At 40.9% G+C, this 220,620-nt stretch overlaps 8 protein-coding genes, 2 long non-coding RNA genes and 5 pseudogenes across 12 annotated transcripts; 9 read left to right on the forward strand and 6 right to left on the reverse strand.

The window, feature by feature from the left end:
- The first annotated feature begins 2,162 nt into the window (after nucleotides 1–2,162).
- actn3b (actinin alpha 3b) lies at nucleotides 2,163–13,075 on the forward strand. The gene is made up of 21 exons (XM_088348290.1): nucleotides 2,163–2,420; nucleotides 5,763–5,877; nucleotides 5,957–6,076; nucleotides 6,152–6,238; nucleotides 6,619–6,706; nucleotides 6,811–6,889; nucleotides 7,019–7,100; nucleotides 7,166–7,251; nucleotides 7,327–7,419; nucleotides 7,495–7,725; nucleotides 7,954–8,101; nucleotides 8,165–8,315; nucleotides 8,400–8,508; nucleotides 8,576–8,716; nucleotides 8,796–8,978; nucleotides 9,053–9,187; nucleotides 9,552–9,731; nucleotides 9,799–9,945; nucleotides 10,026–10,091; nucleotides 10,163–10,321; nucleotides 12,421–13,075. The coding sequence occupies exons 1-21, from the start codon at nucleotides 2,298–2,300 to the stop codon at nucleotides 12,577–12,579; spliced, it is 2,682 nt and encodes an 893-aa protein (XP_088204416.1). The 5' UTR covers nucleotides 2,163–2,297; the 3' UTR covers nucleotides 12,580–13,075.
- Nucleotides 10,583–16,264, reverse strand: LOC148357172 (uncharacterized; annotated as a pseudogene).
- On the reverse strand, nucleotides 15,898–41,343 carry klc2 (kinesin light chain 2). 2 transcript variants are annotated; one of them, XM_088348292.1, is made up of 15 exons: nucleotides 40,715–40,960; nucleotides 38,067–38,312; nucleotides 37,890–38,004; nucleotides 36,619–36,949; nucleotides 29,301–29,517; nucleotides 27,197–27,386; nucleotides 25,753–25,926; nucleotides 25,584–25,683; nucleotides 23,092–23,141; nucleotides 22,954–23,021; nucleotides 19,318–19,426; nucleotides 19,150–19,251; nucleotides 18,929–19,053; nucleotides 18,796–18,853; nucleotides 15,898–17,152 (listed from the first exon to the last, which is right to left on the reverse strand). In XM_088348292.1, exons 3-15 carry the CDS (start codon nucleotides 37,932–37,934, stop codon nucleotides 17,069–17,071), a joined length of 1,653 nt encoding a protein of 550 aa, XP_088204418.1. In that variant the 5' UTR covers nucleotides 37,935–38,004; nucleotides 38,067–38,312; nucleotides 40,715–40,960; the 3' UTR covers nucleotides 15,898–17,068. The 2 variants fall into 2 exon arrangements, with proteins under 2 accessions (XP_088204418.1, XP_088204417.1); XM_088348291.1 differs by lacking the exons at nucleotides 37,890–38,004; nucleotides 40,715–40,960 and adding an exon at nucleotides 41,233–41,343.
- An 8,079-nt stretch (nucleotides 41,344–49,422) lies between these two features.
- LOC148357174 (U2 spliceosomal RNA) lies at nucleotides 49,423–49,513 on the forward strand (annotated as a pseudogene).
- Nucleotides 49,514–50,626: 1,113 nt separating this feature from the next.
- wdr55 (WD repeat domain 55) lies at nucleotides 50,627–58,736 on the forward strand. The gene is made up of 4 exons (XM_088348423.1): nucleotides 50,627–51,197; nucleotides 52,946–53,052; nucleotides 54,223–54,492; nucleotides 58,173–58,736. The coding sequence occupies exons 1-4, from the start codon at nucleotides 50,694–50,696 to the stop codon at nucleotides 58,507–58,509; spliced, it is 1,218 nt and encodes a 405-aa protein (XP_088204549.1). The 5' UTR covers nucleotides 50,627–50,693; the 3' UTR covers nucleotides 58,510–58,736.
- Nucleotides 58,737–63,430: 4,694 nt separating this feature from the next.
- LOC148357176 (uncharacterized) lies at nucleotides 63,431–77,698 on the forward strand. Its single transcript, XM_088347769.1, has 12 exons — nucleotides 63,431–63,563; nucleotides 63,908–64,005; nucleotides 66,773–66,837; nucleotides 66,937–67,075; nucleotides 69,716–70,282; nucleotides 70,356–70,604; nucleotides 70,810–72,882; nucleotides 72,953–73,062; nucleotides 73,138–73,783; nucleotides 75,502–75,603; nucleotides 77,055–77,292; nucleotides 77,366–77,698. Exons 2-12 carry the CDS (start codon nucleotides 63,928–63,930, stop codon nucleotides 77,401–77,403), a joined length of 4,305 nt encoding a protein of 1,434 aa, XP_088203895.1. The 5' UTR covers nucleotides 63,431–63,563; nucleotides 63,908–63,927; the 3' UTR covers nucleotides 77,404–77,698.
- Nucleotides 77,699–81,667: 3,969 nt separating this feature from the next.
- On the forward strand, nucleotides 81,668–92,076 carry dnajc2 (DnaJ (Hsp40) homolog, subfamily C, member 2). Its single transcript, XM_088348199.1, has 16 exons — nucleotides 81,668–81,871; nucleotides 82,694–82,884; nucleotides 83,023–83,098; nucleotides 83,211–83,309; nucleotides 83,379–83,601; nucleotides 83,702–83,767; nucleotides 83,845–83,936; nucleotides 84,027–84,148; nucleotides 84,205–84,354; nucleotides 84,427–84,515; nucleotides 85,420–85,489; nucleotides 85,579–85,766; nucleotides 87,261–87,361; nucleotides 90,823–90,933; nucleotides 91,675–91,832; nucleotides 91,913–92,076. Exons 1-16 carry the CDS (start codon nucleotides 81,817–81,819, stop codon nucleotides 91,979–91,981), a joined length of 1,860 nt encoding a protein of 619 aa, XP_088204325.1. The 5' UTR covers nucleotides 81,668–81,816; the 3' UTR covers nucleotides 91,982–92,076.
- A 2,526-nt stretch (nucleotides 92,077–94,602) lies between these two features.
- pmpcb (peptidase, mitochondrial processing subunit beta) lies at nucleotides 94,603–113,037 on the reverse strand. Its single transcript, XM_088347354.1, has 13 exons — nucleotides 112,901–113,037; nucleotides 112,574–112,696; nucleotides 107,568–107,654; nucleotides 107,334–107,463; nucleotides 105,005–105,203; nucleotides 104,863–104,942; nucleotides 102,503–102,615; nucleotides 101,665–101,808; nucleotides 101,418–101,578; nucleotides 98,950–99,035; nucleotides 98,782–98,870; nucleotides 94,791–94,866; nucleotides 94,603–94,697 (listed from the first exon to the last, which is right to left on the reverse strand). Exons 1-13 carry the CDS (start codon nucleotides 112,982–112,984, stop codon nucleotides 94,627–94,629), a joined length of 1,443 nt encoding a protein of 480 aa, XP_088203480.1. The 5' UTR covers nucleotides 112,985–113,037; the 3' UTR covers nucleotides 94,603–94,626.
- Nucleotides 95,856–97,079, reverse strand: LOC148357179 (general transcription factor II-I repeat domain-containing protein 2A-like; annotated as a pseudogene).
- Nucleotides 95,856–97,937, reverse strand: LOC148357180 (uncharacterized). The gene is made up of 2 exons (XR_015852004.1): nucleotides 97,075–97,937; nucleotides 95,856–96,278 (listed from the first exon to the last, which is right to left on the reverse strand). It is a non-coding gene; the product is annotated as an uncharacterized LOC148357180 (long non-coding RNA).
- A 1,789-nt stretch (nucleotides 113,038–114,826) lies between the features above and the next one.
- Nucleotides 114,827–117,702, forward strand: phax (phosphorylated adaptor for RNA export). 2 transcript variants are annotated; one of them, XM_088347302.1, is made up of 2 exons: nucleotides 114,827–114,991; nucleotides 116,181–117,702. In XM_088347302.1, exon 2 carries the CDS (start codon nucleotides 116,203–116,205, stop codon nucleotides 117,412–117,414), a length of 1,212 nt encoding a protein of 403 aa, XP_088203428.1. In that variant the 5' UTR covers nucleotides 114,827–114,991; nucleotides 116,181–116,202; the 3' UTR covers nucleotides 117,415–117,702. The 2 variants fall into 2 exon arrangements, with proteins under 2 accessions (XP_088203428.1, XP_088203427.1); XM_088347301.1 differs by having other exon boundaries at nucleotides 116,201–117,702.
- A 573-nt stretch (nucleotides 117,703–118,275) lies between these two features.
- LOC148357182 (U2 spliceosomal RNA) lies at nucleotides 118,276–118,429 on the forward strand (annotated as a pseudogene).
- Nucleotides 118,430–120,559: 2,130 nt separating this feature from the next.
- pus7l (pseudouridine synthase 7 like) lies at nucleotides 120,560–134,961 on the forward strand. The gene is made up of 9 exons (XM_088347998.1): nucleotides 120,560–121,676; nucleotides 122,263–122,422; nucleotides 125,647–125,863; nucleotides 125,929–126,027; nucleotides 131,318–131,399; nucleotides 132,054–132,219; nucleotides 132,291–132,411; nucleotides 134,274–134,327; nucleotides 134,399–134,961. The coding sequence occupies exons 1-9, from the start codon at nucleotides 120,887–120,889 to the stop codon at nucleotides 134,759–134,761; spliced, it is 2,052 nt and encodes a 683-aa protein (XP_088204124.1). The 5' UTR covers nucleotides 120,560–120,886; the 3' UTR covers nucleotides 134,762–134,961.
- Nucleotides 134,962–139,020: 4,059 nt separating this feature from the next.
- Nucleotides 139,021–139,140, forward strand: LOC148357184 (U2 spliceosomal RNA; annotated as a pseudogene).
- A 28,492-nt stretch (nucleotides 139,141–167,632) lies between these two features.
- Nucleotides 167,633–216,894, reverse strand: LOC148357185 (uncharacterized). The gene is made up of 3 exons (XR_015851943.1): nucleotides 216,868–216,894; nucleotides 176,740–176,859; nucleotides 167,633–168,088 (listed from the first exon to the last, which is right to left on the reverse strand). It is a non-coding gene; the product is annotated as an uncharacterized LOC148357185 (long non-coding RNA).
- Between the last annotated feature and the right edge of the window lie 3,726 nt (nucleotides 216,895–220,620).

Consider the following 220,620-nt stretch of genomic DNA (forward strand, 5'->3'; position numbering starts at 1 on the left):
ATAAGTCAATCTATGCATGTATATTTATTTGTAAATGAAAAAATAATGGATCTGTCTCCAATATCGACCTCTTGGCTAATTTTCAAACCCAATGTCGTTCCCAACTCCAAATATTTGCCCCTCTCTGGAGTACAGTATGAAATGAGTTCTAGTAGGTTTGCAAATTATCAAGTAATAGGCGTCCCTCAAATCTGGTTTTGCTAAAGGCCCCGTGAAGGCTTGGGCTGGCCCTGCATAGTATAGGTGGGGGCAAAACATTGATCGTTTGATATCGATAGTTCCTATCACGTAATCCCCATTTGGGCAACCCGAGTAAGGCGGCCATACTGAATGGGTGTAAGCTTACCTTGACATTCGAAATATGGCTATCAAAGCCCTAGTTTGGCTTCCGTTAATGGACTGGGATAAGTTACGGCAACTAATGTTCACTGATGCACAAACAAGACCGATTTGTGCTAGAGAAGAGCACGCGTGTTGTAAGGGTTAGGTGTCAAATAAGGTGATCTCTTAGACTCATTTCAGCGGGCGAACCACGCACTATCCGCTGCAAGGCGTTTTAGTGTACCCGGGCCATCCACGGGGGTTGCATTGCGTTAGTTAGGAGCCTATCTCTGCCCTCCACTCATTGCTGGCCAAAGCCTTCATGGGGTCCTAAGAAAAATGTGATTTTGGGGGCCACTTATTACTTGATCATTTGCATACCTACTATAAGTGATTCCATGTTCAACTCCAGGGTGGGCAACTATTTGGAATCCGGGGCATCATTGGGTTAAAACATTTGGCCGAGGGGCCAATCTTGGAAACAGAGCCAATTATTTCAAATGAAAGAATATACAGTACATGCAGACATTTACATGTTACATTTCTTATTAATTAGATCATTCTCATCAAACCCGTTTTGAAACTATTACAATAAGAGCAAAGTAATATACATACTGTAAGTCCCTGTATCAAGCATTCATTTGATATTTACTTTTGAAGTATTACTGTAGTTGTACTTTATCTGTATGTATCGGTTAGGATTTTTGTTGAAAATCTGTTGTTTTTTGGTTGTATTATTATAGTTTTGTCTTTGTCGCGTTATTGTTGTTTTTCTATATTAGTATTTTTTGAGGGAGTCACACCATATATTCTAAAAGCAAATTCAACAAAACTGCTAAACTCGCTCTCCAGACAAAAGCTAATTCCTTAGCACATTTTGTTTCACTGTGTGACGTTTGATGATTTGATTAAATCTATGAAATACAACCCCTAGCAAAAAGTATGGAATCACTAGTCTTGGGCAAGCGCTCACTCAGACATTTTATTCTGTAGAAAAATCTCAGATCACAAACATGAAACAATCGTAAAGTCATTCCAAACAGTATTCCTCATCAATCTGGTGCCAACTCTCTTTGATTGCAGGTGCCAGATCAATTTGCAGGTCGGAGCCTTGCTGTGGACAATTTTTTTAAAATTTCCAGCACAGGTTTTTGGTTGGGTTGAGATCTGGGCTATTTGCAGGCCATGACATTGACTGGATGAGTCTTTCTCCAAGGAATGCCTACACAGTTCTTTGTACTAGAAAATGAGTTCATCATCCCCAAACATTTTTGAAATTGCAGGAACAAGAAAGCTGTCCAAAATGTCATTGTAAACCTGTGCATTTATTGGAGATTTGACCACAGCCATCTCCCCAGTGCCTTTACCTGACATGCAGCCCCATATGAATAAGGACTGTGGGAATTTGGAGGTTTCCTTTTGGCAGTCCTCTGTGTATATCTCACCAGTATGGCACCAAACAAAAGTTCCGTAGCCAATGCAGATTTATGACTCATAAATGGTAAAGTCAGGAAAAAAAAACAACACCTTATACATTCCTCTTTCATTTGAACATCCAACAAAATTTGTTTAGAATTGTGCGGGAGCAAAAGACCCATAATATTCGAGATTGATGAATGACGGCCCTCAATATAACTGGGCTGCTACTTCCTGCTTTGGCCCATGTAATATTTGCGCATCTACACGCACGATTCTCTTCAGGATTCTGAGCACTTACCCGCCCGACCTCATTCTTACTTCATTAGCAGCAACAGGTGCACTACGGATCAGGGAGGGCGAGGGTTGTGCCCTTATGCAGGGGGGAAACGCCCCTGCCTGCGCCCCCCCTCCCCCTGGACCTTTTTTGGACCACAAGCCTGGCACTCACCCCCACTCCCCGGCCCAACGGCAGTCAGTCGGTCCGAGCGGAGCACGGCGTGAGCGTCCCAGGACGAGAGCTGGTGTCCCCCCGTGTCGATCTCTTTTCAGCGGCCACCATGACGACGCTCGAGAGCCACATGACTTATACCATCCACCAAGAGCAGACCTACATGACCCAGGAGGATGACTGGGACCGCGACCTGCTCCTTGACCCTGCCTGGGAGAAGCAGCAGAGAAAGGTAGTACCCCCTCAAAACAAGAGCACACACCTGTGTGTGTACGCGTGTGCGCAAGGCAAAGCTCCTAAGGCTCTTTTTCCTCATTTTAAACACGGTAATCAAGTTAAGTGTTTCTATTGGTGCTCTCGGCACCAAGCTTGGACTGTGAGGATATTTTGGGCCTTGGAACTTTCTCAGTGTTGTCTTTCACTTGGCCTTACTCCTCCTTACATACCCCACCCTCAACTGGCCCTCCCTGACTGCTTTGCCAGGAGCTTCTAAATATAATCACGACTTCGGGCTTCTGCCAACCTCAAACTCGACGCAACTTTGATTTGTTTTGGGCTTACTTGGATTGATGTCACAAAGAATTGTTTGGCTCCTCCTTCTAATTGTGATTAATGAGCCTACCTGTGACCGGCTCCTCATTATCATTGGACCATTTGACCTCATAATTTCTACATTTAGCCACAGATATTAAAGGAGCTGTACGGAATTTGAAACTTTGTAACTCTCTGATGCCATCTCCTGGCTTAAAGTCATGATTGTCCCCTAGTCAGCCTTTCATGATTCACACGCAAGTACGTGCAAATATTAGACAACCTAGAATAAACTTTTTTTTTTTAAATTTCCCTTGGTGTTTCGGTTTAGTGTTTGGACTAAAAGCAGGCCTTTTCTTACTTTCACAATTTTCATGCTACGCTAAAGAATAAAATAATTTAAACTAAAACACCATGGATGAGCATGAGCTCTCTCTGCAGAACTCCCCTCGGCCCCCTTTCCTCAAACCCTAATGTGTTTTGCCTCAAACAGCCCAGTTAAAACTAAGATAAACGCAGATAGGCGCAATGAAAAACAAAGCACATGGACTATTACAACTGAGATGGGCATTGTTTAACATATAGTGGAAAAAATATTTACCTTTCAATTTTTTAATGACACCTAAAACGATGCACCCCTTCTTTAATGAAAGCACACATACTGTTCCTCACTAGTGGCTACTGAGGATAAGTGAGCTCCACTGAGGCCTTGGAGTCATGACAGGCCAAGCTCCAGGCAGTCCGAGAGCAGCCAGGGGTCCATGGGGCACTGATCGGGTTGCAGACAAGATTAGCCAAAACGGATCGGATGGTTTCTCTTCCACTTCGCTCTGCCAAATGTCCAAAATCACATCTTGGGCACCGTTGCAGCCTTCAACAGTCCATCATTTGTAGGAAGTGTAGCATTTTGTTAGGTTTGAAGGGTGGTCACGTACAGCTCCTGGTTTTTGCTCTCTCTCAAAGTGATGTGAGCGATACGTCATCAAAAACTTTGTCAGCTGGCAAGTGAGGGAACGGGTGCTCGAGTGACCTCAAAACAAGTCTTGAGAAAGCAACAGGTGGGGCTCTCTTAGGGCGGGGGTGGGCATCTGATTCAGACTGGACGCAGTGGTCAGCGAGGAGCAGGCTTGCCGGAGTTCTTGCACGCGCTCGTCATCCTCCCCAATACGCTCCTTCCTCTCTGAGTCGGCCTCGGGAATGTCGCCTTCTCAGCTGTCTGCTGGTGTCCCGTAGCAACCCAATTTAGCCTTTGTGCACCTTGTTCCCCCGCACGCGCACAACACACAAACTAAAGGGGGCTGGGTGAGGAGCCGGTCTAAATTTGGTCATGTGTGGCAAAAGGAGCCTCGCACCTGCCAGGACCCCTGGCCACTGGCAGCCCTCCAAGGGCCAAGCGGGGCTCTGCGGCTAACTTCAATTGATATGTAGAAATTGAAACTGAGTAATAACTTTTACTTCACTTACCACATTGCGGCTGAAAAAAGTGCACTCAACTGCTCGTCTTCTCAAGTGGCGCTTGCAGACGTTGCGTTATTAGTTGCGGCAGATTTAGATGACAGCATCCATGGAAGCACGTCACCAGATACTAGAAGCAGAGGGCGGGGCTGGGTGGGATGTAACCCGTAAACACCAGGGGTAAGATCGGGCTTAAAAAAAGTCCGACCCAGGCCCATGAGTATTAAAGGCCGACCCAGCCTGAGCCCAACCAACCAACTTGATTTTCAGGACCGAGCCAAAATTTTCACATTTTATTTATGGGGACTTGGGAGGAGGAGAGGGGACTTATGATAACAAATTAAAGCCGGTCTTTTGTAACAAAATATAAGCTAAATGAGACCGCATAAACATTAAACATGTTTTAGATTTCTGTGTCTGTAGAGGTTACATTTACTGACAATTTTCCATCATTGGCGGATTTTTTTAAGATTTCAAGGCCATCTATCATTTTGAAGTTTTGAAAATTCAACAAAAACTAAAAACTACATTACATCCATAAGAACCTAGCACGGCACTTTAAGAGGGAGGCAGGGAGGCAAAGAAGAACAATGTGGATTATTAAAACGTAAAGAGAGAGAAGCCAGCCCGACCCAAACTGAATGATTGACATTTTGAAATGGTTCGGGCTCGGACTTAAGATCTTACCTCTGGTACACACTATATAAGAGACAATGACTCATGTTAATGGTACCGGCGTCAATCAGATCAATAGCGGACTGCAGGCCCCTAAACGGAGTCTCCAGGCGCACACAAAAACAAAACGGCGCCACCCACTGGCGCAGTGCAGTTGATAAGACTGTTACACTTGAGTTACTTTGCACGAAAACATACTCCCTGATACAGCGAAATTTTGTCAGCGTGATTTGTACCAGCATCAGCATCTAATTAAGGGATGATGCATGTTGGTCGTTGGTTCAGATTCAGGTGGGTGAAGGGTTTGCTGAGTGCAGAATCAAGGTCTTCCTCTGAACACCCCAGTCCTTGAATAAATGGTCCACTTCGACTTTGAAGCAAAATGGCTCGCTAATTTTTTGAAGGAGTCATTGTAATAGTGCCTTTGATGTGCATCAAGACTACGTTAGGTTTGTAATTTCAGCTTCTTCCATAATTGCAAGAACAGATTTTCATATTCTTTCTCTATATGTGTTCATTTATCATTCTCTCATAAATGTACTTTCTGCAGCTCATAAGTGATGTACTCGAGGAAGGAAACTAATAATTTATTTACCCAATAAAAGGGTGTAAAATGGTTACTTGACCATTGAATGAAGCCTTATGGTAAAATCAAACTTCTAAATGTTTCAAATAAGTTGTTGGGCCATGACCCTTCCTGAACAATTTTAAACAGAGCAAAAGTACAGAGGACCCTACACAAACTGGACCAGCTGTCCACCTTCTCCTTTGCCATTTACTTTGCTCTTCTACTAGTTCCAAATGAAAGAATACATTTTGAGCAGGGGGTGTGCATTTCCCTTCTTGTGGCAAGTTGACAGAATGGTTTTGTTGTGTATTATTGCTTCATCTTTCTTGTGTGTGTGTGTGTTAGACTTTCACAGCTTGGTGCAACTCCCACCTGAGGAAAGCAGGGACACAGATTGAGAATATTGAGGAGGATTTTCGAAATGGCCTGAAGTTGATGTTGCTCCTGGAGGTCATATCAGGTAGGGGGGCCCGCTGGCCCAGTCGCTCGGGAAATTTAAGCAGGCTTCCGCTGACCAGGCTGTGTGTGCGCACTGGTAGGCGAGAGGCTCCCCAAGCCAGACAAGGGAAAGATGCGCTTCCATAAGATCGCCAACGTCAACAAAGCATTGGACTTCATCTGCAGCAAAGGCGTCAAGCTGGTGTCAATTGGCGCTGAAGGTGAACATGCCCCCGCACTGCTGGCGCTGTCCCCCAACTTAGCGGGATGTAATGTGTGTGTGTGTGTGCCTGCAGAAATTGTCGACGGAAATGTAAAGATGACTCTCGGAATGATCTGGACCATCATCTTGCGCTTTGCAATCCAAGACATCTCTGTGGAAGGTGGGCACACATGCGGAAGTGCCACACAGATGTATGAGCCATTGCGGTCCAGGCTAACACTCGTAGCTAATTTGTGCTCTGAAGGAGTTTAGGAGCCTACCGTGAGCTCTTGATTATTTTTGGCCCACAGTCCATTAGGATCTTTTATGTTTTATTATTGCAATTGACGGGACCAGAAGGAGAAAAAAGGCCACTCTGTATTGGGCACTTTTGAACTCCAGATGATATATATATATATATATAGCACAGCACGTGGATGGGCACGTTTCCTCGAGCTTTAGTGCTTCAGAGGAAAATCAATCATTTGACTCTGCTTGCTCTATCAAAAGGGAGCACATGTCCCAAGATTTGTGTGTATGATGCGCTGTGTGTGACTATAGAGACATCTGCCAAGGAAGGGTTGCTTTTGTGGTGTCAGCGGAAGACCGCCCCCTACAGGAACGTCAACGTGCAGAACTTCCACATCAGGTAAGTCCAAATAGGCCCCGAGAAAAAAAGGCGCTTGGTGCCTTTTCTGCTTTACGTTGTTATGCCTACCTTCCTCTTTTGTCCTCTTCTGTCTACTGCCTTAGTTGGAAGGATGGCCTGGCCCTCTGTGCCCTCATTCACAGACACAGACCCGACCTTATTGACTACTCTAAACTGAGAAAGGTGCGCCTTCCTTCGCTCCCCTCTTTTGTTCTCTCTTTCTTTCTCTTTTATTTTACTTACCTTCTCTCCTCCTTCCTTTCAAATTATGTGTATCGATTGCCTGTCACAGTTCATATTTGTTGCCTTCAGGACGATCCCATTGGAAATCTGAACACAGCCTTTGACGTGGCCGAGAAGTTCCTGGACATCCCAAAGATGTTGGACGCCGAAGGTGAGCGCTGACAACGCACAAACCTCCCGATGAGGTCCATGGCCTAAGTGTCAAGTGTTTTTCAGATATCGTCAACACACCCAAGCCTGATGAGAAGGCCATCATGACTTACGTGTCATGTTTTTACCACGCTTTTGCCGGCGCTGAGCAGGTACCTTCCGTGAGCGGTAAGTGGCCTTGCAATTGCAGCAGCGATGTCTGACGGGTCATGATTTTCCATGGGCAGGCTGAGACTGCCGCCAACCGGATCTGCAAGGTCCTTGCGGTCAACCAGGAGAATGAAAAATTGATGGAAGAATATGAGAAATTAGCCAGCGAGGTGAAATCTGATTATTCTCATGCTTATGGTTTCGGGCCAACCCTGTTAACAAAATGTCCTGTGGGCCAAGCGTAGCTTCTTGAGTGGATCCGCCGCACCATCCCCTGGCTTGAGAATCGCGTGGCTGAGCAGACCATGCGTGCCATGCAGCAGAAACTGGAAGACTTCCGTGACTATCGCCGCGTGCACAAACCGCCACGAGTGCAAGAGAAGTGCCAGCTTGAGATCAACTTCAACACCCTGCAAACAAAACTGAGGCTCAGCAACAGACCTGCCTTCATGCCGTCCGAGGGCAAGATGGTGTCGGTGAGGACACCTTCATCCAGCCCCAGCTCCTGCATGCACAAGCATCAAAATCTCTTCATCTTTGAAATCAATCCTATATTTGTGTGTGTGCGTGTTGTATTTATATATCTTATATGTATAAATATTTATTTAAAAAAGGATTGATTTCAAAGACTATCTCCGAAGGGTGAGAGACAGCGGTCACAGAGGACTCACAAGCCTCTTTTTGGGGGTGTTTCCATCCCGCAGGACATTGCCAACGCATGGAAGGGTCTAGAACAAGTGGAGAAGGGATATGAGGAGTGGTTGCTCACAGAGATCCGCCGCCTGGAGAGGCTGGACCACCTCGCTGAGAAGTTCAAGCAGAAGTGCACCATGCACGAGTCCTGGACAGCAGGTTGGTGTCCAGTGGCCAGTGTTTACATGTCCTTAGGCTAACAATTGTCTATTGCGGCTTCAGGTAAGGAGGACCTGCTCTCCAGGAAAGACTATGAGTCTGCTTCGCTGATGGAGATCAGAGCTCTGATGAGGAAGCATGAGGCCTTCGAAAGCGATCTTGCCGCTCACCAGGACCGTGTGGAGCAGATCGCTGCAATTGCCCAGGAACTCAAGTAAGGCCAAAACGTTGCAACGTTTTGTGCCACCAGGAGTTGACTTTATGAGTTAGCGCTCTTCTTTTCGGTGTCACACTCCAGCGAGCTAGACTACCATGACGCTGCCACCGTCAACTCTCGCTGCCAGGGTATCTGTGACCAGTGGGACAACTTGGGCACCCTGACTCAGAAGAGACGGGATGCTTTGGAGGTACTAAAGTTGACTCAGGCGTAACTATGAATGCTACGTGCCTAACGCGTACGGCACATCTCGGCAGCGCGTGGAGAAGCTTTGGGAGACCATCGACCAGCTGTACCTTGAATTTGCCAAGAGGGCTGCGCCTTTCAACAACTGGATGGACGGAGCCATGGAGGACCTGCAGGACATGTTCATCGTCCACAGTATCGAGGAGATTCAGGTGGCAAGCTTAAGCCCTCTTTGCGTTTTCACAGTCTTTCGGCAGGTACTCATCCCTCCTTTCTCCAACTTGACCCCAGAGTCTGATCACCGCCCACGATCAGTTCAAGGCCACGTTGCCTGAGGCTGACAAAGAGCGCATGGCCACGCTTGGTATCCACACAGAAATCCTGAAAATCGCTCAAACGTACGGGATCAAGCTGTCGGGCATCAACCCGTACACCAACCTGACACCGCAGGATATCGGCACCAAGTGGGACACGGTGAGTTGGCTAACCTATGTCCTCAAGTCACGCTGCACTCCCTTGGTGATGCATCGTGGCGTGTGGCTGTGCAGGTTAAGCACCTGGTGCCACTCAGAGACCAAATGCTGCAAGAGGAAGTGGCCCGCCAGCAGGCCAACGAGCGGCTCAGGCGCCAGTTTGCTGCCCAGGCCAACATCATCGGACCTTGGATCCAGACCAAGATGGAGGTAACTGTTTCATTCAAAGTAAACCCAATCGTTTGAATCCTTAATGTATGGTAAGCATGCCCTGGGTTCCTATGTGGGAGCGCAAAGTCTACAATGAAGCTTTAAATTCTGTAAAACCAAAGCCCTTTTCATACTGCACTCAGTCTAAAGCAACGGTGAGCATGGGTTGCTCTGATGAGTGTGTTTAGTGGATTTGGCTGTCGTTGTGAAACTAAAGCTGATGTCAGGTGAGGTTTTGTATGAGAAGCCCTTTTAATTCTGGACTGGCAGCCCAATGGAGTTCTCCATCGATCGTTCTGCTATCATTTTTTGTCGGAACATGCTGCCATGGCTTTGAATTCACTCTGCTGCCGTACTGGTGCAGGAGATCAGCCACGTGTCTGTGGACATTGCCGGCTCTCTGGAGGACCAGATGAACAGTCTGAAGCAGTACGAGCAGAACATCATCAACTACAAGTCTAACATTGATAAGCTGGAAGGCGACCACCAGCTGAGCCAGGAGTCACTCATCTTTGACAACAAGCACACCAACTACACTATGGAGGTAACACTGTCTCCGCTGGAGCTTTTCTGCGTGCAGTCCTTCTAACATCTCACACAACACACGCCAGCACATCCGCGTAGGTTGGGAGCAGCTTCTCACCACCATCGCAAGGACCATCAATGAGGTGGAGAACCAAATCTTGACCCGTGACGCCAAGGGTATCAGCCAGGAACAGCTCAACGAGTTCAGGGCCTCCTTCAACCACTTTGACAGGGTGAGTAATGCTGGCCCTCAACATTTACTTGGGTAGGCTAGCAAGAGGGCTAGCTCAATTTTGCGCCTTTTTCTTTGTAGAAGAGAAACGGCAGGATGGATCCAGATGACTTCCGTGCTTGCCTCATTTCCATGGGCTATGACCTGGTGAGCCTCACCTAATACACTGGACTTACGCCCTAGCAGTGAACGCACACTAAACACCTTTTCTGTGACAGGGGGAGGTCGAGTTTGCCCGCATCATGACCCTGGTGGACCCCAACAACACAGGTGTCGTCACCTTCCAGGCTTTCATCGACTTCATGACCCGAGAAACTGCAGAGACTGACACTGCTGAGCAAGTTATGGCATCCTTCAAGATTCTGGCCTCGGACAAGGTACACATTCATCCAATTGTCACTGTTGTTTGTTCGACTTATTGGGGGGCGTGACACCTTCTTGTGACATACTGATTTGTACTTAGGAACTCCTACCCCCAGCCATAGGGTTTTAATGAAGTGTCAATCAGTTTTGAAGCCACAACTTTTAGTCTTATTCAACAACACACACAAAAAATACAGTATAAGCTACATTTCAGATTCAGATCTACTTTATTGTCATTCTAGTACACGTGTATACAGAACGAAATGTCGATGCATCTGACCCCCACAGTTTCCTTGAATTTTGGGGATATTCTGAAATTTAGTGCAGGAATCGGCAACAATTTTGAGTTATAGAGCAATGAAAGCAAAATATTACTATTTTCTTTCTCATGTTTGTGTATATATATTATATACCAACCTTTTTCAAGCTGAGAGCTACTTTTTGGTACTTATTAGTGCTAATGGCACCCAGTTTGACATGAAATTATAAAATAAAAAATTATTTTGTACTACTTACTATGTTATTACTTGGTTGATTTTTAGATATAGAAAGAAAAAGAGGGAAAAAGAACGAAAGAAAAAGAGACAGAGTAAGAGAGAGAGAAAGAGGGAAAGAGAAAAAGATACATAGAGAAAGAGCAGATGAGAGAAAGAGAGAGTAAGAGAGAGAGAGAAAGAAGCATATAAAAAGAAAGAAAAAGGACTCAGTTAACTACCAAGAAAAATCATTGTACTAGAAAACCACTATTGCTCTGGGTGCATTTTTGGGTATTTACAGTTTGTTCTGTAGGTTTTCATCATAAATTGTCTCACCAGTGAACATAAATGGTTTTATGAACTTCCGTACAAAGGATTGCTTAGAGATATACAGCAAAAGTGGGGTCTAACACCATGTAACACCATGAGTTTAAACTGTAGTTGAAACTGGAGAAAAACTGAAAGAAACTGAAGAAAGGATTGACTATGTTGCTTTTGGTTCGCATACACCAAAATTAAATGTCACACTAAGACCCACAGTATATCTCCCAGCCAGATAGACTCTTATATCTGGCTCGCGAGCCATACTGTGCTTTAGCTTTTGAGATATGTCAATCTCGGACTAAGACCATGTTTGGGAGGGTCACTTTAAAAATGTAATCCGATACGGATACTAATTACCTGTTGAAAAATGTAATCAGTATCATAATTCCAATATTATAATATTGCATTAAAGTAACTTGATTACTTCTGGTTTACTCCAATACCAAATATGCTTATAAAAGACAAAGTAAACTGAACGTAAATAAAACTACAAAATTTGGTTTAAGATCAATGTAACCTTAAGAACCAAATACTGTTTAAATTACACAAAGGGTTCACTTTATGAATTTCCAATACACTCTCGTAGTTCTTATGATCTCTCCCTCTGACTCTCTAGTATGAGTACCAAAATTAAAATTATGAGAGACACAATTCATCTATGAGTGTATTAGGTTTTAGTCAATGTAAGACATATGTGAATGAAGGGATGCTTGGAATGATGCTGCGGAAGAGGCCACATGCTTCCAGGCATTAAATTGCTTTCATCATTCCATTTAATATTATATTATTTGTTCACACTTGTTTGTTGGTGTTGTCTCATTAGTTAAAGTATAATTATATGGCTATTTTTGTTAGTTTTGCATCGTTTTGGTCATATAGTCAGGTTTTGTAGTCGAGCACCTTCGGCAGCTCTGCGGATGGAGGGAGGGAAGGGTCCTGAATATGCTACGTGTGTGATAGAGAGAACAGCGCGACCCGACATGGCGAATGTAAACAAAGCTAATGCAAATAATAAGTTCAAACTAAAACACCTCGGACATCAATATTGTCTCCTGTAGCGTGCAACCAAATAATTATTTTAAATACAATTTAAATCCTGCATAGTAATCATTACTTTTAAGAAAAAAATACCAGTAATTTAATGACGCCTATTTTTCTGTAACTATAATGGAACACGATACATTTTTTGGGATATCCTGATAACGTAACGCTGTTTCATGTATTCCGTTACTCCCCAAGTCTGACTTATACTAACAGTATTTAGGAATGTTTGTAATGACTTAGCGAATTCCCTTCCTTCCCTTGCACTTCAGAACTACATCACGGTGGAAGAGCTGCGCCGAGAGCTTCCACCCGAGCAGGCAGAGTACTGCATCACCCGCATGACGCGCTACGTCGGCGCCGACTGTCCTGCCGGTGCCCTCGACTACATCTCCTTCTCCAGTGCCCTCTATGGCGAGAGCGATCTGTGAGGCCGAGCTGGAGCCGCAGCCTTTTCCAGCAATTTTACCGCCTTTGTTGTACTTGTGCAGCTGCCTGTTTACTCAAACACACACACACATGCACGCTCATACACAAACACACAGAAACACTTAACGGGTCTGGAGGAGGGATTATAGCAGCGACGTGATCAGAAGTGAAGCTTTGTGGGTAGCTCCAGGTGTAAATAAGGCGGCACATGTTATGATGAGAAGTGGAACCTCTTTTTTTTCGGGAGTCTTAACGAGATACGGCAGGAAGGTTTTTGTCTGTGACGGGATGATGTGTGACCTTCGACTGCACCCCCTCCTCCGCCGCAACACCAAAGGTTTCGGAAACAGCAAAACACGCATTAAAACTTATCACAATTGAACCATCGCTGTAAACCACTGTGTCATCTTCTTCCTTAGCTACTGCTTTAATCCGGGTCACTATTATTACGGACTTGAGGTGAGATCTTGGTCCAGGGCCCAAACCCTGCCGAAAATTCTTTGAGGAGGAGCTGCACAGTAATTATTTTGATGTCTGCTTTTTACCTCTGCTTGAGTAGTATTTTTCTGAAGTAAGAGTACTTTTACTTTGGCGCTGCAGTCCGGCCAAAGTTATATTATTCAGATAACTCTATCGTGAAGAACATGCTTACCAAACTATCAGTTTAACTCCAAATCACGAAATCCAAAGAAATGTTCATCCTCTGTCACGGTTCCTCCACCTATCTCTACGTCCCTTCCGTTAGACATCATTTCTGCTTCTTTCCAATAGCTTACAAGCTTTACGAGCTTCCTTTCTGCTTTTGGTCAAATATTTTACTATTTGCAGCTTGTAATCTGTCGAATGATTTTGAAGTGTCCACTTGATTTGAGGGACTTGGCCCGGAATAAACCCAAAACTGCGTACTTCAGCCGACGCACGAACTTCGGCGCCGAAGTACGCATGACGCTAAAGTAAAGCTTCGGGTTGACCTCGGTCCCTCAAATCAAGTTAATCAGTCGGGTTCGGGCGGGTTTCAGGTTATATCGCCGCGGGCCAAGTCCGGTCGAGCAGTTTTTAGACCTGATCTTACCTTTAACACAGACACAAACTAGGCGAAATCTTGCGTCACACTGAAAGCAGAATGCTTGAATAGGTTTTGCTTTACCAGCGAGAGACAAAGAACAGAGGAGGGGTTCCCACACCTGCCATCTAAACAAATAGATATCCTTTTAATATACGTATACATAAACATTTTGTGTCTACTGTGCAGATTTTCCTGCTCTTAAACATGCTGCGCTTTTAAGAAACAACTTGATGTCACTGCTGACTTAGACCTGCGCAGTGACTCGACGTGTCTTGTGGAAGCCGTGACACGAGTACCATAGAATGTCTCACTCTCTGCATGAACTTTTTTGGTGTAAGATACAATTTTAGGATATTCTGAAATGAGCATTTAGATATTCTGAAATGGCCTGGAGAGGGATGGGCGCCATCAGGCTGTACTTGCCCAAAATACACCACAGGAAATGGTGCCCCTAATGGTCAACCAACCAATTGAGTATAAACAATGTAAATAATTATTTAGTCAATTACTAATTGTGCAAGTTTTCCCAGTCAAAAATTTTAGAAAGGCTTGTAATTGTCAACATGGGTAAACCGGAACCATGAGAGACAGAATGAGCGAACAAAAACAGGATATTACATTGTTGAATGTTTAATTTTTTTTTCAAAATCACAGTGGAAAATAAGCATTCAGTCAGTACCAAAAATTTATCTCAATCTCAGCCTCTTCCCCGCGCCGTCCAACCCGGTTCTGTCCTTGAGCAGCTCCACCACCTTATGTACACTTTGCTGGCAATAACGGGGAGGAAATGTTTTCTGTAATTCATCACAGACTTTTCATAAACTGTTGCTGTTATTTTGGCCAGATCCGCCATGCAGATATCCTCTAGAGTAATGATGTTTTGGGGCTGGGGTTAGGCAACACCGACTTTCAACTCCCTCCACATATTTTCTACGGGTTAGAAATCCGGGACTGGCTAGGCCTCTATAGGACAATGACATGCTTTCTAAGCCACTCCTTCGTTGCCCTGGCTGTGGGTTTGGGATCATTGTCATACTGAACGACTTTTTGACTGGTGGAAGGAAATTTTCACTCGAAATCTCTCGATATATGGCCTCTTTTCTTTAAACGGATCAGTCATCCAGATCCCTTTGTAGAAAAACAGCTAGCATGTTTCCACACCCGTGCTTGACGGTGGGTATGGTGTTCTTTGGATGCAATTCAGTATTCTTCTCTTCTAAACACAATAACCAGTATTTCTAGCAAAAACTTCTGTTTTGGTTTCATCTGACCATAACACATTATCACAGTCCTCTTCTGGATCATCCAAATACTATCTAGTGAACTCCAGACAGGCCTGGACATGTACTGGCTTCAGCAGGGGTTCGCGTCTGGTAGTGCAGGATTTAAGTCCCTGGCGGGACATTGTGTTACTGATAGTAGCCTTTGTCACTGCGGTCCCAGCTTTCTGGAGGTCAATCACTAGGTCCCCCCATGTTGTTGTGGATTTTTTGCTTAATGCTCTTGTTATCATTTTGACGCCACGGGGTGAGATCCCGCATGTAGCCCCAGATCAAGGGAGCTTATCACTGGTCTTGTATGTCTTCCATTTTCTTAAAATTGCTCCCGCAGTTGATTTCTTTACACCAAGCATTGCAGATTCAGTCTTTCCAGCCTGGTGCAGGTCTACAATTTTGTCTCTGGTGTCTTTCGACAGCTCTTTGGTCTTGGCCATAGTGGAGTTTGGAGTGTGACTGACTGAGGATTGTGGACAGATGTCTTTAATACCGATAGTGAGTTAAAACTGGTACCCTTAATACAGATACCGAGTGGAGCCTCATTAGACCTTGTCAGAAAAACTTAGACCTCTTTGACATCCAGAAATCTTGCTTGTTTGTAGGTGACAAAATACTTATTTTCTACTTTAATTTGAAAAAAATGTAATTTAAAAATCAAACTAGTTGATTTGCCATTTTATTCCACATTTTTTCTCTCGTGGTTGAGGTTTAACCATGTTGACAATTACAGGCCTTTCTAATCTTTCCAAGTCGGAAAACTTGCAAGATTGTTGGTTGACTAAGTACGTATTTGTCCCTTTGTTAGTCCATGAGTTCTTGATTGTTGACAGGAATGGGGTCACTCACTTATTTTCCCGTTTAGCGGACAGCCAATAGCAAAATTGCCGCTCCACCCCCGAGATGGCAAAGGTGCTGTGTGGAGTCAATTTTGTTTGCATACTGGTAAAGACAGCCACGTGCGCAACTTGAGCCGAAAGGACCTCTTATAGATATGTTTATTCAAGCGTCTCATAGCAAACAGCGTGCTGATATGTAGACAAGAGCGTTCCTATCAATTGGCTGTTAGCTAATGTGGTATTGCTAACCATTATGTGGACATCTACAAAGGAATGCAGCCAGTTAATTTTCAATTCAGGGTGCAAACAAGCACATTGTGGAACAGTTTGTTAGACAGAGAGTCACTGCCCATGTTGTTACAAACATAGTAGTTGGACCTCATTTGAGCTAAACCTAGTTGGCTTGGACTTGCTTTAGGTGCAACATATCACCTGGATGGCGAGGACCACAAAAACTGTCCTGTAGAGTCACTGAGGAAGACGGGTAATTCTTACTATTCGGTGCCATTTCAGCATGGTAACCTTCACTCAAAAAATGTACAATATTCAATGTTTTCATTATTTCAATTGAAAGGGGGGACTTTCAAACTATAAAAGAAATGTACAGCTCAGGATACAATTCTGTAACTTTTTTTTTTTACCAATTACTTCACACATTACATAGGCCAAACGTGTCCCCTAGTAGAGTGCATAGCAGTAACAATGGGGACAGTAATAGGAGGAGCATTTTTGAAAATTTGATGAAACAGCAGTGAAATAACATTTTAGAGAGTTCAAACATGAAAGTCGCACTGATTACTAAAATTGACATTAGTTGAGGAATATTATTTTTAAGGCAATACAAAAATAATGAAAACTATAAACTTATTAGATATTTCTTACTTATATTTGAAATAGAAGTCAATCAAACATGACTAGGTACATAGTATTTTAGTGTACTTGTAGGCAAATGAGAGTAATTCAATCAAAAATGATGTATCCTGCAAACATAACACTGCGTCCTATGGTAGAAGGCAGTTAAGCATACAAGTAAATCTTTTAAAAGTAAATATACGCTCATTTTATGTCACTGGGACTCAAATGGCACAGAATAACAGGAACGACCCAGGTAGCATTTTGAATGGCCAATAACTGTGAAGGATGCAACCTCACATGACAGGAGATGATAGAAAGACTTTTTGGAGGGATTGGCACAGTTTGTGCTGATGTGGAAATGTACAACAGTAATGTGGGGTTCGAGGTGCTGACAAAGAAAAAGAAAACAAAAAGCAAGCTTGTTTTGATCTTCCATCGGCCGCCCTTCTAGTTGCTTCTATCCAACAAGGGAATTGCGTCTGGTGAGCTCCACATTGCTGGTGCTCAGTCCCCGACTATCGCATAGAGCAGAGCTGGCATCCTGCAAAAGCAGCAAAATTTTAGTTTTACGCGTTTGAGGATTTCAGGAACGAATGACAAGAATAATGCCAATGTGTCCCGTTTCAACAAATATACCACTTTAAACTAGTCTCCCTCCCGCAGTTACTTAGATCATTTTGACCTTTATGTTTTCCATTAATAATGGTTATAGAACAGGGTTCAAGCAATTCTTTTGTAAAAAATCTCACAAAGTACTACAAACGAAAACTTGGATGTACAGTATTTTTCTTCAGTGCAGTGAGTGTGTGCGAGACAGAGGAAGGAAGTGTGCTGTGCACGACTGGAGATCCACCCATCCCTACCGCTCACCCAATACAATCCGTCCACTCCTACTGCTCACCTAATCAAATTGCTCTGTGTACTCAGTTGGAGTTTACAGTTTGTTCTTTGGGTTTCCATCATTAAGTGTGTCAACAGTGAACATACATTGTTTAAGGAGCTTCCATATAAAAGGATTCCCTAGCAACGTATAGCCAAAACGGGGTCTGTTGGTGTGACATATTGAATGTAAACTGTAGTGGAGCCTGTGCCCTTTATATACTAGACCGAACCAATCTCAATTGCATTGATATATTGGCTTTGCAGGTGCCCAACTCGGCTTAGGTCAAGCCAGAAATGGATCAACACAAATATGATTCGCATGAGCAATTTTTTATCTACGGGTTATATCTACTCATGAAAAGAAACATATGGCTTACAACGATTGGTTTCTGACCCCTGCTTTACAACATTTTTTGGGCTAAATAAAAAACTTTGGTCATTTTTGGACAGGCTTACAAAGTTATTTTTGCTACAAAAAAGCTGAACTATAAACAGTTATCTTTTAGGGACAAAAAAAGGCTTACTTTACACAGGTGGTTCTGAAATAGTGAGGCGGGCCCCCCTGGGGGGAGCGCGAAGCTCAGTCAAAGGGGGCACGGGTGCGTTTGACTTCAGGGAAATGTTTTTTTTTTACTTTCCTAGAACAAAGTAGAATTGCACCTCCACTACAATAGGGGGCAGTGGCGTTCTCAGCGGCAGCGTGTTTTACTCACATTTAGCCTCGATGCACTGCATTAAGCACAGAGCATTAAGCATTGAGTATGAAGTGTAGACACAAAGTGTAGCGGGCCCTCAAATAACTTCATGTATAAAGATTTTCAACATGGGGAAAAGAGAAGAAAGAGAAGTCTCCTCACGTTGCACTTCACTGCCATTTTAGAGGGAAACGAGCAAATAAGTGTGTTTGCCATGTTAAAAATATTGGGAGCGGACAGCACGAAACCAAGTAAATCAAGCTGTCACTTAAATCACGAAACCAAGTAAATCAAGCTGTCACTTAAAGACTTGACAACTCATTCACGCTGATAAGTCACTGGAGTTTTTTTCTGTGAAAATGTGCCAAAAGAAATTGATTTGGCAAGGACATTATTACCACCAATACTGAGCTATCGTTGTTTTGTCCCCACCAATATTATGCAATCACTTAAAAAAAAAGGATCTTTGGGAGCTTGAGAGGATTTCTTTTTCTGACGTGGGGCTTGTTAGAAAATAACCGAGAAGCACTGGTTTGTGGCAACGCTTTAGCTGCTGCTTAGTGGATTTTGAATGGGAATTGTAGACGTAAGTGGCTGGCAAGCTTACCGGCGCCGTCTCCTGGCTGCTCTTATTAAGGAAGTTAAGAGAGCTGGCTCTCGTCATTCTGCAAAAAGAAACAAAAATCGCGGTCAGCATCAACAGAGACGTGAACGGCGGAAGTGGTGTCCCAGTGGCCCACCCTGGGTTGCGAGGTCCTTGTGCTCCACCGCCTTGGAGCTTCTTCACCAGCATCTCACTGCTCCTCCTCAAAGCCTCGCGGATCTTTCCAAAGGAGCCACTGCGGCGGAGAGAACCGCTGCCGTCCTGCAGGAAGGCTATACTTAATTTTTTGCCCAAAAAGAAGCAACTGATTTGTGTGATAAGGCAAAGGCAATCTTCCAGTAGCTAAACGCTCCTGACCCCGTTCCATTCAGCGTCCTCGGCCTCTTCTCCGCGCTGTCCGTCCCCGGTTCCATCCTTGAGCAGCTCCACGACCTTGCTTCGCTCGACAGCGTCAAAGCCCTGAGAAAAAGTACGCGACCAAGCTAAGCTGGTTGCTAGCCGGTCCCTGAGCAGCGGCGGCGCTACCTGCTTGCGAGATTTGCTGGCACACTCCTCAAGCGTTTGGGCCGCCTCCAATTTGCCCTGGCGTCGGTACAGGGCACCAAGACTCTTCAGGGTGCTATTGACCGTAGGGCTGTAACAAGAAGAGATTTCTTGCGGTTGTGCATTGCGCAATAAAACTGTGAGGACACCCAAAACTACAGTGCTGTTAAAAAATATTTACCCTCTTCCTGATTTCTGTTTTTTGCATATTTATCTCTAACAAAGCTTTCACAACCAATTTTAATATTACAAAAAACAACCCAAGCAAATACAAAATGCAGTTTCGAAATGTTGTTTTCATTTATTCAGGAACCAAACAAAACAAAACCTATACCTCTGGCCCTTTGTGAAAAAGTAACTGCCCCCTGAATAGTGGGTTAAGCCACCTTCGGTTGCGACAACAGAAATCAAATGTTTACAATAATTGGTAATGACTTTTATAACGCTGTGGAGGAATTTTGGCCCACTCTTTGCAAAATGATTTCTAATCTGCCACATTATAGGGTTTTCAAGCATGAAATGCTGATTTAAGGGCACACCACAGCACCTCAAATAGATTAAAAACCGGTCTTTGACTTGGCCACGCCACAACCTTAATTGTGTTCTTCTTGAGCCATTCAGAGGTGGACTTGCTGGTGTGTTTTGGGTTGATGTAGGATTCGAGGAACGCTTGAGTTTGAGGGCACAAACTGATGGCCAGACGTTCTCTTTCAGGATCTTCTAGAGTTCATTATTCCGTGAACTCCAGCAGTTTTTCTGATCCTGAAGCAGCAAAGCAGTCCCAGACCATCACACTAGCAGCATGATGCTTTACTGTTGGGATCGTGTGCCATTTTTACGCTAGATGTTGTGGGCTGCACACCTTTCAAAAAGTTATATTTTTGACTCACCAGTCCACAGAATGTTTCTCTAAAAGTCTTGAGGAAAATCAAGATGCTTTTGATGAATGTGAGACGAGTCTGTGTTCTTTTGTGACAGGAGAGGTTTAGTCAGTGTCTTTCTTATAGTGGAGTAATGAACACTGACCTTAACAAGGTAGGTGATGGAATAATGAATTCTGTTTTTTACCAGAAGATCCTGAAGGAAAAAGTCCGGCCATCGGTTCGTGCCCTCAAACTCAAGCGCTTTTAGATCATGCAGCAGGACAACTACCTCAAACACACCAGCAAGTCCACCTCTGAATGGCAAAAAACCCAATACGAAGGTTATGGAGTGGCCAAATCAAAGTCCGGATTTAAATCGAATTGAGATGCTGTGGTGTGACCCTAAAAGAGCAGTTCATGCTAGAAAACGGTCAAATATGGCAGATTTGAAAACATTTTGCAAAGAAAAGTAGAACAAAATTCCTCCACAGCTAATTAAAAACTCATTACCAGTTATCGTGAATGTATGATTTCAGTCAATTGAAAAAGGTGGCCCAACTCGCGATTAGGTTTAGGGGGCAATTACTTTTTAACACAAAGCCAGATAGGTTTGGACTTTTTTGTTCCTTAATAAATGGAATCAACATTTTAAAACTGCATTGTGTATTTCCTTGGGTTGTCACACAGGAAATATCGAAATTGGTTCGATAATCTGAAACTTTTGTTGGGTATAAATATGCAAAAAACATAGAAATCAGGAAGGGGGCAAATACTTTTTCATGACACTGCAGATGCGTCCTAGATTGTATGCCAAATTAGTAGCCAGCTTTGACACTTCTACTGAGCATTGACCTTTGACTCTGAGCAAGCTATTCTCATACATGAGTAGAGTCTCACAAATGTTTATTATTAAAGATATAATAATATTTTTACATTTAAATAATTGCAACGTTTATAAAAAAATAACATGAATTGCTCATCATATAAATGATTGCAAAAAAACATGGTGTTCATTTGTGCTACGTATCTGTCAGTCAGAAGGAACTTTGGTTAATCATCCCTTCCTCCCGTGCTAAAGCAGACACTCTCACTGACACATTCTACACTCTCACTTGAACTCCTGCATTTGATGATCAAGAAGCACAGCACTGTTAGTTAGAGGACGCATCTTTAGAGGTAAATTCCATACAGTATCCATGTACTGTAGTTGTCTACTTGTCAATATATCAATATTAGTCTGTTTATTGTGATTATGTTATAACTTATAGTAAGTTGTATTTTGTATTGTTTTGTGAAATGTATTAATGCATTTGGTATGGATCATGATGTACAAAAATAAAATCAATGTATCACAGGGTTAGACTAACAGAAATCATTATAGGCTAGTACTTGCTACTAAGTTAGCCAGCCAATAAGTTACCCATAGCTAACATTAGGTGTGATTAGCAGGTGCAAAGTTGTAAACCATCTATAAAGAACCGGCATCCTGTCATCGCAGCAATCACCAAAACCAGCGGTATTGATTGTTAAAACAGTAATTGATCAAATTCCTGATAGGAGTCACAGTTTTTTTCATAGCTTGGCCAGGGGGTGCGACTTATACTCCAGTGAGAATTATGTGTGAAATTATTAAAACATGATTATGTCATTGATTTTTAAATTGTTATGATTGCTACTGTATATTACTTAACATGTTATTTTTCGGGCGGCAGTAGCTCAGGAGGTAGAGCGATCGTTTTAGGATTAAGGGATCCCAGTTCGAATCCCGGCTTGTCCGTGTTACATGCCGAAGTGTCCTTGGGTAAGACACTGAACCCCCAATACCCCCAATAAGCAGGTTAGCGCCTTACATGGCTGCACAGATCACGGCCGCTATTGGGAAATGTGAAGCACAATGTAAAGCGCTTTGGGAAGTCATTGACTTGAAAAGCGCTATAGAAATGCAGATCATTTCATCATTTCATTTCATTTCATTTCATATTTTTACACTAAACCACTGTCTAAGATATGCACGTGCGTTTAATGTAAATATACTGTATTCTCTATTTCATTTTTATTCTAAATTACCTTTCAAGATGACAAGAATGTTCTTGGTGTTAGATTTTATCGAATACATTTCCCCCCAAAAATATGACTTATACTCTCAGTGCAATTTATACATGTTTATTCCTTATTAATTAGGCATTTTTGGCGCGTGCAACCAAAACTCCGAAGAGACAGTCCAAAATATATGGTACATCTATTTAAATTCAAATCTCATGTTGGTGATATGGTCTGTTTACTTGCCAATGCAATACCTTCAAATGGTACAGCATCGGAACAACGCAAGTGATTTTAAGTCTATTTAGCTAACGTGCAGATTGTTTTGCATTAAACTCCTATCTCGTGTGCCATGCTTTGTGGGTGTGACTTGTTTGCTTTGTTGTTGCCTTTCATAACTAGTGTATTTATGAATCAATGGTTTACAAAAGGACACAATCATCACAGATCTAGCTTCTTGATTTTCCCCCCAAAATACAGCAAATCGATGCATTTGAATTTAAAATGTACACCATTTTTTCCGTGGGAGCATGTCCCCGGGCGTTCCAAGAATGTCCACGCACCACGGTTTCACAAAATTCTACGGGAAACACTATATTGTCATTGATTGGGCGTGCTCAGCTTCTGAATCGGGCAGTTTACCGAGTTGTTCTTGTATAAAGAATGTATGTTGATCTGCGTGGCAAAATTATCACTCACGACTGGAGTTGCTTACCTGTCTACCTTACATGCCTTGTACCAGCTCCCATACTCCACGTAGGGCCCAGCCTCTTTTCGCTGGTTCTACCAACAAAAAGGAATTAGGACTCGTCTATTTTGGAACTCACGGATTCATGGTGCCCAATGAGCCCACCTTGCTCTCTTCTCGTTCCTCAGCATGCATCCAAATTGGTTTGTTGTCATCTGCAGAAAACACTTACTTTTTCAAAAGGAAAGAGCACGTACCACAAAAGTCTCGGCCAGATGGATTTAGCTGAAACAGCTACCAAGGAGCAAGCTTAAAGCCAACTTGAGTGGCTAACGGCAAGGTCCAGAAAATACTACGAAACTCTTAGAAGAGCAAACCACAGCTGCTGTGGTGCTACTATATTGAGAGTAACTAGTTACAAACAAACGCGTTCCTGGAGTGAATTAATTTTCTCGATAACGAGTACTGTGACACAATATTAAGGACATTTTCAAATTCAACTGTTGTTAAAACATGGTGTGATACTCCACTACCTATTAAAAGCAGACAGTGTTTCCCATACCACTGAAAGCGGGCTGCCTGGGTTTAATTGGTCCCCAGTAGGGTCTAAGCACAGGAACAGTTCAAGAGAGATTTCAATACAGAGGACAAAAATAAACGGAACATTTTAAAAAATCTGTCAAAGCAGAGAAATGATCCTTATTTGGGCTCATTTTAATTATATTCATGTCTCCAAAACATTGTGCATTGTCTCTCACTGGCAGAAGAATCTCAATCTCTCATCTAAATGCCAATATTCAGTAGAGACAAATAATATTTTTGTTTTTGTTATACAAATTTTAATTTATATTTTTGCGTGTTTTCAGAGGTTCTGTGTTTTTTCAGTCAGCATTTGTTCGAAGTTTGCTGTCCCGCCACAGTTGTACTGCCTTCTCAGGGTCCAATCCATTATCATCCTCCTCATAGCGTCACCAGGAATATAATTTAGTCCATTTTGGCAGAAAAGTCCTTTTCTTGCTAGGAGTATTCTTTTGTTTATTATCTTTCGTCAAATCGTTCGCTTCAACACACGTGTTTTCCTTGCCTCCGCGATCTTCTGAAGAATTTCTCCGCCTTTTTTTCGTGCCGGAATTATTGCCGTTGTTTTCACTTTCTGCATTATGTTTCGACTTATTACTGATACTGAAGAAATTACCAATTTTGTGTCGATTTTCACCCAATACTACCTGTCTTGCTCAACATGAATGAGGTTTATTATAAAAAAAAAAAAGTTCAAAAAATTTAGTAGCTTGGACGTTCACTGTAGAAGGAAAAAATACATGCAAATATAATTAAGTAGAATAATACATTTTCTTATTCAAATTATTTTTGGTAATATACTGATTAAAGGGATAACCACAAACCTGGGATTTTTAATTTTCTCCTTTTATATCTTTTCTTAACTTCTCTATACAACATAATAATTCGTAAAATAATGCATCAAAGCAAGTGAGCTGTTTGAGAGTCTGCTTTCTTTAATGAGTTGAGCCAAAAAAGCCGGTTCTCTAAAAAGAGACGGACTTTCACTACACAACTCGTTTGATTGATTTGACGTTTCGTGATAGTCGATGTATTCCGGATAGTACTCACAATTGACAAATTTGCTTTTTTCCGTACAGATTTTCCTGTACGTGGTACAAGTCTTGAAATGCATAATAAACATACTTTGTACGGCAAAAACGTACAGGTTGACAGATATGCATATTTAACCTTCACTCAACGATAAGCACCACAACAATGACGTAATCTCGAATCAACGAGATCTTGTTTGCCGAGATTGACGTGCAGACAAAAACTCGAACCGCGAGACCAAAACAACAATGGCGGATCTGCCTGACGAAAAGTTTGGAGAGCGGTAAATCTTTGTTTAAAAAAAAGGTTATCGGGTAATAATGACAATTTTGTGTCAAAAAAGTAGCGTCCCGGGGACGCACGTTGATTTGAGACGATGCGTCCCCAGCAAAAATAATGCGTTTAAATCCAAGCTTAAAACATACTTCTACTCTATAGCATATGAATACCCTATACTTTTTGTTGACAATATCGCTGTATTATTTGTAATTGCAACATCCATTGCAGCCTGGTCATCCTGAAAGGAGGATTACCACATGTGCGGTCATTTTCCTCATGTTGAGGTTTTTTAGTTTTTCCTTGCCCTCATGTTGGTTTCAGATCAGGGGATAGTGTAATAATAGTCTGAAATAATAGTCTGTGCAATAACCAGTGCAGCCCTTTGAGACTCTTTGTGATTAAGGGCTGTACAAATAAAAATGACTTGACTTGAATGACTTAAAGTTTTCTTGGAAACAAGTAATTTCAATAAACTTAGCAATGTTCAACTGTTGTTTACAACACAATGGCAAACTTTAGAACCATACTTTCTTTTCTAATTAAAGATGATTCAAGCTTTCTTTTGATGTGTCCTATGCCTATGTAGGTACAAAGCTACATTTTCTGTAGGACTTCAAAAATGAGTCAAAATAGCAAAAATTGTCTGGCACTGGCTTATACCATTTGTAAGAAACATCTGGCACTAAAAGAGTTAAGTAACCCGCCTAACACTGGAGTCACTAGTCGCAAGCCAAAGTTTGACTTATTGAATGTTTCCTGCAACTTACTGTTGACGGAGCCAAAGTCGCGCTCGTGTGCTCGTGTCAGGATGTCTTTGTAGAGCGTCTCAGCGTCCTTAAACTTTCCCTGCTTCAAGTAGCATGTTGCCTGTGGACACGAGCACAAGTCACCTTCCCCGCAAATGTGGGATCATTAGGATAAGAATGGCGTCCCCACCAGGTTGTTTTTGGTCTTGGCCACGTTGGGGTCGTCGACACCCAGCTTGGACTGGTAGATCTCCAAAGCACGGCGGTAGTAGTACTCGACCTCGCAATACTTGGCCTGGTTCTGGCACAGCAGCGCCAGGTTGTTGAGCTGCTTTGCCACGTCCGGATGATACTTGCCTAGCACCTGCACCAAAAAAAACACTCAACAGCAGGAAATGGAGAATATTTTGCTGACTGTTGACTTAAATTTCTAGGCAATCTTTCAGTGTGTGGCACCAGCGTTAAGCATTTTACTCTAAAAAGTAATAAATAATAGTTACTACCTAATTCTTTCAAAAAGTAACTGAGTTAGTAGCCAATTATGCTACATTAAAAGTAACCAGTTACCATGGAAAGTAACTATTTCCATTACTTAAACGAATAGAACAGAAAGGCAGTTGTGTTATAGAGCCGTGTAATATTTAGTGCACCTCATGATTAACAGATTCGTTTATTTAAGTGCAACATAATAATCAATAAATGATGTAGTAAAATAATTATCAGCATGTACATAAACATGCAAAAAACATGAATACAAAAAAAACGTATGTAAACGCAAGCACAAAAACTTACTTAAATACACACAAAACCTTGTCAAAAATCCATAAAAACGTACCTAAACGCACGCACAAAAACATACGTACGGAAACACAAAAACGTACCTAAGCACACACAAAAATGTACCTAAACATACACAAAACTTACGTGAAAGCACGCATAAAATCATACATACAGACACACAAACAAGTATGTTAACACAGCCAAAATGTACGTAACAACACACACAAAAACTTACAAAAACACACACAAAATGGACACAACCATGCACGAAAGCATGTGAACACGCAAAAATTTGTACGTGAAAACACACATAAACATACGTAAACACACACAAGAACATACATAAACATGCACAGTAACATATGCAAACACACAGCGATCTTCGGGCAATGGGCAGGGGAGGTTCTGAACTGGTTGCAAGCCTGTTGCAGGGCACAGAGACACTCACTTGCTCATTTACACCTAGAGACAATTTGGACCAGTCAATTAATCTGACATGTTTTTGGAATGTGGGAGTGCCAGAGGAAACCCAAAAAGGTACAGAGAGAACATGCAAACTCCAGACAGGGATGCAGTGGTTCCTTGAATTGCACCTTTGTATTGTGGGGCTATGCACTACCACCCAGCTGTCGTGCTGCTGATATAGACTATTTTGCGTTGAAATTCGTAAAATTTATAACGACATTTGGGTTACTAATTTTAATTAATATACCTTACAGTACTCGCTACATAAAAGAGTGATTGCATTCCAGTAACGAGTAACGCGTAACTCCAACACTGGTGACAACACACAGAAATTGGAATTATACAGAAACAGAAAACGTAAACACAGCCAAATGGAGGGGTGGTCCTACCTTCTCCCGAATCTCCAGGGCGCGCTTGCACAGTGGCTCTGCCTCCTTATACTTGCCCCTCTTGCCATAAAGGACAGCCAGGTTGTTGAGGGTGGCCGCAACCGCAGGGTGGTCTTTGCCCAGGGTCTTCTCTCTGATAGCCAGCGCGTCATTGAGGAGGTGCGCTGCTTCTTTATACTTGTTTTGGTCCCTGAACACACAGAAGCACCTCCTTAAAGGTAATCCCAAATTCTTAAATGTACAAAATGTGAGGAAAAATTTCATGGTTTTTACATTAAATCGATTATATTGCACTTTATATTCCACTTATTTTATAAGAATGCATTTTGAAAACAGGATGTGTTTGTCCTCCTGAGCTGTAACATCATCGGACGAACAACATCACCCTAGCAAGCCAGTCACCATATTGTTTTACGTGTTATTTAGTCGAAGAAGTTAAGAGTTAAGAGCGTTTTGTAGCAGTTTGATGTAGTGATGGTACAATAAAGGGCAGGCGACCAAAAAGGGACCACAAAAAAAAAAAAAAAAAACACACGCCAAGAGCCACCAACGGGGACAGATTGGCGAAAGCCGGCTGCAGCCTCGGCGGAAAGACACCGGACTGGCGGACCAAAAACATACAATAAGCAGCCAGTCTAACCGAAAACCAACTATAAAAACTGCAACGGCTACGGCGACAAAAATTAAACTGGCCGGTTATAAACAAACAGAGGAACAGTATGGTGACAGCATACAAAGTAACCCGACACAGCCCACAGGCAAAATGCGCTTGACAATTCAAGGGTGTTCTGTTCACGGAGAGAGAAAGACTGTTGCTCGGGAGGCGAGGAGGCCGTATGCACTGCCCAACTTGTGATACCAGTTGTTGGTTTAGTGAGCTCCTAAGGGCAGACCGTGTTGCTGCATCCATTCAGTCCCCAAAGCAGAGGTGCCATGGTCTTGACTGAATCGGGATATCAACCCACTTCTTCACCTATGCGTCCTCCATTCTGTAGTGCGGTTGGTAGTGAGGTTTGAAAACACATGCAACCTTTGAGCTGGGGAGTAAGGCTTGGGTAGAGCTTGCCCTTAAGACACTGGCGTGAGTCCTGATAAACACCAACACCAACAACCAAGCAACACGGCAAAACCGGACTTAACGTCAGGCTAACTGGCAACCAACAACAAAGCAGCAACAGCAACAAACGCAAAGCCAGCCGGGGATAAACAGATCAAGGAAAACGGCAAAACCAACTTTAACGCCATGAGCTGGGCAGCCAATGAGCACCAACTAGGGGCAAACAAAACAGGAAAGAACTCTGCAGAACAAAATTATACCAACGGCGACATATGGCAAGAAACACAATAAAAAGCCACAATCGCCTACCTGGGGCGGATGTAGAGCCCTGTTTAGGTGTAGCACAAACCTGTCCTCTTGGGCGCGACCCGTACGGGGTGATGACGCTCCATAGAACAATGCCTTACAAACTAATGCCAGCTGCCGTTAATCACTAGGGAAGAAGAAATGCAATTGCAAAGGGAAGCCACCAGAGAGCAGCGTCGGTGTAATTTTTAAGCAGACTTGTTGAGAAACAGGGCAACGGGCCAGCCGTAGTTAAATGTCAAAGTGTCCTTGGGCAAGACACTAAACGCCTGATGCCCTCGATCTGCAGATAGACACTTTGCATGGCAGACTCCACTGTTTGGGTGTGAGTGTGAATGGGTAAAAGAGTGAAGTATATTGTAAAGCTCTGTGGGGGTCCTCCGTGACTGGTAAAGCGCTGTATAATAATTTAACCATTTACCTCCAAACAGAAATGAGTGGTTCACTACTATTGCCCTCTATTTTGGAGCATGCCTCACGTGTAGTGTAAACGGGGTTGACCATTTTGAAAGTGTTGAGTTTCTTCAATGACATCAAAGCTCCACAGCAAACAAGGCGGATGGGCCAACTTTGAGATTACATTTCTTGAGTTCCCTGGCATTTGGAATATTTTGCAACATATTTGCATAATTGTGGAGAGAAACACTACACGTTTTATACCTAATTGGAAAAAAATCAATTCTGTTGGGGGATACCTTTAATCGCAACAGCCTTATGGTGATTGTGTTATTCACGGCTCACCTGTAGACAAGGGCCAGGATGTTGAGCATGGTAGCCACGTCGGGGTGGTCGTGTCCCGAAGTCTTCTCCAGGTCCTCCAAGGCCTGCTTGCACAGCGGCACAGCCACCTCGTACCGGCCCTGAGAGGCATACTGGATCACCAGGTTGTGGAGCGTGCGGAGACGGGCCGGAATCTCGTAACCGCCTTGCTGCGCTGCCGCCTCGCCGCTGGGTTGAGCTGTATGAGATAAGGTGTGTCAGGACACGGGTTTCTCTTTACGGCTATTGAAAACTGAGCCTGCTTATATCACGGCTGTAGCGCCCTCCCATTTCTGGAGGTGGACGCAACTTCTTTGACAGCAGACAGGACCTTAATTCAGATTCAGTTTCAGATTCAGATCTACTTTATTGTCATTCTAGTACACGTGTATACAGAACGAAATGTCGATGCATCTGACCCCCACAGTTTCCTTGAATGTACAGATATAAATAAAGTTGTATTGTATTTTGGCTACGTATAGTATTTTACCATAGTGCCGATAGTGCAAGAAGAGTAGCTAACCAGATGTGCAAAATGGGCAGTCAGGTTAACAAGTCAGGTACACAGTAACATTAACACTGTAACAATAACGCTGTAATTACAATAGTGCAGAGAGCAATGTGCAAGGAGTGGCAAGCTATAAAAAAACTGCCAGTAGTGCAAAAAGTCAGATTAGCAGCCGTTTAGATTTAAGTTAACTATATGTTAGATTGACCATTTAACAGTCTAATGGCCAGGGGGACTAGACTATTGCGGAGCCTGGTGGTCCTGCACCGCACACTGCAGTACCTCTTCCCAGAGGCTAGCAGAGTGAACAGTCCATGATGGGGGTGAGAGGGGTCCCCGGTAATGTTCTTAGCATGGGATAGGCAGCGCTTCTGGCCAATGTCCTGAATGGAGGGAAGTGTAGTCCCGATTATTTTCTCTGCTGTCCTCGTTACCCTCCTCACACTACCCCAGTCGGTAGCGCTGCAGCCTCCACACCACACAGAGATACAGCTGGTCAGGATACTCTCTATGGTGCCCCTGTAGAATGTGATGAGGGAGGGTGGGGGCAGGTGGGCTCTCCTCATCCTCCGCAGGAAGTACAGGCGCTGCTGTGCCCTCTTAACCAGTGATGCAGTGTTCACGGACCAGGTGAGTTTGTTTGTAATGTGCACCCCTAGGAACTTGATACTGCTGACAACCTCCACAGCCTTGTTGTTGATGCAAAGTGGGGCATGGTTGGGCTGGTTTTTCCTAAAGTCGACAATGATCTCTTTAGTTTTGTCAACATTCAGGACCAGGCTGTTGTCCCTGCACCAGCCCACCAACTGCTCCACCTCCTCTCTGTAGGCCAGGTCGTTGTCATCCCCGATGAGGCCCAGCATACTTCACGATGTGGTTTGTGGCGGACCTAGGGACGCAGTCGTGTGTCATCAAGGTGAACAGCAAGGGGCTTAGGACGCAGCCTTGGGGGGAGCCCGTGCTGAGGTAGATGACATCTGAACTGTTCTGACCTATCCGCACTGATTGGGGTCTGTCACAGAGGAAGTCCAGCAGCCAGTTCCGCAGGGGGGTGTTGAAACCCAGGAGTCTCATTTTGTCTACCAGATGTTGTGGGATGATGGTGTTGAATGCTGAACTGAAGTCCAGGAACAGCATCCGCACATGGGTGTTCTTCTCCTCTAGATGTGTCAGGCTCAGGTGAAGCGCAGAGGAGATGGCATCCCTGGTGGAGCGGTTTGTCCTGTAGGCAAACTGAAAGGGGTCGAATGAGGAGGGGAGACTGGAGGTGATGTGCTCTTTAACCAGTCTCTCAAAGCACTTCATTATGATAGGAGTCAGTGCAACGGGCCGGTAATCGTTGAATGATAAGATCTGTGGTTTCTTTGGCACTGGGATGATGTTGGCAAATTTGAAGCATGATGGTACTTTGGCTTGGTCTAGCGAGGTGTTGAAAATGTCTGTTAGTACACAAGCCAGCTGATCGGCGCACTCCCTAAGTACCCGCCCCGGAATGTTGTCCGGGCCTGGAGCCTTCCTTGTGTTGACCCTTCTCAGGGTCTTCCTCACGTCAGATGAGTCCAGGTGGAGTGCTCTTTCGTCCTGATTTGGAACCGCTTTCGCTGCAGGGGTGCCGTTTTGTGCCTCGAACCTTCCAAAGAATTTGTTGAGGTCATTCAGAAAGTCCATGCTAGTGTTCTGCACTGGGGCGGTGGTTGGCTTGTAACTGGTGATGGCCTGAATGCCTTTCCACATATCCCTGGTGTTGGTTGTGCTGAGGAAACGTTCCTGGATTTTTTGACTGTGCGTTCGCTTTGCTAGTCTGATAGCCCGGTTCAGGTTAGCCCTCGCTGATAACAGCGCCTCCTTGTCACCAGATCTAAAGGCAAGGTTCCGTACTTTTAGTTGTTTGTTAATGGCATCGGCTTATGCTATTTTGGGGTGACAGCAGCAAAAGTGGAGCAGGCTGAGGCAGGGGTCGGCAACCAAAATGTTAAAGGGCCATATTGGAAAAAAAATATTAAAAAGTTTTATACAAGCCTTCTAATAAGTGTAACATGTGCTATGTGCATCTATATTAGCGATATTAGCCTAATACCAAAATGACTCATTTTAATGCAGCGAATCCTGTGGAGAATGATGCTCACCGTGACTGCTCTGTTCTAGGATACCTCCTGAAGTTTAACGTCATTACAATTTTAATGAATTACAGTATGTTTTATTTATATGATAAAATTAAAGATATGCAATAAAGAAATCAGATTTTTCATTTTGAGGATTCGAAAAAAACTACAAAATGGAACTTGCATAACGTGCCGCTCATCTGGGCAACAAAAAGAGTGCAATAAAACGTAGCATCTATTATAAAATTAAAACAGCAGCCTAAGTAAAGTAATTAAAATCACATTATTGCAGTTTAAGTTTGATATCAGTGCAAATGTCATTCAAGTCAGTGCATGGGTAGAACATAGCAGCATCCCCTTCTTTCTCTCTTTTAAAACTAAAAGCAGCCATCCTCGGGCCTTAACAACAAAACAAGAATTATATCCCCATATATAATTCAATATATATACTGACAAAAATCAAAAATCACTTAATACAAACAGTTCCTTTGTTATTAAAAAGTGGTTATGGCGTGGTTTAATGTGACTTCTGTGTTCCTTCCCTTCGTACACTGGGTCTGTTGACTCACTTGCAAACAACTTTAATACTGCTCTGGTTAATGTTCGCGATTCTGTGGCGCCCCTAAGGCATACATTTCGACCTAAGAAGCATACACCTTGGTTTATTGAAGAAACTAGGTTACTCAAACAATGTTGCAGAAAACTTGAACAAAAATGGCACACTACAAAGCTGGAGGTCTTCCGACTGGCCTGGTGTGACAGCTTGCTGAAATATAAAGTAGATCTTGCCTCAGCTAAAGCATTGTTTTTCTCTAAGATTATTGTTAAACATAAGAATAATCCTAAATTTTTGTTTGACACAATGGCAAAACTTACCAGACAACAACTTAACCCAAATAGTTCTACTTATTCTGCTAATGACTTTATGGAATTTTTTAATAAAAAGACTCAACTGATCAGGAATGAAATTTTAAATGAACGCTCTGTAACCTCCTCCTACCTCAAAGATGTGAAGGTGTTAGGTAAGGACCGTGTCGGCGGTTGTTCAGAAACATTCTCCAGTTTCAATGATTTGTCCCTTGATAGTCTAACACAGATGGTCAGTAGGGCCAAACAAACTACTTGCCTGCTTGATCCGTTTCCAGCTTCAATGGTTAAGGATCTGTTTGGGATCTTAGGACTTCAAGTCTGCCGTCATTAAACCCACGCTTAAGCAACCAAACCTTGACCCAGAAAGCCTAAGTAATTATAGGCCAGTATCAAATCTGCCATTTTTTGCAAAATTACTTGAAAAGGTCGTTTTATGGTCAGTAGGGCCAAACAAACTACTTGCCTGCTTGATCCGTTACCAGCTTCAATGGTTAAGGATCTGTTTGGGATCTTAGGACTTCAAGTCTGCCGTCATTAAACCCACGCTTAAGCAACCAAACCTTGACCCAGAAAGCCTAGGTAATTATAGGCCAGTATCAAATCTGCCATTTTTTGCAAAATTACTTGAAAAGGTCGTTGTACAGCAGGTAAATGACTTCATGTCAGAAAATAACCTCTTTGAAATTGTCCAGTCAGCATTTAGGGCAAATCACTCTACTGAGACAGCCCTGGCTAAAGTAACCAATGATCTCCTTTTAGCAATAGATTCCGGTGATTCATCAATGTTACTGCTGCTGGATCTCAGTGCTGCTTTTGATACTGTCGACCACAACATATTACTTGTTCGTCTGGAATGCATTGGTTTCTCAGGAACTGTACTCTCGTGGTTTAGGTCCTACATGTCAGACAGGATGCAATGTGTTAACTATGGTAATCTGACCTCTAAACAATCTAATGTCCCCTGTGGTGTTCCACAAGGCTCTGTACTTGGCCCCCTTCTTTTTAGTATTTATATGATTCCGCTTGGTGACATTATCCGCAAGTATAATATTAGTTTCCATTGCTATGCAGATGACACTAAACTCTATGTGCCACTGGAGACAACTGGACAATTACGTAGTAGAAATCTGGAGGCTTGCCTTATTGAGATTTAAAGATCGATGTCACTTAATTTTTTGCGCCTTAACCCAGAAAAAACTGAAATGTTGATTATTGGTCCAACTCACTGTTGTGAGTTGTTTTCAAACACTGCCCTGAACCTAGACAAATGTAATATCACCTACAGTGACTCGGTCAAAAATCTAGGTGTTATATTTGATCCTAATCTGTCGTTTCAGTCACACACGAAAAATATTACTAGAATAGCTTTCTACCACCTCCGTAATATTGCGAAGATTTGTTCGATGCTGTCCCAATCAGATGCAGAGGTTTTAATTCATGCGTTTATTACTTCTTGGCTTGATTACTGTAATGTATTGTTTTCTGGTCTCCCGAAGTCTAGCATCAAAAGTTTGCAGCTGGTTCAGAATGCGGAAGCTAGACTTTTGACTAAGACCAAAAAGTTTGAGCATATTACTCCTGTATTGGCCAACTTGCACTGGCTCCCAGTCCACTTAAGATGTGACTTTAAGGTTCTCCTATTAACATACAAATGTTTGCATGGACTTGCACCCTCTTATCTCTCTGATTTGATTTCCTCCTATGTTCCTGCACGGAGTCTGTGCTCGGAAAATGGCGGTCTACTTGTGACTCCAAGAGCCAAGAAGTCTGCAGGCTTGAGAGCGTTCTCCATCCGAGCCCCGGTGCTATGGAATGCCCTGCCTCCGGAGATAAGATCTGCAACCTCAATGGAAGTTTTTAAATCAAGGCTTAAGACACACTTCTATTCCAAAGCTTATGATTGATGCCCACCTCATATTCTGTATTGTCCTGTCTTTTTCCGACTGCCTGCCTGGTGGTGATACGAAGGAGAAGGACGATTTGGAGATGAGTCCAGCGTTTGACCTGAAGCATGTCAACGCCTGCATTGACCAGCTGGCAGAGATGGGAAGCTGCGTCGTGGCCGTCATAAACTTTCTGGACTAGTTTACAGGCTGGGGGCGTTGTTGCTGTCATGCACTTTCCGGACAAATTTTCAACATGTTACCTAGTGTTTACTATGTTTGTGTACTGTAATGCTAAATGTAATTCACCCTGGTCATCCTGAAAGGGGGATTACCACTTGTGAGGTCCCTTCTCAAGGCTTCTGTTTTTTCTCACGCTGAGGTTTTGAGTTGTTCCTTGCCCGCATGTTGGTTTAAGATCAGGTAATTGTGTCATTGTAATCCTTTGCAGTCCTTTGATACATTTTTGTGATTAAGGGCTATATAAATAAATGTGACTTGACTTGACTTTCAACACACTAAACTGCAGTTGTGAAACAGTTTTAAAGTGCAATTTGCCCCTATTCTAAGTGAAATAGGTTTTTAGGAATATTCCAGTTATGTAGAGTTTTTATTTTAGATGCTCTTGACTTGATTCTAAAACAGTTGTCCCGAAAATGTATTTTATTAGCAGAATAATTTTACTGCAGAACTAATATTGGACTTTATTTTATTTTTTTTACTGTTAAAGGGTTATACATTTTACCATCTTCTTTATTTACTCTTGACTTAATTTCCATAATTTTGTGCAAATGGAACATTTCTCTGTTGTCACTATTCATGATATGAACTTTAAAAGTGATTACTCAGCAAATTATTAATCATTTTGGCTTGCATCAATTTAAAATGTTTGGTGGCATCAGACCTATCAATACATATATAGTTTTTAATTTATTTAATGATTCCCCCCGCTCCTTAGGAGCGTACAAGTCTTAAGAGTGCCTATAAAGAAAACAACTGAACTGTATATACATAACATCTCTTGGTGATTATTTCATAAGGCCTAATTAGAGCTTCGAATTAGTCAAAAGTGGTGATATGAGTTGTGCCCATCCAATCAAAATTTGGCAATTATCTATTCTAGCGTGGTACTAGATACAGAAAAGGGACGACTGAGAATTGTTCTCACCTACTATTTTAGGGCAGGTTGAACGATTACTGTTGGCCGCAAGCACGCATTTGGAGAAATCACTAAAACAAGCAGGGTTTCCAACCTCTTGTTTTCCGCCATGCGTATCCTCTCGCTTCTCCACACACACTTTGACAAGCTCGCCCCACCTGCCTACTATTCCAACCGTACCAAAGGCCTTCAGTGATGGTAGGAATGGGATCGAAAGACAACAACAATAAAATGTTCGATCACATAAAAACAATTACCAAAATATCTGTACCAATACCATATGAACTGGTGGGCAGATTTTTCTCACCCAAAGGAACATAGAAAATTGTTTTGGTTGTGAGACGCACGCAGGTCAAAACACTGCTCGCAAATTGAGGGGATGTGTTTGAAATGATACAGGAGTAAAACTGAAGTTATAGACATAGACACAAACAGACAGGCATATATTATAGACATAATGTCAGAGAGACAGACATAGATGAACAAGATAGATATGATGACAGATAGGCAAACAAACAGATAGATGTGATGATAGATAGACAGACATGATAGGTAGAAAGGTATCCGTAGGTAGATGAAAAAAAAAAAAAAAAAGATTAATTAATGCGACTAGTGCCAGTCCCAAGGCCCGAGAAATGCAGAGGGTTAAAAAAAAAAAAGCATTGGGGCGCCCTGTTTACATTTCTTAGTGCCCACCTTAGATTCGCGTCGGGTTCATTTTTAAAAATGACTATATTCTTGGATCGCTGAGGAGCATAAAAGCCAAAAGGTAGTGTACCTGGCCTGTGGTCATCCTCGTTGGGGAACAAGTCCTCCAGGTTGTCCTTGGCGTTCTCCCCGCTCTGGCTTTTGTCATTTTCAGAGGGTGAAGCAGCAACGGAGCGGTGATCGCCTTCGTCCAGCTTCTGCATCTGATTCATGAACATCAGATGCTTGTTGTCCTCCTCCAGCTGCGCCACGCTCTGCTCGCTGCGCTGCAGCCTGTGCTGCGTGGCCGCTAGCTCGTCGCGCAGCCACTGGTTTTCTTGGCACAGGCGTCGCACTTGAGCGCGAAGCTTCTGTTTCTCCGACTCAACGGCGCTGAGGTGGCCCGACAGAGCCACGATCACCTGAAGCAGGGGTTGGCAATCCAAAGATTTTGATGAAAGAACAATATTGAACCCAACAAAACATGTTTGCAGCTTCAAAAATGAAAAGCTTTATACAGGGGCAATTTTATGGTCAGAGCTTTGGAGGTGTTGAACACCACAAGTGTCTGGCTGGTTACATTTCTTTTTCATTACAGTTAAAGGGACAATAATTAATATTTAATAGCTACTGTTGGTACAAAAAAAAACTTTATTCAGTTAAAAAAAGATGGATTTCAATAATAGGCATAAATACAAGAACTATCATACTAATGTTAATTTTTATAAATATTCCTAAGTCAAGAAATTTGTATTTTGTTTACATAGTGGAATCCATTCCTAGTAATTGCCGTCATGTTTGTTTGGCATCTTACTGCAACACTCATTTGGCACTGGTTTTCGTTCGCATTAGACAATACAGTGCCAACTAGTGGTCAAATATTACACAGTGTACCTTTTAAGTGATTTAGGATCATTTAAGACTGTTCAGGTGTGTCACTTCCCATCTGTGAACATTACATCACACTTTGTGATTAGCAGAAACACTATTACTATCCCATGCCCAAATTTTATTCATTCGTTTCTAATAGAGAACACACACACGTACACATACAGAAGAAGAAGCCTGGAACTTATTAGAGAATGATTTATTCTTGTCAAAACGTTATAATTCCAGAAGAGGAGCGGTGATAGGAATCAAATGGACTGAAATTTCAAAGCAGTGGAGTATTTTCAATGCCGAGTCGTTCATATTTTGTTTTGACTTCTTCTTTTTATCTATCATATGTAAGCCTATCCTGTTCTTAAATAAGGAAAAGAAAGTTTTAAAAATGTTATAATTTCTGGTTTTGCTTGGGTTGAATTTGGGGGTGCCTGAGCACCCCACAAAACAGGCTGCTTACGCCCATGGCTTTATACAAACCTTTTCGGAAGGCAACACACACCGTATAGCAGGCATATCAAACATACAGCCCAATGGATTACAGGGCCATAAGAGCTACATGCGGCTCCAAAGCCGCCTATTGCTGACCTCCAACCTGGATGGAGGATGGGCCGTTTTAGCAAGTGACTGTGGCAGGAATGCTGCGGTAACACCCACCTGTGCTTCTCCCAAGCCGAGCTCGATGGCTTCCATGCTTTTGCGAAGAACGCCTGACTTTTCTTGCACTGCGAGTGGCTGAGCGCAGTCCAGGAGCGAGTTGAGGAGCTGAGCGTGCTCTCCTCGCAGAGTCTCCAAGCCCTGCATAACAACCTTGGTGCTGACCACGATCTCATCATGGCTTAGGCGCTCAATCACTTCTTCTCCCGGGTACACCATGGTGGACATGGCCGCCTTACGTCAACACTTAAAAGAAAAAGAAACATTTGAAATCACCGGTGAATATTCTATGTACAGCAACTTTGGGGCTCTTTGAAATAAAATGTATTATTCTCATAAAAAGCCCAAACAGAAAAGGTTGATTGTTGTTTTCTCCATCCATCCATTATCTTCTGTTTATCCCAGTAATCAAATAAACAAAAAGAATGAAGTATTCTATAATATTTCATATGAACTCAGTGTGAAACCTGGGCCTGTTTGGATGAACACATAGCTGATATCCTGGCTGGAATCGATAAAAGACACACACAAAGCTCTTCCTCCACACATCTCATTCTTTCTCTCACTTATGGGTTGTCTCCAAGCACAAGGCAGCTAGCTACCTGCTGCTGCAGCCACTGTTGTGGTAAATACACTTGCATTTGTAGAATAGACTGGAAGGCTGTACGTATATACCTTTAAATACATCCGAAGCAGGAAGCTTCACAAAAGCACTGTCAAAGATTCGTGAGTTGAGCAATGAAGTGACAGTAAATACTGAAAAGAACAGAATCTCTTTTGATTGGTTCTCGTCTACATTTGGGTACTGGGGTGGTATGTTAGCGAAGGGGGAAATTTTTGTACTAACTGTCGTAATAATTATGTGTTTGTTGTGTTTCTGTGCCATACCTATTCTTAAAAGAGGAATGCTTAAGACTTTTGGAGAACAAATGACAGTAGTGGCTAATACTAGGGTGGCAGAAGCTCAATGAGCACAGTTAGTGATTAAATATCCAAGCCTATTCCTTAGTGAGGAAGAACAGATGACTCAACTAAATTCAACGCCTTGAATTTTATCTGGCAACGTTAATAGTCAGTCTACATTATAATAAAAAATGGAGCATCTGCGGAAAGAGACACATATGATGATCTGGACTGAATACAATATCAATTAGCACTATTGTTAAACACGCAACACACTATATAGCACTAGGAATAACAGCAACAAACATATTGGTTTCTGATTGTGATTCTTTTGTTGGTATGTCACACTGCCGGGGAACAGGCTGCTGTCTGGGATGGTCAGGATGCATCGTCGCTTCCGGGTTTTTGGCTGCATGGAAACTGAGCGTGATGCCTGCTGGATGAACACTCACTCCAACATCTGACTTCATGAGACCCGTTGACGAATACGACAGTGCATGGTCTTCAAATTGTTCACGGGGGTCAGGCCAAAGGCCAATGTGTACACTGTATAACTATCCAGTCATGCACTCATCTTGAAATGTATCGACGACTGTTACCAAAATTTGTTATCACTTATCAGTTCAATTATTCATTTACCTTTATCACGTACCGATCAACCGTCGACGGTCCACGTGTATAATCCAGTATGTACGGATAAAGATAAATGAAGGGGGGGTTAGTGCATGGGTCAGATGTTTGGAGTGTTGGGGTTTTTTGTAAATGAGACATGAACAATGAAAGTTAGAATGATCACAGCAGGCTGACCGCCAGAATTTTATTTTATTTTAGATTCGCGTAAACTCTGTCCGTGTATTGATATCTATGATTTGTAATACTTTACCACTACCCTGTATTTATTTTCGATTTTAATTTCCATTCAAAGTGGGAGTATAAACTCCCAAACCACTTATAGTATGGAAGAGCACTACATGATTACTCTGCCAGGCGCTAGACAGAACAGGCACAAATATTGGAACATTTCCCATACCTCACAACATGGTGGCTGAAAAACACTGCTATAAATGAGAGCCCAGAGACCCTGCAGAAAAAACTGATTTCAGACGCTAATATCTGGGCTCTTGTACTTTAAGTCATGCCCCAAAGTTAGTGACCGTAAGTAAGGGTAGGGCCGTAGATCGACTGGTAAATCAAAAGCTTTGCCTTTCGGCTCAGCTCTTTCTTCACCACGACAGAGGTACAGGGTCCGCATGATGGCAGACTCTGAACTGATCCGTCTGTTTACCATTCAATCCTACCCTCGTTGGTGAACAAGACCCTGGGATACTTAAACTCCTAAACTTGGGGCAGGATCTTGTCCCGAACCTAGAGAGAGCATGCCAGAATTTTCCGTCTGAGAAGCATAGCCTCGGGCTTGGTGGCGCAGATTTTTATCTTGGTTGCTCCACACTTGGCTGTGAACCGTTCCAGTGAGAGCTGAAGATCACGCCTTGGGGAAGCCAACAGCAACACATTATCTGCAAAAAGCAGAAATGCAATTCTGAAGCCCCCAAACCGGACCCCTTTAGCATCCCGTCTGTGCCAGAAATTCTGTCTGTATAAGTCATAAACAGAATCGTGACAAAGGGCAGCCTAGATAAAGTCCAACTCCCACTTTGAAACAAATCGGACTAACTTACACCCCTCCGTTAGCCGCTACCTTTTTGTGGTGTTGGGGTTTGTGTGTCCTAATGTTGTTTTCTTACCAGTCAAAATTAGAGCTGAATTCTTCAAGTAATTCAAATCAGCATTTTGACATCATCATTCCACGAGAGGAATATCAAAAACAAATAACTGCGGTCATAAATCCCAATTGCGCTTGTTGATTTTCAGTTTATCCAGGCTTTTTTTATCCCAAGGTCAGGTGCCAGGGATGTGTTCACCTGCAAATGCGGACACGTCGTGCAGCGCTACCAAATTGGGCTATCGAGGACTCCTTGGAAAAGTCATACAGGGCTGGGTGCGTGACTGCAAGTTATCCCCCTCCTGATTACGAATATCCCCCCTGCAATGCACCATTCGACAACACCAGAACCAGCTGATGATGACATGACGTACGTCATGAACTGTATCGGCCGCCATTTCATTCGGAGGCAGACTCCATCCTCTCAACAGAACGCCTGCTAACAAGTGCACAATCCCAAAACGTGTTTCTACAGTATTCCTCCATTCTTGCACTTGAACTATTCCCCTCAATTAATTTCGAAAAAGAGGACGTACGAACCTGCATGGAACGATCCTGGTGTTTGCAAACAAAGCAGTGATGTTTGAACGAGCCGCACTGAGCCGAGTGGACCTTTGTCAAGCTAGAAATGCGTCATGCAATCTACTTCCGGCTTTGTTTAACATTTCAAAACAGAGGGAATGGGGGGGGGACTAAGTTACACCTTCAAGAGCTTTTTACAAGGGCGTATCGGTTAGGTGATCCAGTTATATTGGTGGGGACAAAACACATTTTTTTTTATATTGTCCGGTAAATATCTCCTACGTTCATGCCAAAACACCTTGGGGTTTATAATTAAGATAGGAACCATACCGTAACGTACGGGGGAAAGTGGGGTGGGGGTTGATTGAATGTCAGGAGTGGGCAGCTCCCACCCATTGACACGTTCTGCCTACCCTCAGAAAAAAACGACTGGTATACTGACAGCAGTTTGGCCAGAGCATATGCTTTCCCATTCATATCATGTTGTGTATGACAATGGACACAGTTTTTCGATAGTGCAGTGGTTAGCACATTCACCGAACACGCAAAGGGTTCCCGGTTTGAGACATACGTTATCCTGGAGAGGGATGGGGCCACCGGGTTGTACTTGCCCAAGACACACCACAGGAAATGGTGCCCTAACAACCCTAGTAGTTCAGGGGGCCAAACACCCACCCAACAGACACTAACGTAGACTCTTGTGTGTGTGTCAGCCCCCACAGAAGGAGCAGCAGCCCCATTATCCCTCGGTCTCCAGGTTGCAAATAAATCTCACGTGCAGCACACTGCCACTGTCAGTAGTTTAGGCAGGACTTGACGTTTGACCTGACTCTGTTTATTCAACTTTCATGTATATACAGTATATACCGTGTGCCAGTATACATCATTGGGACGTGAACTTGAATTAATAATATTTTTTTATTTCCAACCCCTCAAAACTTTCAGTGGCCTCAAACATATCCATACGCATGTCGTTTTTTCATTTATTTATTGCTCCCCCTGCCCCCATAGGACAGTACATATCCTAAACGTGACTGTAATATAAACTAACTGAACTGTATATACATCAAATTTTTAGGTGGATATTTTATGTGGCACAATTAGAGCTTTGTATTAGTCATGAAGTGGTGACATTTTTGTTTTCGATACATGCAATTTTTTTACAATAGCAGTTTCCCCAAAAAACACAATGTACAGTATGTCAACACACATTATTGGGACGTGAACTTGAAGTGTGATAACTCAGCTTTTTATGAATATTTTTTACTTCCAACCCTCAACTGTTGAGTGCCATCAGACCTATCTACACACTTATATGTTTTAAGTTCTTTGTTTTCATTAAACCACCTTAGAACAATAAAGATTCATAAAAATGGTCGTGATAAGAGAATTTACTGTATTACTTATATACACATACAAACATATTTGGCCAAAAACTCACAATTATGAACAATTAACAGAATTTATGCAAATAAATCAATTAATTGCAATAAGGGTAGCACGGCGAAGCAGTGGTTAGCGCGTGTGCGGCACAGTTCTGAGATCATGAGATAATCTTCTTTTTTCTTTTGTGGGGTGGATTTTGTAAGGTTTATTGTTCTATATTCTTTATCAATTATCCATTATCCGTTATCGGCCAAATCATAATACGCTACAAAGCCAAGGAGCCGAGACACTTGCTCTCAGCCAAGTGGCTGAGTCAAGGTCCTAGCCACCAACACATGCCGACACATCTCGAATACTATTTGGGGGGCTCCAAAATGCAATAACATATAAATCACAGCACAATGCAATTTATCTACATGTTCTCACAACCTGTGGGAAATCTTACATTTCAACACTTTCTCTTTGATTGAAAATACGAAAGCATGAAAATGTACATAATTGGTACCTGCACGCCACAAGGGTTAATACGTACTTGTTTGACTCATCATTTAGAATCATTCATGTCAGCGATCTAGTTTCCCTCTCACTACTGTTATGATTCATTTGACTCATCTTGCACTTTTTGCCTGTCATCTGTCATCCGAGCTGTTAAATGAAGCCATGCCGCAATTGTGAAATTCAAACTTCTCTGCCAGAGGTTTGGGGTGTATTTTCAATTTGTTTGTCTTGTTCATTTTCTTCGTGCATTTCTTGTTCATCTTCATTGGGTATTTCCATAATTTTATTCATTTCCTGTTCATCTTCATTGGGTATTTCCATAACTTTATTCATTTCTTGTTCATTTTCATTTTGTATTTCCATAACTGTATTCATTTCATTGTTTTTGTTGTCTTTTTTCATTTCATTGTCTTTGTTACATATATTAATTTCATTATCTATGTTGTCTGACATCATTTCATTGCCTTTGTTGTCTTTGTTAACTGCCTTCCTAGCTTTCAACTTGTTAGCAAACGATTTCGGGCAGTTTCTATAGAGATGGTTCGTTTCTCCACAGAGATTGCATTTTCTGCTATTGGTGCATTCCTCAAAGGAATGTCCAATTGTCCTGCACTTTCCACAAAAAATTCGATCACATACCTCAGCCAGATGCCCATGCTCACCACATTTACGACAGAGTTTCGGTTGTCCTTGATAGTGGATAAAGCCACGGTTTTCCCCCAGGAATATAGTCGACGGGAGTTGTTTCAGTCCCTGAAAGCCCTGAGGATCTTGCCATTGCTGGATGGGTATCCTCCAGGCACAATTCCAAACGTTTTTCTCATCCCTCACCTTCATAGCCTGGCCTTTTATCGAGCAATATCTACTCAACAAATAACAGATGTCTTCAGCATTCACCATTTCATTAAACATCCTGACAATAACTATCTTGTTAGCATTATCAGACAGCTTCTCCACTGTAAATCCAGAAAACTGGGGCCTCACCCCCTCAAAACGATTCCAAAACTCTTGATAAAGAGCCGCTGTTACAAAACTTACATCAAAGCCTTTGCCAGAAGGCAAGTTTATGAAGCAATGTAAGTCCTCCATTTTAAACTTCAGAATTTTATCAAGAAACTTGTTTATAAAATCAAGTCTTGACATTCCTACATCTTTGAATAAGAATCGTACGCAATTATGTCTCCGCCCGCCGGCATAATGCCCGGCCATGGCAGGACTCTGCCGAAGGGAATTCCCTTCGCACGCGCACGGCCAATTATAAATATCCCAACAATTTCCTAAAAAAAATCTAGCTACACAATCTTTGCAAGGGATCAAGACATCTGCAATTGATCCATTTAAAAAGTAATTCAGTGAGTTGAGATTCTACCTTTGCACTTTAATGGTGAGTGAGCACTCACCACATTCTGCCTACCTCCATTCAGCCTACTGTATTCCTCAAGAGGGGTGACCGACAGCAAGACAAACACATACCAAACCTCTGGAGGAGAGAACAAAGAATCAAATTTGAGTCAGGAAGGAACTGAAAATTCTAATTTGATTTTTCATCAAATACCTGAAATAGAAAAGGCAACTGTCACTCCAAAAACACATATTAATCAGGAAGGGCCTGGAAGAGAGTCCAAAATAACAAAATTGTTTGCTATGCCACTACCGGGATTTGAAAAAGACAAACAAATCGAAAAGGCGAACGACTCCCCAAAAAACCCTACGGGCACTGGAAAGAGGGGTAAAAGTAAGACAAAATTGGGGGTGGTGAAAACACCGGAAACAAAGAGAAGAGATTTAGAAGAAAGCCGATTGCCGATGAAAAAACCCACAAGGGAACTGTATGAAGTTGAGACGGAGGAAGTCGGGGAGGGAAAAAATCCGACCCTTTGTGGGCAGGGAAGTAAGAGACCCCTTGATAGGTCCTCTGGCTCACCCCCTAACCCAGAAAAAAGGGGAAGACCTGGAACCACAGACAGAGAGTCAGAGGATTTCAAAGTTTTCCCCGGTGAGTCTCCAAATGAGGTACTGCTCTTAAGTGATGTGTCTGACACAGGTGACACCCTCGATGATCACCAAAGAATGGACTCGGATCCCCCAGTTTTGTCCAAGTAGTTTGAATACTTTAACAACAATTATGAACATTACATTCTCTACTATCAATGTGAGAAGTGTGAGATCAAAGGTTAAGGCTCACAGCGTTTTATCGTTCTTAAAAACTATCAGAACGGATGTGTTTTTACTACAAGAATGTTGCATCCCCTTTCTAAAAAATTACAAACAGTGGGAAGAGATTTGGCCATATCCGTCATTATGGAGTGGCTCGAATGAAAACCGTAACGATGGGGTAGCCATTTTGATAAACAACCCTCAACTCATCATAAAGGGGAGTACTGTGATGAGACGGACGCGCAATCTTAGCAAGACTTTCTTATATAGGGAATGATTTTAACCTCATTAACATATACGGCCATACCGACAGACAACTCAGGTACGAACTCTTAGAGGACATCCAGTCGGATATGCTTGGCCATCAACCACTAATCGTGGGAGGAGATTTTAATTGCATCCTAAGTAGGAAGGATAGAAAGAGGACCGATGAGGAGTTTAAAGTAGATAAAACATCAACTTTATTACAAGACATGTGTCGGACATTTAAACTGGTAGACTGTTTCAAATCCATACATCCAGGAGAGGAGGGCTTCACCTGGTTCAGTAGTGACAATGCCAGAGCCTCTCGAATAGACTACATATTTACGAGGGGTTTGGCATTGAGTGATGCAAGATTAATTCCTGTTTTTTTTTTCGGATCACTTGCTGCTGTCCTGCTCTCTCTCATTTCCTTCAGGTATGACTGTTGGGAAGGGTCTGTGGAAGTTAAACTGCTCCCTGCTAGAGGATGAGGCTCTAGCCGCACAATACAGGGAGCTGTACAAAGACTGGCAGACCCTTCAAGACTCGTTTGATTCACGAGCACAATGGTGGGAAATGACAAAGAAACGAACACAGACCTTTTTTAAAAATGCAGGAAAAAACAAGAAACTTAAAGAGATGAAACGCATGTCGGGACTACAAAGAAGACTTCAACGCTATTTCATCCTTACAGAAAAGGGGATGGACTTTAATGATGAAATCAAAGAGACCAAACAAGAACTAAACGCTTTGGCGGAAATAAAGAGCAAAGGCATCATAATAAGAAGCAGAGAAAGAGAAATAGAAGAAGGGGAAAAATGTACACGCTACTTTTTTAAAAAAATTATGAGCAAAAGTGAGGGGTTTTTTAAACTTCAAAACGAAAACGGGCAAATAACAAAGGAAAGTAGTGAAATAAACAAATTAATCGAAGACTACTACAAAAAATTATATGAAAAGAAAGAAACACATGAGAATGAAATGGGGCATGTATTAGATCATATTTCAAGATCAGTGCGTCAAGACCCCTTTTTAACATCGGACTTTACCCAAGACCAACTGAATGATTGCATAAAGACTATGAAAAAAGGCAAATCACCCGGGGAGGACGGGCTCAACCTCGAATTTTACCGGACTTTTTGGGATATTTTAGCACCAGATCTGATTACTGTTTTTAACGAATTTTCCAGTCGAGACAACATGCCAGACAGTTTCAGAATAGGGATAGTTACTCTATTGCACAAAAAAGGAGACAAAATTGATTTAAAAAACTGGCGACCAATAACGCTTTTAAACGTGGACTGTAAAATTTTCAGCAAGCTTCTAGCAACACGAATGTCTGTAGTCTTGGGAGACTTGGTTGATCCGGACCAAACCTGTGCCATCGTGGGAAGGAAGATCAGCGACAGTCTCATGCTGATCCGTGACACCATTTGTTATGCGAGAGACAGAAACATGCGACTAGCGGTCCTAAACCTAGACTTTGAAAAAGCCTTTGATTGAGTCTCACACCAATACCTCTTCAGGGTATTAGAAAAATGTGGTTTTCCCCAAAAATACATCAAGTGGGTGGGGCTGCTATACCGAGACATTTACAGCAAATTCATGATTAACGGGAATTTATCAGAAGCAATCGAGATCAACTGCGGTGTGCGTCAAGGTTGCCCTATGTCTCCACTTCTCTATGTTCTTTGCATAGAACCTTTGGCACAAATGTTAAGAAAAGATAGATTTGTCGAAGGGATCAATATCCCAGGAAGTGGGGGACAAATTACCAAGTGTGTTTTGTACATGGATGATTTCAATATTTTATGTACTGACCGCGCATCTGTTGGAAGAGCCCTTCACTTGACTGACCTGTTTGGGAAGGCGTCTGGGTCAAGGCTAAATAGAGAAAAGTCACAAGTGAAGTTTTATGGAACGTGGAAAGAGACAGAAAAGGCAGGACTGCCACTGACAGTGTTAAAGACAGAACAGAAAATCCTAGGGATAAAATTCAATGCAGATGGAGGAGGCGAGACCAACTGGGATGACGTGACAAGGAAAGTTAAGCAAAGACTTTTTTTTTGGTCACTAAGAAAACTGACAATAGAGGGGAAGGTCCTAATCATCAAAGCGATCATCCTCCCACTGCTTTTATCAATCAGTTTAGTTTTTGTGCCCAAAAGAAACGTGCTGTTACAACTGGACCGAGCCATCTTTCGCTTTGTCTGGGGCTCAAAGTGGGAAAGGATAAAAAGAGATACAATGAAAAAGAAAAAGGAAAAAGGGGGGAAAGGAGTGCCTGATCTACAGCTTTTCCTGGGAAGCAAATATGTCTCTCTCCACTTCCAGAACGCTGTGGGCCCACCCAACAACCCGAAAAGTCAAGCGATGACCCGGTTCTGGATGGGCTCATATTTGCGGAAGCTAAAGCTTGTACCAAACAATCGTTTGATTCCAGTTTCATTTAACTTGCCACCAACACATCTCTTTATTCGGGATTTTTTAAGGAAGTTTGATTTGGAAACACAGGAAAGTTACACTTTGCAAAACCACAGGGCCCTTATTGCTATTGTGCAAGAGCGAGCAACAGTAAGTCCTGTGCGGGGGCTTGCGTTTGGCGAACCTACAACGGTTTGGCACAACGTGAATCATCCTGCCCTCCCAAACAGACTACGAGACTTGTCATGGATGGTGGCTCATGAGGTTCTCCCAGTCAGAGCCGTAATGCACCACCGAGGAATGTCAGCGACTTCGACATGCCCTCGACCTGGCTGTGGCGCCCAGGAGTCGGTGAGGCACCTTTTTTGTGAGTGCAGCGCTGCCGAGGACTTGTGGACAATGGCCGACCAACTAGGAAAATTCCCGGAATTGCCAGCAGGGGAGGTCCCTGATGCACAGTACGTGCTTTACGGGGTGAGTCGCTCGAGCAGGTCTCGGAACGACTTTGCCAGGGATTGGCTCACTCTCGCCGCCATCAAGGACGCCATCTGGACCTCTAGAAACCTGCTGGTATGGAGGTGCAGACAGATCCCCCCAGTGGCTGTGCTCCAAATGGCTGTAGATACCATACAATCTGTGAGCGGCGGGCCTAGGACGCAGCCATAAAGAAGAATCGTCTGCACCCACCCGGAGTGGGGAACCGGGGCTACACTGTGGGGGTCCCTGCAGCAACGGCCTGGGTTGTGGAAAGTAGAAGTAAGAAGGGAGAGGACCGCAAAGAGGACTGGAGGATGCTGCTTGGGAGGGTGGGATGACAGAGCTATGCCCTTGCACAATAGTTTTGCCCTTTACACTTTGGTTAACTACTATTAAAAGATAATAACTCTGAAGTTGTTTGATTGATGTTGAAAATGTCAGAAAAAAGTGTTAAAATGTCATATCGTCATGCCATATTGTCAGAAGGAGCAGGGTTGTGGGTGTGCTTGGTGGCTGTTGAGATTGTCGTATTTGTTTTGCTGCTGTTGGTGTCGGTGGATTTGTTCAGAACAAAAACAATCGACTTTGGCCTGGACGAATATATTGACACTAAAAAAGATGTTATACAACGAAATTGTGAATACGCTTGATTGCTATTAAGATTTTAGAGAAGGGTTGTTCAAACCTTATTTTGTGTTTGCTGTTAAACGTCATATTGAAATATAATCTTGTGAAAGTGCTTGATTGCTGTTGAGATTGACAAGATTGTTTTCTGTTATTAGTGTCAATGAATTTGTTCAAACCATTAATTGCTGTTAAAAATGTTGAAAAAATTGTTAGAATGTCATATTGTCAGATATAACGAAATTGTGAATATGCTTAATTGCTGCTAAAATTATCGAGAAAAATTGTTCAAACCTCACATTGTTTATTTGCTGTTAATAGTGTCAATAAAGTTGTTCAAACCAAAAAACCAAAAAGAATGAGGGTTACAGACTGTGTCGGCATGTGTCGCAATTGACTATTGTATTTTTGCAATCCGGAGATGGAATAAGAGCTTGCTCTGTCCACTCCACGCATCGGCCCGGTATTGCAGTACCTCCGGGAACGGTGCATTCGCACTGATCGCTGCATGGCTCTGTGACTAGGACCTTGACTCGGCCTCTTGGCTGAGAGCAAGTGTCCCGGCACCTTGGCTTTTTAGTATATTATGATTTAACCAATAACGGATAATGGATAATTGATAAAGAACATCGAAAAATAAACCTTACAAAATCCACCCCACAAAAGAAAAAAGAAGATTATGAACAAAATGGAAAAATGTTTCAAAAAATAAGTAAAAATCCAGAGGGGACAAAAGAGGAAAAAATGAAAAAAAATTAAAGAAAAATAAACAAGTAAAAGAAGGAGTCGTTTCAGTATTATTCTCTTTAGATTAGTATATTATGAATGATGTAAAAATATATATATTATTCAACTTAATTATAATAGCCTTGCTTTTTTCACTCTCCAGTGAACATTTAACTCATTTAAACATCGAACCTTTTTAATACTAAACAACTTTAAAGTCAAACAACGTAAATCCTTGCATGACACAACAATATGTCAATTTAAAATACTGACTTTATAGTGCAACAACAAATAAATAACAACAAAATATTAATTAACAATATACATGATATAACAAAACACATGTACAATATAACATGTTAAACTATATAAATAAACACGTTTGTAAAAAAATATGGTATAAGATTATTTTGTAATTTGTAAGGGAAAATACGATAGTTTGTAAGGGCATGGAGCCGTGGAGGTTAACAGGTATGTTGTTAGGACGGCAAGGGTCGTTGGTGAATGCAGGATGGCTGAGGCAGTGTTGTCACATTTGAGGATTGGACACACTGCCTTGAACAAAACTTTGAAATTGATGGTGAAACATGGCACGGGGTTGTGTGAGGAGTGTCAAAGAGAAGAATCTGTGGACTATGTAATAATGGTTGCCAGGTTTACAGTGCTCAAAGAGAAGAATTGGAAGTTTGCACAGTGGGTCTCAACTGGGGGTACTTTTCCACGGGGCTTTTTCATAGGCTTTGAGGGATGGAAGAGGTGACGGGTATTTGGTGATAGGGGACGGTAATGTACTAAAGCGATGGATGCCAACCGCCATTAAACCTTGAGAAGAAGAAAAAGAAAAAGACGACGAAGTAGAACATTCATACTCCACAACAGCAGGTGGCAGTCACGCCACAAACCAAACCCAAAAAGAAGAAAGGGGGCGCACATTGGAAGACAACATGGCAGCCGCCGCGCAACACGTCGAGGCGCCTGAAATGTCGCTCTTAAATGGGAAAGACGATGGTACAAGTTCACTCTGCGGGACAGAAGCGTCGACCTCGGACGACGATGATGACCCCGCCGAGCCGAGGGTCCTCGACACCCCAGAGGACCTCCAGCTCGAAGCGGTCGCCAACACGGTAGCGGTCCACCCTAATCGAGACGTGCTGGTTTGCGGGGACTTGGATGGCGACTTGTATGCTTTCTCCTACTCGTGCACGGCTGGAGAGAACCATGAGCTTTGGTCCTCAGGGCACCATCTTAAGTCCTGCCGCCAGGTGCGCTTCTCCGAGGACGGTGAGAAACTTTACAGCGTCTCCAGGGACAAAGCTGTCCATGTGCTGGATGTGGAGCAAGGAAGGTTGGTGACGAGGATCCGTGGAGCGCACGATGCACCCATCAACAGTTTGCTACTGGTCGACGCTAATATAATTGCCACAGGGGACGATGCAGGCACACTGAAGGTTAGTTCTGCTTCCAGAGACCTTTTCATAGGCAACGTCCAACGTGACGTCACAACCGAAGCTGGGGGCAAAGGAGTGCCTGCACTTGCGCAGCGCTGGTTAGAATATCCATCCATCCATTATCTGTACCGCTTATCCTCAGTAGGGTCGCGGGGGTGCTGGAGCCCATCCCAGCTATCTTCGGACCGTGGGCAGGGGAAACCCTGAACTGGTTGCTAGCCAGTCGCAAGGCACATGGGGACAGACAATTCGCTCACTCATTCACACCTAGGGACAATTTGGACTGGCCAATTAACCAGACATGCATGTTTTTGGAATGTGGGAGGAAACCGGAGTGCCCTGAGGAAACCCACGCAAGCGCGGGGAGAACATGCAAACTCCACACAGGAGGTTTGATCTCATGACCTCATAACTGCCGCACACGCGCTAACCACTGCCCCGCCGTGCTGCCCTCTGGTTGGAATAGAGTGACCATATTTTGATTACCAAAGAAGAGGACACTTGGCCCGGCCTCAGAATACTTACAGTATACTTTAACTTCTCTCAAAGATGCCTTATCACATTCAAATATTTAGTCTGCGTCTTCCATATGTATTGAAAATCCAGTTTTATAACAAAATAATAGCTACATAACCAAAGACACAAATTCAAATTCTCAGAAGTTTTTCAACAGACTATTATTCCTAAAATAATAAAACAATAACGTTTAAAAACTGGAATGAAATGCCGATAAACAATATTGCCTCCTCTGTATTAGCAAATCAACCTTGGACAAAATAGCTGTCTTTTGAATTTTTACTGTAAAAATAATGTGAAATAATGTTTTAGATAAAACTGTAGAATATCCAGCTTTAACAAACAAAAATCGGAGTCAGTCTTTATTTTTCTTCCTCATCCCTGTTTTATTCGTCTTGCTATTCTTCATCTTCCTTGTCTGCCCATCATATTTTGCTGTAGAGCTGATCTGTTATGTTGTTTAACAGTGTGAAACTCAAACACACCCTCTGCTGCGTTAACCGCATTCCGTTTTTCCGGGTCTTACAAGGTAATACGGATATGATGGATATCGGATTTGCTATATTATGAAGCTGATATAGCAGATTTTTCTTCCCCGCGTCCTTTGATTGGATAAAAAAATGGGAGGAGCCTCTAAAGCCAGAAGTCCCCACTTTGCACTGTCTGCAGACACAAACTGGGATGAAAGTTAGAGCTCTCGCAAATAAGGGCACAATTAGACCGAGGTTTTATTGGATTTCCCCGTGTAAACCAACACAATTACTAGTGAAAGAAAAATATTAATAATGTTGTGTTGAAGTTCTAATTTGTTACAAATTAATCTGTAATCAGCCTCCTCTTAATACTAATTATTAGTATCGGCACTGAAAACCCCATATCGGTCGATCTTTAGTGTGAACTTAGCCTTATATACACGCCCACACCTTTAGCACTGACGCTCCACTTCCTATACAGCCTCATGGTATTCTCAGCTACGTCCGTTGCTTTACATGACACTCAAAGAAGCCTCACAATCTGAAGAAAATCTGAACATTTTATGTGCGCCTTATGGTCGTGAAAATACGGTACTCTTTTGCCTCCATGTTAAGCCCTGCCCGCTGGATACGTCACAATGTTTACAAATGACAGGGTCTATTCACACGTGACGATCAACTTACTGGTTGCTATCTTTTCTAAAGTCTGCCAGACCCTTGTTTCTGACACATCGTTGACGGACGACTTTTTATCCAAAGGTGTGGGACATGAGGAAAGGTTCAGCCTTCATGGACTTGAAGCACCACGATGACTATATCAGCGATATAGCTGTGGACCAAGCCAAAAGGATCCTTCTTACTGCCAGGTGAGGTCCTAAATGATTGCGGGCAAAAAGCCCCACGCACACCTGGCGCCTACCAAATGGGGAATTTGGTGTCAATGCGTCTGGCTGCAGAATTCCATTGGCGGCATGCCCTCGCACATCTGGCACGGCTTTGAGCAGCGCGGTTTTTCTTTCTCCTCCAAGTTGTTCACGTCGGGTATTTTCGGATCAAAACACCATTTAAAATAGCGACTACCATATTTTTATAGCAATTACCAACACAGTAATTCGTTGTTCATAGCGGTTAGTGGACACCAGAACCACCCGTGAAAAGTGAAAACCCGCGAAGTAGCGTCGCACCTCCATTAAAAAACCCCAAGGGTTAAAATGTTATAAATATATACAAAATTGTTTTTTGAGTCTTGCTCTCTGTGTCCACATATTTGACTGGATCTTTGGCGCCAATTCTGAACCTGAATCCTCCAGTACAGGGGAGGATGGTGTCAGCAGTGTCCATCCTAAATGATAGGTATATATTAGTCTTGAAAGGAGGTAACTAATGGAAAGGTAAGTACATTGAGATAATTATAATAATGTGCAAAAAAAATGGAAAAATATCAAGAAGATGAAAACTAAAAATGTTGAGATCCATCTGCTCCAGACAAACAGTGTTCCTTCATCTAACCCTCCACTAACAATACCTGAGAGTTAATCCATTGGGGGAAGTTGCTACCACCTTGTGGCTGTTTTAGAGAACTATATTTGACATAATTTCACTGAAATCGAGGGTTTTATCAAAAATCCGTCTTCTTTTCTCACAAGAACCATTTAAATTTTCTCTTTGAGCCCAGGTCGCGGGGATCCGCTAATTTAATTAGGACTTGTCATAAGGGTGCGCTGGCACCCTCATGGTAATTAAAGGGGTTATACTTGATTTTAAACAATTTTATTTATTAGTTGTTGCAGCCCTATATTGGTGTTTGTATTTAGAGCGCATGCGTCAAGTCAGTTTTCCTCGCAACCCCGCACACTTGGAAAAATATGGTGAGCGAGCTTCAAAATGATCAAACATGTTTTTTTTTGCCATTGGTACCGTGCCGTTTTCCTCCAAAAAGTAAAGCAGAACGCAGTTCACCTGTGGCGTCGTACACTGTTGGCATCAGGTCTTCGCAAGTCTATAGGCTCACGCTGAACCATGTGTCATGCGTTCAGTGGCGACGGCACCATGGGCGTCTTCGACCTCAAGAGGCGGCGCTTCGACTTACTGTCAGAGTACCAAAGCAGCGATCTGACTTCGCTGGCGCTGATGAAACGGGGCAAGAAAGTGGTGTGCGGCTCCAGCCACGGCACGCTCTACATCTTCAACTGGAACGGCTTCGGCGCCACCAGCGATCGCTTCGCCCTCCAAACCGAGTCCGTGGACTGCATGACCCCAGTCAACGACAATGTGCTATGTGCAGCTTCTAGCGACGGCTATATCCGGTCAGTTGAAGACGGTTATCAAATTACTGTTACTGCAGTCATGTCAAACATACGGCTTGTGGGGTAAAGCCAGTCCGTTGGATGATTTTATTTGGTCGCCAGATATTTCTGAGCATGTAAAAGAAGTGGACTCACTTCTAGGTCAGGGGTGTCAAACTCGTTTTATTTCTGTGGCAATGAGAGAGAGAGAGAGAGAGAGAGAGAGAGAGCTTAATAAAGAGAAAGGGTCTGAGGAAAGCACAAAGAGTGAAAAAGAAAGAAAAACTGTGAGAACAAAAGTAAGATGAAAAAAAGCCAAACAAAGTTTTACATTGAGTTTTAATAATAAAAAAAAAAATAGGGGTGCGTGTTATACACGAATGAAACCGGTATATGATGGACCCTAATCATTGTTTACCATAGAATTTTGTGGCAACCCGGTGGGTAGATAGTCTAGGGGTGCGCCTTGGGGCATTTAACCCAGGGGTCGGGAACTTTTTTGACCAACAGAGCCATAAAATCAAAAATAGTTTGATTTCTTATTTGAGAGAGACACTATATTTTAAGACAAAACTCAACCAAACCGCCAAATTCACTCTCGTGACAAATCTAATTCATCAGCACATTTCATTTCACTGTCATCTGATGATTTGGTAAAATATATGAAGAGAGAAAAATGCCAGAGTCCCATACAAATATACTCCTTAAAATTTGTCTCCCGCTTTCAGTTACTTAAGACTGTTGAGGCTCATTTTGACCGCCATTTTTGTCCAATGTCGTGGCTTCAAAACAAGATGCAAGGAAAGTTCGTTTTTAAAAATGTCACAAAATACTGAGAACGATAATGATATCGTCTTATTTACTTTTGATGCAGACTACCGAACGAGAGAGAGAAGAGAGTGCCTTGCGCTGTGTGCAGAGATCCAACCACTAATCAAATTGCTCTGATTGGTTTGCTGGCATTTTTATTTACCGTATTTTCCGCACTATATGGCGCACCGGGTTATAGGCCGCACCCCCAAAAAAATAGATTTTGGTCCTATATCTTCCATAGATAAGGCGCACCGGATTATAAGGCGCTACAATGGGAACGTCGACAAAACAGTCAGATGATTCAGTCAAACTGATTACCCCCTTAACATTCCCAAAGCTTGCAAAGAAGCAAATACGTGTCGTAGACACGTGCGGATGCGGTGTCCGTACGATGTCACTTAAATGTGTCATTTCAAATATCGTTCGGAAGGTTAAAGTCTTGGAATTCAAGAAATGCCAAACATTTCTATGTTTCTATTTTCTTTTTCGCTCACAACTTTACTGTGCATATGACAATAAACACTTGGAATTGAGTTTAATTCACTCAACTCATCACAGCAACATCAAGATCGTTCTAAAACAAGATACCGGGAAAATATAAAGCCGCATAACTCACCTAAGTTCTCACGTTCAATAATGATACGCAATCATGGTCTTACAACCGTGAGTGAAGTAAATCCAGGAGAGTAGAATATTTACAAATACAGACTAATAAAACATGTTTCTTTATGGTGTACTTTAGCAAACTCGGCCAATTGCAGGGTTTGTTTTGGCCATCTAGCCTATCCGAGGCTCCGAATAACTTCAGCCAATAGTGATCGATTCAAATGATGATTGACACATTGGTTAGCCAATGAAACTTCGGTATATAAATCCCAGCATACACCGCGGACTACTCCACGTTCAGGGTAAAATAGAGTCGGCGGCTGTTGAGTAAGTTGCGAGACCTTGCGAATTTAATATTGAGCCATATATAAGGCGCACTTTGTTATAAGGCGCATGGTCAGCTTTTGAAAAAAATTAAAACTTTTAGATGCGCCTTATAGTGCGGAAAATACGGTATATATTTTAATCAGTGGGTTTTCATCATTAAGTATATTTACAGTACAACACATAGACTTTAATGAACTTCTATTTAAAGGAGTTTTTAGCGACCTACTGCCAAAATAGGGTTAGTTGGTAAGACAGACTAACTGTAATTTAAAATGTGCTCTATATATATATTGGACCATTGCTACCTCAGTGCTGCCTCGGCTTTGCACGTATCAAAATCGAAATAAAATCGCTTGACTTTGAAATGCCTGTTTATCCCTGAGCCATATTTGGTTTGCGAGCCATAGGTTCTGGAACTTGCTTTAACTGACATTCTACCAATAAGAATAATGTAACATTATGCATGAAATGAATAAATAAACATTTATTATACAACTAAAATATACTAGACTTTTTCACTCTACAGTGAACTCTTAACTAATTTCAAACTTTTTTATACTGAGCAACTTTAAAGTCAAGCAACAGATTTCTTACACAACAAAATACAAATTAAAATATTAACTATTCAATGTTAAGTTATGTTTATGTGTACTGTATAGCCCCTTATTGCTAACTACAGACTATTATGACACCATCCCCTGAACTAAAACCTATTTCACCATAAATAATCAAGGAACATTCTATTGACAAAAAATGATCATTGCTAGATTTTTTTTTTATTATTTTTTTTTTTAATTTTTTATTTTTCATGGAAAATGCGTAATCTGTAGTTTACTGGTGTAGAAAACCATGGAAAATTCTCTTTTTGGTAGCAATCCATATTTAATACAAAAGGTACTAAACTTAGTATTTAAAATGTATATACTGTATTGTATGAAATAAAAGATTACATATAAATGCACCTTAAAAATAAAATGTGTAAACTAAGATGAGATTCAAATTAAAAATAACATACAAAAAAATAAACATGAATGATCAATATAAACTACTATAAATCCTGATTTGTGTGTTCGTGTATGTGGTGGTGTGCGTGTGTTTGTATGTGACTAATCCGAAACAGCTGAACCGATCTTCGTGAAAATGTACAGAGTTGTACTAGGCCCGACCACTCCAAGCATACGAACCCAATCTTTACTGCTCGACAATGCCGGTGCATCGTGCTGCTATTAAAAGAAAAACTTTTAAATATTTACTATTTAACTTCTAACCAAAGTAGACTTAAATGACACAGAACCTCTGAAAACAGGCAAAAATATGAATAAAAATGTGTGTTTCAAAAACCAAAATATAATAGTCTTTTCTGAATATTGGTGCTTAGGAACACAGTGCTAAGATTTGAAGATCTGATCTAGATTCTTCGGTCAGTGATAGACAATGCACAATGTTTTGGAGCCATTAATTCAATTAAAACGAGTCCACATAAGGATCATTTTCCTGCATTTGGCTCTTTTTTTTTTTAAATTTCCTTTTCTACTTCTTTCCTCTGTATTGCAATTTCTCACTTGCACCGTTCCTCTGATCAATGTGCTGCTGTGGAAAACAGGCGCGCGCACACACACACACACACACACACTCTCACCCACACACAATTCCTCTGCTCTGCAAACAAAAGTATGCTTATCAACCAATTAAGCCAAAAGCTAGTAAGAGGACAAAAACGTTTACATGTCCTTTGCAATCTTATATATAATGAGATTTCTGAAGGTTATTTAATTTAACTTCGAGTTTATATATATTTAAAAATATTTTATTCTTTAATAATACAAGTTTGAGACACTGGAGGTGACCTACTAAACCCTGGTGATATACCAGAGACTCGATGGTATGGAAAACACTGCTGATGTCGACGAGCATGGTGTTTCTTAAACGTTTTTGTGTCTTTTTCCCTCCGTCAGTGCCATCAACATCTTCCCCAACCGAGTCATCGGCTGTGTGGGGCAGCACATCGGCGAACATGTTGAGGACCTGGCCAAAAGTGCTGACTCTCGCTTCCTGGTGAGCTGTGGCCATGACCAGCTCATCAAATTCTGGGACATTTCTTCTTTAGCTGCCACCACCGTCAACGATTATCGCAAGAGGAAGAAGAAAAATGGACGCATTAAGTCGCTTTCCAAAAAAGCTCACAGAGACAACAACTTCTTTTCAGGACTTGTCGACGAGCCTCAGGAAAAAGGAGAAGACGGAAAGGAAGAACAAGTTCACGACAGTGATGATGACAGCGACAGCGATTAATTGATGCTTTTGTCCTTTCCTCCACAAACTGGTGGCATTCACACGTTCACACATTTTTAAGTATTTTGCGGTTTTGGGCTTGAAGAATGAATGATGGTGTAAACTGTTTGGAGAATATGGACAATTTTAACTGAAGCTTTGTCACCAACTAAAGTAATCACTGCAAGTGCTACTAATATTGAGTAATCTAAGTTGGAACACATAAATAAATGGGTTTTTAATCTCTACTGAATTTGCTTTTGCAATCAGACGCCTGCAGATGGGTATACTGTGGGTATCTTAGTTAGAAAACAGCTGCGACAATAGCATGAAGCCTTACCATATGCCAGGTCAAAGTTGATCACAAACTTAAAAACTTAACTTTAGTATTTTACACATCTTTCCAAGGATATTTCTAGGCCTTTTCCAAAAGTGGCTATTAGGAGACTCCTAAAAGACCAGTGACTGGGGACATCTTGTAGACAGGTCTTTGCTTTTCCAAAGTTCGATGGCCCACCGTCGGAACCTCGTCACTATTATTACCATTTGGATGCATAAGTGGGATCAAAATTGACCTTGCCTTGTTACTCCTAAACATCTTTAAAAATGTTATATTGTCATATTCCAAGTGTTACTCATAAAACATGTTTATGACATGAAGAGTCTTTTATAATATTTTTTGCTACGGTATCGCAAGCCGGCAATGTCCTCCAGACTGGGCAGAGAGCAGCTGATGTCCTGTTGGGAATCTGTTGTTTACCTACTATATATGTTTTTTCCTGCCTGCTGCCATGCTCCCAGCATGCCACCCGGTGATACATCTCCTTCCTCTTGCTGATGTTTAGTCAATGAAAACAGCAAAATGAGCAGGTAGCTCAAATAGAACCTCTCATGGCGCAGGCTCTCCACCAGGGGCAATTTTAGGTTCAGAGCTTTGGGGGTGCTGAGCACCGGGAGTGGCTGGTTATTTGTATTTCCCATTTCACTTAGTGATTTAGGTTCATTCAACAATGTTCAGGAGGTCACTTCCCATTTATGAACATCACATTAAACTTCAAAATTATCCACTGGGTAGTGCTGACAACCATGTACAAATAAATTAGAAGTAGGTTCTGTGTATTCCTTTACAGTTACTATCGGTAATAGACTCTAATCTGAACATGGTGCTTCAACAAAATAAATGTCACTGACCATGCTGTTGGTGGGAGGATGACCACACACATAGTTTACACCTGGGGCCTCCATCTTTTTGAGGCCAAGAGTAACTTCAAGAGCACGGAGCAAGTCAAAGGGCACCTTGATCACGCACTTCTGAAACGAGAATTTTAATTTTAGTAATCATTAATTTAATTTTAGATCTTATTGATATTTTATCTGAGAAACGATTTGTAATAATAATTATTCAGAATGATTCAACAAGGTAGGAAACAGATAAACTTCAACTTGCAATATTCTTCACCTTTCTAATTGTTTCAATTAGAAATGCTCTAAAAGACAACATTTTGCAGGCAATAACGTTCAATTTTTCAAGACTATCTTCAGTTTCAAGAAATCTGCACCATGGTTGTACAAATTATAAATTATATAGGAACAAAAACAAACTTAAGTTAAATAAAAATGAAATATCTTATTTTTACTAATCACTAAATGTGCAACTGTTAAAATATACATTTAAACGTAGTAACCCATTTTTAACAGTTTTCAATATCTTAACCTTGTCTTTGCCATGGCACTGAGCTGTTGCCACCAACGACATTGCCATTTCTTTGTTTGCTTCTTTAAGTACCTCCTCGTCTGAAAATGTCTTCTTCCTTTTAATTAAAAATCCTGTGGCTCTAAAAGAGGCTTCGGTTGCCCTAAGTTGCAGTTAACTCGCGGGCCTTTTCTTTTCGTGGTGCGCTGCTAGGCGGGTCATTACGGTAGTACGGAAGCTTTTGTGACAAGTGCTGAAGTGGCGCTCCACGTTGAGCTGATTGGCCGTAGCCACAATCGCGCCGCAGATGAGACAAACACAGTTTTCGTTCGCATTAATAAAAATAAGGGTTCCTCACCATGAAGTGTACGTTTCCCTCCCTTTCTGCCATTTATAGTTAAATATGTAGAAATCGATTTGGACTCCTTTGCGACTGTTTAGGGCACTCACCTCTGCCCTGTGTCACGTCGGAGTTATCAGTTTATCGAACTCTGCTACCTTTTTTGTAGGTTATTATATATTTTTCAAACCTTTTGTTTTTAATTTACATTACCGTAAATCTACCTACCTACCTACCTACCTTCCTTCCTTCCTTCCCTGGTCATATCTCTCAAGAGGGGAGACCGACAACAAGACACAGACATACAATAACGAAAAAAAATAGAAGGGAAATAAATAGCACAAAAAAAAACACACAAAATTTTTTGGACCGTGGCCAACCCAATTGCCAAAACACCCAAACAAGTTAGGCACCTCGGCACCCAAGTTGGTCATGCTTTCGTCCCTCCAGATGAAATGGGACATCAGAAAGCGGCCATGTCACTCGGGTCAGGGTGACACAGCACACTCTTTTGTTCAACAGCAGGGCCCGACAGCTTTCACTGGTTTACCCCTGCCGCATCATACGGGTGCCCAGCCCATCCTTAAGAACGCGTCCACAATCCCACTATCCTTTCACAACACCTCTCCACTCCTTTCTATCACCAACAAAGAGCTCTAGCTTCCATTAAATTTAGACCTGTCATTACCGTAAATACAATTTCTAAAGCAAAAAAAATCGCAATGCAACTGGGAGGTCGCTGGTTCGCACCTCGGCCGAGCCATACCTAAGACTTATAACATTGGTAAAATGGCGGCGCCCTCTGTTGGCTGCGGCTGCATCGGCTCGCTACAACGGGTCAGGTGTATCGACATTTCGTTCTGTGTACATTGTTACAAAGAATGACAATACAAAGGAAATTATTATTATTATTATTATTAATCACATTTTAGACATTGATTTTTCGCGATGAGGTCTATTTTTAGCCCGCAGGCACGTGATCATGTCGCCGCGTGCTTCAGTGTGCCCGCGGGCATGGGGTTGGAGACCCGTGGTTTACACGTACGCAACATTAAGCTAGGCTGGAAATTGTTCAATTCGGTTTCATTAACCTAAAAGTAGGACCAATATCACTTGATGATAACAAGTCGTGGTATTAGGTGGCGTAATGGCTGTCCTCAAAGGGCCTGATTTTTTTTGGTTTGAACAAATTTATTGACACTAGTAGCAAAAAAAAAACAATAGCAATCAAGCACATTCACAATATTATATTCCAATATGACGTTATTAACAGCAAACACAATGTGAGGTTTGAACAACCCTTCTCGAAAAACCTATTAGCAATCAAGCATATTCACAATTTCATTATATAACACCTTTGTTAGTGTCAATAGATCCGTCCAGAATATAAAGTCGATTGTCTTTTTTTGTCTGAACAAACTTATTGACATCAAGCATATTCACGATTTCATTATATAACATCTTTGTCAGTGTCGATAGATCCGTCCAGGCCAAAGTCGATTGTCCTCGGTCCAAGCAAATCCACAGACACCAACAGCAGCAAAAAAACAAACATGATAATCCTAACAGCCATCAAGCATATTCACATTTTTTTTATCTGACAATATGACGTGATGATATGACGTTTTAACATTCTTTCCTGACATTTTATCAGCAGTTAACCGGCGTGTAAAAGGCAGTACTATTGTGCAAGAGCATAGCTCTGGAAAATAAAATGTGACTAAATGTATTTGAATGGCATGTAAAATAACTTATTACACACATTATATGTGCATCGAAAGTGTCACTTTCACGTATGTAATATATGAAAAAACATATTCAATATATCCACATAACAAATCTTGGAGATTTTTGAGTTCATTTATTCCTCAATTCCACCTATTTGCATTGATTTGAAAAAAAAAACATTACAGCGTAGTGGCGCTAAATTGTCATTTTGCAGGTATCATAATCGACATGCATTGTGGGAAATGCAGTTTTCGGTCAAAGCACTCGACGCATTAATTTTGAACACTCAGACATTTTAAGTACGTAAGATAAAAGTAAAAGTAAGATAAAAGCAGACAGGCACCGTGGGAAAAAATATAAAGGCGCTTAAAACTCAATTGGGCATTAATACATACTTAATAGAGAACATTTTTAATTTTAAACTTTTTAAGGACAACTCAAGCTATGCACCCTACCTTTAAGCTCTCGCGAACTCTATATAAAATGCAGTCAATTCGTTTGACGCATGTGCTTTAAAGCCCCAATGTGTAAAATTTGACCATTAGATGGCAATGTGCTGTCTGGTACGAGCGAGGGCCAAAGATACAGGGCACAGGCATTCTAAATGGGGATTCCACGGTGTAAAAAAGGACAAATTTCTCGACCTAACATTGGTATGATAGTTCATGTATTTTTGCCTAGTATTCAAATCAAAATTGTTGTTGCATGTTGGTTCTCGTCGGCTGAAAAATAGTCTGTGTAATATAGTGTAATAATCTGTGAAGCCCTTTGAGACTCTTCGTGATTTAGGGCTATACAAATAAAGATGACTTGACTTGACTTGACTTGACTTTAAGATCAGGTAATTGTGTAATTGTAATCCTGTGCAGTCCTTTGATACGTTTTTGTGATTAAGGGCTATATAAATAAATGTGACTTGACTTGTTTCTTTACTGGATAAAAGTTTTTTTGTGCCACTAGGAGGCACTGAATATTATACACTGTCCCTTTAAGGCATATCCAGAATCTATTTCCAAGTTTCACATCCTTATAAGTTGTCTTGGGATGCTTCTAAAACTAAATCACAAATTTTTGTAGTACAATTTTGAGTTTATTGTGGGAACTGAAATAAATAAAACATTTACACAAATAAAAACATTGATCTAGATTCAACTTTGACCCTCATACGCGGGAAGGTGACGCAGGAAAGAGGTTGTCGCTGAGCGTGTCACGTGATACGTAGCGTAGTAACCAGTAAGCTTCCGGTGGCGCGGAAGTGTTCCGTTTCAATTGTGTTATTAAAGTAAAGAATACCAAGTTTACGCTTTATTGTGGGTAAGTGAGTCAACCATTATACTTATTGTGTGTACGACGACCTAAAGCGGCTTTGCTGGGTTGATTGTCAAGTCCGAGAGAGAGAGTTGACGCAATCCATTTTTAGCTTCCTTGCTAGCATACTTGTAAACATTGTCCTAGCCTGCTGCTAATTATGCGTTTTGTTGCTAACCCCGCTTTTCATTCTGAAGCACTTTTAGCTGAATCTGTTCTAAACCAAAACGTCTTCACGTGCGTGTGACGCGACAATAGTTCCGATTTTTTTAATGTGTTAATGCACACGAAGATGAATATGGCCGCTACTTTGGACGTTTTCTCCAATATGTCTAATTTTGCATCTGCAGGGCAGCAAGGTCGCAGCAAGATGTCAGGCAAGCAACCTTTCAAAGCAGGGGACCTCGTGTTCGCCAAAATGAAGGGCTTCCCGCACTGGCCTGCTCGGGTATTGTACTCAAATACTCTTAAGAGTCCAAAGCTGGCTCCTCCAAGATCCAAATTGGAACTGACATGGCGTCCTATTAGCTTTCCAATCTAGCGTCAAAAGATAGCTTTGCTTTCCCTGATTGAGCTTGATGTCTATATTATCATAGGGTCATACCTGTCAACCTCAGCCAACTGCTCCCTTTATTAATGATTGCAATTTCCCTATTACAGTATTAACCATACAAAAACAACACGGCGCCAATTAACATTAAGCCAGACTATGAAGATAATTACAATATTAAATATGCAAAAGTTTATTTTATTGACAAAATAAACAAAACCAATAATATTTCCCATTCTTTATTAATTCTTTCTCAACTTTCAGTAAATTCAGTGTTTCTTGTTATATGCAGGAGTGAAGGATTTCAAAGACTATGCATACCTGTCAACCTCCACGGCTCCATGCCCTTACAAACTGTCGTATTTTCCCTTACAAAAGACAAAATAATCTTACACATTTTTTTTTTCAAATGTGTTTATTTATGTAGTTTAACATGTTATATTGTACATGTGTTTCGTTATATCATGTATATATTGTTAATTAATATTTTGTTGTGAGATACTGAGTTGCTCGACATGAATGAGGTTTACTATAAAAAAGTTCAAAAGTTAAGTAGATTGGACGTTTACTGTAAAAGGAAAAAATACATGCAAATATAATTAAGTAGAATAATACATTTTCTTATTCAAATTATGAATTAATTTTCTGCATTAAATTATTGTTGGTAATATACTGATTAAAGGGATAACCACAAACATGTCTTTTTCATCTTCTCCTTTTATACTTCCTTTTTTTTCTTTTTACAACATAATAATTTGTAATGTAATGCATCAAAGCAAGTGAACCGTTTGAGAGCCGGCTCTTTTTAATGAGTTGAGCCGAAAAAGCCAGTTCTCCAAAAAGAGACTAACTTCTTTTCACTACACAACTACCACATGAAATCCCATGTTGAATGATGCATGATGGAAATCCCCAGTCGGCAGACGCATGCGCACAGTAGCATCAAACCGCTCGCTTCATTTGCAGCGGGAAATAAAAATGATATAGATAGAGGCTACCGCGGCGAACTGGTATGACTTGATTTGCCGTTTCCTGATAGTCGGTGTATACCGGATGGTACCCATAATTGACAAATTTGCGTTTTTCCGTACAGATTTTCTCGTACGTCGTACACGTCTTAAAATGCATAATAAACGTACTTTGTATGGCAAAAACGTACAGGTTGACAGGTATGTTTTATGTATTCTACTGGGGGTTTTGCTCAATAAAATAGGGGTCGGGAACCTATGGCTCGCGAGACATGAATGGCTCTTTTCATTAGTACGAATGGCTCTAAGACAAAATTGATTCCATGTAAATTTTCTCCATGTCAATCCTAGTTTGAGTGTAGCCTACTGTAATGCATGCATGCCTAAACAACGCTGAAATAGGAGGTGGTACTGTCCAGTGTACGTAGGGCACTTTTAAATACCCTTTATAGCAAGGGTGACACACTCAAAAAATAGTTTTGGCTGTACATCACTTAGGAATCTTTTCATATAGAAGCTCATTGAATAATCCGTGTTCACTGTTGAGACACCTTATGATGAAAATCCACACAACAAACGGTAAATACGCTAAAACACCTAAAGAGCACCCAGAGCAATTTAACTGTGAGTGGTAGGGATGGTTGGAGCTATGGCAAGAGCGCAAGCACTCCCTCCGTTCTCTCGTCTTGCGCCATCTGCGCGTAAAGTAAATACGCCAGGATCCTCGTTTGCAGGATTTTGTGAAGAGTTGACAAAACAACTGTTTGCACCTTGTCTTGAAACCATTATTTATGAAAAAAAAAGTTTACAATGAGCCTCAACAATCTTAAGTAATTGCGGGAGGGAGACAAGTTATAAGTGGTATATTGTTACACTAGTCAGTGCTGTTGCAGCAGAGCGTAGCCAAAAAAAACCTATTTACAGCACCTCGTATTCCCAGGCGGTCTCCCATCAGAGTACTAACTATGCCCAACCCTGCTTAGCTTCCCGAAAACAGGCGTTTTCAGGGTGATATGACTAAACGGGTCATTCTCAAGTCTTGTCATATTTCTTGGGGCGCAAATAAGGGTTTTAAACTTATTTTATGGTTCCAAAATAGGATTGGGGCTAGGATTAGAAACTAAGGTTTGGAGGCTCCCTATTATATGATATTAAACTGAATTTAGGTTCTGAAATGGGGTTGGGGCTAGGTTTACAGCTAAAGTTAGGCGTTGGGTTGGGAATTGGGGTTTGTGCTCCATGTTAGGGTTCTAAACTGAATGTAGGGTTCCAGAATAGCTGTAGAGCTAGAAATACTGTTTGAAACCGGGTTAGGGCTAGGAACTAGGGTTCTAGCTCCGTGTTAGTGTTTTAAATCAAAATAGGTTTAGAACTGAGGTTACAGTTTGAGACAAGGTTAGAGCTATGGTTTGGGCTGCAAGTTAAGGTTTTAAACTGATTTTAGGGTTCCAAAATACAGCTGGGGCTAGAGTTGGGGTTTGAAAGTAAGGTTTAGGCTCTTGCTCTTTTGATTGGCGGTGGATTTCTTCTTTTAATGTCACTTGGGGATAAATGAAAAATTGGCTTTGAAAGTCCTTAAAAGGTGCTTGAATTTGGCCATGAAGAGTGTGTACAATCCCTGAAACAAATGTTTTTTACACATTAAGCAAACAAGCATGCCTTTAAATACTTAAATTGAATTCCCTTGTCCTTTATAGATTAGTAAACCCGACCAGGCTCACAAGAAGCGATTCACAGTCTTCTTCTTCGGGACCCATCAGGTGTAAGTACACATTGTGTGCTTCCCGTTTGCTGCACCAACCGCCACTTGCTTTGTGTCCAACTTGACTGATGTATTGTCCCCCCTTTTTTTAATTTTAAGAGGTCAGATTGCCCCAGAACACATCGTTCCGTTCTCCGGCAACAAGCTGAGGTATGGCAGTGGCGGCGCACGCTTCAAAGGCTTTTCTGAGGGCATGTGGGAGATCCAGAACACACCTGGAGTCGGGAAGAAGACCACGGTCAGTCATGCTTACTATTTTTGGACCATACCGCTAACATGATCAATCAATTTGGGTTGTTGTGTCTTTCTCGTTGGCTCAACTACTATATACGACCTAAACCAGTGTTTTTTTTAACCAGTGATGGTGTCAGTCCGTGCTACAAGATGTTGTCAGTGTGCTGCAAGAAATTATACAATTTGTGTGCCTGTACAGTTAAGCGCCTGGCAGACTAATCCTGCAGTACTTTTGTGTAACCATCTGCCTTGGACTTGAAGACAAGAGAATTAGTACGAGATAGACTGAGAGCTGTGGAAAAAGAGCTTTGTGTGCATCCTTCATCAATTTCTGCCAGGATGTCCTCTGTTTTCATCCAAACAGGCCCAGGTGTTACAAAGTATAAATATAAAAGATCATAACATATTTATTCTTTTGTGTTTTTTTTTATTCCAATTCAAAACATCATAATATAACTTAATTTTTCAATGTAAAAACACTTATATTGTTAATATAAGTTTTTTTCACTTTTTCCGCTGTTGGTGTTCTTATGATTTTTTTTTTCAATGAAAGAAATGTGCCGTGGCTCAAAAAATGTTGAAAAACACTGCCCTAAACAGATATGGATCATAAATCTGATCTTGTGTATGGTAATATGGATAGAGCGATAGCTTGTGTTAGTTTGAAATACACATGTGTCCATGTTACTTTTCATTACCTTTGAAATCGGGTACCTTTATTATTACTAACCCCAAAATTTGATCAGGATTTTGAAAAAGTAATTGATAATTATCAACAAATAAATGGCTAAACAGATAATTAGGAACTATAATAGTTGGTGTTACTGCAACCTCTGAGGTGGATTAATATGTTGTATTTGTTGTATAATCAAACCCAGTGATAGTAGCGACTATATATACACTGGTATCTCTACTTTTAATCTTACTGGGAGTAGCTTCGTAACCTGAAAACTTTGCAAGTAGAAGCGCCTTTCGTATGTAAATGCGCCAATCTGTTCCAAGCACCGCAAATGTACAGTATGATATTTCTGTAATAAATCATGAGCGTGATTTGAACATGAAAAAAATGCTTGTTAAAATTAGATACAGCACAACAAACATGAAACAAGAGGCGCATAATGTAAAAAAATAACCCCAAGGAATAAAGGAAATGATAAAAATATTAATTTACAATTTTGCCTGCGTTTATTGAAAAACGGATCCAATGACGTCTGCTTTTGCCATCTCTTGATAATCCGTCGGAAACTTGTGAGGCAGACGTAGCGATACCCCGACTTGTCTTCATTTTTCTGGGCAATTCCTTTCCACAAATTCCGGTACTTCATGGAATTTTGCTAAAATTGTTTTAATTTAGGCTGAGTGAATGATTACTAAGTCCTCCTCCCCGCGATCTTGCCGGAACACCTCCTCGTCGTACTGGGTTGCCAGGCAGATTTGAAGCGATAGTCAGTTTATGTTCGGGGAAACTCTGAGAGCGGGGAATAGCAGTGCATACTGTACTGTATTTTTGACTTTATAACTCAAAGCAATCTTCGTGATTAGAGGCAATATTTTCCCGTTCAGGTACTTCATAACCTGAAAATTTCTTATGTAGAGACATTTGTAACTATCTATCAGATATAACTACAATGTTGGGAATAATTTTTGTAGTCTTTTTATTTGTAAACTGAAATAACGGGGCAAATCGAACGGATTACAAGAAGCAACGTCCAACGAAGCAGAAATGTTTCAGGTGGATTTCTATTTATCTGTTCGCAGTATTGTATGTTTTGGAGTTATATATTCTAGATCAGGGGTGGCGAACAATTTTGACATAAAGAGCCGAAATTTTTGACTCTCACGCACTAACCTGCCATGACAGACAGACACACACAATTAAAAACACATTATTTCCCATTACACACTCCTCTCCTTACAATACAACAAGTATATTTCTTGTGTTGATTTCAAGGAAAGTGTTCACCCTCAATACACACAAAAAAAAAACTAAACATGAAACAAGGCAAAGAGCCACAGTATATAGAAAATATGATGAGGCAAAGAGCCGAATTCTTATTGGCCAAGAGCCGCATGCGGCTCTAGAGCCACGTGTTCGCCACCCCTGTTCTAGACCGTTGGATTCTGTGGATTGTGCTTAACGTAATGAAGCCATTTTTGCGGACATTCAAAGAAGTTAAGTTACCTCAGCTTTATAGTTTTCGGGTATCTTGTTTCAGACTGATCATGATGTTTTTCTGATGAGTATATTTTAAATCCCAAGAGTTTAAGCTTTTCATTGATACGTGTAACATGATGTATTCCAGTGACTGGTGACATTGTACAGACGTATTTGTTTAAGGGGTTAAGGTACCGTATATGATTACAGTAAAACTCTTTCTGTGTACTGTCTATTTTTGTAAATATCTTATCTTTCAATATGAGCACATGCGTTTTATAGTCAGTTGCTGCTTATGTATGTACAAAATGTTTTTTCCTCTGGGTCCAGCTTATAATCAGGTGCACTCTGTAGTCCGAATTTTGAGAGAGAGAGAGAGAGAACTCTCTCTCTCTCTCTCTCTCTCGCTCTATTGCACATTTTAAATTTTTGTTGGCAATATAATCCCGCCACACCATAACAGCCAATAATTTGTCCTTATCCCCACAGTTAGCAGCCAAAAGTACACCGGTAAAACCCGTTGCTGCTTCCAAAAGAACTCCGGCTGCCAAAGGTGCACCAAGAAGACCAGTTTCTGCCTTTAAAAAACAACGTGCAGCAGCCAAAACCTCAGCCACCACACACATTTTGCCTGAAAAATCGGGAGGCGGCAAACCAAACGAAGATGCGAACGGCAGTTTTCCCACTAACACATCCTTTGAGGATAATGAGCATTCAATTGCAGAACAGTGTGCTAGCAATATACTGCACCTTCAACAGTGTGTTGTCAAATGTGTCCCCCCCAAAACCCCGCACGGTACCTTTAGCTGTGCTAATGAGGTGGTGGTCAATGGCATTCCATTTAGCACGTCGGACAGTGAATCGGAACAATTGCAGTCCACAAAAACATCCACAAGATCTTCAGCTGGGGCTTCTGTTCAAATACAAAAGGAGGAGAACCCAAAGCAAGCCCCTACAGCCAAAAGTGGCATTTCGCTGCAGGTACCGAGATCAGAGCTGCGGAAACGAGGCAGGCCAAGGATAGCTCGACAAAAAAAGAAGAGCCGGATCCCGCAGGTGACCTCGCTTTGCTTTTCTGTTGACTGTGTCCTTCCTCCTGTGATTTTCACTGCTACGTCTTTTCTGCTAGACTGAGGAAAGCCAGATGGCAACCAGCACCGCGCATGCCACACGAAACGCGCTGAGGCTGAACCCATGTGTGCTCCAATGTGTCGAATCAAGGACCCCAGACAATCACACCAGTGACCTAGAAAGTGGCAAACCAGGCCTTCTTCCTGAGTCGTCAGAGCCAACACTGACACCGGACCTCATGAAGTCACCAAAAGCCTCCTTCTCTGGAGACGGCACCTCTATGCAGATGTTGACCTGTGCTCCCATGGTTTGTATACAATAATGATTAAAAGATCTACTTCCGACAATCAAATTGAAACTCTGCCTTAGTTATAGATTTGAAGAAAAAAAACCTGCAAAAAACATACCCCGATTACACTTCTTTTACCAAATGTTTTTACCTCAGCTGATGAGTTGAGACTTGTTTGAGGGAGCAAGTTTTAATTTGTAAATTTTTTTTGTCATCTTGCCAGGTTGCACTTAAAAAGCAGATGGAGACGCATGGAGTCCTCTCTCCCTCTTCTACAACTGGACCAGTTGAATCTCACATCACACTTGGTGTTCCCAAAGCAGAGGATGACAAACCTGCTTTCCTACAAACTTCCAGCATTAAAAAGGGCAGACGAGACAAGGATGGGGCAATGATGGAGAGGTCGACTCCTAATCAAGGACGAATAGGGAAACGGAGGGGAAACGAAAAGGAGTGCAAGCAAACTGAGCAGGACAGATATGACAGAGGAAAGACAGACTTGACTGTGGAGGAGTCTACATCCAGTAGAGGTGGAAAGAGAAGAAAAATTGAATCAGAAAGCTTGGAGAACACTGAGGCAGTAAATGAAAAAAGAAGGACTGATCTCACAATGGACGCATCAACATCTGGCAGAGGTAGAAAAAGAAGAACGATGGAAGCAGACGAAATGGAGGCAAAAGGTGAGAAAGAGAATCCGGCTTTGACAATGCCGGATTCGCTGCACAGCCGAAGAGACAAGACGAGGAGAAAAGAAAGAGCGGGTGGTAAAGAAACAAAATTGACAACTGAGCAATTGTCCCTTAGCCAAGTACAGAAATTGAAAATAAAGAAAAAGGAGACCAGACAAACAGGAGGCAAGGACAGAACGACCAAGATGACAAGGCATGAGTCTAACCGCAGCTACGGGGATAAGACGGAGACTAACGAAGGACATATGGACAAGACCAACCAGCCAGGAGCCGAGGAAGCAAAGACCAAGTCTAGGGCCGAGGAAACCCAGCTGAGCCAAGAAAAGTCGAGTAACGCGAAAAAACTCGAGGAGACCAAACCTGTTGAAAGCGATGAAACAAAGACCTTGCTGACTGCGGTTGAGCTGGCGGCAAGTCGTGGAAGGATAATAAAGGCAAAAGGTCAAAATGAGAACAGCATGGAGGGATCGGCTGAACTTACAAAAGAGAAGTCAACCAATAGCCCAATGACAATGAAGAAAACAGAAGGAGAGGAGACCAGAGAGGGACTAAAAGAGGAGGTAAAGAGCAAGGCCACCATGAACAAGTGTATACCAAACCAGGCAGGGAAATCCAAGCCTAACCAAAAAGATCAGGACAATGAGTTCACGCGGTCAGGGTGCAATGAGAAAACGGTAGAGGTACTAATTGATGTGGTTACAACTAGCCCTGACGAAAAGTCTCAAACAAATGAAGGCCAGATCAATGCAAGCGGAACTTTTGAAGGGAAAGTGGCAGTTAAAATGGAGGAACCAACCCATCGCCCAGAAGCGATCAACAAAAGGGAGGAGACCGAGCAGGAAGGGCACATAGGACGGGACCAAAAGGTTACTGAAGAGGCATCAACCCACAGCAGAAGAGAGAACAGGAAGAAGAGAGAAGACAATAAAGGGGACACCAAGCGGGCTGTGGGTGAGGAAGGACAGGTTAGGCCTAAGACACGAGAATCAAGACTCTGCAATGAAAGAAATACTAGAACAGAAGATACAAAAATGGCAGTGGCAGGGAGTATAAAGGGACAAGCTGCACATGCACCACCAGAAAAGACCAAGTTGAACGAAGGAGGAAGAAAGGAGCAGCCTAGGCAAGCAAATGGCAAGGAAGGCAAAACCAAGGTAATGATAGAAAAGTCAAAAGTTCAACCAGGAGAGAAGAAAAAAACAAAAAAAAGAGAAAAAGAGGACACTGAGCAAGGGGAAGGTAGGGAAAGAGCAACTACAGTGACAACACAGGGCTCACCTCTCCCAGAAAAGAAGACCAAGATATGGGATGGGGCAAAAAACAAGATCCAACTGGTAGCAGGTGAGAAAGGAAAGTTGCTGAAGACTAAGCCAGACGCAAAAATATTGACAACCAAAGAGCCAAGAATGTTGACGATAGAGGCTGACTGCGATGGCCGCAAAACGGCGAGAAATGAGCGAGACAAGATAGAGTCCAGGATGATGGATGACCTGACGAGGGACAAAAAGAGGAGGCCTGCAAAAGAAGCCAGGAGGGAGGGAGGAAGGAAGTCCAAGCAGGCCAGAGATGGTGGCCGGGCCAAGGAAGGAAGTGACTTGGATGATGAGGTGAGACTTCCTTTTCTCCTTATGTCGTGTTTGCCTGTTTTGTGCACCCTTAAAGGTATTTTCTCCACAGCGGCGTCGCCGGCTTGCAGCAAAACGGGAGAGCCTGCTCAAGTCACTGCGAGGTCTGCTCAAAGCCACAAGGGGTGGCAAGCGGAGGGAAGCATCAACCAGGAGCCTTACGTGAGACCCCTTTGGCAGGTACACAGGCAGTCTCTTCGCCGCCAAGTCTAACTCGTCCTCTTATTGACTTGACAGGAAGGCTGCCGTCAGAGCAAAGGCCAAGCAAACCAGGGGCCTAAGAAATATCAAAGAATCCAACGTTAGAAAGACAAGTATCCATGTGACGACCACATCCACTCCAGCTGGCGACCTCGACAAAAAGAAAACTCCGACAGACCACCAAGACACTCAAATTTCACAGGAGCTGCGTCCTGATGAGCTGAAGAAAGACGCCAGGAAGTTGATTGGAAAAATTGTCAAAGCCACTAACAAGGTTCAGGTCAAGACCATGATAGGCAACAGTACACTGCCATCGAAAGAGGAGGACAAGAAGTCAGCTACAATGACTAGCGGTGTGGGGACGGGGGACCGTAGTTCCGGGGAAGAGGGCAAGCCAGCACAAGAGTCGGCCCATGATAAGAGGGCACCAACCGATCGCCACATTGAAAAAGAGGCCGGGAAGGCCTCTGGGATCGTTGGTGCTGAGAAAAAGGTGGCAAAGCAACATAGAGTGGGTAGGAGTCATAAAGCCAGCACGTCTGATGATAAGAGTTGCTTCAGAGGCTTGCCAGGAGGCGAGGAGAGTTTACAACAGCAGCACAACCTCAACCTAACGTTGACCGACTCAACTCTACACAGAATTCACGGCGACATTCGCATCTCACTCAAAAGCGACAGCCCGGTAAGAGCCATTAAAATTTCGATGCGATTTTTGATTTTATAAGAAAAGTACATTTTCTGCCCTATTTTTGTTTTTCTTTGTTACAATTTATCATAGTGACATGCAAACTTGCCAAGAGATTATTTAATTATGGACTGAGAGTATATGGCTGTAACAAAATAACTATTGATCTACAAATTAAAAAACAGTATTGGAGTTGAATAAATGGTATTTGTCATTATACGAAAATACATCAAAGATAGAGGGCTTTTACTTTCAGATAAGAGATTTAGAGGGGCTGGCTAGCATCAGCTTACTGCGACTTCAGCATGGTCTCTTCAATCAGCATAGTCTCCGCAATGATTAAAATACATGAGTCCCGAATGTAGCAGTTTCCCATTAGTTATAGCTCCAGGTTGTCTGTTTCATGGGTAATGGATCTGGCGTAGATGAATTAAAGGATCCATGGGGTAGGTTTTGAGTGTTGCTATTTAGCTTAGCCATAGCTGAAGGCTGGACTTGCAGCCTTCTATCCCAACGCTACTTCAGTCAATTCAGGGACGCAATAACAATCCACAGAGCACCCGCTGTTGATCAGTATTTCCATGCACTCATCTGACTTTCCTCAGAGTCCGATTTAAATGATGAATTTCATCTCAATGTAACAAACTGCTAAAAGTTAGCTGTTTTACTGACAGCATACACCAGCCTATCAACAACCCACACGCAGTCACGTCTACCCAACACAGACTTACCTCTGATTGGCCGGCACCATAAAGACCCGAACGGTGATAATTCAGCTTAGCTTTAGACTTCATTACTCAAATAACAAACTCTAAATGCTTGAAAAAAATGCTGTGTCTTGCGATTACACAATTACGCAATATCATTTAGATTTTAGTAAATCTTGAAGCCTTAGTTGGCGTCAAAAAAGATAAGTTTAAAAGGAGCCGCATGAAATTTGGAACATTTTTACTCTGTGCCACCGTCTCCTGGCTTGGATTCATAATGCACGTGCGAGTATGTGCATTAATTAAATGTGCTTGAATAAACTCTTCTTTTTTTTAATCTTTCTTGGAGTTTGGGTTGGCTTTTGGATTTGAGAAAGGCCTCTTATTACCTCCACCATTTTATGGTTCATTTACAAATAAAAACAAAAAAACACTGGAATGAGCATGACTTTGAAATGTATAAGAATCAACTTGTTTCGAAGACAAAGAAGAGGCTGTTAGGCTTTAGTACCAAAATTTGATAAGATTTAACGTTGCAATATGCAAGGCAGCAAATGATCATCTAACTCATCATTGAAGGCAGGGGTCTGGAACCCTTTTGATCCAAAGAGCCATAATGGCAAAAATATATTTTTTTAATCTTTTTTTTTCTTTTTTCAAAAAAGCCAAACCATATATTTTAAGATAAAATTCAGCGAATCAGTTTTTCAATCATGTGGCTGAATATTAATTATACATTATTTATTGAGTTTCATTATAAAGGCTTTCTTAGCATTGTACAGCCAAAACGAGGTTTGTTTGAACCACAACTGCTGGAGAAATTTGCCTTTCTTTTTTTTTAATCTCCAAGCCAATTGCACTCATAAAAAAGCCATATCTGGCTCGCGGGCCATAGGTTTCAGACTACTGATTTTAGAAGTTGTACAGTTGATTAGAAATTATGTTTGTATCTTGCACCGGCAAATGGATTGGGCAAGTCCAAGCTAATGTTTGTATGCCTTGCCTCAGGATGTGAACAAGTGCTTGGCAGCACTCGATCAGCTCAGCGGCATTTACGTGACGTCGCAGCATGTCCAGAGGCACAGCGAGCTCATCTCGACGCTCAGGAAGGTACATGGCCTTGAGGGTTGCATGATGGAGGGGTGGGTGTTCATTGGTTCCAGCTGTGACAAAGGAGGAAAAGAAAAACCTGCACAATTCATGTCTGCATGGATATTATTGATAATTGGCTTGTTGCGGCACAGGAATAGGCAAACTTAAATGTTAAAAGGGCCATATTTGACCAAAAAACTAATTTGGCTGGAGTCTCAAGCTTAATTTTTTTATAAGCCTTATCATAAATGCAATGCATATTAGCAATTATAGCCAATAAGTTGGATGCAGCACATCCTCTGGATAATGACGCACCATGTGATTATTATGTTGTAAAATATAGCCTCAATTTCACCTTTATTGCAATAATAATTAATTACAGTATGTTTAATTGCTTTGACAAAATTAAAGAAATACAATAAAGAAATCCATCACTTCAGACGACTCATCTCAGGCAATCGAGTATTCTGGCGCTGAATTACCTTGATTTGCTGTTTGGTGATGTTGCTTTCCATTTAACGTCACTGTCTTGGTGGCATGCCTTTAATTTTCTGCATTATTTAACTTGTTCTTGAAGGTCTCAAATAGATGTTCTGATATCTTGATGAATGACACCTTTATATAGTTGCCACCTGTGAACAGGTTTCCCCGCTTTTCTATCTCCTGGGATGATGCATCAAAACTTGCGGCAGTGGTGTAGTTTGGAGATGCTTACTACTTTTTAAATCTTTTTGTGCTCATCTAATTTCCAGCCGTGATGCAGTTATACCTTTTCTCTCACTTCAAACTGGGTACTCTGCTGTAAATGTAGCATGCCCTCCCTGAAAAGTTCTTTCCACATTATTCTTGTTGTTATTTGATAACTTTTCTCCACAAAGCAAACATTCGGGCAATCCATCCATTGCCAATGAACACAAAAAATTCCATCGAAGAAACGTAGAATCCTCTGCTTTCAGTTATATTTCTCTATACTTTTGGGGTCCATGGCAGATTTGTTGTAAACAGCCACCTGTCTTGTAGGTGATGTTTCCTCTTTAAACGGGGCATAGCTTGGGCCACACAGGAACAAAGGGAGAGAGTAAAGCTGAGGAGCAATCAACCGGAGTTTAGCTTGTAGCATGTGAACTTCTACTAGCTTCTCATTGAAATGTAATATATATATACTACACATTTTTACAACACTGGAAAACTTTAAGAGTGTATGTGTTATGTTTATCCTCTTACAAAAACCATATTAAAATAAAAACCTTTTTTTCTATCCAATCTTTTTCAATATGTAAACTTTTTTTTAAAAGGCTAGGGAGCAGCTGAGCAGCGCTACAGAAGCCGCATTTGGCTCCTGAGCCGCGTGTTGCTAACCACCGTTCCCGCCATAACTCTGTTTTTAATTTCCGTTTTTGTCAGCATCGAGAGGCAGGGCAGATCATTTATCCAAACACTGAGGCCATTTTTTATGTTTCTTACCGCAGATGCGCTTCTACCGCGCCAACCAGGACATCATGGACAAGGCGGCCATGCTATACAACCGCTTCAAGAACGCCTTCCTCCTCGGCGAGGGCCAAGAGGTCGTCAGCGCCGCCTTCCTGCGCTCGCTGCTCGAAGAGAAAGAGCGTGAGGAAGCTGAGCATTGGCGTAAGAGTACGAAGGCAGCGGCAAAAGACAAAAACAGCGATGACGAAAGCGACCACAGACACCAAGCGCCTTCAGGTTTGCTATTCCGAATGCACTTGTAAGTTAAAACCCCGCCACCAATAACAGCGGTGTGGTCTTTTCTTTGCAGTGGACGAGCTTCCAATGCGGGAGGAGTCAACTGCCTGAATTGGATGTGATTCATCCACATCCTCACAATTCCCATGGAAACTTAAAACCAAGAAAGACTTTAGTCTTGTCCAAATGTTTGTATTTATTCACATCAAAGCGACCCTGCCCTGTCTTCGTTATGCGCCATTTGAACCTTCAAGGTCTTCAACAACTGGGAGACGTTTTGCTTTCTACACAGACTTTTGATGTTTTCAATTTTAGTTTTTCCTCCGGTTACCGGTTGAGCTTTTTGGGAACTTTGAATGTGAATGCAACCACTAGCGGCAACTTCCAATAAAGTAGTTGCAATCAAGGTATTTCTTATGTTTCAACTCACAATTAGGGATCGACCGATATTGGGTTTTCAGGGCCGATACAGATTATTAACATTAAGAGGAGGCTGAAAACAAGTATTTAAGCCGATATTTATTCGCTGTAATATCTTAAAAATTGATATGAGATTGTTTTAATAATGCAAAAAGAAAGAATAATTGTTATCAATTCAATTAAAACTTTAAAAGTTCTCTGAAACCTTTTACAATAAGTCAATTCAAATTCAACTCAAATAACATGACTAATCTTTCACTTGGACCAAAAACTAATAGTGCAGGGATTATGATTATCCTTAGCAGCAAATCATACCAGCTCAGTAGCCTAGATGGTAAGGCGCCCGCTTTGAGACTGGGAGGTCGGTGGTTCGCGCCCCGGCCGAGTCATTCCTAAGACTTAAAAAGTGGTCGGCGGCGCCCTCTGTTGGCTGCGGCTGCATCGGCTCGCTACAACGGGTCAGGTGCAATCGACATTTCGTTCTGTGTACATTGTTACACAGAATGACAATACAAGGAAATTATTATTATTATTATTATTATTATATAAAGGTACATAAAAACTTAAGAGCTCCTTGTTTTTTTCCAAATAAATAAAAAAGTCAATACAAGCCACATGACTTAAATTCAATCAAAAACTGCATTGAAAATTCAACGAAGCTTGCAAATTCATAAGTCTTGGGACTCCTGATTTAGACGCTGATTGACAGACTAATGTTATGGTAACAGCTAATCACTCAGCATTTTACTGTAGCGTGCTTTTTATGCTTTCAATCACAAACACACAAGTTTGACCAACTATTGTTATGATAAGAGATAATACATCAGATTCCACCTGAACGTGTTTCCCTAAAACAAGTTAACTGCACTTTTTATGCTATTCCTTAATTGCTGACATGTTTTTCTATCACAGACACAGGCATGTTGGGACAAGTTAGCAGAGATGCTGCTCTAGCATTCCTCTAACGTTGTTCCTTCTTTAGTAGTTCTGTCCCCGGTCGCTTATCCAATCAGAAAGCGCAAGGTGGGTAGCGAGGAGGGGAGACATAGGAGCAAGAGAGAGAGAGAGAGGGACTGCTGCATCTGAGCCTAAATAATTGTACCGTTGAATAAAAAAAATTGCAGGTACCGACATCTGTCAAATTCACAAATATGGGTTCGGATAATCGGCCTGCCCAATAATCGGTCGACCTGTAATCACAAAATGAATTTTTTGGGGATTGTTTTTATTTGACTGCTTTTAGGTTTCTTTCCAAGTGATGTGCTTTGAATGTCACAGAAGCCCAGATCGTCACTTTTATTCACTTTCCGGCCCCTTGTCCTCGCTATGGCCGCAGAGGTGCTGGAATGTTAGATTAAGCGTCTCAGATATTTGATAGAAGGCTGGAGCTAAGCCGCTGGGTTCCTGTGAGTTGTCTTTCCTTACTATCAAAAAGCTCTCTTGCTTACATCCAATTTGACCCATATAACACCATTGTGTCTCACTAGTGATGTGTTCCTTGGATCATGACTTGATTCAGAAAATGATCTGCTAGGTTTGAGTGTAGTTTCAAATAAAGGCGTGAAAAGAAACCAAGGATTTCCTTTTGCTAGGAAGCATACTGGAATTTAATACCTCAATTCACCAAGCAGATACCACAAATGTCACAGCAAATGCAACAGTTGAGGTACAAAAGTATCAAACACGCCTTCAAAGCCAATTTCAGTGTTCGAGATGATAGTTTGAGTGTTCCGACTTAATATGAAAAGTTTAATGGAAGCATAACCCACGTGGATTATTGATGGAGTTGTATTTATCCTACAGTTGACATTTAATATGTTATATGTGTTCTCAGCCATTTTGAAGAGTTCTCAGCCCGTAAAATACTCTTCAAGGCCATGAGTTGTGTTTTTATGTACAGACTGTGTTTTTGTTCTCACATACCAACGAAATACATCCTGACCTGGCATCCCATAACTCAAGATTGTTCTTCACCAAAGTCCCTGGGAAAAAGGAGTTTCCCAGGACCAAGGTCACCTGTCATCATTGGATGGAAAGCAGGCCTTCGAAAGAAGACTAATCAACTCTACGTAGCAAAGGCAAAAACTGAATATTAGAAGGGAGGTTTTTCGAGGAGATCCTCAGAGCCGAGCCGAGCCAGAGCGCAGCAAGCAGGGCAGAGCGAGCGAAAAGATGTCTAACAGCAGAATCTCGGCGGCTCTCAATATGATGATTAATAAAGTAACTAATTATAAAGAACCGATTCTCTTTGTCCTATATTGCAGAGCGTTTTATTATAAATGTTGGAAACTTGAACCTAACAATTATGAATTCATCTACTACTGATTGATCAATTTTCGTATTCTTAACGTTTTAGCTTTTGTGTAGACTCATGTACATTTTAAATATATTTGAGAAAATATGAGTTTTTAATCCGAGTTTCTTTTGTGGAAAACCCCATTTGGCCCAACATCACCAAGACCCGAGTTCCAGCAGCCCCCAAATAGAGTATGAGAACCCTTGGTTAAGGGCCAGTGTTAGGTTCAATGTTGTGTCTAAGCGTGTTAGAAAAAAAGGGATTATCTACAGACATTCAACACACGATGTACTTATATTTGTTTTCCATCCCTGTACACAGCTCTTTTGGAAAATCCCATTTGGCCCAACATATCCTGAACCCTAGTTCTAGCAGCCCTCCAATACATTCAGTATAAGAACCTTGACTTAAGGGCCAGCAGTGTTGTGTTAATTAATATGGTGAGGGTTAGGGTCTAGGATTGGGGCTAATGTTGGGCTTAGGGGTGTTGGCAAAGGATCAAATACAGATGTTCAACAAGTGATGTACTGTATTTTTGTTTTCCAACCCTATATGCAGGACATGTGGTTCTCAAAAATGTCAGGAGGGACCCCCTTTGGGGGTGCAGGGCTCTGTCAAGGGGACATGGGTGTGTTAGTCTTCTGGCAGGTTTCTTTCCCCCCCAAAAAAGTGCAATTACACCTCCACTAAACTTGGGGACATGGGCATCCTCAGTGGTAGAGTGTTTTGTTCACATTGAGCCTCCATGCAGTGTATTAAGCACAGGGAAGAAACATGACTATGAAGAATAGACACAAAATGAAGCAGGCACTCAAGTAAACCCATGGAAAAACATTTTTAACATGGAGACGGTTCATAGAGAGACATGTTAAATAGCCAAAATAAACAAATAATTGAGAAGCTCCGAATCAAACCTTTCTGTGGCTGAAAGGGATCTGGTAACTTGTGCCAAACACGTGCATCAAATAATTATATTGCAATGTATAGAATTTATTGCAATTTTATATTTTTGCTCCAGAGAATTGTAACAGTATGACGGTCAATTTTGGTGAAAGTCTGTTCAGTTTACTGCAACTTTTTTTTTAGCAGACTTTGGTTCAACTCATAAGAAATAAATCACACCAGTGATCCCAAGAGCCAAGAAGAGAACCGCAGGTTCGAGAGCGTTCTCCATTTGGGCCCCGGTGTAATGGAATGCTCTACCCCCTGAGACTCGATCTGCAACTTCAGTGGAACTGTTTAAATCTAGGCTTAAAACAACACTTCTATTCTATAGCATATGATTAACCTATATTTTATGTTGAAAATATCTGTATTATCTGTTATTGCAACATCCATTGCAGCCTGGTCATCCTGGAAGAGAGATTACCTCAGTGCGATCTTTTTATCAAGGTTTCATTTTGCTTATGTTGAGGTTTTTGAGTTTTTCCTTACCCTCATGTAAGTTACGGATCAGGGGAGGGTGTAATAGTCTGTGGTTTGCAATAATCTGGTCTGTGCAGCCCTTTGATACTCTTTGTGATTAAGGTCTATACAAATAAACATGATTTGAATAAATTAAATATTTAAAATGATTTAAAACCGCAAATGATGACGAAAAAGGAACAATAAATGAAGCAAAATATGAAGGCTCGTGTCAAAGATGTAAGTGACGTAAGAGTTCAAGCTGCATTCCGCCATTAGCGGAAGTGACGTACGTCTTCTCAACACATGCTCCCACTACAAAATGCGTTAGCTTTTCCTCAATGATATTATTTATTTTAACATTATTTTCCGTTGTCGAATGTTCGTACTGACATTTATCTAAAATGATTTTAAAAGCAGTGGAAGGGGATGAAACAACAGTGTTTCAAGAAGTTGCCGGTAAGTACTGAATGACTGAAGCTAGCTATGCTAGTCACAGGAGTTTGTTAGCATGCTTGATAGCAGTACGTCTAAAAACAAAGTAAACAATTTGCTAAAATCCTCGAAAAAGAGTTGTCTTTGTACCTCTGTATTTGTGTTCCTTTTAAGGCGCGTGGTGCCAATTTAGCCAAGTTAAGTGATAGTTGCATAACAGCAGCCCTTTGGAGTCTGAAGTGTGTGTTTTTATATTATATTTATATTTTTTACACTGTGGATTTCTAGGGTTCTCCCGGGTGCTTGGAATCCTTGAAAAATTCGTGTTCCCATGCAATATTAAATATGCATATGAAAATCGTAGGTATGTTTGTGGATCTTCAAAATACACACCGTAAATGATTTTTTTTGTAATGGGTGCTCGTGGTAGATTTGGAAAATAGGCTTTAAAATCCTTACAGTTCTTGACTTTGGTCATGAAAAAGGTACACTATAATGTACAAAATGTATAACAGCTTTTATTATAAATTTACACTTTTAATGCAAACTACAAGTTCAAACTTTCAACCTTTAAACTCAAAAGGTGTAAGGATCTCGCATCAAAATGTGAGAGTCAGACTATTGCTAAGATTGTCTGATTGATGACTTTTATTGCAAAAGTCTCCAGAATATATTCATCCAATAAAAACCTCTTGAGAAGCAGTTAATCTCTACCCTCTGATTTTACCAACATTTTTCACACCTGTATTTCATCAACGACACAAAGAACCAATCAGAAACCTAGGACCTTCTTCAGCATCCTTGACTGGTCAGTCAGAAATGGTCCTGTTTTTGCTTCTCTATTAGCCTCAGTGCAGGTTCAGGTGGAGCCAGTGGGTCGCTGGTTCGAAGCCTACGTGAAGAGGAGGAATAGGAACTTGTCAACATCCTTTCAGGAGCTTGAAGAGGAGTCTTCCTCGGAGGAGGAGTCTGATGATGAGGAATTCCAGTTGGAAGAGCACCCAATGCTTCGAACGCTTGATCCAAAGGACTGGAAGGTGTGGTTAAAAAAGTTAAGCATCATTTGCTGACTACAGTTGACCTGCATAGAGCGATTGACGTCCCATTTTATTCCAGATTACATTCCACCATTTTTCATATGTTGTAGTTCACCCATGTGATTTGTTCCATGTTAGAATCAAGATCATTATGCAGTCCTCGGTCTTCCTCACTTGAGGTACAAAGCTACTCAAAAACAGATCAAGGCTGCCCGTAAGTATGCTTTGTGTTCTCAGGTGTTCCTTTCAGTGTTCGTGTTGAACAATCTGTTTTATTCTTTCTATCTTCACTTTTTGTGGGTCACAAAACTCTTTACTCTTTTCAGATAAAGCCATTGTATTGAAGCACCATCCTGATAAAAGGAAAGCTTCAGGAGAACAGATCTTAGAGGGCGACAATGACTATTTCACATGTATAACAAGAGGTGACTAACATTAACAAAAATGTTTTGAAGCTCTACTCATGTCTTTCTATTATTGTTTGTGTCCAAAAGCCATAGAATCCCTGTCTGACCCAGTGAAAAGGCGAGCCTTTGACAGCGTCGATCCCACATTTGACAATAGTATACCTTCCAAAGGTGAAGGCAAAGACAACTTCTTCCAGGTTTTTCCTGTCGTTTTTGATAGGAATTCCCGATGGTCCATTAAAAAGCATGTTCCCAAACTTGGAACCATGGATTCGTCTTTTGAAGAAGTCGATAACTTCTACTCATTTTGGTAATCTATTTTATTTTGTTGTATGTCAGGAGTACAGTGCACTCTGTTTGATATTTGGTAGTCGTGGTACCCATGTTTGAATGAAGTTCTGTCATTGAAGGTACAATTTTGATTCATGGCGAGAATTCTCATACTTGGATGAAGAGGAGAAGGATAAGGCTGAATGGTAGGACTTCAGCACTTGAAATCACCTGTGTTTAATCATCAGTGCCTGACTAGTCTTTAATTTCCCACTCACTACAGTCGAGATGAAAGGAGATGGATCGAAAAGCAGAATCGTGCCTCCAGAGCTCAGAGGAAGAAGGAGGAGATGATCAGAATACGAACACTAGTTGGTACAGAAACTACAGCTGTAACAAAAATGCACTCTGCAGCAAAAGTGGTTGAGGAGTCACTGAAAAACATCCTTCATTTGTCAAATGCAGATGCGGCGTACAGTTGCGATCCTAGGATAAAAAAATTTAAAGAAGAAGAAAAGGCCAGGAAAGAGTCTGAGAAGAAGGCAAAAGTTGAAGCTAAGAAGAGGGAGCAGGAAGAAAAGGAGCGAGTAAGTCCATCTTATTTTTGCTTTGGAATCAACCGGCATTAACTTTTCGCCTTTAGGCCAGACAAGCGGAGATGGACGCTGCGCGTTTGGCCAAAGAGAAAGAAGACCAAGAAGCCAAGCAGGCAGCCCAGGTGGCCAAAAAAGAAAAGGAAATCCAGAAAAAAGCTATTAGGAAAGAGAAGCAGAAGCTCAGGACAACCTGCAAGGTTGAGTCATCCAGCCTAAATTTGTTATCTGAATTCTGTCAGATTTCCTAACAGGTCTTTCCCTTTGCACAGAACTGGAACTACTTTTCCGACAATGAGGCTGAAAACGTCAAGATGATGGCTGAAGTGGAAAAATTGTGTGATAGGCTAGAACTCACCAGGTAAAAAAACAAGATCATTTTCATTTTTGGGGTACAAGGATCCCTCAGTTTTCACGGTCAATAGGAACCAGAACCACCTGCAAAAACTGAAAATCTGCAAAGTAGCGTCGCACATTTATAAAAGCTCTTAAAGGTTTGAACCTACCTTGAGCTGATTACAGACTGAGAGTATATACGACTGTAACAAAATAACAAAAAAAGGACATAATGACACACGATACATAATTGTAGTTGAATGAATGTTTTTATTGTCATTATACAAAAATACTTTCCGTGTAAGAAAGCAATTTAGAAAGCGGCTGGCTAGCTTCGCGCTAGAATCGGGTGTCCTCGAATTGAGCTCAATCTTCAGATGATTAAAATGGTCCAAAATGTAGCGGTTTTCCCCGAATTGTTGTTCCAGGTCATCCGTTTCATGGTTTATTGACCTGGCGTTGGCAAGATACAAGTTCCTCAGAGGTGGTCCAGAAAAGGTTTAGCCTAGCCGTTAGCAGTAGGCCAGACCAGCAGCACCGCTCTTCACTTCTCACTGAGCCCGCCCCAGCCGCTGGTGATCACCATTTTGTTGCGGTCTTCTGACTTTCCTCAAAATCTGATTTAATTGATAAATTTAATTTCATTGTAACGAGCCGCTTAAAGTGAGCAATTGCTATGCTTCCCAGTTTGTTTACGAAGGCAGCCCCCGCCCAGCCTGTTAGTCGCGCACACAGTCACACCCACCCAACACAGAGCACCCTCCCCAATCTATCCCTGCTGTCTTACAGAACACAATGCACAATGCAATGATATCAATGACAATGAAGACAAAATCAGTTCAATATCGGCAAAAGGGTGAACCAGCGGTAACTGAAGCACAAAGTAGCGAGGGGTCTCTGTATTCCTAAGTATTTTTGTTTACTTACAGCTTGCAGTCCCTCAATGAAATCCTGGCCACTGCTTCAAAGGAAGACAGCAAAGTCGTCCTAGAAAAACAGGTAAAAAGCAAAAAAAAAAAAAAGAGCGAGAGAACTCAGACAATTAAAAAAAATGCACTGCTACTACAATGTGTTTTTTTTTGTTTCAGGTGCAGGAGGTGAACCTGCAGCTACAGAAGGAGCGCGAGGCTGAACTTCAGGCAATGCAAGCCTCTCGGAGTGCTGAGCTGGCCAGCGTAGGTGGAGGAGGAGGCAGTGGGGGGAAAGGCTGGGCTGAAGAAGAGCTCCAGTTGCTCATCAAGGCAGTTAACCTCTTTCCTGCTGGAACAAATGCCAGGTAGTTTGCCTTCAGGTTGTTTTGCACTCTGCCCCTAAAGGCAGGGCTACTCAGTTTGCACTTTGCACACATGTGACTTAATCACATGACAACGCCATGATGGATGGCAGTAAGCCTTAGTAAACAGGATGATATAACAAAAAAAGAGTTGTATTATTCAGCACCAAATGAACATTATGCAGCTGTCTGATGAGGTGGGTCACCTGGTAGGAAAGCACTGAGGCTAGCATTAGCAGGCCTAGCTACTGACCCATACATTCTTCTCCCTGACACTTTCCCAGATCCAACCAAATCGTCTAATCTGCCTGATTACAGTCCAAACTATTTTTACCACTATATTGTAAATGAAGTATCCCCATACATGGGTGCTGATCTAAAAGCTTATAAATGTCTGGACGCTTACCAGTTCTTCGTAGACCAGGGGTCGGGAACCTATGGCTCGCGAGCCATATATGGCTCTTTCTATGAGTATCTGTGGCTCAGAGACAAATTTGATTGCATGCAAAATTTCTCCATCTTGTTCAAAACTTGGGTTGAATATCCTATTCAGGTACACGCAAAGCCAAACCAAAGCTAATTAATAAAGAATTACTTCGCAGTATATATAGGGCACGTTTTTCAATACAATTTACAGTCAAGGTGTCACACAAGAAAAAGGGGGAAAAAAAACTCGTTTTGGCTGTACAACGTTAAAGAATCCTTTGTATAAATATTCACTATATAATCTGTGTTCAGTGTTCAGATACCTTATGATGAATCCACAGAACTGTAAATACGCCAAAACACCGGAAGAGAACTTAGTCATTTGATTGGGTAAGTGGGAGGGATAGGTGGAGCTATGCAAAAAGTGCAAGCACTCCCTCCCATCTCTCGCTCTGCGCCAAAAGTGAGCTCATCAGGCTCCCTATTTGCAGAATGTTGTGACGTTTTTACACAATAACTGCTTGCATCTGGTTTTGAAACCAATATGTATGAAAAAAAGGGTCAAAAGGAGTTTAACCGATCTTGAGTAATTGCAAGAAAGAGACAAGTTTAAAGTGGTATGTTTGTTGATTTTGGGACAGGGGCTCTGGCATTATTCTCTTTTCATAATTTTTATCAAATCATCAAAAATAAATGTGCTAAAGACTAAGCTTTTGTCTGGGGCGCGGGTTTAGCAATTCAGTAAATTGTCTCATAATATATGGTGTGGCTCTTTCCCAAAATAAAATTAATATTTTTTGCTTTTATGGCTCTTTGAGTCAAAAAGGTTCCCGACCCCTGTCGTAGACGGTGCACGTTGCTGCGTGTGGTTATGCCAAAAAATGCCCCTTGCCCAAACAATATTCAAACAATCTTGTATCGACTTTTTGGGGAATATAATAGAATAGTGAATCAAAAAGAATATTTTCTTGGCGAAAATGACACCACTTTTTTTTTTTTCGGTGGACATATGCAAAGGGTCAATAAGTATATATGAATTTATCTGTCTGTCATGTATTGCGTTCCACCCAGGTGGGAAGTTATTGCCAACTATATAAATTTGCACTCAACGAGCGGAATGAAGAGGACAGCCAAAGACGTCATCAACAAAGCAAAAAATTTACAACGGCTTGGTGAGCATTTACTTTCCTTCATAATGATAAAATATATATATTTTTGATGACTGAGATTAGATTGTAAGTTTGATTTTCAATTTCCTACATTTTAAGTGCATTAACAATAATAATAATAATAATAATAATAATTTCCTTGTATTGTCATTCTGTGTAACAATGTACACAGAACGAAATGTCGATTGCACCTGACCCGTTGTAGCGAGCCGATGCAGCCGCAGCCAACAAAGGGCGCCGCCGACCACTTTTTAAGTCTTAGGAATGACTCGGCCGGGGCGCGAACCACCGACCTCCCAGTCTCAACGTGAATGAAGTGTCAATTTCATTCAAAAGAAATTAAAACATGGCTTTAAATAAATGACATTAAATACAGTGCGTCCGGAAAGTATTCACAGCGCTTCACTTTGTCCACATTTTTTATGTTACAGCCTCATTCCAAATTGTATTAATTTAATCTCTTAACTCAAAATTCTACACAAAATACTCCATTATGACAATGTGAAAACGTTTGTGTTTTTTTACTTTTTTTGAATTTATTAAAAATAGAAAACTAAGAAATTACATTTACATAAGTATTCACAGCCTTTGCTTAATACTTTGTTGATCCACCTTTGGCAGCAAATACAGCCTCAAGTCTTTTTGAATATGACCCCACAAGTTTAGCACACCTATCTTTAGGCAGTTTTGCCCATTCTTTGCAATAAGTCTCAAGCTCAATCAGGTTGGATGGGAGACGTTTGTGCACAGCCATTTTCAGATCTCTCCAGAGATGTTCGATCAGATTCAAGTCTGGACTCTGGCTGGGCCACTCCAGGACATTCACGGAGTGGTTCTGAAGCCAATCTTTTGAGATCTTGGCTGTGTGCTTTGGGTCGTTGTCCTGTTGAAAAATGAACCTTCGCCCCAGCCTGAGGTCAAGAGCGCTCTGGAGCAGGTTTTCATCCAGGATATATCTATATATTGCTGCATTCATTTTTCCTTCTATCCTGACTAGTCTGCCAGTTCCTGCTGCTGAAAAACATCCCCACAGCTTGATGCTGCCACCACCATGCTTCACTGTAGGGATGGTATTGGCCTGGTGATGAGCGGTGCCTGGTTTCCTCCAAACATGGCGCCTGGCATTCACACCAAAGAGTTCAGTCTTTGTCTCATCAGACCAGAAAATTTTGTTTCTCATGGTCTGAGAGTCATTCGGGTGCTTTTTGGCAAATTCCAGACGGGCTTCCATGTTCCTTTTACTAAGGAGTGACTTACGTCTGGCCACTCTACAATACAAGCCTGATTGGTGGATTGCTGCAGAGATGGTTGTCCTTCTGGAAGGCTCTCCTCTCTCCGAAGAGGAACGCTGGAGCTCTGACAGAGTGACCATCGGGTTCTTGGTCACCTCCCTGACTAAGGCCCTTCTTCCCCGATCGCTCAGTTTAGAAGGCCGGCCAGCTCTAGGAAGATTTCTGGTGGTTCCAAATGTCTTCCATTTACGAATAATGGAGGCCACTGTGCTCATTGGGACCTTCAAAGTAGCAGACATTTTTCTGTATCCTTCCCCAGATTTGTGCCTCAAGACAATCCTGTCTCGTAGGTCTAGAGACAGTTCTTTTGACTTCATGCTTGGTGTTTGTGCTCCGACATGCACACTCAACTGTGGGACCTTATATAGACAGGTGTGTGCCTTTCCAAATCATGTCCAATCAACTGAATTTACTGCAGGTGGTCTCAAATTAAGCTGTAGAAAGATCTCAAGGATGATCAGTGGAAAAAAGATGCACCTGAGCTCAATTTTGAGCTTCATGGCAAAGGCTGTGAATACTTATGTAAATGTGATTTCTTAGTTTTCTATTTTTAATGAATTTAAAAAAAGTTAAAAAAAACAAAAACTTTTTCACATTGTCATAATAAATTAATACAATTTGGAATGAGGCTGTAATATAACAAAATGTGGACAAAGTGAAGCCCTGTAAATACTTTCCGGATGCACTGTAAATGGGACAGTCAAGTTTTCTGTCAACCTTTTTTTCCTCAGTACATTTTAATCTTTGCAAAAATGCATGCCATTGTTTAGTATGTTTGCTTTCTTCGAGTGATCAGCCTTTTATCTGTAACATTCATCCGTGTCAATGGGTGGCAGCAGATTACAATTTATTGTAGGTTATCTGCTTAAGGATATTAGAGCAGTGATCGTCAACCACTGAACAGTAATTAACATACTGTGCTACTTTACAGTAATTAATTGGCGTGCTGTGGCACAGTAATCAAGATTCTGTGCCGTGGGAAATTATGCAATTGGTGTGCCTGTGCGGCCACAAAAATGTCAAATTCTTTGAATTACAACTTTTTAAAGTAACTGAAATGGTTATTTTCACTATAGAGTAAATGAGTTACTCTTTGGAAGAAATAATGAGTAACTATAACTACTTTTTAAACTTTCGTGCCCAACACTGAATATCACAAAATGGAGCTTTAAAGTAACATGAAAATGCATTTGAATTTAAGATTTTCAGTGTTCTTTGTCCAAAAAGGTGGAGAAACACTGGTGTTATCTACACCTGTTGCCTTGATTCATAACCAGCAGCTAGGTGGTGCAATTGATCATTTTAAAGTAAAGCAAAATCATTGGCTCCCTAGGTATCTGTTTTTGTCAGTTCCTTTAAACCAGTGGTTTTTTATAACCTCTTTTGAGCCAAGTTACTCTTACATTTATCAAAAACAAATTTCATCTCACACAGTCTTCCGAAAACGTTTACAAATGAATCCCAGGCATGAGTTTCATGTTGCTTTTTTTTTGGCTTAAATTCTCATATTGCTTAAATTGACAGCATGTTTTTTAATTAATTCATCTTATTTCGGCTCTGGAGGTAATACGTGTTTTTATTCATTTTGGTGTATAATTTTGGAAGTTTTTGTGGTTTAGAAACATCAAAAACGACAACAAACCTTACAAAAAAATAAGTATCAGCTAGAGGATTTTTTTTAATACTACGTATCTTTTTCTTTCTTATAGGAAAATAATAAATCAGCAAAATCACGCGCAAGGTTTTTACAATACTTGATGTATTATTGTTTGTTTTCTGTGCAAACTTCAACATTTAATAAAAAGAAAGGGCTCAGTGGAAGTCCTTTAGAGCAGGTTGAACTTCCTTATTTAAAGGCCTCTCGCCCTATTCTCCTTGCAAGTTCAAAATCCATTCAAGTCTTCTCTCCTTGTTTTGTCTTACCACTTTATTTCAAATAAGTTATTAAATGTATACCATTTACTGCCTCATAAGCATATCAGTTACATTTTAAAATAACAATCTGCTGCCACCTACTGATATGGTTGAATCCTAGTTACTTCAAAGATCCTGAACAATGTCTTGCTTTTTTTTTTTTTACCAAGATTTGTCGATTTCTCGCGGCACACTAGACAAGGTCTCACGACACACTGGTTGGAAAACACTGCTTTAAAGTGTCTGCTGTCACTTCAGATCCAGGCCAGAAGGACGACATCAACAGGAAAGCCTTTGAGAAATTCAAGAAAGAACACAATTCTTCGCCACCCACCGTTGACAACGCAGCGCCATCAGAACGGTTCGAAGGTGAGTGGCCCCCAAATCAAACAATGAGTAGGGCTGCAACTAACAGTTATTCTTAAAATTGACGAACCGGTCGATTATCCTTTCGATTAATCGGATTTTTAAAAAAACACATTTTAAATTTCCTCCTATATTCAAATGGTTTTTGGACAGATAGAAAAATAAATGCACAACAGAATATTATGTAGTATAAAACAATTTAAAAAAAACAAGCATTTGTGAAATAGTAATAAACAAAACTACATACAAATGTATGCTAAACATCTTGCAAGTGTGTAAGATACTCTTTACCTATCACTGTATCCAAAAATCATATTACATTTTTGACTTAACATACAAAACAAAAAAATCGGCAATAAATGAAGTTGTATGTGTAGCAAAATTTCTATCTGCCAAATTTGTAAACCCACTTTTCAAAATGTTGTCAACAAATTTGGATTTTGTATTTAATATGCTAGAAGGTGGTGTGCATAGTAGGAGTCAGTTTTAAATGAAATGTTTTCTCCAATTTGTTAAATGATTCAATGTTCAACCACAAAAATGAATGGGGAAAAAGTATACTCTCAATGCGCCTTCTGCTGGACAAAATGGTACTACAACTTCACAATGAGATCCAATTTATTAATCGGTTGCTATTAATACTCTAGTTTAATTGACTTCATGCAACTCTAAGTTTTATGAGTCTAATATAATTCTTCTTTCAGAAAGTGTTTGCTCTAAGCATGCTGTCTTTTTGTCATTAAGGCCCAGGTGGGGATGGAAGTGCCCCCTGGACCACAGAGGAACAGAAGCTTTTAGAGCAGGCCCTGAAGACATATCCCGTCAGCACACCTGAACGGTGGGACAAGATTGCCGCTTCCGTCCCTGGACGAAACAAGAAAGACTGTATGAAGAGGTACAAGGTGAGACAAAGTGGAATTGAACACTCTCACTTTACTCTTGGAATTCTTCACTCTAATAAGGGGTCTATTTTCTATGATAGGAACTGGTGGAGATGGTAAAAGCCAAAAAAGCTGCACAAGAACAAGTCACGGGCAAAAGCAAAAAATGAAAACACAAAGACGAAAATATCATGAAAATATTGTGTTGGATTTTTTTTTATATGAAAAAAATAAAAGGACATTGGGGGAACAATGTTTAACTATTTGAATGGGTATATGAAGTTCATCTCCAACTATTGGTGTCTGTTTGCATGTTCTCCCAACTTCTGAGCGTTTTGAAAACCTTCATAGCGGGTTGATTGCAGTGTCAAAATTGTTCTTTTGTATGGGTGTGTGTGAATGGTTATCACTTTTTGTGTGCCCTGCGATTGGTTGTCAACCAGTTTAAGATGTCCCCTGCCCACAGTCAGCTGGTATTTGCTCCAGCACTCATGGGAAGATAAATTAGTTGGAGAATCCATGAACAAATAGGCTTTGTATGGGTGCTTGAAATTCTGGAAATTGCTTGAAATTTTGAGGATTTTTCGTCAGAAAAATCTTTACATTTTCGGTAAAGTGTTTGAAATTCTTGCCGTGTTTCTCGCCAGTCTTAACTCAAAAAACGCATTAAACGAATAAAGAAAAGTCAGCGTTGTCATGTAAAGAGTCATCGCCCCCTACAGGTTCATTGGGACAGGCGCATCAAAGTCATGAATCTCCAAGAGGAGAGGCAACGTGTTCCTGTCATTTGAAAGATGTTCTGAGGTCATGAGATCAAACCTCCTGTGTGGAGTTTGCATGTTCTCCCTGTGCCGGCGTGGGTTTCCTCCCACATTCCAAAAACATGCATGTTAGGTGAATTGGCCGGTCCAAATTGTCCTTAGGTGTGACTGAGCGAGCGAATTGTCTGTCTCTGTGTGCTCTGCGACTGGCTGGCAACCAGTTCTGTGTGTCCCCTGCCACCTGCCCGAAGATAGCTGGGATTGGCTCCAGCATCCCCGCGACCCTACTGAGGATAAGCGGTGCAGATAATAAATGGATGGACAGTGGGTTAAATCCAACCAGGTTTTAGGTTCAGTTTTTTGGGGTGCTGAGCACCTATAGTGTCTGGCTCGTTAACATTTAGTGATAACATTTAAAAATATATTTTGCCCACGGATTTTTATATTATAAGGTCATTTTTTAATCAATTGGCTGTTCTTTTTAAGGCCGTTTTAATTAATTGAACGCCATTTAAAAAATAATGGCACTCTTGGGCTTCAATTTTTACAAACTCTCACGGAAATTACAGGAACCTCCAGACTGTCGCTATGCTGCAAATGAAACTAGCCAAGCAGAAGAGGAGCAGGGAGGAGGCAAAAGCGATGCTAGGAAATCAAATAGACTGAACCATTTCAAGGCAGTAGATTATTTTCGACGCTGCATTGTATATATTTTTTTTTTTTTCCTTTTTGAAAATAAGCTAGCATTTTTTATTATATTTAAGACTATCCTATCCTTTTACTCTAGAGTTTTAAAATGCTATAATTTTGGGATTGCTTGGGTTGAATTTGGGGGTGCTTGAGTATCCCCCAAAACGGGCTGGTTACAGCGGCTCCAACGCAATACTGCATTTTCATTAACTCATAAATCTGGATTTTTCCACCGACACATTGCATTTAGCGGTCAGATATCGATAAAGTTGGGAAAAATGAGAAATAATTTTACGATACAATGTTCTATACAGCAGCACGGCGCAGTGGTTAGCACGTGTGCGACAATATTCTGAGGTCATGAGATCGAACCTCCTGTGTGGAGTTTGCATGTTCTCCCTCTGTGTGAGTTTCCTCCAGGCACTCCAATTTCCTCATACATTCCTAAAACATGCACGTTAGGTTAATTGGCCGGTCCAAATTGTCCCTGGGTTTGAATGAGCGAGTGAGGTGTCTGTCTCTGTGTGCCCCGCGACTGGCTGGCAACCGGTCCAGGGTGTCCCCTGCCCGAAGATAGCTGGGATGGGCTCCAGCACTCCCCACGAACCTACTGAGGACAAGCATTGCAGATAATGGATGGATGGATGTTTTTTACAGAAGCACTGCGGCGCAGCGGTCAGAGCGTGTGCGGCACAGTTCTGAGGTCATGAGATCGAACCTCCGGTGTGGAGTTTGCATGTTCTCCCCGTGCTTGCGTGGGTTTCCTCCAGGCACTCCGGTTTCCTCCCACATTCCAAAAACATGCATTTCAGGTTAATTGACCGGTCCAAATTGTCCCTAGGTGTGAATGAACGAGTGAATTGTCTGTACCTGTGTGCCCTGCGACTGGCTGGCATCAAGTTCAGGGTGTCCCCTGTCCATTGCCCGAAGATAGCTGGGATGGGCTCTAGCGCCTCCGCGACCCTACTGAGGATAAGCGGTGCAGATAATGGATGGAAGTCCTATATATTTGTGAATTTATTTATTATTCAGCTATGAGTTCTGTCCCGCAGATAAGAGAGGGAACATTTAAGAGTTGCGGCCAAAATGTAAGACCTTGGTTTGCTGTTATCAAATTTAAAACGTTTTTAAGACCCTGCATGAACCCTGAAAATACATGATTCACACCAGATTTCCTCTTAATCGTAGTGGCAAAATTGGAAAACTTGAAAGGGCTTAAAAAGTGCTTGATTAGTTGTCAACCAGTCTAGGGTGTCCCCTGCCCATAGTCAGCCATGATTGGCTCCAGCACCCTCGGGAAGATAATTCAGTTGGGAAATCCATGAACAAACATTAGCACAACTTTTTTGTACATTAAATTTTATTCATGTAATATTTCTCATCCAGAACATTCCGCTGCAGATCTGGTTGTAGTCAGGAAGCTGTTCGATTGGACCTGAAAAAAATTGAATTGTATTTAAAAGCCCGAAATACAGTTTTCCCAAAATCCTATACCCTTAAAAACAAATCTGTTTTCAAAGCAACGTACCGACGGCTGCTATAGCTGGTGCTTTGTTGAAGATATATTTGGTGCATACGTCTTTGATGGTGGCAGCATCGATGGCCTATTGCAAGAGACGTCGTAACCATGAAAATGTTCACTATTTGTTAGTCACTGTGGCACAATTTGTCAACAAATAGCAACAACGTCAGTGTTTCCCATAGAATTTTGTGAAACTGCGGTGGGTGGAAAGTCTAGGGGTCTCCAGGGAAATTTGCACACTAGTTATGAAAGGCAATGATACAGCAAACAAGTCACACCCAACAAGCATGGAGTTTAATGCAATAAGACATAATCTACTTGTTATCTATTCGCACTAAAAATAACTAGTATTCCGATGCCGAACTATTTTAAGATATGGTATCAGAGATTAAACAAACCAAATCACCGATTATGAATTTGTAAACTTAATTGAATCTAATACTCTGGGATTTACTAAATGACAGTATTAAATATCAGTACCACTGCTTTTGTGATCTCTTATGACAGGATGCCGCTTCCTCTTTGATGGTTTGCAGGAGGTTATTTCATCCCTGTCATCCTTAGCCAACAGCTTCCCATATTAATGATTGTAATATTAAATGATAATAATTCTTACAAACACAAGGTTGCACTTGTTTACTCACAGCAAGACAGACTAAGTAGAACATTTTTTTTTACATACAAAATTTCTTATACGGTGTACACAATTTGAAATATTAAATATGGGAAAAACATATGTTTACTGGTATGGTATTGTAAAGTATAACCTATTAGTGTTGGGAATTCTGATTATTTTTAGAGAACCAGCTCGGCTTTTCAGACTTTTTGTTGCCTTAACTGATATACAACCAATAATAATGTAACACAGGGGTGGGCAATTAATTTTTATCAGGGGCCGCATGAGAAACCTGAATTGTGTCAGAGGGCCACCAACTTTCTTTCATTGTAAAATGCTCAAATTAAATATTTTGAATAGCTGATGCTGATAATCAGAAGAATATAGCACTCTGTAAATATTTATATTAGGCTATGTGAAATTGTGGTGTATTGGTTAAATAAGAAAAACAATCATTGAACCAGTGCAATTTATTTTTAACTTGTTAATTTCCACAAACAATAACTTGTAACGTTCTCCACCTCATGTTACCTCTTCAGTGAGAATAATCCAGTCTGTTCTGGGCTTGAACAAGGGCATTGGAATCTGGCGGAATGTCTGAAGTGGCTATGCGAAGGACAGCTGAGAGGTGGTCAACAGTCATAGAGGATCTATGTTTGGATTTATTAAACTTCATAACTGAGAATGTCTGTTCACAATGATAGGTAGATCCAAAGAGGACTAGGATCCTCTGAGCATGCTTCCTCAGGTGTGGAAAGTTCTCCTCTTTGAGGGAGTAAAAATCCAGCAGTGAGACTGACTTGAAGTGATCTGCCAAAAGTGTGTCAGACTGCAGATCTATGAGTTCCATCTGAACTTCACTTGGGGCATCATCCACACTGCAGTTGAAGGGAGAAGAGACCATGTGCATTTCACTCTCAAGAGTTTTGAAATCGCCTTGAAAACTCTGCATGCAATGTTTCTAACATGGTTGAGTACTTTTGGAGGTGATCGCCTGATCTTTTGGCTTCCTTAAGTGTTGGCAAGTGGGTCAGAATGTTGTCCTTCACTTGGCTTGAGAGAAGCTACAGTTTTCTCATAAAAGCCTTCACTGCACTGTACATCTCATGCACAAAAAGGCCCTTGCTCTGCAGTTTGACATTAAGTTCGTTCATTAGTGCGGTCACATCCACAGTGAATCCGAGGTCTGCCAACCAGTCTTCATCTGAAAGTTCTGAGACGTCATGACCTTTCTGAACACAGAACTCCTGAATCTGGTTTCTCAGGTCCCAGACACTTTTCAGAATTTTGCCAAGGCTGAGCCACCTAACAGTGCAGTGATAGCTTATGTCACCATATTCAGCCTCATTTTCCTCCAACAAAGCAACAAACTGTCTGTGATTTAAAGCTCTCGCTCTGATGAAGTTAACTATTTTAGTGACAGAATCAACAACATGTTTCATTTTTAACACTGTCTTACACAACACTTCCTGATGTATGATACAATGCAAAAATGTCAATTTCTGATCAGGGTTCATTTCTGTCACTTTATCCTGCATTCTCTTTAAAAGTCCAACATTTTTCCCGGCCAGATTTGGACAACCATCTGTTGTCACACCTGCAAGCTTGTTCCATTTCAGTTCTAACATGTCCATACATCCATACATGCATTTACCTCTCTGAACAAGTCATTACCTGTGGTTGTCCCTTTTATTGACTGCAAGGATGCCAACTCCTCCGTGATTTGAAAGTCTGCGGTTATCCCACGTAAGAAGATGAGCAGCTGGGCGGTGTCACGTACATCGCAGCTCTCATTCAAAGCCAGAGAAAAAAAGTCAAAGTCCGCCGCTCTTTTCCTCAGCTGAAGCTCTAAATTTCCCGTGATTTCCTCAATCCGCCTCGTTACAGTGCGTCGGGAGAGTGAAACGTTCTCAAACGCGCCCTTTTTTTCTGGGCACATCAGCTCAGCAGAGTCCAATAAACACTCCTTAATAAACTCTTCGTCGGAAAATGCCCTACTTTTTCTGGCGATTTTATGAGAAATTACATAACTTGTCCTGACGGCTGCATCTCTGGAAGTGTGAAGTTTAGTGAAAAATCCTTGTTGGGTTTGTAGTTTTGCTAGCAATGCATCAGACTCCCTTGCACGCTCTTCACCAGACAGGTTTCTGTATTCATCTTCATGCTTGGTCGTGTAGTGGCGATTCAAATTATATTCTTTAAACACAGCAACCTGTGTACCACAGACTAAGCACACTGCTTTACCTTTAATTTCTGTAAAGAAATATTTGGCAGCCCATGTCTTGTTGAAAATACGGCATTCGTTATCAACTTTTCTTTTCTTGGGGTGTGCCGACATCTTGAGGGTACCCTGGCGAACAGTATCACCTTCACTCACTCAAGTGAATACGCGCGTGAAGGCGCTACGTCTATGACGTGTATATGTAGTCAAAATAAAATTTCAAAATAAAAGTTTAATTTTTTTTTTTTATTTATGGTGTTTATGATTGGTCTTACGCGGGCCGGACAGGGACGTACAAAGGGCCGGATGTGGCCCGCGGGCCGTAATTTGCCCAGGTCTGATGTAACATTATGCATGACATGAACAAATAAAAATGCATTATGTACTATATTATCCTTTATTTTTTCACTCCACAGTGAACTTAACTAATTCAAACTTTTTTTACACTAAGCTATTTTAAAGTCAAGTAACACCAAATACTAAAAAAAAAAAACCCTAAACAACAAAATAAAAAAATATATTAACTCTTCAGTGCAAATTTTTTTTTTAATACATTTATACCATTCAACTTCTAACCAATAAGACAAACAACACAGAACCTCCAAAAAACATGCAAAAATATCAGTTAAAATGTGTATAGCCAAAACAAAAACATAATTAGTCTCTATTGAATATTGGCATTTAAGATCACACAATGCGAGGCTTTGAGGGACTGATTCAGGTTCTTCTGTCAGTGATAGGCAGTGCACACTGTCTTGGAGCCATTAATATCATTCAAATGAGTCCAAAATGGGATAATTTTCCTGCTTTGCCTCATTTTTAAAAATGTATTTTCCTTCTTTGTGTCCTCCGTATTGCAATCTCTAGCCCTGTTCAATGTGCTGCTGCGGCGCGCAACCCCCCCCCCCCCCCTTCCTCTGCTTATTAACAAAAAGTGGGTGGGAGGACGACAAAAAGGGTACACCATGGCTTGGTGATCATTCAAATGAGACCCTTTGTAATTATTTTAATTAGCTTTGAGTTGATTTTTTTTAAATTTTTGTATTATTCTACCTTTTAATAATGCAAGTTAATGAGACACCGTGACAGGACCAATTAGACCCTAGCGGACTGCCATTAACTTTGAATGGTATGTGAAACACTGGACATTATTCACTCACGTCAATTCGTGTTTCCAGCTCATGCAAGGGGATCCTGCGGCTGTAGCACAACATTTGTCTGCCGATGTCTTCACAGATTGGGGTGGAACCTCAGGAGAAAGAAAAAAAAACACAATAGGACTCTAGATGTTAACCAGTGAATCCCATCCATGCCAAAACAAAAGTTACCGTCAAGATGCAGTAACATGTTTGTTTTAAGGAGATTCTTAGCCCGAGCCACTTCAGCTTCAGTCACGCTGGTACAAAGCGACATCCTGACGTGATAAAGAAAAAGAAAAGTCTCAGACAAAATTTCATGTTGGAGGTAAGATCTTGGCATAAAGGGCATAGGGCATAAAATGTCAAACATCCGCTGGCTGAGTAGATATTCGGAACTAAAGAAAGCGATCTTGGTTTTTTTTTCAATAAAGGTCAATATACGTCAATGCGGACTGAGGACAGTAAAAAAAAGAAGCTTGCTATTGGCTGAGAGTGGTGTCAATAAAAAGGTCAGAGGGCAACGGCCATATTGGAAATAACTGTACGAGGCGGTTTATTTGTAAACGGAAATTATGTGGCGAAATAGATAACAAGGAACATCCGACGATGCAGAAATGCATTTAGGTTGATTTTTTTTTTTTAAATCTGTTGGCATCATCGTGTGTTTTGGAGTGAATGTTTTACACGGTTGGATTCACTAGACGTGAAGAGTCCATGTTTGCAGAGAATCATCTCATTAGCTGACTACCAGGGGAATTATTGGTGAGCTGTCTTTATAGCTTTATAGCTTTCGAGTGCCTTGTTTCAGACCGATTGTGATGTTTCTCTGATGAGTATATTTTGAAATGGTCATCATATCCTGACTTCCAAGAGTTTAAGATTTCAAATTATACGTCTCATGATGTACTTTAGTGACTGGTGGGCTGCAAGATTTTGTCATCCCTGTATTTTCCAGAATAGCGCCCCTAGGAGCCTAAATATGTGTCAATCAATTGCAGCCCGCGGGGTGATTGATGCCCTCACCTTAATATGAAAGTTTAAAGGTACAGTTGTATTATCTAGCACCTCCTAGTGGTAGAAAAAAAATCATAAATTAAAAGAACAACATTCATTTGAAAAAGAATCCGATATACAGACGCTGCCCAACTTACGAAAGAGATCCGGACGACCGTTCGTAAGTTGAACTTTTTCATAAGTTGCTTCAGTGCTATATTTTGTATGTTTAAGGTTTATATAAGTATGTTTAAGGATTGTATAAGTAACCTGTATTGTTTTGTACTAAAAAAATAAACATTTCAAGTTTTGTTATTCTACTTTCATTTTAAAAGAAACGTCTCACATCTTCATTACACTTTACACCAACCATATCGAATGGATGCACGAGATATCAAACAATAAAAATGTCTAAGTTCTTCGCGCGCTCAAGCTATAGTGCAGTGTGTTTACACACGAACTAGGAAGTAGAAGCCGGATTTCTTCTTCCAGGTGGATGCTGGGTGACCTCTCACAGTGCCACATGCCGGTAGCGGCGCAAAGAAGCACTACAGTAATGTCCTGTACTCGGAAAAAGGTGCACATAATACAAAATCGAACTTACAGCAATGTTCGGATATTTTTCGACATCCCGAAAAAAATGTTTGTAGCTTCAGTTTCGTGTAAGACGAACGGTCGTAAGCAGGGAAGCGTCTGTACCAAACTATGATATAAACGTGCATTAGAAAAAATACTCTTTGCTCGAGAATTTTTTATATAACATGAGATAATTGTCAGCCATCTAGCTGCCAAGCGCAAGTAAAAAACTCACAAAAGTCTGTGCAAGGAAATGAGAGGTAAAATTGTGCATTTTGGTCACTTCTAGTCTCTGTAGTTTGTATTCTTCCTTGCACTCATTTTTGGGTTGCATTACACAATTCATTACAGCAACATCTAATGGTCAAATACACGTTGTCCCTTAAATGTAAATAAAAAGCCCATGCAAATTACGGATTCATTTATACTTTTTCACATTTATTTAGTTTTACCCGGACTCCAGAGCTGTGCTAGGATTTAAATGGATGGAACTATTTTAAGACAGTAAAACATTGTAAGGGGAAAAAAAAAAAGAATTTAAAAAAATCCCATAATTCTGGGGGTGCTTGGGCATCCCCCAAAACTGGCCCCCCACCCCTCCTGGCGACGTAGGAGCGCAGCGGCGAGACAAGACCATGTTTTTCATCCAATCAACAATACATAAACATGTTAATTAACCAATAAACGCAAAATAGCGAGCGAGGGGACAAAAAAGGCAGCAAGCGAAAACACCAGCGCGTTTGTTCTATTATATAGCGCCGTTCAAGTTGGCCACACAATCGAAAAACAAACTATAAATCCTTGGAAAAAAAACGCTGTGTCTTACGATTACACAATAGCACTACATCACATCGCGATATCAATTAGATTTCGGTTAATCGTGCAGCCCTTGTTACTGGTGAAATCGAGAAGGCACGACTTTGCTTCTTAGCAGTTTGCCTGCCCGCCGTTGGAACGTTAAAGGGTTAATCGATCGAGATTGGGCTGATTCAGACTTTTATACCCGCGGGCTGGGTAGGGCTGGATATTTAAGGCTTGGTCTTACTTTTACTGCAAGTGGCTTATCTCAAACCTACATGCAATCTTACCATTCCTTCTGAGTGAAGTGCATCATGTCATTGATGGTGTTGGGCTCGCACACCATGTAGAGCCCCCACAGGCCGGTGTCGGTATAGCAAGTGTTAAAGGACTGAAAGCTGTGGCACAGATTCCCCTGACAAGCCATCTGGGCCAGCTTACTTGATAGATTCTAAGGAACAATAAATATAGAGTAATCGTGATGGTTTTGAGACCACAAGGCACGGAAAGTATAATTGGCACACAAAATGGACTCACAACTCCACCGCCAAATGATCGGTCCCAGTTGCCAATGAGCGTGTTGGCCACCATGAGGGGGATGGTATCTGGGTGAGCCCATCCCACAGCCTCTACAGCGATGGCAATATGAGCCAGGGGCATTTTGTCGTCACGCACGCGGATCTGTAAAAGGAGAATTTAAGTAACCTAACCAGTATCTGGCACGTTACTTAAAAAAAAACGGAGAGTAACTATTTATGTACCTTAAACAAATTGTCAAAGAATTCAAACTTTTCTGAGCAGTATTTGAGTCAGTTAATTAGAGAAGAGCAGACAGAAAGTTGTTACAGAACCTTGTAATATTCATTGAACCTCACCAACAACAAATTTATCTAACACTTGAAATGCAAAGAAAATAAACAATATAATAAAATAACAATTAGCACTAGTTTGTCTACTCTCTATCACTTTGTCATGTGTGCAAGGGATGGGAGGGCTTGAGATCAGTCACATGGCTCAGCATGTGTACAGGCTGTTGTGATTGTATTTACTTCTGAATTTTAGCGAGTACAGTACATTGAGTTTGGTTTTGGGAATGTTTTTGTCGCAATGGTACTTGTAGTATAATGCCAAATTAATAAATATTGTCTGCCGCACTTGTGTATTTGGATCGACAGCCGCCCTGTGAAAAATAAAAGAGCCGCATCATATTGCAAGCCGTATTGTTTAAAATGTCGAAAAAAGTAAGAGCTTGTAGTCCAGAATTTACGGTCATTTGCATTCACTTGTCAAAGAAGCCATTTTCAAAATCAATTAAAAACTGCCTTCTACACTGTAAGGCCAGCGAGGTCATAAAATAAAAATAAAAGCACTGTACCTCACTTCCAGTGAAGGGGCACATAGGCGGTGGTGGAGTGTTGCCATCAGACCGACCAAGAAGCTTTCCAAAATGGTACTTTGCCAGATCAATCAGCTCATTGTGGGAAACTCCTATTTAGGGGAAAACGCCAGGTTAAAAGAACAAGCTAATATATTACAGATAGTTTACTTGCTGTTTTTAATCAGGGTTCGTACATCTTTTCCATGGCCAATTCAAGCACTTTCAAGGGCAATTTTCCGGTGTGATTCATGGATTTTACAGATCCACAAATATATGAGAATAGAATAGAATTTGCTTTTATTGTCATTCTTTGTAACAATGCACACAGAACGAAATGTCGATACACCTGTCCCGTACAGTTAAACTGTAGCAAGCCGATATCTGCAATTTACTATTCCATTTTAAATCTTGCGTGTGCATATATAAGGACATATGATTTAGATCTTGAGTAAATCACAACTTTATTTGTGGATCTTATTAATAATATCTGCAAATTTTAAAGGCAAATCTCCCCCCATGTAGGCCAAAATTGACGTAAAAATATAGCTTACATTTACAGTTACATAAAGTTCTTCCCTTTGTAATTTACCATTAAGAAACGCCAACTTGTTTAACATAGCCCATAATGAATGTTCATAATAAATGCATACACTCCTTGCACTGATACTCATTTAATCATTTCATAGTGCCCTATTTAGGTGTAGCATGTAGCAAACCGTTAGCAAAAACAATCATAGTCAAGCTAGTTATCCGTGACTTACCTTTTCATATGACTGGAGAGAGCTGACTCTCCCATTGTGAATAGATGTATCTCTTTTTTCGCACACTATGGAGAAAGCTGTGCGTGGATTTTTTTTTTATGAGTAGCAAAATTTTTATCTGGCAAAAAATAGGTAAAATGTAAACCCCCTTTTAAAACTGTTGGACGATTTTGTTTTTTGGGGGGTTGAATCTTTGAATATGTTCAACATTCACAATGTGCAGATAATGTACAAAATGCTGGTCTACTGGTGATCCCAAGAGCCAAGAAGAGATCCGCAGGTTCGAGAGGATTCTCAATTCGGGCCCAGTGTTGTGAAATGCTCTCCCCCCTGAGATTCGATCTGCAACCTCTGTGGAACTGTTTAAATCTAAGCTTAAAACACACTACTAATCTACAGCTTATAAATGACCTTTATTTCATGTTGACTATATCTGTGTATTATTTGTTATTGCAACATCCATTGCAGCCTGGTCATCCTGGAAGGGGGATTACCTCATGTGCGGTCCTTCTCAAGGTTTCTTCATTTTCCTCATGTTGAGGTATTTGAGTTTTTCCTTGCCCTCGTGTAGGTTTTAGATCAGGGGATGGTGTAATAATAGTCATTAGTTTACAATAATCTGTGGTCTGTGCAGCCCTTTGAGACTCCTTGTGATTAAGAGCTATACAAATAAACATGACTTGACTTAAAAGTCTGCCCCTTGTGTTGAGATAAGCTTGTCATCATTAAAGTTTTTCTTTTTACTTGATACATTTTATTAATTTATCTTCACATTTGTTTTTTCAGTTTTTCTGCAGCACTTATTGTTCCCTTGTTACTTTGTACCTTTTGTCTGTTTAATGCCAATTTTGTTTGTAATGATGCAATGTTTTAAAAAGTAAGATACATTTATAAAACGTTCTCAAGAACCCCTCTGCCGGACCAAAGCGGTACCACAACTTTACAACTTCACAATGAGATCCAATTCACATATTTGCATTGATTAACGTGCTTAGTGGCTCATAAATTGTGCAACACGACAAATCGATGAGGTAATTAGTTGCCGACGCTTCTAATAATCGATTTCAATCGATTTTCTCGATTCGTTGTTGCAGCCCTAACATTTATCATTTAAGTATATAGCTTAAGTTTGGTGATATATATTAATTGTCAATACAAAAACGAACATTGCTTTATTTTTTACCTCCAATTTTTGTTTTCCTAGAAAAGGCATATTTTGTCATTTGGTAACCAGTTAAGTAGTCTACAGAGGTGGGTAGAGTAGACATAAATTTTACTCAAATAAAAGTGTTGTTACTTCAGAATAATGACTCAGGTAGAAGTAAAAAAAGTAGTCATCCAAATCATTACTTGCAAAAAGTAAAACAACAAAAATAAATACTAGTACTTTAAAAATAATAGTTAATAAATACAAAAATAATAGCATAAATCAAAGAAATAAATTAAGCACATTTAAAGTACAGGCAGAATAAACAAGCTAGCCAGAAACCCAAAATGTTGAAAGAGCCATATTAGACCCCAAAAAACCCACACACAAAAAACAACAAATTTGCCCTGAGCCGAAATATGCATGAAAACAACAACTAAAATTCTTACCTCCAGCAGCAGCCAGTACTATTCTAGGACCTTTGTAGTGGGTGGTAATGTACTCGACCAGATCGCTTCGATTTATCGTCCTGCAATGAAACAAGCATGAAAAATGTGATGACAGTGACGAAAGATTTAAAAAGTTCCCTACCTGATGTTCTCGGTGGGGCCCAGGATAGTCCTGCCGAGCGCTGTGGACTGGTACGCAGTGGCGTGGAGGTAATCAAAGACCACTTCTTGCAAATTGGTCTCCACTTCCTGCATCTCACGGAGGATCACGCCACGTTCCCTCTCAATCTCGGCTTCGCCCAACGTGCTGTTCTGAATGATGTCAGCAAGGATTTCCACGGCTTTAAAAAAAATAAAAAATAATATATATATATATATATATATACACACACACACATACATATATATATATACAGAAGGTTGATTCTCTGTAGAAACATTTCAGGTCTTCATCTTTCTCTTAGCCTGATTTTTCTCTAAAAATATATAAAAAGTACTCTAATTGCTAACTTTAAGTGTTTGCAATAATTTAACCCTAAATACAATACATTTCAAATATTATTCTGTTTTAGATTAACTTTTGGTGACACACTCTCCAATCTTATTATGTCTGCAGTGCAATGTAAACAACTTCCTTTAGAGACGTAGGCCATACAATTATTTTATTTTTTCCCTTCAAAAATTTGAAAAAACTACACTAAACTTAATTTCATTATGCATTTCAATTTAATTAATTATATTTTTACGTGCTATTTTGTTCAAATTTTACATGCCTCAGTAGTAATTTTCCACCCTGTTAGAATGTGCTTAAAATACTGTATTACTGTAAGTAGAAGTGTCGGGGAATTATGTTTGCTACCAATGCCTAATATAGACTGCCGCTACGACCGGTGCTAGCTTGTAAATCTTTTTTAATAAATATTATCATGATAACAATAATTTTTAGGTGTTTTATTCATGATCTACGATCTTTTCGTGTCACCGGGCTGCAATAAACTGACATAAATTCTGCCATTAGCTTCAAAAATGCATGCAGAGCTTCAATCACACATGTTTACGAACACAGAAAGGGCTCTGTAGGTTTTGGGTAATAATTGAGTTCAAAATAGAAGACAAAAAAAAGTACTGTATGTATAAAAAGCAAAAAATGAAACAAATTTTGAACTGATTTAGATGATTCCTCCGAAACAAAGTGCATTAAATCTTTTTTAGAGACTGCTGATCTCTTGCTTGTTGTTTTCATTATTTTACATTATATCGTGTGTGTGTTTCAGAAGGTCTGTCTTAATAAGTTATGTGAGGAGTAGGGAATATAAGCATTTGCTTCTAACTACCCCTTTTCGAACATATCATGTAACATTATTTTGCTGTTGAGTTATTGTTTTTGTTCTATTTTTATTGTAATATTCGAATCAAGTTTTCATTCATTCATTCATAAATAGTTAACCTTTTAGCATTTTATCATTTATTTGTAGCACTGAAGAGCTGATATTTTCAATTCATATTTCAATGCTGGGCAGCACGGCGGCGCAGTGGTTAGCGCATGTGCGGCACAGTTCTAAGGTCTTTGGAACCTCCTGTGCGGGTTCAAATCCAGCGGGTTCAAATCCAGCCACCGGACTTCCTGTGTGGAGTTTATATGTTCTCCCCGCGCTTGCGTGGGTTTCCTCCAGGCACTCCGGTTTCCTCCCACATTCTAAAGACATGCATTTCAGGTGGATTGGCCGGTCCAAATTGTCCGTAGGTGTGAATGAGCGAGCGAGTTGTCTGTCCCTGTGTGCCCTGCGATTGGCTGGCAACCAGTTCAGGGTGTCCCCTGCCCACTGCCCGATGATTGCTAGGACGGGCTCCAGCACCCCCGCGACCCTACTGAGGATAAGCGGTGCAGCTAATGAGATGAGATGAGATTTTAATGCTTTGCATTTCCAGGGATTTTGTGTTTTGTTTGAATTTCAATGTGTCCAGTGTGTAAAAAGCTAAAATTATTTAGTTTTTTACAAATTTTAATTGTAGATCTGTGAATATAATAATTTTTATTTCATGTGTTTTCCAGGGATGCCCTGCAAAACGTATGAAATTACTTATTTTCTAAATAATTTTGGTGCAAGATTGAAACTACTCTTCTCAGTAGGCGAAACGAAAAAGCCGGGTTTTCTAAAAAGAGCTGTCCTCTTAAGTGCGATCAGTAGAGGGCGATGGCACTCCACATGACAACGCCGTATTTACAACCTACCAGAGCAGGTGTGTCGGTTTAATTTTCATGCACTTAAAAAAAAAAGTTTTTAATTTATTTGGTGGTCTATAGTTAGACTGGGAAGAAATGTGGCAGTGGCAATGGCAAACATTTCAAGCATTTTCAAGTACTTCCTGACCTTGAAAACACAACATTAAAATGAAAGCATTTTCAAGGAGTTCAAGCATCCATACGGACCCTTTAAAACCCGCGCGCTCCGGCAAAGAACCTGCCATACCTCGTGGAAGATCTTTGGAGAAGGCCTTGGCATAGTACACAGTCTGTTCCCGAGATGTGTATGCATTTAAGTGCGCGCCCATGTTCTCAATTTCCAACTCCAGATCTAGCTGAGACCGCTTCCTGGTGCCCTGTCACAGAAAAAGAGGGAATCTGTCACGTTTAAAAAAAAAACAACACCTTTCATATTTTCAAATTCAATAAAGATTCAACTCTTTTGGGGGGACTTTTTTACCTTAAATGCCATATGCTCCAAAAAATGAGCCGTGCCGTTATTTCTTTGGTTCTCATACCGACTTCCAGCATCGATCCACAGGCCAACCTGAGAGAAGTCATGTGGTATTTAACTGATAATTTTGATCATCGGATAAGAATGCGGCGTTTCCCATAGAATTTTGTGAGACTCCGGTGGGAAGTCTCCCCTGGCCCATGCACTCAGCTCTTCAGATTCAGGACATTATGCATGAAATGAATAAATATATTATACCAATACATTATACGAGCCTTTATGTTTCACTCCACAGTAAACTTTTAACTTAAACATTTTTTTTAAAGTCAAGCAACTCAGAGTCCCTGAAAAACAAACTACACAACAAACTAAAAATGTAAATGGTCTGCATTTATATAGCGCTTTTCAAGTGATTGAAGACCTCCCAAAGCGCTTTACAATGTGTTTTACTCTTACCCATTCACACCGATAGCAGCGTCAGCCATGCAAGGCAACCACCAACTTATCAGGGGCATTAGGGATTCAGTGTCTTGCCCAAGGACACTTCTACATATAACACGGAGGGGCCGGGAATCGAACATGCAACCTCTTGATATAAAGGTAAGAGTGAGACAGGTGGAATGTCTCTGTGTCGAGGAAGACGCAAGTGTTATGTAACTTAACGCTTTGTGCATGAATAAAACTAGCATGAACAGACCCTCCTCATGGAATACAGTCGAAAGGGGAGGGCTTAATACCATATTGGGAATCATTTTAAGAGTCTCTTTTTTTGTAAACGTAAATAATGAGGCAAAATGAACGGATTACTTTTTAGTGCCATCAAAAAACTTTTAAATACAATAACTTAACTATTTAAAATTCAACTTCCAACCAATGTTGACTAAAACAACACAGTACCTCTGAAAAACAGGAAAAGTGTAATTTAACAAAAAACAAAATATCATCAGCCTCTACTGAATATTGGCATTTAGGAAACACAAAGTGCTTAGCCTTGAGGGACGGATTCAGTGATAATCAAGGCATAATGCTTGGAGCCATTAATATAATTAAATGAGTCCAAATAAGGACCATTTTCCTGCTTTGACAAGTTTTTTTAATATTGCCAAAAACTACCACATTACTCTGGGAGGCAGTGATTAAGAGATACATACCTCTTCAATATATGTGGAACATGGACTGATTCTAACTAAAGTGGTTCCCAGGGCTCATTGGAATAAAGAATGCCAAAATGTTTTGAGGATGTTCTCTCAAAATGTGCACGGTGCAATCAATCCCCAGCCAATCACACCCACATCTCTTATCTGGTCTTGTCCATCGACACATAATTTCTGAGAGATTTTTTTCAAACTATTTCAAAAATGTATGGCTCACCTGTTAAACCAGACTGTATGATAGCATTATTTGGAACTTCTTTAATTACTTTAAAACCATACAAGACACCATCTACTTTGTACCCTTATTAGCACGTCGTCTGATCCTACGAAGATAGAAATCAGCCGCACCTTCCCAGACTATGTGGATTAAATGTACCCTACAATGCCTGAGGCTAGAGAAAGTAGATACTCTCTAGAGGACTCTGAATATACAGTGGCTTGCGAAACTATTTGGCCCCCTTGAACTTTGTGACCTTTTGCCACATTTCAGAATTCAAACATCAAGATATAAAACTGTAATTTGTTGTGAAGCATTAACAAGAAGTGGGACACAATCATGAAGTGGAACGCACTTTATTGGATATTTTGAACTTTTTTAAGAAATAAAAAACGAAAAACTGGGTGTGCAAAATTATCCAGCCCGTTTACTTTCAGTGCAGCAAACTCTGTCCAGAAGTTCGATGAGGATCTCTGAATGATTCGGTGTTGATCAAAATGACTTATGATGATACATGGAATCCACCTGTTTGTAATCAAGTCTCTGTATAAATGCACCTGCACTGTGATAGTCACAGAAGTCTGTTTGAAGCGCAGAGAGCATCATGAAGAACGAGGAACACACCAGGCAGGCCCAAGATATTGTTGTGGAGAAGTTTAAAGCTGGATTTAGATACAAAAAGGTTTCCCAAGCTCTAAAAATCCCAAGGAGCACTGTGCAAGCAATAATATTGAAATGGAAGTAGTATCAGACCACTGCAAATCTACCAAGATCAGGCCGTCCCCCTAAACTTTCAGCTCATACAAGGAGAAAACCGATCATAGATGCAGCCAAGAGTCCCATGATCACTCTGGATGAACTGCAGAGGCCTACAGCTGATGTGGGAACAATCAGTCGTATATTGCACAAATTTGGCTTTTATGGAAGAGTGGCAAAAAAGAAGCCATTTCTTAAAGATATCCATAAAGTGTTGTTTAAGGTTTGCCACAAGCCACCTGGGAGACACACCAAACATGTGGAAGAAGGTGCTCAGGTCAGATGAGACCAAAATCGAACTTTTTATGCAACATTGCAAGACGTTATGTTTTGCATAAAAGCATCACAGCTCATCACGCTGAACACATCATCCCCACAGTCAAACATGGTGGTGCCAGCATCATGGTTTGGGCCTGCTTTTCTGCAGCAGGGACAGGGAAGATGGTTAAAATTGATGGGAAGATGGATGGAGCCAAATACAGGACTATTGGGGAAGAAAACCTGATGGAGTCTGCAAAAGACGTGAGACTGGGACGGAGATTTGTCTTCCAACAAGACAATGATTCAAAACATACAGCAAAAGCTACAATGGAACGGTTCACCAAAAAAACATATCAAGGTGTTAGAACGGCCATGTCAAAGTCCAGACCTCAATCCAATTGAGAATCTGTGGAAAGAACTGAAAACTGCTGTTCACAAACACTTTCTATTCAACATCACTAAGCTCAAGCTGTTTTGCAAGGAGGAATGGGCGTTTGTTAAAAAAGTTTATAATATACAATAAAATGTGTTCCACTTCATGATTGTGTGCCACTTATTGTTGATTCTTCACAAGAAATTACAGTTTTATATCTTGATGTTTGAAGTCTGAAATGTGGCAAAAGGTCACAAAGTTCAAGGGGGGCAAATAGTTTCGCAAGCCACTGTATATACAGTGCCACAATAAAGACACTTGTTTGCGGCCTGTGTCCACTGCTGGAAATCTTAATCAAATAAAGCAGGAGACAATATTAATAACATTTGCCTCAACACACACGCAGAAATGCAACAAAAAACATTCTCAAAACAAAATTCAATGTACTGTACAGACAAAACTTCTGAAGCCATTACAATCACAACAGCCTGTACACATGCTGAGCCATGTGACTGATCTTAAGCCCTCCCATCCCTTGCACAGATGACAAAGTGATAGAGAGTAGGCCAAGTAGTGCTACGACTACATAAAAAAAATTACATGCCGACACTAATTACTAACTAAAGAGGGGAACATGATATCTATCGGTTTGACAGTTATTGGACTGATAACAGCCTAATATGGCGCCACAGTTTTCATCCCGATAGGGAAAATACACCCAATGATTAGTCAGCTTTGCCACACTAAGATATTCAAACAGTTGACGGTACTTGTTAGGAAGATTCCGAGCATTTAGATACAATGATTTTCTTATGTTGTAGAGGCAATACTTGGTCTTCTCTCAATCACTTTGTCATGTGCGCAGGGGTTGGGAGAGCTTAAGTTGCATGGCTCAGCATGTGTACAGGCTTTGGTAATTGTAAGGCCTTTTGAATTTTAGTAAGTACAGTACATTGAGCTTTGATTTGAGAATGTTTTTGACGTACTCCTGGATATATGTTAATGCCAATTTAATAAAAGTTAAATGCTGCGCTAGTTGATTAAGATTGACAACTGCAGGACACAGACCGCAAAAATGAGTGCCTTAATCGGGGCACAGTGTGTTTTTTGTACTACACGTATTCCTGCTGACTTTTTTAAATGGACGTGAATGAGTCCTCTTTTTTATGGTTGTTTAACTCTGCGGCTTCAAATCCGCTGCGGCTTGTACAGAAAAAACGAGTTAAGTTTCTCCCTCAAATTTGCGCATACGGCTTTTGATAAGGTGCGCTCCGTAGTTCGGAATTTACGGTAATTAGGAAATAAGGTTTTGGGTGCTCTGAGGAGAGTGATGAGCAACAAGAGTATGAGTATGGATGTTAAGAGGGGACTGTATGAGAGTGCGATTGTGCCGACGGTGTTGTATGGTGCAGAGACTTGGAGCCTAAACGCAGATTTGAGAAGGAAATTAAATGCTTTTGAGATGAAGTGTTTGAGGAGTATGTTAAAAGTGACAAGATTGGATAGATTGAGAAATGAAATTGTGAGAGACAGAACTGGAGTAGTAGTGGAACTGAGGAAGCGTGTGGATAAGAGAGTACTCGGTTGGTTTGGACACATGGAGAGGATGGATGAGGAGCGAATGTTGAAGAGGATCTACAGAGCTGAAGTAAATGGAAGGAGACCAAGAAGAAGGCCGCGATTGAAGTGGATGGATAGTGTTATCAGTGCACTGCAGGAAAGAGGTCTAAATATAATGGAAGCTAAAGTTCTTGTTTGTGATAGGAAGGAGTGGAGAGGTGTTGTGAAAGGATAGTGGAATTGTGGACGCGTTCTAAAGGATGGGCTGGGCACCCATATGATGCGGCAGGGGTAAACCAGTGAAAGCTGTCGGGTCCTGCTGTTGAACAGAAGAGCACGTTGTGTCACTCTGACGCGAGTGACACGGCCGCTTTCTTGTGTCCTGTTTCATCCGGAGGGACGAAAGCATGACCAACTTAGGTGCCGAGGTGCCTAGCTTGTTTGGGTGTTCGGGCATTTGGGTTGGCCATGGTCCAAAAATGTTTGTGTGTGTTTTTTGCTATTTTTTCCCCTTTTATTTTCTTTGTTTTTGTATGTTTGTCTTGCTGTCGGTCACCCCTCTTGAGGGATATGACCAAGGTAGATAGATAGATAGATAGAAATAGGAAATAGTTATATAGAAATATGCTTTTGGGATGAGTATAGATACTAAAATAGAATTTTTAAAAATATGTTGGAATAATTCACTTACTGTACAGGTGGACAGGCCAGAGTCTTCGGAAGCCACACGGAGCCCATTTTCCAGAGTGGTCACTTTGGTTTCAGGAACATTCAAGGCTATTTGTTGTGCGCTCTGAGTAGACAACAGTCGACACTACAAAAACAGAAATATTTGTAATGACCATTTGAGCGCCAACATTGAATTTGACTTTCTGCAATAACTTAAGCCAAATAGTTCTCATATTTAGGAAACGGCGTACGAAGCTTTAGGTTATTCACTGAAGTCAGTAAAAGAGAACCCGACAACGATCTAAGACATTTCATAATAAATACATGTCTACCGATGTGTTGTCCTTACTCTATTGTGATTATTTTTCTCCAGTAAAGATCTGCGCAGTAAACCTTTCCCTGCAGACGTCAGAAGACGTAAGGGTAGCGCCATGTTGTTTTGTAAGACCCTCTCAGCGGATATTAAATGTCATATCCGGTGAACAGTATTTTATTTCATTTGTTTTCATGAACGTTCTACTGAACACAACGTAACACATTTCCTACACAAAATAGCTTTACAACATTGCGTAACATTATGACCAATTTCACAACAAAACAACCACAGCCTGGGGAAAATATTACTGCAAGGGAGAAAACACAAGTAACATAAAAATGAAATATTTACAAATATTATTAGATCACATATCAAAAGCTGATAGCAAAGCCATAACATTTGTCTTAGCTTTGATTTAAATTTCACAATATGTTTCCAAAATAATCTGGACCCGTTGCCATTCTTATCAGCCCTATAATTGCAAATTTTAAAACAGATTTTTTTTTCACCAAGAGGCAGTGTCAATTTTATTATCAATTTGCTAGCTAAATTTTATATTAATAAGTGCAAATTTACGGGCAGAATTGTTTTATTTTATTTTATCTCTTGTCAATAATGTAAAGCAATACAGTTTTTCCATTAAGCTCTCCCCCAACCAAAAGGCTATTAAAGCTAATCATACTTGTAAATATTTGTTTTTTTAAGTAACTTGTGTTTTCTCCCTTGTCATGTTTATTTATTTTCTCTGCATTTGTTTTTTTTTTGTAAAATTGGTTATAATGTTACTCAACGTTGCGTTGCGATTGTTGTGTTTAGGCGTTTTGTTCAATAAAGCGTTAAAAAATGTCACATCCGGTAAATGTAGAATAAGATATTTTGAAGTGTATTGAGGAGCCATGTGTCCAGGGTCCGGCCCGGGGGCCAGTTTCGGCCACTGATTTAATGTTTACTGGGCTGTGCCCTATATCATAAGATTAATGATATGCGACCTGCCGGTAATGTTGACCCTAGTTTAAAATACATTGTACAACAACAAAAATCACATTGGCTGCCTTGCCCTTGGCATTCTGTAAGAATTCTAGCCTACCCCATTTCTGACATGACTACTGTAAATAAAAAAAAGGAAAGTCTATTGTGAGGGTGGCTGCTTCTGGGACTGGTGGAAATTGGAGTATATTTTCACCGAAATACGAAACAACTGGGTCAAAGAATGTTATATCAAGAGTCGCCGCCAGACATAACATGCTGATCACAAAAAGCCAACTGGAAAAGAACGCTCTAAAAAGGTGAAGCCACTGGAAGCAGTTTTACAGCACATCGGCGCTTTTTCACGAGACCCTGCGAGTCAAATGAAGAGGCTACAAAGGTGAGCTATGAGGTTGCGAAGCTGATCACGACGCTGATCGTTAAGTACTGAATTTATTGAAGTACGTCCAAGAATGCCTGGTTTCCCTCACACATTTTCATCTTACCAATTCTAGCCGGGTTTTAAACATTCTAAAAAATATTGAATGCAAATGAGGTAATATCCATGACCTATTTTTTTCTGCCATCATCGTAAAATTCTTGGGGATTTGAGACTCCGGAAGGCAGACCTTATTAATGATAGCTCAGGAGGTAGGGCGCTCGTCTTGGGATCAAGAGGTCGCGGGTTCGATTCCTGGCTCCTTTCTGTTATATGTCGACGTGTCTTTGGGCAAGACACTGAATCCCTAGTGCCCCCCATCAGCAGCCTTGCATGGCTGCTTTCCTATTGGTGTCTGAGTGTGTATGTGAATGGGTATGTGTGGAGCACATTGTAAAGCGCTTTGGGGGGGTCTTCACTTGAAAAGCACTATGTAAATGCAGACCATCTACAATCGAATTACATTTATTTTTAAGGAGACTGACAAAACAAAAGGCAATGTGACGTTTGACCGCGGCGCGAAGAGAACACGCATTTTATTTTGAAACTGTTGGACAGGAAATCGGAAGTGAGGCTTTAGCAAAGCGCCAATTTACCCCGGCTAATATCGCAAGTTAAGAGTCTGGATAGTTTATGTTCATTTCACGGCTAACTCTGATAAACTACTTTTGAACGCAGATCCGCGTGGCTGCGTATCAATAGCGTGCATCTATTTGCAGGTATTTTAGTGATTCGTATATTTCTGTGATGAAAGCAAGGGTGTATGTTTGATCTTGGCATTGGTGGGGACATAACGCATTTTTGGAGTGATTACACATGCAACACAATGGGGACAAAACATTGATTGTTCGATATTCTGGCGGTTTGTTACATGCCCACGTAATATCAGTGGGGTCAAAACAATGATTGCTTGATATTGGTGGGCACATAGCTCATGCTTTTTACGTGTTCACATAATATTGGTGGGGCAAACAATGATAGATTGATAGTGGTGGGGAAATATCCCTTCCGGCCATGCCAAAACTACGCCCTTGGGAAGTTCTGTCAAAGATAGAGGGTTCGGACGGGTGCTTGAAATCAAGGAAAATGCTTGAATTTTAATGATGTAGTTTCAAAGTCCGGAAAATGCTTGAATTTTGGGTCAAGTGCTTGAAATTATTGCCATGTTTTTTAACAGTCTGGCTCGCAAGTCGACATACTAAGCATTAAACGAAGAAAAATAAAAACATAAACACTGCAGCTGTGATTGGATGGCGTTGCCATTTGAAGCGTCATCTCCACCTACAGGTGCATTAGTACTAGTGCATCAAATAATTCAAAAAAGAGATGCAATACTTCACAACGGGAGAGGCAGCGCTTTCCAGTGATATGAAAGATAACTCATGGAGGTGACTAGCTTAACTATGACTATTTTCTTTGCTTACAATTTGCTACACCATAAAATGTGTATTAGTGCAGTGATTATGTATCAGTTGTGGACATTCATTTAGAGCTATGTAGAAAATTGAGGTAGCGTTTCCTGGTGGTAAATTGTAATGGGAAAAACTTGAAACTCAAAAAGGAAGCTACATACATTCATAATACTTTCATTTTTACCCGACACCTATACAGGGAAAGATTTGTCTCAAAAATATACACATGTGTTGTTCAGATCCCAAAATATATTCGTGATTTACTCAAGATATAAAAATCTTATATTTTGATACACACACAAGATTAAAAATCCCGTATGTAAATTGCAGATATATTTGTGGCTCTGCAAAACACTCGATTCACACCAGATTTCCTCTTAAATGGTACTGGAAATATTGTAAAATTGGCCTTGAACGTGCTTGAATTTGGCCATGAAAAAGCCGTACGAACCCTGATGGAAGCAAACATGGAGTGTTCTTTTCTGTTAATTCACAGAATTTTGTTCTTCCTTTGAGATATGGACGTCGATCTAGAAGACGGAGAAATTTCCAGCTCTGGTTCAGAGTCTGAGATGAAACCCTCCACAGCGGCAGCACCAACTCGACCCAGCCAACATCCAGCCTTCGGCGTCCAATCTTTACAAAACAGAACCAGTAGCACTTTTCCACTGGCGACCTCTTATAGAACCTCCACTCGGGGGGCCGTGTCTAGTGACAGCGACCAAGACTCGTCTGATGATGATTGTGCCTCATGGCGTCGCAAGCGCCAAAAAGTATCCAACATTCGCCAACCTCCCGCAAGTATTGCCCGACCGACACAGAACGGCAGTGCCTGCCCAATGCGAGGCCGTAAGGTGAACAACATTTGGGGTTCAGTGGTGCAAGAGCAATGCCAAGACGCAATAGCCGCAGAACTGTGCGTTTTTGGCATGGAGGGCGAGATTTGCATGTCTGACAGAAACGTGGAGACCTACAACTACGTCATGGCTCAGAAAATCATGGAGAAAGAAAGGCAGATGGAGAAGCAGTCACAAGATGAAGCAGAAGTGAAAATGCTGGACGACCAGTTAGAGGATTACATGAGGGGCAATAGATCAGAGGAGAAAGCAGGAGGTGACATGAAAAGAAAAAGACCAGTCAAAGAGAGACTAGGCCCTTTAGCTGAGATGGACATTAAAGGCCGCTACGAGATCACTGAAGATGACCCAGAGGAAAAAGTGGTGGATGAGATTGTGTACAGGCTGCAAGAGCCCAAAAAAGACCTGATCCAACGTGTGGTGAGAGTTGTGGGGGCCAAAAAAGCCATCGAACTGTTGTGTGAGACGGCCACATTGGAGGAAAATGGAGGCGTTTACACCATGGATGGAAGCAGACGACGCACGCCCGGTGGGGTTTACCTCAATCTTCTAAAGAACACACCCAGCATCTCTCGGGCTCAGACGCGTGAGATCTTTTTCGACGAGAGTCAGCAAGAGCAGAAAAGCAAGAAAGCCGCCCAGAAAAGGAGGCGGCACCTAGTGGCCAAGAAGATGAAGCAGGCCATTGGCACACTCAACCTGCAGGAGCACGATGACGTGTCCAGGGAGACATTTGCCAGCGACACCAATGAGGCCTTGGAGGCGCTAGAAGAGGCCGCAAAGGAAGAAGAGGAGAGACGAGAAGAAGAGCAGGCAGCAGGGACGGAGGAGACGCCGGTTGTGTACAACTCTGGAGACTTGGAAGTCTTTTGAAAATTGCCTGACAAAAAAAAAAGTTTACCAAAGCAGTAATCCATCTTGTCAGACTTTTAAATTCCACATTTCTGGGTTAGACTAATTTACTGTACATTAAATGTTGACTAACAAGTTAAGATCACATTTTCTTTTTTAAATATGGCATCTAAACAAGTTTTTGATTTAACCTCAATCACTTATAGCATGTTGACAATGTTGGACCTCCTAAGGTTTTGGTAATGTTTTTCAAACCGTATTTGTTTAATATGTGATTTACTGCTGGAATAAAGACAAGTCATCAAAAGATGTTTAAAGTAAATCATTGTGAGGCAGAGGTCATCAAAATTAAGGTAAAACAAAGTATAGTTTGCTCTCCAGATGAGTGTTTTTCAACCGCTGTGCCGCAGCCATGGGAAATTATCCAATATGTGTACCTGTGTGGTCTAGCGCTGGCAGAGAATTCATGTACTTTTCTGTACCATTAACGGCAGCAGCAGGTAGCTAGTTGCCTTGTGCTTGGAGACATTTCAATCAATGTGGGAAAGACAGAGCTGTGGAGGAAAAGCTTGTGTGTGTCTTTCATCAATTTGTGCTAGGATATCAATTCTCTGTTAATTCAAACAGGCCCACGTTTCACACTGAGTGATTATAAATATAAAATGTTATAAAACATATAATTCAAAAAGTGTTTGATTCATATTACCATTACCAATACACCCTACCAGCACGCATATCTGTTGAAAAACAAACTTGAAAGGAATTACACTATGTATTTTAATTTGTGACATATTAAAGGCCCTTTTGTTATTGGACTGTGTACTTCATATTCAGCAAGGCTTTGATGCTAGGTTCTTAGCTTTGCCTTTTGAAGCCGGGACCTTAACTTGGCCTGGCTTTGATGCTATGTCAGTCCTTAGCTTGGCCTTTGCCATGATCTTTGATTTTTGCAATCCGGAGATGGAATAAGAGCTTGCTCTGTCCACTCCACGCATCGGCCCGGTATTGCAGTACCTCCGGGAACGGTGCATTCGCTATGATCGCAGCAAGGCTTTAGGGCTAGGACCTTAGCTTGGCCTTTTGGCTGAGAGTAAGTGTCCCGGCTCCTAGGCTTTGTAGCGTATTATGAACTGACCGATAACGGATAATGAATAACGAAGATAGAACAATAACCCTTAACCCCCCCCCTCCCCCCCTTTGTCCAGTAAAATGACTGTTTTGTATATTTTTGTATCTATGTTAAAATAATTAATGTAGCCTATTTACAATAATAAAAAAAATATCTACTTCAAGGTCATTGCGAAGAGTTCACAATTATTGTGAATAAAACGAGTAGGACAAAAAAAAATCACAAAATTAAATGAATGACCCCCCTAAAAATTATAGAACATGGAGTTAATTAAACAAACACAAAAAAAAGATCATAAATTATGCTTTAAGTGGTGATATTGAATTATGCATCTAACCTCCAGTAACTTTTTCCCTTCCTTCATTGCATATAAAAAATGTGCCACTATCCCACAGCATTGTCATAACTTGTATTCTACCCTAAAGGAATACATTATAAATTGTTGCAGGTATAAAGGATTTCATACCCATTATAAATTGATTAGATTCTTTAGAATCTAAAGTTTAGATCCATAGAATAACGATTGAAAACAATTCATAATTACTTTTAAATAAAGAAAAAATGTTATTTTGGCATTTATTTATTGACTGTAAAGGGACATTTAGAATTATTTCGCATATCCTAGTGGCAAAATCTTTTCATCTCATCTCATTAGCTGCACCGCTTATCCTCAGTAGGGTTGCGGGGTGCTGAAGCCCATCCCAGCAATCATCGGGCAGTGGGCAGGGGACACCCTGAACTGGTTGCCAGCCAATCGCAGGGCACACAGGGACAGACAACTCGCTTGCCCATTCACACCTAGGGACAATTCACCTGAAATGCATGTCTTTAGAATGTGGGAGGAAACCGGAGTGCCCGGAGGAAACCCACGCAAGCACAGGGAGAACATACAAACTCCGCACAGGAAGTCCGGTAGCTGGATTTGAAACCACACAGGAGGTTCCCAAGACCATAGAACTGTGCCTGCACACGCGCTAGCCACTGTCTCACCATGCTGCCCCATTTACTATCATATAAACTTTAACTTGTGAAAAAAATCCTCGCAGGTTGAAAAGTTAGAATTAATTTCACATAGCATTGGCCCCCACGCCCTAAAAGGAGCTGACATAATTGCCTGACATCTTGCTGCTATGGGCATAATTTGTACCAGCATAAATAACTATTTAAAGGGGCAGTGTGTAATATTTACTGCCTCCTCGTGGTCGATTCAAGTCAACTCATAGCCCTTAATCACAAGGAGTCTCAAAGGGCTGCATAGACCACATATTATGCAAACTAATGACTATCATTACACTATCCCCTGATATAAAACCTACATGAGGCCAAGGAAAAACTCAGAAACTTCATCATGAGAAAAATGAAAAAAACTCAAAAAAGGAACCGCACATGAGGGAAACCCCCTTCTAGGATGACCAGGCTGCAACGGATGTTGCAATAACAAATAATACACCGATATTGTCAACATGAAACAAAGGTCATTCATAAGCTATAGAATATAAGTGTGTTTTAAGCCTATATTTAAACAGTTCCACTGAGGTTGCAGATCGAATCACAGGGGGCAGAGCATTCGACAGCACAGGGGCCTGAATGGAAAAGGCTCTCGAACCTTCGGATCTCTTCTTGGTTCTTGGGATCACCAGTAGACCAGCATTTTCCGAGCGAATGCCCCGAACTGGAACATAGGGGTAAAATAAAATGTCATAACTTTTATTCAGTAAAACAAAACGTGTATTTGAATACTAGGCAATTATACATGAACCATGATACCAATTTTGTTTTTGTTAACCAAAAATTATGGGTCAAGAAATATTGTATTTTTTTACATAAGTGGAATCCCTATACTTAAACCACCGCCATGTTGTTGCGTACTGTAGCACTAGTTTTCGCTCGCATTAGACAAAAGTGCTATTGGGCTTCAATAATGCTTTTATAAATATTCTTAATTTGTTAGCACATTGTTTACGTTTGCAACATTGACCCGGATTAGCTTCCTGGTAACTGCCCCTTTAAGACAATGGAGTCACACGGCAAGCCACATGACCCGGAAGTAGAATCTTTCGCGAGCGGTGTTGTTGTTTACACCCATCCGCAAGCGGGCTACTCAAAAACACGTTGCTCCCTCAGTTGACGTTTTTCTCATGTTTTGGCTCATTAACCGTGTTATTTTGGAATGTACGCCGCTTTTCTCTCTGGGGAGTAACTGGAGGCAATTTTTATGTGTTGACTCCTTTATGTTACGGGGTTCTTACGCATGAAATATGAAGCTTCTGCTGTTAATAGCTTTGTAACCTCTCCTGGGACCAAAACGCTCGCGTTTATGCACGTTAAGTTCTGCTGCGCAGATATTTCCGAGATTCCATTGCTATGAAGCAATTCGGCGATGTTACCAGTGTGCCTGCGTGCTTTTTATCAAACCACGAAGGGTTTCTCGGTAACATTAAAAAGTTCATTAGAGACTTTGTAGTGACGGAAATAGACATCGACGGACGGCAGGTGACCTCAGGTGCAGCGACGCAGGTCCCACACTGCTCGGACAAGATCGGTGGGACCTATAAACCAGATCAGAACCCCCATGGGTCAGAAGAGGCTGACTTCTCAGGTGACTGCAGGTTCGATTTAACTCTATCAAGCCCTGAAGGTTTGGACCTGAGTATGGTCTTAGGTCGAGTGGTAAGCGAACAGCTAGAGCAGTTTGTAGTGAGTCTCCGAGACGAGGCGGACGATGGCGAAAAGTCCGGCCACAAGGAACTCTCCCTGGGCTCATTTACCGATAAGTACCAACGTGCAAACGTTCACCGGGCCGTCAGACACCGCTTCCCCTTCCTTATGACCGTCACCATCCAGCCTGAGATCAGAGTGAGGGAAGACCCAGACTACAGGGAGCTGTCCCAGCTGGTCACGGAGGAGGAGGCGGAAGACTTCTTTAGGTTCATTGACGCCAAAGTGCAGGACTCCACCTACACGTTCCATCCCGACGACGACAAGGAGCGCCGCACAGCCGTCCACCATTTCCTCAACCGCCGGTTCGGGAAACTGGTGGAGACCAAGAGCTTCAACGAACGCGAGAGGACGGTCATCTCGGTGCGTCTAAGGGAGAGAGGCAGACCCAAGAAAAGGAGTGCAGAGGAGCGCAGGGAGGATGATGTATACACAGGTGAACTAACAAAGAACAATCTATTGTTTCCCACAGAATTTTGTGAGACCCTGGTGGTTGCCTAAGTTTTGAAGGACTGAATCAGGACCTTCTGTCTGTAATAGACAATGCACTCTGCTTTGGAGTCGTTAATATAATTAAGATGAGTACAAATTGGGATCATTTTCCTGCTTTGACACATTTTTTAGTTTTCTTTTTCTTTTTTTTCTCCTTTCTTGACTCATTCCTGTGCTCAATGTGCTCCGCACCCCACCTTTTTTAAATCAGCAACAAATTCAACAAATTAGCTCAGCAAAAGACGAAACCACACATATTAACAAATAAACAAATTAAATAGAAGCGAATGAGAGGACAAAAAAAGGGTGCAAGCAAGCACATATTTTATATACTGAGATATCTTAAAGTTATTTTGAATAACTTCACATTTAGTATTCAAAATATTACTACATCTTTTAATAATTCGAGTTCATGAGACTCTGGCGGGATCAATTAAATCCATGCGGCCCGGCAGGGACTTTCAATGGAATGGGAATCACTCAGTAGCGTGTGCTTGTGTCTTAGTTCCTCACTTTCTTTCATTCTTCAGCGTTCACTCTGTGTAAGGAAAACCTTGAGACTCTGGAAGCCATCAGCTACATGGCGGCCACACTTGGCGTTCTGCCTTCAGACTTCACCTACGCCGGTATCAAGGACAAGAGGGCAGTCACGTATCAATCCATGGTGGTCAAGAAGGTGTCGCCTCAACGGTAACAGCAAAGAAGCAAAACAATTAGTCTTGTGTTGGATATGGCTGCAACTAACAACTATTTTAATAGTCAACTAGTCACTGACTAATGAAACGATTTGTTGAATATTCGTTTAATTTACAAAAAAGTTGCATTCACTATGAGGAAAAACCAATAAGGCACAGTGCTCGGTCTGTAGAGACATGACTCAATGAATGGACATCCATCGTTCAGTAGAGACATAGCTGAATGAATGAACATTGTAATTATTTAAAATCAAGTAAATATTTTTTTATTCCTGTAAACCAACAACAAACCTTTACCAGGAGTTGAACAGTAAACAGAACAAAGCAGGAACACAAAAAAGAAAAGCCCAGGAGCAGATGGCATACAAGCAGAAATTTTCAAACATAGAGGTTATCTCCTCGCACGCCGTGTACACCTTCTGATCACCCGAATACGGAAATCTGAGATTGCATCCTTCCAGTCCTGGGGAACTAACATTGTCCTCTAAAAGCAGAAAGCCGACAGAGCAGACAGTGGAAACAGTTGCTATATATCCCTCCTTCACCACAGCACTAATTGCAATTAATTACTTCAGTAATTGAAATGATCTGCATTTATATAGCGCTTTTCAAGTCAATGACTTCCCAAAGCGCTTTGCAGTGTGCTTCACATTTCCCAATAGCGGCCTTGTATTGCAGCCATGTAAGATGCTAACCTGCTTATGGGTGGTATTAGGGGTTCAGTGTCTTACCCAAGAACACTTCGACATGTAACACGGACAAGCCGGGATTCTAACTGGGATCCCTTGATCCCAAGACGACCGCTCTACCTCCTGAGCTACTGCCGCCCAATTGATTGATCAAATAATGATGACTAAACCTAAAGTTTAGTTAACATTAGTTTGACACACAAATAAATACTGAGCCATGAAATTAGATTTAGCAAATATTTGCTAGCTAAATGCTAACACTAACATGCATTACAGCATACTGGGCGGATTATTTGCACCGATACATGGGAAACTGACGGGTATTGCCAATACGCACAATGATTTCAACATTTTTTATTTATTCGATGGGCTGATTATTTACGCTCAGATACAGCCAAGCCTCTCCCACTCCACTCACCCCTGAGTCCCGACAAGCCTGTGAATCAAGACCGCTTATAAAATTGAGATTTTTAAAAATTCCTTGGTAGAAAAGCATGTGTGTGATTAGGAAATAGCGTAAAAAGTGAAGTTTACTTGATTTACGGAAGCATGCTCAAATTGAGACTGATATATTAGTTATTAACATAACATTATTTAGTCAATCAAGCGTGTATGTTATTATTGTAATTGAGAGAGAGAAAGCATAAAAGCCACGCTAAAGTGATTAGCTGTTACCATAACATTAGTTTGTTAATCTGGGTATAAAACCGCAGTGCCCACACTTTTCAATTTGCCAGCTCAGTTGAAATTTCAATACACATTTTGTTTCAAGTTGATTTAAGTCATGTTATCAACAACTCAAAATACTCTGCCCATCTCATCCTGACTCCACTTCCGCTAAACAGCAATCTACCATCCTTATCTTTCACTTTCTCTTCCTTTCCAGACTCGCTCTTTTTTACTCTTTTCACTTCTTTCCAGAACACTTTTCTCCTTTCCTCAATGTTCACTCCTATCTTTCGACACCATTCGTCTTTTGCTTTCCTTTTTGCTGCTTCCACTACCGCTTTTACCAACCTTTTCTTCACTTTATACCTTTCATCCGCATCACCACTCTTATCTTGCAGCCACTCCTCAAAGGCACGTCTCTTCTCTGTCACAGCCTCTGAGACCTCATCATTGCACCATTCACTTCCTTTCCTAATACCCCACCAACTTTTCTCATTCCACACACTTCTTTCACACTCCTCAACACTGCCTCTTTAAACCACTTGCATTCCATTTCCATACTCTCCACTACTCTTCTACTAATCCGTTCATACTCTTCCTCTAGTCTCTCTTTAAACTCTCATTCCTTTTCTGCCTTATTAGACTCTGACAAATCGCCTCTTCCCTCGCACTATTCTTATAACTAGCACACCGCGATCCATTTAGTCTCAGTTTTCCTTCCATAAAAAATTGATCAAACATACCACTCATTTCACCTCTGTAAACATGCACATCGAACAATCTACTTAACATCCCTTTCCTAACCACTACATAATACCATCAGTGCTCTGTCCACCATCTCACCACCATTCACTCTGACAAAGTTATACTTATTCATGTCCCTTTTTTTAAACAATGAATTTGCAATCACCAACTCATTTTCCAATCATAACTCAATCAATTTCTTCCCACTCTCCTTTCTTCCTTGTACTCCATATCTACCAACCACATTTTCAACCTTTCCATCACCCACTCCAGAATTCAGGTCACTTAGTATTACCACTTTCCAGCCCTCTTTCGCACTTGCCACACATTCGGACAAGTCCTTCCAGAACTCCTCTCCTCAGCGCTTCTTTCTGAACCAGGTCCATATGCACTTATAAATATCCATACTTCTACACCATACGTTAACCTCACTCACATCAATCTCAAAGATGTCTCTTTCCACTCCACCAGTTTTCCCTTTGCTTTCTCACTCACAAGCACAGCCACTCCTTTTCTAGCATGTCCACCCGTAACTCCAGACTTTCTACCATACATACCTCCAAGCTGTAATTCACCCTTTCCTGTCATCTTTCTTTCACTCAAGGCTAACACATCAACCTTCCTTTTAGTCATCATCCTTCCGATCTCCTCTTTCTTCCACTCAGTCTCTTTACTTCCACATCCTCTCACGTTTGGTGACCCTATAACTAGGGTTTGCGAGACCTTTCGGTTCCCTGCCCCCCTTTCTTTGCTTTGCTGTCTCTTAGCGAGTAGATATGGAGAGGAGAGGATCCCCAGGCCCCTCGCTTGCTCCACTTTAGTCGCCTCTTACGATACGCAGCGGACCGCAATGGGAGAATTCTCACACCTCCCTTCTCACGACAATTATAAGGTTTTACAGCAAATGAATATCAGCTCCTTATATGTTAATGGCCTCCTCTTGATACGAATAATTGGTATAGAACCTTAAATACCCATATTGGTCGATCCCTAGTTGATATGTTGCAGAAATCAAGGTAATTAATACGAGTTAATGTAACAGGAGAACCTGTCTTTGGATATGTCTTTCAATCCTGCCTTTATTGTCTCAAAAAAGGTTGTTTTTTTTCCCCCCTAGGTTGATGGAAAAGAAATCACAGTTAGAGAAGCGAGGCATGCTCCTTTCCCACATCCGCTCTGCGACTGAGCCGCATAAACTGGGACGGTTGCAGGGCAACCACTTCGACCTGGTGGTCCGCAACATAAGATCGCATGATGCTAGTGACGCCTATTCAGGCGCCGAAAGAAGACTTCGAATTGCGAGTTTGGTGGAGGAAGCCCTGGAGAATGTTAAGGTGAGAACGTTTTGATGGAAAACCACCTCGACCTGTTGACATCTTGTTTTTTTGCCTGAGCGCAGGTGAGCGGTTTTGTCAACTATTACGGGCCACAGAGGTTCGGAACTGGTCAAAGCGTTCAGTCCGACCAGGTCGGGCTTGCATTACTCAAAGAAGATATGGTGAGTTTGTAACACTTCACTCAGTCATGTCTGATTAGATTTTTTGGTAGGGTTGGGCGATAAATCAAAATAATTGAATTCTTAATTAATTTTAAAAATTGCCAATTACAAATTTGCTAAATGACTCGTATGTGGTCCTCTTTTTTTGACTAATTCTATGCCAGACGTTTGTCCCAAACGGGAAGTGTCGGTGCAAGCCAATTTTTTCCTATTTGCCTTTTTTTCTTAAGGCCTACAGAAAATTTATCTTTGTAGCTATAGAGGCGTAGGGCATATAAAAATAAAGCTTCAACCCTCATCTTCCATTAGAAAAAAGTAGCTTGCTTTTATCATTGTGTAGTATACAACAGTTGAAGATTGCGAAGTTTCTTGTAAATACTCGTGTCCTCGAAAACTTCTGAGATAATGTCTTTTTGTGAAAGGATGCATTTCAAGCATTTTTTAAATGTATATTTGTGATACGTCCAATATCTAAACAACGCTTTCCATAAGTACAAGGGCACTTTGCTTGCAAGATAACTTTATAATGCAAGAACACTGAACTTATGCATGAACTCTGCAAGAACTTTTCAGTGCCCGATGTTTCCGGTGACGTGATCATATTATTTGGGTCGTCATCACGGCCGCGGAGTTACACAAAACATCTTACCTCTCTGCCACATTGATGACAAAGAGAGTTTCATTTTTTTAGAAAGAATGAAGCTTTGATTCGTTAATCGGTTAATACTTATATCTTTGTTTTTTTCTCACCACACTGCCTGTACACGACCTATAGGCTTTCGATACACTGTCATGCTGCGGACACAGGAAACAAAACAACGCACAACGTGTGTAGACTCCTGTCACCTAGTGGTGATTTATCATACTGGAATAGTTTACAGAGGCTTGATACTTACTGATCAAAGGCACTAAAGCCTTTGGAATAATAAAAAAAAAAAACGTATTTCTACGTTGTGGCACGATCGTGTTCTTTTGGTCATAACCCACAACTTATGACCTTAGGTGAGGGTAGGAATGTAGATCGACCGGTAGATTGAGAGCTTTGCCTTTCGGCTCAGTTCCCTCTTCACTGTGACTGACTGCTACAGGGTCTGCATGACGACAGACGCTGACTTGACCCGTCTGTCGATCTCTCGTTCCATCCTGTCCTCACTTGTGAACAAGACCCCAAAATACTTGTAATTCTCCACTTGGGGCCAGATCTCATTCCCAACCCGGAAGGAGCGTGCCACCCTTTTCCGGCTGAGTGTCAATGTCTTGGACTTAGAGGTGCTGATCCTCATCCCGGCCGCTTTACACTCATCTTCGAATCGTTCCAGTGAGAGCTGAAGATCACAACCTGAGGAAAGCAACAGCACCTCATCATCTGCAAAAAGTAGTGATGCAATGCTGAGGTTCCCAAACCGGACTCTTTCCCCACCAAGGCTGCGCCTACAAATTCTGTCCATAAAAGTTATGAACAGAATCGGTGACAAAGGGCAGCCCTGGCGGAGTCCAACTCTCACCGAAAACGAATCTGACTTACTGCCGGCAATGTCACAGACTGTGACAGACCAGGCATACAAGGACCACACAGCCCGGATATGCCTTTCGGTACCCCATACTCCCGAAGCACCCCCCACAAGGCCTCCTGAGGAACACGGTCGAATGCCTTCTCCAAGTCCACAAAACAGATGTAGACCGGATAGGCAAACTCCCATGCACCCTCAAGGACCCTGCATAGGGTGTAGAGCTGGTCCAGTGTTCCACGGCCAGGACGAAAATCACACTGCTCCTCTTGAATCTTGGCAGACCCTTCTCTCCAGTAACCCTGAATAGACCTTACCAGGGAGGCTGAGAAGTGTGATTCCCCTGTAGTTGTAACACACTCTTCTTGAAAAGGGGAACCACCACCCCAGTCTGCCAATCCAGAGGCACTGTCCCCGATGTCCACGCGATGTTGCAGAGGCGTGTCAACCATGCCAAGGCCACAACAGGACCCCGCCAGTGGACCCCACCTCCAGGCCTGGCTCCAGAGGGAGGGCACGGTAATCCACGTCCGGGCGAGGGAGATTGTGGACCAAAGTTTTGAGTCGTCATAAGGGGTCTTCTGATCTGTGTTTTATCTGCCCCCTCACCTGGAACCTGTTTGCCATGAGTGATCCTACCAGGGGCTTAAAGCCCCCGACAACATAGCTCCTAGGATCATTGGGACACACAAACTCCTCCACCACAATAAGCTGTCGAATCATGGAGGAGCGGTCAAATTATACTTTTCTAATTAAACTTTCTGATATATATTGTGGTAGTATTGAGGGGTTAAAATGATTTCAGGACACCACTTTTTTTACTTCAGATGATAATTTGTCGCCATTATGTGAACATTATTAGAAAACAAAGATCTGGCGTAAAAATGTTTTTACCATCCTTTAGCACAAGGGTGGGCAACAGACAGCTCTAGAGCTGCATGCAGCTCTTTGGCACTCCCTGGCGCTTTAAATAAATGTTTGATAATGAAAAATGATATGGTTTCTATCGTAGGACAAACATGCAACAAACATTCTTAACATTTTACAATGAATATTCATGTATACATTATCTTTTATATACCTTGCCTTCTCCATTAGGTTAATATTAGGCTTTTGATTTTTTTTGTGGTACAAAATATTATTTTAGTCCATTTGGGATCCCAACCCCTGCAATAGCATGTGGAGAAGTTCAATTTTGTTAGTGATAGACCTTTTAGAATCTTTTGTAGTTTACCACAGCAATTAAGAGCTAATTACCATATTTTCTGGACTACAAGTCTCTCCAGATGATAAGTCCCAGCCAAAAAGGGCATGATTAAGACGAAAAAACATGTATACGTCGCATTTCGGGGGAAAATTTGTTTGATAAAATCAAATCAAACACCAAAACATGTCATCATAAAAAAATTTAAATTAAAAAAATAGAGAACATGTTAAACGTGCGTACATATGTTAGACGCGCTCGTTAGTAACAAAGTAACTAAGAGTTCTTCAGATAACTCTAGCATAAAGAACATTCTTACCAAATTATCATTATTACTACAACTGACTCAATCCAATCATATCTTCATCATCAGTGTCACTTTTACCTGTAAACAACTCCTACTCTACAGGCAGACGATGGAAACTCAATCATACAGGGAGTGCAGAATTATTAGGCAAGTTGTATTTTTGAGGATTAATTTTATTATTGAACAACAACCATGTTGTTCTTAATAAACCCAAAAGTCTCATTAATATCAAAGCTGAATATTTTGGAAGTTGGAGTGGGGCTTTTTTAGTTTTAGCTATTTTAGGAGGATATCTGTGTGTGCAGGTGACTATTACTGTGCATAATTATTAGGCAACTTAACAAAAAACAAATGTATACCCATTTCAATTATTTATTTTCATCAGGGAAACCAATATAACAGCTCAACATCCACAAATATACATTTCTGACATTCAAAAACAAAACAAAAACAAATCAGTGACCAATATAGCCACCTTTCTTTGCAAGGACACTCAAAAGCCTGCCATCCATGGATTCTGTCAGTGCTTTGATCTGTTCACGATCAACATTGCGTGCAGCAGCAACCACAGCCTCCCAGACACTGTTCAGAGAGGTGTACTGTTTTCCCTCCTTGTAAATCTCACATTTGATGAGGGACCACAGGTTCTCTATGGGGTTCAGATCAGGTGAACAAGGAGGCCATGTCATTAGTTTTTCTTCTTTTAGACCCTTTCTTGCCAGCCACGCTGTGGAGTACTTGGATGCGTGTGATGGAGCGTTGTCCTGCATGAAAATCATGTTTTTCTTGAAGGATGCGGACTTCTTCCTGTACCACTGCTTGAAGAAGGTGTCTTCCAGAAACTGGCAGTAGGACTGGGAGTTGAGCTTGAGTCCATCCTCAACCCGAAAAGGCCCCACAAGCTCATCTTTGATGATACCAGCCCATACCAGTACCCCACCTCCACCTTGCTGGCGTCTGAGGCGGACTGGAGCTCTCTGCCCTTTACCGATCCAGCCACGGGCCCATCCATCTGGCCCATCAAGACTCACTCTCATTTCATCAGTCCATAAAACCTTAGAAAAATCCGTCTTGAGATTTTTCTTGGCCCAGTCTTGACGTTTCAGCTTGTGTGTCTTGTTCAGTGGTGGTCGTTTTTCAGCCTTTCTTACCTTGGCCATGTCTCTGAGTATTGCACACCTTGTGCTTTTGGGCACTCCGGTGATGTTGCAGCTCTGAAATATGGCAAAACTGGTGGCAAGTGGCATCTTGGCAGTTGTACGCTTGACTTTTCTCAGTTCACGGGCAGTTATTTTGCGCCTTGGTTTTTCTACACGCTTCTTGCGACCCTGTTGACTATTTTGAATGTAACGCTTGATTGTTCGATGATCACGCTTCAGAAGCTTGGCAATTTTAAGAGTGCTGCATCCCTCTGCAAGATATCTCACTATTTTTGACTTTTCAGAGCCTGTCAAGTCCCTCTTCTGACCCATTTTGCCAAAGGAAAGGAAGTTGCCTAATAATTTTGCACACCTGATATAGGGTGTTGATGTCATTAGACCACACCCCTTCTCATTACAGAGATGCACATCACCTGATATGCTTAATTGGTAGTAGGCTTTCGAGCCTATACGGCTTGGAGTAAGACAACATGCATAAAGAGGATGATGTGGTCAAAATACTCATTTGCCTAATAATTCTGCACTCCCTGTATAATAATGTGTTCATAATTTCACATATAAGTCTCACTGGGGTATAAGTCTTTCCCCCGGCCCAACTATGAAAAAAACTGCAACTTATAGTCCCGAAATATCAAGGAATGCTCATTTTTCAATTGACAATTTTGATTGTTCCTTGGTTATTTTGGTGTATTAGTGTTATCTGGTGGACACTTGCAGTAATAGCAGATTTTATATGCATGTTCTTTTTGTCTAAGAAGTCAAGTCACATTTATTTGTATAGCCCTTTATCACAAAATATCTCTGGTTACATTACTTTGGTCTTTGTAAATTTATTTATCCATTCTGAAATATGATTTTCAATGTTTGGCAGTTTGCTTTTTGCGTTTTTTTCCTGTTGAAACTGAAAAAAAATTGATATTTTGTCCAATCATTTTGAACTTAATTTTTTTTAACCTAATTTCAATGGATAATTTTTTGATTAAATGTGCACTTGCCCAGACTGACTGAAGAAATCGAGATTCAAGTTGTTAACCACATCGCCCTTGAATGTGAGTTTAAAAAAAAAATCCCAAAAACAGTTAAAAGAACAACAACTTTGTGTTGTGTTCAGGTAAATGCAGTCCGTTTGTTCTTTAGTCCCGAAGATGGCAACGATGCTTCGAGTCAAGCCAAAAGACACTTCCTGCGGACTGGTGAGTCAAACAATTCTCTGCCATTGACATCTACGTCCACCAATGGCTGTGACAAGAGTAAATGATAGCGACCTTTATTCCCACCAATGGCAGCAAATGAGACAAAGCAGGGGTAGGCAACCCAAAATGTTGAAAAAGCCATAATGGACAACTGTCCGGAGCCGTGAACAATTTTAAGTCTTTTATAAGCCTTATAATGAATGTGAAGCATGCTGAATGTTTTTATATTAACTCTGTTAGCCTACCATCAAAATGACTACGTTTAATGTAGCGCATCCTCTGGAAAATCATGCACCACGTGACTTCTCTATTGTAGAGAGTGGGGGCTCCTCGATGTGTGGATAGAAATCTGAGCAGTGAGCAGGGTTTTTTTCTAAAATAAAACAAACAGTAAAATTATTTTTACCTTTTGGCACTCAGGGAAAACATATTTAAACGTTATGGCACTGAATAAGTTATAATGCCTGACGGGCCTCCTGGCTGTAGTTTGCCCACCCTTGTGCTACACAATACAGTGAAATCTAGTGGGGAAATATAACACATGGTCCCTTTAAGTAACTCCAAATTTTGTCTCCTGGGAAATACCCGATCATTGTACCTCCGTTTTCTTTGGATGCATGATTTACAAAACACTAATGATTATTCCCCCCGCAGACAATGCGAAGGAGTCCTTAGCGTTAATGCCCGCGTCCAAAGCCAGGGAGCGGCTAATGCTCCGTGCCCTGAACCGCTACGGCACCGGTCTGGAGGGTTGCACCAAAGCTTGGCTCAGCTTGCCGCATGGCATGAGAGTCTTCTACCCGCATGCCTACTGCAGCAGGTCAGTAGCAAAAAAAGACAATCTCAACCTGCCAGAGGGCTTTGTTAACACGTTTGATTTGAAAATTACAGAGTTTGGAATGAGGCAGTCGCGCACAGGTTGACCACCCTGGGTCACCGCGTTCGGAAGGGAGACCTGGTATCTCCCCTGGAAGTGGACAAAACAAACTGCGGAGAAAGCAGAGCTGCTCAGGTAGAGTTTGGAAGTGTGATTGTACTCCTGAAATTGATCAGTCGCCCGTTAGCTACTGCAATGAAAGCGATTGTTAGCCTAGCCGCCAGTGCTTCTTAATTATTTCCTGTCACCTCCCCAACGATCAATTTATTTTTGAAGTCATCACATAATATAGGTGGAGACAAAACAACGATTGCTCGATCATGGTGACATGTTACCAGAGGTGTGTAGAGTAGCCAAAAAATTGACTCAAGTAAAAAACTACTAAAGTATTGAGTAATTGTAGCACTGTCTTATTTGTTGATTTTTCTTTAAAACAACCATTCAATCAAATCATTAAAGTACATCCAATCAACAATAAATTACAAGCCGAATTGTAATCGTCCATACAGTTTAAAATTTCACTGAATATATAAATCAATAAAATGTCTCCATTAAGAATACACAAATAGTAAATGTCTAGATAAATAGATGTAAACTGAAAATGGACTGAGTGAGCCACTGTCCGGCAGTATAATATAATGCTGCTCACAAATGCCACCTGGTGGTTGTTTTCAGTTTCAGTTTTAATTGTACCACATTCTTACAATGAGTTTCTCATGGGTCAATTTGAATCCAACTGATGTGTCGGGAGTCATTAGGTAACCAAATACCCCAATTCCAACCCCTAAATGCCGAGCAGGGAGGCAATGGTTGTAAGTCGTAGGTCTTAGAACCAGCAACCTCCGAGTCTCGGGGCTGGCGCCCTACATGCAAGACCACCGAGCTGGTCGCTGTTTGGGTCTCTGGTCAAAACTAAATTAAAGAAACGTGACTCATTCGTAAAGTTCTCGTGAGAATCTTGCATAAGGAGATTTAATGGGTTCAATGTAGCCTTATGTAGCAGAGTAAGAGTACAGTTTCTTCTTCACAAATCTACTCAGTTAAAAGTAAAAATTACAGTGATATAGAAATACTCCGAGAAGTAAAAAAGGTCCCAAAACTTGCTCAAGTAAATGTAACAGAGTAAAGGTAACTTGTTACTACCCACTTCTACACATTACCTCCGTCCACTCCAAATATACGCCTGTCGGCACACTGTGATTAAGTTTGAATGTCTTCAAGGGAAAGCTTCATTTATTTGTGCCGTCCGCTGCCAATGTTTTTAACATAGCAAGCAGTCCTTGCTCGTCTCCTTTCTTGGTCGCAGTGAAGTACTATATACGGTTCGACAAACTTCCTCGTCCTAGCTTTCGGGAGAAAACTTTTGTCTTTTTTTTCCCCGTCTGTCTTGGCCTATCTCCGCATCTGTGTCAAATATTATTTTCGTGGGGTCGCTTAAGGGTCTACACCACTTTTTGTCTACACAACTGGTTGAAATGATATATTTATTCTACACATTTTTCCAGCATTGAAAAACGTTCAATGTTTTTGTGTCATGTTTGTCCTCCTACAGAAGCCATTCTAAAGAAAACATTTTGTTTATTTTTTTCAGTTAAGAGAATGCAGTTTTACACCTGAACCAAATCTCCATGTATACAAACTCAACACTGCCCTCGATCGTCCAGAGAGAGCATTTGGTTTGCATTTATTTAAAAGAAAAATCATAACTTTTTCTAGAAACGACTTAGTGGTTCACTTTTCTATTTGACACACACCAAAATTGATGGCGGGCCGAAATTAAGTCAGACAATGTTTGACATGTCTGCACTAGATCGATACGAAATGTAGAAATCTGTTCACTCCAGTAAAGACATCTCAGGTCTTTGCAGAGAAAAGCTCCACCCATTTTATGACTGAGTACTTTTAATATTTCAGGGGGGTTATAAATATAATTTTGTATTTAAAAGTCAGGGAAATGGAAACAATGCTTCGTTCTGTGTTTTTATTTTTTTTACAAGATCCATGTGGTGACAGAACAGGAAGAAACACAGGGAGTCTACGCTCTCGCTCAGGTGGAGTGTCGAACCTGCACTTTCTATCATTTTTGTTATCCGGTCATCCTGTATTTACATGACTTCCACAGGTGCTACTTCCGATGCCGGGAAATACGGTCAAGTACCCCGAGAACGCCATGGGCACATGGTACCAGGAAAGACTAGCCAGAGATGGGCTGGACAACTGCCGCTTCCGAGTGGGCGGCCTAAAGCTGAACCTGCCAGGCTGCTACCGCCCCCTACTGGCCAACCTGTGTAACCTTCACTACCAGCTCCACACCAACGAGGCGGGAAGAGGACAAGAAGTAGCAGGGAACAGCAGTGAAGGACATTTGGAGACGTCGACTGAAGACGGAAAGCGCCAAACGCTCACTCTGACTTTGAACTTTGACTTGGAATCTTCATGCTATGCTACCATCTGCCTGCGGGAGATCATGAAGTGCGATCTCTAGATGTTTGCCAGGGTTCCCCCATGGTCTTGAAAACCTAAAAAAGTCTTGAATTTGATAACCGCAAATTAAGGCATTGAAAAGGTCATACATTTTGTCTACAAGTCTTCAATTTTACATTCAAATGTCTTAATTTTCCCTTGTCTTATCTGCGCGATAGAGGTAATGAACTGTACTGTACAATAAGTAAAACAGCAAAAGTATGTAACGTTGTATCGAAAAATTATTTTTAATTTTCTCCGATTTAATCGTTCTCTGCCTGAAAAATGCATTCTGTTGGTCGGATATTCAGGTTGCCGCGTTTTCGAAATGCAGCATTACGTTGGAGCTTTACGTACAGTCAGTGTCTGACCCGCTGTTGTTGTACAAGTAGCTTTGGGATAGGAAAGTGTAGGTTTAACCTGTTTTGGTTGAGGGATTTCAAGTACCAGGGAATGTGGCAGAGGATGCCCAGCTAACTTGTTGCGTCGGTGGACGCAGCAGAAATAACGGCAGCAGTTGGGCGCCGACCTCTGTTATGGGGTTGCCTGGCTGATGTCCTGAACCCGTTGTGGCTGCAGTCGGGTGCAAACATCCGTCACGGGATCGCCCAGCTGGTCATGTGCTTCCAAGCGCCAGGAGCCAGAGGACCGGGATTTAGGAGTCGGGCGAGCGGTTGCCCCGACACACCGGTGCGGCCGAGTCGTCACCGGCAAGGCTCAATTTGGTTCCACTGCATGATCACTGCATCCCCCCTGGGTGCATCGCATTCTGCGGCGTTTCCCGGGGGAGGCCAGAGCCACGTCGGGCCCCGTCCTTGACGGCGGCAGATTGCAAGTCGCCTCAGCGCCTAGATCAGTCGTACTCATGCTCGACCACCGGCGGGTCTTGCTCACTGCTGCCTCGATACCATCCAGGCCTGGCCACGGCCAGGTCGGAGGCCTGTGTCTCTTCTGTGCCATCGCACAAACCAAATCTTAGCCGCCGGGTACGCAATACCTTCCCTGTCCCTGCAGTCACGGCCGTTGTAGCGTCGGGCGCCGGGGTTGTCACGACTCTGCACCTTCCTCCCGCGTCTGAATTTAAGAAAAGGTGCGAAATTGGTCTCGAATTTCATCAGGCGCAGTGTTAAAAAGGTCCTATAAAGTATTAATTTTGAGTGGAAAAAAACTCTGGGAACCCGGGTTTGCACACAGAACCGCGAACAAGCATTGATTGGTTGGCAACCACTGGGCCGTGGAACGGTACTGGGCCCATTTTTTGTTTTTATCGAGAGTCAGCAAACTTGTTCAGTGTATTGGCTGTATTGGTTTGAAAAAAAAATGGTTAGGGGAGAAACAAAAATAGCTGACATATTTAATTTTTTGTATATGCCAAAAGAAAGGCAAAACCTAAATAAGGTAAATAACATAAACAAATTAAATTATTTTCTCGTTTGCATTTACCCACACAAGTTGTGTTTTATTGTCCATTTGTTCATAAAGTGACTATTTCATCCAATTGGTTTTGAAACACAAATAATTCAAACTAAATTTGATAATTTCTATTGAAAACCTCAATGCACTAGGGCTACTTCAGAAGTGTTTTTTTTTTACATGCTTCGGTGACATCTAGCGGACATATTAAAAACTGCAAATTATTGTTTGGACTAGAAGTGGCCAATTTTTTTTTCTTCTTTTTTTTCTTAGCCTTCTCTTACAATTGTCTCGCGGGACAGATTAGATCTGTCGGCCTATGGGCTGTAGTCTGCTGACCTCTGGTTTAGACCGTATTTATTTGTGTATGCACGCATTAGTTTCCACCCAGGAAAACCTCAAAGTTCGGGTGTTTGTTGCATCTAGGTTTTACTATAGTACAATCACTGTGGGTGAGCAATGATTGATCAGTTGACAAATACTGCTGCCCTCATTTGTTGAGCATTAGATGCAACGGGAATCGAACTTACTAGAGCGCCGGAATCTAATGACTATATTACTTGTAGCTTTGATGATAAAGGAAAAGGCATTAGATTCTATCGAATCACACCATTTTTACTCACGGTGCTACGTTATTAAACATTTTAATGGAGCATTATGGGAAGGAGTTCAGCCAAAGTAATGTACAACATGGTACAGGGAGTAAAAATAGTGTGTGAATGACATGAAATTTAATGCCTTTTCCTATGTCAACTAAATCAGTGGTTAGCAATCACTGGGCCGCGGACCTGTACCGGGCCGCGGGTCTTTTGGTATTGGGCCACACAGAAAGTTGCCCTGCTTTTTACTTATACCGTATTTGTTTGTGTGTACACAATGTTTTTTTTACTTAAAGAAATCTCAAAGTTTGTGAGGTTGTGACTTTTGTGAGGTGGTTAATTACCACATTTAAGACAAATTCCGCCGACTAGTTTTGCTCAAGATTGAAATAAACGTGATACAAACCAGGTTCGCAGCGATGAGAACATTGTTGATGACATAGCGAAAGGCTTAAGGTATTATAATCAAAAGATTTTCATACACGGTGCCACGCCGTTTTGCCTTTTTTATATTGACGGTTGCATTATTCAAATGTTGTTTTGGCTGAACTCATTCCCATAATTCTCTTTTAGAACTTTGTACAACGTGGCACAGTAATGGAGCCAAAACAACGTTGTCTAATGATTGACCAATTACACGCACCTTCATGATAAAACAAAGGCAAGACAACGTGGTAACCCTGAGTAAAAATAGTGTGATGATATTGACCCTTTGCACATACGTGACCTCACCACGTGAAGATGCCATGACAGACTGCAGTAACTGTAGTCAACAGTATTCCCCGTGAGTGAGGCCATTAAACAGACAACAACAAAAAAGCTATACCATTCAACACCACTAGCAATGAATATTCAAACAAATATTGAGAAGCTGTCAGATGAGTTGGCGCACCTTATTAGAAAGCGAAAAGAGCCACGTTTAGAGAAACTGAGGATACCATTAGCAGGGCTAGCTACCGACACCCTGACATATTCACACATCTGACCAAATAGTTCAATCTGCCAGACTTTCGTCCCTGTTATCTGTACCACTATATTGTAAATGGAGTATCCCCATACATGAGTACTGATCTAAAAGCTGATAAGAGTCTGGATGATACCAGCTCTTATTGGTATTGTGCCACAAAATGGACTCCCAGTGTGAAATGTCCCTTCTTGCACAAATGTTTCTATTTGTATCTAAATTTTGGGAAATGTAATAGAACAGTAAAGCATGGGGCATTTGTATAGAAATCACTTAGAGCATGTTAAAAATATTTGATTTTGCGAAATGACGCTTTATCTTCTGCACATTTGTCTCCCGTGTTATCCATTTAAAATTTGACCGTTTATTTCAATGTAATAAGCTTTGTGATATAGCTCATAATAGTTTTCAATACATGTGATATCCGAAGATTACTGTTTTGAATCGCTGGTTAGTCACAATAAAAGTAGCTTGTTTACGTATCCATCGTTTGGTAAGAAATGACAACGGTAAGACACTTATGTTAGCTAGTTTAGTGTCTTTGATGTGACCCGTACCTACTTAACATAAAGTTGCTCGGAAATACATCAAATATACCTTTCAAAAATGCTCTCTGTAAATCTTGGAATACTTTTAGAAATCCCACCAGTCCCCCTTTTTGTTTGCAGATAAACATCGCTGTCTTCTATCTTCTTCAAATGGAATACGATAAAATGCCAAATTGGGCTTAGAACTTAGCCAGTTTGTAAAGACCACCGCACAGCAATGAATCAGCATGATAAAAAGTCAGGGTTATATTCTTCTGTTGTCTTTATTAATATTTGTTTCAACTCAACTGTACATTCTACTGCTGACCGCTAGGGTGCTTTAGCCGTCCGTCATGGCCTTCAATATGCCAAAAAGGGTAGTGTAATGTCTCGTGCAAAGGGTTAATAAAATATAATGCCTGTTCCTGTTTAATTTAGATGTGTTTTAATGTTGAGGCAGTGGATTTAGGCTTATCATTATGAATATGATATGTTGTTATAACTAATCTTATTAATGGGGCGGGCTGCGAGATTGTAGTCATAGATTTAACTGGTCTGTGGTTGAAAAAAGGTTGCGGACCACTGCCGTAAATGGCGGCACACATTAGTTGGTATTCTGTATTTTGGTTAGTTTTATGTGGTTGCGTGCATACCATGTATTTGTATTTTGTGTAAGAAATAAGAGTGCAGACATTAAAAAAAAGCACATATCAAGTGACAAATCTGGTTGTTCTGCTCACTTGGGTTCTGTGTCATTCTTTCCTTGCTATGTCAGTCCTTAGCTTGGCCTTTGCCATGATCTTTGATTTTTGCAATCCGGAGATGGAATAAGAGCTTGCTCTGTCCACTCCACGCATCGGCCCGGTATTGCAGTACCTCCGGGAACGGTGCATTTGCAATGATCGCAGCAAGGCTTTAGGGCTAGGACCTTAGCTTGGCCTTTTGGCTTGAGAGTAAGTGTCCCGGCTCCTAGGCTTTGTAGCGTATTATGAACTGACCGATAACGGATAATGGATAATGAATAACGAAGATAGAACAATAACCCTTAAACCCCCCCCCCCCCCCCCCCCTTGCTAAAATCCACAGAAAGAACAGAATTGTAAGAAAGAAAGTGAAAACAAGAATTGTGACTGACACACCTGAGAAGATAGGGTTGGAGAATGCTCACGAAGAAAAAGAAGATAAAAAGACTGAACAGGAAAAGAAAAGAATGAAGAGAAAGGAAAAGGGCTTTGAACCTGCAAATCAAACCAAAAAGAAATTGACCGTGTACAGTAGCTCAGAAGAAGGATCCACCACTGATGATGAAGCAGAAGATGGCCTAGCGAAGACACAGAGGGAAGAAACAGTCTCAAAAGAAGAAAAGGAGTGGAAATAAGGGGGTTATGAAAGGCTTATAACCAACCAAACGCCACATAAAAGTGCTCTCTAGTAGCTTAGAAAGGAGTGACTTTCCAGTTCCACTTTGCGATTCCATTGAATATGAGAGTTCTGATGGCCAGAGTGGCTATGATGATAACAATGATGATGGTGACTTTGCCATTGTGAACTTTGCAGGTAAAAAAAAAATCTTAAACCCATGACTATGTTGGATTGGTGGATAATTTTGAAGATGACCCGATCAATGCAGTTTCTGAAGCAGAGTTGTAGGAGGTCTGCGAATTGAAAGCCCATCTGCACATTAAGAGAAAATGATGGAGTCATCCCTAGAGGCGATGTGCTCAAGAAACTGCCCACACAACCAGAAGGGAGCACAAGTTTACATTCCCCTGCAGCATTGACAAGTGAAATGTCCATTAATTGGATGAATCTTTCATTTTCATTTTATTCTGAGCATGTGCATGTGGCACTGGGCCTTGTTGAAGCAAATTGACTTTTGATTCTGTTAAAACTTTAAATACACATAAAACAAGTACTTTTGCATTGCATTCGACTTGCTTTTATATAACATTTTCGCTTGTGAGATTATAATGATCTTTTTTACTTCAATTATCAACGGTACATTGCATTCTCAATAAGGGCCAGTGCCGTTGCTAGGCATTTGAGTTTTTTTTTTTGGTTTGAACAATTTCATTGACACTATTAACAGCAAATAAACAATGTGAGGTTTGAACAATTTTTCTAGACACTTTTAACAGCAATTAAGCATAGTCACAATTTCGTTATATGACGTTTGAACAATTTTTCCAACATTTTTAACAGCAATTGAACACACAATTTCATTATATCATATCCCAACAATATGAGTTTTTATCGACACTTTTAACAGCAATTAAATACATTCACAATTTCATTATATCATATTCTAACAATATGAGGTTTGAACCATTTTTATCGACACTTTTAACAGCAGTTAACCAATGTGTAAAGGGCAATACTATTGTGCAAGGGCATAGCTCCGTCTTCTCAAGTGGGATTCCATCCCACACTCCCAAGCAGCATCCTCCAGTCCTCTGCCCGGGATGCCCAGATGGGTCCTCTCCCTTCTTACTTCTACCTTCCACAACCACCCGAATAACCAGGCCGTTGCTGCTGGGACCCCCGGTTCCCTCCTCCGGGTGGGTGCAGACGATTCCTCTTTATGGCTGCGTCCTGGGATTGCCTCTTGCAGATTGTATGGTATCTGCAGCCATTCGGAGCACAGCCACGGGGGGATCTGCCTGCACCTCCTTACCAACAGGTTTCTGGAGGTCCAGATGGCGCCTTTGATAGCGGCGAGAGTGAGCCAGGCCTTGACAAAGTCGTTCTGTGACTTTTTCGACCGACTCACCCCGTAAAGCACGTACTGTGCGTCAGGGACCTCCCCTGTTGGCAAGTCCGGGAATTTTCCTAGGTAACAGGTGTTATTGCCCACAGGTCCTCGGCAGCGCTGCACTCACAAAAAAGGTGCCTCACCGACTCCTGGGCGCCACAGCCAGGTCGAGGACATGTCGAAATCGCTGACATTCCTCGGTGGTGCATTACGGCTCTGACAGAGAGAACCTCATGAGCCACCATCCATGACAGGTCCCGGTTTAAACATTTTTTTTTTTTTGGGAACAATTTTATTGACACTTTTAACAGCAATTAAACACATTCACAATTTCATTATATCATATTCTAACAATATGAGGTTTAAACAATTTTTATCGACACTTTTAACAGCAATTAAACACATTCACAATTTCACCATATCATATTCTAACAAGGTTTCTGGAGGTAAAGTGAAAGTGTGACATTCTGCCTTTGCTCTTTATTTCCGCCAAAGCTTTTAGTTCTTGTTTGATCTCTCTGATTTCATCATTAAATTCGATCCCCTTTTGTCTTATCTCATCTCATTAGCTGCACCGCTGAGCCTCAGTAGGCTCGCGGGGATTCCCTTTTGTGTTAGGGTAAAATAGCGTTGGAGTCTTCTTTGTAGTCCCAACATGTATTTCATCTCTTTAAGTTTTTTATTTTTTCCTGCATTTTTAAAGAAAATCTGCGTTCGTTTCTTTGTTATCACCCACCATTGTGCTCGTGAATCATACGAGTCCGTTTTTTTGTATTTTTTTTGGGTTTGAACAATTTTATTGACACTATTAACAGCAAATAAACAATGTGAAGTTTGAACAATTTTTTCGACAATTTTAACAGCAATTATGCATATTCACAATTTCGTTATATCTGACAATATGACACTTTAACAATTGTTTCTGACATTTTTAACAGCAATTAAACACACAATTTCATTACATCATCTCATCTCATCAGCTATTGTTTGTTTGTTTGTACATGATTCAAATTGAATCGTTTCTTGTACATGATTCAATTGTTTGTTTGTTTGTACATGATTCAAATTGAATCGTTTCTCCGGCGCCGTCACGAATGGCAGCCACTCCAGCAGCTCCCGTGTTATTTTCGATTGTTCTCAGCTCAGGGATGCTGCTGGAAAAGTGAATTTCCCTTCGGGGATGAATAAAGTATCTATCTATCTATCTATCTATCTACACCGCTTATCCTCAGTAGGGTCGCGGGGGTGCTGGAGCCCATCCTAGCAATCATCGGGAAGTGGGCAGGGGACACCCTGAACTGGTTGCCAGCCAATCGCAGGGCACACGGGGACAGACAACTCTCTCGCCCATTCACACCTAGGGACAATTTGGACCGGCCAATTCACCTGAAATGCATGTTTTTGGAATGTGGGAGGAAACCGGAGTGCCCGGAGGAAACCCACGCAAGCACGGGAAGAACATAAAAACTCTGCACAGGAAGTCTGGAGCTGGATTTGAACCCATGCAGGAGGTTCCCAAGACATGAACTGTGCCGCACATGCGCTAACCACTGCGCCGCCGTGCTGCCCCCATTATATCAAATCCCAACAATACGAGTTTTTATCGACACTTTTAACAGCAATTAAATACATTCACAATTTCATTATATCATATTCTAACAATATGAGGTTTGAACATTTTTATCGACACTTTTAACACCGACTCCTGGGCGCCACAGCCAGGTCGAGGGCATGTCGAAATCGCTGACATTCCTCAGTGGTGCATTACGGCTCTGACTGAGAGAACCTCGTGAGCCACCATCCATGACAGGTCCCGTAGTCTCTTTGGGAGGGCAGGATGATTCACGTTGCTCCAAACCGTTGTAGGCTCGCCAAACGCAAGCCCCCGCACAGGACCCACTGTTGCTTGCTCCTGCACAATAGCAATAAGGGCCCTGTGGTTTTGTAAAGTGTGATATTCTTGTGTTTCTAAATCCAAATTTCTTTAAAAAGTCTTTAAAGAGATGTGTTGGTGGTAAGTTAAAGGACACTGGTATCAAATGATTGTACAAGCTTTAGCTTCCGCAAGTACGAGCCCATCCAAAACCGGATCATCGCTTGACTTTTCGGGTTGTTGGGTGGGCCCATAGCGTTTTGGAAGTGGAGGGAGACATTTTTGCTCCCCAGGAAGAGCTGGAGGTCAGGCACCCCATTCCCCCTTTTTCCTTTTTCTTTTTCATTGTATCTCTTTTTATCCTTTCCCACTTTGAGCCCCAGATAAAGTGAAAGATGGCTCGGTCCAGTTGTAAAAGCACATTTCTTTTGGGCATAAAAACTCAACTGATTGATTAAAGCAATGGGAGGATGATCGCTTTGATGATTAGGACCTTCCCCTCTATTGTCAGTTTTCTTAGTGTCCAAAAACCAAGTCTTTGCTTAATTTTCCTTGTCACATCGTCCAAGTTGGTCTCACCTCCTCCATTTGCATTGAATTTTTTTTTGGGGGGACTCCTGCCTTTTCTGTCTCTATCCACGGTCCATAAAACTTGTGACTTTTCTCTATTGAGCCTTGACCCAGACGCCCTCCCAAACAGGTCAGTCAAGTCAAGGGCTCTTCTAACGGATAAGAGGTCAGTACATAAAATATTAAAATCATCCATGTACAAAACACACTTAGTAATTTGTCCCCCAATTCCTGGGATATTGATCCCTTCGACAAATCTATCTTTTAAAATTTGTGCCAAAGGTTCTATGCAAAGAACATAGAGAAGGGGAAATGAAGGGCGACCCTGACGTACACCGCAGTTGATCTCTACTGCTTCCGATAAATTCCAGTTAATCAGAATTTGCTGTAGATGTCTCGATATAGCAGTCCCACCCACTTGATGTATTTTTGGGGAAAACCACATTTTTGCAGTACCCTGAAAAGGTATTGGTGCGAGACTCGATCAAAGGCTTTCTCAGAGTCTAGGTTTAGGACCACTAGTCGCATGTTTCTGTCTCTCGCATAACAGATGGTGTCACGGATCAGCATGAGACTGTCGCTGATCTTCCTTCCCACGATGGCACAGGTTTGGTCCGGATCAACCAAGTCTCCTAAGACTACAGACATTCGTGTTGCTAAAAGCTTGCTGAAGATTTTACAGTCCACGTTTAAAAGCGTTATGGGTCGCCAGTTTTTTAAGTCAGTTTTGTCTCCTTTTTTTGTGCAATAGAGTCACTATCCCTATTCTGAAACTGTCTGACATGTTGTCTCGATTGGAATTTTTTTTTAAAAACAGTAATCAGATCCTTTGCTAAAATATCCCAAAAAGTCAGATAAAAGTTGAGACTGAGCCCGTCCTCCCCGGGTGATTTGCCTTTTTTAAAAGTCTTTATGCAATCATTCAGTTGGTCTTGGGTAAAGTCCGATGCTAAAAAGGAGTCTTGACGCACTGATCTCGAGATATGATCTAATACATGCCCCATTTCATTCTCATGTGTTTTTTTCCTTTCATATAATTTTTTGTAGTAGTCTTCGACCAATTTGGTTATTTCACTACTTTCCTTTGTTATTAGCCTGTTTTTGTTTTGGTGTTTAAAAAGCCCCTCACTTTTGCTCATAATTTTTTTTTTTTAAAATAGCGCGTACATTTTTCCCCTTCTTCTATTTATCTTTCTTTGCTTCTTATTATGATGCCTTTGCTCTTTATTTCCGCCGAAGCGTTTAGTTCTTGTTTGATCTCTCTGATTTCATCATTAAAGTCCATACCCTTTTAGGGTAAAATAGCGTTGGATTCTTCTTTTTTGTAGTCCTGACGTGCGTTTCATCTCTTTAAGTTTCTTGTTTTTCCCTGCATTTAAAAAAAAAATCTGCGTTCGTTTCTTTGTCATCTCCCACCATTGTGCTCGTGAATCATACGAGTCTTGAAGGGAGCGCCTGTATTGTGCGGCTAAGGCCTCATCCTCCAGCAGGGAGCAGTTCAACTTCCACAGACCTCTCCCAACAGTCATACCTGAAGGAAGTGAGAGAGAGCAGGACAGTAGCAAGCGATCTGAAAAAAAGACAGAAATTAATCTGGCATCACTCAGTGTTAAACGCCTTGTAAATATGTAGTCCATTCGAGAGGCTCTGGCATTGTCACTACTGAACCAGGTGAAGCCCTCCTCTCCTGGATGTAGGGATTTGAAACAGTCTTCCAGTTTAAATGTCCGGCACATGTCCTGTAATAAAATTGATGTTTTATTTACTTTAAACTCCTTATCGGTCCCCTTTCTTTCCTTTCTACTTAGCACGCAATTAAAATCTCCTCCCACGATTAGTGGTTGATGGCCTAGCATATATGACTGGAGTTCGTACCTGAGTTGTTTGTCAGGATGGCCGTATATGTTAATGAGGTTAAAATCCTTCCCTATATAGGAAAGTCTTGCTAAAATTGCATGTCCGTCTCTCATCACAGTACTCCCCTTTATGATGAGTTGAGGGTTGTTTATTAAAATGGCCACCCCATCGTTCCGGTTTTCATTTGAGCCACTCCATAATGAAGGATAAGGCCAAATCTCTTCCCACTGTTTATAATTTTTTTAAAAGGGGATGCAGCATTCTTGTAGTAAAAACACATCCGTTCTGATGGTTTTTAAAAACGATAAAACGCTTTGAGCCTTAACCTTTGATCTCACACTTCTCACATTGATAGTAGAGATGCTAATGTTCATAAGTGTTGTTAAAGTATACAAACTACTTAGACGAAACCGGGGGATCCGAGTCCATTCTCTGGTGGTCATTGAGAGTGACAGTGTCGGACTCCTGAAAAGCACCACTAAAGAACGGTATCTCATTTGGAGACCCACTGGGGAAAACTCTGGAATCCTCTGACTCTCTGTCTGTGGTTCCAGGTCTTCCCCTTTTTTCTGGGTTAGGGGGAGGGCCAGAGGACCTATCTGGGGTCTCTTACTTCCCTGCCCACAAGGGATCAGATTTTTTTCTTCCCCGACTTCCTCCGGCTCAACTTCATACAGTTCCCTTGTGGGCGTTTTCATCGGCAATCGGCTTTCCTCTAAATCTCTTATCTTTGTTTCCGGTGTTTTCACCACCCCCAATTTTATCCTATTTTTACCCCTCTTTCCAGTGGCTGTATGGGTTTTGGGAGAGACATTCGCATTTTTGATTTGTTTGTCTTCTTCAAATTCCGGTAGTGGAGTAAAAAACAATTTTGATTTTTTTGGCCTCTCTTCCAGGCCCTTCCTGATTAATATGGGTTTTGGGAGGGGGAGGCACAGTTGCCTTTTCTATTTGTTTGTCTTGTCTAAATTCAGGTATTGTATGAAAATTCAAATTTGAATTTTTGGCCTCTCCTCCAGATCCTTCCTGACTCAAATTTGATTCTTTGGCCTCTCCTCCAGGTCCTTCCCGACTAGGGGTTTTGGGAGGGACATCTGTACTTTCAATTTGTTTGTCTTGTCCATTTTCTTTGTGCATTTTTTGTTCATTTTCATTGGGTATTTCCATATTTTTATTCATTTCATTGGGTATTTCCATATTTTTATTCATTTCATTGTCTTTGTTACATTTATTCATTTCATTGTCTTTGTTACATTTATTCATTTCATTGTCTATGTTGTCTCTATTCATTTCATTGTCTTTATTGTCTTTGTTACCTTCCTTCATAGCTATCAACTTGTTAACAAACGATTTCGGGCTGTTCCTATAGAGGTGGTTCGTTTCTCCACAGAGGTTGCATTTTCTGCTATTGGTACACTCCTCAAAAGAATGTCCAATTGTCCCGCACTTTCCACAAATAATTCGATCACATACCTCAGCCAGATGCCCATTCTCACCACATTTGCAGTAGAGTTTGGGTTGTCCTTGATAGTGGATAAAGCCACGGTTTTCCCCCAGGACTATCATCGACGGGAGGTGTTTCAGTCCCTAAAAGGCCCGAGGGTCTTTCCATTGTTGGATGGGTATCCTCCAGGTACAATTCCAAATGCCGTTCTCATCCTTCACCTTCATAGCCTGGCCTTTTATCGAGCAGCACCAAAAACAGATGTCGTCTGCATTCACCACTTCATTAAACATTCTGACAATGACTATCTTGCTAGCATTATCTCCTCCGGTTTAAACTTCAGACACTTTTGAACAAACCTGTTAGAAAAATCCAGCCTTGACATTTTTTTCAGAATCAGCTCCCACATCTTTGAACAGGAATTGCAAGCAGTTATGTCTCCGCCCGCCGACATAATGCCCGGCCATGGCAGGACTCGGCTGCTTTACTTTGCTAATAGGAACGCAATATGTCGCAGACAGGAATGATGCAATATGATAGTGGTCAAAATACCTCTTAAAACAGATTGATACCAGAGCCACAAGCCAAAGTTCTCAATCCTAACAGAGGCAATCACGCAACATACTCACCCTCCGACTGCCCTACAGAGAAAAAATATTGAAACTGAATGTCCTTCATTAAAGTACACAGTCCAAAAATCACAGCCGGCGCCCTAATCACAAATGCTTTAATTTTGTTGTATTCTGGTGTCGTACTTTGTGATAAATACTTGATTAAACCACAATCAAACTCAGTTTTAGTCCCAGTGCTTTTATTTTATTTATATTTTGATACGCGCACTTGTTTTGGTGTCATCTAATAGGCCAGTGCGTTGGAGCAGTCGCATCCAATAGGCCAGTGTGCTACATGAGCCGCCAAAAAAAATTCAAACCAAGGAGAGTGTGCCCTTTAAAACAAATGGGTGTGGAAATACAGTACAATAATAAGATTTCTTTTATTTTATCATTGACTACTGGCAAGTGACGCATGAGCTTCATCTCGTTTCTTCTTTTTTTCTTTTCGCTGCTCCAGACTCTTGTTGCCGTTTGGACGCCATGTTCGCTCAGGTGTTCGACAAATTGCGAATGAAGTGTAACAGAGTTGAAATTTGATTGGTTTGAGTTTTTTTGAATACTCACAAAATCTGTGTTTTTGTTGCATTACTGTTAAAACTCTGGTACCGCATTCATTTGTTAAGTCATGGGCGTGTGTGACTGTCTTTTTTTTGGGCACTTTTTGGGCTTCTGCGATGGCCGTACCTTCAGCTGTATCACCTCGTACTGAAGGTAAGCTGTGCCCAATATCAGTTTGGGTAAAAGTTCATATTTTGCTAAATATAGGAGCTGCTTTCACGAACTATTTTTGTATATAAATGTATATGAGTTGTGCTAAATGATGTATAAAAAAGCACGAATTAAAAGTAAAGTAATGCAGCTTGAAACGATGATGACTGTGATGCAACATGTTGCAATGCAACCACGCCACGATGTGCGCCATGTTGAGTGATGTCCCGTTTTTGTATTATTGTTAATGTTTTAGATGTATACAGTCGTGCACCGACGCCCTGACTTATTTGTTTTGTTTATTGAATGCAGGTACGTGGGAAAGCTATGTTCATTGTTATTATTAAGGTTTCACTATCAATGAGCTTGCTTGTTGTTTGCTTGGCATACCTTCAGCTATATCACCTCGTGCTGAAGCTGTATGCAGTCGTGCACAGACGCCCTGACGTATTTGTATTGTTTATTGAATGCAGGCAATAAACTGAGTAACTGATTGAGGGTCGTTACAGAGGCATAATCGAAAACATACCACTGGGAGTGGAGGGGGGCACCATGAGACTGGAGATAGGCCGGAGCACAATGCAGATTTACCCCTTTTCTCTGGAAATTTGGTTTATGCTGCTTTTGTATTGTTTAACCATATTAGCGCATATTATCAACACTTTTAATACTTTACACTTTTTTCCCCACGACCCTGATTTCTTTTGGTGCCCTCCTGGGCACTTGATGACCTACGCAGTGCGCGTTATATGTGTTTAAGGCCCTGCACAAAACCACTTTTTGTTCTAAAGCGATATTTCTCAAACAGTTTATTTAAGATCCACGGCGATTACTCCCAGGGATGCACAACATCCTCAACTATATGTACATATTATAGTTGGAGGCATTACTGTAATTCCCTCGTCTGAAAGGCACTTTAAGTAAAAAATGGCACAAATTACCCCACTCTCCCCCTCACTTGCAAGGACCTTTTACAAAATAAGTCCACAGGGGCGCGCTAAATACTAACAAATCCAAAGTAATGTAGTAAACTTCGTTCCTCCCCAAGAAAACAAATCATACCAAATTACAAAATGAAGAACTAGCATGATGATAGAGTAAATTATGCAGAACAAAAGACTCAAAGCAGAGAGTCCGAGACAGTCTGAGATATTGTGAGTAACTTCTGTCACGTTACTTTAAAAAAGTCAAGTCAAGTCATGTTTATTTGTATAGCCCTTAATCACAAAGAGTCTCAAAGGGCTGCAGAGATCAAAGCCTATTGCAAACTACAGGCTATTATAACACCATCCCCTCATCTAAAATCTACATGAGGGCAATTAATATGTCTTTCTGCATTTTTATATAGCGCTTTTCAAGTCAATGAAGACCTCCCAAAGCGCTTTAGAATGTGCTTCACACTTACCCATTCACACACACACTCACACACCAATAGCGGCCATGCAGCCATGCAAGGTGCCGACCTGCTTATTGGGGGCATTAGGGATTCAGTGTCTTGCCCAAGGACACTTCGACATATAACAAAAAAACAAAAGTGAGAAAAATAACTCACTACTTCTTCCAAAAAGTAACCAAGTTACTACCTGAGTTAGTCTAAGGTCAAAGTAACTAGTTACCATGGAAAGTTACTTTAAAAAGAAGTTGCATGTCAAAGAACTTGTAATTTTCCGAGGAGTATTTGAGTCAGTTGAATAGAGAAGAACAGACAGCTAATTGTGTAATAGATCCTTGTAATTTTTATTGCACTCTACCAGCAAAAGACTTATCCTACGCTTGAAGTGCAACAAATATAAACAGTTAAATAATATAATTAGATAACAATCAGCAGTAAACAGCTCTCACAACCTGAGACAACTGTTCAAGTAGACATATGCTACTGTACTTCAAGTATATCCACACAACAAAAGTAAACAGTTCAGAGATATAAAGTGTGTTTTACGGTGCAGTATAAAATAAATCAATAAAACTTTCAAAACAAAAACACTAGTCAAGTAAAAATACCAACTGCACTTCAAATGTTTTGTTCACAATCAACAGTAAAAGAATATATCCAATCCTTTTCTCTATATCAGTGTTTGTCAACCATTTTTGAGCCGAAGCACACTTTTTTAGTCGAAATAAATCTTGAGGTAAACTCTGTCGAAAATGCTAAGATATTAATTCTTTTTTTTTTCTAATTTTAAAGCTTAAATGATCATGTCGCCTAAATTGACAGTGTAACATTTTATCATTGTTAGTGGTCACCGTGGATCCGGAGGTAATACAGTTTTTTATTTTGGTAATAATTTTACAGTAATTTGGAATTTTACTATATTTTATAAGTTTTTGTACTTATCTATATTTTTTTCTAAAAAAAATAGTATAAAAATAATACTGGCAAGACACTGAATCCCTAATGCCCCCAATAAGCAGGTTGGGGCCTTGCATGGCTGCACGGCCGCTATTGGTGTGTGAGTGTGTGTGAATGGGTAAGTGTGAAGCACATTGTAAAGCGCTTTGGGAAGTCAATTGACTTCAAAAGCGCTATATAAATGCAGACCGTTTACCATTTAAAAATGAGCAAAAAGCAACTACGACTTTATTTTACAACATTAACTTTTTCTGTTTTTTTTTTTTGTAAATAAAAAATAATCAATCCAAATGAGTACAATTGAAAGCAATACACTGATTAATTGTATTATTTCTACTGGAGTACAATCTTGAACAGCTTCATCAAACAAAATAAGTTATTAATAGCATTTCCCTGTCTACCTCATAATTAATAAACAAAGGATAAAAGAATAGGAAAATGCTGCCAGGTAGATGAATGTTAAAGGTTTTTGGTTGACAACTGGAATAAAAGGAAATATACTGAACAATGGCATGTTTTTTTTTTATGGAAAGAAAATATCAGGAAATTTCCTGCGGCACACTAGACAAGATTTCCCGGCACACTAGTGTGCCCCGGCCCACTGGTTGAAAATAACTGCTCTATGTGATATTATGTGCTTATTGCTTCATAGCATAAAAACTGCATGACCCATAATACCAAATTGTTGTTGATGTTTACAATTGTATTTTATGGTTTACTTGCAAGTGACACAAAAATAGCCACTTGTCTACGGCAACCCACCTCATCTGAATTAATTCAAAGTAACGCACCGCTTTTGGCGTCAGTAACGGTAACGGTGTTGTCACGGCGGAAAATTAGAGCACCCTGTTACTGAAAAAAAAAATAATGCCGTTACGTAACAACGTTTGTTTATTACGGCGTTATTCCCTAAACCAGACATGACTCTCACGAGATTGAACACGTCAAAAACTGCTAGTGTCCAAAACAAACTGCAGTTATCGTGTTGTCTTTTAAATGCACATGTTTAAGAGAAGGAGAAAATTGTCATGATTGCCTATTCAGAGCACCTGCGACTGCTTAATTGGCGCCAACAGCCCGGACAGCTGATTGGCTGATGTACCCTTTTTAAACCCCCGGCTTCCAAGAGGAAGCCGTCAGATCGTTATGCGAACTTTTGCCACCAGCTCAGTAAGTCCTTACGTCTGACTCTGTTCCTGCCATGCTTTTCTCTGCCTGATCCTCGTTGCCAACCTGTTTCCGGACCTGACTCTGCCCTTTTCTGCCTGCCTGTTATCCGATCTGTTTTGCCCCGTTACCTGCCTGCCTCCTGTTGCCGACCTCGTTTCCGAATTTGACATCGCCCTTGCTCTCCAGTCCCGGCTAGCGACTTGTAATTCCCGCCTGTCTTCGACCCTCCTCGCTAGACACGGAAGTGCCACTTCTCTGGTCCGTCAGCCATCGGATCGTGGAAGCAAGCCCTGCTCTCCCTCTTTATTAATAAAAAGTGAGAAAACGAGCGCTATTGGGTCCTGTGTCCGTTTCTGGTCTGTGACAAAAATATCACAGTTGGCATAAATCTTATGTTAAATAGAAATTGCATTCATTGGCCGAATAAAATCGCGTTGACATATTTAGCAAAAATATGACAACATCTTATAAAATTTGACGCATATGCAAATAACATTTTCCTACTATGTTTTTAAACCTCTATACCGCTAGGTGACAGTAAAGTACTTGTGCCATGCAAGCTGCCAATGCTCTGAATCTCTTGGCAGGTCAACTCCAGGATTCGATCCTAGTTGACATGCGCACAAAGACACCTTATAATCTTGACAAATTCGAATCTGCAAAGAGCATAAAGTGCAAAATTTCTGGTGAGATTGTTTGCTGGTGCTGTTCTGACCTTTAGAAACAGCCTCACAATCGGGGCTCAAAGTTTAACAAGTGCACCTTTAAATCTTTCACATTTACGAGACATGTAAATGATGCGTACAACGTTCCCGATGTCACTCTAAATCACTGGTTCTCAACTGGTCTGTTTTAAGGACGCACCATTCCACCGTAATAGTGGAGGGCATAGTTTGAGCTATCCTTAAAAAGTTTAAAATGAAATATTTTCTATATTTGGTATGTGTTAACAATGCCCAACTGAGTTCAAAGAGCCAATATACATATATATATATTTTCTTACAGTGCCTATTCCCTCTCATTTACTTTCATCTTCAATGTTCCGGCCACAAGATATGTGTTATCAGGCGCATGGTGGTGGTCTTGTTTAATTGAGGAATGAAACCCCCAAAAAGGGGAGGAATGAAGAATTTCACATACTTGCACACGCAACAAAAGGAGCTGCATTGCTGATTACAGCCAGAAATTGGCGTCAGCAGGTAGAATAGTTTTAAAGTTGTTGATATCGCCTTTAATGAAAAGTTGCAAACCAAATCAAAAACAAAAACTCACTTTTCAAATGTATCAAATGAAAAGATAGAGATAGTAGAATATATTCACCTCTTTTATAAAAACAAAACAAAATGAACAGCAAATATAAAATGTACCGTATTTATTCGCATACAAGCCTACATCACATATAAGCGACCCACTAACCAGAGCCGACCCAAGGCATAAGCAAGGGTCCCGTGACCACTAGGGGGCGAGCCCCCAAGAGCTGTTCACTTATATATAACAAAATATCCATCCATCCATTATCTTATCCTCAGTAGGGTCACGGGGGTGCTGGAGCCCATCCCAGCTATCTTCTGGCAGTGGGCAGGGGACACCCTGAACTGGTTGCCAGCCAGTCAGAGACAGACAAAGAGACAGACATTATTTTGGAATGTGGGAGGAAATCGGAGTGCCCGGAGGAAACCCACACAAGCACAGGGAGAACATGCAAACTCCACACAGGAGGTTCGATCTCATGACCTCAGAACTGTGCCGCACACGCGCTAACCACTGCTCCGCCGTGCTGCCTATAACTAAATATATATACAGTAATCCCTCGGTTATCGCAGTTAATGGGGACCAAAACCACCCGCGAAAAGTGAAAATCTGCGAATTAGCGACGCCCCTTCAAAAATGCTTTAAAAAAACAAATATATATTTTTTATTTTTATCATTATTATTTTTTAGACCTGCGAAGCTCTGAACCCGCGAACGTGGAACCACGAAGTAGCGACGCCCCTTCAAAAATGCTTTAAAAAAAAAAATATATATATATTTTATTTTATTATTATTGTTTTTTAGACCCACAAAGCTCTGAACCCGCGAACGTGGAACCGCGAAGTAGTGAGGTCCCACTGTAACTTGGAGCTGTCATATCAGAAGAGAAGTCAGAACCAGAAATCCTGGCTAGAATAGCTCAGACTACAGCCTTCGTTGCCAGATTCAAACCCATCTGGAGGGACAAGAACATAGCAGTGAAATCAAAGATCAGACTCATGCAGGTGCAGGTTACTTCTATCTTTCTCTATGCTTGCGAGACACCGACTCACAGCAGAACTGAAAAAAGAAAATCCAGGCCCTGGAGATGCGGTGCTACAGGAAACTTTCAGGCATCGGCTACTTAGCCCATTTGACGAATGAAACGGTGCGCAACACCTTTAGAGGGCACATTGGACCCTACGAAGAACTGTTGTCAACTGTGCACAGACTGAAACTTCAGTGGTACGGTCATGTCACAAGATCATCAGGACTGACCAAGAAAACTCTTCAGAGCACAGTCCAAGAGGGCAGGAGGAGAGGAAGACCGAAAAAGAACTGGGCCGAAAACATTAAGGAATGGACTGGTGCCAACTTTACCACCACCCAAGAACAGGCCAGGAACCGTCAACAGCGGAGAAGGCTGTCCAGATTTGTGTCCTTATTGGTGCCTTGTTGAGCCATGCGGTTAAGGGTTCTGTGAACTATGAACCGTGAACTACCTCATGAGCATATAATAAGTACCGTATTTTCCGCACTTTAAGGCGCACCTAAAAGTCTTAATTTTTTTCAAAAGCTGACCATGCGCCTTATAATACAGTGCGCCTTATATATGGCTCAATATCAAAATTCGCAAGGTCTCGCAACTTACGCAACAGCCGCCGACTCGATTTTCCCCCGAACGTGGAGTAGTCCGCGGTGTATGCTGGGATTTATATACCGGCGTTTCATTGGCTAACCAATGTGTCAATCATCATTTGAATCGATCGCTATTGGCTAAAGTTATTCGGAGCCTCGGATTGGCTAGAGGGCCAAAACAAACCCTGCAATTGGCCGGAAAAGATGTGTCAATCATCCGTTAAATCGATCGCTATTGGCTGAAGTTATTCAGAGCCTTGGATACGCTAGAGGGCTAAAACAAACCCTGCAATTGGCCGAAAAAGATGTGTCAATCATCCGTTAAATCGATCGCTATTGGCTGAAGTTATTCGGAGCCTCGGATACGCTAGAGGGCCAAAACAAACCCTGCAATTGGCCAAAAAAGATGTGTCAATCATCCGTTACATCGATCGCTATTGGCTGAATTTATTCGGAGCCTCGGATACGCTAGAGGGCCAAAACAAACCCTGCAATTGGCCGAAAAAGATGACTGAATAGCAAGCTTGCTAAACAACGCCATAAAGAAACATGTTTCATTAGTCTGTATCTGTAGATATTTTACTCTCCTGGATTTACTACACTCACGGTTGTAAGAAGACCATGATTGCGTATCATTATTGAACGTGAGAACTTAGGTGAGTTATGCGGCTTTATATTTTCCCGGTATGTTGTTTTAGAACGATCTTGATGTTGCTGTGATGAGTTGAGTGAATTAAACTCAATTCCAAGTGTTTATTGTCATATGCACAGTAAAGTTGCGAGCGAAAAAGAAAATTGAAACTAAGGAATGGTTGCCATTTCTTGAATTCCAAGACTTTAACCTTCCGAACGATATTTGAAATGACACATTTAAGTGACATCGTACGGACACCGCATCCGCACGTGTCTACGACACGTATTTGCTTCTTTGCAAGCTTTGGGAATGTTAAGGGGGTAATCAGTTTGACTGAACTATCTGACTGTTTTGTCCACGTTCCCATTGTAGCGCTTTATAATCCGGTGCGCCTTATCTATGGAAGATATAGGACCAAAAACTATTTTTTGGGGGTGCGCCCTATAGTGCGGAAAATACGGTATATGAAAGGAATGAAAAAAATAGCAGTTTGCTGTCATCTACTGTAATCGATGAATGTTACAGTTACTTGGCTGATGAGTGGAAGAAATCTTTGCTTTTTTTAAAAACTAAAATTGGCCAATTTCTCTCAGCACACTAGACAAGGTCTTACTGCACACTGGTTGAAAAACACTGTTTGAAAAGAACTGATCCAGTCTTGTGACTAATTTCTGGAATTTTAATGAGTGTTTATAGTTCTTAAAAAGTTTCCCCTCCTCACAAAATTCCTTAAGGCTATATTTAATTCCTCTTACGGAAAGACCTTAATAGTTGTTTTAGGTTCTAACAAGCAGTCTGTCAGCTCGTGAGATAAACTGTCACATTTCATCACAAGCAGACCTTTATTTAAAGTGTGATTGATACCAAAATAATACATGAAGAGGATAGGATTACATCTTGGATGATAGAGTCTAAATTAGACTCTTTCAAATTTTTTATTTTTTTTGCTTGAGAAATCAAATGAGATGAAAAGCGTGCGATTGTTTTAACTCAAAATGCTTGCGCCCTCCTGGACTCAAGTTCTTTGCTAAGAATGGAAAAACAGATGAAGAACTTCGAAGTATACTACAAGAGATGGCTTAGTTCAGTGGTTCTCAAATAGTGGGGCAGGCCCCCTTGAAGGGGGGCGCAAGGAGCATTTGACTTCTGGGAACTTTTCTTTCTTTCTTTTCCAGAATGAAGTGAAATTGCACATCCACTACACTAGGGGGCAGTCCGTTCTCATCGGCAGCGTGTTTTGTTTACATTTAACCTCTACGCAGTGCATTAAGCACAGAGTATAAGCATTGAGTATGAAAGGGGGGGGGGGGTAATAGTGACAGAAAATAACTGAGAAGCACTGGTTTAGTATCACCAACTATGAGAAATTCCTATGATTGAACAAACAAACATTTCCAAGACAACGCTATGTTAAAAGCAGTGCCGGGAATGACAGGCTATTTCAACTGGTCCTTCAAATAAAAATGTTAAAAAATATTATGATAATATCTAAAAAGGTAGTAGTACTCTTAAAAATTGTGTTGATTTGGTGCCACTTGTCCCCACTGTGTCCAACATTCAAAAAGCTGGCTTCATTCTTCTCTACTTGCGATTTTTATTATGTATTTATTCTATTAATCAAGATATCAGAATCAGAATCCCCTTTTTTATCATTGTATTGCTGTATTCCACTCTATTTGGCAAACATATACATAGAATAATAATAGAAAAATATATAGTATTTACCTCTAATATAAGGTTTTCATATCTAAAATAAACTACACTTTTCACACTATTCCATTTAAAACTGCAACAAAGTTAACATGACGACTAAAATATCTTCCATTTGCACAATATTTTGGAAATGGAGTCAATGAGTAAATAAAGTAAATAATACTATGTGAAAACATTTAACAGTACGAAAATAAGATACTTATTCTACAACAACTGTCAAAAACATCTAAAGTAAAAAATATATGTAAATGAATTTTGCACTTTAACCTGGATATTGCACCTAAAACTGGCATATCTCTTTAAGATTTTTATTAGATTGTTTCAACAAATATCCTGAGCAAGTCGTATTGGATTTTAAATTTTTCATTGCATATTATGAAATTTAGGGGTTTAAAAAGTCATGTTTATTTGTAAAGCCCTTTATCACAAAGAGTCTCAAAGGGCTGCACAGACTACATACTGTTATTACATCATCCCCTAAACTAAAACTTACACGAGGGCAAGGAAAAACTCAAAAACCTCAACATGAGGAAAATGAAGAAACCTTAAGAAGGGACCGCACATTATGTAATCTCCCTTCCAGGATGACCAGGCTGCAATGGATGTTGCAATAACAAACAATACACAAACATTGTAAACATCAAATATAAGTCATTCATAAGCCATACATTAGTAGTGTGTTTTAAGCCTGGATTTAAACAGTTTCACCAAGGTTGCAGATCGAATCTCAGGGGGCAGAGCATTTCACAACATCAGGGCCAGAATAGAGCATGCTCTCCAACCTGCGGTCCTCCTTCATTACTTTGCTTTAAATCGTAGTGTTTCAAAACAAATTTGAAGAAGTGGTTATTCAAAAAAAAAGAAAAAGTTGTTCATGTCAAATTTCCCGCATGTTTGTTTTTCCATAAATGGATAGTGTCATTTTTAATTTGTGTCTGAATGGAATGTGCGAAAAAAAGACCCCGAAAATATAGATACGTCTTTTTAAAATGGCCACGTAATGAGAAAAATCGGATAAGTCTAAGTTATCTTTTCCTTCGTGTATTGCCGAGGTTTTGGGTGTGAGACTGTATCGGTCGATCTGAGTCCAATCAGGAGGTTTCTCCTGATGGTAATATCCGTTTCATGTCTGGAAGGAAGCTCCTACAAAAAAAGCCCTGAGAGGGATGGCTCTACTTGCCCAAGATCAATGTTGGGAATAACGGCTTTATTTGTAACGTAAATGCGTTATTTTTTTCAGTCACGGGGTTTCCTAACTTTTTATTTTTTCCGCCGTTACAACGCCGTTACCGTTAATGATGTTCAAATTTGGTGCATTACGTATGTTTTTTGTGCGTGTTTATGTCCAATTTGTGTGTTTTTTACGTTTATTTTAGTGTGTTTTTACTTATGTTTATGTTCGTTTTTGTGTGTAATTGCCTATGTTTTATGTGTTGACATATGTTTTGTGTGTTTGCGTACGTTTTCGTGAGTATCTACCTATGTTTTTGTCCATGTTCCCATAGTTTTTGCGCGTGTTTATGTACATACTTGTTTTATTGCATTGATAACTCTTTGTTTTTGTTGCACTTAAAGGGTAGGATATATCTGTTGCTGGCATGGTGAAATAAATATTACAAGGTTCTATAACACAGCTACCTGTCTTTTCTATTTAACGAATATTATTCAGAAAATATCAAATTCTTTGACATACAGTTATTTATAAAGTAGCGGAAAAGGGGGGTAGCATGGCGGTTGAGTGGTTAGTGCCCGTGGTACAGTTCTCAAGTCATGGGTTCAAATCCAACTACCAGCCTTCTTGTGCGGAGTTTGCATGTTCTCCCCGTGCTTGCGTGAGTTTCCTTCAGGCAATCCGGTTTCCTCTCACATTCCAAAAATATGCATGTCAGGTTAATTGGCTGGTACAAATTGTCCCTCTTAGTGAATGAGCGAGTGAGTTGTCTGGTCTCTGTGTGCCCTGCGACTGGCTGGCAACCACTTCAGGCGCACTGCCCGAAGATTCCTGAGATGGGCTCCAGCACCCCCTCGCGACCCTACTGAGGATAAGCCGTGCAGATAATAAATGGATGGACAAAAATAGTTACTTTCTCTTGTAACTATTCACTTTTGCTGGAAAGTAATTCAACTACTAAATCAGTTACTTTTTGGAAAAGGTATTGAGTAACTATGACTAATTACTTCGTGCCAAACACTGTACAATGACGATCCATAAACCCGTCGAACTCCGTTGCCGTTCATGCGCCTCGTGCAACACGTGAAAGAGCCCAGCATGGCATCGCAGCTGTTGACCTCAACTATCGACGAGCTTATCGCTGTAAAAAAAACAAAACTGAAAAAAAGACGACGGATACGCGTCAGATGAAATTGATTTTAGAATGGAAAGTCATTTAAGCCCTCATATGACCACAATTGCCCATTGGAAATAACAATTACCAACAGAACTGTTTAACCAACAAATAATTTGAATTAGAATTAGAACTAGAATAGTCTTCATTGTCATTGATCACAACATAGTGAAGTTTACTGTTGTGGTTTTGCGGTGCACAGACTCGCATGAAGCAGGAAAAGGCAAGGGCCTTAAAAAACAGATGGATTTAATTACAAAATCATCAACAAAGTAACAAACGAACGATCAAAAACTACACTAAAACTGTCTGAACCAGAACCATAAAACCAAACCTCACAAAATCAGGATGACACTGGAAAAAGGTGATGGTGGTATGGTTGATGGAAAATGATAATCACCCGACACTGAGTGCTGTCCAAATTGTCCTTATGAAGGGTCAGGCGAATTAGGGACAGGTATGGGGGGATTGGACACACCTGTCCCAACTACAAACCGATTGGACGCCCTCTGGTGGATGGAGGCGCGCCAGATCTGAACATAGCATCCCCCTCAAGGCCCGAAGACCAGACGCCCAGAAATTTAAAAAAAAGTTATGAAGGCTGCAGCAACAGGAAGGAGGTAAGGTCCTTTCTGGAAAAGGGAGCAAAAGAAGCCAGGGGGTCTTCTCGCAGCCGGAGCAGTAAGCCAAAACGGTCACCATCACTTTTCCAGAGTCATTCTGATTTGTGAGGTTTAGTTTTGGTCCTGGTCCTGACAGTTTTATTGTTGACTTTTGACCGTTTGTTACTATGTTGATGATTTTGATATTAAATGCCTCATGTTTTTGAGCACCTTGCTATTTCCTCCTTCCTGCGTTTGGATCTACCGACAATAACAACAGTTTACAACTAATTTAGACGTGGCACTCCAGGGTAAACGTGTAATAAAGACATACAATTTTGGGAAATTGCAAAATATTCACATTAAATAATAAATATTATTAATTCGCATGTAACATATTCCGAAAATTAAGGCCATGGCGATGCGATGCTTATGAATTCCTGTGAGATACGATTGTGGGAAGTTGCCGCCACCTTGTGGGTGTTCTGGAGAACTACTTTGATTCAGAAAACCGTTTAAAGGGTCTTTATAGCCCAACTGTCGCAGAGTTACGGTAATTTAATTAGCGAGTGTAAAACGCTAACCCTAACCCCTAACCCTAACGAGCCCCCATGGTAATAATAGAAAGAAATAGTGACTTTCCCTGGTAATTAGTTACTTTTACTATCGAATAATCTAGCTACTAACTCAGTTATTTTTTGGAAGAAGTAGTGAGTCGCTATAACTACTTACTTTTTAAAGTAACGTGCCCAACACTGGTTTTTACTGATGCAAGCTGGAATTCTCCTATATCTAATGCTAATTTGGGCTACGTACCATGACAACAAAATGAAGATAAGCTTCACATCTTTGTCGAGTATGTGAAAAAGTGGAACAAGGCACTCACATGATGTCACTTTTGACTACTTGGGAATAATTCCGCTCGATCCGGCACAAGGAATGCTGTGCATTTAGTGGTGGACCTCCAACTGCAACAGTATTTGTTTTCCTCTGTGCGGAGTTAAACGCCAGCAATGAAATTTGATCAAAATATCTTTTTTTTTTCTTCACTTGAAACAGTTTTTCAGGTTTCTGTAAGACGGGGAAACTTTAATTCATCCATCCATCCATCCATCCATCTATCTATCTATCTATCTATTGAAGGATTTTATACATTTGACTATAAAGGATTTTATACGATTGAATACAAGTTACATTTATTGAGTGCAATGAAGATTTTCACCGTGTAGGCTTTAGTTCAATGACAGGTCACCCTGTTCTGAATGCAGAATATTTTGTCTAGTTCTGTTGATAACAGGACTCTGACAGAGGACGGCAGGCGATGTTTTGAGAACAAGGCCCTGATGACGTGGAAAAGCTCGGTGTTGTTTTGGTCAATTTCAGACATCGCGGCGCTCTTCTCCGAGGTGGTGGAGCCCGAGGGGCTTCATTGGCACGCCCATGGGAGGAGTCAGCACACCATCTTGCGGAAAGGCGTGCCCTCGTGTGAAAATGTCGGCCTTTCTTGTTCATCTTTTCCTTCAAGAAACGAGCGCACATTGTTGAGTGAATGTAGGTTGTGTTTGGTTAATGGAGTCAGATAACTAATTCGAACAATTTGGTAAACGAAACATTTTAATATTTGATTCCTAACACTATCTGTCTGTCTGTCTGTCTGTCTGTCTGTCTGTCTGTCTGTCTGTCTGTCTGTCTGTCTGTCTGTCTCTATCTCTTGCTCTCTCTTGCTCTATCTATCTATCTGAAATTATATACCGTATTTTCTGTACTATAAGGCGCACCTAAAAGCCTTTATTTTTTTCAAAAGCTGACCATGCTCCTTATAATACAGTGCGCCTTATTTATGGATCAATATTAAGTCGCAAAGTCTTGCAACTAACTTGCAGCCGCCGACTAGATTTTCCGCCGAACGCCAAGTAGTCCGCAGAGTATGCTGGGATTTATTTACCGGCGTTTCATTGGCTAACCAATGTGTCAATCATCATTTGAATCTATCACTATTGGCTAAAGTTATTCGGAGGTAAAGGGGCGGATCCTTTTTATCATTTACAGGCTGGCATAGGCTTAAGCGGCAAAACAAAGCCTGCAATTGGCCGAAAAAGATGTGTCAATCATCAGTTGAATCGATCACTATTGGCTAAAGTTATTCGGAGGTAAAGGAGCGGATCCTTTTATCATTTACAGGCTGGCATAGGCTTAAGCGGCAAAACAAAGCCTGCAATTGGCCGAAAAAGATGAATGTAAAAAGCACTTTGGGTTGACGGCATAGAGAAAGCATTTTTTACTATTCTGTATTTGTAAATATTTTATTCTCCTGGATTTACTTCACTCACGGATATAAGAGGACCATGCTTGCACAATATTATTGAACACAACGACTTCGGTGAGCTACTCTGGCTATATATTTTCCCTGTATATTGTTTCAGACTGAACTCGATGTTTCTGTGATAAGCGGTGCAGATAATGGATGGAATGGAGTGTCTATTTTTAAATTAAACTCAATTCCAAGTGTTTATTGTCATATGCACAGTAAAGTCCCGAGCGAAAAAGAAAATAGAAACTAAGGAATGGTTGGCATTTCTTGAATCCCAAGACTTTAACCTTCCGAATGATATTTGGAACGATGCATTTGAGTGACATCGTACGGACACCGCATCTGCACGTGTTCTCGACACGTATTTGCTTCTTTGCAAGTTTTGGGAATGTTAAGGGGGTAATCAGTTTGACTGAACTATCTGACTGTTTTGTCGACGTTCCTATTGTAGCGTCTTATAATCCGATGCGTCTTATGTATGTCAAATATAGGACCAAAAACTATTTTTTCGGGGTGCGCCCTTTAACCCGGTGCGCCTTATAGTGCGGAAAATACGGTATATGTTTTAGAATGCGTCCCTTAAAGGTCAATTCAGTCTGGAGTCATTGCTTCGTTGACTCAAGATTAGCTGCGCCAGCGCATACACGAACGGATCCCAATGAAGATGGGAAGCAGGCCTCGATCGGGAGCAGCTGTGCATTTGGAGGAGAAGGCGCTGTCACTGTGGTGATTGATGAGACCCTGCGAGACTCCTCAAAGGAGCTCCAATTTACGAAAAGACCTGTCGGTGTATGTGTGTCATTCATTGTTATTCCAATTTTGTCCATGGGGTAGCGCACATTAATTTGGTGGTGTATAAAGGTAGGAATGTTTGTGTTGTCTGGCAGGTATCTGATCCGAAAGGACAAAATGTTTTTTGGGCCGCCATGCTAAGCTGCGCTACGCGAAAGCTGCGCTACGCAAAAGCTGAGCTACACAAAAGCTGAGCTACGCGAAAGCTGGTTTGTTGTTAAATCTTGGTTCAAGTGCCTTTTCTGTTGAGGTTTGAGAAGCTTCTGCTCCTCAGATTCAAACACTGGTTTGAGAAGGGGCAGGATAGTCTGGTTGGCTAAATACATGATGGAAGAAATACATGTGTCATTTGTGTCGGGTTGTTAGACTTACATTTCAGTGTTAAACACACTTTGTAGTGTACTTTATTGGTGAACTGTGTACTTTTCTTGTAAGAAAAATCTTTGAAATACAGTTACAATATGTCTACTTGACCTAGTGTATGACTTCAGACTGATTCATGCTACTTCATATTGTTTTACAATCAACTTTTGTAGTAAAGAAAATATTTTAAGTTCAGTTGCCAACGTCTACTTGACCAGTTGTCTCTGGTTCATATTGTTAACTGCTATATAAATGGAAATAGTTTCTTTCCCTGGTAACTCGTTACTTTTATTGTAGAGTAATTCAGTCACTAACTGAGTTATTTTTCTAAAGAAGTAGTTAGTATCTATAACTAATTACCTTTTTGAAGTAACGTTACTACTTTGCGGGAAATTCACACAAAAAGTTTGTTCATGCAATAGATTAACCCCCAAAAATTGAGGGAATACTATATCAATTGATGAGCACATACAAGAGAACATTATTTTCAAATAAAAAAATATTATGATGGAGTTCAAACTGATTCCTGCTGGAACCGGAGCTCATCTAGGGCCGGTGTGCATTAAGGACACAATGTGTTCATTTTCACATGGGCAAGCCGCCATTGAGCAATGCGAGCTTGCAGTTTCATCATGAAACACCCCTACAAGCACATCCACTGATTAAGCGCAGACCTGCTAGGAACAATAGACCGGATCCAAGAAAAGAAGAAGGGGGGTGAAAAAAAACAGCAGACGGCTGTTAAAATAGCGCTGAAGTTTTGGGCAAAGTAGAGTCAGGGGGCTGCTTAGGATACATGTTACTGATATGTAGCTGATTGAGCTGTGCAAGTCCTCTGGCGTGGAATTCATCTGGCGATGCAAAAAAACATTAAACGCAACCTCAGATATATGCAGCTGGAAAAAAAACAAAGTATCCCCACATTTTGGAAAATCCACGGCAACCCGAAACAGTACTCCAATCACATCTTCCCCCCCAAAAGAACCATGTTACGATATTCGATTAGTAGTCGTCAGAGTCCTGCACTAATATCCAAAGAAAAGGAATGAGTGAAATCTGTTTGTTTGTCTGTTTGTGTCTGTCCACCCAACAAAAGGGGGAAGGAGTTTTGATATAACCACCATATTTCACTGGCAGTCAGATCATTCTACATGTCAGTACTGCCCAAATAAGCTTACTCAGCCATTTATTTCCAATCTCCTAGGTCAGAATGACATTGAATATCAACACCATATTTTACAGGCAGTCAGGTAGGTTTCCCCGGATGTGAAAACTGCCCCAAAAAGCTGACTTGGCATTTTTTGTTTTGCTTACTCGGCAGCTCTAGCTTCTAGTTTTCTTCTCATTTTGGCTGCAAGACTGGAAACATTCGGGTTTTTGCTTTGGTCACTAACCATGTTATTTGTTGAGTAATTTTTCAGCCTGGAGAAATTGAGCTCCACCGCTCCTGCGATCCTAATGAGGGTAAGCTGTGCAGGAAATGGATGGATATAATTTTCAGACAGCACAATTTTTTTAAATGTTAACACTGTAATTGAATTCCAAAGTATTGCTATTTTTTTATGTCAGTAGTTGTGTTCACCTTAAAAGTGGTGTATGTAACTTCAAAATATTCTACTTGCTGACGCCATCTTCTTTGGGTTGCATTTGGGCTGTTTTTGAACAGTCCTTTTCTTACTTTCACTGTTTTCATCCCGGAATAAAAACTGCCAGCAGATTTTAAGACCAAGCCTGAGTTTGACCCAATTTTGCTCTATGCTTTTGCTCCTTCTGAACTTACATTTTCCTTCTTTGTTTCTCTGCCTTTCTCTTTTAAAACGGAACGCCAGATTCTTAAGAATGTACTGCTGCTTTGTTTTTACAATTTTCAACCGGCCAAAATGACAAAAAAGCATTAAAAAAATTCCCGTCAACTCTTTGAAAAATTTGTCAATGATGTCGGTTAAAGCAACTTCTGCAGAAAGAGAACTCTAAAATATAGAGAGGACTTCTTCTTCTAAGGAGGGGGTGTGACAGAAAATAATTGAAATGCACTGTTCTAATCGGACTAATCAGTGCTTCATCGGACATGAATCTCACCGCACATCGCTGATTCTCAAACTCAGAAAAATTCTGCAATAACAGCTAAAATTGACAGCAAAATATGAGATTCTGCTCCACTTGGATTCAACCACAGCACCCCTCTTCCCCATCCAACTGTTTTAAGAATAAAAACTTCCAGACGAGTTCCAAAACGTATCAGGAGTACTACCCCTAAAGCTCCTTGACAGGGAGCGAATAAATCACGCTAGAACTACTTCCCAGTCCAAACAAAGATCCTCTAAAAGTTATTAGTTCTGGGGAAAAGCCCACTTCCTCCTTTGGAGTCATGGATATTAAAAGATTTGCCATTGGAACAAAAACAACAAAAGCGAAACTAACTGCGATGGAAAAGTCACCAATCTATTTGTTAATGACTTCTGGTGTACTCTGCGCAGCATTGGGGGGCAATCAATCCAAACACCGATATTATTAATACTAAGCAAGTAATTGGATTATGTCAATACTATTGTCCTGGGATCCATACTTTGTTCTGCTTCTCTATGTCAGTGTTTTTCAACCACTGTGCTGGGGCACACTAGTGTGCCATGAGACAATGTCTAGTGCAGTGTTTTTCAACCTTTTTTGAGCCAGTGCATGTTTTTTAGATTGGAAAAAAGTTTGCAGCACACCACTAACCAAAAATGTGATAATATGACACTGAACAGTATGTTTAATTACGATATAATTTATAATCCCCCCAGTCTTTACAGCACAGACACTTGACAATGACATAATATTTGAAGAAAATGATTCATAAATGTTTCATAAAATGTTAAATTTTAACAAGTGACATTGGATAATTTCTCACAGCACACCTGACGATCTCTCACAGCACACTAGTGTGCCGCGGCACAGTGGTTGAAAATCACTGGTCTAGTGTAACGCCGGAAATTTTCCAATTTCATCTTTGCAAACAAGTATTCCATTACTTTCTTCTACTGATCAGCCAACTGTAACACGCTTCCAAATAACTACAATTTCTTTCCTTTCTATACATTCATGAGTTAAAGTATAATTAATAACTTATTATGAAATTGTTTAAGACTGCACCACAAAAAATAACAAAATGCATCAAATAAGGTAAAATCTTGCCCATACATTTGCTGATGTTAATAAACAGCAAAGGTAAGAACTGAGTAAAACATTTTTTTTCACTCGCAGATATTTTTCGCTTAAAGTATTCTATTTGCTATTTTCTAGAAAAAAAAGGAAGGTACAAATATACGTAAACTTAACAAAAACAGGTTAGAAATATAGTAAAATCATATTACGGAAACATTTTAACCAAAATGAATGACATTTACAGTGGGACCTCGCTACTTCGCGGTTCGACGTTCGCGGATTCAGAGCTTTGCGGTCTGTAATGGTTAAAAAAAAAAAAAAAAAAAAAAATATATATATATATATATATATATATATATATATATATATATATATATTTTTTTTTTTTTTTTTTTTTTTTTTTGAAGGTGCGCCGCTACTTCGCGGATTTTCACTTATCGCGGGTGGTTTTGGTCCCAATTAACTGCGATAACCGAGGTCTTACTGTATTACTTCTTTAGCCATAGTGACCACAAAAACTTGATACTGTCAATAAGTTTTAGTTTTAGGTTGGGAAACACTGCCCTATGTTGATAGCCCATCCCTTCTCTCTCTCACCCAATCTAAGTTTAGCCTGAGTAGTGACTGACAGGCACACTTTTAGCACATTTCCCTACCTAGCTTGATCCTTCATCCTGCCTGCTAAACAGTAGAGGGACAAATCTCTGCACTAAGCAGAAGCTAAGAATAACAGAGGCAAATAGGAAATGCAGCGATTTGTGGACTTTTTTCTGCAACTCCAAAATAAAATAACTACTGTGAAATAATTAAAAAGCAATGTGATATTTTCCAAAATATATAAACCGGCTGCAACTACGATGATAACACTCCTTGATAAAATTGTCCAAACTGGGCCCAATTTTGATAGATGCACTCAGAATCAGGGAACACTAATACTGTAAAAAGATGCTTACGTTATAGTCAGATAGTGTCAATGTACGGTCACCAACAAAACTCTCAGTTTCAAACTTAAAGCACATAAAACACATTTACCCTGCAAAATATTCAAATCATAAGTGGCTTTATAGATCCTTCATAAAAATCACAAAATAAACCTGGTTATTAAGAATAAAACACACAACAGTGGGTAGACCTCCTATGGAAAATGTCCAAATTAAGCCCAATTTTGATGGCTATACTCTGAATTTGTGAATAATACCATTGCTTTGCTAAATTAGGTCAAGAAAATGTGGACTAAAATGCCAAGTGTAATTTTTTTCACTACAGACTATTGTGATTTTGCCAAAGGGTGCTGCCGAAAATGTCTTTATGACAGGTAAGGCTAAATAGAGACAGGTGTGGGGTGATAGGGCACACCTGTCCTACAGGGCCGGATACCAGTATGCCCGAAACGAAAAAGGAAGAAATGAAATTACAGTGGCTGCAACAACGGGACGGATGAAGGTAGAACAGTCAGCCGAAGCTGCCAGGGGCTCTTTTCACAGCCCGGGCAGGGAGCCGAAGCAGGCGGGGCCCTCCTCGCAGCGAGGGCAGGGAGCCAAAGCGGCCGGGAACTCTCTTCGCAGCAGGTGACTATCCTCGCAGCTAGGGCAGGGAGCTGAAGCGACCGGAGACTCTCCTCACATCCGGGGCAGGTGGTGCTTCCCATGGTCAGGTAATAATGTTGTGATTTTGTGATGGACCCAAACTCAGAAAGTTTTCAGTGGGTTGTGGCCCTTTGCCTTGGCAAATTAATGCTAAGAAAAAGAAAAAAAGGAGGTTCAGTTATACTCCTTAACAGAAAATGTTGCTAATTCCCTGCTTGAGCTCTTCTTCCTGTTCATTCAATCGTGTCAGAACCAGAACAGATACAGGACCCAATCGCGTGACGTTACCACTCAAACCTTTATTTTACGGGAAATAGGGAGTCATGCACGTTGGGTAGCCAGTCTGCCGTGGAAAGAATGGAAGCCAGAGATTGATTCCAATTGCTCGAATTGATATCGGACAGATGGGGTCGATACCGGACAGGAAGTGACGGACAGGATAGATAACGGATCAGAATATCGAAAATTAACAGGAGAAACTAGACGGGAACGAAAACTGGAGAAAATAATAAACGGGACAAAAACAGACGGAAACTAAACTGGAACCCGAAATTAAACAGGACAAAAATAAACGGGAACAATACCAGACTGGAGAATATCACAGGAATACAGGACCGAGTCAGAACCCACGTCTTGTGAGGCAGAAGTTTGTTTGGGTGATATCACAGAAAAACAGGACCGAGTCAGAACCTACGTGTTGTGGGGCAGAAGTTCGTTTGACGGGCTGACACTGAAGTGAGAGAGCGCTGAGCTTTATATAAACAGAAAGTCAATCTCTCAACGAGCCGCAGCTGGCACCACACGGGCGGGGCCAATTGGGCACCATGGCAACCGTGACACACACGGGCGGGGGCAATTGGGCACCACGGCAACCGTGACACACACGGGCGCAGCCAATTGGGCACCATGGCAACCATGACAAATCGATGCATTTAAGAGGGACCACATCTCACTTTATAGTGATTTTGTTGCTTTTATTTTCTGTTTTTGCCCATAACAAGAGGAAGAAAAAGTGGAAAACAGTGACAACAATTATCAAGTCGAAAAGGGAAATGATTGCAGAATACAAAAATGGTGTGCGAGGGTCTGACATTGAAGCGCCACTGTATGGTACAGTAAACGGTTTAAAATTTTTATATTTTTAGCTTTTTACCAGCATATTATTTTTTTAACTACATAATTAAATAATCATTGATATTTAGGTACGCACTTTTGTATTTCGTTTTTCTTTTAGTATGCGGATATTTTCCAGTAAAGCAGTTTTCGGGGGGTTGGTATGAGTCTATTGCGTTTTTTATACTGTTAAAGTTTGCAATGTAGTTATTTAATAAAAAAAGAAACATTTAAGTGCCTAAAACCTTTGTGCTTTGTTCGTCATAATTATGAACTAAATCGAGAGAGAAGGGTTCCATTATTCAATGTTCATGACATTTCCATGCATAAAGTATAGGTATCAGATTAGTATCGATACTGCCACATATTTACTTGGATTGGATCGATACTAAAACTTCCAGTATCAAGGAGTACAATGGAGGTTTGCGTCCAGCAGGGTCAAACATAAACACCGTTTGGGACACCGCCGGTGGGTTCATGAGGAGTTCAGGGGAAGCCAGGTGACATTTTGTCAATTAGTGATACTGACGGAAAAAAGTGGAATGTGGAATGGTAACCTGCGGCTCAGGAGCTGCATGCGGCTGCCAAGTGGCTGCCTTGCACTTTTCCAAAATGTTTACCAATTGCAAAACATGGAGGAGGGAAATATATTTTAATTTTGATTTCGTATCAGTCGGGGGACAAACATGGCACAAACTAATGTTTTCCAATTGAGTAAAAATGTGTAGAATGGATAATACATTTCAACTCCGGCTGTTGCTACGGAACTATGGGACGAGAGGGAAATCATCTCCTTCGCTTGTTTTCCTGTCTCCGGAACGCAAGCTCTACCCCGTTTTTAACGCAGCAGCGTAACAATTTAACGCTATACAACTAATTTCAACACAGAAGTCACATTAAACTGGTAAGAGCACATGCTGTCATAAGCACTTTTTAATTTTTTTTTAATAAAGTAGCTGTTTTGTGATTTCGTTTCTTTATCAGTATATATTTTAAATGACACTTGGGTGTATCATTTATGTTTTGTTGCTCTGGCCAGATGATGTGTGCCTTTATTTGGTACCAAAAGAGAGAAAGAGAAATGGATTCTGCTGTGTTTAAAATGCACCGACTCGTTCTACATTTGCACAGAAATCCAATTTAAACTGCAGTAAGGTGATTTTATTTACTCTATCTTTTTAAAAGGTTTTATTTTTTTATAAATGCATGGTACGCTTTATTGCACTCTTTTTGTTATTGTAATATATTTTTATAACAATAATAAATTATTGAAAAGATGTTAAACTTAAGCCGGTATCCTACAATAGAGTAGTCACGTGGTCCATCATTCTCCACAGAATTCACTGCAGCCAACATAGCCATTTTGAGAGTAGGCTAATTTAGCAAATATAGATACATAGAGCTGAGGCTTATATGAGGCTTTTGATTTTTTGTGGCTAAAGGCAAATTCGTTTTTTTTTTTTTGTCCAAAATTGCTCTTTTAACATTTTGGGTCACCGACCCCTTGTATAGACCCCTTTCCGTGTTTGTGATGGCTACAAGCTGCGTGTGTCAGAGACAGGAGGAAGACCCAGATGCGTAACGTTTTCACACAAGCTTTATTTTACGGGAATGGGGCAGTCATGCGGGTGAACACGAACGCCATTGATTCGGTGATCGCTAGGTGGAAGAAGTAAGACAGAAGTCCGGTGTGGAAAAACAGGACGCCAGAGGCCTACGAGATCGATACCAGATACACGAGCAGATACTGGACAGACGGGGTCAATACCGAACAGGACGGGACAGACAGGGTCGATACCAGATACACGAGCAGATACCGGAGAGACAGGGTCGATACCGGACAGGACGGGACAGCCAGTATTGATACCAGATACATGAGCAGATACCGGACAGACAGGGTTGATACCGGACAGGACGAGACAGACGGGATCAATACCGGATACAGAAGACTGGAGTCAGATATCAGACAAGACGAGACAGACAGGATCGATACCGGACAGGGTACACAAGCAGGATACCGGACGGACTCAAAACACACGTCTTGCGGTTGCAGAGGTTCGTTGACGGACTGACAAAGGGTGAGTGAGAGCACTGAGCTTAAACAGTAGGGAAGTCAATCAGTCAACGAGCCGCAGCTGGCGCTAAACGGGCGAGGCCAAGTGAGGGCAATGGGCAACGGTGACAGTGCATGCATTATTGAGGCAGACAGCGGAAATGATGTCCCATTGACGGAAAAAAAACATGTATCGTAGATTGTAACATCTCAAATAAGCACAATGTATGAGCAAGCAGGAAGATAACCAGTTTGTTTAAGTAATCAAAGTCGACAACAGCAAAAAATAATTTTTTGATTGGCGCTACATATAGATTGAGTGAGCCACTTTGAAGACCTTTAGTGTGTGGATTTTTTATCTTATCTACAACGCCAGTCCATAACAGGTTGGTGACGAGATAAATACCGTAGCTGTTTATGACATCATGTTAAATAGAAAAAATATCGTGGCTCAAATGAACGGTTCATAGAGTAGCTTAGTTCACACCTAAGTTAAAGAAAGTATAAATAATTAGAATTGACTTTCCTTGGCTTACACCAACCTCAAACAACACTTATCATTTCCCTGACACGTATCGAAAAAGTTTTGCGCTGCTCAATTCTTTAGAGCGCGGGTACACAGCCTTTCACGGGCGTATCGAGGCTGAACCACGGCCAGAAATTTCTGGCCGTGAAGCAGACGCTGTTGAGCGCTGTTGGACGCTTTGAGACCGCGATATAGACGAGATACAGCAGTGCTTCCGCGGTGGGAAATTCACACGCGGTTGGCCGCGCGAAAAAGTTTTGAGCTGCTCAAAACTTTGAGCACGTGTTAACCGCGGGCGGCACACGAGGTAATGACGCGGAAATGACGCGGAACGACGTGCTCTGGCCGCGGCCAGGGCGTGGTTACACATGGGTAGGACGGGAAATTTCAGCGGGTCATCGTGGGTGGAGCATGGTAATAGCATGTTCTGCGCCTGTATCGCGGTGTTATTACGTGAAATTAGCGTGTTACGCGTGTGACGGTCAAACGCCTTTCTCCGCGTATATACAGCGCGATTTGCCGAGCACACGTCAGTTGTGCTCGAGACGTCAAGGGGTGAACATGGATTCGTCACCGTAGTGACCTCGTCTTAATCCATTTTTATTTCTTGACATTTCTTTTCATTTCATAACAAGATAATAAAATAAAAATGAAAAACTATTACAATAATAACATTGGCTTCTTAGGTGCCATATCTTGAAATCTTGATCTTCACGGGACTGTGTCTTGAGCGGTTATGATTTCTACAGCCCGGTGTTATGCCGAGAAATACATCCCTGCCAAGATTTGCATCCCCTCGCTACTACAACCACTTTTACCTCGTTTTATCTCACTTTTATATCACTTTTAGGGAATGTAATGGCGAACATATAACCAAAACCACTTCGTCTTGCATTTGTTGGGAATGTAATACAACTTAAACCATTCCGTCTTTGTTTTTGTTGTGAACGTAATCGAACGGTAATGCACACCGTATATAAAATCCTCCCCCCCTCGCGTGAACGCGCATTCTCTGCGCTTCCAACAAAAGCGATCGTATTCTATATAAAACGCATATTAAAACAATAAAGCGAGCTAATTATAACAATTGGGAGATCCTAGTCTATATAACGCGTTTATTTAAACAATAAAGTGCGATCGTATTCTACAAAATGCGTTTGTTAACGCGGATGAAAAAGTCACCAACGTCAATGCACGGTTCCAACAAAAGCGATCGCAGCAGAGGGGGGGGGGGGGGGGGGGGTAGTGGTTTTTGCGTAGGAGTCGGATTTGGGCACAACACAGGCTCGGGAGCTTTTATACCCGTGGTCCACACGAGAAAATGACGCGGAAATGACGCGATGAGGAAGCGGAACAGTCGCCAGCGTCTGCATTTTCCATCGCGGGCAACCACGGGCAAAAAAAAAACGCAAAATTTTAGCCGTGATTCAGCCGCAAACGGCTGTGTGACCGGCCCCTTACTAATTATGGCCTTGGTCCATTCAGATGTTATAATGGACTGCAACCACATACGGCTCCTTCTGTGCCTCCCAGTAGTGAAAGAAACCTTCAATAATCCCAAAAATACATATAAATTGATTTGAATAATAAGCAAAAATACACATGTTATCATAAAAAACATACATTTTTAAAAAATACTCGCTGGTCAAGAAACGTCTATTTATTTCACTTAACACGAGACTCACCTAGTAGGAGCTGACATGATTGTCCGACATCTTGCTGCCCCCCAAAACCAAAAAGCTTGTCAAAGTCTTGGCAAAAATATGAAAATAAAAATGGCCCGGTCAGTCTCAGGTGTTTTGTAGTCTTCCTTGGAATTTGAAACACTCATTTTCAGTTACACTAGAAAATACAGCCACATTTTGCGGTCAAATTTTACCCAGTGTCCCTTTATTGATCAGCTTTTTAAAAACATAAGTGGTACAGTTGTTACACTCTGTCAGGTTTGATTTCCTTTTTTTCTCCCCCTCACTTGTCCTTTCCTTTTTTGGTCACTCACTTCCTGGCTCGGATTTACTTCTGTCACTTGCCCTGATTACTCTCCAATCTCACCTCTCTCTCTTCACTATCTGAACCCTCTTTTTTTCCTCAGCTCCGTGCTAGTTTGTTGGATCTTTTGCCACATTCCTAGCCCTGTCATAGCCTTGTTTCTTTCCAGTGAACCAAACCCTCGCCTCCTTTCCCGACTACGACTGCTGCCTCTGGCGATCAAGATTCCCAGTGAGCCAAACCCTGATTGAAATAAAAACAACTATACTATCTGTGTTTCTGTATTGTTTCCACACCGCCTCGAGCGGGTCCTTCACAACAGTTTTAAATAAGGTTAAATAAATTTAACATTTCGACTGTTCTTCTAAAATTATTTTATTAAAACCCTGTTAGTCACTGTCTGTCTGCGACACTTTAAATTGTTTTTCAAAGTATTGGTAATTTGCATTAAGTCCAAAGCATTTAAGATTTTGAAAATGGGGGCTCTGCTGTCAACTTGTCTTGGCTCATCTTCTGTAATCGATTAAAGGTGAAGGATAAGGAGAAAAACTTCCGTTTCTTTACGTCTGTCCGATGTTTTATTCATTTGGCAGCTTGCAGCCAGATGGAAGCATTTCGTTACGCTGCCTGAGAAATAAGTTCCCATGGAAAAGATACTGGCAGACATTGAAGACACGGAAGCGGATGGTCAAGAACTTGTGCCTGATGGAGATGAGCGAAAACTCCCATGCAGAAAGGGTCGGACTGTGAGTAGCAACGAGCCTGGGACGCATTACTGTTGGTAGGCAATCAATCTTCCCTTAAATTCAGAGCAAGGACTCCGGGGAAAAGGGGCAAGCACGTGAATCGCGGCGCAAAAAACCTCATTGAGAGATCAACATCCTAACGTCTTCCGTCTTTGGGTTTAAAACTGACTGATTGTTCTATCTCCACTTTGAAGAGCAATTACGGATAATAGTCAGTGCTCAACGTGTGCGTTTGAACTCTTTGCCGTGACATATGGGTGCAATTTTTGCACTTTGTGCGGATGAAAGTGGAGGACATATAGAACTTACAGGGAGTAATGTGAGGAGGCGGGGTTACAGAGTTGTTGTGATGGTCGCCTCTGAGAAGTAATGACGGTCCCATGTGCAGATGGCAAAATGACAAACCTGATTCCTGCCAATTGAAATTGGAGTTCCCCTGGAAGCGTCTTGGATCACATATTTCTTTCTTTTCAGGGTCTGTGCACCTTTTTTATGGCCAAATTCAAGCACATTTAAAGCCAATTTTTCAATTTCTCCAATACCATTACAATACTTTTTTTAAAGAGCCATACATATATCTGTGAATTACATAATCCATTCTTACTCACATATGCATTTATCAATACATATGATTTTTAGATCTTCAGTAAATCTCAAAAATATTTGTGGATTTAAACTAATGCAGTAAGGTGATTTTATTTACTCTATCTTTTTAAAAGATTTTATTTTTTCATATATGCACGCTACGCTTTATTGCACTCTTTGTTATTGTAATATATTTTTATAAGAATAATAAATTATTGAAAAGACGTTAAACTTAAGCCGGTATCCTACAATAGAGTAGTCACGTGGTCCATCATTCTCCACAGAATTCGCTGCAGCTAAAACAGCAAATATAGATACACAGAGCCGAGGCTTATATGAAGCTTTTAATTTTTTTGTGGCTATTGGCAAATTTGGGGTTTTTTTTATGGGTCTAAAATTGCTCTTTTAACATTTTGGGTAGCCGACCCCTTGTATGTATATATATATATATATATATATATAAGTTAATCAAAATGACGTTTACATTTTTATTATATAAATGATTGCAAACGCCATGGTGTGTATTTGTGCTCTCAGTCAAATTTAAAATGTACACAATTTTCTACTGGGGAAGTATGCCCTCAGACCCCTCTAGACTCTTGAACCACCTTGGACCTACACTGTTGACTATAAAAACTACTGTCAATTGTTGCACCACATGTCATGATTACTCGTTAATTCCACCTGTGCCCGCTCGTTTGGCGCCAGCCAACATGCTCGCTTCCTGATTGGTTCCCCGGCCTTTTTGCAAGACGTGGGTTTTGACTCTGTCGGATTTCCTGTCCGGTATTGAACCCATCTATTGTGTCCTGTTTAATATCGGCCTCCAGTTTCGTTCCCGTCTTGTTTGTCCTGTTTAATTTCCATATCCAGTTTTGATATCAATCCTATCCATCCCGTCCCGTCCTGTCCGCTATCGACTCCATCTGACCGATTTCTGCTCATGAGCTGGTATCGATCTCGTTGCTTTCTTGCTTTCTGTTGTTCCACGCCCGACTTCCGTCTTTCTTCTTTTGTCCAGCGATCGGCGAATCACTGGCGTTTTGTGTTAACGTGCATGACTGCCCAATTTCCAGTAAAATAAAAGCTTGTGTGAGAAACGTCACGCATTTGGGTTCTCCTCCTGTTCCGGTTCTTGACACCACATAATTTAATCTTTTAAAAAAACATGAAACTGGCGCCATGAATTATTTCCTAAATATTTTCAATATTGTGCCTCGAGTTTGGATGAAAAAAAGGTTCAAAAAAAGTTGGGAAAGACTGCCCTATAACATCACTATAATACACTGTTCTTTTACTTCTCCTGCTTCCCTGACAACTGCATCAATCTTCCAGGACTGGAAAATATGTGGAAATGACAAAAGATTTATGACGATATGAACTAAAGTGTAACACTCAAACACACTAGAAAAACAGGCAAGGATGATATGAAAACAAATCTGGATCAGGTACACTGAGAAACTTGAAAAAATAAGCCCCTCACGTGCAAAAATCAAACTTATTTTTTGTGGTTGGAATTTTTTTGTGTTACATTAGATTAGCGGGATAATGAGTTAGATTTTGTGTATGAAAAATGATGAAACACATTTGTGAGTCTTGGAAAAATAGTCAAACAATCTCAAATTCTGTCACTCATGCACTTGTCTTTAAAAAGTGTCTGTCATTGAATGAGCTAATACAATACTGTTTGTTGTCAACATCCAACGGATTATGAAATGGTACCTGTTGGAATATTTTCGGATCTTCTGTTCTACTTTGGAGCAATTATCAGCGTATCATGTGTTCTCACCATGGTTGTGTGGGCTTTCTCCAGGGACTTCCTCTGTGTTTTGGCTGGAGATAAGTCCAAGGTTCTTTCTTGCTTCAAAATAAATATCCGATACCATAGACTGGAGTTTATCCATCAACCCTAAGAAAACAAGAGTAATGAAAGGGAAATCAATATAAAAAGAATAAGTGCAAAATAAAGCTAGCTTCCTCTTATTTGTCACTATGAAATAAAACTATCAATGTTCTTACATAAAGAACATCTGGGAAGACATAAATGTTTATCTTCGGAGCTTGGAAAGTCTGTGAGAGTTGCAGAGCTGGAGGAGAAAACTGGCAGCAGTTCACACAACTTTTCTCCCAAAACTTTTATTGCATGAAATCTGCAACTGAGGACATCTTTCTGTGGTCTCTCAAAATCTTTACTGCATGAAATATGCAACTGAGGATTTCTTCCCTTAGTCCCAACAAGACTTGAGACTTTTGATTCGGAAAAAATGAGGAAAACGTTATATTGTTGCAATTTTCGAGGTGTAAAAAAAAGAGAAAAAAACTCAGCCTTTGTGAGTTTCACAAAGAACAGATCAGATCAATGACCTGCATTTATTTTTACAGCCCTTAATCACAAAATGTCTCAAAGGACTGCACAGGCCACAATTACGCCATCCCCTGATCTGAAACCAACATGTGGGAAAGGAAAAACTCAAAACCTCAACATGAAGAGAATAAGAAACCTTGAGAAGCAGCCACGCAAGTGGTCCCCCTTACAGGATGACCAGGCTGCAATATATTTTGGATTTGGGTAACAATCAGTGTAGGGCACATTATTTTTTAAATATAGTAAGTTACAGTTACCCTCTACTTCTTCCACAAAGTAACAGAGTTACTGAGTAAAAGTATTAAGGCACCAGGGAAAGTAACCTTTTCCGTTACTTTAAAAAGAAATCATTGAATGTCAAAGAATTTGAAGTTTTCTGAGCAGTATTCGAGTCAGTTGAATAGAGAAGAGCAGACAGGTATTTGTGTTATAGAACCTTGTCATTTCTATTGCTCCTCACCAGCAACAGATTTATCCTACACTTGAAGTGCAACAAAAAATAGTAAACAATATAGAGTTTAATTAATTCTCTAACTCGAATGGTTCATTGTAGAGATGAGGGTGCTGGAGCCCATCCCAGCCATCTTTGGGCAGTGGGCAGGGGACACCCTGAACTGGTTGCCAGCCAGTCGCAGGGCACACAGTGACAGAGAACTTAGTCGCTCATTCACACCTAGGGACAATTTTGACTGGTCAATTAACCTGAATGTGGGAGGAAACTGGAGTGCGTGGAGGGAACCCACGCAAGCACGAGGAGAACATGCAAGCTCCACACAGGAAGGTTTGATCTAATGACCTCAGAACTGTGCCGCACACGCGCTAACCACTGCGCCGCAGTGCTGCCCGTTATCCAATCCATGTATTAATATTTCTTATTCATAATGCTGAGGGCCTTTTTGCAAGGAGAAACATAAAGCAAAATGAACACTAAAACATAAACCCTGGAAAACACAGGAAAAATACATTAAAATATTGATAAATCTACAAGTTAAGATCCCAAAAGATGTGACGTAACGAACTTGGAGGAGAGCAAAAACCGCACCGTGTGCCAAGAGGGACAGTGTTTTTATGGTATTTTGAAATATTAAAACAAAAATAAAATGCAACTATGATCATCTCTTGAATACAATGGTGGAACGACTTCTTCTCATGGCCTTACGGGATCAGCCGCAGGCAGCTCTTTGGCACTCCCTAATGGCTCGCTTGCGCTTTTTCAAAATTGTTTGAAAATTATATGGTTACTATATGAAGACACAAACTTCTTAACGCTTTCCAAAGAATATAGATATGTACAGCATATATATATATATATATATATATATATATATATATATATATATATATATATATATATATATATATATATATACAGTAAATATTTGTATGTATAAATAAAGTAAATAAAGTATCTGTTGCCTTTCTTAAAAGGCTTGTATAGGTTTTTTATTGCAGCTTCAAAACGCATGATTTTTTTAAACTTATGGTATTTTTTTGGGTCCGATATGGCTCTTTCAACATTTTAATTTGTCGACCCCCGGCCTAACCCTTAAAACAGGGGTCAGCAACCAGGGGCTCAGGAGCCCCATGCGTCTCTTTGGTGGCTCCCTGGCGCTTTTCCAAAAATGTTTACAAATTGAAAAAACATATTTTTGTTTTGATATGGTTTCTGTGTGAGGACAACATTGAAACAAACACTCTAAATAATAATAATGCATAGAATAAATTTTACATTTCAACAGCAACTATGAGACGAGAAAAATCGGTTAGAAATAGTGCATTTCTCCCCAACTTGTTTTCCTCTCTCCCATGTCGCCTGTGTTGGGGGCGAGCTGTGCGGGGCCCTATCCCAGCCTCTTTTAAAGGGGCAGCATCACAAGCAAGACAGGTGTAATTTTAAATACTGTAATCTGCTTGTTATGTCAGTCCATTTGTTGTTGTTTTTTCGAAACCTCAAAATAAAATGAAATAATACATGGATCTCTTCTTTGAATTTTGAATTGAAATTTTATGAAAGCAGCTTTTTGGGAAAAAAAAAAACTAAAAAGGTTCAAATGTAATTTGCTTGTTTTGTAATTGTCCTTTGTGGAGTAAAGTTTGGTTTTCTTGTTTTGGTTTGGAATGTCTTACCCTGCAAGCCACATCCATCTATTACCTCACCGTTTATCCTCAGTAGGGTCGCAGGGGGTGCTGGAACCGTCTTCGGGCAGAAAGCAGAGGACACCCTGAACTGGTTGACAGACAACTCACTCGCTCTTAGGGTCTTCTTACTTAGGGAAAATTTAGACTGGCCATTAAACCTGATATGCATGTTTTTGGAATGTGGGAGGAAACTGGAGTGCCCGGGGGAAACCCTTGCAAGCACAGGGAGAACATGCAAATTCTGCACAGGAAGGGTGGTAGCTGGATTTGATTTCATGACCTGTGAACTGTGCCGCGGACGTGCTAACCACTCAGCTGCCATGCCGCCCTTTTGGGCACAAGTTTATGTATGATATTATTGTATTGTTCAGCTGTTTTTTTGTTCTGTGCATATTTTGTTGTCCCCTTCTGTTAATCAGTAAATGCTTTTATTTTTTGTATGTGCTGTGCCTAAATAAACTTCATTTATTAATTAAAATCATACTAGTCTAATTCATTAGAATTTTAATGAATTTAATCTTGAATTGTTTGTTGAGGCCTTGAAACATCCATTGCAGCTTGGTCATCCTGAAGGGGGAAATACCTCATGTGGTTTTTTCATTTTATTCATGCTGAAGTTTTGAGATTTTCCTTGCCTTCAGGTAGGCTTTAGATCAGGGGATGCTCTAATAATAGTCGGTAGTCTGTAACTGTAGTGTGTACAGCCCTTTGAGGCTTCTTATGATTGAGGGCTATACAAATAAACATGACTTGACTTGACTTGAAGCGGTATCCTACAACATAGTCATGTCATTCTTCACAGGATGTGCTGCATCCAACTTAGTCATTTTGATAGACGGCTAATATAGATACAGTACATACAGTAGGGTGCATTCATTATAAGGCTTATGTAAGGCTTTTAATTTTTTGCAGCTCCGCACAAATTTGTTTTTTTGTTTCTCTCTCCCCACACGGCTCTTTTAACAGTTTGGGTTGACGATCCCTGCCTTAAAAGTTCCTCTGCGAATAGGACAGCCCACAATATCAGTCAATTCTGACGACTTAATGATTTTTAAACATGTCATTTTGGGCTCCCGTCTCCAAAAGTCCCGCCGGCTTTTCTTGCTTCTTCCATAATCTCGTCATCTGATCCTGAAAAGTAAGCATGGCGGCCTCCAAAAGTTTAAGCTGCTCCAGTCACTCAATACAGTTGCAAAGCGACGCCGATTCTCCCTGTCACTCCTTTCGGTTTTTATTCAAAGCCAGCCGCAGGTGTTTGGTTTTGCATCACGGCTGTCAAACATCCTGCTTGCAATTCAATAATTTTCCTCAAACGTAGTATTTATCCTCTTTTAGGTTTCAAACTGAATGGGGGATAATGAAAAGCATACTTAATACATCTTTTTCATGGCCAAATTCAAGGTCTTTTTAACGACTTTTGAAGTCAATTTCTTCAGAACCATTGAAGCCCCAATGTGTAATATTTGACCCACTAAATGGCACTGCTGCCTAATGCGAACAAAAACCAATGGAACGGCAAGCAGCAAGACCCTAGATAAATATAGAACCGACCTTAGATAAGGATTCCACTATGTAAAATAAATACAAATTTATCGACCCATGATTTTTTTTCTTTTTATAAAAATCAACATTGGTATAATAGTTTTTGTATTTCTGGCTAATACTAAAATCAATGTTTTTTTCACTGATTGAACGTTTTTTTGTATCACCAGGAGGCACTAAATATTACACACTGTCCTTTTAAAAGAAAACCTCTAGTGTGAATCATGGTTTTTGCAGAGCCAAAAATATATCTGCGATTTACATATGCAATTCTTAATCCAGCGTGTGCATTTATCAAGATATGTGATTTTTAGATCTTGAACAAATCACAAAAAAACTGAATTTGTTGATCTGAGCAATGCACTTGAAAATATTTTTGCGATAAATACCTCCCCCTAGATGTCCGTTGGGTAATATGTAGCTTACATTTTCAGTTGCATGAAGTTCTTCCTATTACAATTTACCTCTGGAAAACGCTACCATAATTTTTTGCATGACCCATAATAAATGTCCATAATTGATATGTAATCCTTGCACTAATACACATTTCATAATGCCCTGTTTAGGTGTAGCATGCACCTATCCCGTAGGGGGCGATGATGCTTCATAGAACAATGCCATAGAAACTAATGCCAGCTGCCGTTAATCACGAGGGAAGAAATCCATAGGCAAAGCAAAGCAACCACAAACCACAGAGCAGCACTTTTAAGCAGACTTGTTGTGAAACAGTAGTAAAAAAAAAAAACAATCAAACATTTTCAAGCACTTCACCCAAATTTCAAGCACTTTGCAGTCCGTGAACACACAGAATTAAAAAAAAAGCATTTTCAAGATATTCAAGCACCCGTACGAACCGTGCACACTTTATGTATTTAAACTGACCATAACAATGTCATGGACTCACTGGCTTAGAGGAACACTGTAATGTTTGACCACTAGATGCTGCTAGATTTTGCTGTGCAAAGCGCAACAAAAAGTACAAGAAAGAATAAAAACTGCGGAGACTCAAAGTGACTCAGTACAACACTTTTTGCCCAGCTGTTTTTCAGGGGGAGGGGGTTACCCTTATTCAACTTAAAAAATACACATTAATTAATAAATCATCCAAAATGTATTTTTGCTGGAGAAAAATGCAATAAGAATTTGGTTTAGCATTTTAGGGGATCTGCCTTGTTTTCACGGTTCATGGTTGCACCGGAATGCCCAGAGGAAACCCACGTAAGCACGGGGAAAACATGCAAACTCCACACAGGAAGGTTTGATCCCATGACCTCAGAACTGTGCTGCGGACGTGCTATCCACTCATCCACCATGCTGCCCCATTCAAAATGTATACGGACAAATATCTGAAATTACTTAATAAAAATAGCTACTTTGTTAATTAAAAAAGTGCATTGTGCTCTTACCTGTTTCATGTGACTTCTGTGTTGAAATTAGGAGAGCAACGTTAGATTGTGACGCAGCCGCTTTAACAGGTCAGACCGGAGAGAGGAAAGCAATGAAGGAGCTGATTTCCCTCTTGCCTCATAGTTACGTAGTAGTTAGAATGTAATATTAATTCCACACATTTTTTACAGCATTGGATAACGTTAGTTTGTCTCATGTTTGTCCTGCAGAAATCATCTGAAAACAAAAAAATATTTCCCTCCTCCATTTTTTTTTAATTTGTAAACATTTTTGAAAAAGTGACATGGAGCCACTCCACAGCTCTTAAGTATTTGGAAAGTTTGTTTTTTCGGAGTTTGTTACAAAGAGTCTCTTTCAGTTGCCATCTGATGTAAGTGAGAAAAATTAATTATAGTCAAAAGAGGCGCCGTGTGAGCGCGTTTGGATAATCGACGCCCGTTTTTTCCCCCCAAAAAACGAACGCGAGAATGTTTTCTTTGCCGGGCGATAAATCTGGCAGGCGCCGAGCCTTCAGGCTATTATTGCCTCAGCAGATGCAATCCATGAAGCGGCACCGGAGCGTTTGGAGACGACTGCTGTTATTATTCGGGTTATTAATGACTCCCTTAAATGAAAGCGTCCATCATTTTTCTCGGCTCACTTAATGAATTCTTGCTGATGAATGAGTGGAAACAAGTATTTGATTTTTTCTTTTTGCTCAGCCTTAAAAAGCCGGAAGGAAACATAATCAACTTTTTACATTGCCTCTCATGCGAGCAACTGATATTATTGTACCAAGGACCAAGTTCTGGTATGGAGGAAGGGGACATACTTCCACCAATATCAAGCAATAATTGTTTTGTCCCCACGAATATCAACTCAACATCATTTTGTCGTCAAATAAACTTTATACACAATATAGAGCACAAATGAAATTGCTTCCTCTTCTCCTCGTGAAAATAAAAAATGTGGAAAGTATAGCTGGAATTGAAATAAAACAGTTTTGCAATCATTTGGCAGAAGGCATAGAGGTGGAAGGGGGATGAGCAAGGAGAGAGTTCAGAGTCCTGACAGCCTGTTGGAAGAAGCAGTCTTTAAGCCTGCTGGTTCTTGCTCTTAGAGGCTGCAGTCTTTCCCCAGACGGCAGGTTGAAGAGGCGTATTATGTGATCACTTACAACACATATGTCAAACTTATGGTACGTGAGCCAAATTTCCCACCGCATCGGTGTATGTGGCCCGCAAGACAACGCTGAGAAAAGTACAAGAGAAAAATGGGCTGAATAACACCAAACAATGACTTGCAATTTTATATATGTTCGCTAGTTGTAGCCTAAGCCAAGCACCACTTGCAAAGCACCCAGTGTAGCCGTATTTCCTGACCACCATTATTGAATCAGGGAACATTGAGAAACCCATTGTGATGTTATTTTTACTTAAAATAAAAGTCAAATGCAATAGGAAAAATACAAATAAAACCAAATGAACTTGCTTAATCAACCAGAGAACATTGATTGAACTCCAATATTATATTACTTAGACGCTGTTTAAAAGTAGGGCAGCAAGGCGGCGCAGTGGTTAGCACGTTTGCGGCACAGTTCTGAGGTCAAGAGATTGAACCTTCCTGTGTGGAGTTTGCATGTTCTCCCAGTGCTTGCGTGGGTTTCCTCCTGGCACTCCGGTTACCTCCCGCATTCCAAAAACACGCATGTCAGGTTAATAGGTCTAAATTGTCGCTAAATGTGAATGAGCGAGGCTGGCAACCAGTTCAGGGTGTCCCCTGCCCACTGCCCGAAGATAGCTGGGATGGGCTCCAACACCCCTGCGACCCTACTGACGATAAGCGGTGCAGATAATGGATGGATGGATGTTTAAAGGTGGGGTTCGGCATTTGAAAACTTAAGGCTGCAAGCATAACTTTATCCCAGGAGATGGCTGCAGAGTAACACATGATTTACGTGCATATCTTTGACACACTCGAAAAAACTTTTCAACTCTTTGAGGGTTTTGCCCCGAACAGGCCTGGTACAAGTAAGATAAAAGTAGAGCGGCGCAAAAGAAAATAAAGCTCTTCGAGCCCATATGGGCATTGTTAACACATTAAAAGAGAAAATATTTGACTTTGAACATTTGAGGACACTTCCAACCACGCACCCTACCTTGGAGGCATTACAAAAATGGAAAATTTGAAAACAATACACATTGGTGCCTTTTCAAAAGTTTGTAGAAGCTTTAGCTACTTCCTCTAATTTATTTGAAATCCAACAGCAAAGTTCCCAAATTGAGGTAAACATTTTAATAAAAAACACAAAAACAAAAATTTTAAAAAAAAGCAAAAATACCTAAATAATTAAATCAATAATTTAGATTAACGTTAGTATGCTATATTTTTAATTTTCCAGTCTGCATGAGTTACCAGAGTTAAAAAAATTGTAGTAAAAATGAATCAAATTGTTGTTTTCTTTTTTTTCTTTTTTGATAAACCAAACCTACGCCCATGTATTATTTACAGTGCCATGAAAAAGTATTTGCCCCTTTCCTAAATTCAGTGTTTTTTGCATATTTTTCACTAACAAAGGTTTAAGATTATCAAACAAATTTTAGCACCAGACAGAGACAACCCAAGGAAATACAAAATACGGTTGCGAAATCTTGATTCAGTTTGTTAAGGAATAAAAAAAAAATCTAGTTTAAAATCACACCATGCATCTCAATTGGATTTAAATGCGGAGAAAAAAAGTGATTGAAATCTAAAAGGCCGTAAAAGGCCACAAAGCCATTTCGAAGGCTGTAGGGCTCCAACGAACCACTGTCAGAGCCATTATCCACCAATGGAGAAAACTGGAAACAGTGGCAAACCTTCCCAGGAATAGTCCATGTAATATATGTGTATATTTATGTGTGGACTACACAAGTGTGTTCCTAATATACAGCTAATCCGCTTGTCAAGTGACCGTAAAATGAGGAGTATGTGGTCGCCGCTGTGGCTGTAGTGTCTGAGCGTATGCTGTGTGAAATTCCAGCCATTCCAGACCATCACGCAGACCCAAAACGTTGAGGGGGGTTAGTCAAGCATTTCAAAACATGTGATGGAAGGAAAAAACTACCCACAAACAAACAAACAAACAAACAAACAAAAAACGAGAACAATCCCACAATTCACAAACATTAAACTACTGTATATTATAACTTAGGCCAGTCTTTAAGCACTACGTTGTAAATATGATTTATTTTGCCTATTATCCTGTTAATCTTATCTTTCTTTCTCTCTCTAAAGTCTTTATTACAAGTTCACCCTGGAGTGCCATGTCTAATCTTGTTGCATACAATGTTTACTACATTGTTATCAAGGACAATAAAGACAAATCACTTTAATCAATTTCATTCTAACCCATTGGCGGAATTTTGATTTTCATCTGAAATTGTATTTTTCATTTTTTTTTGCTACATTACTTAAAGGGACACTATGATACAAATGATTTTTCAAGCTGAGATATTTTTTGAAGGGTTTTCCTATGCATTTCTAAAATAACAACTCATCATGTTATTACTGTGTTGTTATTACATTATTATCAGGTTAATTATTGGAATTAGGGTTGAATTGACTCAGTCAACCACTAAAAAAATAATAATTTTACAAGAAAATCACAATGACCCCGCTCTGGTTAGCTGTTTTCCAAACAAGTCCACTTGCACCTCAGCTGTCCTTAGGGGGCACACTGGTGCCTACGGGCACCACATTGGAGACTCTTGGTGTAATATTTGAACACTAAATGCCACTGTATCAAGTAGTAAAACCAAAAACGAGTGCTAAAAGGGACAGTCTTTGGTTTTGTTTTTTGGGGGAATGCCAATAGCTGCAAAATGGCAGACAATTATGTAAGCTCCTTCAATATCCGAGTATCAAACTGATTTTAGCTCAAGGGCCACATGGAAGAAAAACATTCTCATGAGAACTGGACTCAAAAATTAATGGCATAAAAAGTGTTTCTAGTTGGAGGGCTGGGGGTCTTTTCGGAGGCTCACAATTCAAGCATGATTCAGGGATGTAATATTTGACTGTAAAACGATTATAGAGGGGTTTCCTTTCCTCAATGTTATTTTGCTGTACTAAGATTACATTTTTTGAAGTGTATATCAACTGTGTATTCTAAAATAATAATAATAATAAAATAATACGCCCAATCAGTCGGTGCGCCGTATGAGTCGATGGATAAAAGAATAGAACCAGCTATGGAGAGAAAAAGAGGGACCAAAGGACAAATAAATAAAGAAAGAAAGAAAGAAAAAAGAAAGAAAGAAAGAAAAAGGAATACAGCTCCAGATTATAGACGTGAAAATATGGTATTTTAGCCCTTTGTTGACCAAGTATCATACTGTCGTGATTACTGATGTAAAGCACCTGTGCCCGCTCATTTGCCGCCAACCGCCGCGGGATCTGATTGGCTCCCTGTCCCGACTTAAACCCAGTCCTGTCAGTCCCCTGGGGTCAGACCGTCTGCAAACTACAGTGTATACAAAGCAAGCCTTTTTCGACGCTGACTCCCACCTATCCCGTTTTTGCCCCCGTCTGTCTCCGGCTACGACCCGTTTTGATTCTGACCACGTCTGCTCTCCTGTCCCGGCTTACGACCTCTTTTTGTCCTTGACTACGTCTACTCTCCCGTTATGGCTTCTGACTCGTTTCTGACCCCGACCATGCCTTGCTCTGCCAGTCCCAGCTACCGACCAGTTTTTCCGTCCCTGACACCGCCATCGCTCGCTACGGAAGATCCACTTCACAATCCGAGTAAGAGAGCGACTTTCTTCCCGCGTCCAGCGAACACCAGATCGTGGGCCCAGCGCTTCCTTTTTCCTTCAATAAAACTTGTGGTAAACTCTGAGCAATTGGGTCCTCTTTCCGTTCTGGTCCTGACACATACAGGCTGCTTTGAGACCTTTTTTTTTTTTTTTTAAACAACCCACATTGTCAGTATTTGGTAATATCTACCATAAATACTGTATGTGTTAAGATAATTCAATAACAGTTTAACATGAAATCTAAAACCAAAAACTGACTTGAATTTTTCAGGATTATAATAAAGTAGGGACTCAAACTGAACGTTGGCACATTGTAAGACAGCATAAACTGGAAATATGAACTGTTTTAAACATATATACAAAAATGTTTTAGAGTCTTGCTCCCTGAATTGTCCATGTATTATCAACTATTTTTCACCATGACAAGGTGTTTTATGGGCCTGTGTGGTAGATGGTGAAGCAATTCCTGGAGACAGAGACCACATTATACACATCAGTACCCCAATTCATTGCCCTTTTCACAATCATAACTGATTAAATTTTTTATTGGTTACAGATAATGAAACATGTTTTGCAAAATGTATTTTAATGGTCGGTCTTTGTCATTTTTTGCCTGTGATTTGTCCGTTGCCGCACGTGGATGCCTGTGAGATACCATTGTGGGAAGTTACTGCTTCCTTGTGGGTGTTTTAGAGAACTAATTTAATTGAATTTGCTTTGATTTTTTATAACAGTCGCAGAGTTACGGTAATTTAAATAGCGCTTGTCAAACCGGGGCGCAGGCACCCCATGGTAATAAGAGGGTCAAGGAGGGCCAAGTGCCTATACTATCCATCAGTATTTTTACTAATACAAGCCTTATTTTATGATATCAGATGTAGCAAAGGTGGTCTAACTTCAAGCGTTTAACCATTTGCAAATAAGGTCAGGATGGAGGTGTCGGTCCAAGAATGTGATGTCATGGATTGAAGCAGATTTTCCGTGGGCATTTTCCGACACGCAAGCGTTAATGAGGCGCCGAAAACGCTCCAAAAAAGCTTGTTGGCAGTGCACGCAACACCTCGGGCATCAGCGGAAATCCATTCATTGCTCCTTGGAGGAGGAAACTCAATCAGCATGTGCAAAACCTTGTTCCACTTGCAGATCATTTCGCTCATTTTCAGTGTTAAATTTCTCCTCTTACATTCCGAATCTAAGCAGTCCTGTCCAACCGATTTTAAGTGAGAAACTAGTCGATGAAAAATGAGCTGATTGAGGCTTCAGCCAGGAGATGGTGGCAGAGGGTAGCAAAATTTCTAGCTGCAAAACACCACCTTTAACAAAATACAAAAAAACGGATTGAAATTAGGAGAAAATGAATTAAAATGATGCTAAAAATAAGCTAATTTGTGTCATTTAAGGATTTTTTGATTATAATATTAAAAAAAATATTTTAATAAGAGGGCAGCACGGCGGCGCAGTGGTTAGCGCTTGTGCGGCACAGTTCATGTCATGGGAACCTGTCGTGGGTTCAAATCCAGCTCCAGACTTCCTGTGCGGAGTTTGTATGTTCTCCCCGTGCCTGCGTGGGTTTCCTCCGGGCACTCCGGTTTCCTCCCACGTTCCAAAAACATGCATTTCAGGTGAATTGGCCGGTCCAAATTGTCCCTAGGTGTGAATGAGCGAATGAGTTGTCTGTCCCTGTGTGCCCTGCGATTGGCTGGCAACCAGTTCAGGGTGTCCCCTGCCCACTGCCCGGAGATGGCTGGGATGGGCTCCAGCCCCCCCGCGACCCTAATGAGGATAAGCGGTACGGCTAATGAGATGAGATGAGATTTTAATAAGATAAATAAACATTCCTTCATTTTATTTTTATTTTAATATTAAAAATTCTTGTTTTTAAAATAAAATCGTTAGATAATTGTTTAAACCACTCAAATATAAAGATGTATTTTTAATGAGTAAAAAAAATTGAAATAATTTCAAATTTTTAATGATTCTTTTATTTTAATTCAAATACTTTTTTTCTTATCAAGATAATTAAATTCGATGATTGTTAATTTTATTTTGTTAATTTCAATCCATTTTTGAAAAAAAAAATCTTTATTAATTATTTATATCATCATTAAATTAGATTTTTCTTATTCTGCCGAACATCTTAAAATAATTATTTTTTTCCTTTTAATTAAGCAAAGATATTGTAACAACCATTCAGAAAGAAAATAACAATACTTATAATTAGGAATTTGTTTCTGCCTATGGGGCAAACCATTTTTTTTTCCTGTAAGGCTTACCTTTTCTCTTAGCTTCTCAATATGGCAACACTACGAATCACTTATCGCAAAATAGATGCTAATGCTACATTTTATATCATCTGCCCCCGGTTAAGTGTTTTTATTGTTGTGCTAAGAAATTCATTGCATCAAGGCTAACAAAAACCAAGCTGCACAGATGCTAATTGTTAGCTATGACGTTACCCACCAGGTGTTTATACATATATTAAGCATGTATACTCTAAAAGTGGTTGCTAACAAAATTAGCAAGCAAATATAGATTTGATCTAAAAGAGAGAGAAAGAGAGAGAAAAGAAAAAAGTAAAATAAAACAGAACAAGACAGAAAGAGAAAAGAGAACAGGAGAAAGAAAGAGGGGAGAGAGAGAGAATGAGACAAAAGAAATACAAGAAAAGGGGAGAGAGGAACATAGAGCGAAAAGATAGAGAATGAGAAAGAAAGAAAGAAAGAAAGACAGAAAAAAAGAAAGAAAGAAAGAAAGAGAGAAAAATAAAAATCAATTTCTAGGTCCTTTGGGAGTGGCACCTGGCTTTGGTGACATCGATTGGACATATTCAAAACTGCAGCTCGTTTTTCCCTTGCACCTCTCCCAGTGTTGTCTCACTGGCTGGATTCAAACCTTTAACAGACCTGATCCAGGTTGCTGGAAGTATTTTTGAGATTACTGGTCTAAAAGCTGACCAAAACCTCGTTGCACAGATGCTAGCTGTTATAAATGACATTTCCCACCATGTGTGCACACATATATTGAGCATGTAGCCTCTAAAAAGTGATTGTCAACATATTTAGCAAGAAAAGATCTATTTAATCGCAACATTAGCAGTGCGTTTGGACATTGTTTTCCCCCAGTTTCGTGACGCAGAGAAAGCCAGTATGACACAAACACCAAATGTACGAAGAAGGGAAAAACTCCAACACCGGGACCACCACGGTGTGGGCCAACTTCAAAACCCTCATTTTGCGACCGGGTTGCCTTCCTGTGATGTTGCGTAGCCCAGCTTGTGGAATTTACAGTCCAACTGGTCTGCCTACTAATAAAACACATGTGGACTTGTAGAGGAATGGGGAGGAAGGGCTTGTCGGGGGAGAACAGCCTCTCTCTGTATGCAAGCATTTGGAGCACAACACACACAAACACTTATGAAAGTGAGCCTGTGGGCTTACATATACATTTAAGCTCATATATACAAACAAATTATTCCCCCCCACTCTTCTAAAGCAGTATTTTTCAACCAGGGTCCCAGAGCACACTAGTGTGCTGTGAGACTTGACATGCCATAGTTCCGTACCTTTGCTTTATTCTAGGGATCAGTACCATAACTGTACGATTCATCCACAGCTGTCACAAGGTGTTGGAAAGACCCAAAAGCAGGACAACAAAGCGACGGAATAAAAAGGATGTGATCAAACCCTGACAGATGGGTGTTTATTTAACGAAAACAAAACAATTTTACTAGTGAGTGTTAATACATTAAAAATGTATCGTTTACCAAATCGTTCAAATTAGTTATTTGACTCCATTAACCAAACACAACTTACATTCGCCTAACAAAGCATGCTCGTTTCTATGGAAAAATGAACAAAAAACCGTCATTTCCACACGGGGGCACATTTAATTTCTTAAATAATAAACTCAGTGAATTCCATCGAATTGGCCAAATTAGTGTCGCTCTTCGTCGAGCCTCTCTCTCGATTGTCCCTCACGATCGATTTTCTTAAGTCCCTCCTCTGCCCACGCCTTTACACAAGCTGGCGTGCCGGCTCCTCCCATGGGCGTGCTGATTCCTCCCATGGGCGGGCCAGAGACTCCCCACGTGGACTCCACCTCATCTCCTCGATGTCTGGACCGGTCAAAACATCCCCGCGCGTTTCCATGTCACCAGGGCCTTGTTCTCCAAACATCGCCTACCATCTGCGTCAGAATTCTGTTATTAACAGAACTAAACAAAACTTTCACATTCGGAACGGCGTGACCTGTCATTGAACTTAAGCCTTCTCTGTGAAAAATCTTCATTGCATTCAATAAATGTAATTTGTTTAAAATCCTTTATAGTGAAATGTATAAAAATCCTTCAGGAGAAGGAAGGGTGAGACCTTAACTGTTGAGGAGGGAAACTTGCGTGGTGAAAATCTTGAGAGGGAGATTTCGGAGTACCATTAAAAGGTTGGATTAGAAGATCCTGGGACATTGAGGATGGAACTGGGGGGGAGTCTTGAAATCTTGAAAGGGAGGTTTAGGAGTACTTTGAAAAAGGTGGTTGGAGTGGGTGAACTTGAAACGAGGAGAGAACTGAAGAAGGAAGTCATGGGAGGAGAAGTAAGTAGTCTTGGCGGGTGAAAGCCTTCAAGAAGAAAAACAAATGAGCAACTTGTTGCTGATTTTAATTATTTTATTATTTTAAACGCCAAGAAAAGAAAAGAAAAAAATAAAGAAATACGCTTACGTTACGCCATAATGAACGAGGCTCTCAGTGAGGATGTGAGAAGTTCATTCCCAATATCCAAAGGAGTATTAAGCAGGAAGAAGAAAGATAAACAAGACAAAGTGGCTAGGGCAGAGGGGAAGCAATGAGATCGGTATTAAGTGTCATCATGATTAGCTTTGGTCAAACGTGTATAATTTCATATAATACTGATTATCTCTCAAGGAAATGGATGGCAGGGAGGAGTGGTGGAAAGCGATTGTTTTGAGTAAGTAAGAAAATGACTGTTTTAAATACAGTTCAATGCCAACCCGAACCCCCAAAAAGATGAGAAAAGAAGAGTTTACTCGAAGGCATATGTAGAAAGACATGTATGTGCACGTGCACCAAAAGTAGCTTGACAGAGGCTGCAAAGATGATTTCAGTCAGAAGGTGGCGTCAGTAAGTAAAATGTAGTTGAAGTTACAGACACCAACTTTTAGCTTGAAAAAAAATAAATAAATTGGTGTCGGAAATTGATTTGTAAACGTTTTCAGTGTACGTCGAGATTTTTAAAAAGTATGTTTAAAAAAGGTTGAGAAACAATATTTTAAACGATTAACTACACCAAACTGTTATTTTCTCATAAGATTTGTTGTAATTCACCATTTTTTCCTCTAGGTAAAGTAGTGATACTCTAATACAGAGGTAGCTAACCTTTTTGAAGCTGAGAGCTACTTTTTTTTTTACTGATTATCGCAATGGCCTTAGTGCATTTATAATGATGATAATAATAATAATGCAATTAGTGCATTATGTATATGTAAATGTAAGACGCACGTGAATGAGTGCATGTAAAATAATGGATACTTGGAGGGATGCTGTGGAAGAGGGCATATACTCCCAAGGATGAAAGGGCATTTATCATTTCTATTCATGTTATTTCATTCGTTCACACTTGTTTGTTGAAGTCGTCTCGTTGGTTGCACTTTAATGACATAGCACTCTTCTGTTATGTTCGCAACGTTTTTGGTCTTATAGTCATGTTTTATAGTTAGGCACCTTGGGCAGCTCTGTAAGTGGAAGGGGGCGGGGTCCTCAGTGTGCTGCGTGTGTGGTATCTGAATGCAACCGCAGAGAGAGTTAGAGAAAGAGAGAGAGAGGTAGAGAGAGAGGAGCAAACGTACATGGAGAATGTAAACAAAGACTTCAATATTGTCGCCTGTAGTGTGCAACATAAAAAACAATTTTAATAAAGCTGTAACGGAATACAATTATATTTTTTTGGTATCCTTATTACATAACGCCATTACATGTTTTCCATTATTCCCCAAGCCTACTAAAATGTCTATGCTGTAAAGCAGGGGTCTCCAACGTGATGTTGAAGTGCCTGCGGATCTTTTTTGAAAATAGCTCACCAGTGCTGTGTCATTGTGATTTTCCCATAAAATGATTTCTTCAATGGTTGACTGAGTCTATTCAACCCTACTTCATACCTTTCAACTAGTACGTTTATTATGCATTTTAAGATGTGTACGACGTACAAGAAAATCTGTACGGAAAAACACAAATTTGTCAATTATTGGTACCATCCTGTATACACCGACTATCACGAAACGGCAAATCAATCAAGTCAAACGAGTTTGCCGCGGTAGCCTCTATCTCGGTATCGTTTTATTCGTTGCAAACAAAGTGAGCGGTTTGATGCTATTGTGCGCATGCGTTTGCCGCCTGGGGATTTCCCATCATGCATCATTCCCATCACACGTGAACAAAGCAAAAGCAGAGCAGTGGGCCTACATGACAACATAGTTTTGAATTTTCTTTGAATACAATCATCAAGTCGGGCAGCACGGCGGGCCAGTGGTTAGCGCTTGTGCGGCACAGTTCATGTCATGGGAACCTGTCGTGGGTTCAAATCCAGCTCCAGACTTTCTGTGCAGAGTTTGTATGTTCTCCCCGTGCTTGCGTGGGTTTCCTCCGGGCACTCCGGTTTCCTCCCACATTCCAAAGACATGCATTTCAGGTGAATTGGCCGGTCCAAATTGTCCCTAGGTGTGAATGAGCGAATGAGTTGTCTGTCCCTGTGTGCCCTGCGATTGGCTGGCAACCAGTTCAGGGTGTCCCCTGCCCACTGCCCGATGATTGCTGGGATGGGCTCCAGCCCCCCGCGACCCTACTGAGGATAAGCGGTACGGCTAATGAGATGAGATGAATCATCAAGTTGCAATGGCCGAACTTGAATTAAAACGCCGTAAGTCATTCTGAACTGAAAACAACAGGCGGGGTTGATTGACTAAATTTGAAATACATGTGGTCTTAAAAAACATCGGATTTCATGTGGTAGTTGTGTAGTGAAACGAAGTCCGTCTCTATTAAGAGAACCGACTTTTTCTGCTCAACTCATTAAAGAGAGCCAGCTCTCAAACGGCTCACTTGCTTTGATGCATTATATTACGAATTATTATGTTGCATAAAAAAGTTAAGAAAAAAAGGAAGTAGAAAGAAAGAAAATGAAAAAAGACAGGTTTGTGGTTATCCCTTTAATCAATATATTACCAACAATAATTTAATTCAGAAAATGAATTCATAATTTGAATAAGAAAATGTATTGGCTACTTCATTATATTTGCATGCATTTTGTCCTTCTATAGTGAACGTCCAAGCTACTTAATTTTTGAACTTTTTAATAATAAACCTCATTCATGTCGAGCAACTCAGTGGAGGTTGACAGGTATGCTACTTCCAATTATTAACCTGGTAATAACATAGTAACAACATAGAAAAACATAGTTTTTCAAAAATGCAAAACAAACTGTATGCCCCTTGCGCTAATTATAAGCAAAAAGTAGTTCTCGGTTTGAAGAAGGTTGGAGATTCCTGCTGTACAGTCACACAAAGGGTGCGCCTATATCCTGTGTGACCAATCTAATCGCACCGTTTTTAATGATCATTTCTGCTGTCATCTGTTATAAATGTCCTGATGTTGGTCGCGTTTTGACAAAGACTCCAATCCCTCAATCACGTGACGGCACAGACAAACCGCTCTATTGTTTCTGACCCGTCCCGCATTATACTGTATGCACGTACAGATGGACAAATGGTGGGGAGTTGAAGAGTGGGGTCAAATAGGGGCTAAATCGCTGTCTGTTTAATATGAGGGTACAGTGAGATAATCAAGGAATTGCTTGGGGTCTGGGGCTAGTGTGTGCATTTGGGGTCCATAAAATATGGGTGGGAATGTGGAGGGCAAAGGGAATGTGGGAGGGGGAGTTACAATAATGAGGATTGTAATGTTTGTTTCATTTTGTGAATGTACCGTATTTTCTGGACTATGAAGCGCAAATAAAAACCCCAATTTGTCATAAATTTAAAAATATACCTTATAACCATGTATGCCTCATATATCACAGAATACAGCGAATACAGTAATTATACCACGCAAGGTTTTACGGTAACGTATTTGATTAATGATTATGCAATGCTTGATCTAATCAATAAACATCACTGACTTAAATTGCAAAACTTTTTTTGCAACGGGAATCAAACCCGAGTAGTGGCGCTGAGAGTGCAGACACTTGATCACTAGATCCACTACTGGTACAAATGACATACGACAAGGCAGTAGAACTAATTGAACTATCACACTATATTTACTTATTTGCATAGGGTATTCTGACAGAATTTTAGGGAATGGAGAAAACTGAAATTTTTACAACAAAATACTATACAAGCTCTTTACATACGCATAGATATTTATCATAGAGCTTATTGACGCACAGGTGAAGAAGTGGAGAGACTGTTTAACCTATCAGAATGCACTATACAAATCAGTGTTGCTGGCACCATGAGGACAAATAGTGTGCTAATGGGATTAGGTCTAAAGCAGAGGTCTCCAACATGATGCACTGGGGTGCCCTTAAGGACAGCTAAGGTGCCAGCAGACCTGGAAGTAGCTGTCCAGTCCTTGGTCAGTGCAATTATCTAGTAAAATGATTATTTATTGGTAAAATTAATTGATAAATTACTTGACTACAACCTATTGATAACATAAGTTGTAAATTTAGAATTGTGTGTCAAAATAGGTGTTCTTCGTGCTATTCAGTTAAAAAAAAGTAGCTGTCAGCTTGAAAAAGTTAGGAGACCCCTGCTCTAAAGCCATTTCATACATTATCTGTATCACTGGTGGTCTAGTAGTAGAGCGTAAGCGTTCTCGCCGCCACTACTCGGGTTTGATTACCAATATTTTGTGATTTGAATCAATCTTCATGTATTGCATTGGCTCTTACTGTAGTCTCAGTTTCTTGTGCCCTGTGGTATGGTGCGCCTTAAGTATGAAAATTGTCAGGACCCGAACAGTTGGTGGACCCAAATGCAACGGGAATCGAACCAGAATAGGGGCGGTAAGAGTGCCGATATTTTACCACTCGTCCACCACTGTTACAAAAGAAATACGACAAGGCAGTAAACCTTATCTCATTATCACACTATTTTGAAAGATTTGCAACTCGGCTTCTTCACCAACAAAAGCTAGAGACTAGAGAAAATCAAAAAGGCGGACAACAAAATGCGGTACAAGCTCTTTGAGGTACACATCCATATTAAGCTGGGAGTTTATAGAAAAACAGGTAAAGAAGTGGAGAGACTGTTTAACATATCAGATTGCACTATGCAAAGCAGTTTTGCTGACAACGTGAGTAAAAGTAATGTGATATTCGGAAGAAATCCAATGCCATTTCATGTATCAACTGTACCACAAATGGTATAGTAGCAGAGTGTCGGCCCCCTTAAAATGTTACTTCGAATCCTGTAGTACACAACTTTTGTCGAATTAGTATCATTACTTGTAGTCTCAATTTGACGTTCCTTATAATATGATGAGTCTTAAAGGTGGTGTCTGGAGCCTGAAATTGTGGCAATCTTATTCCTCAAGTACTATTACACTTTAAAAAAATCTTTTGGGGGGTTTGGGTTGGTGTATCTTTGCCATTTCCAGGCTACACTAACGTAAAAAAAAATAAAACGAGGATGAAATCCCACACAATCTGGTGCGCCTCGGAAAATACAGTACCCGGTACTTTATGCTTTACTCCATGTGTCAAACATGCAGCCCATGGGCCAGATCAGGCCCATCAAAGTTTTATACCCGGCCCACGAGACAATACTGAGAGATGCACAAGGGAAAAAAAGACCTGCCGTCCTCACTCCCTCTCTTTCTCTCTCTTTTTAACCCTCTCTCTCTTTTCTCTTTCTCCTCCACTCTTTCTCTTTCTTTGATTCTCTCTTACTTTCTCAAAGTGTCTCTCTTTCTCTATTCTTTCCTTTCTTTCTTTCTTTCTCTTTCTCTCTCTCTATTTCTCTCTCTTTTCTTTCCTTCTTCCTCATTCTCTCTTTCTCCCCTTCTTTGTTTCTCTCTTTCTCAAGGTGTCAATCTTTCTCTCTTCTTACCTTCTTTACTTTCTTTAATTCTTTCTTTCTTTTTCTTTCTTTGTTTACTTCTTTGTTTCTTTCTTTCTTTCTAATTATTTCTCTCTTTTTGTCTCTGTCTTTCTCTGTCTCTGTCTCTCTTTCTCCTTTTGTCTCTTTCAATCTCCCTCTCTTGTTTTCTTTCTCTAATTATTCCTCTGTCTTGCTTTCTCTCTGTTTCTCTTTCTCTCTTTTAAATCTACTAGTCATGCTGCTGTGAAAATATTTTCTTCTACCATCTGGCCCCCGAGCTCAAATGAGTTTGACATCCCTGCTTTACTCTGTATGGATAAAGAATAAAACTATGACCTGACCCTCTTCCATTCGGTCCATATATGGACATTTTCCTGTCTAGTTGCCTCATCATCCTCTGTGACCGACGCCGCGGGCCTCACCCTGGTGTGTCACCCGCTACCGCGGTGTCGATCGTATGCAGCCTACATACATAATTGATCCATTTCCATGGCGACACCGGGGAGGAGCTGACCTGACAAGATCCGGATTTGGCAGATAAAACCACGACAGTAGATGTGGGCGTAAGCCTTGGCCTTGAAAGGGACATTTAGATTAGATATTATTGCACATGCTAAACCAAGGGTCGGGAACTTTTTGACCCAAAGAGCCATAAAAGCAAAAATCTTTAAAACAATTTTTGGAGAGACATGACTATAAGACCAAAAACGTCATATATTTTTAGACAAAATTCAACAAAATCGCCAAACCCGCTCTCCATTCAAAAGCTAATTCTTCCGCGCATTTTATTTCACTGTGTTACGTTTGAGGATTTGATGAAATGTATGAAATAATAATAATGCCAGAGCCTGTGTCCAATTTTAATGAAAATATGCCACCTAAAATTTATCAAGAGTTTTGGGGCTCCTTTTGACCGTCATTTTTGTCCTAAATAATGGTTTCAAAACAAGGTGCCAACAAAGTTTTTTTGTAAGAATGTCAAAATACTGCAAACAAAAAGGATACAGTATTTACTTTTAGCACAGACGATGATGGGCAGAGAGAAGGACATATTTTTAAAATGTATGCATGTATTTGTCAGGGTATGGCACTATTGTTTGCAGATGATGCCCTACAGAGTACCCATTTGAAGCTGACCCTTACGGAAGACAAGCTTATCTTAATAAACAGAGAAAAATAGGTGGAGAAAGGACAGAGAGGAGGAAACAAAAAAAAGAGAGAGGCAGATCTCAGTAAAAAAGGACAGAATGCACAGAGAAATTGACATTTGGCCTATATCATGTGTGAAGTACATGGTAAAAATAAGTTACAAAAATATATCCTGAGCTGGACCAATACATTTCTCGTATAGTTTAAAAGTCCCTCTTTAAGATGAAATGTTCAAAACAGCACCTGAATATTTTACATCTTTAAGTGAAGGTTACCATGCTGAAATGGCACCAGATAGTAAGAATGGCCCATGGAGCCTATTTCACACTTTTCTGGCCCAGATAATAAGACATATAAAGTTATATAAACTTCACTTTCCACCTTTCTTATTCAAGATTTTATGAGGGAAGGTCAGCTTGCAAAGATAATAGTTGTAATCTAATAAATGCAATGAGGGACCTTCCAGCAACAAACAAGCGTTTTGTTGACCTCCTTACAGCTAATCCAACAGAATTGGGAGCATCCACAAGCTGACAATATAGATGTCAGTTTTAATTGTGATTAGCGCTGTATGTGTGCCAACCTTTGGCCACAACGGACAAAAGCTCCCATTAAATGTGTTTGCCGACAGACCCAATGGGGGGTGGGATGAGCTCGCAAGGGCGGGGTTCTAATCAGAGGTGGGTAGAGTAGCCAAAAATTTAACTCAAGCAAAAGTATTGTGGTTTCAGAATAATATGACTTAAATACAACAACTGACGTACCTGCCACACCATTACACTGTTATCCACTATCTCAACACCTCTACCAAATACTCTTGCAAAAGTATATATATCAAAGAAATAAACACAAGTAGCACATTTAAAGGCCCAGTACTTTTTGAGAGGCCCTCTAGACAGAACAACAAGCTAGCCCAGGGGTCGGCATCCTAAAACGTTGAAAGAGCCATATTGGACCAAAAAAATTAAGAAATTGTCTGGAGCCGCGGAAAAAAAATTGAAGACCCTATCATTAACGCAGCACATCCTGTATGTATTTATTTTACACAACTGTTAAAATGATGGAGTTGAATGTGGCACATCCTGCGGAGAATGACCTGACAACTCTGATGTATGAGACTGCCTCAAGTTTAACTTTGTTATTATATTAATAAAATAAGGATTGTTTAATTGTTTAAATAAAATGAAAGAAATGCAATTAGCAAATGCAATTTTTGATGTTGATTTGTTTTGAGGATTGTAAAAAACAACAAAGGTATATTATGTGCCCCATATCCGAGCAACAGAGTGCAATAAAACGCAGCATTTATTTGTGAAAATAAAACAGCAACCTTTTGAATAGGTAAAGTAAATGGAATTACATTCATACAGTTTAAGTTTGATTTCTGTGCAATTATTTTTCTCACTTACCTTTGGGGCCAATGGCGGATCACACATACACACATTCGTAGGTATGCTAGCTGCGTGGCTCCTTTTAAAGGGGTGGGGCTCAGGGTGCACAGCCCGGTTCTCTATGAAAGCCTCTAAGTCATGGGACACAGGAAAGGTGAAAACAAGCTAAGGAGGAATGTGCATACTTATTTAGGTAACAAGCTCAATGTAGCCTCATGTTTCGGAGTCTGAGTAGCTTTTCTTTCAAAAATTTAATCAAGTAAAAGAAAAAAGTATGGCGATTTAGAAATACTGCCAGGAGTACAGAATCTCCCAAAACATACTCAGGTAAATGTAATAGAGTAAATTTAACTCGTTACGACTCAACCAATAGGGTCGTAGGGGCACCATTTCCCGTGGTGTGTTTTGGGCAAGAAAAGCCTGGGTACGCCCATCCCTCTCCGCACCACCTTTTACTGGTGTTTATTTTCAAGTGGACAACACGTAATGAGGTTAATTGAAACGTCAAGATCGCTTCCTATGCCAAACTAAACAATGATGATTCATCCTTGAAAAAAATAAATGCAGAGATTGCAGGTATTAAAGCACACGAGACGAACTCCCTAGGGGTAGGAGCTGCTACTTTACGCTTTGGACTGCAATCGGGTTCCATTGTGAGTCAATGGGTGTAAATATCAGATATGGGCGGAATGATCAGAGATAAACAAAGGACGCAAGGATGTGAGGAACAGACTGCAGTTCCCCACATTCTATCACAAGGGTAGGGAAGATATGGCTCTTTTCACGAGTACATATGGCTCGAGGATAAAATGCTGCCGTGCAAATTTCCTCTGAAGCGTTTCAATCCGGATATGCGTGATGCGTGCATAGCCTAAGCAGTGCTTATAGTAGATTTGGCTGTTTTGCTAATTTTTGTCTTAAAATATATGGTATGGCTCTCTCTCGGAAAGAAAAATGTTGCTCTTTCGGTCAAAAATGTTCCAACCCAAGTTCTAAAGTAACAATGGGTAATAATTCACCACCAGAGGTCATTGTAGCTTAGAATGGAGCTGAATGTGTGCTATATAACGAGACACACTACTTAAGCCCGAAGGATATCACTAAATGAAATTAAGAAGCCTATTTCCATACTTTCTTGAGTAAGCAATGATGGAATTCAGCATGCACCTGCAAGTGGCTACAAAAGACTGAGTGAGCCTAGAAGCTGAAGAGGTAAAAGCTAGATTCGGTCAGAGCTGATGTAATAGGCTAACATTAGCGGCTAGCGGGAGAAGGCGAGTAAAAAATAAATGGGACTCTGCAACGTTTGCTTGCATGACCAGCTATAGAAGGCGGGTGACACCAAGCAAGAGCAGCTAACAACCACAAAAGAAGCTATAGGCGAACCATAGCCTGTAGCAGACTGGCTAACATAAGGGGCTAGAGAAGGAAACAGTGGGAAAAAGTCAAAGATGCCTGAATCACTAGACAAAGCGACAAACACATGCAGCGATCAACTACCGATGTCATGAACAAGAACAGGATCGGGACCCAAGCGCGTGATGTTTCTCACACAAGCCTTTTATTTTACGGGACATGGGAAGTCATGCACGTCAGGCAGCAGTCTGGGGTGAAACAATAGGAAGCCAGAAGCCGAAAATGCCAATTGCCCGAGTAGATATCAGACAGATGGGGTCGATACCGGACAGGAACGGGACAGACAGGATAGATAATGACACAAGATATCGAAAATAAACAGGACAAACTAGACGGGAACGAAAACTGGAGAGAATAATAAACAGGGCAACAATAGAAGGGAACGAAACTGGAAACCGATATTAAACAGGACAAAAATAAAGGGGAACAACAGGGAATACCAACAGGAAACAGGACCGAGTCTAAACCCACGTCTTGCGGGGCAGAGGTTCGTTGACGGACTGACAAAGGAAGAAAGAGCACACTGAGCTTAAAAAGAAGGAAAGCCAATCTGTCAACAAGCCGCAACCGTGACAGCCGAAGGTAAGTGAGTGTAAAGTGCTAAAAGCACCACTGGGACAAACTACCTTGGCCAAATGTTCATTCTGTATTCCGTAGTAGTAAGATTGTGGCCAAATATGTCAGCTTGTTCAAAGGTCACCTTAAAGTGTGTAGTACACTTACAAATGTTTAAATCTACACTATGAAAAAATGTTTATGAGATAGTACACATTTTTCTGCTTGTTTTTAAAATCAATGTTGTTTTATGTAAAAAGAAAAGTATTTTACAACCAGCAGGGGTCACTATATATAGTACACACTGGGCCTTTAAGAGGTAGAAAAAAAAGACTCATTTGCTCAAAACATTTTTGTGGGACAACATCAACTATTTTGCTGCATTGACACATATTCCATAAGCGGTACAGCTAATGAGATGAGACATCTGCAAATATTTACATTTGAAAGGACACAAAATTCTGAGGAATTTGTGATTAATTGATTTTAAAAACAGATTAATTTGATAATCAACCATTGGTAAGTTGATTACTTGTAGTTTTGTAGAAACCCCCTCTCAGTTGGCTCGTAATGAATGCAGGCTAAAGTGAAATGTAATGAGCGAATTATTTCGACATCAAATCAAAAAAGGATGACTCCGAAACTAAATTTGGCATCAGCCCACTTAAAACATTAGAAGACCCCTAATGAGATTAGCAAAGGGCCGCTGACTTCTACAACGGGATTTTGAGAGCTGCAGATGTACGATTGCACCATAACCCAAGCTGATGCATGCTTTCGCTTTGATTGGCCTGTTCTCATCCATCAAACTAACAGACTACCTTAATTTTGTTTTCATTTTAAATTGCACTCCTAATTGAATTCGCACACAAGCTTTTCAAAATATATATTTTTTTATATTTTAGAGCCAGCTGCCTTGCACGCATCTCAGACTACATAACATCTTACACACTGTCACGCTTTAGTTTTCCATATGTGAGAGCAGTGTTGGGCATGTAACTTCACTAAAAAGGTAATTATTTGTAGTTACTCACTACTTCTTTCGAAAAGTAACTGAGTAAGTAAGTGAATTACTCTATAGTAAAGGTAACTAGTTTCCAGGGAAAGTAATTATTTTAATTATTATCATTATTATCAATATTATTTTATTTATTATTACTTTAAAAATAAGTTGTTGTATGTCAAAGAATTTGAAATTTTCGGAGCAAATACGAAACACAGCATTTACTTTTGTAGAGATGTGAATTCCGACCCTTTTAGAGAACCAACTTTTTCAGTTCGGCTTACCGAACGAAAACAGTTTTTTCAGGTCTCAAACGGCTCTTCAGGTTGTTTTTGTTGGTTTAATCCCTACATTGCCAGTTATTATGTAAAATTATGCAGGGAATTACTTAAAAATGTCATGTCCTGCACGGTTGTCATGGCCCCCAGCTGGCCCCGCCCCTTGACACCGGCTGAGACGCATTGGACTGATTGCTCTTGGAGTACTTAAACGCTCCTTTTGGGACTGCCCGTTGCCAGATTATTGCTTAACCTTGTTGAAAATCTGTTCATGCCTGTTTGACCTGAGTAATGCCTAGATTGTAATTTTGCTGACTATGAACCTGCTTTGTTTTGTTTTTGGTCCGTTTGTGTGTTGGACAACTTTTCTTTCTCAATTAAAGTGACGGATCGTCTACGCCATTAAGTTTCAACTTATTGCTTCCCGGTCCGTTTCGTGACAAAAAAGGGGGAAAAAATAAACCAAAAGAAGACAAAAATGGAAAAAAAAGAAACAAAAAGAAAAAGAGATAAAAGAAGAAAAAAGAATAAACTACTTTTTTATGATTAAAAGATATATAAATCTTAAAAAAAGGACAAAATACAAGACAATTTTAACCTTTTTATCCTTACCAATTTAAGGTCAACAACACCAAATCCCCCCAAAAATGCATACTGATGAATCATAAGAGGAAAAAGGCGTCTCAGAGTGAAAAGCTGTTTATTGGTGGGGAGCCAGCACCCTTCGGATAGTTCCAAGACCTGGCTAATAGAAACAGTTTGTTTGCAAATAACACAAGTCGAGTGCTGTCAAATATAGGGATCACAGTTTTGGTGATTCAGACTTCATTCGCCATCTCTTTCAGGGCATTAGTAAAAATTGTATTCGTAATCGCTATCCAACTACATGGTAGTCGCTATTTTGAATGTTGACATGATCCGAAAAGATGTGACGTAAACAACTCGGAGGAGAGCGGAAAACTGTGCCTCTGAAAATGGCATCAGATGTTTCATGGGGAGCATGCCACTGTTGGCGTTCTGTAGCCAAAGTAATGCACAGCTTCTGACCATCATTAATGGTAGCGGCATTATATCTGCGGAAAAAAACAATAAACTGGATTAACGCGTTGCTGAAAAAATAGTGCTGAAATGTAACAGCTGTTTTTATAACGCTGTTACTCCCAACACAGTCTAAGAGTGACCTGCCATCTAGTCTGATATAACACTTGCAGTCTGAGTTGTAGGCCCACTTCAGGGTTGACCACCTATAACCCTGCTAGTCTTAGGGTCAGTGGACTTTGACTTGGGCAGCTGCAAAGGTGAGAACTGCCCCCAAATTCACAAACATCATCCTTCTAAGACAAGGGACCTTTTTGACCCAAATAGAATAAAACCGAAAATATTTAAAACCATTTTTTTGAGAGAGCCACGCAATATATTTTAGGACAACAAAAAAACAAAAACTTCAAGTCCACCCCTCCAGACAAAAGTTACATCTTCAGCAAATTATATTTCAAAATGTGTCATTTAATGATTTGATCAAATCTATGAAATCAACGGAATATCAACGGAAGATCCTGTGTCCAATATCAATAATATACCAATTAAAACCTCCCTCCCTCAATTACTTAAGAGTGTTGAGGCTCATTTTGATTGTCATTTTTGACCTAAATAATTGTTTCAAAACAAGGTGTAAGCAAAGTTCTCTTGTAAAAATGTCACAAAATACTGTAAACGATAGGAATATTGTCCTATTTACCTTCGGTTCGGACTGGACTGAGTGAGAAAACAAAGAGAGTGCCTTGCACTGTTTACAAAGATCAGCCGAGCTCTACCGCTCACCCAATCAAATTACTCTGAGTAGTTTGCTGGCGTTTTCACATGTGTGCAGTTCTTTCTGTGGGTTTTAATCATAAATTATCTCAACAGTGAACATACATAACTGAATGAGGTTCCATTGAAAGGATTTCTTAGCAACCTACTGCCAAAACGGAGTACGTTGATGTGGCACCCTGACTGGGAACTGTAGTTGAGAAATTGCTTTAAATATAATGGACTAAACCATGACTTTACTCAGTGGTTCATAGGTTTCACACATACCAAAATCGGGGACAAACCACCCAACAGAGAAATGTCCTACTGTCAAATTTGATCTCCAAGCCATATGTACCGTATTTTCCACACTATAGGGCGCACCGGGTTATAGGGCGCACCCCCAAAAAATAGTTTTTGGTCCTATATCTTCCATACATAAGGCGCACCGGATTATAAGGCGCTACAATGGGAACGTCGACAAAACAGTCATATAGTTCAGTCGAACTTATTACCCCCTTAACATTCCGAAAGCTTGCAAAGAAGCAAATACGTGTCGTAGACACGTGCGGATGCGGTGTCTGTACGATGTCACTCAAATGCATCGTTCCAAATATCATTCGGAAGGTTAAAGTCTTGGGATTCAAGAAATGCCAACCATTTCTTACTTTCTATTTTCTTTTTCGCTCGCAACTTTACTGTGCATATGACAATAAACACTTGGAATTGAGTTTAATTTAAAAAGAGACCCATCACAGAAACATCGAAATCACTCTGAAACAAGATACTGGGAAAATATATAGCCGGAGTAGCTCACCGAAGTCGTTGTGTTCAATAATAATGTGCAACCATGGTCCTCTTATATCCGTGAGTGTAGTAAATCCAGGAGAGTAAAATATTTACAAATACAGTACAGAATAGTAAAATACTGTTTTCTCTATGCCTTCAACCCAACATGCTATTCACATTCATCTTTTTCGGCCAATTGCAGGCTTTGTTTCGCCCCTTTAGTCTATGCGAGCCTGTAAATTATAAAAAGGATCCGCCCTCTTTACCTTCGAATATCTTTAGCCAATAGAGATCGATTCAACTGATGATTGACACATCTTTTTCGGCCAATTGCAGGCTTTGTTTTGCCCCTTTAGCCTATGCGAGCCTGTAAATGATAAAAAGGATCCACCCCCTTTACCTCCGAATAACTTTAGCCAATAGTGATCGATTCAAATGATGATTGACACATTGGTTAGCCAATGAAACGCCAGTATATAAATCCCAGCATACACCGCGGACTACTTCGCGTTTGGGGGAAAATCTAGTCGGCGGCTGCTTTGCATTAGTTGCAAGACTCTGCGACTTAATATTGATCCATATATAAGGCGCACTGTATTATAAGGCGCATGGTCAGCTTTTAAAAAAAATTAAGACTTTCAGGTGTGCCTTATAGTGCGGAAAATACGGTACTCATGAAATAAGCCATATATGGCTTGCGAGACATACTTTCCCGATCCCTGTTCTGAGGAAACGATCGATGTAACTGAGGTATTTATGGTTTCTACAGTCTTTGTACTGCCTACTTTACCAGACTATAGTGATCTATCACTCAACTCTTTGGAAGTCAGTGCCCTAAATACATTGAAGTATTGTCCCTAAGTGTCAAAACATGAAAACATATGTTGTTGTTTTTTGCTTCATTGAAAGAAACTAGGGCAGCACGGCGGCGCAGTGGTTAGCGCTTGTGCGGCACAGTTCATGTCATGGGAACCTGTCGTGGGTTCAAATCCAGCTCCAGACTTTCTGTGCGGAGTTTGTATGTTCTCCCCGTGCTTGCGTGGGTTTCCTCCGGGCACTCCGGTTTCCTCCCACATTCCAAAGACATGCATTTCAGGTGAATTGGCCGGTCCAAATTGTCCCTAGGTGTGAATGAGCCAAAGTTGTCTGTCCCTGTGTGCCCTGCGATTGGCTGGCAACCAGTTCAGGGTGTCCCCTGCCCACTGCCCGATGATTGCTGGGATGGGCTCCAGCCCCCCGCGACCCTACTGAGGATAAGCGGTACGGCTAATGAGATGAGATGATGAAAGAAATTATTCTTAATGCTTTGGCACTGCTGATCAGTAAATATCAAGGCTCTGGGAATAAATTCAATATCATAAATTCCAGGAATGGCTTTGATCAGATCTTTGCCCACGCTTCAAGGAGCCCGATTTACTCGTGTTGCTTCCTCTATACAGCATTTGAGAGTGTGCGGGCGGCCCCTGGGTGACCGAAATCGTGCGATCACATTACCTTAATGAAAATTTTTTGCAAAGTTAATGGTGCATGCATCGTTCATGCATAAGTTTGGTGTTCCTGTAATAAAATATTATTTTGCAAGCAAATATTGTTTAAATATTGGAGGCATCACAAATGCAAAAAAGCACCAATATAACAGTTCTGCTTAAAATGCATACTTTAACAAAGCCGTTTTTCTCTAAAGTTTTCTTGGATATGAGTATTTTCCCTACAGAAAATGGCTAGCATTTTTACAAATGTAGTAAAAACAGAACCTAGGAGTGGTATAAAAGCAAGGAAGCATACAATAAATGACTTGGGCAAGACACTGAATCCCTAATGCCCCCAATAAGCAGGTCGGCGCCTAGCATGGCTGCAAGGCCGCTATTGTTGCGTGAGTGTGTGTGTGAATGTGTAAGTGTGAAGCACATTTTAAAGCTCTTTGGGAGGTCTTCATTGACTTGAAAAGCGCTATATAAATGCAGACCATTTACCATTTACTTACTTAACAAGACATGACTCTTAATAAAATAGGAACGCTCTAATTGAAATTTGCGTAAGTATGATTTTATTTCCGAGCCATATGTACCTATGCAAGGAGCCATAGGTACCTGACCCTTGCTCTGGATGATTTTACCCAAGGGGATGCAAAATGAAAAGTTTTTGGTTAAGTCATCTGTCACTGGTGAAGTTTATGTTAACTTTATGACTTCCAAAAAACGTCATCTGGTTTAGAAAATATTGTGGCTTGAAATCAAGCCTGTGTTTTGTTGTTTTGTTGCAACAACAAAAGTTTGTCTTTGCAATGTTTTTTGGAGCTATTCCTAACCATAACTCTCTCCCGCTACAGTTAAGGACTCTTTGTACAGAAACATTGTGGCGAGTTGCCGCCTTCGCTCTTTTGAAATATGGACTTTTGGCACAGGAAGGTGGACATTAAGAGTAATTGTTGTTTACGCAAACGGACAATGCCGCTCTGGAGACCGACCACACGGTAGCTCAAGATGGACCGATAAAAGACGTTCTCAGAGATACAACTATTTTCCGGACTATAAGTCTCTCAGGAGTATAAGTTGCACCAGCCAAAAATGCTTAACTAAGAAGAAAAAAAACATGCATGAGTCACACTCGGTGTATAAGTAACATTTTTGGGGTAAATGTATTTGATAAAATCCAACACCAACACTATACAAGTGATCCTGGAAGTAAATTTAAAATTAAAAAATAAAATAAAGAACACGGTACAGTATAGTAACTTTATATCTTAGACACGTGTGAAATGATTAGATGCGCGTTAGTAATGATATCAAAAGTTATTCAGATAACTCTCGCAACAAAAACATACTTACCTATCATGATTACTCACCTGGGCTCGTTTGGCGCCAGCTGCTGCTTGTTGCCTGAGTGAGTCCCCTCCTATTTAAACTCAGTACGCCAGTCACTCCTTCTCAGTCCGTCAGCGAAACTCTGCATATGCAAGGCAAGCGCTTTGACTTTGGCTCCCCTCGGTCCCGTTTTCATCCATATACCACTCGTCTGTTCCTGATTTTCTCGTTTGTCTCCGGCTATCGACCCTTTTTGTCCAATTGAACACGCTCTGATCTCCCGCTCCGGCTATCGACCCGTTTTTTTGCCCCTGACCACGCTCTTCCCTCCCAGCGAATCACTTCCGCATTCAGATCACGTTCCGATCCCGTGAGCTGGTTGCTCCTCTTGTCCAGCGATCACCGGATCGCTGGCGTTTGTTTCCTCAAGATGCCAATAAACTTTTGTGTGAAACATTACGCGATTGAGTCTACGATTTGTTCTGGTTCTGACATTACCAAACCATAATCTTCACTCCAAGTTACTAGATCCAATCAAATATTCATCCTCAATGTCACGTTGACCGGTAAACAACTCCTGGCAGGTCTCCAAGGTAGACGATGCCCCTGCTTCCTCTTTCCGCTTTTATGTTGCGGTCAATGATGAATTGATCAACGCAGGTGTAACCTGCCCTCTTGCAGTTTAGTGTGAAGGTTTTTACATGTGAAGTGAAATACAGTAGTTATCCCTTAACCACTAGGGTCCTAGGGGCACCTTTTTCTGTGGTGTGTCTTGAACAAGTACAGCCTGGTGCGCCCGTCCCGGTAATAAAAAATTAAAACTCGATGATACAAAAATGTGTTAAAAATTTTACATATAAGTCTCGCCGGAATATAAGTTGAACCCCTGGCCAGACTATGAAAAAAACTGCCACTTTTAGCCCAGGAACTACGGTATTTTACATGTACCTTGTACTTACAGACAATCAATTATTGATGATAATTCTTAACTAACAAATATTATATTTGTAATACTCTTATGCAATCTTCAAACCGCCTGTATGCTTGTCATCTGCTGATAAATTAATCAGCCCTGCTGCTCCGACTCTATCCGCCATTTTTTTTTTAATCAAGCTGTGCCTCAAGCTGTTCTTTTAGCAAATTATGCAAGTCTTTGGGACAAACAGATATTTTGCTTGAAACTGTGTTTTTGACTACAAGAATTGTGAAGGTCAAACCACACCAAATGATTTGAGTAAATGAAGCACCATTAGCGCAAGAAAAGGCTTGAATTGCTTTTGGAACTAAATTAAGAAAGGGCATCTTCTGATATTTTGTTCTCTGGAGACTCTACTGAAGTCAGAGAAGGGTTTTATCTCAATTCCGGTCTCCCCTGCTGCTCCACACAGATGGTTAAGCTCTGTCAAACGGCATGAAAGTTCCCTTTAAAAAGAGGCATTTTTGTAAAAGTGGGAGAAGTCTACATCATTGGGATAGAAAAACAGCAGACGCTTTGATTTTTAGGTTGATAAATCTGTCGGTCTCTTTAACAGTGCACACTCACTGGCGAGTCAGACAAAGTTGGCTGCTGTGGCCACTGAACGATGCCAAGGCAGCCTGGTGAGGCCATAATGTTGAGTCACAGTTAACAGGAACATAGCGAGATCCCGTTCATCACACAAGCACTGCCCAAAAAACGCGCATGACGTCAACTCCAATTTTTCTGAAAACAATTCTCTATCAGAAGGTTCTGACTTCAGCCTGTCAATTCCAAGGTACACAACGCTAAACAATAGTGGGTAATGGGCGGGGCAGATGACGCCAAGCTTTGTTGACATTCTCGAGTTGGAGCTGATGCTGCACTTCGATGTAGAAATCTATGCTCGTGCACACAAACACAAAAAGCTTCTAGGGTGCCCTACTCACGTTAAAAGCCTAAATTAAGAATGTACAGGCATGACAACACTAGGTGCTGAATTGTTTACTCAAAATACAAATTGTTTTGAACTATTCTCTGGGTTTCTCGTGGTCCTAACGAAAGATGGAAAACACCATACGGATGGGGTGCCCTCTTTATTCGCATCCACGATGCACACAGTGGCAACACATCACATCTGATAACCACCTTGTGGTTGAGTGCGTGCACGTAATCCAAGATTTTGCAGCACGGCAGCCTCTGAAAGGGGTAAGGTTACATCACTGACACCCTCTACCGTTAGCCACAGGTGATCCGGCTTAAGCGGTCCGATTGAAGCTTGAGCATTATTATGTGCAATTCACATAGTTTTTGCAGTTTAGAGTGTTCCTTTGGCTGCACCACACACCCTGATCTGTACTCTTCTATAGCATCTTCTTCTGTGCTTCTTACCTCAGATTTTCCCTTATTAGGTGAGGAGGGATAAGAAATAACATTATTTTCTACCACTAGTCATTCTGCTACTCCACCTGTCAACAATATTCCTGTGGTATGGAATTCGGGCCGCATCGGCCGTCATGCAAGGCACAAGATCCGGGACTGGCAGTATAATCCTGTGGAGGTTACCACTAAGGTTGCCATTAAGGTTCAAAACTCTGGAAAGGGTTCAGCTCAGTCCACAGTGCTGAAACTTGGCCTTCTGAATATTAGATCACTAGCCTCCAAAGCTTTACTTGTCAATGACCTCATTAATGAACACAATCTTAACCTTATTGGCCTTTGTGAGACCTGGTTAAAACCAAATGAGTTTGTAGTGTTAAATGAGGCTTCTCCCCCTAACTTTGTGAGTTCGCACCTGGCATGACCATGCAAAAAAGGTGGAGGCGTTGCTCTTATATCGGAAGGTAAGTTGAAATTTACTCCTGGTACCCCTACTGTTTTTAAAATGTTTGAAGCATTTGTTATGAGGAAACTAAATATGAATAAAATTACAAAATTTTGTGCAGGCTTGGGGAGTAACGGAATACATGGAACGGCAAAAATGATGTGGGCAAGCTGTTTGGATTTATTTTCATTTTGTTTCTGTTGCATTTTATGTTAGTTTTTGCGGAGATCAAAGAGATCAAAGCCAGGAGAGGAGGAGGTTCGCCCTTAACAATTGATGTTTCAAAACTTGGAAGCACACATCATCTTTTTTATAAAATTGCTGTCTTAACCCAGAAACTCCAAACCTAATACAAGTGGAATTTTTTTGATATTGAACACGGGAGGCACATTCTTTTGGCAAGAAGAATAAGACCGCATAATGTACTTTTTCTCCCTATCTTCTCTGGTTTTCCGCGCAATACGGCATGAGGTATGACAGCTTGCTTTCCTCAAGTAAGCACTCCATCACCAGTACATATATCACCACCTCAGCACTCTGAGGGTCAGCTAGCTGATTAAGAGCTGCATATAGGCAGCATGTACACACACTTGAAACACAACACGGTTATCAGAAACGGGTGGTTTTGTCCGCTCATTCCTTTGAGGCATGCATATATGCGTAGTACATGTGTTTTTTATTGGACTTAATTTGCTTATCGGACCCAGGTTCCCACCTCTAGGGTTTATAAAACATGGATGAGAGATAATGCAGAGCGAGACCATCTTCTCATGTTACCGGCTATGATGCAGTGAAGGTTAAATGTAACTTTGGATCATGCTGCTTGGAGATGTACATAGACCACCAAAAGAGAGAGTGTTCTGACTTTGGAGCCATTGGTCCTCTATCTTAAGGAACACATAACATCTTTGTCTAAAAATGAAGAATTAGTTATGGTGCCTATAGTTGCAGTTTTCTGAATGGACATTTTGTCTGCAGAGAGATGGCTAAGAGCGTTTGAATTCATTACTTTCACATTTTATATCGTCGACAGATTGGATTGAGCGGGAAGGGAGGGATAATGGGTGGATTTGGCAAAAGTTGTAATAAAAGCAAGAACATACGTTGTCAAAGGCATCTGTTCAACGAGCTTGAACTTCCATGTTCTGGGAAAAGTGTAACATTTAAGTCTTTATGAGCACAAACTCTTGCCTTTGTTATGTGACTCACAAAGTTCTTTTATGGTACCCTTGCATATTATAATAAAGGCTAGCGGTACAACAGCTTATGACTGGGGTGGTACACCCATAAATTAATTCATCAAATTGTTGAGAAGCAAATAATTTCACTGTATAAATGACCATCAATACCTCAAGAGTGACAACATACTACTTTCTTACTCCTTTGTCAGGCCTGGGACATTGCTGACACCCTCTCCATCACCTTGTCATTTGATCTGTGTGTTTTCTTGCTCACAGAAGTGGCTTGAGTTTGCCTTTAGGCTCACTTTTCCAAACACAACCCTAAGAGGCTCATTTGTTCAAGACCCCTCCTGACGGTTATACACACCAGGTTTTCCTCGCAAAACAAAAAAAGAGACCCTGGCAATGTTGAAACTGAAAAATGACATCATTAGTTAGAGATGTGAACTAACTTGTGTGTTTCAATTTTGCTACTGGCCACAACAATGGGTTAGCAGAGGTTTAAATATTAAACAATACCATCTACAAGGGGTTTAGTATTAACTTAAGAGTGAGGTAATCACTCTTGAATTTATAAGTTGGAAAAGGGAGCAGCTACAACACACACTTAAGTGCTAGTTCTGCGGTTATTTTCAATTTTATATAAATTTGCACCGCCTTTTTCCAACTGTACCAGTTTTTCACGGAAGTACGAGACAAATCCTCTAGTTACGAGGAGATCTCGCACACTACCAAATTGAAGTGCATGCACCCGCGTTTGGGATTTCACAGTCTTACAGCCCTGCCCTGAGGGTGAAACTCCCCTCCAAACACACACAGATTGGAATGTAATTGCTTCATGCTAAAGTTTTCCATATAGTTTCAGTGGCATTGCTGTCCCATCTTAGAGGACAATTCCTAGGTACTCTTGTAATGTTAAAATGTGTCATTGATATATAAACTCATGATTGTATGTGTTTTTCCATTTATAACTTTATTATTATTACAGTAATTTATAAATCCTTCATTTATTTAGTCCTAATTAATGCACTTCATGATTGTCTCTGTGTGTTATGTGACTGGCTAGCACCCAGTTCAAGGTATCCCCTCCCACTCCCTAAAGGCGGCTCGGAAGGGCTCCATCACCCACGTTATCCTAGCGAGGGTAAGTGGCGCAGAAAATAGATGGATGGAGGATTATTCGGAATTTTTGTGTGTAATCATTTTTACTTCCTGATATTAGCACTACATTCTACATTCTTACAAGTGGTGTTTTTAGTTTGCAGTTGGGAGAAGGCCTTGACCCTTATCAATGCCTGCCAGACCTGGTTTAGACAAAGGAATGGTGTGAAGTAGGTATTTTTCAAAAAACTGTAAAATGTTTTTGTTATATCCCGCCCTCCTTGTCACGAGGTGGAAGGGGTGACCGGACCAGAACGGAGGCAGGAGGCAGGAAGGGAGAACTCAATTGCGTACGATCAAAGCTTTTATTTACCAAAATAAAAGTTGTCCAAAAACTCCGGGACAAAAAGGAACAAAAACATTCTTACACTCAGAATGGTCAGGTACAGGTTTCCTCCGAATTAAACTAAACAGGTCAAGGCATAACAGAACAGAAAAGGTATAATGAGCCAACACCCGCAATACCCACAACCCAACCTTAAATAGCAGCCATGCAATTAGCTGATCTGCTTCAGCTGGTGACCAGGGGGCGGGGCAGACCGGTCGCCAAGGCGACCATGACAGAGCCCCCCCTTTAAGGGACAGCTCCCGAGGTCCCAAAAAGAAAATATTACTACCTCGCGCCCCGGAATGGTTCGACGCTCACGATTGGGGCAACCCGTGGCAGGCAGCGGAGTCGGAGTGGCAGGCTGCGGAGTCGGACTGGCAGGCAGCGGAGTCGGAGTGGCAGGCTGCGGAGTCTGACTGGCAGGCGTCAAATCCCCCCGGGACCCCATTCGAGGCACAGCATTGGCCACGACGGGCAGGGCCGTGGTTCGAACGGGCAGGGAAGGTTACCTCAATGGGTGCTTGACAAACGGCGTCCTCCAGCTCTCCCCAAATCGCGCTGGGATCGTTCGCTGAGTTCGTTTCTGGTTGGCTCATTCTGTCACGTGGTGGAAGGGGTGACCGGACCAGAACGGAGGCAGGAGGCAGGAAGAGAGAACTCAATTGCGTACGATCAAAGCTTTTATTTACCAAAATAAAAGTTGTCCAAAAACTCCGGGACAAAACAGAACAAAAACATTCTTACACTCAGAATGGTCAGGTACAGGTTTCCTCCGACTTAAACTAAACAGGACAAGGCATAACAGAACAGAAAAGGTATAATGAGCCAACACCCGCAATACCCACAACCCAACCTTAAATAGCAGCCATGCAATTAGCTGATCTGCTTCAGCTGGTGACCAGGGGGCGGGGCAGACCGGTCGCCAAGGCGACCATGACACTCCTAGTATAAAAGTAATTGTCAGCCACTTTGACTGTGCATTTGTGAAACCACACAGACTTGCTCTGTACCTCACTTTGCACAAAATATTATTTTTAATAAAAAGCTCTATGGAACTGCTAAACTCCAACGCTCATTTGACCAGTCTCACAACCCAGATGTTAAAGGAACATGCGGAGGGAGAAAAGTAATTCCTCTTCAGTACACAGAACATTAGGGTTGATGTTCGGTCGAACATATCAATGAGCATAAACCTTGAAAAAGATTTCCCAAATGGTCTCCATTGAGTGAAGTAAACACGGTACAGCCATATCCCTACATACGAGCAACTCTGAAGACGAAAATTTTGAAATCCAAGATTTATTTTGACGGAAAGTCCAAGAACAGTGCAGTTATTTATAACAGTTATTTTTTTCTTCCTAAAAGAGTTGTTCTTCAAAAGACCTTTAGAAAGTAAAGGTGTTGCCAGTACAGCTAAAAGGGCAAAAGAGAGTGATGAATTAAAACTGAAACAGGCAAAAAAAATGTGTACATTCATTTAAAGTTACCTCAACTTTTATTTCAAGTGTACAGTAAGTGTTTCTGTATCGTCAACAGTCTCGTCCCCGTCACTATTCATGCACCCCTACATCTCCCCTAAATCATGCACACACCCATGTTACAGCGACTCCCTCCTAATAAATTCACATTTCATTTTACTAATATCATCTTATCTATCTTGTCACAGTGTTTTGTATTTATTAATATTTCAATATATTTTAGTGATCAGAAAGATGTGTTTTATAGCTTTTTAGGATCTCAACATGGATGCTTTTCAGAGGTCGGGACAAGACCAATTAGTTTTTAACAATTTTATATTGGGGAAATTTGCTCATTACACCCGCAATTCCAGCTACGAGCATGATCCTGGAATGAGTTAAGCTTTTATGAAAAGGTACCACTGTAATTGACTTGACAGTAGAGAGATACTTTATCTCTCTTCAAAATTATTGAGGAGACAATATGAAAACCATTCAGTAATGCTGCTAATAAACTTAGAGAAACACTGAAGAAGCTTCTGGAATTTTAAGCAGATACTAAATGTTCACTACATGGGAAATCCATCTTGTCAGGCCAAGAGGTACCGTAGCATAACTTTTACCAGGACATTTACGATTGATACAATTTTGCGATAAAGCATTTCCTCTCAAATGCAACAAGGAAAACCTAAAAGTATTATAGGTGCAATCACGATGCATGTCCGTTTGACAAGAACGATTTTTTTCTAGTTAGCACCCGTCAAACTATCCACAAGTCAAACTACAAGGGAACACCTGCCTTTCCCAATATGGTCAGCATAAAGGGAGTGACAAAGTATTCAGGTATGGAAGCTATGGGGGCTCAGCTGCCAAAGGTCCGACGTAGTTCACCGGATGTGATGGGTGTTTAGGGACTAGTCACCATGAGTCGTGCCTAGCACATGCACCCCTTTGGCGAGGAACTGGCACGTCCACTTGAAGGGATTAACGATTAACTCCCTCTGGGTCACCCACACCAAAAAGTCAAAGCAGAGGCATCAGGAAGTTGCGTGTACACACGCAAGTATGCCTCCTGTGAGGTGGAACGCTGACTGCTACTTTACCCCATTCAACAATTACCTCTAAGAGGTGGCAAGAATTTAAAATATGAGGAATGGCTCCTCTGAACTCCACTCACCCAGAGCTTTCCCACTCATAAAAATACCTGAATTAGTTGGCTAAGCTTATCTTGTGCTGTAGCGCATCTGACCCTCAAAAGTCCACTTGTCACTCCAAATTACTCATTTCTTTGTAAAGTGACTCATGTTGAGCATGGAGGTAGAACAGAGGCATTCGTTAAGATCCCACTTCAATTTTAGTAAGCTGTAATACATCAGTTTTAAACTCAACTTCAACAACTACATACTCAATGACTATATCAGAGTACAAGTTAAAACTCCATGTTGGACAGCGGAAACCAAATGATTCCTAGAAAAGCTCACAAACTCACCGGAGGTGGACTGATGCAAGAAGTCAGTCGTGTTCTGACGAGTCTGCTTGTTTTGGGAAACAGAGAACAAAACATGACTGGGATTCTACACTAAGGAGGGACTGAAGTCTTAAATCATGCAAGAATAGGAAGACCCATAACCTTGTCTGTATATTTTAAATCAATACCCAGTTGTGAAAATTTTGTTCCTAGGCAGTGTAAAAGCCCTGACTTGGACGTGTGACACAATGATATATGAAGGATTTATCGGACCTTTCGAACTGAATCTGTCTTGACTTGAGTGAGCTGACACAACTGATGACAGCTCAATGATAACAAGGTGCCCCTCGAAACTGACGCCCCCACAACTTCTCCCCCTTCCTTTTACTTGCACTCTTTTTCTTCCTGTGGCTCCCGTGGTGATGACACGGGATGCCATGTAAGTGGACTTGACGAATGACAGCAAAGAAGCCTAGGTGCATCTGACCATTACAATCCTATCAAATGTCCATAATCTCATAAAGAAAGGAATTCTGTGATAAGTCGTGCGATTTGAAAATCCCAAAGCTCGGTTGACGTTGTGTGGAACGGCTTGACCCAAAGGATTCCCACAGTTTGATTGACAGTATTCCTTGGGGCCATGTCTGGAGCCACTTACCTCATTCTCACTGAGGGGTTGAGAGAGTGTGAGGGGCGGCTTATTCAGGGTCACGGGGGAAGAAAGAAGCAGCAAGCCAAGCCGGAGGGGGTTATGGCCAGAAACGGAACCTAAAGTCTTCCCGATAGAGGTGGATTGAGTCACACTGGCTGTTTGCGAAGCTTTCGAAATGTGAGCGTGTCTACAAACATGTGAACAATTAAAATCCAGCAGTTTTGGTGTATTTCTTGGTAATTGCCGCCATTGTGATTTGAAAATTGCTTTAGAGAATTGCTTGACGCTGGATTGAATGGCGTATTACCATATATATTCATAATGCTATTGCTAGCAGAGTCAGTCTTGAGGGTTTCAACAATGCTAAACAGCGCTAGCTTACATCCTGGCGAGTAAAGCCATCACGTAGCACTGCGCTTGCTTACAATTTGGCCCTCGGAGAGTGGGACTATTGTTTTTGTTTTCCCACTTCTCTGGATGCTGTTAACATTACCTATTCTAACTCAACAGAGATTTCATGGGAGATGTTTTGCTCATTGCAGCTGCTGACTCAATTCCATAACTTATTCTTTCACCTAAACACACTTTGTCTTGTTTATCTCTCTACCTTCTTCCACTTCTTTGGTGAGTGAAAGTGAACAATTTCACTCCGAATTAAGAACATACTTTTGCTTGTTACGTCTTCGCTCAAAGCTGCGTTTGTTGTGACATCACGTGTGCGATTCTTGTTTTTGTTCTTTCTTTAAATTTTACTCCAAAACAGTAACGTTGGACATTGGAAGTTTTACAACAATAGGGAAGAGTATTTAACTTGCAAAATAAATAAGTATGTCGCCAGAAGGGTACTGCGCTTCATTATTTTTTATTCTTGCTTGTCTGGCGCAACAACCTATCCCGCACCTCTTACCTTTTCCTCGTCTGGTAGCTTCCTCTGCAGGAATGTATGTTAATAACACAACACGACAAAACCAAATACAATTGGTTAATTCCCTCCCACGTTTGCTTCCAGCAGATTGGTAATGCTGAGGCGGCGTGGCTAGGGGGAAACCTAGGGTGCTCCCGAGCTAACTTGGTGAAAAGAGGCTTGTGACCCTAACTCTTTCACTTACTCTATGCTTTGCAAAAGGTTCAGTAAAGGGTCAAATTAAGAGGAAGTGGCACTAATTGGATATAGCCTTAATCTCACCAAATCATATGCCTCACCTGACATGACTTTTTTTCATATGCATTTTGACAGTTGATGTTTTTGGGGATCTTTTTATATGTGGGTTATTTTTTTCTGTTCGGTGCCATTTTATCACGTTAACCTTCACTCAGAAAAGGTAAAATATTCAGTGTTTTCAACATTTTATCCGAAAGAGGGGCTTTCAAACAACAAGAAATATGTATTGGTCCAGTTTAGGATATAATTCTGTAACATTTTTTTCTACCAATTACTTCACACATGACATAGGCCAAACATGCCCCCCATTAAAGTGTATAGTAGAAACAGTGGGGGTGGGGCAGCATTTCATGCTTGAATTAGCTACTGTTGCTAATGTGATGAAAAAGAAAATAGTACATGATGATTACTGTGAAATGTTTTTACTTGTTTATTAATTATATTATCAAGACAACCAAAACACACTGGTTCGCAAACAAAATAAGGGTCACAGGGTGGACGTGTTATGCTTCTCTTCATCATTAAACCAAATCAAAATATTCAAAAAAAAGTTTTTCTTAAAAACCTCCAGGAATATTTTTCCTCCAGGACTATTGTTATATCAGAGAGTCATGTGACCAAAATAATAGCCAGCAGATGTTTTCTATAGAACACTTATCAGAGAAACGAGGGGGACACTGGAGCACAACATATTTGAGAGGAAAAAATGCACTAATAACTGAAATTGAGCTCAGTTGAAGAATATTATCATTAAGGCAATACAGAAATGATGAAAAACTGCATTTTTAAAAATATTTTTATCACTTGTATCAAGTCAATCCAACATGACTGGGGACATAGCATTTGAGTGTACTTGTATACAATCAAAGTAATTTATTTAAAATCAATATCTGCATGCATATCATTGTGTCCTATGGTAGAGGGCAGTTAAGCATACAGTACAAGAAAATATTTTAAAAATATGTATAAGCCAATTTTTACAAAAAAATACAACTTTTTGTCAGAAGGACTCAAACGGCACCGAATAGCTGGAATGACCCATGCATGTTTAGATAAGATATGGAGAATTAGGGGTATGGGATTTACAATAAAATATTGTAAAGGAACTGTAAGTTTTACAGTTACACTATAGAGCCCATTGCTGATTCTGTTGGATTCAAGGTATATTTTTCCTAACCTGGCAGCTATTAGTGCCATTGAGAGTGTTGTTTGAGCAGCTAACTTCTCAGATGTAGACTCTTTCCGTGGACATGGCCTAGCGCTACTCAGGAGTGACTCGTGTCAATGTCTACAATCCAGCCTTACCAAATAGTGTTCATAATTCAGCAACATTTTAATTCCAAATTAAACCCAGTCCATTGCTCACATATAAAATTCTTGTCATTTGACATAGACATGACCCAGATTGTGATTTTTCTGACTACGTGTGTGACCTTTCAGCCGCTGTAAACAGCACGCTACATTAATCTTTGGTTACACAATAGAAACAAACTTGGAAATGTGTCCCGTGCAGATGGTAATATTGCCATGACAATGATTTTCACACTTTCACACGTGACAGTCAAACATTAGCCAATGCAACATCAATTGCAGCCAGGTCTGGAAGGGGGATTACCCCTTGTGTGGCCGCTTCTTAAGGCTTCTTATTTTCCTCATGTTGAGTTTTTCCTTGCCCGCCATGCCGGTTTCAGATCAGGGAATAATTTAATTTTGGCCTGTGCAGTCCTTAGAGACATTTTGTGATTCAAGGCTATACCAGAAGTCAGCAGTCCAAAATGATGAAAGAGCCATATTGGACAAAAACAAAAACAAACAAAAATATGTTTGGAAATTAAAAGCTTTATTGAAGCCTTTTGATTAACGAAACACATTGATTAAGGGCTATACATATAAACATGACTTGACTTGTATGTATCTATATTAGCTCAAGTAGCCTACTATCAAAATGACTAAGATTAAT

Source organism: Urocampus carinirostris, chromosome 11 (genome assembly GCF_059441175.1).
Source record: "Urocampus carinirostris isolate Australia breed hairy pipefish chromosome 11, RoL_Ucar_1.0, whole genome shotgun sequence".
In the NCBI taxonomy this organism is placed as follows: Eukaryota; Metazoa; Chordata; class Actinopteri; order Syngnathiformes; family Syngnathidae; genus Urocampus; species Urocampus carinirostris.

Bases quoted from the DNA above. Each gene is read 5' to 3' on its own strand.
- actn3b (XM_088348290.1), top strand. From the start codon at position 2,298: ATGACGACGCTCGAGAGCCACATGACTTATACCATCCACCAAGAGCAG. The intron at 6,077-6,151 runs GTGAACATGCCC...GTGTGCCTGCAG, and splicing joins GGTGTCAATTGGCGCTGAAG to AAATTGTCGACGGAAATGTA. The intron at 9,188-9,551 runs GTAACTGTTTCA...GTACTGGTGCAG, and splicing joins GGATCCAGACCAAGATGGAG to GAGATCAGCCACGTGTCTGT.
- klc2 (XM_088348291.1), bottom strand. From the start codon at position 38,294: ATGTCCACCATGGTGTACCCGGGAGAAGAAGTGATTGAGCGCCTAAGC. The intron at 36,950-38,066 runs GTGGGTGTTACC...CCCCTGCTTCAG, and splicing joins TCGGCTTGGGAGAAGCACAG to GTGATCGTGGCTCTGTCGGG. The intron at 27,387-29,300 runs GTGAGCCGTGAA...CTGTGTGTTCAG, and splicing joins ATCCTGGCCCTTGTCTACAG to GGACCAAAACAAGTATAAAG.
- wdr55 (XM_088348423.1), top strand. From the start codon at position 50,694: ATGGCAGCCGCCGCGCAACACGTCGAGGCGCCTGAAATGTCGCTCTTA. The intron at 51,198-52,945 runs GTTAGTTCTGCT...TTTTATCCAAAG, and splicing joins ACGATGCAGGCACACTGAAG to GTGTGGGACATGAGGAAAGG. The intron at 53,053-54,222 runs GTGAGGTCCTAA...TCATGCGTTCAG, and splicing joins AGGATCCTTCTTACTGCCAG to TGGCGACGGCACCATGGGCG.
- LOC148357176 (XM_088347769.1), top strand. From the start codon at position 63,928: ATGTCAGGCAAGCAACCTTTCAAAGCAGGGGACCTCGTGTTCGCCAAA. The intron at 70,283-70,355 runs GTGACCTCGCTT...CTTTTCTGCTAG, and splicing joins AGAAGAGCCGGATCCCGCAG to ACTGAGGAAAGCCAGATGGC. The intron at 72,883-72,952 runs GTGAGACTTCCT...TTTTCTCCACAG, and splicing joins GAAGTGACTTGGATGATGAG to CGGCGTCGCCGGCTTGCAGC.
- dnajc2 (XM_088348199.1), top strand. From the start codon at position 81,817: ATGATTTTAAAAGCAGTGGAAGGGGATGAAACAACAGTGTTTCAAGAA. The intron at 84,516-85,419 runs GTAAAAAAACAA...GTTTACTTACAG, and splicing joins GATAGGCTAGAACTCACCAG to CTTGCAGTCCCTCAATGAAA. The intron at 87,362-90,822 runs GTGAGCATTTAC...CTGTCACTTCAG, and splicing joins AAAAAATTTACAACGGCTTG to ATCCAGGCCAGAAGGACGAC.
- pmpcb (XM_088347354.1), bottom strand. From the start codon at position 112,984: ATGGCGCTACCCTTACGTCTTCTGACGTCTGCAGGGAAAGGTTTACTG. The intron at 107,655-112,573 runs GTAAGTGAATTA...GACTTCTCTCAG, and splicing joins CTGGCCTGTCCACCTGTACA to GTTGGCCTGTGGATCGATGC. The intron at 94,698-94,790 runs GTACGTTGCTTT...AATTTTTTTCAG, and splicing joins ACCAGCTATAGCAGCCGTCG to GTCCAATCGAACAGCTTCCT.
- phax (XM_088347302.1), top strand. From the start codon at position 116,203: ATGGACGTCGATCTAGAAGACGGAGAAATTTCCAGCTCTGGTTCAGAG.
- pus7l (XM_088347998.1), top strand. From the start codon at position 120,887: ATGAAGCAATTCGGCGATGTTACCAGTGTGCCTGCGTGCTTTTTATCA. The intron at 125,864-125,928 runs GTGAGAACGTTT...GCCTGAGCGCAG, and splicing joins AAGCCCTGGAGAATGTTAAG to GTGAGCGGTTTTGTCAACTA. The intron at 132,220-132,290 runs GTCAGTAGCAAA...TGAAAATTACAG, and splicing joins CCGCATGCCTACTGCAGCAG to AGTTTGGAATGAGGCAGTCG.